General features: G+C 40.0%; 2 protein-coding genes across 3 annotated transcripts; both read left to right on the forward strand.

The window, feature by feature from the left end:
- The first annotated feature begins 5,612 nt into the window (after window positions 1–5,612).
- HBS1L (HBS1 like translational GTPase) lies at window positions 5,613–93,041 on the forward strand. 2 transcript variants are annotated; one of them, XM_046004946.1, is made up of 18 exons: window positions 5,622–5,795; window positions 10,568–10,633; window positions 18,539–18,667; window positions 19,167–19,361; window positions 57,010–57,118; window positions 61,977–62,236; window positions 62,697–62,862; window positions 65,778–65,895; window positions 70,253–70,399; window positions 72,207–72,281; window positions 72,837–72,954; window positions 74,038–74,106; window positions 77,072–77,176; window positions 80,904–80,994; window positions 81,421–81,529; window positions 87,762–87,862; window positions 91,113–91,257; window positions 92,376–93,041. In XM_046004946.1, the coding sequence occupies exons 1-18, from the start codon at window positions 5,753–5,755 to the stop codon at window positions 92,385–92,387; spliced, it is 2,058 nt and encodes a 685-aa protein (XP_045860902.1). In that variant the 5' UTR covers window positions 5,622–5,752; the 3' UTR covers window positions 92,388–93,041. The 2 variants fall into 2 exon arrangements, with proteins under 2 accessions (XP_045860903.1, XP_045860902.1); XM_046004947.1 differs by lacking the exons at window positions 57,010–57,118; window positions 61,977–62,236; window positions 62,697–62,862; ... (9 more) ...; window positions 91,113–91,257; window positions 92,376–93,041 and adding an exon at window positions 20,804–26,862 and having other exon boundaries at window positions 5,613–5,795.
- Window positions 93,042–102,910: 9,869 nt separating this feature from the next.
- On the forward strand, window positions 102,911–124,268 carry ALDH8A1 (aldehyde dehydrogenase 8 family member A1). The gene is made up of 7 exons (XM_046006537.1): window positions 102,911–103,105; window positions 107,348–107,495; window positions 108,807–108,962; window positions 110,563–110,712; window positions 114,646–114,902; window positions 118,225–118,386; window positions 123,215–124,268. Exons 1-7 carry the CDS (start codon window positions 102,968–102,970, stop codon window positions 123,665–123,667), a joined length of 1,464 nt encoding a protein of 487 aa, XP_045862493.1. The 5' UTR covers window positions 102,911–102,967; the 3' UTR covers window positions 123,668–124,268.
- The last annotated feature ends 164,090 nt before the right edge of the window (window positions 124,269–288,358 follow it).

The following is a 288,358-nucleotide window of genomic DNA, read 5'->3' on the forward strand; positions in this document are numbered from 1 at the left end:
CCAGTTAAAATGACATAGTATATTCCTCCATTTAATGTGACTTTATTATTCAGAGCAATATTTTCTAACTTCAGTTTAGGCCTTATTCCTATTTCTTTATATTAATCATAGGTATTTGATGATATTTTCTATGCTAATGTAATTAATTTTTAATTTTTATTTTTCCACCTTATTCCTATCATATATAAGTACACTTTTTGGTGCATCCATGGCACTGATTAATTAACTAATTTTAATGGTATAATTATGTACCTTTACCTTGAAAATTTAAAAATTATTATCTAGGGGCGCCTGGGTGGCTCAGTGGGTTAAGCTTCTGCCTTCAGCTCGGGTCATGATCCCAGGGTCCTGGGATCGAGCCCTGCATAGGGCTTTCTGTTCAGCGGGGAGCCTGCTTCCCCGTCTCTCTCCCTGCCTCTCTGCCTACTTGTGATCTCTCTCCCTCTGTCAAATAAATAAATAAAACCTTTAAAAAATAAAAATAAATAAAAATTATTATCTATAATAGAATAAAAACACATGGAATAATTAGAACTACATTATCAAAAGTTGTGTAAGACTAGTCACTGCAAACTGGCAAGCATTATTGAGGGAAATTAAATATCTGTATAAATGGAGAGACATACGATGTCATGTGTTAAAAGAGTACATATTTGTAGCAATGTTAAAATATCAATTTTCCCCAAACTGATCTATAGATTCAGTAAAATACCACTCAAACTCTCAGCAAGAATATTTGTAATAATTGATCACCTCATTTAAAAATTCATATAGAGAGGCACCTGGGTGGCTCAGTTGGTTAAGCATATGCCTCGGCTAGGGTCATGATCCCAGGTTCTGGGATCGAGCCCCATGTCAGGCTGCTCACTTGGTGGGGAGTCTGCTTCTCCCCCTCATTCTCCCTCTGTGCTTTCCATCTCTCTCTTTCTCTCTCTCAAATAAATAAATAAATAAATAAATAAAATCTTAAAAAAAATTCATATAGAAATGCCAAGGACCTAGACTAGCTAGAAAACTCTGAAAAATAAGAAGTTTGGAGGATTAACATTACCTAATTTTAAGAATTTTGACGGGCACCTGGGTAGCTCAGTCCATTAAGCGTATGCCTTTGGCTCAGGTTGTGATCCCGGGGTCCTGGGATCAAGTCCCACGTCGTGTTCCTGCCTAGCAGTGAGTTTGTTTCTCCCTTTCCCTCTGCCCCTGCTGTCTCTCATGCTCTCTCTCTCTCTCTCTCTCTAACAAATAAATGAAATCTAAAACAAAAAAAGGATTTTGAAGATAAAATAATCATCACAACATGGTATTGGTGTCAAGCTAGATCAATAGAATGTAGAACCTAGAAACAGATCAGACATGATTTTTGATTAAGATGCAGATGAAACTAAGTGGAAAAAGGACCTTTTTTAAAATAATTATTCTGGAACAATTGCATATATATATATATATATATATATATATATATATATGAAAATGAACTTTGATCCAAACCTTATACCATACACAAAAATCAACTGAAATGGATCAACTGAAAATGCATTAAAAAATCTAAATGTAGACCATTAAACTTTTTTAAAAATTAAGAGAAATTTTTTGTGACTTTGGGTTAGGCAAAGATATCTTAGGTATAGTATCCATATTTTAAAATAATGTATTATTTTAAAGAATTGATGAACTGAACTTCATCAAACCTAAAAACTTCCACTATTCAAAAGACACCGTTAAGAGAATGAAAAGACCAGTTACACATGGGGAGAAATATTTACAAATTGTATCAGATAAAGTAGTTTTATCCAGAATATAAAAACAACTCTCTAAAGTAAAAAATAAGAAAACAAATACCTTATTGAAAATAGACAAAGAGACTCAAACAGACATTTTACAGAGGGTATAGAAATGTCAAATAAGCACATCTTTAGACCATAACCAGTGGAGAAAATGGAACTGTGCAGATGGTGGGAGCATAAAGTATTACAACCACTTGGGAAAACAGTTTGGCAGTTTCTTAAAAGCTAGAGATAATCTGTCATATCATCCAGCTATTCCTCTCCTAGGTATTTATCTAGGAGAAATCAGTGTATGTCCATAAAAAAAACTGTACATGGATAATCATAGTAGCCCTGTTTATAGTATACAAAATTGAAAATGACCCAAATAGCTATCAATAGGTGAATGGAAAAACAAATAGCGGTATATCCATACAATGGAATTCCCCTCTGCAATAAAAAGGAATGAACTATTAATTAAAGCACCTATACTGATGAATCTCAAAATTTATTATGTTGAGCAAATGAAGACCTATAAGAGAGAATACCTATTATGTGACTTCCCTATGTAGAATTTTAGAAAATATAAACCAATATATAATGACAGAGAGATTAGTTGCTGCATGGGACCAGGATAAGGAGGCCTTGGGGTCGGGAGTGGGTAGCAGGAGAGAGATTATGAGGAAACTTTTGGGAATCTGGACATATTCATTATCTTGTTTGGGTTAATGGGTTGACGGGTAAATACATATGTCAAAATGTATCAAATTGTATACTTTAAATATGTGTAGTTTATTGTTTATCAAGGATTCCTCAATAAAAGCATTCAAAACTTTTCAGTAATCTATGCTATTTTCATTTTTAACTTTTTTTAATGATTTGATGTAAAAATGAATTATTTGTGTAGTTGTTTATGACATTTGTTAAATATATTGAGAGACTCTTTCATTTTTTAACAATTATTTTATTTGAGTATAGTTGACACACAATGTTACATTAGTTTCAGGTGTCCAACACAGTGATTGCTGCTCTATACATTATGCTGTGCTCCTAACACATGTAGCTACCATATGTCACCATACAGTGCTATTATAATATCACTAACCATATTCTCTATGCTATGCCATTTATTCTTGTGACCTTTCCGTTCCATAATTGGAAGCCTTATGTCCCACTCCCCTCCACCCATTTGCCCATCCCCCTTACCCTCTGGCAACTATCAGTTTGTTCTCCCTACTTACAGGTCTGATTCTGCTTTTCATTTGTTTGTTTTTTCTTTTTCTTTCTTTTTTTTTTTTAGATTCCATATATGAATGAAATCATGTGGTATTTGTCTTTCTCAGAGGATCTATTTTTTTAAATTCATTCGTTCATTCGGCAAACATTCATAGTCCTGGGGAAACAAAGATAAAGCTTTCCAATTAGTTGGGTAGAGAACTAGCATTTATTGAGTATTGAAGGTGTCCAGAGACTTTCACCCCAAAATATGCTACTTTGGCATACTGATTGATTTGAGCTGAAGGAACCTCAGGAATAGCAAATTTATCCTTTTCTATATAAAATAGGCCATGTCATTTCCTTATGAGAAAGGTACCCTCCCTCTACCAGGATGAGAAAGTGTCCTTATCGCCAGAGACTGGGAATTGATGCTGAAATGGATCCGTACAAATTTACTGAAATAACCCTTATCTTCTGCTTGTTTTGTACACTCTTGCCCCACCATACATTTCCTAGTTACTTCCTCACAATTTACTACCCATAACCCATATCCCTTTGTCTAACAATTCTTGACAAGTTGATTATTTTTAAATTTAATTTAATTTTTAAAAAGATTTTATTTATTTATTTGAGAGAGAGAGAGAGCCAGAGAGAGCACGAGCGGGGAGGAATCTGAGAAGCAGGCTCCCCATGAGCAGGGAACCCGACATGGGACTCCATTCCAGGACCCTGAGATCATGACCTGAGCCAAAGGCAGATATTTAACAGACTGAGCTGCTCAGGAACCCCCTGTTTTTTTTTTTTTTTTGCTTAAAAGGTATAAAACCTTCCTGCTCTGGTCACTTCTTTGGATCTTCATTCTCTTGTGAAGGCTCCCATGTATGTGCAAAAATTTAAACTTACATGCTTTTCTCCTACCCAGAGAAGGTAGTTTTTCCCTCTCTTACAGAACTTGTTATGTAACAGCTCTTTTTACATCCATCACTTCATTTACTCTTCACAAAACAGAAGACATATCTTTTTATGCCCATTTTCCAGAAAAATAAATTGAGCTCCCAAAAGTTAACAGAATGTGGCAGAACTGGCACTGAAATCCAGACTTGTATGACTCCAAAGTTATGGTACTTTCAATCAAATCACAATACAAAAATCGCTACGAAAGAGTTCTGGGGGCTGAGAATAAAATCCCTAACATTTTCTGAGGAAGTCAGTGAAGTCTTCACTGCTGAAGAAGCTCTATTGCTTGAGATGGAGTCAAGGCTCTAAAAAGTATTTAGAATGTAAGAGAGTGCATTATTGAAGAACCAGAGGCAAATTATATACTATTCCTCAGGCAGAAGTAATATTTTCTTCTTTATTGCTTTGTAGTACTGTTTATGTGGTCATTTTAAAACTCATCCTCTTCGTACCTCAGTGAATTATACTGACGCTCATAACTGACAATTATACTACACTAGAAGCTGCTATTTGTATTTTAATAATGCCTAATATTTTAAAGCATCTGAGATCTGTGTGAAATCATCTTAAAAGGATAATTTATTATTCACCACTCTGTGAGTTAGATACTATTACTATCTCCGTTTTACAAAGAAACAGTCTGCAACATAAAAATTATCTAAAAGTGTAAAATAAAACCCTTAGGCCATATAAAATTAGCAACTTTTTTGGTATAATTTTGTCTTGGAGCTACATTAAACATCAATGATAGTTAAGAACAAACACTTGGTAGTCAGACACAGTCAAATGCATGTTTATATTTAAGCCACTTACAAATATGAACTGCATTTGCATCATTTTTTTTATTATGTAAAGTTGAGTAAGCTTTCATTTCTAGAATTTGATGTAAATTATCACCATTTGAAAACACAGGCTAAAACTGAAATGTAATTTTAGTATGATAATGACGTTGGTTTTTTACATGGCATCATTCCCTTTGTGTTTTTGTTTCCACTTTGTGTGCTAAGAAATGAGGACATCTAAGGCCAGCGCTATGTCCAAAAAGCTATATTTAATACCCTTAGCATGTTACACATGATTATGTGTTCAGAGAATGCTGAAAGAATTCTTCATGATGCTGATGATAACTGTCTGCATCGCCAAGGGCCGACCTCTGTGTTCTAGAGATGTTAACGCAGGATGGAGCATATACGTAAAACCCTAAATTAACATAAACGAAGCCATGGTGCCCTATTGTAGCCAGGTTCTCAGTTAAACCATATATACCCATTTAAACAGAGTCCTTTCACCCCCCTCTAAATCTTGGACTACTTCTTAAACTAAACGAGTACAAATTTGTGAGTGCCTATTACGTCCCTAACTAGGCCTCAAAGATTAAAGTTACGCAAGTTCCCTGCTTCTATTGAGCACACAGTCAGCTTCATTATCAGAAACCAGTCCCCGGAAATAACCTGGAACGCTGACGTAGGTCAGGGACGCGGGCTCCAAGTTTCTGGCACAAACCGACAGAAACGAGGGACTGGGATCCCGCCCCTTTGAGCTCTCTTGTTAGTCAACATGTCTGTGGGCGGGCGCCAAGCTAAAAGACAGCGTCCGCGCACATTTCCGCGCATGCGCCCCAGGGAAGCGGGTGACCCTGAGAGGTTACCGTCGTGCAGTGCGCAGATAAGTCGTCGCGCGTGCGCAAGCGCTCAGCGCAGAGGTCTGCCGGAAGTCAAGATGGCGCGTATGTGGTGTCCAGGCCGCAGTTGGCGCTTTATCAGTATCTAAACCGTGTGTTTTTTTAAGGGGTGGCGAACGTCCTCTCCGCCGCCATGGCCCGGCATCGGAATGTCCGAGGCTATAACTACGATGAAGGTAGGTGGCAGGGCATGCCGGAACGTCATTTTCGCGGTTCCAGCTGGGATCTCAGCCCGTTGGCTCCACTTGGATCTGTGAGTTAGTTTCTCGTTAGTGGTGCCGGGCTGGAATTCGGAGTAGCCTCAGTTGGAGAAAATAACAACACATCTGAGTGCCAGCGAATGGCATTGTTTTAAGTCATGATTTCTGCCCTCTGGGATTGATTTTATTTGGGGGGGGGGGTTGCTGCATGCCGTCGTATGGGAAGGACATTTGGGAATGTTGAGATCTGGCGGTATTTGTGCACGTAAGCATTATCACCTCTCCCTCCCATTTTCTCCTCCCAGGTCGGGTAGACAATTGTCTACTTCTAGGTAGTGTCTTCCGACCCTCCTTTCAAGAATGCCCATGAAACTGTGCTAATTTGTAAAAGACGGGTTGACTTCATGCTTACATTCAACTGTTCTGCTGTAACTAGATCTACGTGGTAAATCGTTTGTGTTTGTTCATACGTACTTAGTACAAACCTGGCTTGAGCAGATAACTTATTTTCTATGAGTTTCAAGTTAAATTGGAAAGTTAGAAGGCGATAAAAAAGATAACAGAAAGACCCAGTGAATAAGTGGATCAGATGATCTTGAGGTGTGTATACCCAATTCTTGGTCGATCATGCTGAATTTAAATGTATTTTGGAATGGGAAGAGAAAAAGCAATGCTAGAAGCAAGGGGGCTCTGGATCATACTTCTTGATTTAAAAAAAAATGAAATAAAAAGTGTGCATATGAATGTTCTCTAGGAGTTTAAAAGGAGTTAGAATTAGTTTAGGGTAAATGCATCCTCTCCACAGTGGATAATTATAGGCATCATCAAGCATCATGCAAACTAAAATTATAAACAAATATGAAGGAGTGCAAAAAAGGAGTAAAGACCTATTGCTTTTTAAAGTGCAGGTCGTGTAAGTGTGCTTAATATGTTGATGGTTGTTACTGGCACTGCCAGACGATTATTCTAGAACATCAGTATTGCCCTAACCACAGTGGAGGGTAGCTAACACCCTGTGCTACATTTGGAGACTGTCACCTAGTAAGTCTGTCACGTGTTATGTTCCTGGAGTTCACTTAAGATTGGAGGCCGTTTTAAGTGTTGCAGTGGTTGTAAACATGGCATGTGGATCACTGCTACCTGCGAGATGACTTTAGCCTGACAGTTATTTTTGAGGTTATGATATGAAAAATAGGAATAGGCCTAATTGCAACTTACTCATTTCTTAAATAAGTATAATTTCCTCAACCAACATTAATTGAGTGCTTGTTCTTCATTAATGGAGTGTTTATAGAGTACTGCTCTAAGCTTTGGGGACTGATAGTTGGATGCTTGAGAGACTCTAAAGGGGAAAATATACAAGTAACAGATGAGTTGAGTATGACATGCTACAAAAATTATTCCCAAGCTGCTGTGGGAGCTATGTAAGTGAGAACACCTTATTTAGTGTGGGTTGGCGGAATTTAAGCAGGGTTTCTATGGGAAGTAAAGTCCTTCTGGAGGAGAGGTGCTTGGCATGTGGGAGTAAGTTCTAAATATCTTTTCACCTGGGCAACTCCAGTTCAAGTTGTCCTTCATGTTTCTTTGGAACAATTGATGACATCATAAATAAGCTGTTCCTATAGCATAGGAAGTTCATCCCCAGTTCCTGGTTATAAAAGTTCTACTCATTTTAAGGATTCAGTTTATTTCTCTTTTTTCTTAAAGTTTCCTCCTTGTATTAATTTCAAATAACAATTTGAAAATTCTTAAAAGTAATATGTTATTAGAGAGTATGTGCTTTAAACCTATTGGTTCCTCTATTTAACTTTCACTTTGTTCTTTGTAATTTGTGTAGTACCTTACATGGCTGCCTTCATTCAGCTAATGCTATGTTAGCTACTAATTTAAAAGTGCCAGGAGGGCATAGTCCATACCTTATTGTTATATTTACTCTGTTGTTATATTTATTCCAGTAGCTGGACCAATGCTTTCTGTGTAGTAAATACTACAGAATTTTATTGAGGAGAAGAACCACTTTACAAAAATCCTAGGAAAGAATTCTCTTCATTTTTTAATATTATGGCACTGTTAGGATCAATTTCAGTTGAAAAACTGACCTAGAAAAGTTTCTTGGCATTCATATCTAAAGATAATATTTTGCAAATGACTCCTTATTAATTTGCTGATAATAAAGTGCTTACTTGGGGCGCCTGGGTGGCTCAGTGGGTTAAACCGCTGCCTTCGGCTCAGGTCATGATCTCAGGATCCTGGGATCGAGTCCCGCATCAGGCTCTCCACTCAGCAGCGAGCCTGCTTCCCTCTCTCTCTGCCTGCCTCTCTGCCTACTTGTGATCTCTGTCTGTCAAATAAATAAATAAAGTCTTAAAAAAAAAAAAAAAAATAAAATGTATCACCTTAACCATTTAAAAAAAAAAAAAAATAAAGTGCTTACTTGGGATTGTGGTCTAATAATTTATTGACTGTTACATATTTTTAAAAAGATTTTATGTATTTATTTGTCGGGGGAGGGGGGAGAGCACAAGCAAGGGAGAAGCAGGCTCTCTGATAAGCAGGGAGCCCAGAGTTGGGTTCAGTCACAGGACCCTGGGGATCATGACCTGAACCGAAGGCAGACGCTTAACTAGCTGAGCCACCCAGGCACCCCAGGCTGCTACATATTTTTATCCAATAGTAGCATTTATCCAAGTTTTCTTTGCTGTAAATGTTTCAACCCTTGAACATGTGTTCCTGCTATATGAATACCGTCAGAAACTAGACATACAAATGGCTATCAGACACATGAAAAAATGTTCATCATCACTAGCCATCAGGGAGATTCAAATTAAAACAACATTGAGATACCACCTAACACCAGTTAGAATGGCCAAAATTAGCAAGACAGGAAACAACGTGTGCTGGAGAGGATGTGGAGAAAGGGGAACCCTCTTACACTGTTGGTGGGAATGCAAGTTAGTGCAGCCACTTTGGAGAACAGTGTGGAGATTCCTGAAGAAATTAAAAATAGAGCTTCCCTATGACCCTGCAATTGCACTGCTGGGTATTTACCCCAAAGATACAGATGTAGTGAAAAGAAGGGCCATTTGTACCCCAATGTCGCCAAACTGTGGAAAGAACCAAGATGCCCTTCAACGGATGAATGGATAAGGAAGATGTGGTCCATATACACAATGGAGTATTATGCCTCCATCAGAAAGGACGAATACCCAACTTTTGTAGCAACATGGACAGGACTGGAAGAAATTATGCTGAGTGAAATAAGTCAAGCAGAGAGAGTCAAGTATCATATGGTCTCACTTATTTGTGGAGCATAACAAATAACATGGAGGACATGGGGAGATGGAGAGGAGAGGGAGTTGAGGGAAACTGGAAGGGGAGATGAACCATGAGAGACTATGGACTCTGAAAAACAACCAGAGGGTTATGAAGGGGCGGTGGGAGGGGGTGGGGTGGGGTGGAAGGTTGAGGAACCAGGTGGTGGGTAATAGGGAGGGCACGTACTGCATGGAGCACTGGGTGTGATGCCAAAACAATGAACACTGTTATGCTGTAAATAAGCAAATAAAAATAAATTAATTAATTAAAAAAAAAAAAACTAGCTAACTATCCTTTGGAATTTATTTAAGTACTGTATTCTGGGGGATCTTTCTCTAGCCACCCCACTCCCAGTTCTGTTTTTGTTGTTCATATGTGTAATCCCAAATCACTCTATAACCACTCTATATTTCTCATGTCTCAAACACTTATCATATAATTTTGTAATTGCCTGCTTTTGTGTCTTTCTTTCCTGTTAGATTTTAGGTTCGTAGAGATCTGGAAATGTACCTGTCACTCACTGTTGTCCCTCAGATACGTCTAATAGTCCTTGGCTTAATCTATTTATCAAATGAATGAATGCATTTATGTAAATATATTTACCTTTTTTGTACGTTTCAGTTTTAAATTGATTCATTAATTTATAATAAAAGGAAAACTAATTTAGTTCCAGCCATGTGCCAGGTAGTCCTTTCCCTGAAGGAGCTTATAGTCTCATGGAATGAAACAGATATAGTGTTTTGAAGACAGTTGGAGAGTGTGCTAGAATTGGAAGTGGCGGGGGGAGCTTTTGACTTTACCAGAATGGTCAGGGAAGACATATGCAAATAGGTGATGTTTTAGCTGGAAACTTATTGAGGAAAAAGAAACAGCCTTAGGATAATCTGGGCAAAGTGCATATTCTAGTCAGTAGGAAAAAAGTCTCATTAGCATGAACAAAGAGCATAAGGGAATTTAGGATAAGATGGTTTTTATAGAAATAAACCAGCTCAACATGAAGAAAAACTGCTTTCATGGTCTGATTGTATTCCTTGTACTAGTTAGTTGTATGGGAAACAAATGCTGTGGTCATGGAAGGGCACTTGGTGAAAGAATGAATTGATGACTTCAGATTTTTAACACTGGAGAGATGATTCAAATTTGAGGTCTCTGATACTATCATTTTTTGATCACATGCAGTGAAAACTTGGAAGAAATTTTAAGAAAACCCAGTTAGCTTAAAAATCGAAGAACTCTGTATGTCTTTATGAATACAGAAAGTAAGTACCTACATTGGGGTGAAATTTTTAGAATTTTTTGGAGAAATAGACATTCCAAGCTCCTTTAATTTTGAGGGACAGTTTAGTTTGGAGAGAATTCAGATGCTTCTTTGTTAATAACTAAGAATATAAAAAGAACTTATGAAGAATTTGTCTCTTGTTTTTTTATTTTAGATTTTGAAGATGATGATCTCTATGGCCAGTCTGTAGAGGATGATTATTGTATTTCGCCATCAACAGGTGACTTTTAAAAAATAATTTGATTTCCACTTATTTGGGTATTAAAAAATGTTAAGTATTATTGTCATTCTAGAACTAGAGTGTTCCATAAGACTATAATGTTATGTAACATTTAAAAAGATAATGTCTTTAACTTTTATAAATGTGCAAAATCATTTCTTTACCCATGAATAGAATCTAAAGTTTTAATTTCATCATTTAGCTTTAAACATTTGAAGAAAACTTTGAAAACTATGTTTTTTCCAGTATTCTTTGTAACTTGCAAATAATCTGAGTTGTAGCGAAATGGTAATTTAGTCAGTAATGAAAATCTAGAGCTTCTGAAGGCTGGTGGTAATTAATTTTATATATTCAGCAATCTCTTGAATCTTAGAAGTATTGAGGTGTCACGCATAGACTTCCCTTCATATGGTACTTCAGTTTATCTACTATTAAACAGTTTGTTAAATAAATCAGATCCATGTAGGTCAGTCTTCCCGGAGCCAGAGTGATTTAGATTTCACGCTCCTGTAGGACTCCACATCAGAGCTGCATCTCCTGTCTTACCAGCTGAAAGAGTTCTTGACACCATATAAAGGAAACATGATACATTCATATGTGCTTTTCAGCAAAGACATAGTCTCCGACCAGACCTTTTCTCCTAATTTCCCTAACAATGTATTTGTCTTCATATTTCAGCCTACTCTATAAACAATTTGGTTAAAATGCCTTGCTGAATTTTACTCTGCCAGGAAAGGGTAAAATTAAATATAGTTAGGTACAACATAAATATAATTCACAAAACTCATTTTCTATGACTTCAAAGGCTTAATACAATTAACATTTGTATCAAAATCCACTTTGTCTTTAATACCATATAGTCTGCAGAGCTGTCCTGTACCCCTGTGCCTGCTTTAATCTCCCTTTCAGTCTCTGAAGACCAGATATGTTCTTCTGACTTTTTTAGAATTCCTTTTCCTTTATAAAGCAGAGGTGTTCCACAAATTGTTTTAGCACCCCTTCTCTTCCTGCCATTTCTTATCCTGTTACTTGTTCCTCTGAAATGCCTCTAGCTCTTTATTTGTACTTTCCTCATTTAGCCTTACTAATCAAGGCCTTTCCTCTCTTTCTCTAGTGTTACACTGTTACCAGTCAGGATCCTATTAGGAGATAGAAATTGCACCAGTTATTTTTTTAGAGAGAATTTAGTACAAGAAGTTCACCAGATTTTAAAGAATGAAAAATGCAAGAAAGGCAAGCAAAATATCAAGGAAGGTGGTAACTTCAGGAAGCATTTAGTTGTAGAGGAGCAAATGGGTGAGGTAAGATCCAACTTTTTAGAAGCTCGTAGAGGGCCCCTCCTTGGAGCTGGGGCTTAGACCTGTGACGAGGATTCTGCTTTGCCTCTGAAATTGAGAGGAGGGACTGTGAAATGGGGGATTCAACCCTCTGAGGAGGGGGACTGCATGGCTGGTACTGGTGTTGGCAAAAGGACCCTGTGAAGCTGGGATTCAGCCTTTTGAAGAGGGAATTCTAGCTGGCTTGCTGGTCATGGTGTCTGAGGAATGTAGGTGGGGACACATGGAAGCTGGTTCTGGGAGTTTTGGGCAAACTGCTCACTGGTCCTAATTGCCGTTACTGTAGTGCGCAATGTGGGTGAGGCAAAGGGGGCTGCACAAGAAGCAAAAAGGAAAGGAGCGCTTGTGTTTTCCCCTGGCCTTCTAGTCTCCCTTTAGCATTCCCCCATTGGCTGATCCCCAAAGGAGCTAACTGCCGAAGAAATGAACTTCCTGGAGACTGCAACCCCAGTATCACAAAGCAGAATAAAGAAGGCTGGGTTTGAAGCTCAGATGGCTTCGTCAGCATTCCTTTAGAGCTCCTTATGCAGGGGTTCAAGGCCACATTGCATAGGGATGAGGAATAAAATAAAAGTAATAAAACAAAAAAAAAATTTTGTCCAAGGAACCTCTCAAACACATGCCATTGCAGTGTTAAAGAAAACTTCATGGGTTAACCCTTGTGGGCTCCTGTAATAATACTGTCACAGTTGACTAGGTGATAAAGTGATAGCTGCTAGCATGAACTTCATCACTCATATTGTTAAGCACAGTAGAGAGCGTGACATGCTCATGAAATGAGAAGATGATGTGGGTGTGATAATTAGATTGGAGTTTTTAAAAAATCCCTTCTACAAAGTAGAGACTGGATTGAAGGCGGTACATGAGTGTATATATACAAAGATTAGTTTAGAGGTTATTATACTTACTAGAGGTGGAGATATTAGACAACAGTGTTCTCAAAATGTCCATGTGCCATTAGCATCACTTGAGAATTTATTAGAAAAGTAATTCTTGGCCCTGTTCCAGTCAGAAACTCAGAGTGGGGCACAGCTACTGTTTTAACAAGCCCTCCATGGTATGTTGATGCTTGCTTTGAGAATCATTTGTTTAGGACAAAGGTGGTAGCATTAGATTTGGAGAGAGATTCCAGAGATAATTAGAGGAGGTAAGGCCTACAGATTTAGAAGTTGCTTGAATCTGACTTGCACAAGGGTGGGAATCTTTACAGAGGGAGGAACTACTGAAAGAAATCTTAATCTTGCAGGTTAACACATTGATTTATCTAGTCTTATCTGAATAAATCATGCTTAATCTTATGTTAGGAATTGATGATACATTCTGAGGTCACACATTCTGAGGGTGTTTTTCTGAGATTTACACTCATGGTCTAGCTTTCTTGAGGTCAGAGTTTATCCTTGTGTCTCTCATAGCTCTTCATGTGTGTCTTGTGTGTGGTTCATATTCAGGACAGTTTTATAATTTGAGTTACTTTGGTACACTCCAAGAAGTCAGTGATGTTACTGAAGCAGAAGGTAGTTAAACGGTTTTGAGTTTTTTCTGAGACAAACTGTGTTTTTAACAAACAACATCTGGTTTGGGATTTTTAAAATTTTTTAAAACATAGTGATACTAGATCAGAAACTTTACTTCTTAAGTGTATATTTTCCAGGTGATTTTCAGTAAAAATAATGAAGTAAAATAATAAAAGTAAAAATAATGAAGAGTTTTAGAAGGATCCTCTCTGTTCTCAAACTGCCACTGTCATTGTAGAGATGATCATATTCATGGTCTTAATGAATTCTGATAATTGAGTGCTTTATCAATAGGAATTTTTCTAAAATTCATCAGCGCTTTTATTTTTTTGAACTCTACTAAGCACAGTTTTCGTGATTTCTAAATGTTAATAGCTTTTTTCCTTTGGAAAGATTGACTTTGATACTGAACATATGTCAAGGAATTGGGGATGGCAAAAACAACATATATATAACTTTATTTGAACAGTTATGGGTTTTGTTTTGCCTACTGAAATTAGAAGTGTTAAAAGATAAACCAAAGCATATTGAAATTTTTAAGAATTTATTTGAGCAAACATCCGTTTGAATCAGGTAGCTCCAAACTGGAGGTGGTTAGGCGTGCTCCACTGGAACGGAGCTAGGAGCATGGTTTTTATAGAGAAGACAGGAAACAAAGCAAAGCAATTATTTGATTGGCTATAGCTTCAGGGTTGCATTATTTGGGAAAGCCTAGTTGACTTTTCGTGATTGTTCCTGAGACATTCATAGTAATTGACTCTTGCTTCGTTTTTCATTTGTTGTCAAGGCATTGGAGCTACTGTTGTCAAAAGGTCTTCAAGGATTACTTAAGCGGTAGTAATCTTTATTCAGTGCGTTCCAACTCAAAATCTTTATTGAGTATTAATGTATGAAAAACCCTATTTAATAAATTTATAAATTAGTTTAAGGTAGCATGTTAGAGGTCCTCTTCGTGCCCCTGGAAGGCAGTTTTTAATTGTAGGTGTGTCCTGTCAGCTTAGTGAAGGGTTTTGAGTGAGGGGGCTGTATTTTGGGAAGGGAATTGATTGTACAGAGTGGACGATGGGGGGACTTGTAGGCCAGTATTTCCTAATCTTCCCTGATGATATTGGTTAGCTGGGAGACCAAATGCAGCTTTAAAAATACAGGTTTCCTGCCCCATTTCCAGCCTCACTGAATCAGAACCTCAAAAGCAAGAAGCCCAGACAGCTGTGTCATTAATGAGTGCCTCTTTCATGATTTTTATTTTAAGGTGTTAAGGAAATAATTTGGTTTTGAATCAGGTTTTGAATTCTTAAAACTTTCATGTTTGTTAAACTGCCTTAAGTTTTAGAAGTCAATGTGGATGTCCCAATTTTTCAAAAAGCATTTCCATTAAAGTTTGTGATTTAAATTTAGAAACAGATAGCATTTTGTATTTATCCTTTTTCTCTCCAATCCTGTTTTTCTTACTATTTTATTGTATTTGTTGCCTTTTGGGCTCTCATTTCAACTTCAAAGATTTGATAACTAGTAGTTATTTTCCCGGGGGAATTTGTCTATCCTCTTCCTCTCTCCACTTGCCAGCAAATCTAGCCAACACTGCTTCCAAAACAGTGGCCATAGTATAGGTTTCTTTCTTTCTTTTTTTTTTTTTAAAGATCTTATTTATTTATTTGACAGAGAGAGAGATCACAAGTAGGCAGAGAGACTGGCAGAGAGAGAGAGAGAGGAGGAAGCAGGCTCCCCGCTGAGCAGAGAGCCCGATGTGGGACTCGATCCCAGGACCCCGAGATCTTGACCTGTGCCGAAGGCAGCGGCTTAACCCACTGAACCATCCAGGCGCCCCTAGTATAGGTTTCTGAGTTGGGTTTGTGTGTGCATCTGGGGTAAGATCCCCCCCCCCCACCCCGCCCCGGAAAAAATAGCTCCTCTGAGGTTGAGTTGCAGCCTGGATATTGACAACTTCCCTTTTCCTGTCAGTATTTCCTAAGTAAAAATTGTTGGGGGAAATTATCTGATTTTTTCCTCATTTAATTTTTTATTTTTCTTGGGGTTTTCCTCACAGGTAAAAACTATGAGAGGAAGTTGGGGCAAGTATATTTGTTACTTTTAGGGTAAACTGAGTAGTGTATTATAGCTAGGAAAATAATTTGTAAATCACCAGGCACAAAGTGACCCAGTTTATGTTTTTTAGTACTGCCACATTTTATTAATCTAAGATGCCACAGAATGTGAAGTATATTGTAATTTTATGTACCACCTAAATAATTCTCCTGTCAGTCTAAGTGTTGCATGATGTTGGATGCCATTTGATTATAAGACACATCCTCATTCTGAGATTTTTTTTTAAAATATTTTATTTATTTATTTGACAGAGAGAGAGGTCACAAGTAGGCAGAGAGGCAGGCAGAGAGAGAGGGAGAAACAGGCTCCCCACTGAGCAGAGAGCCTGATGCGGGGCTCTATCCCAGGACCCTGAGATCATGACCTGAGCCGAAGGCAGAGGCTTAAATCACTGAGCCACCCAGGCGCCCCTCATTCTGAGATTTTTAACATGAAATTAGTGGTCATCTTAGAGAGTCTGTAAATAGGATGACTCTTCTGTTTAGCCATGCTGACTTTTTAATAATGTTCTATTCTTGTACTGAAGAAGGGGGATAAATAGGGAGAAATATATAAAACATAATGTGTGTATTCTTGAAAAACCTTATGGTCTTCAAAACTGTAGACTGGGGGCGCCTGGGTGGCTCAGTGGATTGAGCCGCTGCCTTCGGCTCAGGTCATGATCTCAGGGTCCTGGGATCGAGCCCCGCATCGGGCTCTCTGCTCCGCGGGGAGCCTGCTTCCTCCTCTCTCTCTGCCTGCCTATCTGCCTACTTGTGATCTCTCTGTCAAATAAATAAATAAATAAATCTTTAAAAAAAACAAAACAAAACAAAACTGTAGACTGAAAATAACAGAACATCTGGGAAAAACTAGGATCATGACAGATCAGTCAGCCTGTAAAGTACTATAAAAAACAGTGATCATCTTAATAAAAATGCTTGCACATTTGAAAAGATACCTTAACTTGCTAATGAAGAAATATTCCAGTAAATATAGGAGTTTACTGGGGCGCCTGGGTGGCTCAGTGGTTTAGGCCGCTGCCTTCGGCTCAGGTCATGATCTCGGGGTCCTGGGATCGAGTCCCGCATCGGGCTCTCTGCTCGGCAGGGAGCCTGCTTCCCTCTCACTCTCTCTGCCTGCCTCTCTGCCTACTTGTGATCTCTCTCTGTCAAATAAATAAATAAAAATCTTAAAAAAAAAAAAAAAAAAAAAAAAAAAAAAATATAGGAGTTTACTTTTTAAAAAAAGTAAAAATCTTAATAGAAATGTGAGAAAAAGTTGAACTAATGAATAATGTTGCAAAGGCAAATACTCAGAGATGTTGGAGAGCCAAGCAATAAGTGTGCACAAAGTGACACATGTCCTCCAAACTGAGCCAAGAGGAAGCCTGTGGGTCTCCCTGGCATTGCAGTACCATTATATATAGTACAGTGTCATATTCTGTGCTGGGTGTTCCCTTGTCCCTGCTGCTTTTAGATGATGCCAAACATTTAAGTGTTGAGGGGGAAAAAAATCTCATAAACCAAAGCACTTGAGTATTAAGTCCTCATCATTCTCCTCTTTACCATTTGTGTGAATAGGTTTTGTTGAGGTAACTTGCCTTATAGCAGAATAGATTGAATCTCTCAGCTGTCCTGTATCTATCTTGTTTGTTCTTCTTGTCCAACATGTCTTCCACCTCTTCCTCAGTTTTTCTGACGCTCTCACCTCATTTTTTAGAACTGTGCCGATCTTCAGTGATTAGTTAATCTTCTGTGCTTCTGTGGCACTTGTTATGTATATTGCTCTTTTGGCTTTTAAAATACATCATTACATTTTTCTTCTTGGCCTTTCCTACTCTTCAGTAAGGCCATCATTGATTTATTGTATGCATAGATAGCCGTTACCTTACAGCCTTCTGCATATGGGGGTTACACATATGCCATAGTATTTTTATCTGGTGTCTATATGTGCATTATTTATATGCAGGAGTTGCAAACTTTGAGTGGAGTTAGCTTCCCTTTCTTTCATAGATGGTGCCTTCTTGAAAACATGAACAAAAGTTAAGTGTAGGAACATATAGACTTGACTGTTATGTGCTCTTCCAAAAAACTAAATGATATAAAATCCCTAATAACATCTTGCCTGTAGAATACAGTATTAAAATTTCCTTCTTATTCTTTAATTTTATTACTTCACAATTGAGCACAGTCCTACGAATTGAGTTCAGTGGGAATCCAGCTGAGGTGGAAGAGTTAGCACCTGGGGCATGTGTGATGATTTTCTCCTTTGCTCACTTGTGTTTTATTTATGATACTCAGGCATATATTGTCTTTCCTCCTTTTACTGAAATCTACAATACCAGCTATATATTAACTGGTGATACTGCTGTAGAATGGCATAGACTAATCGCTGAAAGTCAGTGAGGTATGTGACACTAGTATACAGCGTAGACAGTGTTTGACTGAAAGTAGGAGTTGTTCAAAAGTTAAGGCCCATGATTTTGGTCAGCTGTTGGGTTCAAGCAAAATTAGCAATTCTCGGAAAGTGAAAATTAACTTGTTTTTAGTATTTTCTTAATTATACAAATAAGCAAGTTTAGTATGTGGTTTGAAATATTTGTTCCAAAGGTGAGAACATTATGCATGGAAGATGGAGTAGTAGGCAGGGATGAGGTGTTAGGAAAGGTAGTGTTCGAAAACTATGGCAAAAGTCAGCTCGGTGGAGCTGTTAGAGATAGGAAGAAAGAAGGAGGATGATTGTTAAAGCCAGTACGAGTAGTTACTGAGGACATCTGACCAGGATTTAGGATATGGTATGTTTTGTGTTTGTTTTTGTTTCTATCCATTATTATAGAATGCGGGTAAATGGCCACAGGTGGTAGGTCAGACTCTTTAATTTCTATTTTAACTTTTGTGTGTGTGGGGGGAAAAGACTTACTGGGAAGTGGCTGTGCTACAGCATTTTTCCATCATTTTCTCTTCTAGCTGCTCAGTTTATTTACTCGCGGCGTGACGAACCTTCCCTTGGTGAGCCTGTAGAAGAATATGATTACGACGATCTGAAAGAGTCCTCCAATTCTCTTTTGAATCATCAGCTGAGTGGAATTGATCAAGGTATAGTAAAGAGTAGTTAATCTGTGCTTCCTGTGTGAACGTGATTGATGATCAATATACCAGAATTTATTAGGTTATTGCAATTGTTTCACAGTAGTGATTGTGGGTAAGAATGGTACAAATGTGTCTTGTATCTTCAAGGGAAATTTACCTTTTATTAAGTATATTTTGTGAGGAGTGTATGGTTAACTCCATGCTTGAAATATTGGTTGTGTGGCTGTTATTTAGTAACTGGAATATTTGACTGTGATCTTCATTTACTTAGGAGAGAAACTTAAGTGATTTATTTTCTTTTAGCAATATTTATTGTTTCATGAGCTTTAATAGGGAAAGATAGGTATGTTGTGGATAAAAATATAATCATTATAAAGTAATTTTTGCCAAGGAAAGAGGAAAGTTGGATATCCTAATAGAGTTTCAAATCCTTCTTTTGTTTTGTTTTGAAAACTGAGGGCTCTTTCATGACATCATTTATGGCTTTACTTACTTTCTGTTCTAGCTCGTCTTTATTCATGCCTTGATCACATGAGAGAGGTGCTTGGAGACACTGTGCCAGATGACACTTTGATTGAAGCCGTTCTGAAGAACAAGTTTGATGTGCAGAAGGCTTTGGCAATGGTTCTGGAACAAGATAAAATGCAGAATTGGAAGGTCAAGAGTGAGGGAGCAATATCTACAGGGAAGATAGCAAAAGGTATGCTTTTACTTGTTTTCTTTTAGTTTTTTGACAGTTAATGCTTTAAAAGAGGCTTTGATTTTGCTTTAGCTGTTTAGAAAAATGGGCAGAAAATTGTGCATGTTACAGTAATCCTGATGATCATCAATTGATTTCCCCATTTGTGAATTTTTTAAACTGAGTGCTGTGTTTTCTTTCTTTGTTAAAGATTGTTTTTTTTTTTCTTTAAAGATTTTATTTATTTATTTGACAGAGAGATCACAAGTAGGCAGAGAGGCAGGCAGAGAGAGAGACAGGAGGAAGCAGGCTCTCTGCTGAGCAGAGAGCCCAATGCCAGGCTGGATCCCAGAACCCTGGGATCATGACCTGAGCCGAAGGCAGAGGCTTTAACCCACTGAGCCACCCAGGTGCCCCTAAAGATTGTTTTTTGATTATTTCCCTGCTTTTTTTAAAACTAGAAGAATATAGGGGGAATAAAATCAGATAAAAACAAGACACTTGTTGCTTCTTGTCAGTAGCTTAGAGAGTTTTTAACTTTTTTTTTTTAAACTCTCATGGCTCAGGAGATGGAAATTAATAGCCAGACAATTAATTACAAAAATGCCCTTATGTTTATAGCATTTGTAAATGTATTTTATTTAAATGTCCTAAGTACCATAATTATACTGTTTTTGCATTTCAAAGCCTGATCTTTTATTTTAAGTTTATAGAATTTGGGGTTAGTTTTTGAATTTAATTGGCATAAGAAGGGAACTGAGGTATCTTTATAATAATTGGTATGGTGTCTGTCAGTAGGAGCATGGTGATTTATTAACTGGCTTGATATTTCCTATATCCTGAGGACTAGATTTTCACCATAACAAAGTTGTATGCAGTCTCTTAACATGAAATAAGGGTGTTTTTTTATTTTTTGTTTAAATTTTAAAAGAATTTTGATGGGGAGGTACCTGTAACTGACCAAATGAAAATGAGTCGATAGTATTTTATCTTTATTAATAGTTTATTCCAGAAATTACAGAATGTTATTTGTTTGCTTGTTTTTAATACATTAAGAATATAGGAGAAGATGAACTAAATAAGTTCCTTTCATTGGTCTTTTAGATGTTTTGAATTTGACAGTTCTGATGATAATTTTAGTATGTTAAAACCTCACATTATAAAATTTGTGAAAATTAGAATATTGACTAACTTGATACTTGTATTTGTATATATCAGTGAGCAAAGTGAGAAGGTCACTTTAAGATGGTTAAAGGAAGGTAAAATTCCTTTATTATTGTTTTTTTTAGAGTGTTCACTTTTATTAAATAATGATCAAATGTTTGATCACTTTATTCATGTTATAATCAAAAGAAACATTTAGTAATTAAATGCCTCATTTCATGTTTCCTTTTGGTTGCTGTGACTGCCTTCTGCATATGTCAACCTATTCATCTGAAAATTAATGGCTTTTGTAAGGTAAGGAGTCTTATTATCTTCCTCTGAAGTTTCAGCTGATAATATTCAAAGCTCTTGTTCTCAGTCTGCAAACCACTTGGATTATAGTAGCAAACCCTTTGATTTTTCTGTCCCAGTAGGAAAATCTGGATTATATCCTAATTCCTCAGTTATACCAAGTCACTATTTACTCCACAAAAAAAAGAAACTTGACAGACCTAAAAGTGAAAAGAAACTAGAATCATGTAAGTTAACAAAAGAGCTGTCACTAGCTGACCTAATTGATGATATGCCAAGAGATTCTTGTAAAAGTCAACCATCAGTCAGATTATCAAACACAGGCAGTCTGGAAGGTCTGTTTTCAAAGAATCTAGGTGCTGATATGTTAAGACCTCATGAATCTGAATGTGTTTCCAAAGATGATTCTTCATTCAAAGAAATACCAGATTTAAAATCCTTAATGACAAAGGACATAACATGTAATAACTCTTTATGTACTCAGAATAGTTCACTACCTGATTTGCAAAGCATTCTAGTACAAAACAGCGTAGGAAGTTTAAGTAATTCTTCGCTCTTAACTAGCATATTGGAAGCTACAGCTCATGATAATGTAAATGCTGCTAAAATGACTAAAGTTGGAAGTGTTTCTTCAGTTGAACAAAGTACCAAGAGTAACATTTTAAAAAATGACAATTTGCAGTTTTCCCAGTGTGAAAGTCCATCCCTAGCTGAACAGGAACACAAAGAAAACAAACCGAGCCAGTGCTTTCCTTTATCTGATCTTTGTAACCAGTCATCTGCCAGTTTCACAGATCTAAGTTTGGGATCCTTTCCCCTGTTACAGCTAGCAAATCGGTATCCATCTTCGACTGGAATATCAGAATTAACAGGATCCCTGTCATCTTTGGCATTTTGTAAATCTTCTCCTACAAGAGATCTTGAGAATTTGTCACTTTCTGATTTGATTGCAGAAACAATTGATATAGACAACACTCAGATTAAGAAGGAGCCTTCTAAGCTCTATTTATCTGAAATGAGGTCACCTGGAATAGATTCAAATATTGATCTTAGTGTCCTTATAAAAACCCCTCATCTTGTTCCAAAACATGCAGTAGACCAATCACTTACTCCAACATCAGAAACAAAAGTTTTAAGTTCAAAGTTAGGGAAACGTTTCAATTCTGCTAAGGCTAATAAGAAAACCAATAAAGTCTCTTTGACTAGGAAACCACCTTTTTCTCTCTCTTGGACCAAGGCCCTTGCTGCTAGACCTTCAGCTTTTGCTTCAACACTGTGTCTTCGTTACCCACTGAAAAGCTGCAAGCGACGCACCCTTGACCTATATAAGACTTTTCTTTATAGTAGACAAGTTCAAGACGTAAAGGACAAAGAAACAAGTCCTCTTATAGCAATAACACCATTTGACTTCAAATCCGCATCTCCTGATGACATTGTAAAAGCTAATCAAAAGAAAGCTTTCACTAGAGAATAGTAACAAAAGGAAAACTTGCTAACTGTTGAAGAGCTTTTGTTTTGATTTAAAGTCTTTATAGAATTACTTGATATTATGGGATTCAAGTTATGATTTTTACATTAAAATTGTCTTAAGTCAGTTGATAGTTTTAGTTGATATGTGTTTTTGCACTGAAAAAATTTTTTTAAACTATATCTTCTTTTAAGTGATAACTGGCTTTATTTAAGTTGATAGCGTAAAATGGGTATGTTTACAAAGTGCATATGGAAACTTGATATTGTGAAATCAAACCTCTCAGATATTTTTGTTTGAAGCATTTAACTTTATAAGTTTTTACAATGAGACATTTTCTTTTATAAAGTATTTTTGTGCTTCATTCTTAAACAAAAATGCCACTTGGGATTATTGAGTTTAGTGATGAAGATTTTTCTTATGATACGTGGCATAGCATAGGTGAGACGTAATTATATTTTAAAATACTAGTGATATCATTCCCATTCATTATTTTTCTGTAGGTGAATACTTAGAATTTTTCTGTTAGAAAATTTTAAAATTCCTGACTTCAGAATACTGTGGAGGTTGTTGAAATACATTTTTGATGGTAATGAAATGAAAAACCTTTAAAGGACCATGTACGTACTGAAGTTGGATTAATACTAAATTATTTTTATACATTTTCAAAACCATTTGTCCTAAATGCACACTCTAAAATAAGTAGGTAGGAAGTGTTTTCAAGTATGGTTGCATGTTGTTTGAGTAGATAGTTTTATCAGATCTCTTGCTTTTTTTTTTTTTTTTACTGTAAGTAATGAAATGTGGAATTTTCCTTTTTGATTCTGAGAGCTGTGTGTACTGCAGTGACAAAGTTACAGCAATGTACAGCAATGGTAGACCAGTAAGAGCTCTTCTAGTTGCTAGAACAAGTATGTAATTCATCCCTTAAAGCAGTGGTCCTTAGTGAACCATCAGAATTGCTGGGGGAGTTTTTTCAAAACACAGATACTGTAGCTTCACTCTAGACATGGTGGTCAGTCTCTGAGGGTTGGCATTTGCGAATGTGTATCTTCAAAATAGTCCCTGGGTGATTTTGATGTGTTACTTTTACTTAAGAACCACTGCCTTAGGGGAAGAAATCAGTAGCATGAGAAGCGTTACTAATGCTAAGGCCAATGTGAATTTATACTTCGTAGTTTCTAGGAATCAGGAATACTAAGGAAAATTTGAATTAGGAATTATAGTTTTTTACATAAGAGGATGCTGATACTGTATTATTAATATTTCTTGCAGGAAAAAATAGTATCTAGAATGTTATTTCTTAATGAAAATGAAATAGCTGGCCTTTTCCCAGTAAAGAAATATTTTTCTCTGGCAGCTACTTCACTATGCTTTTGATAATTTTTTTTTTTTTTTTTTGTATTTCTTGTTTCAGTTTATTTTCAGAATGACATTCCAATATTTTTAGCTGTGTATGATGTTTTTATATCCAGTGTTTTGGTGGGAAAACTTAAGCCAGAATTATGTCTTCATTGTTCTTGACCACTTTTTTTCATAATGTCTTCAGTTTTGTTTTTAACTGTATATTTCAGTGCACATCATACTGATGCTTAGGAGATCATATAAATCACATTTTGTTTATGGTTGATTTTAAAGTTTGAATTATCCCAACTGCTGATTTTGTTTTCCTAGCCTTAAACCTTGATGAAACATTTTACTAATTTTGCAAAATTAGTATATGACTCCTCAACTAGATTTATGTATGGGCAGTCTCCCACTTAGAATTGAATTGTACGCGATGAGTCTGTTTGGAACTGACAGTAATTCCAGATAGATTAAGTGTTATGCAAGTGGTCCACTTTGCACATGAACCCACAAATACTTACTTAACCCATAGTGAAATTGAACAGTGGTACTATTATTTTACCTTCTTTTATAACAGATTTTCAAGCGGAAATACAATACTTTTAAGCCATATAGTAGATCTTGTAGAGTGAACTAGGTCTCCTTTTGTTGACTGATTAGGATTGTAACTACCACTTGTAAGATTATTTAGGGGGAAAAACTTTGTTGCATAACGATAGGTCTCCCTGTTGCCCTTGTCATGCCTACTGGTCCATGAGGCACATACATGATATGGCCTTATTGACGAGGGATGTGTCACAGTTTCTGAGATCAGCGAGTGGAACCGAGAAGGTCCCTTGCCCCTTCTACCTTTGGCCTTTGGCCATTGATAAAGAGACCAGTGCCTCTTTATGGATACATTCCCAGTGATGATGATTGCTTGCACTAAGTGCATATTCTGCACCAACTGCTGGTTTTTGACTGACTGCTGTCTTGGTAGCTCAGGTATGCTAAGAGTTTTGGATTATTTTCTAATTCCAATATCAGTTTTGTGATGCAAAGCCATTTTTATTTGCATTATGATCAAGAGCATTTTTCTTTAGGAATGTAAGTGATACTGTAATTATATTCTAAGTGACATAAAATACAAAAGATATTTAAAATTACTATTTTTGCTCACTTTTTTTTGTCTTTAAATGATCTAAATGATTTAAATGGTTCATGGATGTTTTGTCCTCTTGCATTCTAAAGTCTTCAGTTGGCTTTTTTGGTTATGGTTCTTCTTTTCCATTAATTGCCAAGAACTAGGGTTTCACTTGTGTACATGACATTTTGCTTAACTTTTCTTTCTTTTTTTGTTTACTTTTTTCCTGCTTCCAGTTTAATAACTCGCATTCTAATCTCTTTGGCTTTGAATCCTCCCCTCTTGAACTTTTCTTTTACCCTTTTTTCTTATCATATAAGTAGTAATAAATATTCCCAGTGTGTTATATTTCAATGTTTAGTATTCAAGTGGCAGGTCGTCCAACTGATTGTCACACTAGAGATAAAACTAGTACAGTGCTTTTCTTTGTATGTAAAAGGGAGCACTGTTAAGATAAACACAGTTAAGAGAAAAGGAATGAGTTCTTATGTGATTATTTACTTTTTAAATTGACCCTGAATTTATATGTGGACCATTACAAATAAATAAGTACACAGTTACACATTGAGGAAGAACTATGTATCAACAGGTTTTTTTGTTTTGTGTTCCTTCAAGTATATGTTTGGTTATGGAGTCACTTTTGTAGTAGCCTAAAAATTACTTTTTGTTACTTATATAAACAAAAAAGAAAATGTTGACCAGACAGGGAAGTGTTGATAGTAATTTCTTTACTTAGTTTTCTTCTAAAATTATATAAGACTCGATGTATGCAGTTGTACATTATATTTTTAATTTTTAGGGTGTAAAAGATTGTCATTTTGAATGTATATATACATTTTTGTAAAAGCTACATTGAAATAAATTATAATTCCGGGATTCTCTTAAATAAGAAAATATCATAGTTTATCCATAGGGATTTTTTAGATAAACTTGATCCTTCAGAATGGGATTTTAATAATTTATGCTGAAGGTACCTGCTTTTATGTTCCTATAAACAAATTAAAAAAAAACCACACACACAAAACTATCTGGTTGTAAAGAATTTCTTCTAAGATATTTGTCACTTAGAATTCTTGCTTTCCAAAAGGTAGAATTTTATAAATGTTTACCTTGGAAGACTTAACATACCATGCTAAAGGGGGGACCATTTTAAACAGCAAAATTACCAACTAAAATTGTAATGTGAAAAATGTAACACTAGATAGGTCATAAAAAGGGTATTTGTTTATGGTGTGAGAGCTGGAACAAGAAGGCAGAGTATCTATCACCTTTTGACTTCAGCTGGGACTGCATGTTGGGGGGTTCAAATTTTTTGCTTCTCTGCACTTCTGTGGGCATGATTGCAAAAATGCCTGCTGCACATAGTGATTTTTGGGGTTAATAATAAATTTCAGTGAATAGGTAAATTTGCAGATATGGAAACTGTGAGTAATAAGGATGGACTGTACATGTTTTGACCCACTAGTCTCCATCCTTATTGCTACTTTACCTTTTAAAGGCCATTAGTTTGGGGCAGAATTACTGAAACATTTATCTGGTTTCTTCTCGGTTTATTTTGCCCAAAACACTTGACACATTACAGCCAGAGTAACTTTTCCAAATTTAGCTCTTTCTATCCTCTGTATAAATGTTTTAAATTATTTTATAAGACCTTTTAGGAGCTAGGTTCTGCTCATGTGTGCCCCTCTCCCCAACCCACCCCAGAACAAACCACCTGAGTTTTTTCTGCTTCTTTATAGTGTTTTGCCCCTACTGTCGCCCCCATTACTCACCCTGGTCGACCATCCTTCAGGTTGTAGTCTATATATGACTTTACTCCCAATCCTGGTGTAGGGGAACCTTCAAATGCATCCTAGTTCACTATATTCCTTTTATTACCATTCCATGTAAAATTACAGTCTCCCTCCCTGGTGCATATAGTCCCTTTCCCTTGTGACCCTGCTTTATTGTTCCTCATGGCACTTACATCATCTGGCATTGTGTGTGTGTACACAGTTATTGTTTTCTTATCTGTCTCCTTACCAATCCCCATGCCCCCCATGCAGTTGCTATGGGTACAGGGATTTTATGTGTTTGCCGCTGTCTCCTCAGCTTAGAATATGTCTGGCTCATAGATGTAGGAATGGGTTTAAGTAGAAAGTGAGTGTGGTCCTTAATACAGTCCCACATTCTTGTTCCCTACAGGAAGTTATAAATAAATCTGTAAACAAATTGCTTCTTTTGTATTATTCCTCTAGAAATTTATTGCATATCACATATGTGTACCTACATATACATATTTAGACAAATGGAAAGATACATGACACTTGTATATTCTGTATCATTTACCAAAGCATTTACCTATCATTCCTTACCATTTATGTAGAGATCAATCTCATTCTTTTCAGAAGCTGTGTAGAATTCCATAATAGGGTTGTAAATAGCCCTTGTTGATACTCATTTTTAAGTATTTTCAGTTGCTTTTGCTATGACTCCAGAATGAACATCCTACATTTTTAGAAATTGAATTTCTAAGCCAAAAAATATAGACTTTAAATTTTTGATTGATACTGCGTAATTGTCTTTAACAGAGGTTTTTCCGATTTTCTTCTCACAAGTTTGTCAGTGTTTCTTTTCAGATTCTCACAGATATTATTACTCTTTTTGGTATTACACCAACCTGATAATTAGAAAATATTTTTTCATTTATTTATATGTCTTAAATAGAGTTAAGGTAACTGCTTTATTGTATATTAGATACATTTATATTTCTTCTGGGAACTGTCTGTTCTTAATCTTTGCCCATTTTTCTGCTTGTTATCTTTCATAATGATTCTTTGTGTGTGTGTGTGTATACATACAGTGTATGTATGTATTGTATACACACATGCATACACATACATGTATTTAAATGGTATATGCATGGAAAAAACTTTTTCGGATTCCCAGCTTGTCATTTTTATAAGACAGAATTTTAATTTTAATACGTCCAAATGCGTCGATCTTTCTCTTAAAGGTTTTTGTTTGAAAATTCTGTTCCACTACAAGATAATTTTTTAAAAGATTATTCATTTTTTCTAATATATTTGACCTTTGCCAGAGTTGTCTTTTTTCCTTTCTTTCTTTTTTTTTTTTTTTTTAAACACCTTTGAGTCTTTGATCCAGCTGCCATTAGGGAGTAAGATAGGAATCCAGTTTCTTCACCAGCATCTTTTGTCTTCTGAATAGCTGGATTTGTAATGGTACCTTTTCTTGAATTACATATCCCTTTTCTTTCTTAACTTTATTTGAACTGCCATCTTTGGCATGCACTAAGTTCTTCTCTATCTAATTTGGGACTCTACTGTTGAATTTCTTTGGCTCGTATTATGCCAATACCAGATTTTTAAAAAAAATTTTTTAATTTATTTATTTGACAGAGAGAGAGATGACAAGTGGGCAGAGAGGCAGGCAGAGAGAGAGGAGGATGCAGGCTCCATGCTGAGCAGAGAGCCTGATGTGGGGCTGGATCCCAGGACCCGGAGAGCATGACCTGAGCAGAAGGCAGAGGCTTAACCCACTGAGCCACCCAGGCGCCCCGCCAATACCAGATTTTTAATTACTGTAACAGTTATTGTATAATTTTGATTATGTTTTATAGGCTCTCTTGTTTCTTCTTTCCTTTTTCATAGTTTCCGTGAGTTATCCCACTTGATTATCTCACTTGGAAACAGCTTGTCAACTTTTCTGAAAAAAATTGTTAATTTAGATGTTTAATGATATCAGAAGCTTTGTGGAGAAAATATACTTGTTTTTATAGATGGCAAGAGGCTTTTGAGATTACATTTTTTTTTAAAGATTTTATTTATTTATTTGACAGACAAAGATCACAGGTAGGCAGAGAGGCAGCCAGAGAGAGAGGAAGGGAAGCAGGTTCCCTGCTGTGCAGAGAGCCCGATGCGGGGCCCGATCCCAGGACCCTGGGATCATGACCTGAGCCGAAGGCAGAGGCTTTAACCCACTGAGCCACCCAGGTGCCCCTTGATATTACATTATTAAACGTTAAACTTTATTTTGTAGATTTTCTAGTGGACCTGTAATATTGGAACAGCCCTGGTTGCTCATGGTAAATTGTTCTTTTAATATGATGGATTTTTTTTTGCTAATATTTTATTCAAGATTATTCCATCTATTCATAAATTTAATTTGCAGTTATGTGTATGTATGTATATATGTATGTGTTTGGGTTTTGGTTTCTCTTTGTGATATTTTTATAGAGAATTTAGAGTTTTTCTTTATCCTTAAGTAATTATTATTTTTCTTTTAATTTTTTTAATATTTTATTTATTTGACAGAGAGAAATCACAACTAGGCAGAGAGGCAGGCAGAGAGAGAGGAGGAAGCAGGCTCCCCACGGAGCAGAGAGGCAGATGTGGGGCTCCATCCCAGGACCCTGGGATCATGACCTGAGCTGAAGGCAGAGGCTTTAACCCACTGAGCCACCCAGGTGCCCCAGTAATTATTTTTTTAAAATAGAGATTATTTTATTTATTTATTGTTTAAAGATTTTATTTATTTATTTGACAGAGAGAGGCACAGTGAGAGAGGGAACACAAGCAGGGGGCGTGAGAGAGGGAGACTGGGCAGGAGCCCAGGGTGGGGCTTGATCCCATTAAGCTGGGATCTTGACACAAGGTGAAGGCAGATGCTTAATGACCGAGCCACTCAGGCACCTGTATCCCTGATTAAAGAGCATTGAAGTTACTCCTTTCATCATAGGATTTATCTTTCTCAATATTCTGGGGTCAGTTTGAATGTTTTGTTTTTCTTAGAAAACCATCTTCATGGTTCACAAATGTATTTGTTTAGCATTATAGCAAACATTGTCTGTTTTTTTTTTTTTTTTGATTCTTATATGCAATTAAATCTCCATTCTTATTTAATTATTTTTGGTAGTTTATTTAAGTAATCTCTACACCTCACATGGGGCTCAAAATTAGGTCCCCGAGATCAAGAGTTGCTTGCTCTTCCAACTGAGCCATCTAGGCAACCCTGTCTCCATTCTTATTTTAAATATGGTTTTCTCCTCTCTACTTTACTCCTCCCCTCTGCCCATTTCTCTCTCTCTCTCTCTTTTTTTTTTTAATTACCTTTGTTTTATTCCCTGAGGATTGGCTCCTGGATTAATAATTAGCTCTACTGATATTTTTTCATTAGTTTGTGAGTTCATCTGTTCATTACCAAATCTGTTTTCCATTTTTTTTCCCTTCCTTTGTGAGTGGAACATTTGACTCAGATGCATTTTTAATTCTTTACCCTTAGAGGTTAATTTTTATTTATGAAATTGCAAACAGAAAAATTCAGAAAATAATTTAGCAGTCACTCATGGACCCATCATTTAGTTTCAAATCTCTCCCTGTTGTTAAGAAATAAATCGTTTGATCGGAGTCCTAGCTCCACCCTTTCCTTATTCTTCCCCACTACCTTGTAGTAGATATGCATTGTTCACATTCTGTCTTATTTTCTTAGTTCTCTGAAATTATATTTTTCCTATGGATACTGCATTTGCTGTGGCTCATGGATTCTTTTAGGATTATTGTTATTTTCTGGGTTCTTCTGGAGTTACTTTATTTTCTGGATAATTCACAATTTTGATTTTTGATTTTGATTTCCTTTTTAAGCCAAGAACCTGAAAGAATTTTACAATTTCCAGGTTGTTGGTGGGAGTTTTGTTATTATTGTTGCTGTGGTTACTGCTTTTATTGTACTGTTACCAGAGAATGTGCTCTCTGTCCTTTACTTATTGAAGTATATTGAGGTTTTTCTTTGAGGCCCAATGTAGTTTTAGAATGGTTTCATAAGCACTTGTCAAGAGTATGAATTCTGTCTGAAGAATACAAAATATGATACATTTCTATTAGTTACTTTTTTGGGTTACTATTTATTTATTTATTTTTAAAAGATTATTTGAGAGAGAGCACACAGGTGGCAGGGAGGGGCAAAGGCAGAGAAAGGGGGAGAAGCAGACTCCCCATTGACCAGGGAGCCTACGCAGGGCTCCATCCCAGGACCCTGGGATCATGACCTGAGCCAAAGGCAGATGGGTGCCTAACTGACTGAGCCACCCAGGTGCTCCTTGTTAGTTACTTTTAAATTGTTACAGGGTTCAGTATTCTTTGTTAAATTCTGTTTCCTTAATTGGTGCTTATCAGCTGAGAGAGGTAAGTTAAAACATAGTAAGACCCTTGCATTTTATTTCATCTTACTACTTACAGTTTTTACCCTATGCCTTTTGAACATGATCTGTCTGGATTTGACGTTTTCATTAATATAAAGTTCCTCTATGATTTGTTTTATGCTTTTGACTTAAATTCAGTTTGCTTACTGTCATGATTGCTGTTTTCTCTAAGTTGTATTTGTTCATCCTTTTGCTTTCAGTGTTTTGGATTACTTTGGTTTAGTTGTTCCTCCTGTAGATGTGTGTAATTGTGTTTGCCAGAGACTGTTTTAATAGATGAGTTTTCTCATTTATGAGAGTGATAGGATAGATATAATGCTTTCTGTGATATGTGGTCTGTGTTTTGACTTGGTATGTACTCTTTGATAACTTAGAGATTTGTACTGTCTTTGTAACATGGCAACATACTTTAATTTTTAAATTTTTTAAATCTTTTTTTCTTCAAGATTTTATTTATTTGAGAGAGAGAGAGAGAGAGGCAGAGTGAGAGAGCATGAGAGGAGAGGTCAGAGGGAGAAGCAGACTCCCCATGGAGCTGGGAGCCCAATGTGGGACTCGATCCCAGGACTGTGGGATTATGCCCTGAGCCGAAGGCAGTTGCCTAGCCAACTGAGCCACCCCGGCGTCCCTAATTTTTAAATTTTTTTAAGGTACCTGTTGATCTCATTATGAAAGATGAAGAAATTAATTTATACTTCATCTCCACTCTATTTCTCATAATTTTTGTTGATATTTTAAGTTCTTATTTATGCCTTTTATAATATGTTTAATTTCTACTAACTGAATTATTAACTTTAAACAGTTATTTAAGGAGTCCTGGATTTAAAAGTTGAGCTCAGCAAAGTTACACTTTCTCATACCTGCCCCCTTCTCTCTTTTTGTTAATTTTATTAAAATAAAATTTTAATTTTATTCTGTATTCAAGACTTCCTTAGTTTCAAACGAACATAGTTATTTTAAAATACATTTCTCATAATTAGGCTTCTATTTGTATCATTTGACTTTGACATATGGTTTGACAGATCACCTTGTAAAATATATATGTGTGAAATGTTTCCCAAATTTTTGAATATTTGAAAGTGATTCTGTGGCCTGTGTTTGCATGGCAAATTGATAAATAATGGTTTTGGGTCCCTCTTTCTTTTGTGGAGGGACATTGCTGTCCTGTTTTCTAGTGTTGTATGTTGCTAGCTAGTCTGATTGTGCTGCTTTTAGTGTGGCTTTTATTTCTCTAGTGTTTTTTCCCTCTATATTTCTGAATTCTGCAGGCTTGCTTTCCAACTTTTTCTCCTTATGTTTTTATCATCTTCTCTTTTATCCTTAGTGTTCTCTTTCTCTCTCCACCTTCCCTACCCGCGCCCCGCCCCCGCCGTATGTGTGCGCGCGCGCGTATGTGTGCGCGCGCGCGTATGTGTGCGTGTGTATGTGTGTGTGTGTAGAAAATGGGATAGAAACTAGACATTTTTTTTTCCTTAAAGCAGTTGATCAGATTAAACACTGCCTTTTCAGCTATTAAACTAGACTGATTGGAGAGACTCATGAATAAGGCAGACTTTGTACCAATGCTTAGGTATGATTCCACTAACCATATCAGCCTGATTTGATCATGATGTACTACTGAGCAGCATAGAAGGAAATCTATTTCTCATGTAGAGAATTTTTTAATGTCTTTGTACTTTTTAGGATTTTGGAACAAGAACTTAATACTTGTGTGAAAATTGGCCTTTTATTATGGTGTAATGAATTAGAACTCTGATGTCTAAATAATGCATTAAATGTCAATGTGTCTCCTTAATTCGGCTAACATTTTAGTTCATTTTATTAACATATGTAATATGAAAAATTACCAGTAGCAAATATAAATGACCTTCAGATGGGTTATTATCTAATTTTGTTACACATTAATATGAGTGGACTGCTAAAAGAGCATATATTTAGGCAGTAAAATCCTGGGTATATCTTTAAGTTTTCTGGTGTTTTCCTTGCTACCTTAAATCTGCCAAGGGAGAAAACACTCTCCAAAACTGAGTAACACAGACTCTTTTTTTTTTTTTTAAACAAAGGCATCCAAATTGAGATACATATAGTATTGTTTAAAAGGAAAGTTCTTGGCAGAAAAATTTTAATATTTATCTTCAAAAGTGTATAATTAGCCAACCTGACTTGGAAGAAAAATAGTTTTCCTCACAATGGATATTATTATGTAAGATGAGGTTAAACTCTTTGATGGCTGTTCAGGCTTTTTCTAACATTAAGTTTATTTTATTTATTTTTTATTTTTTAGAAAAATCATTGGCCTTAAAAAAAGTAAGCATTGAGAAAAATAGCTGTCTGCAAATCTGGTAAAAGGATTCATATGTAATTTAAATTTAATGGTTTTTACAGTTCTTAAAATTGATATTTCCATTGCCTTACAAATAAAGTAGGCAATAATTATTTAAATTAATTAGATCATTCAAAGAACTGATTGTTTAAAAGTGTTGGAGGCTTTGAAGAAATCTATTTCAATAGTGTACTTTATAGTTGAACTACTGTTTTTGGTAAGGCTTGTCTTAAGTAACATTGGCTTGCCCATACTGTTTAGAAATCTACTCATTTTCTTTTCCCTTTGCGTTTCATCTCATTTTCCCTTCATTTGGAAAAGAAAGTCTAATTTTACATAGTGAAGTTGTATTTTCTAGCATCGCTTTGCTAGTTTTATAGTGTTAATACTCTATTAAACAGTCTTTATATAGTATATCTGTATTCTCCTATTTGAATGTAAAATATTATTTATAACTGTACTTTCATGTCCTTGAGTCTTAATGGTAGGTTATTCACGAAAGAAGGTACAAGGAATTAAAAAAAAGATAAAAGCAGAATTGTAAACGCATCTGCAACAGGATCATTTTTTTCGGCTTCTTTATTGTGCTGTATTTGTCTTTTCAGCATTACCTGACTAAATGAAAGAGAAAGTGACATTAGATTTTTAGGAGATGCAGCCCCTCTTTCCTCTTGGGTAGAGCATTTTGTGAGATTTTTATCTTTGTCCTGAAAACAAATTCCAGTTTTAATTTGAAAAGTTTGTATTACAAAGGAAGCTTTAAATAATGAGATGTTATGAACACTTTATATGAACTTTCAGTAATGTGCTTAAAATATGTATTTCATTTTACTTTAATCCTTTGTTGTAAGGAATTTAAAATAGGCATATTTAATTTAAACTACAGTATTTTTGATGTCCCTTTCAATATCTTTTTCTTTGAAAAATTTTTTTCACTAGCTTATCACTAAGTAACTTTATTCAAGCAATTAGAAGAATTTTATATTTGCATAGAAAACTTCAGAATTAATTGGCTTTCTGCTTTAAAATTATGTGGGCTTTTGAAAGGAAGTGGTTTATTTCACTGAAGAAACTCATCTGGTTCAGAGTGTTTTCAGATAGGTCTTAAGATTCTCTTTGTATGTACACCTACACTGGAAAAACTTAAAACCCTAATTGCTTAATTTAAAAATAATTTGTTTTAGATTCTCAAAACAGTTTATCATCTTCTTGATAGAGCCAGTACCTTATAAGAATTGCATGAATGCTAAATACAGAGTTTTCTCTTAGGCTTAATTACTTTTTTTTTCCAACCATAGAAATTATAATCTGATTACAGGTGTATACTTTCATATTTGATTCCTAAGCAGTTCTTTTAGTATGTTTTTGAGTGTTTAATGTATGTACATAAGCATTGCTAAGTACTTGAGCAAGGAGTAGAATGGAAGCAAACAACAAAATTCATTTTAGTATTTAATTTCCATATTCATTTTTTATGAGAAAACCATGTGGTAGCCATTGGAGACATAGATCTAGGTCACAGACTTTTCGGTGGAGCTTTATAGTAGCTCCAGTATTCTCGTTCAGGAGAATCTGGGGGTAGGTGGAAGAAACTGAGGCCCAAGTAAAATAAATAATTGGAGTTAATTTCAAATGAGTATTAGGGGGCAAATTGTAACTCAAAATGAGTTCTTTTGAACTCCATTGCTTTTTTTCATGGTTACATAGTACTCACGACAAAGTTATTTTCTAAGAATTTAACCTTATTCGGTGTGTATTGGTAAGTATCTTAAGGATAAAATTAAATGCTTTGTTAAAGAAGTCATCTTTGCCATCAGTGAGGTATTCAGAAATTACTTTCAAGTACCTTTTCTGCCAGTAATGACAAGGCATTCATGTATAGAGAATGTTATTAATTTCCAAATCCCTGCAAATGAGCAGTCCTAAGAAATGAAGCCCTTTCTTGTTTAATTTTAAGTCACTTTGTGGTCTTCCATTTCTTGAGCAACAATTCTGTTTGATTTAAAATCTTGAAAAATTTAATTTTTTTTTGTAGTTGCAGGCCTGGTGCCATTTTAGAGCAAGAGCTTAAATAAATAATAGTGTTTATTGAGCAAACTAAAAAATTCAGATGAGGAAATGAAAGAAAAAACATGTACCTAATCCCATTATCCAGAATTTAGAGTTAATAGCATTTTGATGCATTTAAGCAATAACAGTAGACAATATTAGTGATTACTTATACGCCGAATATTTTACTTTTTATCTCTGTTTTCTCCTTTAATAGTCACAGTAATCATATAGAGGGGTTTTTTTTTTTTTTCAGATTTTATTTATTTTGAGACAGTGGGGGGATGGGGGGAGAGGCAGAGGGAGAGGGAAAAGCAGGCTCTCCACCGAGGAGGGACCCTGACCCAGGGCGTGATCCCAGGATCTGGGATCATGAACTGAGCTGAAGGCAGATGCTCAACTAAGCCACCCAGGCACCCCACGTAGGGATTATTTTTATCCTAGTTTTACACCTGGAGGATCAGAAGCTCAAAAATGACTAAACATCTTGTTCTAGGCCACAAAACTAGTACATGGCGAATCCAACGTTTCTAGTAAGGTACTTCTAATACCAATGTCCTTCTCTCTTTTATACATTGTGTACCTGTTTCTGTATGTAGAGAATATTAGTTTTTTTTTTTTAAAAAATGGGACCACACATCACTTTTTAAACACATTATAACTTAATCATGTACCATATACGGTAAAAATTTTTTAAAAATTTTTTCAATTTTATTTTTAATTGGGTAAAATACACATAACATAAAATTTACTACATTAACCATTTTTTATATGCATCCCGTGTTTACGGCAGCATTATCCACAATAGGCAAGGTATGGATGCAACTAAGTTAACCATTTTTAAGTGTATAGTTCAGTAATGTTAAGTATATTCATAGTATTTTCAGCCAATCTCCAGAACTTTTTCATCTTGCAAAACTAAAACTCTGTACTCAAAACAGCTCTTCATTTCCCAGCCTCCCCCCGCCCCTAGCAACCATCCAAACTTTTTTTTATATGCCAGCAAATTTAGGTTTTCATAGTGTTCTGTTATTTAATCACTTACTCTAGGAACTTAAGGTTTTCAATTTATTATTACAAAAAACGCTTCGGCAAACATTTTATACATTTGCATATTTTTTCAATTCTGTTAAAAAGATAATTATAGAGTAATATTGGATAGAGTAGCTAGCTAAAAAGGTATGGACATTTTTAATGCTTTTCTACATATTGCGAAGTTACCTTTTAGAAAGATTGTACTAATTTACTTATATTTAATTTCTAATATTTTATAAAGGATAATTGTATTTCACTGATGGATTATATATTTGTATTGAAGTTTTCTTTCATTAATTGGTAAGAGTCAAAGATGGTGACTTTTTTTTTTTAATATTTTATTTGTTTATTTGACAGAGATCACAAGTAGGCAGAGAGGCAGGCAGAGAGAGAGGGGGAAGCAGGCTCCCCGCCGAGCAGAGAGCCTGATGTGGGGCTCAATCCCAGGACCCTGAGATCATGACCCGAGCTGAAGGCAGAGGCTTTAACCCACTGAGCCACCCAGGCGCCCCAAGATGGTGACTTTTTTATGCCATTTTTGGGAGGCTTGCTGTGATGACAGTCACCCATGTGTTCCTGAAAATTTTATTTGTGCTGCATTGTGCATGCTGTTACGTAGGTTGGTATTGTATAAAATACCCCTTATTCTTGAGAAAACATATCTAACTTAGAAGTTTCTATTTTAAGTACAATAGTCCATGATGTGCTATTGGCACACTGTATGGCACATAGAAAATGCTCACCAAGGGCTGACTGACTTCGTTCAAAGAAAGGACGTGCTCTTTCACTACCAAGGAACAAGCGCAGTTAAAAGGTGATTATATTAAAGGCTAATGCACTGGGGTGCTTAAATGACTTCTAACTTTTTAAAAAAAATCAATCAATTAACATAGTGTATCATTAGTTTCAGTGGTAGAATCCAATGTTTCATCAGTTACATGTACTCATTACATCAAGTGCCCTCCAGTGGCTAACTTTTTTAGACTTTTTTTTTCATCATTCATGATGTTTTCATAGAAGCCCCTTTTGGCTCTTCTCTCTACTTAGTCATTTTTAACAGCCTGGTATAGATTCTCCTATATATTTTTTTATTTTCACATAATATGTAAAAATAGACATAACAATACAAGGATTTTTTTTTCATTAGTGTTTTATTAAAATACTGTAATTTCATTTTCCTTATAATACGTTGTTAGCTGGGATATTTCCAACTTACTCTTTTTGGTGATTTTATAATATTCCATGATGTGGCTATGCTACAGTTTATTAAAAATTTACTGTATTGGAGGATATTCATTTTATTCCCAATTTTTGTTTCTATGAAGAACGCTGTTTATAGAACATTTGCAAACCATATCCTTACAAGCCAGGGCTTTTGATGTTATGAGATAGATCTGTAGTGGGAGTGCTATGTTGAAAGGTGTATTGTTTGCTTTAAATAGGTGTGGCTATTCTTTATGAAAGTTACTGTGGTTCATCCCTTTTCCAGCAGTAGGTGTTAGCACTTTTCTTGATTTGGGGAGTCTGACAAGTGAGAAATTAATGTATCGTTGCTATTTTAATTTGCATTTCTATGATCATTAATGAAGTCAAGTATGTTCATATATTCATTTGCCATTCGAACTTTCTTCTTTGGATTGGTAATTATATCCTTTGCCCATTTTTAATTAGGTTGTCTTTTCCTTACTAATTTGAAGTCTTTATATTATACAGATACTAATTTAAAGAAATATTGAATATAATTGACATATAATGTTGTATTACTTTCAAGTGTACAACATAATGATTCAACAATTCTATACATTACTCAGTGCTTACCACAGTAAGTGTAATCAACATCTGTTACCATGTGACATTATTATTGATTTTATTCCCTATGCTGTACTTTTCAACTCCATGACTATTTTATAACTGGAAGTTTGTACCTCTTAATCTCCTTCCCCTATCTCCTCACCCACCTCCCCTCTGGCAACCTTTGTATTTGAGAGGGTTTTTTTGTTCATTTGTTTTTTAGATTCCACATATAAATGAAATCATGGGATATTTGTCTTTCCTTTGACTTAGTTCACTTAGCTTAACTTTCTCTAGGTCTATCTGTGTTGTTACAAATAGCAAGATTTCATTCATTTATTATGGTTGAATAATATTCCTGTGTGTGTGTGTGGGTGTGTGCGCGTGCGTATGTGTGTATCACATCTTTATCCATTCATCGATTGATGGACACTTAGGTTGTTTCCATGTCTTGGCTATGGTAAATAATGCTGCAGTAAACATTGCGGTGCATACATCTTTTCAAATTAATGTGTTTGTTTTCTTTGAGTAAATACCCAGTAGTGGAATAACTGTATCATATGGTATTTTTATTTTTAATCTTTTGAGGAGCCTCCATACCTACTGTTCTCCACAGTGGTTGTACCAGTTTTCATTCCCAACAGTTGTGCACGAGGGTTCCCTTTTCTCCATATCTTTGCCAACACTTGTTTTGTCCTGTCTTTTGGATACTAGCCATTCAGACAGGTGTGAAGGGATGCTTCATTGTGGTTTTGATTTACACTTCCCTGATCCTGAGTGATGTTAAGCATCTTTTCATGTGGCTGTTGGCCATTTGTTTGTCTTCATTGGAAAAATTTCTATTCAGGTCTTCTGCCTGTTTGCAATCAGATTGTTTTTTGGTGTTATGTGAGTTATTTATCTATTTTGGATATTAACCCCTTATTGGATATCATTGTTTGCAGATATCTTCTCCCATTCAGTAGGTTTCTTTTTCATTTTGTTGATGGTTTCCTTCACTGTTACTTTGGTATATTTCCAATATTTTCTTTTTGTTTTTGTTCCCTTGCCTAAGGAGACATATCTGTAAATACATGGCTAAGGCCAGTGTCTGCGAGAGAGCTTTTTTTAGTTGTATGCATTGTAAATAATTTTTCCAGTCTTTATTTTCTTTATCATCTCTTTTTCTAAATAAAAATTTAAAAACTTGATGACACTGGGTCTGTCTTGTTAACTTACCAGGTTCCAGTCTTGGATTTAACACCTCCTCTCCCCCGCCTCAATCTCTAGGTTATAAACATTTTAAATTTTCTTTTGAGCGAATTATATGAATTTTAAAAAAATGTTTGACTTCTAATTCTTCTAAAATTTATTTTTGTGTGGTGTGTAAAGAAGGGTCAAACTTTATTTTCTTCCAGATTTTCAACGTATCAGCTTTTATGCTGTGATCAGTTGTGTGTGATATGGTAGGAGGGGTTAGTAGCTCTCAAATTAGATCAGTATTGTTTTGCAAACTAGCTCTGTCATTCGTTATCTGCATGACTGGTAAAGTGGCTGGATTTTTCGGAGACTCCTTAAAATGGCAATAATGTTATCTACTTCAAATGTATTAAGATTTATTTAACCCAGCTTCTGCCATATAGTAGTCTCTTAAAACAGTGTTGGTTTCCTTTATCTTATTCCTTTTACTAATTGCTTTAAAATTCATTATATTTGTTATCAGGGAATTATCTCTGGGTACGGGTAATATTCAATTTCAGGTCTTAAATCATTTGGGAATGACTCTTGGTCCCACATAAGAATTCACGATGATGTCTGCAGTTAGTATCTGACCTTTTGTATATGCTTTTAAAACTTCATTTTTTTTTTTTTTAAGGATTATTCAGTGCAGTAGCCTCTTCTGTCTCTAAGGCCATGTTCTTGGAAGATCCCAAAGGTAGAATTTAGGAAAGAAATTGAAGACTAAGTAGAAATAAGAATTAAGATAAACCTATATAGGCCGGGGTATGTGTGTGTATGTGTGTATTTTACAGTCCTCAAAATAAAACAGTGTGAATAACACCTAGTTAATGAGAATATTAATGAAATTTAATACCTTTAAAATTTGAATTATAACAGTTTAATTTTTACTTACCTCTTTTTAAATTGGACCTCTTTCTTGAAGTTTTCAACAAGGTTCTTGTAAACTTCCTCCTTATTTCAGCTCATATCTGTAGTATGAGACTTTTCCTCTGTGCCTTTTCCTCTGTCCAAATGTTTAGTGTGTTACTGATTTTATAACTGAAAGTTGATTCTCACTCCTAGTTTCCACAGTAATTTGGAGAAGAGCACAGGTACTTGTGTAGATTGCTTGGATTTATATTCCATTTGAACTACTTACTAACTATGGTCTTTAGCAAATTTCTTAACCTTGTGTGTCACAAGTTCCTCATTTGCAAAATTAGGATAATAGTCTTATTTTTAGGGTAGTTAACATGTTGAATGAAGTCATATATTAAGCCATTATAGCATGTCTTGGCACAGTTAGGAGCTCATTAAATTTAGTTATTCTGTATTGAGGTGTTTCTCAAATATACATTCATACCTAAATTTAAGATATGAAATATTAGGAAGATTTGTTAGGGAGAGTCTCATGGGTGGATAATCCAGGAATAGGAGTATAGATGAGGTTTCTCAGGGAAAGTTTAGAGTGAGAGAAGTCTAGGAAAGAATGATTAGGGACACTGATATATATATTTGAAATATACATTTTATTCTGTAAAATTAGAAGGCTTTGTTCCTAATTCTGGTCTAACAAAATTTTTGTCACAGTATTATTAACAAAATGTAAATGGCTTTTTTAAAAGGAAAATTATTAGTAGTATAGTATTGTCTTTATTCTTTAACTCTTGAAGTAGCCAGAATTTTATTGCTATGGAATGCTTAAAGTACTGTAATTTAAATTCATTACATAATATAAATTTTGTGGCTGCTACTTGAAAGTATATAATCTAAAGTAATATACAGGTTGATATCTGTTCATCTAAAGTTTTTTAGTTTTTAAAGATTGCTGGCTCAGCAATATTTATATTGAAACCTGATCCCAATGAATATTTGGGGGTAAAACTTTTTCTTCTGTGTGATAGCTGATGATGCTGCATGGTGGATTTGATGAGGCAAATTTTTCTATATAAAAAGTTTTAAAGTGAAAAAATAATTCATATTGAATAAATCACAGTGCAGCTGTAATATTGAAGGAAGTGGTTTATTCTCTGTAACCTAGTTAATGTACTTTTTGAATGTACATCTGGTAACTAGAATTTAAATATGTAGTCAGATTCACTGAAATGATTTCATATTTGAAGTAGTTGTTTTTCATTGAAAATTTAACTGGTTTCTTTGAAATTTGAAAAATCTTCTTTTTGTATGTGAGTATACCTATATGTGCTGATGTATTTGAAACGTTTTTAGGAACAGTAATGATTGATGGCAAAAGTATACTTACTTGGAACTCCCCCCACCACTCCAACCCCCTTTTCTTTCTAAGTAATCTTAAATGTTTTTTAAACTCATGGTGTTTTGATCCGAATGACTTTAAATTGTAAATTTATCTTACATTAAGAGTCTGTTACAGGTTTATTTTGAATGTTTCTATCTTAACCTTATGAGTCTACACAATTATTTTCTCTTTCTGAAATTTTTTAAATCATCTACTCACCTATTTTTCTCAATATCAAAGTAATATATTCTTAATTAGAAAAAAGGGGGAAAGTCACTCATGAGTTTCTTACCCAGAGATAATAGTTTTGTGTTTTGCCATATTTTTTTCAAATTTTTTCCTGTGCATATTTATTCTTTCTCCCACTGAGGTTTTTATATATAATTATTATACATACAATTTTGTATCCTGTTCTTTCTTTACATTTTATATCTGTCTGGGCACACATTTTTAAATACAGAATGAATTTTTATATCCCAGTTTGATTCAGTGAATTGAAAAACACTGATTAAAAAATCATGAAAAGCATTTTTAATTTAAAACAAAAACTAGTGTTTTATATTAGTGTTTTTACATCTTTATAGATACTTCAAATTTAAAATTATTTAATGCCATCACGTGAACAAGCCTACATTTTGAACATGTCCCTTGTAATATTTCTTATGTTTAGTTGGGAATTTTACATGGGAAAAAAACAAACACATCTTTGTTATTTTTAATTGGTTTTTAGAGTATTATTTCCTAGATAACTAGTACTCTATTTGATGTGCCTGAAATTGTTAAAATGTTAAAAACTTTTACAGTTGGCGTTATTTAGAGATTAATTACATGCATATGGGGGAGAGATTCTCACTGAATAGGCCAACTAGTTATTTTTAAAAATAGGATTGTGAGGGCAGGATCCTTAAAAGGTCATCTGAACTAATTTCCTGACTTGAGGCAGATCTTCAAACATCTTTTTAGTTATGAACCTGAAACCAGTCAACAAGAGGTAGGTGGTTGTAATTTGCAAAGAATATTAATCTGGGTTGATCAAATTGTTTAACTTACATGAACCTCACTTCTTTATTTATAAATTTATTTTTATCCTGTAAGTTATTCTCAGTTATTTTTCTGTCTCAGGACATCTGAGAGATACAGTACTTTGTCAGCATCAGTATCTTCCAGTGACAAGGATTTTCAAAGGAAGAGGGGCAAGGATGGTCTTATTCTTTCCATCCACCTTCTCTTCCCAAACTGAGAATCACTGGCTTAGAGAATATATTACTTTTTTCCATCTATAAAATGATGTAATCTTATTAAATATTTGAGTGATTAGTATGTATGTACCAGGCACTGGACTGGATGTTGTGGAAAACATCAAAAAGTACCCTTCTGGAGCTCATTGGTTAGTTGGAGAGATAAGGCACATATTTTATACTGATATTTTACAGTATAGTCAGAAAACAATATATGCTGTATGAGAATATCCAGTAAAGGTTTTTGACTTCAAGTCATACCATTTTGGTCTGGAGTTATCATCGGTAAGAATTTGGGAGTATCATGTGTGAACCTAAAATTGATAGCCTTATGCTATGATGTATGCTTTAGAACCTAAAATCACTTTCCCCTCCTAAAATCAGCATCAGCAAAAGGTTAAGGAGTTAGTATGCACATATTTGTTATTAGGGGAAGATTAGCCTATCATCCTGGTTTCCCACTGGAATTTAAAATTGTATCAGAAACTTCTTTGCTAACTAGAGAATGATTTAACTACTAGGCTCTAACAAAATAGATTCTTTGGAGATTTTGAAATGCAAACATTAAAGGAAATCAGAATTATTGATTTTAACAACATATTTGAAGCATCTGAGTAGATACTAATGATTAACCTCGCTAAAATCACAAAATCATCATCTTGACAAAGCATTGACAGTTTTTAGAGATTTGATTGAGCAGTTTTTGTATACATTTAACTTCAAAATAAACCTGGTTCAGTAGTCTTGGGAAAATCAAGCCATGAAGTCTGGAGGAGGTGCAGCCAGAAATGGGAAAGGGGAACATGCCTTGGAAGCAGCCCAGAGAAAAGAAGCAAAATTTCCATGAGACATGTGATCTTTAGAAATCTACTTAAATTTTTCATCTGTAAAATGAGGGACTGGACCACACGACCTCTAAAAATATAGCCCACAAAATTGCCTGACTCCATGAATCTAAACTCTATGGAAGGATTCTACAAGGCATGTGAACACTTATTTTCTGCCTACACCTGTATTCATTAGAGCTCCTCCGTGGCCTGCCTGCCTTGTCATCCATCCCTTTCCAGAGGCTGCCTCATCTGTTCCCAGGCCATTAAGTTGCTTCCTGTGTTTTAATAGGGCTCTCCTTTCTTCTGTTCTGCAAACGTGATTATCCAGGTTTCTATCCAATTTCTCTTTGCCTTGAAAGAATCTCAGACTCAGTGTGCTCTATATTCGTACCTGATTTAGAGTCCTAGGGATTAAGATCTTGATTTGTTGCCTCCCTGACATTTAATTCCTCATCACGATGTATGGATGTATTTTGCTTTCCTGCCCGTTTGCACTTTCTCACTCCCTGTGCTGTGGTGCTTGCTCAGCTATAGTTGTAGCACTTGTCTCCCCCCAAATTCTCTTTAATCTCTTTGTCTGTATTTTCTTTCAGTCTTGTCTGTCTGCATGTCCGTCACATTTAGAATGAAAGTTACCTGAAAACAGAGACTGTTACTCATCTTTGTGTCCCCAGTGCCAAGAACATGTTATAATTTAACTTGCAAAATTCTCAAGACCCGAGATAGTATCTAAGCAGTGTTTAAAAAAATAGGTTGGTGGCAATCCCCGTCTATTTAGGAGGAAGCAGTTTCTGTATGGACTTTTGTAATTTTGCACTTGATGAAAGAACCAATTAAGAGAAGCAAGACGCTTATGGCAGATTTCTTTTAGTTCTTGGGAATATATTTTCTTTTCGGTAATGACAAAACCATCTGCTCTTTCTTCCTTGCTGGAAAATTTGGAAACTGTTACTTATCTCACCTGCTTACATACATCCAGGTATCAAGTAGTTCTAATTTTACCTTGTAATAGCTTGGATGTCCCTTTCATTGTCTCCATCGTTCTTTTCTTGGGTTAATGTATAGCATTTCTTGCATGTGTTAGGACAGCAGTTTTCTAACTGTTCTCTCTCCAGTCTTGCCTTCATAATCCATTTCCATACTGTGAGTTTTAAAAGCTCTGATATTTTATTCTGATACTTTAATTCTGTTGGTGAGTCTTTTTTTTTTTTAATTAACATATAATGTATTATTAGCCCCAGAGGTGCAGGTGTGTGAATCGCCAGGTTTACACACTTCACAGCATTCACCATAGCATATACCCTCCCCAATGTCCATAACCCTACCACGCTCTCCCCCTGCCACAACCCTCGGTTTGTTTTGTGAGATTAAGAGTCTCTTATGGTTTGTCTCCCTCCCGATCCCATCTTGTTTCATTTGTTCTTTTCCTACCCCCCAAGCCCCCCACATTGCATCTCCACTTCCTCATATCAGGGAGATCATATGATAGTTGTCTTTCTCCGATTGACTTATTTCGCTAAGCATAATATGTTGGTGAGTCTTCTTATATTTCATAACCAAGTTAAATTCCTCAATGTTATTCATGGCCCTTAGTGTGTTGCCTGCTTTTCTTTTGTCTTACCCACTTACCCTCTTTCCCTGTGTCCCAGCCATGCTGATCTACCAGCAATCCTATTATTTCAGGCATTGTGTCTTATTTCCTGATCCCCCTTTCCTTATTTTGTCCTCCAAGATTCATTAGGAATATTTTAAAGGAAAGTCTTTCAGTGTGGGTGGGTGGCACCTTTCCTGTACATTGATTTTGCCTGCATTGTCACAGTTCCCATGGTAGTGTGTGTGTTACCTCTAGTAGACTTCTGTTTCTTGAGGATAGGAATTATGTTGTATTATTTTATCTGTTTATTCTAGTACCTAGCGCAGTGTCACACAGTTGGCATATTTCTTCTCCCCATCATTAATATGTGATTGCCAGAGAGTAATATGTGTCTATGGATACCCTGGTATCAAATGAGGAAAAGGAAGTTGGTATTTTGGTGATATTAGAGACCCACAGACTATACTGCTTTCTGTCATCACTATGGAGCACTGAATACTTAATATATGTCACATGTTGCTCTAAGCAGTTTACGTGTATTGCCTTATTTAAAATCTCATGACATCTCTGTAAGGTGGATTCCATTATTGTTATTTTGTAGATGAGAAACCTAGGCACAGAAGGAAGTTCTATAACTCATTTGAAGTTACATAGTTAATAGCAGAGCCTGGATTCCACCTAGGCTGTCTTGCCAACTTGACCAGACTGTGGTAAGCTGGAGGGTTTTGACATGGAGTGGTTATAGGGGTTCTCCTGTGGAAGCATGAAAGTGTGCAACTGTATCTACAGTTACTTTATTCTGTTGCCAGTTACACAGAGGAGACAGGTGTTTCTACCTCCTAGGCTGTCAGTAAATCTTTGTAGGATGAATCTGAGTCTTTGATCATACAGTGCTAAAGTTGGCCTCTGTGATTCCAGCATTATCAAGAAGCCTTGGCTTCCTTGTATGAATAATTTTAATGAAAATAACGGTATTTACATGAACATGGAAATAGCATGGGCCATGACCCTGGATGTGAGAAAACAAGAGTGTGTGTGTGTGCCAGAAAATTTCAGCCCGCTTACGGGAGTTATAGGAAGAGATGAGTTTTGAAAGGTAAATCAGCCTTGAGGTCTTAAGGGCCTGACCTAAGTAGATGGGAAAGGAAAGGAAAGGATAAATTTGAAAAATGTTTATGGGGAAAAAGTAAATAGAATTAGTATTAGTAGTATATAGAGGTTTTGAGAAAAGGGGGAATCAGAAATCAATAACTGGGATTTCAAGCTTGATTGGACAGGAAAAGGCAGTTGATCAGTGGGCAAGAAGATGAGTTAGGAGAGGATCTATGCATTTGAGATGGTGATTATAGGGTATAGAGTGTGTATTTAATGCTTTTTCAAATAACTCTAGAGCAGTCCTCACCTGGAGGAAAGGGTCTGTAGACCCTAAGGGAATGCTGCTAAACATCCTGCAGAGGGGATGCCAGAACCCTCCCCGCCCTCCGCCCCCCTCCCCCAGCAGAAAACTTTCCTGCCAAAGTATCACCAGGACCAAGGCTGGGAAATCCTGCTCTAGAGCACGTGAGGTGTGCAAGATAGAGTTACCATGACGTTGTTCAGAGAAGTCACATTCATAATTCCCTTTTAGTTTTCATCCTTATTCCTTTAGAAATTTGTCAGAGCATTGGAAGAGCTAGGAGGCAATGATTTTGTTTGTTCACTTCAGCAGTCAGCAAACATACATCAATGAGGTACAAAGTATCAAATATTTGCAGAAAGAGACAAAATTTGCAGCCGATTCTGCCAAGGAGCTTCAGGGAGCTTGAGTCTAATCGAGAGGATTTCTTTCAGCTTAGTAGAGCATTCTGAATATATAGTTGTCATTGAATGACTGGTTAGATGAACTTTGAACTTTTGTTTCCAAACACGAACTTTTCAGTAGTGTGTCGTATTCAGGATCATTGGTGGGAAGAATTTGGCTTGTGGTATGCTGATTCTGTCACTGTCAAGTAGGATTTTATATTATTAACTTCTAAGAAAAATCAAGAGTGCCCTGAAGAACAGTGTAGAAAGAAGATTTTAGTGTTTTGAAGTATTTGTTTTAATTTGTATGATTTTCACTTAAACATTTTAAAAGTTTTATTTATGTGACAGAGAAAGCACAAACTGGGGAAAGGGAGCACAAACTCCCTCACCAGCAGGGAGTCCTGTGCAGGCTTGATCCCAGGACCCTGAGATCACGACCTGAGCTGGAATTAGATGCTTAACCATCTGAGCCACCCAGGCGCCCGTTCACTTAAACATTTTTAATTATAAAAATAATATAGTTGTATCATAGAAGTATATACATTTTGCACTTGATCTTAGCCAAAAGGCTGAGAAGCAGTGAAGGACATTTTGAAATAAAAGTTACCTCCTTTTCCTTTTTATTATCACTCTCTAGATGTAATCACTTCTAAAAGTTCACTTCCATTCTTGTGGACTTTTTAATGCCAATAATATAGTGATATAGCATCTTTGCTATTTAATATTGTACTTGCTTTTTCCACTTAATGTGTCATGGTTTCCTTTTCTTGAGTGTGGGTTTACTACTTTTATATCTGGATTGTTTGGATGTACTGTAATTTGTTTAACTGTTCCCTTATTGATGTACACCCACCTTTTTTTGCCATTACAGACAGCACCACCGCTCCACAGTCCTGTTAATATAATATTTCTGTAGAACACATTGCCAGAAGTATAATGTACATAGTAAAATTTTTGACTTTATCACATTTTTCTATGCCAAAAGACATCAGGCTGTGCTCTTCCTCTTTCCCTTGGCAACTCTAGATGTTAATAAAAAAGTAGAAATACTTCTACTTGTTCCTCTGCCCTGTCTCCCTCTCTGTCCTCTCTCCTACCACCTCCACTTTTTAGTCCTTTTCCTCAGTCCCTCTCCGGTTTGTGTCTCCCCTTTCCACTGCTACACCTTTCTTTGACTTGTGAATCTTGACCTGGGGCTTTTATTGTTCACTTCTTTCTCTCTGAGTTGTTCTCTCTTGTTGGTTTGTAGAAGCTCTTTTATTATTACTTTTTTAATTATAATTTTATTTTGTTTTTCAGTGTTCCAAAGTTCACTGTTTATGCCCCACACCCAGTGCTCCATGCAATATGTGCCCTCCTTAATACCCACCACCACGTTCACCTATCCCCCCACCCCTCCCTCCAGAACCTTCAGTTTGTTTCTCAGAGTCCACAGTCTCTCATGCTTCATTTCTCCTTCCGATTTCCCCCAATTCACTTTTCCTTTCCTTCTCAGGAGTTCTTTTATTATTATATATTAACCCCTTATATATATTTCCCTACATATTTTATGTTCCCTTGTGGTATCTTTAATCAGGGAAAAATTTTATATAAAACTTGTTAGTCTTACTTAAAGATTATAAATATATATTTTTAAAGGAAATATATTCCATAAAGATTTTATTTATTTGAGAGAGTGAAAACGCACAGGCCGCGGGGGAGGGACAGAGGGAAAGGGGGAGACAGGCTTCCTGCTGAGCAGGGAGGCATTGTGAGGCTCTATCCCAGGCCCCTGGGATCATGACCTGAGCAGAAGATACAGGCTTAATTGACTGAGCCACTTAGGTACCCCTATAAATATATTTTAATTTTAATTTTATTTTATTTTTATTTTGTTTTAAGATTTTATTTATTTGGGGGTGCCTGGGTAGCTCAGTGGGTTAAAGCCTCTGCCTTCGGCTCAGGTCATGATCCCAGGGTCCTGGGATCGAGCCCCGCATGGGCTCTCTGCTCAGCAGGGAGCCTGCTTCCTCCTCTCTCTCTGCCTGCCTCTCCGCCTATTTGAGATCTCTGTCTATCAAATAAATAAATAAAATCTTAAAAAAAGATTTTATTTATTTGATAGAACGCATGTACAAGCAGGGGGAGTGGCAGGCAGAGGGAGAGAGAGAAGCACAGGCTCCCTGCTAAGCAGGGAACCCTATGTGGGACCAGATCCCAGGACCCCGGGATCATGACCTGAGCCAAAGGCAGTCGCTTAACCACCTGAGCCACCGAGGTGGCGTATAAATATATTTTTATATTTTTCTTCTTGATATTCATATCTTTGATCAACAAAGAATTTATATATGATATACCATGGACATATGATAGAACATTTCTTTCCAATGAATGGCCAGTATTCCCAATACAACATGGAATAACCCATCCTTTTCCCACTGATTTGAAATACCACTTTGCCTATACTGGATTTCTATTTGTAACTCTCTGTATATTCTTATATATTTTTGTATATACTAAAATGCTGTTCTTATATATAAGAAATATATTCCTATTAATTGGTCCATTTGCAGATGCTCTGTTCTCATTCATCAAACTATTCTTATGGCCCCATTTTAATTTACTCCAGCTTTATAAGAGGTCTTGATACCTGGTAGTTCAAGTCCCCTATTATTCTTAATTTAAAAATTTTATTGGTCATTCTCTCACATTTACTCTTCCAGATGAACGTCAGCATCAGCTTGGTTTGTTTCTTACCAAAATAGTCCCTCTGGATTTTGTACTACTGGATCATTCTTTTTTGTTGTTGTTGTTGTTATGTGCTCTTTAAACTTACTTGTGTGATACTTAAGCAAATTAAGAAAAAAAAATCTAAAGATAAAGTATGCTTTTGTGTTACTGTCTGTGACAAAGCCCAGTCTTATTCAGATTTTTACCTGGTTGACCCTTAAATATGCTTTCTCTCAAATTATTTTTGCCTTCTCTTTCTTTTCAGGGTCATGTCAAATTTCATTTGTTGAGACTTTCCTAATTAGATGCGTACTTTGAATTCTCTTATTGTTTCTATAACTAATCTCTACCACTTTATAATTATCTCTCAGGGTAGTGTATAAGCCCTTTGAGAATAGCCACCATGCGATTCGTATCTTTTTCTAAACCCAGTTATATCACAGGCCACGGTTGTAATGCCTTTGTCAAATCAACCGATATGGACCTCAGTTTTCCTGAAGTAAAGTGGGTATGATTACACATACTTGGCATGGTTGTTATGAAGGCAAAAGAACATGTAAACACCTAACAGGAGAGCAAACGAGAATGCCCATAGCAGGGCCAAATTGGCTTTCTAGAATACAGATCTCTCAGGGTTAGGAGATGGCTGGTATTAAGTGCAAGTAATGGAGAGTAAGTTGAGGTTATTGTCCAAAGAAGAGATTGACGATAACTTGCAGAAGTAGTAGATCTTCTCATGTCTTCAAAATGTAAACTCTTAGGGATTAATAATCATTAAACTCTCTGGAATGTATGTTGTAGGCACAACACTGTTTTCATGTGCTATGGAGTGTGTGAACATATGTATAAGACAGTTTCCAGCCTCCCAAGAGCTGGTAGTCTAAAACTGAGTGTGCTTTAAGACCAAAAAATAAATCAGAGATAGGTAAATCATGTGGATATGCAAGTTTACATTTTCAGTAAATTCAGCAAGAGTATAACAGTTGTGTGATGCTGGGGAAGTTGAGCTTTGTATCTTTTACAAAGGCATATATATTAAAAAAGATCTTCAGGGCAAGGGACCTAGATAATTTTGTATTTAAGAGAAAACTTAGACACTGCTATTTAGATCTCAGTTGAGAAAAAAAGCAGTGAAGCCCTGGAGAAAGCATACCATGAAGGAATAACTACAGGGACAAAAGAAGGCTTTGCTTTAACCTCGTATATGAGAATGGTGAATTGGACAGGTAGGGTGAGATGATTAAGTGCGGGTCCTGCCACTTCCTGTGAAGTCACTTAATTTCCTTGTGTCATTTTTTCGTCTATAAAATAAGCAGGTTAAGCTTGTTCAACTGGGTAAGCTGTTTTTTCCATCTGAATGAAAAATCGAAATGATGATTGATTCTCCTCCGTTTTCCTAGAGACTGAACACTAGTCACTAATACGTGAAATTTCAGAATGCAGATCTTTTTGTGATTGGTTTTACATGACTTGGGGGAGGACATTGATTATTTTCCTCTGGAATGGCACATTTTACTTTTACCTCCTAATGGGCTATTTGATTTAAAAATCATTTTAGTGGTTTGGGAGACAGAGACCTAATACTGGACAGAAATCATTTATTTCATTGTAACAGATGGTTTCCCACTTACAGTGGTTCTACTTAGATGGACTTTACAGTGTTGCTGAAGATAGGAATTCGTTAGAAACCATACCTTGGATTTCGAATTTTGATATTTATTCAGTTGATAATGTGGTGCTCTCTTCCCTCATGATGCTGGGCAATGGCCGTGAGCTGCACCTTCCAGTCACTCACCTGAGCACGGGGGTCCACAGCCAGTATGCACACAGCCATTCTGTTTTTCACTTTCTGTACAGTATTCAGTAAATTACATTGGATACTCAACACTGTACTAAAATGTAGGCTTTGCATTAGATGAGTTGTCCCAACTGTAAGCCAATGTAAATGTTCTGAGCATATTTAAAGTAGGCTAGGCTAAACTGTGAAGTTTTATAGGTTGGGTGTATTAAATACATTTTCAGCTTATGATATTTTCAGCTTCTGATGGATTTATTGGGACCTGACCCCATTGTAGGTTGAGGATGATCTGTAGATCAGAAGACTGAAGCTAGCAAAATTAAGGGAACTGCTTAAGCTGTAAGGTAGGTAGTAGCTAAGTAGTGGCAGAGCAGGAACCGGAAGCCGTGCCTCCTTTTTCTGTGCAAGTATTCATTCCATACTGACATTTTTTGGACTTTCTGAAAATTTAATGCTCAGTTTTTTGAGGTATGTTATGCAGTGAATGAATTTCTAGTTGGTTGGGGAAGGTCGGAGAAAACAGTAAACATTTCATACTTTTATGTGATGGCTTCAATACTCATATGTCTCTCTTAGTGATCCATGACTGGTTATTTGAGTTATTAGTTCACTTCTGACCTATTTGTAGATTTTGCCTGGCATCAGCCTGATGGTAATTATGAGAGGAACTTTATAATATGGTTGGGTAAGTGGAAGTGTATCACATTGCTGTTGACAACAACTCAGTGGGAATTTACTGAATGTATCTTTTTTCTTTGTGGATAACACCAAATTGAAATTAGCATATTTCCAAAATAGCCCAAGTCAAGTTTATCTCTCAAAGGGAGGATTCTACAGGTAGAATTATTGAACCCCTTGAAAAAGTGTGCAAAATTAGTGTGTATGGTGAGTTTTTCTGGCAAGTATTTCTCATTGTTTTTGTGAGCTTCTTAAAGGGGTGTGTGACCTAAATAAAAAGATTTCAGAATTACTGCTCTAATGGGTGATAGAACTATAATACTAGACTTATTTTACTCTGAGAAAAAAAAGATTTTTTCACTTAATTGAATTTTTGAAATACTACATCTTGTGTTTGATGTCTTATAGATAAGAATCACTAGAAATGAAAAGGTTTTATATTTATTGCATCCCACAGAAGTACTATAGGATCATATTGTGATTTTTGTGCTTAAGACCTTCTATGTCATTTTAATTTTAGTTTTTTTTTTTTTTTTAAGTCAAAATTACAGTGTTCCAATGTACTAAATGTGTAGGAAGTGGGAATTAGTCCTGGATAGCTTGGATTAAGACATTTCTGTGCTTTATGACTCTTCTCCCCTATTAGGACAGAGGCCAAAATTCACCATGCCTCTTTACCTTGCCTTAGGATGTCTTCCCTACCTACAGACACCAGCACTACCACCAACATCATCATCATCATCATCATCAGTACTGTGTGTCTTCCTTTTTTATCCCTGTCTCACCTCTCACTCCTCTCTACTTTTGCTATAACTCTGGAACTGCTTTTTTTCATAAAAATCAAACCTCTCTGTAATTTTCATGTTTTCCAAGTGGTTTTTCCACTCCTTGCCTTACTTCACTTATATTCTCTCAAACCTTAGGGCCTGGAATGTCAGCTTTGTTCTCTTTACTGCCTTTTCCGACCCATTATTCCTCTATTCTTTTTATCCCCCCTCAAGTCTCTGCTCCTTTGAAATTCCCATCTTTTGCCTACACCACCTGTTCATTAGTCCTTACTGCTGTCATTTACTGAGCAACCTTGTTGTCCACTCTTCCTTGTTCATTGAATACTGGCAGTTGGCCTACAGTATTCTTATTCAGCTTCAGTTCTTGATGATCGTAGCTTATTTGTGCATCAGTGTGGGAAAACGCTGACAGAAGCCCCACCTGGACTTTCAGTTTCTTGACCACTTGATTTCCAGTGACCTTTAACTCCTTAGCAATTCACTCTAATTCCCCTCCTCCAGAATCATGAATTCACAGTCCTGTTCTGACCACAACTACATAGTTGTGCTTCTCAGGTCATGACCTCTTGACCTGTGGACCTCTCTTCTTCATCCCAGTGCATCAGTACTCTTCCTTTGTCATTTTATTTGTTTAATCCCACTTCGGATTCCTGTTTGATTAATTTCAATAACATTTCCTCCCATTTTGCCAGTACCTTTAACTGCCTTGCTTTCTCCTTGTACCTGTTGGGTAGAAATGTAACCCTGAATGAAGTAGTTAATGCCTTTGCTGTGCCTGTTCCTAAATGGCTGAACATTGCTAGAAAAAGTCACAAAGAAAGGCAGAGTGATTCCATTATAAATTTATTATCACCGATCTTTTTTTTTTTTTTTTATTTGACAGAGAGAGATCACAAGTAGACAGAGAGGCAGGCAGAGAGAGAGGGAAGCAGGCTCGCTGCTGAGCAGAGAGCCCGATGCGGGACTCGATCCCAGGACCCTGAGATCATGACCTGAGCCGAAGGCAGCGGCTTAACCCACTGAGCCACCCAGGCGCCCCATCACCGATCTTTTTAAAAGATGTTTTTATTTGAGTATCGTTGACCCACAGTGTTACATTAGTTTCAGGTGTTATCACAAATCTTAAGTGGGCCTTCAATACTGTCCAGCCATTCCCCCTTGTATAATGACTATTGAAAACCATTTGCTTCACCAGTCCTTTTACTTCCCTTGTTCACCCTCAGTCTCACCAGGTAACTGGCTCCTTGTGACAGAGTAAATAGAAGCTAACCATTAGGAATTTTCATCTCCCAGCTCCTCAACACACAAACCTACCTCCTGTACAGTAATATCTATCTAAATTTAGATTTGGCCTGTGCTTCATATCCTATCCCTTTCTGCTTTCCCAGGAGTTCTAAAATATGTAATGTGATGTTATCTCTCCTAATATTTTCAACCAGTCCCTCTCAGTGCTGTCCTTTCTATCAGCTGACCTTTTTTTTTTTTTTTTTTTTAAGATTTGTTTGAGAGAGAAGGAGCGATCCCAAGCAGGCAGAGAGGCAGGCAGAGAGCGGGGGAAGCAGGCTCCCCACCAAGCAGAGAGCCTGATGTGGGGCTTGATCCCAGGACCCTGAGATCATGACCTGAGCAGAAGGCAGAGGCTTAACCCACTGAGCCACCCAGGCGCCCCTCAGCTGACCTTTTTGCTACCATTCTACCATAGCCCGACCTTTCCAGCCAAACTTTTTTTTTTTTTTAAAGATTATTTATTTATTTATTTGACAGACAGAGATCACAAGCAGGCATAGAGGCAGGCAGAGAGGAAGGGAAGCAGGCTCCCTGCTGAGCAGAGAGCCCGATGCGGGCCTCGATCCCAGGACCCTGAGATCATGACCTGAGCCGAAGGCAGAGGCTTTAACCCACTGCGCCACCCAGGCGCCCCCCAGGCAAACTTTTTAAGTGAGTCATTTGCACATGCCTGTAATCTCTCATCTAAAGCCGTTGGGACCAGAGTTGCCTCAGGAATCAGAAGTTTTGGAATGTAGAAAGGCATTACCATGTATGTATTACCTATGGTGTGATAACCTCAGTGGGATAGGGGGCTGCACCCTGTAATCATCACATTGTGATTTCTGACCTTGAAATGTATGACTTTTCACTTTAAGTGGGATAAATAAGAGCTATAATAGCCCTCATGTCAGTCCAGGTCAGGGTTTGCTTCCAAATTAAAATAAGACAAAAACCTTTATTTTCCAGAGCTTTCACATTGTGGAATGTGGATAAGAGATTGTGGCTAGGTACTGCCTCTGTTTGCTCATCTTCGCTTTTTTCCTCACTTCTCTCAGATGGCTCTTACGAACTCTACCAGTGATCTTTACTTGAAGTGATCATGTCACTAGTGAATGTTTCCCGAAATTCGGGTGGTGCCAGCCCCATCAGCCACTCTTCCCCTGGCTTCCTTGGCACCCCCCACCCCGGCCCTCCTTAGTCACCTTTTGCAGGCTCAGGGTCCCTGTAACGATTAAAGGCTGGATTTCTTTTAAGGCCCTGTCCTAGAACCACTTCTGTTCTTAGTCTGTATTCACTTGCTTTGTGATCTCACTTAGGTGTGTGCCTTCAACTGCTAATCATTTGCTGATGAATCACAGATAGATGCTCCAGCCCACACCTGTCCTGGAGCTTGACTCTGTCTTCTCCTCTCTCTTGGTCTTCCTCTTACTTGCTTACATCGTTTTGGTGGCTTCCTATTTTGTTAGAACAAGTGTTAGGCTCTCTGGTCTGCCCTGAGGGCTCCTGCGTGGCCCGGCCGCTGTCCCCTCTTCAGCTTCAGTTAGTGAGCTGCGTTCCCTTTCCCTTCTGTTCTTACTTCTGAGGTCCATGCTGCCTCCCACAGCACAGTCACTGTGCAGGCTACTCTCTCTGTTCACAGTGCTCTTCCTTCTGTGTAGTTCACAGTGCTCTTCCATTCTGTGTAGATCTTTCCTTTTCCATCACTGCCGAACTCTTAGCTTTCCTGTGGAAGCTTCTAATTTGTGTGCCCTGCTACCAAACCTTATGGTACCGTGTACATATTCCAACACTAATAACAGTTTTTTTTATTTTTGGTCACTTAGTGCACTTTGTCCACTCGATTTAAGCTCTCTCAGCACAGGGATTATGTCTGCTTTTGTTTGTCATTATATTTCCAGCATAGGGCTTGGCATAGAGTAGGCAAATAGCAAGCGTTTTGTATGCATTATATACATTAATTTACTTTTTCTAACTTAAAAATAATTTATGTACATGTATTTACCAGAGTAGCATGTGCAGTTTCTACTTTTAAGTGGACCCAATCCTGATGGTAATATTACTGAAAATTACAAAGTTACATTCTAAAGAATTCCGTAAATCACAGGTCTGTTTTTTTAAATATCAAACAAAGTCTTTGACCTGGCTCATAATTGATCTTGTTCTTAATTCACTTTTTCTATATTGACCTCTTCCCCCATATCCTTGTTAGATATCAAATATCTTCCTAAGCCTAGTATTGTGTGCAAGTAAAGTATGTACAGTGTCCAGCACAATTCAGCAGCCTCTTAACTTGCTCATCAGTTTATAGGTATCACGGAATTAAAAATAGCTTAGCCATCTGCTAACTGACCAAACAATTTTAGTAGCATGAAAGGGCGTGGTAGGAGACAGGGACCTAAGGTCTAGGTATTCTGTCAGAGTAAGGCTTAGTGCAGAAACCACCTTGTGACCTCTTAATACTGAAACTTAAGAGTCAGTTCAAAATTAGGAAGAGATTTGGTGGAGGTTAAGCATAGCAGCATCCCAGTAGTAGGGGATTTCCTAGAATATAGGTAACAGAAAAATTTCAGCATTTTAATGTTCACTGAATTTTTTTTAGAGAAAAGAATATGTATAAAGATACAAATTCTATAACACTAAATTATAATGCTGTATATTTATGTAGTATATAGTATGTAACATTTTCTAGAAGTCAGCTTTAACTAATTAGCCCTTTACATTTTACTCTCTAATTAGGAAAATCAGTAGACTCCCAGTCATCTCGAAGTGAATCTGAAATTGTGCCAAAAGTTGCTAAAATGACTGTGTCTGGAAAGAAGCAAACTATGGGATTCGAAGTGCCTGAGTAAGTTCTTAAGCCCTCCCCCATCTTTTTTTGGAAATCAGTATTGTCCTCCACTTGACTGTAAGAAAGAGAACCTACCTTAATAAATTTTGCATGATGTATCAGTAAGGTTGAAGTAACATGGGTCCTCAATGTGACATGGTACAAAGAAAAGGGGTTGAGAAATTAGGCTTGATACTAAATATGCATGTTACTCAATCTATCTCACTGTCCATTTCCTCATATAAATTAAATAAATTCTCTATTTTGTGAAATCTAGCATTCTGAGCTCGGGAACTCTACCACTAGATGGCGTAGGTAAGCAGTGTTTGGGAATTAAAAGTGGCTGGTGAATCATGTAAACATTAATTAAAATTTTTTTTCTAACTCTAATCTTTAAACTCTTAGATTTTCAGGTTGAATGAAATGGATCACTAGAACAAAGGCACAAAGTATAAAGTGAAACATACCTAGAATTTCAAATCTGCTGAGAAATTATAGATCCTATATTAGTAGCACTCATTTGTTCTTATCATAAGAGGATTCCCCGAAGAGTTTTTTTTTCTTTTTCTTTTTTTTTTTAAGATTTTATTTATTCGAGTGAGAGAGAGAGACAGAGCACAAGCAGGGGGAAAGGCAGAATGAGAGGGAGAAGCAGGCTCTCTGCTAAGCAGGGAGCTCTATGAGGAGCTGGATCTGAGGACCTAGAGATCATGACCTGAGCTGAGGGCAGCCCCTTAAACCAACTGAGCCACTTAGGTGCCTCTCCGAAGAGTTTTTGTAAGCAAGGGAAATTGGTTACTTGAGACTTAACAACACAGTAAACTTTAAACCTCTTTGAAACATTAACTTTAAACATTAACTTTAAACCTCTTCAAAAATTTTCAGATTGTTTAATTATTTCTTAAATCCTTTACTTTTAAATTATACATGTATTTTGTCTGTCCTTTAGATAGGTAAGAATCAAATTATGAAATATAAACAAAAAAGTAGAGGATTTTTTTTTTAATTTCAAGAAATAAAAACTAAGCAGCCTTATTTTTCTCCCTTATAACATTGCTGTATCTAAATTAATGGAAGTTTCAAAAAAATAAATAAAATCTTTAAAAAATGGAAAAAAAATAAATTAATGGAAGTTTCACAAGTCTTGGTTGTAAAGAATCTTTATGGTCATTTAGTTCAATTTTTTTTGATTTTATAAAAGCAATACTTGATTTACATTCCAATTCAGTGAAGGAAAGTATCCCATATCTAGGACAGAATAAGTGTTCAGTGTATGTTGAATGATTAGATGAATGAAATTTTAATGAGCGACATTTAATGAATTAAAATGAATGACATTTAATTTGGGTAACTGTAGCCCACTATAATAATTTTGAGTCCTCATTTAGTTACCAAAAGCTTAATATATGTCTTTTATCTCTGAATTGGGGTTGGGTTGTCAGAATCATGAATTTCTTTTTTATTCTTGTGTTTTGAGAACCATGCAGTCCTATAATGGGATTATTTCCACTAAGAGGAAGAAAAACAAATAGAATATACAATTCCTTATTCTAAGGATTTTATGATCTTATTGAAAAATGTTTCAGAAATCTTAGCAACATACAAATAAACCCAAATTAATGTATCACATTAGAAGTAAGGCATAGTTATCTATGGGAATAATTATAATAAATGATCAAGAAAAAATAGTAAGTACAAGTAAATAATTCTTGACAACCTAACTCTGTACTTCACAAGTGTAATACAAGCCTTTCAGAACCTTACAAGACTATATGCTTCATGAGGACAGGGACCATTAATGTTCATCATATTTCTTTCATAGAATAGCTTATTTATTGATCAGAGTCCTTGGGGAAATGTATTTTATTTTAAAAATAAACTTGGAGGGGTGGCTCAGTTGGAGAAACTTCTGCCTTGAGCTCAGGTCATGGTCCCAGGGCCCTGGGATTCAGTCCTGCATCGGGCTCCCTACTCAGTGTGGAGCCTGCTTCTCCTGCTCCCTCTTTTGTTTCCTCTGCTTGTGCCCGCTGGCTGTCTCTCTCTCTCTGTCAAATAAATAAAATATTGAACAAATAAACAAACAAACTTGGAAAAACATAAAGGTGAAAAAGCAGCCTGTGCATCAATATTTTGTTACGGCTCTAGGAGAGAGGTCATCAGAACATGAGAGGTTTGTAGGTAGAGATCAGGATATTCAGAAATGCATAATGTTGCTTAAGGACCAAGCTATATTGTGTCAAATACTTGTATAGGATTCTTTAGAAAGTTTATACTAAGGATAAAACTTAAGCTATAATTCTGATTTGATCTTGAGGAAGCACAGAGAAGGATAGCAAAATGCTTCTGAGTCAAGATTTCAGTATCATAAATACCTATGTAGTGTGATTCCCAATGGCTCATAAAAAAAGGGGTAATGCATTGCTAGAAGAAGCTAAAACAGCAAACTTTTTCTTCACTAATATTAAAGATGGTAAATACCTCTCTAGAAGAAGCTTATTTAAGTATAAATGGTTCAAACCTTACATAGACAATAAATACTCTTGAATTTAAATTAGCTTCCCAGTCTCATTTAAGTAAATGAAGAAGAAAGATTAAGTCTCTACATTCCTGTAGAAATATTCCTACTTTTGGAACAATGGCTTAGGAAAAACACCAGAGTAGTCATTTTATAATAATAGGTAAGTCTACAAAATTGTATCAGAAAGCTCCTGAAAAAATTCAACCAACTTACTTTTTTTTTTCATATCAGTCAGTAGTTACAGCATTTTTAGGCCTCATCTTAGAAATTTTTCAAAACCTTAAAATACTGAGTTTTGTTTCATAATATATAGAACTTTTTACTAAGTACAGACTTACCTAGGATGCTTTTCTAATTACTTGGTTCACTTCCTTCTAACACTATACAATTTATCGAACTAATTTGTATTTTATGTAGACTTTATTTGAATGTTTTCATGACACCAAGAGAAACGCAAGCCCTTCATGTAATTGAGTTGTACATGAAATAATCAAGTCAGATCCATGCTTTGTGAAGCCCTTCCTCCGCTGGGCCAGCTGAGCTTCAGGCCTCTACCTGCTGTCAGCCATAGCTGTTCTGCTTGGATCTCTTCTCCATACTGGAGTTAACATAAACTTTCCTTTGGAGAAAAGCTTCTGTCACTAAAAACAGAGATTTGAAATCAGAAATTGCGATTTCTCCCAGGTCTGATCAGAACCAGAGCCCATGTCTAGTTACTTTGGTTGAACACTTTTATTATAATTTGTTGGGTTTTTTCAACTTGTCTAAATGCAGAGTTGTCATGTTTGGTTTTAGAACTAACTGTGGTCATTCAAATATTTGCAAATTATAGTCTAAGATTTCACTTAATTTACCCTGTTGGAATCCTTTAAAAGAATTGGAATCGGGGCGCCTGGGTGGCTCAGCGGGTTAAAGCCTCTGCCTTCGGCTCAGGTCATGATCCCGGGGTGCTGGGATCGAGCCCCGCATCGGGCTCTCTGCTTAGCTGGGAGCCTGCTTCCTCCTCTCTCTCTGCCTGCCTCTCTGCCTACTTGTAATCTCTATCTGTCAAATAAATAAATCTTTAAAAAAAAAAAAAAAAAAGAATTGGAATCTTTTTCACATGCTTAAATTTTTTTACCCTGTGGATCTAGATAAAGCTCATCTGTCTACACGGTGTCAACAAACAACACCAAAATTGTTAGTAGAGATTGATGAAAGTAGGAGAGAAGGAGAGTGGATATGAGGTTTTTAAGGAAGTTGCAAATGTAACTAATGGGACTTTTCCCTGAGGACTAGGATGAAGGGTCAGTGTTCAGCATATGAAAATGCCCTGAGAGGGGAAAAATGAGTCTGTTCTTTTGTTACTGTGGACAAGAAGAAAATAATGTACTGTTCTCACAGGAACTGCTTTTTGTATGTAATTCTTTGCCAGTTCCAAATTGAATTGGATAGAATTGGTTTCATTCTTAATAATTTGCAATTTAACCTGTTCTTTGTCCTATTTCTGTTTATCTGTGTCCCTGAAAGGAATGTAAACTATATTGTAGTCTGGTTGATTAGATCCCATCGCTGCTAGCTGTCCATGGGATAGATAGCACTGATACAGTTTCTGTAGATAACAGTCAAAGAGCTAATGAACTAAAGTCCATGTTTACTTTTGGGGGCATCATCATAATCAAAGAGCAAATAATTTATGCTACATGGCCTTGGGGTCTACTTTATATATTTGAATCCCTCACTAGATTGTAAGCTTTTGGGATTAGTAGATAAATTTCTCATTAGCATCTTCTTTTCTTTTCAACATCAATGCCTAGTAGAAGTTGTAGTTTTTAGAAAATCAAGTATTAGTTGAATTAATGAATTAAATAAAAACTTCTTTGCTGAAATCATTAAGAAAATGTAGACAGAGTTAGCTCCCTTAAGGATAGTGTTTGAACAAAAAAGATTGTTAGTCTCTGTCCTGTTAGAAGAATGAGTTAGGGATGAAGCTTTTTTTTTTTTTTTTAAATAGTACTTTATCTCTAGGAACACATTTAGTACCAAGTTTTACAAAATATCTCCATTATGCCATTTGTTCTGATAGGATTATATGGCTAAGGCTATGTGGCCTTGAATTCAGTTATTTTATAGGATATTTTCTTCTTATTTTAGTGTTTGCTGGACCATTTTTCTCCTGGGGTCATCCAAGTCTGTATTTGTGTGGTTTGGGTCTAACTACTTCTCATTTCCACCTTAATAGAGTGGCCACTTAGAAGAGATCATTGTTGGTCTGCAAGTATAAGGAATAAGAAAAGACAACGTCTCTGCCCTTCTGACCTTATAGGGTGTCAGTTGAGTTGGTTTAAACACTTTTTTTCCTATCTCTGCTTTCTGTAGAGTAACTGAAGAAAATGGTCATAGTTTCCACACACCTCAAAAAGGACATCTTAGTGAAGGAACTGGCATTGCTGCTTCTGATGTTCTTGACACTGTTTCTAAACCAGTTCTTCCATCCCACACCATTCAAACATCAGAAGAGCAGAGCTCAGCACCAACGCCGGTGAAAAAGTCTGGCAAGCTGAGGCAGCAAATAGATGTCAAAGCGGAACTGGAGAAGCGGCAAGGAGGGAAGCAGCTCCTCAACTTGGTGGTCATTGGTAATGCCCTTTGTTCCTTTGGGTGCCTGGTCACCTCTGCCTTAGCCTGGTCACTTCCTGGTGGCAGCATGTACACTCGTTCCCACTCTGAGTGTCTGTCTGGGTGAAAATGGACACAAGCAAGGAGGCATCACATCATAGTGCTTTCTAATCACCCTGGGGGAAATAATGCCAGATTACCAAGGAAGTCATTAGACTTGCTTGTGGCATTTTCATTTTGTGACTGTTTTGAAAATGCCATGTCTTACTGACAGTTTGAATTTCCAAAGTCAAGGAAATTTCCCCCCTCTCTCAAGAGACTCTTTTTTTCTCCATTTACTTAACTATCATTTGATAAAAACTGGTATTTATTACTCTAAACACTGACGTGAACTATTGGATTACATATTCATGTAATACCTCAATGTGAACAGCGTCTGGAAAATGTACCTAGTATTAATCCTGAATCAATTTTCCTTAGGTCATGTTGATGCTGGGAAAAGTACTCTGATGGGCCATATGCTTTATCTTCTGGGTAATGTAAACAAAAGAACTATGCATAAGTATGAACAAGAGTCTAAAAAGGCTGGAAAAGCTTCGTTTGCATATGCATGGGTCTTGGATGAGACTGGCGAAGAAAGGGAAAGGTAGTCACTATATTTCAAAATTTTTAGCTTGAAATGATATATAGTCTTTTAAATAAGTATATAGTATGTGTTGAATATGTATGAAACATGCCCTGAAATATTTTAGGAACTTCTTTTAGAGAAAAGCTTTTAATTGTCAGAGAAATATTTTTATTATAGTTTCATTATATCTATATACATTTTCTACTCTTCCAAGTTCTATGAGAATAGTTGAAAAGAATGTTTATGAAAAAAACTTTAAAAAAAAGAAACCACACACAGGAAAATGGTAGTAAAAAAACCTTAGTTAATTATTCTGTGGGAGAAGTTTCAGTTGTCCCTTCCCTAAGTATTTGTTAAATTGACTTGATTTTGAATTAAAATTATGAATAAGACTAAATTTTATATAAGGTAACTTTTTGTAGTAAACTGTCTTCTCTCTGGAATTAAAATGACTAGTCAATTTAAATTATCAGACTTAATTCATCTTTATACTTTCTGTAGTATGTTTTTATGAGATAGAATCAACGAACTAGTAATTAGATCTACTTCCTACAACAGAGATCTAATCTAGTCAGTTACTGTGCCCATTGCTAACTCTGCAGGAGAGAACAGCTATTCATATACCCCCAGCCAAAGTATTTCTTTCAAAGTATTCAGAGTGGTGGTTTATATCATGTCACAACTGTCAGAGATGGGGGAACCAAGTGAGGACACCTAGTAAGTGAAATGGCAGGTATACCAACTGTGTCAAAATAATGACTGAAGACTGAAGTCCTTCCGAAAGTCCTAAATCAACAAAGAAATTATTCCGTGTTCCCTATCTTCCTTCTGAGTATGATAAGAGAATATATTTGGGTTTTCATACTTTAAAAAAAAAGTGTGTATTTATTTTCTTGGGGGGGGCTTGAATAGTCTGTATTATAATATATAAGGTAATTCTCAATAAAGGGGAGGGTCATAATATTCTTTAGCTTTTTTGATAAACAGAATTTTATGTCATGGTGGGTGGTTTTTTTTTCTTGTAGGTGGTCTTTTTCAGTCTATGTCACATCATAAGTTTGTTTTCCAACCTAGTAAGGAAAATTAGTTGGCTGCAAATTTTTGGAACATGAATGTTGGAAAACAGGGGAATTCTTGTATGATGTCAGAAATTATTTAGAAGACTAAATTATTTAGAAGACTAAATAATTTCTACCTACCAGGTTACCAAATAGATATTAAAATATATGGCTCTTTTTTTTTTTTTTTAAAGACTTTATTTATTTATTTGGCAGACAGAGATCACAAGTAGGCAGAGCAGCAGGCAGAGAGAGAGAGGAGGAAGCAGGCTCTCTGCTGAGCAGAGAGCCCGATGCGGGGCTCCATCCCAGGACCCTGAGATCATGACCTGTGCCGAAGGCAGAGTCTTAACCCACGAGCCACTCAGGTGCCCCAAAATATATGGCTCTTTAATTATATTTATGTCATCTGTTAAGTGGGTAAAGAGAATAGTAAAATTTAAGGTAGAATAACTTAACTTGTTAATATCTGAGTTGAGCTGGCAAGTGAGCTAATTATCTAATTCCTAGAATAGTCAGTAATTTTTATGGGGTTTTTTATTTTTTATTTTTGATAGTACATCTACTGGTTGGCTGTTATTTTTTGCTGCTGGTAGTTTTCTATGCTCAGCATGATGCAGTTTTAGAATATTCTTTGGTTCTGTAGATAACAGATACATTTAGATACATAATAAGAGTTTTAACTTACCATTGTATGTTCCTTCATAGTATCTCAAAAATACAGTGCGTTACTTATCCCACCATGTTAAATATGTATAAGTCGTCTGTTCTCATGTTGAACAGAAATTAGTAAAATGAGTGACATTTTTATATCCTTAGGGTTACAAATGTAGACCAGAGCTGGCTCAGGAGTATATTCTGGTCAAAGCAGTATAGGGAGGAGCTCAGTATAGGGAGGTTCATGAGTATTCTGGGCGATTATTTGAGGATTATTAGAATTAAGCATCATTTCCACCAAGTCAAATGGCCCAATGTTTTAGATTAAGCTGGAATGATTTGATCAGGGAGACCCACAGTTACCTCAGCACTCTGCTAGGGGAGACACATAAATTACTCTAATTGTCAGAACGCTTGGCAGTAAAAGGGACGGCCCATCCATTATTCTGGACTGTTTGGGGCAAACCAGGATGAATGATTATCCAGTTTATTGCCCACTCGACTTCCCTTTCCTGATGTCTGGAAAGACTTAGTACCTTTGTAGACTCCCTGGGCTTTCTGATAAACCGAACCTACATTTTTGAGGCTAAGAAGAGGTACTGTGTTGGTCTCCAAGAAAGACGAAATGGGATGTGAAACAAACTGCTGTTTATCTTCCTCAATTTTTAAAAAAAATTTGCTATCTCCTTTGATATTTCCTTTTTTCTAACTGTGTAACATACTGATCTACCTTACAAATGAAAGTTTATATGTTTATTTTTATAATTAGTGAAGCGTCTACATATGAACATGAGGAAAACTGCCTCCTGATAGTAGTCATTCTCCACTTCACCTTCTCTGGTGTGCAGTAGTTCCTGTTTCCTCCTCCAGAGGCATCCCCATATATCTTTCTCTGTTCACAGTCTACCTAGCCTTTTACCAAAAGTAAAAAAAAAAAAAAAAAAAAAAAAAAAAGGAAATGGGAAATAATCCAGCATTTTGATTAAGTTCTTGTGGTATCTACAGCCTTATTTTAAAGCCATACACGTGTAATTTTGTTACAGCAGAAATTCTAGCCCCGAATGGTAGCTTAATTCATCAAAATAGTAGACTGTGTAATAAAATTCCCATTATTTCTTAAGAATTTAGACTGTCATTTAGCCCATATTATTAAATAATTTAGTCCATAGCACTGATTATTTCTATATTGTGTTCTAACCATTTTATGTTTTCTTTAAGGGGAGTAACAATGGATGTTGGTATGACAAAGTTTGAGACCACAACCAAAGTTATTACGTTAATGGATGCTCCAGGCCATAAGGATTTCATTCCAAATATGATTACAGGAGCAGCCCAGGTATTCAGATGTTTCCTAAATTATACTACACTGATTGTACATGCAATTTCCTGATGCTGAGCTTATAATTCTAGGATTGGAAGTTCTAAAATATTTTGAAATTAAAAATTTTACCTTTTGAAAAGATTTCAAAACATAAAGATTGTATTTTTATGATCTTATTGGTCCTATATAAAACTTTTTAAAGTTATTATATAACTATATATTAATTAATATAATTAACTATATATTAATTATATCTTAATATATGTTACATATATTATATTTTTCTAGTTATTATATAAAAGCCATGTTATTTCTTATAGTAAAAATACTGGTAAGGTACTTGGTGAAATATAGCTTTATATTATATTAATGAGTTGGAGTGAATGTGTCAATATCTGCCTTTTTACTGTATTTATTTTCAAGGCCTGTATCTTTTAAAAGCAGAAACAGTGAAACTTGAGAGTTTTGCCCCTGTGGTTTATTTACTTTCCTTGTAGGATTAAAAAACAGTTACAATTTGTAAAATTATGTAATTCTTAAGGATACTGAAAAAAATCAAAGATAATAACTTTAAAAAATTAAAACAATGAAAGTAGCACTGTACATAGAGGCCATAGCTTTTTTTTCAATAAAAGATCATTATTGGAAAATATAAAGAGTTCAAAAGTTTGCCTGTGTCACTTGGCAGAAAGTGTGACTTAAGCAATTGGCATTTTCTGAGTTCTTAACATCTGTTTAAAGGGAATGTTAATATGAACATTCATCAACCTAAAAAGGATGTTCTATAAATAAATTAGAATATATTTGAAGATGAATGAGAAAATATTCTATTTCAGGAAATTGATACATAATTTCAAAATAATAATTTAAGATCCATGGACTGAACAAGATATTGAAGATTGAAAAATATCACTCTTGATTGAGTACCAAATATGGGCTAGACACTATATGAGGTGTTTTGTATACATTTAGTTTACGCCTTATAAAGAAGGTGTATATTATTCCTATTTTATTTTACTTTTTTTTTTTTTTTTAAAGATTTTGTTTTTAAGTAAACTCTCTACCCGCGGTGGGGCTCGAACCCACAACCCAGAGACCAAGAGTTGCATGTTCTACCAACTGAGCTATCCTGGTGCCTCATCCCTAGTTTAAATTAGTGTATTTACCATTTCATATACCAAAGGAAACAATGTATTTTTCCCTTTGTTTCATTGTGTGTGTGTTTTCATTCAATGAATACTTGTTGAGTGCCTGCTGTGTGCCAAGGACTATGGTAAGCAGTGTAGGGGTATGAACTAAGAAGCACATTTTGTTAGTTTAATGGGAGAGGGAAATATCAAAACAGTTACAGTAAAATGTTTTTGAATCCTAGAATCTTAGACTCCAGAATAATCATAAAGATCATTTATTCCAAATGGCTAATGGAATTAGGATAGGAAAAGATTTCAGAAATTATCTAATTGAATTCTATTATATGACAAAGAAATGGACTCAACATATTAGGGAACTTAGTGTGCAAAATACTGGGGTGGGCTTTTAGGGATACAAGCTAAAATGTGCGATACGCTGCTTCTCCTCAAGGAAATCACATAGGAAGGTGAAACATACAAAGACAAAAGGTTAACACAAATGTACCACAAGAAGTATTACACAGTATACGTGATAAGGAAAGATCTCTTTGTCGTGCTGAAAAACTTCCTTGAAAGATGGGTAGGCATTTGAGCTCCCAAAGACAAGCTGCTGCATGAAAAAAGAGAAATTGCCCCCCCAAATTTTTGGAGATGATAATAGGAAAGAGAAATAGGAAGAATATTTATTGCGTTAGATATCTTAATGTCAATTCAATAAATTTCAGGTTTTTTTTTTTTTTTTTTAGATTTTATTTATTTATTTGCCAGAGAGAGAGCGCACAAGCAGGGGAAATAGCAAGAGAGAGAATCAGGCTCCCGCTGAGCAAGGAGCCTGATACGGAGCTCGATCCCCAGACTCTGGGATCATGCCCCAGCCGAAGGCAGATGCTTAATCAACTGAGCCACACAGGCGTCCCAATGAATTTCAAATTTTAACCTAAGAAAATAAATACAGTTTGACAGTTATAAGTAAAACCTGATTAGAAGGAGATTTACAGTTATTGAGCCTAGGATTTGGAAGGTCAGGGCAGGGTGCTTTATATAAACTACACTTATTCTTCAGTGTTTCTGTGAAGTGAGCAATTTTTTTTTTCTTTATAAGTTTTCAGTTACATTCCAGTTAGTTAAGATATAATGTAATATTATTTTCAGGTGTACAGTATTATCATTCCACACTTACAGCAAGATTAAATAATGTACTGGAGGTGTGAGGCCTCTTAGTGAGTACACATGAGTAAAAGAGAGTCAGTTTCCAAATGGATTGCTCCAATTTGTGCTCTTAACCAAGAATTCTTGTTCAAAGAACTGGATCTCATCGAAGAAATTAGGGTTCAATGTCTCAAGTCATGAAGGATTGGAAATGAATGCTGAGTTTAAGATGAGAAGAAAGGCAGGAATATTTGGGTAAGCAAAAAGGAATAGAAATCATGGTGTAAATTGCCCCACCAGAGTATGTGGATGGGACTTCTAATTTAAAGTTCTGTTCAGAGCAAAGTATCTGATAAATTCTTCACTTTTGGACCATTTTATTTCTCATTATGGTGAAGATTATATGGCAATGTATGTGAAATTCTTTAAAAACTGGATAGCACAAGCTTAAAATGTCGTTGAGGAAACAAGGAAGAGGGAAGCTATTTTGGACTCTGTTCAGACCAGAAGACCAGAGCACTTCCTGTGGATGGAATGTAAAAGGATCCTCGAGAGAGCGATTATGTACCAGTCTGAGCTAGCTCTGGAGGGCACTGTTGGGGTTCGTCATTACATCCTGGATTATAGAAAAACAGATTTCTGTAAGAATAGGTAGGCCTGCAAGGCAAAAACCGCAAAGAGGGAAAAAAACAAGAGTCCTCCTTTCAGGGGTGTCCTGACAGTGCATTGACAGAAATACTTGATGAGGATGAAAGTAAAGGGACACCAGTGATTGCACAAAGCATTCTCTGCAAATTTTCAAAGACTGCATCCACATGATGTAAGTGGAGTCACAGAAAGAAGTATCAACGCAGGGGTGCCTGGGTGGTTCAGTTAAGCGTCTGCTTTCAGCTCAGGTCGTGGTCTTGGGGTCCTGGGATAGAGTTTCCACATTGGATTCTCTGCTCAGCAGGGAGCCTGCTTCTCCCGCTGCCTACTGTTCCCCCTGCTTGTGTGCTCTCTCTCTTTCTCTCTCTCTCAAATAAATAAATAAATAAATAAAATCTTAAAAAAAAAAAACAAAACATCAACATGAAAGAATAGTGGGGAACCCATAAAACTAGTAAGGCTAGTTATAAGGCTGTAAGAGGAAAAGGAACTAAGGTGAAGGTTAGCTTCCTTCCTTCTTTCTGTGTGTGTAAATGGCGTGTGAGAGGAAAAATGTCTTTCACCTGGTTCTCAAAATGCTTCAGAAAGGTTTGGAACCTTTGTTAAGTCAAGGTTCTTTTTCTCTGCCTTAAAGGGTGAATGTGCTATTTTTGGAGAACTCATTTGCTCACAGTTTTTCATTATCATAAATAGTACTCTGGTAAACATCCTTGTCGGTTTATAATTCTCTAGGATAAATTCCAGGAAATGGAAGTGATGGGAAGCAAAATATATATAATTTTAAGACTCTTGATACTTACTGTGAAAATGCCCTCCAGAAAGCTAGCTTCCTCAAACAGGCGGTGCTGTGACTTTGCCTGTAGTAAATCATTCTGTCTTTTAAGTCTTGCTTATGTGATTTCTGAAAGTGGGAGAAGGAAAGAATATGTTCATGTATTTTTAATGTCTTTTGTTTTTGTTTTCTAGTGAATTTGAATTTTTTCATGTTTCTCGGCCATTTGTATTTCTCGAGCAAATTGTTTGCTTGTACCCTTTAACTATTTTTCTACAGAGCTGTGTCTATTTTCCCTGTTTTAGTAAAGTTCATATTAAGATTATAACTTTTACAAATATCTGTCCCTGTTTTATTTATTTATATTTATTTTACTTATTTTTTATGTTTTAACTGTGTTTATGTATTTCCTTTGCCTTGATATTTTAATTGGTATGTAATCAAATACGGGAATTTTTTATTCTTTATGTCATTATTTTTGGCCACATGCTAGTATTTTTTTTTATATTTAAATTTTAATCCATCTGTGTAAGTCTTTTGTTTGGTTTACTTTGGGACTTGGGGTCAGGTTAGAGTCTACTTTAAAGTCTGACCATAGTTAATCAACTAATCTGTCCTTTGAATTAAAATGCTGTGATGTTATTCCTAGTTTTAATTATTTCTTCTTCCTTAGGCAGATGTAGCCGTTTTAGTTGTAGACGCCAGCAGGGGAGAGTTTGAAGCTGGGTTTGAGACTGGGGGACAAACACGAGAACATGGCCTCTTGGTTCGCTCTCTTGGAGTCACCCAGCTTGCGGTTGCAGTCAATAAAATGGATCAGGTATTTGAAGGCAAATGAGCATTCCTTTCATTCCTTTCATTTCAGATGTTAGTTAAGATGTTATCCTGCCCTATCCAGGACCTCAGAGGTCACTAGAGTACGTCTTATCAGTCTGGTGGCCATATTTAAAGAATTCATGATCCTCATATTAAATACATGAGATACAAGTAATTTTTAAGCAAAAAGATGTCTTCTCGCACTTCCAACATTGATTTTAAAATCTTATCCAAAAACTAATGAGGTACTATATGTTGGCTAATTGAATTTAAATAAAAAGAAAAAAATCTTAAAATTGTTTTTAGTTATAAAATAATACACAATTTAATTTAGTATAAAGAAACCTGAAATAACCTATTTTCCAACTCCCCTTTTCTCCCTGAAATCTTTTGACTTTTCATTTTGTGGATCCATCTGTTTATTTTTTATATGTGAAAATATTTTTCTTCATAACACTGTGTTATAATCTGTTTTGTTATCTTCTTTTTAAAAAAATGAAAATGTTCTTATGCATGTTTCCAAGTAATTAACTTTTGTATGAACAGGTGGTTTTTATAACTTTTTTCTAGTCTGTTTTAAAGATATATGTAACTTATTCAAATAATCCCCTATTTGTGAATATTTCCAGACGTGTGTGTGTGTATATGTGTGTATTTAGAAAAAGCTTTTTCTTTGGGAATTTCTGCACCTAAGGTCATATGCACTTTTAGGACTTGCTATATATATGATCAAAATGCCTTCAAGAAAAGTTCCAGTTACTTACTCTCAGCACATATAGTATATGTACTTTCCCAAACATTTGTTAACACTGCTATTATTAAGTGATTATTTTCCAACTTGATATGCAAAGCACGTCTCTTTTTTTGTTAACTTGAATGTTATTATTTAAATATACTTTATATATTAACCATTTATGTTTTTAATTTTGGAATTATTTATATAATTCGCTCTTTTTAAAACTTCTCTTAGCAATTTTTAAGTATAATTTATTTATTAAAAATATTAATCCTTTATCTTGTCTTAGATACTTTCCCAATTTGTTATTTTACTTTTCATTTTGTGTATTTTGACATATATTCAAATTTATAAGTATTTTCTTTTGATTCTTTTTTTATGATTAGGTATTTTCTTATCCTGGGATCAAATACTTTTTCACCTGCATTTTTCTACATAGTTCTTTTACAGTATCATTATTACATACACCTTTTATTAGTTTGAAAATTCTCAAACACAGAGAATAGAAAAAAGGAAAGAATAGTAGAAAGAATTCTATAATAAATACCATATTATACCCATTACCTAAGATTCTCCTATGTACTTGATGGCATCTTTGTCTGTCTACCCCGTGTCCACCCATTAATTCATCTTATTTTGACAAAAATTTCCAAGTAAGTTATGTCTTGTTACACTTAACCCTAAATACTACAGCATGCAGAGTTCATATCACATATAGATTTTTAGTTTCTTTGGTTTGGGGGGGGTGTATCAATAATTTTATTTTTCTTCAGTAGTTGGTCTGAGTACAGTTTAACACTCTGTCTCCTTAAATTTGAAATCACTTACAGCATATACAAAACGTTCTGTGTGTTTTGAAGTTTGTTTCTGGGCTTTCTGTTGTAGGAAAAGTTATTTTTAGATGATGTTAATGGTAAGATCTCATACTCTGAGTTTAAATTTTAATAGATTTCATATTTAATAGATTTTATGCTTATATTTTACCATCTTGCTTGTTTTACATTTTATTGCAGAAATTTAAATTTTATATATAGCATGGTCTGAAGTGTAGTTTTAAAAATTGAATCTTTGTCAGGTTAATTGGCAACAAGAAAGGTTTCAAGAGATTACTGGAAAGCTTGGGCACTTTCTTAAGCAAGCAGGTTTTAAGGTAAGATAATTTTAAATTTATATAGTTAACCTCAAGTCTCATCTTACTGATATGGCAGAAAAACCTAATATTTGGTGTTTTTGTCTTACTAAGTATGCTTAATTTCGTTTTTTATTTCTGCCTGGTAGCAAATACATCTTATGTTTTTTGGGTTACTTCACCGTAGAAAATGCACATTTTATAAGTTGGCTTGAATTTAATGTAAATAAAAGACTTTTCTGCCGTTAGTAAATTAGGTGGATAGGTTTAGGGAGGTCACAGAGGAATGGAAACTATACTTCCATTACAGTGGAAACTAGTGGGGAGGAATTTCTCTAGCAAAGTGTGAATGAAATATGCCTATGTTACCAGGTTAAAAATGAGTGCTTTGGAACAAATTTTTACGTTTCCCACAAAATCAAAACAGTTGAAAACTGTTGGTTCTTTGATTTCTACTACTTTTAAAAAAGTGCATTGTTGCATTTACAGACTAGGTGCAGCATGGTAAAAGTGAGCCTTTTAACTTTTTGAAAGCGGTGTTGTACTAAGTTTCATATATTCAATCCTTTTTAATAGGAAAGTGATGTAGCTTTTATCCCTACGAGTGGTCTCAGTGGTGAAAATCTAATCACAAGATCTCAATCAAGTGAACTCACAAAATGGTATAAAGGACTTTGCTTATTAGAACAAATTGGTAAGTATGCTGCCATACTAATTTTGATGCATTTATAAGCTTGATATTGTTATTTACAGTTCTTTTTGGGAGGCATTGTTGTATGTGAAAAAGCATAGGATTTATAATCAGAAGAGCTAGGGTATTATATAATAAATATAAATATATATAATTTTTTAAAGTATATCTTTATTTCTCAAACTCAAAGCTTTATTTCATCAACTTCTAATACAGTTTGCATTGACAAGTGATTTCACCTTCATCACATAAGAAGGTCAGTGACATCACACCAAAAGAGGAAGCCTCACATATTGTAGGCATCACTAAGAAATTTGTATTTCAAAAGCAAATCGAGAATAACAATGTTTTCAATTCAATGTCTAATGAGTATCTTACTTTTCATCTTTACTAATTTGGAAATGACTGGATAAATACTCTTGATTTTCCTAAAGCAGCTATTTTTTTTTAATCCTTTGGGGGGCGTGGAGACCAGATGGCTTGAGTTTTAAAACGCCCACATACCCGTATTATTTAACGACTTCCTCTTTAGTGGACCATCTTCTCACCTTCTTAAGCCAGCACACGTGACAATTCTTACCAACTCTCACCAGCCTGGGCAAAATTCCAAGCATTTTCTTTAGCTTACACTTAAACCAATTTTGAAAAAGTGATAGGTAAACAAGATTGAAAACTCACCAAAACAAAACAAAAACAAAAACACATTTTCTTTCCTGATCCTCACCTTCACGAGTCTCCAGAAGTAATGCTGAAAAGTCGCCAGGTCTTTCAAAACCCATCCTCCCTACGCACCTATGATTTTGAAATCATCTGCAGTATTTAAACTAATACTCCATTTTCTTTATTTAGTTAATGAGGCTCAGGCCTACCCTACCTAACCTACAGACTGTTGTTAACCTTAAATGAGATAATGTGTATGAAAACATTTTCTCAACTACCAAGTGTTATATGAGTGAAAGTCAATTTGCTATTAGTAATTATAAAAGAAAGTTATTTTCTGGGAGACTCGGGTCTATAATGGGCCGATTGGACCGGAGTCAGAAATTACTTTTAAATTAAATCTTGGTTTTTTGCCATTTTTTCCAGATTCTTTCAAGCCTCCTCAGCGATCTGTTGATAAGCCTTTTAGATTATGTGTGTCTGATGTTTTCAAAGGTAAGTGCTCCCTCAGTGCTGCGTTATTCTGGCCCCTGCTTTTATTTTCTCCTGACCTCTTTTCTTAGACGAAATTATTATACTGTCTTGATATTCTCCCTTCTCTGTGGCAGTGTAAGGATCATTGCCAAATTAATCTTGAAGTGCATAGTTCTAGTTCTTTAGCTCTCCTGCCCAGAAAGCTCTCCAGTTTGCTTCAGTTCATGTCATTTCCCCAGCTCATACTCATCCTCCTGGTGTGGACCTCTTTATCTTTTCTCTTTCTAGCCTCCTGTGGTTTTTTTTTTTGCTCTTCTCATCTCTTTAGTTTCTGTATCCTTCATCCAAACTGGGTTGGTAACTATTTCTTAACCACATGGAGTCTTTGTTGACACTCTTGCTCCCCAGTGTTCTGTTTTTCTTCACTTGCCCATCTCCTACCCATCTGTAGTGGCCTGGGTCCAGTTAGGAGATAGATACCATACATCGGTAAAAAGAGAAGCTGATTATAAAGAAATATTAGTAAGACAAAAGAGTGACTGTAAGATGAAAGGAAGCTCTGTCTGGTACCGGAGGACTGAGAAGAGTTATGCAAAGGAGGAAAAACTTAGAAGGCCATGCTAGGGAAGGTGTTGTATTAAATCCTGAAGGTTACATCCAGTCTAATGTGTACAAGATCCTCTTTAGAAAACTATAAAACAGAAATGAAATAAAGGTCTTAATAAATAAAAGGATATAGTCTGTATGTTGGAATAATCATTACAGTAGTCAGTGGCCTCCCATATCTCCATTATCACAGAATAGGCAGTGCAGAGTGGATTCAGAACTGAGCCCCAATAAATTGGTAACTGATGGGCTCACCCACGCACATATCCTACGATGCCCCTCTGTGTTCTCTGTATCCTCTGTCATTGCATTGTTTGTGTGGTATTATAATTGTTTTTGTGCATTTTATTTAACTTAGATTGTGAAGTCCTTAAGGGCACGTACTGTCTCTTCTATGTCTTTATCTGCAGGATCTAGCTCAGTGCCTGGCACATAGTACATTTTTTTTTTTTTTTTTTATATTTTATTTATTTGACAGAGAGAAATCCCAACTAGGCAGAGAGTCAGGCAGAGAGAGAGGAGGAAGCAGGCTCCCTGCTAAGCAGAGAGCCTGATACGGGGCTTGATCCCTGAACCCTGGGATCATGACCTGAGCTGAAGGCAGAGGCTTTAACCCACTGAGCCACCCAGGCGCCCCACGTAGTACATGTTTAATAAATGTTTAATAAGTGGATGAATGAAGGTGCTTTCCTAAAAATCTCAGTGAAATTGATATGAATCATTATTATTAGCTTCCCAATTCTAGAAGTAGAAGAAATATGGTAATGCTTTTTTAGAATGCCTGTTATCTATTTAAAATACAAAATACAAAAATAATGTTTTGATTAACAATATTTGCTGACTCTGCTTTTTCATCTTTTGTTCTTTCCTTGGGCTGCTTGCTGGCTTCTTCTTACACTCCTCCCTGTCACCGTGTTCCCACTGACGTTACCAAATGACCCTTTGGTTGCCAAAGCCAGTACTCATTGTTCAGTTCTGTCTTACTTCCACCAATTTGGCATTACTTCCGAGACTGGTAGCCATATCTGCCTTGAAACTTTCCTCTGTCCGTTTCTGTGACCCACTTTCTCCTGCTGTCCTGTTTTTCTGACTTTTCTGTATCTTCTTTGCAGGCTCCTCTTTTTCTGACTCCTAACTAGTGTTCTATCGCTTCAGTCTTTTTCTTAGTCTACCTTCTGTTTTCAGACAGACATCTGGGGGTCCTCTACCTCCTGCTTCTTGATGGTTCTCAGATCCGTTTCTTACTCTCTGGATACATATGCTAACCGCTGCTGGACATCTCCGCAGGGATTGTGCTCCCGGGCTCCCATTCTCCTGGAATTTGATGTGATTGGTGCCCCCTGGAATGCATCTTATCCCACCTGTATGTCTTTAGATACTTCACATTCACCAAGCCTAAATGGATCTTGTTCCTTAATTTCCTATCTCACATTAAATGTGAGATAAATCTCACCATCATCTTAAGACTTCTCCCTTTTTGCCATTATCTGTCATCTACCTCATCACCCAAATATCTACCTTATTCCCAAATTCTTGAGTTTGCTTCCTGTGTGCAGTGTATGCATTTCAGTCAACCTCCCTTCCTCTCTGACACAGAAATAACAACACATCACTTCTCTGTTCACAATTCTTTACTGCCTTCCTATTCTTTAACTGAGGATGCAATTCTAGCCCTAAGCATGACTTAATGAGGGTCCTTTTTTAATTTGTCTCTTGCCTATCCCTGGTTGCTTCATGTCTTGCCTTTTTCTCCTTCTCCCTGTGGTCCCATAAACATGACATATAAATGACATGTGGGTCTTAGCACATCTCACATGCAGTTATGACTCTGTGCCTTTGCGCAGTGTCCTAGGTCAGCAGTGTTTTCCTTCTCCCCCCTCCCCACCCATATGCATAAGTACCTGGTAAACTCCTGTTCTTTCCCCTTCTTAGTACCCAGTTAAAGTGCAGTCATTCCCCTCATCATGGATTCTTTTGTGTACCTTTTTCTATCTTCATTGTGCATTTTAAATAATACTTGTTTCTGGAGAGTGTAATTGTTTTTGTCTTTCTCTTTGCTGGAGTAAACCCTTTATGGGTAGGGGCTTATGTTTTCATCTTTTAGGTTAGTATATGACTTGGTACTTAGTAAGCATTCAGTAAATTTGAAAAAAGAATGAATTTCACTTTTTATCCATGACTATTGTGATTTGTAGGAAAGTATAGAGTAGAATGTGGTATGCTGTATTTAGTGTATATGTTAAAAATTCTGAAATGATCACTGTTTAATGTTCATTGCACTGCTAGTTTTATTTAACTCCTTGTAACTAACTGTAGCTGACAGCAACAATCATCAGATTACATTGCTATATGAATTGTAAGATTTGGGCATGTTTTGCAGATCAAGGATCTGGATTTTGTGTAACTGGTAAAATTGAAGCTGGTTATATCCAGACTGGTGACCGACTACTAGCAATGCCTCCTAATGAAACTTGTACTGCAAAAGGTATTCCTCTGCAAGATTCTTTTGCTAAAAACCTTTAAGTTGAGACAGCAGATTTTTAAAAAGTAGTTTAGTTATTAACTCCTGAGTAAATAACCTCTTAGTGAAATTGTAACTGACTGTCAAAGTGATACTAACTGTTGAAGATAAAAATGTGAAAACATTAAACGATTTTTTCTGTTGTGACTATGTGTATATAAATGTACATAGAACATTCTAACTGTGGTAGCATTTCTTCTTCTTCTTTTTTTTTTTCCTGATTCTTAAAGCCTGGTTAGGATTTAACCAGATGTATTGACACCTGACAGATACATTTAAAATAGTATTCAGTAGCAGAAATTAAATCTAACCTCATCCTGGCACTAGACAGTAACAAAGCAGACTGCTTGCTGTGCTGTGTTGTTTTGAAATGTGTATTTCAGAATTACTATAAGTTAACAGCTTTGATCATGTTTATACCAAAAAAGTTTTTTTTGCACTAACCTAAGAAAATAAGATGCAAATGCAGAGAATCCTAATGTTGAAAAGAGAAATTGAGCTAACGTGCCACAGTCCTGCTTTCCCACCTGTAATATATGGCCTTTCATAATGACTGATAACTATTTCTATCTTCAAATCCTTCGAACTTGCAAGTGTACGTGTTATTCTTCCGAATTCTGCTTAAAAGTTCAGAATTCTGTACTTATCTTAATCTAGCCTCCAACTAGGCCTCCAGCTTCAACATGAAACTGATGATCTGTTTTATACTATAGAGTAATAATTTGTAACAATTTTAAGCTAAAGTATACTGAGAATGCTAAAAGTTTTTAGATTTCAGTACTTTTTCTCTGTCTTTTTTTAAAAAAAGATTTATGTATTTGTTTTGAGAGAGAGAGAATGAGTGGGAGTTTCAGAGGGAGAGGGAAAGAGAATCCTAAGCTGATGTTCCCCACTGAGCATGGAGCCCAGTGTAAGTCTCGATCTCCACAACCTGAGCTGAAACCAAGAGCTTAGTCGACTGAGTGCTCAATGTTGCTTAATCAACTGAGCCATCTGGGTGCCCCTCCTCTGTTACTCTTATTTATAGTTTATATCCAGAGTTGTACCTGACTGGTTCATAAACTTGAATGTACATTTTGTTTGAATTTATTTTCTTACTTTAAAAACTGATTTCTTAAAGGTTATAAAAAATTAATATTTATTTAGGTAACAGAATTTAAACTAAATTTAAAAATGAATAAGGGAATGAAAGCTGAAGTTACTTTCATTTTACTTTTTTCTTTCTGCCAGCCTAGGAATCATGAAAATTCTGTTTAGATAAAAAGTAATTCACACATTTTTTTAAAAAGATGTATTTTTTTTTCAAAAGCTTTTATTTATTTAACAGAGAGATAGAGAGCGAGAACAAGCAGGGGGAGAGGCAGAGGGAGAAGCAAACTCCCCACTGAGCAGAGAGCCCGATGCAGGGCTCCATCCCAGGACCCTGGGATCATGACCCAAGTTGAAGGCAGATGCTTAACCGAGTCAGCCACCTGGCGCCCTAAGATTTATTTATTTTAGAGAGAGAGAGAGCTCAGGAGGGTAAGCAGGGGGAGGAACAGAGGGAGAGAGACTCTCAAGCAGACTTCCCACTGAGTGCGGAGCCCCACTAGGCTCCACTTCACAACCGTGAGATCATGACCTGAGCTGAAACTGAGAGTTGGACGGTCAGCTGATTGGGGCACCCAGGCGCCCCAGTAATTCATGCTTTTCATAAAAGAATCATTTTCCGTTGATGTATTGTTTACAAGTTCACATCTCTGCTTTTGTTTTTTGAAGTGATCAAGAGCTACAACACTTTTGAAATATGAACTCCTTTGTACGTTTATGAGCTTTTTTGAGAATAAGAATTTTTAAAATAATCAATAGGCATAAATTAAAACCATGATCCTAAAATTATCATGGACCTTACAGATTGGCTCTTTGTGACCTCCGAAATCATAATTTACCTCTGGAAGTACCACATTCTTTTCCTTTCTCCTTCCTGTCCCTTCCCCACCAGAAAAACTCTAACAATTTATCTTTAATCTTAAAGGGTAACTGTATCAGAAGCACCTGAGCTCTCCCCAGTCCTTGACAGCCACTGTTGTAACCCAACTTGGAAGTTCTTGGTCCTCAATTTCTAACTTTTGCTTTTGCTTCATTTACTTGATTTTTCAATGCACCCTCTATTTCAACAATTCTGTCACTAACCCATAGTATCCTAAAAGAGAGAAGTAACTAAATCTGCTACCAACAAATGAAAATTCTAAATTAATTTTTCATTTTATTAACATATCAGGTTCATGGATTGTTACAAAAGAACTTCTTTGTGTCATGTCTATCCAGTGAAGAAGGTCCTTAAGAAGATGAATATCCTATATAGGACAGTGTAACATGTTTGGAGGGAAAAAATCAGTTGATAGATTGCCTCTAAACAATTTTATATTGCTAATTGAACTTCTAGTATGAAAGCTCTTCAGAATCTTAAGCTAAAGGCAATCTCTGTTGTTTGTAAGTAGCTAGCCCCTGTGTTCAGTTCCACATTTCAGAACAAAAATCGGATATGGTCACTTTAAGTTTACATTTTAAAACCAAATTTAATTAGTTGAAAATTTAACAAACATTTCTTCATATCATAATTGTTAACATTTTTTAGAGTCAAGAACCCCTCTGATGCCTTGTTGAAAGTTATGGCCCCTCTTAGATTAATGCAGGTGTGTACATACATTAAATTCTAAATAAAACTATAGGTTGTCTCAGAGTTCTTAAAGTTCTCTTTGAACTCATAAAAAGTCTAAAAGAAACTTAATTAATTGAGTTTCTTAAGAGTATGCTACATGGAAAAAGTAAGTATTTTGAGAAAGATATGGATGAGTTATAATTTACTAAAAACACGTCAGTCCGCTGTTTCACAGTGGTTGGCCTGTGTACTGTCTTCATCAAAAGGTTCAAGTTCTAGTGGAAAGGAACTTACCCCATTTATTGTCCCTTAGCATCAGAAAATATGAGAGACCTTTTAAAAGCTTTTGAATAAGGTAGCTGAGTAATGCCCTTTGTAATTGTTCTCCAGGATTATCCCTTGCTAATAAAGGTATATAGCAACACCTGGGTCCGTTTTTGAATTCAATTTCCTAAACTTTTCATGTAGTCAGTTATCATCATTCACCTCTCTCTCTGGGAAACATTTCTTTTGAGCCAGGAGTAGTGAAGGGACCTGTGAAGAGCACCATCTGACTGAGCACTGATGCCCTAAGAGTTCCTCAGAGAACTCAGGTGACTGTTGAGGTGGTTGTCTAATTAAAAGCAAAGTTCAGGGGAATAAAATAGTACTGGACACCTTCCTTAGTCCCATATTTTATGTTATCAAGTAATTTGAACTGCATTATTACGCTTGTACCTGTTAATGTAAGTGAACTGTTTGAATGAGGTGTGTTTAAGGACTATACCGGTTGTATAAATGAATTTTAAAGATTTTTATTAATTAAGTTGAACTCAGCCTCTTTTGGACAAATAAGAGTCACTTTATGTTTAGGGTGGTGTTCCAGAAGAGTCAAGTGTAGAGGAAGTGTGTTTTCCTCAACGCTCACAGTTACACTTCTCATTCTCAATCCATTCATATTGAAAATGATGAGTAGTGACTGATGAAGCATAAATCAGCCAAGCTCTTTTGGTTGTTATGGTTTGATATCGAGGTGTTTCACTGTATGCTTTGGTTCTTACTCATTTCCAGGAATCACTCTGCACGATGAACCCGTCGACTGGGCGGCAGCAGGTGATCATGTTAGTCTTACGTTGGTTGGCATGGATATCATCAAGATCAAGTGAGTGAGAAAATGAATTTAAGCAACCATTGTTTTGGATATAGGACCTCAAAACATAGATTTTGCTGTTCACTTGCTAAACTGAAAGAATGAGTATTAATTTTGAATTTCATTTGGCCAATAATAGGCACTTATAGAAACAAACGAAATACGAATGATGAGCAAAACCTGTTTAAAACCGAAATTAATACATGCAGCATGTGTACTTGACATGTCCTTGAATGAAAAGTATAATGTATAAAAATGGTATAATGTTAATAATTGTATAAAGCTATGCTTTAACCCAAAAGGGAGTGTTTAGTAAAAGTCTCCGATTTACTTGATTGTTTTACTTCGTAAATGGTTTTAGAGGTATTGCTATTGGATGTATACTTATCTTTCCTCCAACTACCTTTTCTCTTTCTCTTTTGTTTTGTTTTGTTACAGTGTTGGCTGCATATTTTGTGGCCCTAAAGAACCCATTAAAGCTTGCACTCGTTTCAGAGCTCGAATCCTCATCTTTAATATTGAACTTCCTATCACTAAAGGATTTCCTGTAAGTTTCAGAATGTTTGTTATTGTCAATTCAAAGTAAACTTCAAAGTAACTTCATCCTAAAAAGTAGTAACTTACTTTTCAGGTGATAATGCTCTAGTTATTTTCAACTAACATCTTAATATTCTAATCCAGAAAAACATGACATTAGACTTTGAAAGTCATTTTTACTTTTTTATTTTGGTCCTTGAGGTTGGGGATTTTTCCAAAGAGGCATTAAGAAGAAATATATAATCATCAATCAAACTAATGATAATAATAGTCAAATTCATCTAGGGAAAATGGTAGATTTTTTTATTGTGTTTTAGGGTTATTTGACTTATCTTCTCAGATTGTGTCTTTCTGTTCTTGCTTTAGTATGCTTATTTATAGTGCTTTCCTATCATAAAAGTAATATATATAAAACTTTGGAAAACACACAAAAGATAAGAATATTCTATAAATGCATAATACATAATTATCTCTACACTTTACATTTTAGTGATTTTTTTTTATGTGTGCATGTTGGTATTTATGAGTCTATCCTAGGAATGCTTGCCATAGAGTTAACTTTAATTAGGCTGAAGCAATACGTTCAAACCCTGTAGGCTGTGAGGTTAGTTTGGTAGATTATTATTGTCCAGCATCATTTAAACATACACATTAATAGGGAGGAGGGGGATTTTATACTGTAATGTTACTTAGCCAGAAGACATACTGCTTGTGAATTTCATGGGTTCCTTCTCTTATGTGTAATTTTTTTTTCGGATGTTTGGGGGCCATACTCTGTTTATAGTTTGATACTTTGTTTTTGCCACTTAACAGATGACCTTTTCCCCACTAGGCTTTTCTTTTCTTGATCAGCCTATGTAGCACAGATTTGCAGGACAAAAAAATGTGTCTCCGTGAAATTAAATGACTTGCCTTTGGAAATACAGATTGTTTTCACCATTTGATGCATCATTGCAATAAAAATAAGACAAGAATAGTAATTGACCTTTAAACTTAATTTAGTTAGTGGTAATGTTTTAGGGGTCAGGAATAAATTTATTTAGCTCATTTAAATTCACCTTTATTTGAGATAACCATGTGCTTTGATTATAATCCTTTATAATTATTTCTTTGTAAGTTTGATCAGATAAAAATTATAAGATACTGTTGAAGTATTTTAGTTTTATAATCCATATTCCATTTCTCCCATATGCTAAAAAGAGGAGTAAAAGTTTCTCTCCCCAAAAAATGGATATAGTTGAAAATATTTCATTTTTAAATATTTAGAATTCATGTTTGATAGGCAAGAAACTACAGCTAATTTGCTATGAATGAATGGCCCCTGTTCTTAGAAAGCAGTATGTCCAGTGGGGAGAAGCTGGAGAGGTTGGTTACTGCATGTTTTTACTCATGCAGCAATAATTTTTTTGCCATTGGAGAGGCAGAGAGGTCGAGAGGTCAGTAGTTACTTTCTATAGTAATACTGTCTTCCTGTCTACTGTACTTTCTTAAAAATATGTATGAATTGAAAGTTTGTCAGTGCTGTTTTATGCGATTCCACCCGCGTATATTGATTCACGAATCCCCGGATGAAATTTGTTTCAGAAAAAACAGTTGTGTTTCGTCATTTAATCTACCCCTTGTGGGAAGAAACCTTCAGTTTTTGTTTGTTTTGTTTTTAAATCACAAAAAGGCTTCCTAGGCAATTAAAATAATACTGTTTCAGGAACTAATTTCTTAACACTACAGAAATGAGATTTGTGTCTCTTGGTTTATATGGTAAACTCAATTTAAGAAGAAAAAATAGAAGAATATGTTAGACTTTAAATTCATGCTTTTTTTTTATTGTGGTAGAATATTTTGTAAACATAAAATTTACCATTTTAATGATTTTTAAGTGTTCAGTTCAGTGGCATTAAGTACACTCACAACACCATCCATCTCCAGAACTTTTTTCCTCATCACCTCCTGAAACTCTGTTCCCATTAAACAGTAACTCCCTGTTATCCTTTCCCCTTTTCCCCTGAGAACTGCTATTCTGTTTTCTCTAAGAGTTTGCGTATTCCAGGTGCCTCCTGTAAGTGGACTCATACAGTTTTGTTCTTTGTTGTTTGACTTACTTCACTTAGCATAACATAATGTTGTCAGAGATTGTTGGTGTTGTAGCATGTATCACAATTTCATTTCTTTGTAAGGATGAATGTTGTTCTTTGTATGTATACGCCCTCTGTTGTTTATCCATTCATCGGTTGATGGACGTTAAGATTGTTTCCTTCTGTGAGCAATTGAACATCAGTATTTAAGTATATGTTGGAGCCCTTACTCTCAGTTTTTTTGGGTGTTTACCTGGGAGTGGAATTGTTGGATCACACCGTAATTCTGTGTTCAACTTTTTGTGGAACGACCAAACTGTTTTCCACAGTAGCTCTGTCAGCTCATGTTCCTGCCAGCAGTGCACAGTGGTTCTAATTTCTCCACTTCCTCATCAACACTTGTTAGTGTGTGTGTGTGTTGGGGGATGTGTGATTTTTGTTGTTTGTTTATAATAGGCAAACTCTAATGGGTGTGAAGTGGTATCTCATTGTGTTTTTGATTTGTACTTCCCTAATAGCTAGTGATATTGGGCATCTTTTCACTTCTTTATATATTTTGGATATTAATCCCTTGTCAGATACATGCTTTGAAGGTATTTTCTTCATTCTGTGGGTTGTCTTTTTGACCTTTTAATAGTGCTGTTTGATGTACAAAAGTTTTTAATTTTGATGAGGTCCTCTTTATCTTTTTCTTTGATTGCCCGTACTTTTGGTGTGATATATAAGAAATCATTGCCAGATTCAACATCAAGGAAACTCCCCCCTCTGTTTTCTTCTTTGAGTTTCATAGTTTTAGTTCTTTCATTTGGCTCTTTGATCTATTTTGAATTAATTTTTTGTACTTGAGTAAAGTAAGGCTTCATCTTCATTCTTTTGCTTGTGGATATCCAGTTTTCCCAGCACCATTTGTTGTAAAGACTGTCCTTTCTCTATTGAGTGGTCTTGGCATCCTTGTTGCAAACTAAATGACCATACTTCATTGATAACTTTGTAATATAGGTTACCTGGAGGTATAAGGAAAATAATAATTGGCTCATTTTGCCACCTAACAGATTACGTAGCTCATTATAGTTTATAATTTTATTTTTACAACTGCACCTGATGTAGAGTCCCAACCTTACCTGAAACTTTTCAAGTTACTGTGTTTCAGAATGCAGAAATATTCAGATGATAGAAGGGTGATGTGATGTATGTATGTTACATAAAACTCTAACAGAGAATGGGCAACACCCTAATCAAACATACTAATGATTCTGTGCCAGGGCATATTAATATTAATGCTAAGAGAAATAAATAAGGACTGTAAATTGCCTTACTGCAAGTGCTGTTTTACTAGTTAAATGGGTTTATAGCAGAATTAGGAAAAACTTAGATTTTCAATCTTTTGGATTTTGGAATTGCAGATAAGATTGTGCACTTACGTTAGTGTTGTCTGCACTTAAGGATGAGGAATTGGAAACTCAGGTGTGGTGGCTATCCGAATGAGAAGTGATGAAGCCAGGACTCAGACTCAGTACTGTCCACTTTGAAATCCAGTACTTTCTTTTCCTTTTACATTAGGCTGCAGACTGTTTTGAATTATATATGACTTTGGTTATATATAATATGAATTAAATGTTAAGATAATATATAATTACTTTCCACTTATTTGCATGTAGATTTTTTTCACTCGTGTGTTCCACAAGGGTTGTGTTTGTTTGTTTGTTTGTTTGTTTTTGAGCTATTACCTGTAAAATGGTGTGGAGATAAAAAACAAATAAAACTTAACCCCATACTGCCACAACCCATTCTTTTTTTTTTTTTTTTTTTTAAAGATTTTATTTATTTGACAGAGAGAGATCACAAGTAGATAGAGAGGCAGGCAGAGAGAGAGGAGGAAGCAGGCTCCCTGCTGAGCAGAGAGCCCGATGCGGGACTCGATCCCAGGACTCTGAGATCATGACCTGAGCCGAAGGCAGCGGCTTAACCCACTGAGCCACCCAGGCGCCCCCACAACCCATTCTTTATCCACTTCATTGGATGGAACCCATACGTAGTTCACAAATAGGTTAGAAGAAACTTAACTAGGTTTGTGTGCCTCTGTTTCAAATTTGGCAAGCCATGGATGGAGATCAGTACCAATTTCCTAGTCACACCTGAGCCAGCATCTGCTTTATGTACTTGCTTGTTGCAAAAGAAATGTTTCTTAGATACGTAGACCTACGTTGATGTTATACATTGGTGCTCTTTGACCCCTGAATCTATTGGATGCCCAAATGTTACTTTATCATGCATTATGGATTTCTCCTAAGTGTTGATTGTTAAATTTTTTTAGAATGTTTCTAGTTTATAATGGTCAAATGCCAAAAAAGGAAAACAATACAAAACAAAACCAAAAAACAAAAACCCAAAACTAATTTGCCTTTGCAGAGTGATGGAGGTTCAGTTGTGCCTTAAAAAAATGAACACCACAAGACTGATTTACTCCATGTGTTTTAGGTGTTCTTTTCCTTCATACTTTTATTTATTTCACAAATATTTACTGAGCATGGATTAACTACCTGGCCCTGCACTGGTGTACGTAGTTCCTAGTCTTATGCAGTTTGTATTTACCTGGGATGACCAGCACTTAAAACAGCAGTTACAATAAAGGTGAGATGTTACATTGTGGGATTACAGAACACAGGCGAAGGGATCTATCTCAGACTAGGGGTTCAGGTTTCTTGTAAGAAGCAGTGCTTTACTCTAAGAGAGGTAGAGTAAGATGAGTAAGAGTTAGCCAGATGAAGCTGATGTGTTCTGGCCAGAAGCACAATATGTGTAAAAGCCTGAAGATTAAAAAGGACTTGGTTCATGTAGGGAGTGGAAGCTCTATGTGTCTGGAGCAGAAAACGCGAGAGGGATGGAGAAAGATGAGGATGGAGAAGAAAGTGATGGTCAGGTTGAGAAGAGCCTTGGTGCCTTGTTGTGGAATTAAAGTTTCTGTGGTTTTAAAAAGCAAGGAGGTACCATTAAGTCTGTCTTTTAGAAAATCAGTCTGCTAGACATATGAGAAATGGGTGAGAGGGGACAAGAGTGGTGGCAGAGAGAGCAGGAAGGAGCCTGCATCTTAACTGGGTGAGAGCAGGTGATCCTGGACTGTGGACAGCATTGTCCTAGAGAGAGAAGTAGACGGAATTAACCAAGAGCTGATTGAAAGACCTGGTTTTTAGAAAATTACGGAGTTCAGGATTTTGGATCCATAGGTCCCCCGGGTATTTCTATTTTCTGAACGTGCAAACTGTTTGAGGCAGGAAGTTTCATAGTAGAAGCATCAGTGTTTCTTCAAGCAAGCAGCATAAAGTGGTACTTCAAGCCAGTTAATCTTTAGCTTTGCCACTTCCTTAGTGTTTGGTCTTCCCACTACCCTACCGCAGACAGGTTGCACACTCAGTGCTTATTATTTAAATCAGGATAGCCAGTCCGGCTCTGCCTCCAGTTGACCTCAGCGTAAAATTCACCTCTGAAACATGTCGCCATGGCCACATGAAGTCACTTGGCCTTTTTGATATTAAACTTCCTTACACATAAAACATGAACAGTAATAGCAAATATCCGAGGTCATCAGTTAACTGAATGTTTACCATGTCCTGGGCACTGTTTCAAAATACCATTATCTGATTTTCCTCAGTGGTGGGGAGCTTGAGGCTGGAGGTGTTGGGGGTAAAGGGTCTTTAAAGACTTGGCTTAAATCATACTCCTGGAAACTGTAGAATCAGTCCCGACTTCACAGCTTGTCTACCCTCCCACATAGTCTTTTATTCTCATTATCCAGCAGTGAATACATGAAGTACTGCTGACTATGACAAGCTCCCCCTTCCCTCTTTCTCATGAGGGAGCAGTTTGCATCTGTTGAGCATCTCCTCGAGCATCTCCTCCTCAGGGCCCTGTCTGATCGTGTCCTGTAAAGAAAGTTGTGTGATCTACTAAGGTTCACAGTGAGGTGTGGTGGAGGACCTCCGTGACCTCTTTGCCTTAGTAAGTTAGGGAACACCCTGGGCAGATTGCTGGGACTTAGAGGAAGCAGCTGGAGACCCTGGAAGTTCCCAGCAGGAGCACTGGCTGTAATAATGTGATGACAGGTGACCGTCAGAGTGAAAGGCCACAGATGTACGGTAAAGGGTGTTTTGATGTGACATTTTTTTGTTTTAGGTGCTGTTACACTACCAGACTGTCAGTGAACCTGCCGTTATTAAACGACTGATTAGTGTCTTAAACAAAAGCACAGGTGAAGTCACAAAGAAGAAGCCAAAGTGAGTGTTTTAATGCACAAAGAGTGAGCACAAGCAACTTAGCAGATTTTTTACTGGTCACTTCATTTTTAGAGTGTTTTTCTTTGTGATAAGTGAAGTCTATTTTTACTTGCTTCTGAAATCTCCCCCCCCCCCCCCAAAACCTAGATTAAAGGAAACACAAAACATCTATTTAAGCTCCTACCTAGGTATGAATGCTAGATATAATTTCTCTTGTGGATGGTGGCAGTGGGGTGTGAATTGCATATAAAAATTTAAGTATAGGGGCGCCTGGGTAGCTCAGTGGGTTCAAGCCTCTGCCTTCAGCCCAGGTCATGATCCCAGGTCCTGGGATCGAGCCCCGCATCGGGCTCTCTGCTCGGCAGGGAGCCTGCTTCCTCCTCCTCTCTCTCTCTCTCTCTCTCTGCCTACTTGTGATCTCTCTCTGTCAAATAAATAAATAAAATCTTAAAAAAAAAAAATTTAAGTATAGATTTATATGTATGCGTCAGGCCCTAGATACTGAGGATGTAAAAACAAAGGGCACTTAAAAAATCAGTTCTGGGGCGCCTGGGTGGCTCAGTGGGTTAAGCCGCTGCCTTCGGCTCGGGTCATGATCTCGGGGTCCTGGGATCGAGTCCCGCATCGGGCTCTCTGCTCAGCAGGGAGCCTGCTTCCCTCTCTCTCTCTGCCTGCCTCTCTGCCTACTTGTGATCTGTGTCTGTCAAATAAATAAATAAAATCTTTTAAAAAAAAAAATCAGTTCTGCGTTTTAAAGAATGAATTTGAATTATGTCTAGCCACTAGTTCCAAATTCCAGCTGAGTGTTCCTCTTAACTATCTTGTCACTCCCTTAATGAGATCATTCCCTCTGCTAACCAAGAACACTCCAAGAAGAAAGTGAATTACATACTGTGTAGCTTCCAGGAATTACTTACCTTCTGCTCAGAATCCACTTGGAGCTTTAAGCTGAGCTATCACCACCATGTTGTTTCCCTCTGTTTTTTTTTAAAGATTTTATTTATTTATTTATTTGTCAGAGACAGAGAGCGCTTGAGCAGGTGGAGTGGCAGGCAGAGGGAGAAGCAGGCTCTCTGCTGAGCAGGGAGCCCGATACGGGACTTGATCCCAGGACCCTGGAATCATAACCTGAGCCAAAGGCAGCTGATTAATAGACTGAGCCACCCAGGTGCCCTGTTACCCTCTGATTACCGTTAATATCCAGGCCTAAATGTGGACAGGTCCCTTTGGCTGGGACAGGGTTGGGATTTTTCAAGGGAAGTGCTTCCTGAGAAACTTAAGTTTCTTACCCTAATTCAATAAAGGGTAACCACAGTTTGGCTTGGCTGCTCTAGCTTTGGGGTTTTCCTCACTTCAGCCCTCTGGGGAATCCCACCCAAAATCCCCCTTTTTTAGTCTTTGGGTGTTCCTCCTCATTTGCACCTGTGTAGGAGGCCAGAGGGGGTTAATGGGTTCATAGGTTGGCTAGGAGAAGAGTCTTTACACTGCTCTGAACCCAGGCCTGTTTCTCCGTTAGTTAGGAAGAAAGGGCTCCTTAATCTCTCTCTTACAGGTAGTCCTTTATTTTATTTTTAAGATAAATTTTAATTTTAATTTTTAAGATATTTAATTTTAAAGATAAACTTACTGAACTGTACAATGTTGTGTTAATTTCAGATGTGCAGCTTAATGACTCGATAGTTCTGTGCATTTTTCAGTGTAGTGACCGATCTTCATTTTTAACCCGAATCTTTAGCTTCTGGCGTGAGTGTGGCTCCTGTTCTGAGAACTGTAACTAATCGCTAACATTACTTGAGGATCACTGTTTGCTGGGCTCTGTCATGACTGCTTTCACATGATATACATTCTTAGCAACCCTATGAAACACGTACTATTTTCCCCATTTTTCAGATAAGGAAACTGAGGTGTAGAATGGTTATATAACATGTTCAGGTTCACAGAGCTAGAGAGGGGCAGTCAGGCTTTTAATCTAGTACCTTGATTCACATACACTATGTTATTTTTGGCAGAAGCCAGGTTGTTTGACCCATCACACCAGTGATTTGGAGAATTCTTAATCTAGAATTGACTCATCACATCTAATCCTGAATTTTCCCCTCCTTGCTTCTGCTACAAAGTCCTTGCTCAGTGATGCTAGGTTTTAATATATTTTCATAGTAATTTTCCCTGGCACCTTATTTGTAGCTTTTTCTCTTATTTTGCACCAGTATAATTTGGTCTTTCTCCTTCATTTCCAGTTCAAGGATATTGTAGACTCAACTGCTTTATGTGGAATGGAATCAAGCTTTCTAAAAACAATACTTAAGTGCAAATAATGAATATATTAGATGCTCTCCTTTCTTAGGAATGGGACTTTGGACTGAAATTGCCCAAAACCAATATTTGGAAATTTTGGAATACTTTCTTAGAAACTTGAGTTTGGCTCTTTCTAATCTGTCTGTCCCTGAACTAATCTTGTAGACGGAGAGTCTATAATTGCTATCTTCTATCCTTCTAGAGCACTTCAGAAGTAAACTAGAGAACCTTTTTAGAGTACACCTTTTGGGTTATATTCTTCCAGTAAATTTAGAGGAGCCAATGCACAAGGATTTTTGTTATATATTTGTATGAAACTGTTTACAGTCAGGCTCATGTCTCCTGTGTCTGTCCTCCCCCCCCCACCTTCATTTCCTACAAACACCATATTGTGAAACAATCTCATGTGATTTTCTTCTGAAAAGCTGTTAAAGAATCACTATTCCTATGTGAGAGAGAGAGGAAGGAGGGAAAGAGAAATTTAGAATAGTCTGTTGGCACTAGGAGATTGTCCTCTTCATAGGTAACTTTCCTAACACATAATCTACCTGTTAGAATTTTATATTGTATCCCTCTTTTAAAATGACAATTCTTTACTTTCTTTATTAATTGAACCTCTCAGTTGCATGAGGAATGAAAGGGAAAGCTTTTTTGGAGGGTCCTTGAGCATTTTAGGTTATAAGATCCTTCAAGAGTTGTATTTGGAAGATTGGTTTAAAAAAAAAAAAAAGTATATGTAAAATGAACCAGCTAACATTTCTTCTATCTAGAATCATTCCTCTCATTTCTTTCAACTAGCCCAGAAAAATACAAAGGCATATATTTTCATTTTAAAAAAAAACCTTTTCTTTTGAAGTTTTTGAAAGTTGATTTGTTGATCGAAAGTGAAATACTTATTTTTCAGTTGTTACTGTGTTTATTCACCTGTATGGGCCACCCGCCTTTTATTTGACAGACTGTTGACTAAAGGCCAGAATGCTTTGGTGGAGCTGCAGACACAACGCCCAGTGGCTCTGGAGCTGTACAAAGACTTCAAGGAGCTGGGCAGGTTCATGCTGCGCTACAGCGGCTCAACCATTGCCGCAGGCGTGGTCACGGAGGTATGGGGAGGGGACTGGTGGCTTATGGGTCCGGGTATCTTTTCTGTACCTACTTCATAAGAATGATTCCTGAGAATTTATGACTTAAGGGGGATACAGTTATAGTAGTAGAACAAGATTTTAAAATTTATATTAAATTCTTTTTAAATGATAGCAAGAAAATGTTGGGTTTTAGAACTTTTCATAATGACACTTCTGAACTGTCTTCACAAATAATGTTTCTCAGAATTTAAGTAAGTTTGTTGAAAAATAGATTTGTAATTAAGCAATCCAGATTACATGAACACAGTCTTTAAAAGTCAAATGAACTGGGGGAGGTGATTTCGTTTGCTGGAAGAGCTCTCATTACTTTTTTTTTTTTCTTTAAATAACTGGTTCTCTGTGCATTTAAAATAATCCATTCAGAAAGTTCAATGAATGTTTCTGACAGGGATCTTTTGTGTCATGTAAGGTGCAGTTGAGTTTTGAAGAAAATAGCCAGAGGTGAACCAGCAAGCTTCAGTAATTTACATGTTCTTCCACACAATCATGATTAATATAAATCTTAGAAATATTATATTTATAATGAATACTTCATGTGGTTGTTTTCTGCATAAAAATTATTCACTGTATTTAATGGGATGTCTGCTTTGAACACTGGGCTCTGTTAAAGTTGCATCAAAATTTAGTTACACATGCAACCTGTGAAAGGCTTTGGGATTCAGCTGCCCAAGTTTGTTACCTCCCCACTGAGTCCTAGCAACACAAGCACGTTTCTCCTTCAGTTCATCACCTGTAAAAACTGGGTATGAGGACCTATCTCCCACCGTTGCAAAGTGAAAGGCTGTCACAAAGTACTTGACACAGTAATTGGCATTCAGCAAATGTTACCTCACGCAGGGTCTCACAGTCAGCCAAAGCATTCTTTCTAAAAGAGCATTCTAGAAATAAGATAGTTTCTTGTGGAAAATAATGGAGAGATTGTAGTAAGTCTTAGAAATAGCATGACTGGAAAAGGGGGAAAGTTACAGGAAAAAAGTTTCATCTTAACATAATGATTATGTTGCTGCCATTTTCCTTTGTTTTCTTAAAATGTGACTGATGAAATTACAGCACCTTTTCTTTTTTTTCTTTTACAGATAAAAGAATGATGGGTCAAAATTTGTACCATGTTTCCAAATGCATTGAAATAGCTAACCTCTGTTTTTAAAGAATCCAGTTGTTCAAGTTAAAGGAACAATGTGCAGTTGGTTATTTTTTTAAACAAGAGAGAAACTTAAAATGATATAATCAGCTGCAAAGAAGTATTAATCATCACTCCTGCAAAAATTTCAAGTTGCCAAATGGCAAAGAAAGGCTAATACTACACTTTCATTAAAACAGCGGGCTTTCCCTTTGAAATGTTAGTGAATGGATTTGCTGAGGTTTATGTTAACCGTCAGAAGTATGTATTAGAAGACAGTCAGTCGTCATGAAATGAACTCTACTTCCAGCCATACCACAGACGTTTACAGTGTTCAACTTTACTGCACACATTTTAAGGAAAAGTAATAAAATGGATTGTTGAGGCAGTTAGTACTCAACCCAGTGGTTTTTGTTTGTTTGTTTGTTTTTAGTTAACTAAGAAAAGATTTCCTGAAGATTATAGGAAAGGTGTTTGGTGTTGAGCATAAGAATATTCTTCTTCTACCAAATGAACTTTTGGAAATCTTAGTTTGGAATTAGTGGAAACTGTCCCTTTGGTAACCAAGATATTATTTAAAGTATAAAGCCAGCTAATAAAATGCCTTAGTTTGAGCATAACAGCAGACTGTGTTTTGTTTCTTAGATTCTGTTGAGATTCTCTACCACCATTGCTAAGAATGACTTAAGGATTTTATGGGATCTGTTTCACCTAAGTTTCTTGGCTCTTTCACATGAATTCTTATTGTTGTTTTTTTGTTTGTGTTCCTAAAAGCAGGTCGAATTTCATCTCCTCCATTTCTCACCATAGTTTTATTTCTCCTATTTATTTATTTATTTATTTATTTAGAGGAGGGGTAGAGGGAGAGAGAACCTTAAGCAGACTCCATGCTCAGTGCAGAGCCTGGCACAGGGCTCGATCTCGTGACCCTGAGATGATGACCTGAGCCGAAATCAAGAGTTGGAACTTAACCGACTGAGCACTCAGACCACGCTCTTCTGCTCTCATTTAGAATTACGTATATGATAACTTTATCTTTCTCTCGCATACCTTATAGACTGCAAGTCCCCTGGGAGTAAAAGTCATGTTTTTCTTTGAAATTTCAACAGCAAACTCCAAGGTATACTTAGTTAACAGGTATTTGTTGAGTTGCCTCCTGAGTATGAGCTGCTTTAGCGTAGAATTCGTGCTCAGCCGAGCCTGGGACTCTGATCTGATAGACTATATGCTGAGCTTTCTTTATTGGGAAATGGTGTGATTTGTACGTTGGTGACTTACCGTATACAACAGCATGTCCTTGGTTCTGCAAAAGACTACATCCGCGTGCTAAAATGCACAGAGCGTAAATGCGCTGCTTGGAGAACGATCACAGTGAACACACCTAGATCACACATTTCTTTACTGCCAAGTATTGGAGTAGTTGTTACTTGCTACGATAAGATAAACTTGCTACGGTAAGAAAGTATTCTATTTATATATTATGTTAATCAGAAATGTAACTGGTAAGTCTGGCAAAACCTAACTTAAAGTGACTTAAGCAAAAAAGACAGACTAGCAGCAGGCTTGCTTTGACTCTGCCTAGATCAAGCAGCTCGCAGTGTGAGCAAAGACTCATCTCTACTCTGCCTTCCCCAGTGTTGGTTTTGCCCGCAGACTCCATATAGAACCTCTTGAAGTTTCACACATAAATCTTCAGAGGCTTCGTCAAGAGTCAAGAGCAGGTTTAAAAGAGCAGGTGTTTTCCAGAAGTTCTAGAAATATCTTATCATTGACTATAATTGAGTCTAATTTCTTTACCTGGGGCATCCTTGTAGTTGAGTGTGAAGTGAATCACCCATAGCACATAGCTGAGATTCCTGGGAAGGAAATTGAGGGTGCTTTTAGGAAAGGGAAATGGATTGAGACCTGGTAGGGCTGGGGGCCAAAAACAAGAAATAACCACCATGTTATGTAAGGTCATGATAGAATTAACTTTAAATAAGAATCAGCATAAAACAAATGGTAGTAGCAATAGTAGAAATGAATTTTATTTCTTATATTGTGATGAGGTACGGTCTTTCTATTTACATTATGTTTACCACTGGTTTTGCTGAAGTGGGGGTGGTGACATTAAGGGGACCACCTGTGGGACAGGTGTGCTGGCAGTGGGAGATTGGGGCTAGGGGATAAGACATATAGCAGCAAGCATGCCCAAGGTTGGTTTTGGTGGAAATCCTCCCCATGAAACTTCCACCCATATTCATAACAGTACATTCCTTTGGGGTTACTCTGCCTCCCATACTGTGTTTCTTCTTGCTCTGTGTGGTTTTACTGTTTGGTCACACAGGTGGCTTTGTTCTCTGATCTCAACTCTGAGTCTTTACTGCTCAGTTGCTTCTAAAGTAACTGGGCTTAAAACCATAGATCCATGTTTTGACTCAGTGTTATTTCACATGTTCATTATTTATGACTATTTGGGCCCCTCTGTGATCTTTTTATAATATAACAAGATTTTTAAAAATATGTATTATAGCTTTTAAAAAATGGTATAAAAATACAAAATTATTTGAATGTCCCTAGCATATTACTGATCTATAGGAGTTCATCAAGATTATACAGCTGAAACACACACACCCCTTCCAGAAGAAGACCCAATAAAAATTACTGGGTCATCACTTTCTAGTTTTCCTCTAAAATATCCATGGAGATATTAATGAAAAAACATTTCCTCCTTCCTCAACATGAACTTGCCATATTCTAGGCGCAGGAGAGAGCTCTGGAGTGCAGGTCTTCACTGTGCTGACAGCCCAGCCAGGGTGGGAGTGGGCTTCTCAGTACCACAGTCTACGAAGGAGAATTAACAATAGGAAAGCATCCAACAGGAATGTACCCTAAGGACAATGCAGAAGGGTCTAGATGGGGAGGGAGACCATTAATGCTTAAGTAAAATTTTACTTCTATAAAAGATTCTCTTGAGTTAAAGTAACTCAGTCTGTAAATTATAGTCTCCCACCTGACTGTTTAGAAATTAGTGGGGGAAGCGGGGAAGCAGGTTTTGCTTTGGCAATATCATCCAAGAGGGCAGCTTGTGGCCTCCAAACTAGCAACATTTAAAATCCCACCAACAGTGAGAACCATTCTTTAGAACCCGCCCACCTCCAGGAAGAAGAGCCACATGAGTGAGAATAATCTAAGTAGGACCAGAGCTGGCACAAGCCCGCAGCGTCACGCTGACATGAAGGATGGGTCCCGGGGCAAGATGAGCCCAACGGTGATGTTTGAGCCATTGAAAGCCCTTCTGTATCAGAGATCTCAGAAGAAGTAGAATGGATGAATAATAGTCTGGTTCTTTGAAAATGCCAAAGCTATTCAAGATTTTAGAAAACACTGATGAGATGAGGCATGTAACTGCATGATAGGATCAACTGGGATTCGAGGTGAAGCGTGAGGTTCGGCTCTTGTGGGCCAGCTCTGCACCACCTTCCCAGGGAACCCCGGGACTCTGCTCACAGTAGCAGAAGGTGGGCTGTCGTCGCGTTCCTCTCCCTGGAACACTTTCAGGGCTGCATTCTCACATTTATTTGTATAATTCACTATTTTCTCCTACTGAAATCTGAGTCCCAAGAGGAAAGAGACCTTTTCTGTTTATTATTTCATTATCGGACTTAGTCCCTAGCACATACGATTGTTAAATGATTGTGAGAACTAATGCTGGTGATAGCAATATGAATGATCTTAAATTCCTTATGCCTGTGTTGTCCGAAAATTACAAGTTTTTATTTCTATTCTAATGCTGTGTGTGCAGGGGCTATTTTTATAGTGAAGGAAAAAGAAAGCTTAGGGAAGCAAACTTCAGCACTGCTTCTGTCTGTCCTCTTGTCTGTTAAGACACAGCCCTACTTTGGACAGTCTTTCCTGACCTGGGGTGAGCTCGTAAGCCTCGGGGATTCAGCTGTACTTGCATTTCAGAATCGGGCCAGAAGATCAACTGGCTGCCAGGGATTCTTCCAGCACCCGCATGGACATGCGATGACCGGGATGGTGAAGGGAACTCACTGCATTCTCGCCTGCCAGCACTGGGCTTACACAGAATTCTTTTAAAGATGACTGTGGGGGCACCTGGGTGGCTCAGTGGGTTAAAGCCTCTGCCTTCCGCTCAGGTCATGATCTCAGGGTCCTGGGATCGAGCCCCGCATCAGGCTCTGCCCTGCGGGGAGCCTGCTTCCTCCTCTCTCTCTGCCTGCCTCTCTGCCTGGTTGTGATTTCTCTCTGTCAAATAAATAAAATATTAAAAAAAAAAATGACTATGAAACATAGTAACAGGCCCGTGGAAAAAGCCAAAGTATGTGTAGGGTTCTGAGCAGGTGGAGGCAAAAACCTTTCCTGTGCATTGTAGGTAGCATAAGTTTTCCTTTAACTGCTGCATGGTGTCCATGAGATGTACGAGATTTGATGGGTTGAGAACAGAATCAGAATAGGTTAGAAGAGATGGCATGGGAACCCAAATCATAATAGCAACATCCGAAGCCTGTAAAAATAGATATTAATTGCAGACAGTGAATTGATGATACGGAGTTTTCCTTGGAAACCAGTCCTAGATACAGATGGATGAAAATGATAGACCCCAAGATTGCAGTTGAAGACAGTATGACGTTCTTATGCAAAACATTACAAAGGGATTACAATCACATTTTTTTCTGTTAAAACTTTTACATTTCTATGATTAAAACAAATCTTGGGACCGAAACAAAGCTCCCCAAAAAGTCATCTTCAAAGAAACAAAAATTAACCCCAGTCTTTTTTGCAGCACTAAATTTTAAAAGACAAAGGAACACAGGAGCTAAATATATAAAACTTTAAGTTAGAGGGAATGCAACCCATGAACCCATTCTTCAGCTGTATGTTGTTTACAGGTGAGGGTAAGATGTCCTTGTGGGAGAAGGGTGAAGGAAGTGGGGAGGCAGGATGTAAAATGCTCAGATCATGGAGGTAGTTCAAAGCTTTAAGATTAGGGAGGTCGTGACAATATCATGCAGCAAGCATAGGCTGGTGCCCATCACTTGTAGATGTCATCGGTCAAAGACCACCAGGGCACAACTCGTCAAAATTCTTTCTTTCTTTCTTTCTTTTTTTTAAGATTTTATTTATTTATTTGATGGAGATCACATGTAGGCAGAGAGGCAGGCAGAGAAGGGGGTGGGGGGGGAGCAGGCTCCCTGCTGAGCGAGAGTCTGATGCGGGGCTCGATCCCAGGACCCTGAGATCATGACCTGAGCCCAAGGCAGAGGCTTAACCCACTGAGCCACCCAGACACCCCAAAATTATTTCTATTGATGCTTGCTGCAGCAAGAGAGAACACAGACCACAGAGGATGAATTGCTCAGTAAGAAGGTGTAAGGAGGGGTTGTTAAAGAATTGGCACGTGGAAGTAGGTAATTTTGAGGAGGGCTCAAGTGAGCAAGGGTTTCTTCTGGATTGGGTGCTGTCAGAAAGGGAGTAATTCCGCTGCTGGGGGACCCACTTTTATCTGAGAGGTCAGGGCAATGAACAAGGCACAGCGACGGCAGTCACTCAAGTTAGCCACAAGAGGGGGTAGTTTCATCATTTTTAAGGTTTACACAGTCCTTGGGTTTTCGCTCTGGTGTGATCACAGAGCGACCTAGTCTGACGTCAGATTTAGGAATTGTTAATGTTTGACAGAAAAACACCATGGCCTGCCTGTGAGGCCCAGGCCAGCTTCTAGCTCTCAGAAGCGACTTTTTATCACATAGAAATCACTGAAATAGGTAGAAGTAACAGTGTAAAACTGACCACATAAAGAGGTCAATTAAATTATACCTAAATATGGGGATAGGAAGTAGCTTGTGGCTTTTGTAATATCAATTCAGCACCCCATCAACTGGGTTTAATTTTGTGATTCTTGGACCAATGTTCTGTTGGAGAAGGTACACACCACCGCCAGGCTCCTGCTTTCCTCCACCCTGGTCCCACGATCCACTATTATAGTGGAGAGACGGGCTCATTGAAAGGCTGCAGAACCAGGAGGGAGGAGAAGGACATGGGGCCGGAGAGGAGATAGTCTGCTGGTCAAGTTTCTTGTGGAGACAAGGCAGGTGGGGTTCTGAATAGATAATTCCTCTGCCTGGGATTACCCATTTCTTGGCTGCCCCTTAACTTCCTCCCTATCCTTCCTTAGCCATCTCCCGAGCCTCGCGAGTTGCATCCTCTGATCCCTCCAGGAAACTCACACGGGGCTCTCCATCCTTACACCTGGGATCGATCTGCATCAGCGAATGCCTACCCTTCTCAAAAGAAATGCTTTTTGTCTATGAGGTGAAAACACTATCCTCTTCTGAAATATTCTAGAACTCTTAGTCTTCAGAATGAGTACACTCCATAGATCATGTTTATAGTTTTTTTCAGTTGAGATTATAGTTCTGAGTCCTCTATTCTCACTGTGCAAGACTTGGCACTAATCCGTCCACTGGGGCGTGGTGGGGGCAGACCTGGCTGCTGCCAATGGGAATACCCTACCCCAGGGGCGTGACAAGAAGAGATCAGCACTCAGCAGGACCCGCCCGGAGTGCAGGTGGTCCAGCCCAGAGAATTCAGGAGCAGGTCACATCCAGAGGTACAGGGAGGCAGCTGGGACCACAGGGGAGCAAGGTCTCTATTCCTAGGCCTGGATATAGGGTTTTATGTCTTCTTAAGGGAAACAAGGCAAGAGATGACTGCCTACATTTCGAGGGACGGTATGAACGCAGGTTAGGGCTCAGGTCGAAGTGAGGCTGGTTGCAGCGTCCCAAGGAAGCGCCTCCCGCTTCAACCAGAGCTCCAGTTCCAGAGTCAGATTGGAGGCTGATCTGCATGCGGGGGGTCAGTGGTTGCAGTGTGGACAGAAAAGGGCTGGTAGGACAGAGGGAGGAAGGTGAAGGGCCATTGGATTATGCCAAAATGGACAAGGTCAAGCTTGAATGGCAAGTGGTGCAAAGTGCAACTATGACTAATCCCCACGTCAGAGACCCGGCCTGTTTCTGTGTGGGGAAGCTCCAAGAAGCACCAGCCCTTTTTAGAAGTCCTAGGTCCATCTTCTCATACTACTCTGCCATTATGTGGCAGAAAATGCCACCCCCATGGTGTCCTTAGAAAGTCTGTTTCTTTAAAAAGCTCTCCCTTAAGCAGTCCTCTACTTGGAATATTTTGGATTATTATGAGCTATACAAAAAGACCAAAAGAATCTGATTAATCAATCCACATTAGTCTCAGTGGCTTCTGTCACATAATCAGAGTTTTTCTCAGTAGGTGGGGTGAGAGAAATCTCAGTTAAGTGGGTGAGGGAAAAGGAGGGTCAGGCATATTTTTGAGCATGAAGTGCTTGGGAGAAAGGTGCGCTTCTAGGAGGTTCAGAAGGAGCAAAAAAGACACAAGAAGCTGAGAGTGGGAGAACCAGGGACACAGTCTAGGGAAGGTCTGTCTGTCTGGGCTGGGTATTTCCCTGAGGTCTCTCTGTTCTGGGCTCCCCGCTACTGTGTTCTGTGGGTCCAGGGCTGGGGTCTGCAAACCGTATGGCTCACATCTCTTGCCAGCTGGCTTTCTGCCAATGGGAGGCCCTAGGAAGAACCTAGAAGGAGGAGGAGGGGGGAGATGCTACCTTCTGTCTCCAGTCTCTGTCAGCATCTCTGCAGGCACAGCGGGTAGCTTCTGCTGCAGCCCCCACCCCCCGCCCCCCCAGGCCCGCAGGAGCTGCTGCTACCCACCACTCCTTTGTGCGCCCCTGTCTCAGACATGGCAGCCTCTCTTCCCTGTTACTAGATGTTACTATTGTCTGGGTACCCCTGCTGGACCCGGCCCTCCCTGAGCTGTCTAACCCAATGTAACTCTTTCCTCCTATTAGACTTTGAAATACGCACAGTGTTTCTGTGTCCTGGAACAGACCGGGGCTGTGTGTAGCATTGTATCTGTTTGTCCATGTGGGTGGTCCCTTTTTCTTTATGTGTGACTAGGTATTCAACAGAAGCACATCCAAATGACCCCAAACCACCCACACGAGAGAAAGAAAAGAGAAAACTCACCTGGGACAGGAAAGGCTAAGAATTTTAGACTGAGAAAATTTTTTTTTTCATCTTTGAACTTCTTCCCGTTTCTTCCTGGGTAGGGAGAAGGAGCCTCAAGAATGTGGCCATGTTGTATAAAATGAGTTCTAATGCCAAAGTTTCTGCAGAGGCTTTGAGCTGCAAAGGAGAAGAGACCAGGGGGCTTGGTCCTGTGTTCAGTAGACCATCACAGGGCAGTTTTAGATTTGCAGAAAGGCCTGAAGCTTCATTGCACACAGAGCAGAGACCCTGTTGTTTGCAATCGTGATCTGCAAACATTTTGGAGATCATTTAGAGAGAGACCAATTAAGTTGGGAGCGGGGAGGGCCTGAGGACGTGCACAAGCCAGCAAAAGTCCCAAATGACCGACGGATTTAGAGTATTGATATCTCACATTTGACTGAATTTTATTTTATTTTATTTATTTATTTATTTATTTTTTTAAAAGATTTTATTTATTTCTTTGACAGAGAGAGAGATCACAAGCAGGCAGAGAGGCAGGCAGAGAGAAAGGAGGAAGCAGGCTCCCTGCTGAGCAGCGAGCCCGATGCGGGGCTCAATCCCAGGACCCTGAGATCATGACCCGAGCTGAAGGCAGCGGCTTAATCCACTGAGCCACCCAGGCGCCCCTTGACTGAATTTTAACTACGAAAGTTGCATATTCCTATAGGTTCACCAGACAGTATTCAAGAAATTTAGAAAACTATGTGGAGTAAAAAGAGGAAGGAAAAAAAAAAGAAGAGGAACCCTCGTTCCTTCCATCCCCCTCAAGCAGGCATCCGAGGAGATCCTGTTGTGTTTATTATCCACTAGCTCTCCTTTTTCACTTAACAGTACATCCTTTCAACGGCTAAATCACATTCCTTACGCTGGCTGCTGCAACTCAGTATCGTAATTGTCAGTTGGTAGGTATTTTCTATTTTGAAATTACAATTAAAAAAACAATACCCTGTGACTTATCTACTTGCACCAGAGCAAGAAATTCTCTGGAAGAGATTCTGAAAAGGGGAATTACTAGCCTCAAAGTGGGCACATTTTATTTTATTTTTTAATTTTTAAATAATTTATTTATTTCAGAGAATGAGAGAGAGCGAGTGAGCATGAGATGGGGAAGGGCAGAGGGAGAAGCAGACCCCCTGCTGAGCAGGGAGCCCAATGCAAGACTCGATTCCAGGGCTCCAGGATCATGACCTGAGCTGAAGGCAGTCTCTCAACCAACTGAACCACCCAGGCACCCCAAGTGGGCACATTTTAAATGCTGACGCTTCCAGACTGCCCTAACCCGTGTTCTGTGACTGCACCACCGCCCCTACCCACCCCTTCCACCCCGAATCAGGGGAGGAGGAGAGCATGTGCTTTCCCACATCTGCACACAGAGTGGTATTACAGTTTTCCAGTCTGACTGGGGAATCAGGGCGCCTGTCTGTGTTTCATATGCTCTTGATTAACATGAGGCGGAGCACCTTTCAGGCTTTCATTAGCCAATCGCATCCCTTTTACTATGAATTGGTTTTGTATAGACTTTGCTTATTTTTTTTCAATTGGATTGTTCATTTCCCTTACCAATTTATAGAAATTCTTACACGCACCGTGACTATAAATCCCTGTGTGTTACTTGTATCCATGCATGGACATGGCATGTGCCCTTACTGGAGTGGCACAGTGGGGAGGATATGAGTTGGTGATTTCAGGATGGAGGGACTGTTCTCGAAGAGGGCAGCCACATAAGGAAAACAGACGAGAGACCGAAAGAGGGAGTCTGTCTTTAGTCACCTCTGCGGAGTGAGGGCAGTGATGTGTTGAAGAAAATCACATGATTTGAAGATAAACAGATTAAAGTTCATGCCTTACTAACAGCGATTTTTTTCCCATTTTATTTATTTTTTCAGCGTAACAGTATTCATTCTTTTTGCACAACACCCAGTGCTCCATGCAAAACGTGCCCTCCCCGTTACCCACCACCTGTTCCCCCAACCTCCCACCCCCTAACAGCGATTTTTGACAAATTAACTTCTTTGAGGCTCAATTCCTTGTACCATTCAGGGATTTAATGACTTCACTTTATAAAGGATAGTTGCATGGAATACATGAGTAGATTCGTGTCAAGGACTTGCTTCAGGGTCTGGCCCTCCACGTTTGAACAATAAATAGTTTATGGTGTGAACCCAATAAAAGGAGTCACACAGGTGCCTTCTGACATCTTAAAGGGCCATGGACACAAGCTGATGTTATCATACCATATTATTATCTCTTTCTCATAATGTACTGGAAATCTGTAAAGTATTCCTAAATCTTCTTCACTCAGAGTTTCGAGACTGGGACATTCCTGAGCGTCAGGCCGCCTCCCACTTTCCCTGATTGGCAAATGAGAACTTTGGGACTGGAGGCGAGGGTGGGGCTAACTCAGGGTAGAGAAACCTGCAGGGAGACCCAAGGGAGACAACCGCCAAGGAGAAAGGCAGAAGTCGAGTTCACCATGGCTGGAACAAAGGCACTTCTGATGCTAGAAAACTTCATTAATGGAAAGTTTGTACCTTGTAACTCCTATCTTGATTCTTATGATCCGTCTACGGGGGAAGTATATTGCAGAGTGCCAAACAGTGGGAAAGAAGAGGTGAGTGGGGTGCCTGGCTGGGGGCAGTTCGTTGAGCATCCCTTGGTCTCGCTCAGGTTCTGGGTGATCACAGGGCCGTAGGATCGAGCCCCGCATTGGGCTTGTGCTCAGTGCAGAGTCTGCTTAAAGGCTCTTTCTCCCTCCGCCTTTGCCCCTCCCCTCCCCCTCTTTCTTTCAAATAAATAAATAAATAAATAAATAAATAAATAAATCTTTAAAAAAAAGAGAGAGAAGAGGTGAGTATATTCACTTAGGGAAGGTGGAAATATACCTCATGTGCTGATGAATTGTGTGTCACTTTTCTAGGAGCAAAGGGAGTTGGGAAAAGGTGTAGAATTGTTAAACACTAGCAGAGGGAAGATTTTAGTGCTGGGAAGGTTTGCTTGGTAATGGGACTTCTAGGGTGCAGGATTCCCAGGCTATCCGAAATGAGAGCGTTCTTATGACACCTTTAGAAATGGTATAAAGTGAAGACTATCCTCCATTTTCAGGAAGTCCGCGTTACACAACTTGGCTTTTGGGAAAGAAATAGTAAGTATGGTAACAGCTTTTTTCATAGAAGTGAAAATCCTCTTCGTGTTTCTTTTGGTGAGTGAAAACAGGTGCTAACGTAAAAGTGAGTGGCGTCCTGTGAGCTTTCAAACGGGGATGCCTATGCCTGTCACAAAGTCCATGACTTCGTGCAGAACGCAAGTGATCAATGAGGCATCTTAATACACAGCTGCATTTCTCAGACATTCCTTATTGAGGTCTAGTAAAAAGTATTTTTTGTTAAGAATGGTCCATGTTGGGGCACCTGGGTGGCTCAGTGGGTTAAGCCGCTGCCTTCGGCTCAGGTCATGATCTCAGGGTCCTGGGATCGAGTCCCGCATCGGGCTCTCTGCTCAGCAGGGAGCCTGCTTCCCTTCCTCTCTCTGCCTGCCTCTCTGCCTACTTGTGATCTCTCTCTCTCTGTCAAATAAATAAATAAAATTTAAAAAAAAAAAAAAAAAAAAAAAAAAAAAAAAAAAAAGAATGGTCCATGTTTCCGTTTCCTTTTCTTTACTAAGCGTTGCCTAACTTGGCCACTATATTCATGGATTTCTAAAAAACAAACCAAAACAAAACAACAAAAAAAACCTTGTTGCTCCACTAAAACAAGCAAAAGTGAAAAACCCAAGGATTGATTTTAGATTATCCTCTAATAATGCCTTATGTCTTTAAAATATCTAGTGATGTAAAACTGATCGTTTGATGGAATGCAAAATCAAATTCCCATGTATTTTTGCATTTAAATTTAACACCATCACTCAAAGTGCTTAATGGTACAAACATTAAAATTTTTTTAGTGATGCAAAATTTTATTTAAGAAGTTTTATAAAATGTTGGATATATTCGATTAGCTATCAGTTATTTCATTGACAATGTAAATGTGTCTGGGGTGATGAATATGGCTGATGTGTGTATGCTCATTTAATGCCTAATGGGTTTTACTTTTTAAGGCACAAAGAACTAGATTATTATTTATTATTTAAAACAATTTTTTAGAACTAGATTATTTAAAAGCCAACTGTAGTCTTCATATACAAATAAGTATCAATAAATAAGCCTTCTTATATACTAAGCTACTATTTCTCTTTTGTTAATATTTTGAAACTGTCTTGCATTAAAAAAACCCTTTAGACTTGTGGACAAAAGTTTGCAAACATTGGCTAATCTGTTGGTTAAACTGTAACCCACAATTCTGTTTCAAATGACTTGGGATAGATGTGGGAAATCTAGCTTTGTGTTATCCAGTCCTCCTGGTCTCTAAGTGTTTTCCAAAGTGCTGTTAAAAATGACAAATATGACAAATTTTGTTGAAATATTTTCTGCGGCTAATGGTTCATGCCTTTTCAGAAGATAGAATGCAGTACAGAGGCATCTGCTAGGAGAGGAATAAATATTTTGGATTTCCCAGCAATTTAACTTGCAAATATCCTCTCTGATCCCACAAGTCTCAGTTTTTGCTTGCTTGAAAAATATCGTCAACACACAAACTGCACACCCAGTTTCACAGAAAGTCTCTTACAGAAAGTGCTGCCGGTGTTGCTAACAGGTTTTGCTGTGTGCTCCACATTCACTAAGCCCTCTAATACAAATTACACCCAATGGGAGTCATAGCAACCTACAAATAAGACTCTATCATCACCCTTATTCCACAGATGACAGCAAGCTAACATTCTCATCTCTGATGCCTAGGTCAAACACACACACACACACACACACACACACACGCACACGCACATGCACAGACACACACAGAGATTTGCGGTGGCATTTACATGATAGCTTTGCGATCATAAGCATAGACCAGAGTCTGACAGCATGGCTCCGAAGACCAGCTGTACTGCTCAGTATCTACTGTCTTGACTTAGAGCTGAACTTCCTTGTGCCTCAGTCTCCTTACCTATAAAATGGGGATAACAATAATACCTGTCTTCTAGTGTGGTTCTGAGGATGAAACAGACTGACGCAAAGCCCTTCGTGTTTGGCATACAGTAAATGCTTTTCAGGTGTTAGCTTTTGCTCATATAGATTTAATACGTATTCTATATACTACACAGACATAAGCCACCTTAGAATATATGACTGGACCTGAATTTTCTGCACAGCAAAAAGCTTAGATTTTATATCGACAACCTCAGGAAGATGAGATTTTACACTGAGCATGGGAGGAAGGAGCCCTCCTCTTGTTGGATGGCAGCCAGGCCCCAGGGAGGTGGCGGCTTCTGGTGGTGAACAGCACAGCCCACCTTCTCCCTTCACCCCGTCTGGGGGTCCACAGTAGAGATTCATCTTTTCAACAGAAACCACCACTTTTCCAGAAATTTATAATGAAGAGGAGAATCATGTCATCCTTTATTCAGCTCAGGTGGAAGTGACTCTGTTTATAAAGTATAAAGGAAACAGAGAAGGAGTGTGGATCAGATTTGGGGGGAGAGGGCGGCTGAATTGTCAGGTCACGTGATGCGAGAAAGAGGCTCGTGGTTGCCTGAAGCCTGTGGAAAAGGATTCTGAGGCTGGGCTTGAGCCCAGCTGTGGAAGAAAGCTGTGAGTGATTCTGAGTCTTGTCATGCGTGTGAGGGGGGAGAAAGCTGAGACACAGGCTATAGATTTGCTATCTCCGGTAAAGACTTTGCTTCGACTTTGCTGAAGACCCCACGGCTCATTTTGCCTTGCAGGAATTGGCCTTGCTCGAACCTTCCCATATACTGTTTCCTTTTGGATTTGCTCCGAAGCCAAGTTTCCAAGCTATCTGTTCAAACACGGATGCCCTCCTTTCCTACAGAGGCCTCTTTCACTGGGCAGAGCCAGGCAGGCTACAGGGACCATGGCTCTGCCATAGCAGGCCAGCTGTGGTCTTGGAACCACAGAGATCAGGGTTTGAGTCCTGACGCTGTCACTTATTAGCTATGTGAACTCTGCTGAGTTACTTGAGTTCTCTGTGCCTCGGTTTTATCATCCACAAAATGGACATAGCAATAGTCAGGGTACAGAATTCTAAAACAGGTGAAATAAAATAACTTGTGTGTTTAGCATATCCTTTATATATAAAAATTAGTAATTTTTGAGTGGTCATTTTTAAAAAAAAGATTTTATTTATTTATTTGACAGACACAGACCACAATTAGGCAGAGAGGCAGACAGAGAGAGGAAGGGAAGCAGGCTCTCTGCTCAGCAGAGAGCCCGATGCGGGGCTTGATCCCAGGACCCTGGGATCATGACCTGAACCAAAGGCAGAGGCTTTAACCCACTGAGCCACCAGGCGCCCCCTGAGTGAGTGGTCATTTTGAGTGGAAATGACAATCTGAGGATATGATTTAAAACAAACTTTTAGACTTTGTCAGATATGTTGGATCTGATTAAAAGCTGAGGGATTCTACACATCTCGGTGATGTTTTCTCTCTCATACGCTACTGAAAAAAATTTTTGTATTTTGACGTGATTAAAAATGTGAGTCTGTTAAAATTCAAATAGCTTCCTTCTGATGGCCACATCTGAATATCCTGGTTGAAATGGAGCATTCTTCTCTCTTTTTGTGGTGCCCCTGATTCTCTGGTCACGTAAACACCACTTTGCAGGTAACTCAGAACGAGGAAGACTTGAATATTTGAAATCAGGCAGAAGGAAATTAGGTGTGGGTGGATCTGTGGATTCTGGATTCATCCAACCTCAGGAGCAACGGTCTTAAGCTGACGCTCTTCCTCTTGGTCCTCAAAGATCGAAGCCGCGGTGGAGGCGGCCAGAGCAGCCTTCCCCGGCTGGTCGGCCCGAAGCCCCCAGGAGCGCTCGCAGGTGCTGCACCGGCTAGCAGATCTGCTGGAACAGTCCCTGGAGGAGCTGGCCCAGGCAGAATCCAGGGACCAAGGTGAGTGCCGCTGACCAGCCCTGCACTGGCCAGTGCGGTGCCCAATGAAGAGTGCAGTACCAATCCTCAGATGCCAGCCACGCCTGCCCTCCTTCCGACTGGTCAGGTGGCCTCCAGCTTCTTAACCACAAGGGATGGGACTTGGGTACTTCCTCCGTAGTAGCGCCCCCCACCCCGGCCCTACCCATCAGTCTAGCCGCACCTGTGCTTCTCATGGCAGAGAAGCCAGGAGAAGCCTCCACGCAGGAGGTTTGCATCTGGCAGACTCCTACCCCGTTCTGATGGTCCAAGCAGGTCACGGCTGAGCCTAAGTTCCAGGGGCAAGGAAATAAATACACTTTGTCCAATTGGTGGAAGGCACTGCCAGGGTTTTTGGCAAGGGGAGTAGAGGTGGGGCGAGGGGAAGAAGAGGGTGGATCCTTCTAGGTAGACCATGTCAAAGCAAAAGTAATTGAAGAGCAGGTTATTTAGAAAGAATCTGTATGTCAGTATCGCACTCCCAACACAACTTCCCAATTTCAACTCCTTCCCAGAAGCATAAGTAATGGATTAAATGTCCAATAGTTATATCTATTGGGAAGCCACCAGATCTTTTAAATTGATACGGATGCTGTATAAATCAGCTTAAAGTTAGAAGGCAGCCTGAGTCTAAACTCTTAAGGAGATGCTTCCTGATGGTGCTGCTGACCCTGGGAGTCCCCCTGAATCAATAAGACAACTAAGGGACAACCCAGAAAAGCTATGTTTCTCTTTTTGTTCAGTCCAGGAGCTAGGGCGTACATGGGGCACGTAGTGAGTGAGTGAGGGCCACATGGCATCCTTGGGGTCCCCTCAGCTGTTCTGGCACGTTCCCATCTTAAGGACTCCATCCCGTGTTGGGGAGACATTTAATATACATCGTCTGTTTGTCAAAGTGGTTTCATTGTGTCGTGCAGCTATAACTGTCTTGACACCCACTGCTCCAAGCCCTCCTAGCGGGTACAAAGCTTGGTGATTTTGACTTGAAAGAGCTGATGTGAGCAGAGTGGTAGCATCTGGCGGATTCATAATAGCCAAGAATTGTTCAGCCCACAAAGCAAAGATGGTTTCACTCAATTTTAACCGCCCCCCTATTTCATCTGATAACTTCATACCTAATTATTTCATGGTTCTGTGAAACCACGACCAGCTCTCTGTGTCATCAGGGGATGAAGTCTCAGGCTGGAGAGGACCAAGGTTCCGTCCGCGTGAGCTGGGATACGTGTGTGATCATGTCTTCTCCATCCCCGGGGAAGCAGGCGGACCGTGCTTTCTGTTGTTGGCTTCTTTCAGGGAAAACCATAACACTGGCCAGAACCATGGACATTCCCCGGTCTGTGCAGAACTTCCGGTTCTTCGCCTCCTCCATCCTGCACCACACGTCCGAGTGCACGCACATGGACCACCTGGGCTGTCTGCACTACACCGCGCGGGCCCCGGTGGGGATCGGTGGGTGTTCCAGGAAAGCCTGCTCTGCTCCAGGAAAGCCTGATCCCTCCTTTTTGTAGAACTCGTCTAAAGGAACAGACCGAGAGGAAGGAAAGAGATGACTTCTGCTTAGGCCGAAAATGAATGGGCCTCAAAAATCTATTTCTACTTTTTTTCCTTTGTCTCACATTCCCTACTTATTCCTGGAACACTGTTCTTGGGAAATTAGCAGAAAAGAATGATGCCGGGAGGAAATTCACATACGAAGGTTCCCCCCACCCTCCACATTACATTTTTTTTTTTTTTTTCAGAGAGTTTTGTAGTCAAGAGCAAGGATTTTGGGTATGTGCAGGGCCAGTTTCATAACATTTGTATATTTCAGGATTCTTACCTTAAAAACTGGGAGAATAGTTTAATTTTATATTTATATATTTTAGTGTGAATTAAATAAATTAGTAAGTGTAGAGCACTCTGAATTAACTGCTTCCTGCTTTCTTTTAGAGGATGTGAACATGAGCAATGACTCAAGGTATCCACTAGATGTCACTATTCCTCCAACCACCAAATTCGCATATTAGTTACATTCTGTGATGGGATAAAAGAAAATAAATTTAAAGGAACGAAAATAGGACATATTACCAGTTTGGTTATTTGAACTCTTTGGAAATAATATTTTGAAGGAATTAGGAAAAACTCAAACTTCCCTTTTAGAAGTTTGGTGATATATAATGCTGAAAAAAAAAACCTCTGTTACCCTATAAAGAAAAGATTTTCTAGGGAGAAATATAATCACATAAAATATATGTTGACTTTCACAGCATAGGTTTAAGGGCAGAGTATAAGTAAGATGAATCCATTTACAAATTCATAAAGTAAATTTTTTTTTGAGAGTTTTATGGTTGGAAACCTTGTTGGTTTCAGAACATTGCATGGAGATGCATTCTAGATGCTGGTTCTATTACTTTTAAGCAATTCTATCTGGTCATGAAACAGGTGATAACTCAGAGAGAATTTTTTATTAAAAAGTCCTCTGGCTGGCCAAAATGCATTTCATAGTCTATGCATCAAATTTCCCTGGCTTTACTAATCAGAAGGCCCCCACATGGCAGACTAAGAATGCATTTGCTCTTATTTTACCACTAATTTCTAAAAAGCTTGAGATTTTATGCCTTAATCCACAACAGGTTAGAAACAGTGATGGAAAAACTTGAAAGAAATAGTAGCTAGACAGTTGGATGATGAAGAAGGAGAGAGAAGTTTAAAAAAAATGTAAAGGTTAGTCTATAAATCTCAAAACTCATCACATTCTGGAATGTTTAGTAACAGGTGACAGCCTCTTGGCCCTGGAGCTTACATTGTCCTTGTTCATAAATACAACTGTTATATCAACAAGAAAGGAGTAAATTGTATTGCTTTAATAGTTTTAAAAGTCACAGTTGCTTGTAATACATTTTAGAGTTATTCCCCAAAGTTGGCTACAAGTAAGCCAAGATGGGGGTTTTAGAAGGGTAAGCCTAAGTTTCATGCAGGGTGAAGGAGTTCCATGTCAATAAACCCAGTCTGGCCAGTCTCGTTTGAGGGTCCTGCCTTTGGTGGCAGTGTTTCTGTTCTCCTCTTGTAGCTGGTCTGATCAGCCCTTGGAATTTGCCACTCTACTTGCTGACCTGGAAGGTGGCGCCGGCCATCGCGGCTGGCAATACCGTGATAGCCAAGCCCAGCGAGCTGACGTCAGTGACGGCGTGGATGATGTGCAAACTCCTGGAGAAAGCAGGTAATGAGCGGTGGCTCTGGAGAGGTGCAGGACTGGCTTTGGGGTGGCAAGTTTGTGGGTCTCAGCCGCCATAGCGTCGCTGACATGTGAAAAGTTGTTCTGACTAGAAATCTGCTCAGCAAAATTGATTCCATTGACATCTTTCGTTTTCCTCTCTCTGATCCTTTTCTGAGAAATCCCCTTCACACACAGGGTTGGATCACACTGCTTCCTCTTCTTCACCCCTGTCCCCTCAGCAGGGGTGGGGGTGGGGGTTGGCAGGCAGTGACATGATTGCACACCTGTGAAGTGAGAACAGGCTTAAAGATCCCCGTCAACTCAGACACCAGCCTGCTCCAGAGATCGTCTTGAGCGGATGGTTTAAAATCTTCTATTTGAACCATTTGTTAATCTTGATGCAAATAAGACTGCCCTTAAGTACTTCTCTGGTTTGTATGGTTATACGACACCTGCTAGAAAATGTGCATTTTTAAGGGATTTGAATATACCTCCTTCAGTTTTCTCTACATTTGGAGCCACCGTGTGGAAGCTGATATAATATGGCTCCTTGGGCTCTTTATATCAACAGTGTCCTGGCCACGTTCAAGATATGTTCCTGGGTAGGTTCTAGGGTATAACTCAGCATGGGCGCGGTCTGACTCTGTACCAGGGTTGTGTCAGGAGAATCTAGCTTGCAACCCACAGGAAAGCCCCTTGCTGTTAGGTCCCTCCACTCAGGTCTCCATACATACCCTGCTCTGTGTACTTTTTTCAAGTCCACAGAGAAGGTAGTGTTGGGCTCACCCATATCCATAAAGTAGGTGGCTGGAAAGAACCCATACCTCCCTCTTCTGGAAACCTTACCTCTCTAAGCAAAAACACACATATTGGCTTCCAAGAAAGCTGAGCCAGTTTTTACTCCAGGATTTAGATGGCAGGGTGAACTATGTGGCCTTATGATCCTAGTCTAGCTGCCCATTTCCCTTGTATTGTACAGAGGAATGAGGCCTCCCAGTTCAGCCTTTGGGGTGACGTTTATGGATGCCCTAGGCTTCTAGAGGGTTATGATAGAAATGTGCCTGTCTCTCTCATGTCCCAGGGTACCATTCCTTCTTTACATGAGGGATCACTTTCTAATGCCATTCCCTGCGAAATTAAGTGCCTAGTAACTACAGAGTTCCAAGGCCTTTCCTCCCTCTCTGTTGGCTATAGGTTCCCTGGAGTGGAGAGAAGGGGCCGATGCTCTGCCGTGATCTATGTTGGGGAGGGCAGCCCTGCAGGTGGGGCGATGCCACAGAGCTGTGTTCCCAGAACCACTCTCTCTTGAAGCCAACCACATCTTGATCTATGAAGATTTCTCTTCCCTAAGCACTCTCCCCTTCCATACGCCCAGCTCCTGGGCTACAGGAGAGTTCTACATTTCCATGTATTTGCATAGCGTTATCTTATTTCTTGTGAATGAATAAGCTTGTTATACCAAGACAGTTCTTCCTTCCTTCCCTGCCTCTGCTGGCTTTGCTAAACTTTCTTCCTCTGGGCACCACGGAGAGTGTAAGGCTCAAATTGCACCTGTCTTAAGCCCTCAGTTTCTCCATTTGCTTTGAGAATCTGTACGAGATGTGTTGAATACTGTACGCAAAAGAAAACTAAGAAGACCTGCTGGTGCATTCTTGATATTTATAAAGCCAGTCCTCGGGTCCAAAGCATTCAAACAGACTTGACAGTTGACCTTCCTGTGAAGTAAAGTAATTTTTAAAAAGGATACAGTGAGTACCCCCTTTATAGTTCTAGAAGAGTTATTTCTTCTTGGCAGCACCAGATGCATGCCTCATTCCTGGAGTGTCCAGTGAAAGCAGATTTCTGTCCTTTCCTAGTTTTGTTCTGCCCAGTGGAAGCTTGTTGCCATCCTTCCCCATCCTGGTCCCTAGTGCAGGGAATCTATGCCCCGTGTTTGTTAGTCACCTATTCTGAGTTTTACCGGATTATTATTTGCCAACGTAGTTCCTCCTTTCTCTGGTAACTGGCATATCCTAAGGGTAGATGAACAATGTCTCTAGAAAAATTTCATTATTGTCTCGATCAAATTGGCAAAGTGGTGCTGAGAAATACTGGCCAGTAGGTAAACACATTAACACCAAAGTTCAAGGGAATGTAAAGTGTTAAAGCCGTTGTGTAGAGGGCAATTGGCCTGCTGAAGTGCACTCATTTTCCTGGGATGATAAATACGTGGTGTTTCTGAGTTTTCTTCAGTCTTCATTAAATTCTGTTGTATACATTAGCAGTGATTTGATCCATTTTTGCCTTCAGGATTTATAAAGCCCAATAGTCCACCTTCTTTTGCCCCCAAACCCCAATCAGAAAGTATTGGGCAAATATTCACATGCTCACTGTCTGATGGAGATGCAGGACCCCCCAGACTGCAAATGGTGGGAAAATTGACCTTGTTTCTCTCCCATCAACCACTGTGAGGGCCCCTCTCCTGAGCCCCCTCTTTGCCCCAACATGGGGCTTAGCGGCTTTCACATGGTGCCTGACCCTGGGCCTGCCCTCTGTGGCAGTGACCTGTGATCCAGGACCAACCCAAGCTAGATTTCAGTATGTGTGCACCTGTGTGTAAAGGTGAGGCCATTAGAGGGGAAGCTCCCCTGGATACCACCAGGAGTCATTGATTCCCCACACCTGTCTCTGAGGCTCACCTAAAAGGGGTGATCCCCTCAGGTGATCACACTAGGGCCCTGGCTTGATGGGAAGGTGTTCTCGTTAATGATGGATCATCAATGTCAACTTGTTTTTTGAACTCTAAAAGCATATTCTGGAAGAGATGATTTTAATCCAACAGAGCATGTTTCTGTTAGGAAGAGAATGTCTGACCTGGACAGGGAAAGATAGTGGGAGCAGGGAAGTAGTTAAAAAACCTTACATGTTGGAGGTTTTCTGCATCTCTGTACTTCCAGGCTGGAGAAATATGGGAAAGAAACTCAGCTATCTCCTAAACCCTAAGACACAACACGAATGCACTTAGATTTTCTTTCTGGACACATAAAACTTTCCAGAGTCAAGGACAATTTCTGATTTGGATAATGTACACGAAGTCTCCATTCATTCATTCATTCACGTAATTATTTGTTAACCGCGTGCTCCCGGTTTTGCCTCCTAGTGGTTGCCCTTTAACCTCACTCTGCCTCAGTTTGGTTGAGGTGAGGATATGAGTCCTCTCTGCCTTATCCAGTAGCTGGGAGATCTAGATTGCTTCCAGCAGTGACTGGCCCACAGTGAATGCGGGCACTTACTGGTATTAATCTATCTGGCAAACTAGGGCCTTAGCGTAGGGGGGTTCAGTGGGGAGCAGTAGGGTCTCACGCTAAACATCCTGTTTTAGGGTGTATTTGGCACTTTAAGTCAGTTCTAGAGTGTATGTCTGTACCATGGGACACAGGACCTTTAACTCAATACTCACCTTCTTGGAGGAGCCCAAGGGAGCCCAAGGGAGCCCTCCCTCCCTTCCCTGGGCCAAGCCAGTCAATCTCTCCTTCTGTCCACTTCACATTTTCGCACTGAATCATGACTCCTCAACGCCCGCTTGGAGCAGGGTTCTTCTACCTTACAGGGCTTGACCTGCCTGAGGACATCTCTGTGACCCGAGCCCTTGATGCCTAGTTAATATTACGGAATGAATTAATTAGAAGGTTCTACTCTTCGTTTTTCTAAGGCAAAGCACCTGGAAATATCTCACCTAGGGCACACTGGATTTGCCCTATAGTCTTTGCTTTGCCATTAAACTAAAGACAGCCATAAAATCTGCTCCCCTCCATTCGAACTACTTCACTTCCAAGGAGAACCTCCATGTCACTGAAAGTTCTCAACACACGGAGAAGAATTACTGTTGTAATTTCTGTTACTGTTTCTGTATCCCATCCAGATACAGACCTGGAGACTGTTCTGTTTCCTGTCCAGGTGTCCCACCAGGTGTGGTAAATATTGTGTTTGGAACAGGGCCCAGGGTTGGCGAGGCCCTGGTGTCCCATCCAGAGGTACCCCTCATTTCCTTCACGGGGAGCCAGCCCACGGCCGAGCGGATCACACAGCTGAGTGCCCCGCACTGCAAGAAGCTGTCCTTGGAGCTGGGGGGCAAGAACCCCGCCATCATCTTCGAGGACGCCAACCTGGAGGAGTGCATTCCAACGACTGTCAGGTCCAGCTTCGCCAACCAGGTGTGTCCTCTGGGTTGGTGTGTTTTGTTTTGAGTTTGTTTTAAAATTCTATGACCCGGTCAGCCTGGATCTGTTCCATCACAGTGCCAAGCCAGGAGTGAGTGGGTCAATCTGGGGCTATTTCAGGGAAAGGAGATTTTGACCTTGTGTTATGCCATCGACTCTGTTTTGTCTCCATGTCCATCTGTGGTTCTTGTGGAATCACAGCTTCTGTTGGGCAAACACCTGTTCTTGAGCTTTATCAGGTGTAAGCCATGGGCAAAATGATTGACTGTTTGCTCCTCTAAGCTTTTTCATCCCTGTATTCACAGAGTCGCCCCCATTCTCTTCTTCCTGTCTAAATGTCCTATCTCCAGTAAACCTTGTGTTCCCCAAAGCATCCCAAATGTAGCACACACTTAGAAATAAATGACTAAACCAGTCTAGAGGACATTGCTAATGTCACAGAGGCATGGGCAACTTGGTATCTCCTGAAATTGTGTAACAGATGTTTTTCTGGAAGCCAGAGTTCTCAGCAGATTCTTTGAGGCGGTGGCATCCCAAAGGTTAGGAACACTGACCCAGATAGATTGGACGGTAAACCTCACAGAGTCTGCTCTGGGGCCGCGTTCGACTTAAACGCCCAGCGTCAGGTCTCGCGTACAGCAGGTGTGCACAAATACTGAATGATTTTTTCCAAAGGGCCTGCTTTTTAAAAATTTTAGCAGCGAACAAAGAATCCACTAAAGAATTAGAACTGCCATAGAAAGAAAGATGAGTGAAATGAGATATATCTTTATTTAACTTGCCCAAGTTGCTGTACGTAACCTTTTGAACCCTCATTTCCTGCCTGTAAACTCCTGGAGGCAGTAATGATGTCTTCCAGTAACGATTTTGTGAGTTGTAGAATGAAAACTATTCTTGACAGTGGTTATTTTTGTGATCGTTATTATTGTAATTATTTCTCTCACAGTCATTCTTAGAGAACGTGGCTTCACTGTGTCTGTAGAGAGTGTTTTTCTGGATCAACAGACTTAAATTTTAAGATTTTAGAAAATAGACTTGCAATTTTATGATACAGCTATTTCAATCATTAAAGTAAACAAGTATCCAAATGAACAATGAAATCAAGACTTTTGGTGTCTTAGTGACAGCACGGAGGGTAGGGCCAAGCTGTGGACTGCAGAACAGCCCAGAGGACACCAGGTGAACTCTGCATGAAAAAAAAAAAAACGTACTCTGAGCGCCGAGACAGACTGTGGCTTCTTGGCTACCAGGATTGTGCCAGAACTTGAAATTGCTGAGAGAACCTTCCTCTTGGGGGGTATTGAAATTTCCGTGGGGAAGAGGACAGGAACCCAACTGGCTAATTCAAGACAATAGGCAGATTTTAGGTAAACTACAGGGGCTGGTTTCTTTTTCCTTAACCAAGAGCTGAGTCCCGTGTAGTAAAACCTCTTCCTCAGTTGAACATAACGGGCCCCTTTGAAACATCTCTGCCACACGTGGTCTCCTTCGGCCGGGGGCGCACCACACTTCGACAAGCTGTGGGACACTGAGGAAATGAATGGACTTCAGCAACACCGGTCTGGAGTTGAGACTTCCTGTGCCTGGTTGCCCTGGGCTTGGGTTCATTCAAAGCTCCATTTCCTAATTGTAAGCTGGGAAACCTATGGCATCGTAAAATTATTATGAAAAAAGCACCCTGCACGGTCCCTGGAATGCAGTAAATATTATTTCCCTTTTCTCATTTCCTCAAAAGTCCTGCTACCAGAGATCCTGGCATTACCTAGGCTTTCCTGGTACTAAGTAATCAGGAAAACCCTGACTGTGTAACCCCCCAACTCCCTTTACCACACCCTCCCTCCCCACACGGCAGGGGGCACTTGTGTCTGGAGAGTTCCCAAGCCAGATACAGGGATGGTTCTTACAGTGATGCTGGGTTGCAGAGAGGATTCTTTTTTCCGAAACAGTGACTATTTGATTTGGACAATACACCTTTGCACAGCTGTCAAAATAATTAGAAATATTCCATCTTTAGGATGGTTTGAAGATCAAATATAAATGTGGTGAAAATCGTTATTTATGCAGAAATGTACTAACCATATATACATAATGATTTGAGATGTCTAGACTGTGGTTTGTAAGTGACCGCACGCTATATTCAGACGATAGTATGGATCGTTTTTCACTCAGGCTCCTGTTAGCACCTCTGCCCCGAACAGACAGTATCTCTGTTTGGATGTCTAGTAGGTACCCAAACCTTAACCCATGCCAAGCAGAACTCTTGCTTTCCCTCCATCCCCTATCCCCGCAACACTGCTCCTCTCCCTGCCTTAGAAAACCTGTGACTCGACCTTGTTCTTACCCCAACCTCCTATCTCACTAATCCATCAGCCCATCTTGTTGATTCAATTATTCTAATACATCCTGGAACCCCCTGCTTCCGCAGAGCACTGATACCAGTTTTCTCGCACTTGGGGGTCCCATGTCCCTTTATGAATCTGGTGATGTCAGTGGATACCTACCTATCACTTCGCCCAGCTCTGCTGTTCCCGCCCTGGTGCAAGCTACCTCCGCATGCCTGGACTTCTGGAATACTCTGTGAACTCTACTCTGACCCCACTCTCGTTCACTTCCATTCTACTCCACACGGCTGCCAGAACAACAGTGGACACGGATCGTATCGTGCTGCTGCTTAAAGCCTTCCACCGGCTTTTCATGATCCCAGGAGCAAGACGCAGACTCCTTGTGAGTCTGTGGGACTCTGCATGGTAGTGCCTTGCTCTCACCTCGTGCCCTCCTTTCTTACTCTCCCTGCCCCCATTCCTGCCTCCACTCCCAGCCTCAGCCCTGCCTGCCTGCCTTCTTCCTTGCCTCACACACCACACCACCGCAAGCACGCTCCTGCAGCAAGAAGCCGGTCCACCCTGCCTGCTGAGAATTGCTTTCCTCGGCATCTAGCCCAGTCAGCGCCTCCCCACCAACGAAGTGTCAATTCAAACAGCCCCTCCTCACAAGGGCCTTCCAGAACTCCCTTTACTCCAAGGGACTGAAAGCGGCTCTTTCCCATTGATTTCTGTTCCCATCTTCTGCTTAGTTTTCTTGTACTGTTTTACTCATGACCTGAAATTGTATTATAGATTGACTCATTGACCTGTGCTGTTGTCTGACTTCCCCACAAGAGTGTGTGTTCCTGGTGGTGGGAGTTTGTTTTGTTTATCAGTGTCTCCCATGGCCTAAACCAGTGCCTGGCACCTGGCAGGTAGGTGATCAGAGATGCAGGGTGACCTACCCATGAAGGAGTGTGTCTTGTCATTGTCCTCATTGTCATTCTTGGCAGGGTGAAATCTGCCTCTGTACCAGCAGAATCTTTGTCCAGAAGAGCATCTATAGTGAATTTTTGGAGAAGTTTGTAGAAGCTACCAGAATGTGGAAAGTTGGCATTCCCTCCGATCCATCGGCCAGCATGGGAGCTCTGATAAGTAAAGCTCATTTGGAGAAAGTAAGTCAATTTTCTGCAATGGGAGTTTGGGGAGAAGCCCAGTGCAGGGCATAGCACACATTCCTGCTTTGAAATGTTGTCCATGACCACCCTGTTCTTAAAAAAATTCTAACCTGTAGGAAATGGTCTCTGGATACAGAGTCTGCAAATGTTGTCCAGGTTAAAGCCATGTCTACACGGGATAAATGAATTAGAGAAATCAGCATATAGAGAGCGAGGAAGAGAAATTTTAAAACATAAGGGTCAGCTGATAAGAATGATGTGGATTAAGGGTGGCAGGCATTTCCATTGATAAAAGTTCCCAGTGGAATGGGCTCTGCCTGTGGCTTACGGCAGATGGAATTCCGGACGTGCCAGTAGGCATGATCCAAATTATGTGGTCCTTAGTGGGTAGAGTTAGTGGTGGTCTACGTGGGAGAAGTCGTTGATGGGCTCTGGGTGGTTTATGGAATTGAGGTCTTTAAGGTCATCTTCATGTATTACCTGATGTGACTCCCAAAATAAGTCACAGAATGCTGGAGCTGGGGGACTTTGTTTTCAGCTGTGGTAACTGAGACCCACCAAGGAAGATGTACCCCTGTCCGTTAGCCAGTGAGGGACAGAGCCTTCACTTAAGTTTGTAGAAATCTTTGACTCTGCATAGAATTGGGAGATTTACTACATTTTAACTTTGACCTTTACAGCGTTGTGAAGCACAGAGGCTCTTAGCCCAGTGTGTAGCAGCTCGGTGGTCTCCTCTCATTTCTTCGGTTTTCCCAGTGAACTATGAGGCAGGGTGAAGAGGGAAGAAGGTGCTGAGGGCTCAGGAGGGAGGGGAGGATTTGAAACAGTCCTGCAGGACATCAGAAGGGATTCCCATTGTTTCCAGCGTTGTAGCCACAGCAGGTGTGGACAAAAGCCAAGAACCCTGATAGATCTAAACCACAAATGATATTTGATTTTTTTTTAAGACTTGAAACATTGATGAGGTTTTAGGCCTGGTGTCAACCGCTTCCTCATGAATCCTAGCCCAGAAATACCATCTTCTATGAAACCAAATTATGCTGGAAAGACAAGTGTTTATTTAACATGTTGGCTGGGATTTTGTTTGCTTACTGTCCTTTCAATGTAGTGTACTTAAGTGCCATGAATAACTCTGAAAATGGTGAGGCTTACAGTTAGCAGTTTTTTTTTTTTTCTGACCACATTCAAACATAAGCCCAAATTTATCTTTCAAACAGAAGTTTTTTAAAACTCTCTTGTATTTTTACCATGATATATTTTCTATCTCAGTCAAATAACTAAGAAAAGAAATAAACTTTCTATTTTGGAATAACTTAAGATTTATAGAAAAATCTCAGAGTCCCAGGGCAGAGAGTTTCTATATCCACTCACTCAGCTTTCCCATTTGCTAACATCTTCCAAGTGCACGATACAGTTGTCCACACTAAGAAACCAATGGAGCACATGACTGCGCCAAACTGCAGATTTTTCTTTTTTTCTTTAAAGATTTCATTTATTTATTTGACAGATAGAGATCACAAGTAGGGAGAGAGGCAGGCAGAGAGAGAGAGAGGAGGAAGCAGACTCCCTGCCAAGCAGAGAGCCTGATGCAGGGCTCGATCCCAGGACCCTGGGATCATGACCTGAGCCAAAGGGAGACGCTCAACAGGCTCAGCCACCCAGACGCCCTGGCCAGTTTATTTAATTTTTATTTTTCTATGGAAGAACACTAAAGATCGTATTCCCATGACTCCACCACATATAAACTTGCTGCGATCAGTGGAGCCCTCTTGTTTTGTCATCCTACAGACTGGATCCCTCCCTGCTAGAGTAGAGTGCCCGCAGGTGGGCTTACATGGCCTCCCCCATATGAGGCCACGGGGCAGTCCTACTGAGACTTCGATGGCTTCTGGACATCTGTCATCTTCACTGCTCCACCTTGAGCACCGGTGCCCAGATGCAAGGAGTCATGAAGTCCCCCTCTGAGTCTCCTGCCAGGTGGACCCATGATGGAGGGCTTGCAGATGGATTCTTGTGAGGAGGCGCTGGGTGTCTTGGCCCTTGAGAGAGAGAGAGAGATAATGGAAGCAGCTAGGGCAGTGTAAATGTGGCCTTTTCAGTGGGACTCTTTTCAGCTGGGTATGCCGCTTCGGAGATCAAGAAGGGCGTGCAGACGTTCCACCAGTGGTCATCTGTCCTCGCCTCTCACCAGAGAGCTGTGGGGCTGCGTCCTAGGGGAGGCCAGGTGGCCATCTTCTACCCCGCTTCTCCTCTGTAGCTGGTCTGTGTCTGCTTTGAAGCAAACTAGCCCTGCAGAGTCTGGGGTCTTTGTGTCCATCTTGCTTCTCTGTGTTTGTCAGGGTAGATGGTGAGGCAGTGACCCAGGAGTCCGACTAGAATATGCAGAAGCTGTTAAGCTGTTCGGTCATGGCAAAGGGCTCAGAACCTCACAGAGACGAAGCTTGCTCCTAAGTGGACGAGTGACTCGCCTGCTTCCCAGGGAGGCAGGCAACTCTGTCCTCAAGGAAGGTAGAAAAGGCTCTCTGCCTGTTTCACGGGTTGCTTTTTGTTTTTGTTTTTCTTTTCCTCCCATCGAATGCTTTTCCACGTGACTGTCCAGAGAATCTGGCTCGATGCCAGCCTGCCCAAAGATGCAGGAAATCGGAGATGGGATTCTGAGTGTTAACAGCGAGGCTGGCGGAGCGCAGGGCGAATTCACAGGTGCATTCCCCGATAGGGCCAGGCCGCAGGCTGTTAGCAAAGGTCCACTTTTGCAGTTTGCTAGCTTCTTCTGTCGGATTAAAAAACAAACAAACAAACAAACAAACAAACAAACAAAACCAAACTGACTTGCCGGGTGGGCATGTCTCTGAAGTCTCCCAGCTCCTAAGCGTCAGATGGTGTGTGACACCATCAACCTTCCTCACCAACAGCAGCAGTCGCGGCTGGTATTCAAAAGACTGACTGCGTGCCAGACATTATGCTAAATATTTTACATACATTTTATCTAAGCTTATGAATAGATGGGAGTGTTAATCCCACTTTTCAGAGGGGAAACTGACCATGGAAAATCCCTCTGCAAGCAAGGGGAGGCTCTGGGATCTGAACTCTTGGGGCTCCCCGCCCACCCATCTGACCTCTGTGCTAGGATTTTATGGGCAAAGCTACCAAGTACTAACTACTCTCTGCTCTTAGAGAAAGTTTTCTCGTTTAATTTATTATATTTTATGGCATATTAGCAGTCACAACATTTTCTTTTTTCACATTTTCCTGAAAATCTCAGTTCCTGAGCTGCTAGTTGAAGTATCATTCTATCATCCAGAAAATAAATTTAGTTTAGTGTGAGTTTAATATATCTTATATATTAAAAATTTTGAAAGGTTTGCATTTTGAAAACAGACACTTTCCTTCATATTTTATTATCCAAGAGCATCTCAGAGATAATCATGAAATTCCATGTAGATGAGATGATCTAAAGCCATTCTGTGTTTAATCAAGGAAAAAAGTTCTGGCCCTGCATTCAGCAGGTGCTCCTGGAGATCTTTGCCTTGACTTCCCCTGTACACACATTATGCTGCCTTTGGCATCTTTTAATTAATCTAAGTGAGTTGTTTCAAGAGGAATAAGAGAATAGGGGAAAGAGAAGTCTGGACCTAATTTAGTTTTCATCTGCAAACTAGACGAGGGCTTTTTCTGGGAGAGCTTTGAGATCATTGCACGTGTTGGGGGAAAATGTGTAGCAGAGGGGAATATGAAGCTGTTCCAAATATTCTACTTTTTAGAAGTCTTTGACCTCATGGTTTATTAAGTGTTCTGTAAGCTAGAGCAAAATTAAAAATAAGACAACAGTACTTTTTAATTTTCATATGGCAAAGACATAACTCTATGTTGAGCATGGTTCTACAATGGAGTACTTATCTAATACAGGACAGAATGCTCAGATTAATATGTGATACGTAGGGATCCAAAGTATGACTTCAAAATTTACCCTGCCTTTGATGTACCGCTTAACTGTTGTTTTATACTTTTAATTTTTGAGATCACTTTTCTACTTCTCCTATGCTCAGGGGTAGGATAATGTTATCATTGTGACTGCAAGGAAATTTCCATACATAAATGTATGTATCCTTTTATAAGGAGTCATTTCTACAACTATTGTGAATAAACATCTGTCACTGTCTCCAAGTTACTGGGTTTACTTATTACATAATTTATTTCCCATTACAGTGAGCTATTCTATATTAACTAGATGTATTTTCAGAACATAATCAGTAATGAGACTAGAAGTTAGAAATGATTTGTTCTGGAAGCCATTCTTGGTCTTTCATGAAATCTTACGCATCATTCAATCTCCCATATTCTGCAATGGACAGAGCCTCCCCCCCCCGCCCCCGCACAAGGAGTAACTATTCTTTTGTGTATCTAACTACTGAATATCCCTGAGTGTGAATTCTAGCTTTTCAGTTTACTAGTGGTATGAACCATCTACCCTTTCTGAGGCCCAATTTTATCATCAGCAAATAGGCGATAATAATACAGAGCTAATAGAGTTTTGAGAGAATTAAATGAGAATGTATGAAAAGCATTTATCTATGTGCCTCGGACTTGGACAGTAAAGAAATTACACCCCTCCTCTTCCGTCTGGGGGGAGGGCTAACTGCCCAAATGATGGTCTGAGCACTTCCGCCCTCAGGCTTAGCAGCTGAGCAATAAGATAATCAACTTTAGATTTCTTAGCAATGGCCTTACCCATATTTCCTAGATGATTCACAAATATTGAATTTTCTGTTGCTTTGTGTCAAGGCAAATGGTAAGATGTTGCTAATCATGGTTTTCACCTTCCCAGGTCAGAAGTTACATCAAGAGAGCCCGGTCGGAGGGGGCCCGGATTCTGTGTGGTGAGGGGGTGGACACGTTGAGTCTCCCCCCCAAGAATCGTGCAGGATACTTTATGCTTCCCACAGTGATAACAGACATTAAGGATGAATCTTGTTGCATGAAGGAAGAGATATTTGGTCCAGTGACGTGTGTCGTCCCCTTCGAGAGTGAAGAGGAAGTGATTCAAAGAGCCAACAGTGTTAAATACGGGCTGGCAGCCACGGTGTGGTCCAGTAACGTGGGCCGTATCCACCGGGTGGCTAAGAAATTGCAGTCTGGCTTGGTCTGGACGAACTGCTGGCTCATCAGAGAGCTCAACCTCCCTTTTGGCGGTATGAAGAGTTCTGGGGTAGGTAGAGAAGGAGCCAAGGACTCTTACGAATTTTTCACTGAAGTCAAAACCATCACCATTAAACACTGACCGTGGCTAGTGGAGAAGCCGTGGTCCATGGCTGGCTGCAGAGAATCAGTAGTCCAGCGTGGAGAGCAGATATCCCGGCATAAATTCCTGCCACATCTTTGCTCAGTGGGGTTTCTCTACCTTATGCTCAGCAGTTTGTACGTTCATTCGTTGTCACAGGGAGGCTGTCTATTTTCCCTGTGGAGTCAAAGAAGAGACTCTGAGGACGAATGCACAAGAAGGAAGCCTAGCAATTGTCAGGTTCCTTCTCTATTGTGTCTTCACTGTAGTTTTTTTCATTGTTTTGATTGAATTCTTGGAAATTCAAAGATAATCATTTTTTAAAAAATTTTTTAAGTATATATAAGAATGTCAATGATAAACGTGGCATGGAATTTGTCCGAGCAGGCCTAAATGGTAGGTCCCACTAAATACATCTGTTAAAGGACCAAGAAAAATAAAAATAATGACTACTTTTGGAGGAAACTTGAAGCAAGAAGAGGAAATAGCTTGGTCCATTTCTACTCAAGTGTAATCAATTCCAGTTTTTCAGGTCTGTCTCCCGTGAGGCTTACAACCCACGAATCCTAAAAGAATAAACGTTAAGCAATTTTAGTAGCCAGTATGACGTATGTGTTCTTCTTGAATTATCCTTTATTCCTCTTAGGGGTATGGACTTCATGCAAAGTGATAGAGGTGTTTCTTGTGGCCTTTTTTTTTTTAGGTCTCCTAATGATCAGAGGAGAAAACTGAGGCATACAGAGATTAAAGTAGCATGCTCAAGGTCACACGAATGCTATGGGGCAGAGGAAGGATTTGAACTCGGGGCTGGCTCTCAGTCTCCAAAGCCATGATTTCTGACCACCTCACACTTGCACAGCAGTCACAGTCTTACAGTTCATGGAACACATTGTGTTGGGTCTCCTCTCCATGTCTCCCTCCCTCTCCCCCTCTCCCCTGGCCCTCTCAGGCGTGCAAGTCAGGCACAGCCCTTCCTACACCAACGGAAACCAACTGTTTGCACGTCTACTGCCCAGCTGGACAGGAATCGCCTGAAGGCCCAGGCAGTGCTGCTCCCCACTCCCCCACCCCCCAAAGTCTCCATTCCCAGCACAGGGTCTGGCACACAGAAGGTACACCAAACACCTTCCAGGGATGGAATGAGGTCTTCCTGGTGCTCTGGAGGTGTTTGTTGCACAGTGTTTGGGGATGTAGGTTGGGCCAGAGGGGGGCAGAATAGTCTTCACGATTTATGTAGGTTTTCGGATATGTTGGCTTGTTCTCAAATGCTGAAAAGCATAAGCCCTTTGGAGGTCAAGCAGCGGTGCTGAATCATATCTGGTTCCCAGCTTCTCCCTCCCCTCCCTTCTCTTTTTCTCACCCTGTTCTCCAGCTCATGCCCCAGAGTCTTCATTAGTTAAATCTAGAAGCAACTCCAAGAGGCAGTAGGAGGAATTTCAGCAGCTCCTAGTCTCTAAGAACCCACATCTTTGTTCTTGTATCTGGTCTAGCCCAAGCTTGTCCTTATTTCTGAAACTGAAGCCGCATCTCGATTCCACATTCTGGCGACTGAACGTCTTTGCTCCCCACGCTTTAAGACCCACCTCCCACCCTGCTTGTGTTCTGCCTCCAAGAATGTTCTCTAGGACACGGAGCTGGCCCTGCTCCTGTCCCTTCTTGTCTGGGCTCTGGATCTTGTCTTGTGGAGGGGACTGCTTCCTTCAGACAGCATTTCTGGATGCCAGTTCCCTCCTCTGTGCCTCTTTGGAGCGTCAGAAGCTTCTCCTGGGCTCATGAGGCAGGACCATTGACCAGATGCCGTTCTCTATCACCCCAGCAAGGGCCCAGTGCTCAGTTGTGAACACCAGTGACTTTGATTTCTTAGCACCCCACGGGGCCTTTTTTCATTCTTCCTAGGCCACCCAAGTGTCGGTGAGTTTAGTTCCAAGTCCCAAGTGTAGGCCAGCCCACACAGTCTCACGCCCCATGTCATTTAGGGCCCCCTGTGGGTCTGTGCCAGCGTGATGACAGAGTCCCCACAGAGCAGCGCCTCTCTGGCTGCAAGGCCACCAGGTCCCCCACCTGCTGGACGCAGGGCCACTCTGGAAAACCCTCAAAGGGGACGCACGAGGGTTCTGATCCTATCTGTCGAGTTTCATTTCTGAGCTGGGCGATGGGGGCTTGCATGTTTGCTGTGCTCTTTCACACGTAGGAACTACATGCTGAAAGGAGAAGGTGGATCCTGTATTGTGGGTCGTGGCAGGGGGACAGCCTGGCGCCTGCACAGGGGGAGCTCAGAGCACGGTGAACCCCCTCTTCCCCACAGAGCCACTGTGGATCAGCGATCAGAGGTGACCCAGATGGAAAGCAGGCGCTGGAGAAGCAGAAACAGGGACTCTGAGAGTGCCTTTCAGTGCTCCCCAGTCCCAGAGGTCTCTGGTTCACATGCAGATTGAGATCCAGTAGGTCTGGATGGGGCCTGATTGTACTTGGAGTGTCAAGGACTTGGAGAACCCTCTGTAGGAGCTGCGGCTCTCATGATCCCTCCTCCCCGCCTTCCCAGGTCTCAGGAGCAGCCCCTCCTGCACTGGTCCCCTCCTAGACCCAGAGGAAGTGCTCGCACACCAGAGCTGACCTTCCTGGGAGAAGATCTCCAGTGCGGTGGTTGGCACGGAGGCTGAGATAACTTGGGAACCTGCAGCTTCGCGGAGGAGAGACATTCACTGAAGCATTTCTCCACCCAGGTAGAGCAGGTCCTCCCTCCGCGGCTCCTTTGGAAGGTGCACACAGAGCCATCTGTGCAGCCCCTAAAGAAGCCTGTCTCTGACCCCCTGCACACAGAAATGTAGGGTTAGCCCCTCCATCCAGGGAAGGGGGTTACCAGTAAACTGCTCTTCCAAACCCCAAAAGATAACTTTGCCCACTACCTAGAATAATCAACCAGTACACTTTTTATTCAACATTATTACGAGTCAGTCGAGCTCATGAACTGTTTGGTGAAAGACCAACTAACTGGAGGAGGAAGAGATAAAAGAAGAGGTTGTTGAACATTGAATTCATCTCAGAGATTTGAGAGCCCAGCACGTTAGTCACCACAGAGCACGGCTATGCCAAAGGAGCAAACCAGGGGCATGAGAGAGACCTTGAAAATGAAACATTGGCTCCCTAGATAAAATGAAAAATCAATAGAATGGAACCATTGGTTTGGCTGGCAGCTAAAGTACCAATCTGGAAGGTCAAGTTGAGAGAGTAGCTCAGGATGCAGAGAATGACAGAAAGGAAAAATATGAGAGAGAAGTTGAGATAGGGGATCGATCCGGAAAGCTGATAATTCATCTGAGGTGAGAAAACAGAGGTAGAGAAGCAGATAAATGATAAAAATGAATATCTCTGAACGAAAAAACTTTCCCATGAAAAATACTCACCATGTGCCAGGAGCTATTCTGCTGAAATTTAAAAATTCCTAACATAAAGCTTGCAGTGAGAATTACCAGGATACCTACAAGCTCTGCCCCCAAGCCCCCAAACCCACAAATACAAGCATAAGGTGATCATCATACATTTTCCATTAATAGTACTGATTTTGGAAGACAGTAGAGCAAGATTTCAAAGTTCTCAGGAAACGTTATTTTGAACCTAAATCTTGTAGCCAGGTAGCCCGTTACTCAAGGATCCAGGCAAAATAAGACAATGTTTCAGGAGTTTTCGCTTTCCAATGTGATTTGAGTTGTACCTCAGGAGAAGGAAAAACGAATCCAACACACAGCAGAACTTCTGAGGAACAAAATGAAAAGAAATTTCAAATTAGCAGCAGCAAACAGGCCCAGAAAGCAGTTGGCCCAAAGTAGAACACTGTAGACAGGACGTGGTGGTTGACAAACACTGGTTAAAAAGATGTGTAACAATCCGGAAGATCTTCAATCTGTAAAAAGGTCCCCCAAGTCTGTTCTCTCCATTACAATAAAGGGAACAAAAACTATTCAGAAGTGATGATCAGATGAAGTGAACTGAAGTGCCATGTGACTTGGAAAAAAAGAAAGGGTCTAAATAAAGCGACTCCATTTTTCCATTATTTTTTGGATGGATATTTTTGGTGACATAAAGTTGCATTTCCATCTTTACGGGCCTTACATACTACTTGGTTCTCTCTCTCTCTCTTTTTTTAAGATTTTATTTATTTACTTAACAGAGAGAGAGAGAGAGATCTCAAGTAGGCAGAGCAGCGGGCGGGGGGGGGCAGGGGGAGCAGGCTCCCTGCCGAGCAGAAAGCCAGATGTGGGGCTCGATCCCAGGACCCTGAGATCACGGCCTGAGCCAAAGGCAGAGGCTTAACCCACTGAGCCACCCAGGCGCCTCTCTCTCTCTCTCTCTCTTTTTTTTTTTAAGATTTTATTTATTGATTTGCCAGAGAGAGAGAGAGAGAGAGAAAGAACACACAAGCAGGGGGAGCAGCAGGTAGAGGGAGAAACGGGCTCCCCGCTGAGCAAGGAGCCCAACTCGGGGCTCGATCCCAGGATCCTGAGATCATGACCTGAACTTAAGGCAGACGCTTAACTGACTGAGCCCCCCAGGCGTCCCCATGCTACTTGGTTCTGCAATTAGTTTATATAATATTAACATTATGAATGTCTCTCACTGGCTTTAAATTTTAATTTTTATTTTTTAAGATTTTATTTTATTTAATTGACAGACAGAGATCACAATTAGGCAGAGAGGCAGGCAGAGAGAGAAGGGAAGCAGGGTCCCTACTGAGCAGAGAGCCCGATGTAGGGCTCAATCCCAGGACCCCGGAATCATGACCTGAGCTGAAAGCAGAGGCTTAACCCACTAAGCCACCCAGGCGCTCCTGGCTTTTAATGTTTAAAGCTGAGCTACAGACAAAGAACAGAAAACAAGCTTAAAATGACAGAACAGTATAGAGGTTCAAGCCCAGATGATGATATTAGTCAGCTGACAAGTCTGGAAGGGGAAAGTGTGAGCCAGAGGCTAGCCCGTGGCGATCTCTTTTCCTCATCTTACTGCACAGGGAGTGGGTCCTTGATGCCAGAAGATGATGAATCAAGAAGCAAGGATTGAGGCAGATTATTTAAAGTGATGCATGGACCCATTTAAGATCTCAAAATGTAATGTCACCAACAAAAACTGGAAGGTGAAATGGAGGAGGCGAGCTCAAAGTACAAAGCGTGTGAAAGGCACACACCTTTCCCCATAGGAAGCAGATATGTATTCTCTGAAGCTGGTAAGGCCAGAAGCACAGGTGCACACACATGGACTAGTTCTGTGGTACAGAAGACCTCAAACCAGAACTGTTTAAAAATGCTTCCTTCTGGGGCGCTTGCGTGGCTCAGTCCCGCATCAGGCTCCCTGCTCAGCAGGGAGTCTTTCTCCCTCTGCCCCTCCTGCATGTTCTTTCTCTCTCTCTCTCTCTCTCTGACCCAAAACCAAACCAAACCAAAACAAAGTTGCTTCTGAAAAGTAGAACTATGGCCAGGCAAAGGGGTATTTAGCATAACAGAGAGAGGTTCACTTAAATCATGAGGTACCCTTTGAGTTTATTTATTTCTTTTAACATGTTTGAACCGCCTTTTGTAAATAATAGTGTTTATATTTAAAAGCTCTCCCAGCGATGCTTTTTTATACGTGTGGGAATTGGCAAGAATGGGTTCTACACAGTCCAGAGTATTCTACGTAGTTGGCCCTCTGAGCCCTGGTTGCCTTAAGAGATCTGAGCTCCCCTGAGGTCTTGGAGGCTCAGCCTGATTGTAGAGAACCTGGGAAACCTGCCCCTGGTCAGGTCAAGGGAGGAAGCCTCCTCTGGTGCCCCTGGCTTGGCCAGTCTGCTCAGCCGGCATTCCAGAGAGGAAGAAGGCAGGAGAACCTCCTTCCCATGGCCTGCGCATGGAGGGGGAGGGGCAATTCCGGATAATTCACCTGCCTCAGGCCATCCCTACTGGATATCCCCTAAGCCTGACCTGAGACTTTTAAATTAAAAGAAAATGCCAAAGCTTTGGATTTCCTTATCTTCTGGGAAGTTCCCATGTCCTTTTCTTGGAGATGGCATGTGGCTGCCTGTGACCTACATTAGGGCTGAACCCACCCCTAGATGTCCCATGGAAAAGACCCTCACTTCAGGCTTTTCAGATAAAGGTTTCAGGGTGTAGTTTTAGGAAGACATTTTGTTCATAGGTGTCGAAAGCAAGCCTTCTGGAATGTGTCCTCGTGGTCGTTAGCCTAACGGGTCGGAGCATTCATATCGTCAGTCTCAAAGGCTGCTCTGCTCGTCAGGACCCCAGTCAGTGCTGACTCACCCCAGGGCCTGTGCAAAGCATCAGATTCACTTCTCCGAGGCCTTGCCAAAGATATGATGGGCAGGCTTTCTGGGAAGAGTCCTATTTCCGACTGCAACCGGCCATTCATCAAGCATCGGGAATTTGCCTAATGCTGCCCGTTAGCAAAGGAGATGTCATGTCCTCACTCGCAGTTCACTTTCCCATCCCACACCTCATTGCAGTCCTCATCCACATTCCTCAGTCCAATCTTTTTTCAGGAGGTATCATTACACTCCAACCTCATCTCGTAATTGCCTTTGCAGTGTGACTCAACGTTTTCCACCAAAGCACTGAAAAATACTCCTCGGAATATTAAGGACCGGGGAGGTCATTGAATCATAGCGAGGCAGCATTGCCAGGGATCCTGAGATCACCCTGTGTCACTCCCCATTTCCCGATGGTCCACTGAGGCACAAAGAGGCTAACTGGCTTGCCAGAGATGCTACAGCAAACACTCCCTCCAAGTGGAACTGGAGGTACAGAAATAGACAAGCATCCGAGAGAGGGGTATTCTGAGGACAGTGAAAGATAATTGCAAATCCTCGTAACTATTTTGGACTTGCCTCCCACAGATAGTAAGCAGCTGGCCTCTGTATCCACGGAGGCCAAGATACAGGGGAGAAAAGGGTTTTAATTACCATTTGAGTTTATACGTAAAATTAGAAATACTTTATTTTAATGTTTCGAGCTCAGAAATAGTGGGCGGTGGAAGAGGGCGGAAACCCCTTTTCCGGAGGACCCCAGCACAGGTGGTGCCCCCAGGAAGGGGTGCGGGGTGTGGGGTGGGGGAGCAGTCACTGATTCTGTGTCACTCCTGTCGGGGGCTCCATTTCTGCGGCACCACGTGCCACCTGCCTGAATGGGAGCAGATCTCTGGGCCGGCACCTCATCAAGGTGTCCACACATCGGACACAGAGTCTGTCACTGCGAAATAAGGCCCCAGAGCACACAAACTCCTAAAGAGGAGAAATCAGATTTCTATGTAACATCCTTAAGAAATCAAAGCACATGGGAATCATGGAGCTAGGTAAAAACCTGACGATCAGCCCGTTTATCCCTTTTGGAAGCTTTGGATTTCTCTGATGTGTGAAGTGTACCAAAGTATGTGCTCCTGGTGTCCTTTCTGCATTAATTTCAGGTATCTTCGGGGAAAGGCACTCCCCTGGTTTGTAGTAATAAATCAACAGAAAGCAGTTCTGAGGGGTTATTTATAAGCCCCTGGGATCCAGAGGCCACTCGCTGGGACCTGGCTGTTGGTGGTCTGCAATCAGACCGAGCTCCATTATCGGAATGGATATTGTCCTGGTCCCCACGGCAGAGACAGAAAACGCTTACGGAGGCACCTCCTCTGAGCTGAGCAGACTGAACCCCCTTCCCTGTCCTGCTCCTTCCTCTGATATCCTAAATAAAGAGAGAGAGAGTTCACAGCCCCGGGACAGTATTCGCAGAAAACGCACTGCACCCTTTCCTCAGGATGTGTTTCTTGCCTTCTAATCTTGAGAAAGACTAACTCCCTGAACTTAAGGTTAGAGAAATCATTAGGCAAGAAAATCCCTTCTCTTGATTTCTTGTAACTGTCCAAACTGATGAGTCGTGGAAAAATCGCTGCAGGTCAGACCTCGCACTCTTCCTGAACCTTTGCACCGTATTGTTTATAGAAAGAATATGACATCCCTTGGCATGATAAGGTGAGCGTTGCTATTTCTGCCTTTGGACGGTTCATTATGCTTTGCTATCATAAGTTGAGGGGGCAGATAGCTGCAGAGACCTAAAAAAATACCGTGATTCCTCGGGATTGTTAAGCAAGTTGCTGCAGAAAACACCTCCTTTTGTTTTGGCAAACCCATTTTGGAAAAATGATTTAAATCTTGGCAGCGATAGAGAGCTTTTTACATCCTATTTTGATTGCCTCAGAGGTCAACCACACAATGAGCAACATCTAATTTTTAAGCTCGGGAGGGCTTTGGGTGGCCCAGTCTTCTTTTTCTTTTTGAGTGATCGACGTATTTTGAAACTGATATAAACCTCATTTCCATGCTTCATGTAAGGTGCTCTGAAAATGAGTTCCATTCTCCGGAGAGTGCCAGCTCCTGGAAATCAGGGATTGGACTCTCATATTAGTCATGCCAAGATTTCTTTGATCCCAATGGCAGATCAGTGTAGACAGAGTGGAGCTTGAATATGCGTTTGCTGGACTGAGCTTAATAAGAATAAAAATCACCATACGACAGTATGAACTGTCTCATGTCCTGGGGAATTAACACACTTGTTTACGATGAGGCTGAAGGCAAGTGGTCATAATTATGCTAGTTTTTACTGATATCTGAATAGGCACATTCACCCCACAAACAAAAATATGCATCTGAATCTAATATTACATTGTATGTTCACTGGAATTTAAATAAAAACTGTTTTTTATAATAAAAATAAATGTTAAATAAATTTTAAAAATTTATTTTTTATTTTAAAAATTAAAATAGAAATGTAAATAAAAAAATAAAAAATTAAAAAGAATACAAAGGGCAGGTGTTTTGGTTCATCAGACAGTACAGAATCTGATGCCAGGTTCTTATTTCTCGGCTGAGGAGGGCTGTGGCCCAGGTGGTGAGGCATGGGACGGGGGGCCTCAGGCTCCACTCAGACAGGTATAGCCTGGCCCCGTCCACCGTTCCAGTCGGAGTTCATTAAATGTGACCCCTTGAGAACCACTCCCCAGAAATCTAGGCTAAGGGTGGCTGGACTTCTGGAATAGATTCTAGACTTTTTGTAATGCTCTTCAAAGTGTGTGCCTGGGGTCTGACAGAGTAGAAAACAATTCACAGCTGAAAAATTGAGAGCGACACTAGTGGCCAATAAATACATCTAATAAGAAAAAAGTCACTTGGGAACATGAGCTAAAAATTTTACAGGAATTTGAAATCAGAAAGGTACTGACTTGAGAGCTTTGGATTAAACTCACTAGAGCGATGAATTAATACCTGACGAAATGAAGCCTTCTAGTAGGATAATCTGGCCATTTAATGAGGAGATGACATGATGTATCAGGAAAGTCTCTGGGGCCACTGTTTGGACGTGTCATCTACAGCTTCTACCTTTACTTCTTAAAAACCCTGAAGTCATTGGTCCCCCCCCCCCCTTTTTTCCTTTATTCCTGTGGTAGTTCTGTTACTGTGGCAAGTGTAAAGTTTTGAACTTGCTCCCCACCCAAGAAACAAAAATTAGGTGAACGTGTTTTTCCTCTTATTTCTGTAAGGCGGGAAAATGTTTCCTCTACCTTCTTATGTTCTGTTCCTGTGGCCTGTAAATTAAACTTACAAAGGGCAGATTAACAAGAGAAAAAGCATACAGATTTTATTTTTAATTTTACATGCATGGGGGATCCCCCCACCTCTGCAAAAATGAAAATGCCAAGTAGCGTTAGGCTTGGGTTGGGGGAGTTATATACCGTTCAAATAAAGGGTGACACATTGCAGAGAAGAGACTAAATGCAGGAAAGGGGGTTTGAGCCTCTAGGGATGATAAATTGTGGGAAGGTAAACAAATGGGGAAAACTAATGTTAGATAAGGGGTATTTAGTAAAATTCATTTACGGAGACTTGCCTAGGTCCTGTCTCCGTTTACGGTGATAAGGGTTGCTCTCATCTTCCTGGGATGGGAGAGGGCACCTTCAAAAGGGGGATTTATGCTCTGCTTTAAGGTAGATAGGAATAGGGCAGAGAGCACTCCCTGCGTCTGCTTTTTCTCAAGTGCTTTCAGTCCCAAATAATCATTATCCTGAAGTGATATTTTTTTTGAAGCTTGAAACAGCACCCCTTTATTAGCTCTTAAAGAAAGAAAGAAAAAAAAAAAAACAACCATGACAGTCTAAGTGAGTCTTTGGATGTTGTGCTTGAGTGAGTATGCTCTGGGAGAAAAACATGACCAGGTGGCAGAAAAGTGATGAGATGCTGTGGGTAATTGGGTTTTCTAAGCCCCGGGAGGATCCTTAAGACTCTGTATTCACAGCGCAGAATGGGGATAAGTGGTAGCGCTAGGGTAAGTTCCACATTTTGGGGTTCCAGGCTTAGTCTAGAGAAGAAATGAAAAAGGCAAGTTCCAGTGGGTGGTGGTATCATATTAAGAAGGTCGACAGAAAAGGAAAGGCCCTAGCCCACCAGGAGTCTACCAACTCAGTCTATCGTGATCAAGTGGACAGGAAGTTCAGGTCATGAGTTTAGAATGGAAATGGACATTTTTCATATTTTTCTCAAAGTATTGTATCTGAAAGGAATCTTTTCAATAATAATTTAGAACAAAGGTTTCCTCAAGCATTTCATTTTAAATGTGTGATACTTAGACTATCCAATGAGAGTATTTCAAATGCCCGTAATATTTGTAGGCTCACACAATGGAGCACAAAAGAAAAGCAGATTCTGAGTGTGTCCCTTCACAGAGCTTCCAAGTGAGGGAGCAAGAGAGAAGAAGAACCGAAGAATGGAAGCAAAACTAAGTAACACAAAGTCAGGTAAATAAATAATATATAACGCAAGGTGGAAATTATCATGAGTTGGTATTTCCCTCGTGGGATAATGTCGGGAAGTTCCAAAAGAGCACAGGGTTTCGTTGCTGGTGGGAAAGAGGCAGACTGGAATTCTAGAAAAGGAAATTATTTTTGAACATGGAGGCACTTTTAATAAAACCTGATTGTGATGATGTCACCCTTTCCTGGAGGATGACTCCACTCTTCAGGCATAGATGACCTTTCTAGCACCTGCAGAAGAGAATTGCCTCTAAACAGATACGTCCTGGGTCTCTGTGGAGCCGAGGTTGCTGGGAGTGATTTCTGGCCATTGTGCCTCCTTAAAGAAGCCAAGTGCATTGAGGGAGGGTAACAGAAGCAATACATCCTGGTCCTGCGAGTCTCTGTTTATTTTGGGAATGCTCACTCCGTTCTGTGGAGCTACGGTTCACAATGAATTTCACAGCTTTATTTTCTTTCTTCTGGGAATTTCTGATCTCCTGTTAACCTTCGATTGCCCTATTAGATATTTACTTTCTAGCATGGAGTTTTCGCATTCAGGTATGTATTCTTGACTTGATTTTTAACAAAGCATAGCTTTCCTGGATTAAATAATCACATCCCTGAAAGCAAATGTTTTATAAGAAACACTTCCTTTTAACAATGTCTTAAATCCTTTATAGCCTACATTTGCAAACTGTTACATTTCTCAAGCAGGGCTTACCTTAAAAATATCAGCCTGGGATTTCAAAATGCAAATATTTCTAAAGATACCACCCCCTGTGTGAGCGGGAGGGAGGTGGAGAAGGATGCACATATTTGAACTGGCCCAGATTTGGGGGCACACCGTGCCTAAATCCTGTTCGATCCTAGTCAGGCCTTTGCAGACACGCTGGGGTGTCAGTGCTGTGTGCCTCTGGTGGATGGGAAAGGCTGCCATGGAGATATAGACTGGGACCCTCGGAAGCTCAGAGGGAGTTCCTTTATCAAGTCTGGGTACTGCTGAAGCCAAAGGGCAAGCTTTAAGCTGAAGGGGAAATGGAATCCTGAGTTAGACTAGCTATCCCCGGCCCCCAATTCTCCCCAGTCAGAATGACTTCCACGTGCTGCATTCTGCCGCCATGTGGTGGGAGGGGCCCGGTGGTGTTGTGGGGGGACCAGGACCATAGCTCCCATCTTTGTTTGCATCTGGAGCTTTGCCCATCCTGGTGACATCTGCTTGCCAATATTGAGCAGGTGGGGGTTGATCATTTAAAAAGAAAACATTATTAAACTCTGTGGAACTAGACTGAAGGCTTGCAGTGACAAGTGTCACAGCGACTGTAAGGCCCATGGGGACCCTTCACCCCAGAGTGGGGAGAAGAAGACTTCTTGCTTTGTCTCATTTGCGTTCCTTTCCTGCCTCCTCTTCTTCCTTTTCCTTCCCCCTCCTTCTTCTCTTTATTTTTTTGGTATGTTTTATTAATGTGCCAACTCTGGATTTTTTTTTTTTTTAATATCTGCATTATCAAACTTACCCCACCTCACCTCCCTCCATCTCCCCCACCCGTAGGTATTTCTCAGATATGGTCAGAACAGTCTGTACTCAGACCTCCTATCACGGGCTCCCCGGCGCTCTGTGCGGGCATCTCTGTCACTGAGGATTGCAAAGCAAGATGGAGTGTTAAGATTGTGGGGACGTATATTAGGTTACAGGTTCTGAGACATCATGTGAGGTGGGGTGACAGCTAATGTACCCTGGCACATTTTCTGAGCTTGATCTCTCTTGCAGCTTGGGCAGTGTTCAAGGAAATGGTTGTTCTGGTCAGGTGGTGGGGAAGGGGGACATGGCAGGGGACACCCATGTCCTCTTCCTATTGTGCCAGGGAGCAGGAACAGGGGAAAAGTCCAGCTTGGCTAGCCATCCCTAGTGTCGACCCTGTGTATGAGCTAGGACACGCTGACGTGCTCTTCTGGTACATGGATTGCAAAATGGCACGGGTGGGGGGCTGGGGGGCTGGAGGGGGCTGGAAATAGGAGCTCCTTGTGAGTGAGGGGTTTCCTTCCACAGGCTTGCTCCCTAATGGGAAGGCTTGATGCTATTTCCCTCCCTGCCGCCCTGAGAGTCCTAGGGTGGGAGGGCCTGGGACAGGAGACAGGAGCCCTGAGTGCTCAGCGGAGAACTGCAGCCATCTATAACCTTCCCCACTGGAATCCTGGCCCCACCTCTGGCAGGGGACGTGCGTGCGATGGGCGATCTGTTTGCACGCACTGATCTAATCATCACGGATCCTGGCCTCTCGGTTTACGGTCACGGTCTCCGTCAGTCCGCAGACGGTGTGAATGACATCAGGCTGAAGACGGTGTCCTTACAAATCCTTCTTGACCAGCCAAGGAAATGCATACTGATGATAATAGTGCTCTGCAAGTAATGAAAAGAAAATCTTTGTCTAATCACAAGTTATTTTTTACATATGAGTCAGTGTTCCTAAGTCCTAGTTAACAGAGCTAGTTTCACTTACTAGTTACAGGATGTGGGTGAGTATGAAGAGCTCTGGATTAGAGGGCAGGGTGGTGGTCCGGCTGTGATTCACTGTGGGGTCCGCTATGGCTGCGGTATGGCCTGGTTAACTGAGGGAGACTAGAAAGAGCCAGGACCCTGCACTGCATGTCCCCAAAAGGAGTGGGGCTCGTGCTGAAGGGCCCAGTGCCCAGGACGGCGGGGCTGGGAGGCGAGAGCGCGGTGTGTCAATGACCACCAGGGGGCAGTCACTGCAAGCACCTGGAAGCCGAAGGGCGCCTGTCCTACTAGGGGTCACCTGTTACCTTTGGAAATAGAAAGTAGAAGTCCCCAAACTATGGCGAGCTGGGAGTGGCCTCAGGACATGTTGTTATAGACAGAGGGGCCCTCCTGGAATTCCCAAGCGGGCCTCTGATTCCCAACATGGAGAGAGGAAAAAACCAGACAGAGCCCTGATGCCAGACAGTGCTGGGAGCAGCAGGAAGGTTACCCAGAGGGGTAGCTGTCACCAGGCCTACAGGCAAAACAGAGTCTTATCTCAGTGACGTGGTTATCAGAACCCAGACACAAGGTCAGGGTGAAACTACCCACCACATGGACTTGAGCCGGAAGCTCCTTTAATCCTTTATTTTTCAGCTCAGAAGATGCTCTTCCCAGCTGGGCCAGGCCTGTTGATCAAGGGCCAGGGGATGGCGCATGCTTGGAAGAGGGGAAGGAAGTGGATGGAGAAATTGGCTGCAGAAGCTGGGACCCAGCCCAAACCGGTCTAACACGGCTGCTGTTAGATAGGGTACCTTAGATAGCGTACATTAGATAGGGTACATTAAGGCATTAAAAAAAAAATCCACGGGAAAACTCTTAGGTAAAATAAGAATGGAAGAGCTACAATTTTCTGAGGCAGAGATGCTGGGTTTTCCAAACGTCCCAACTTTTGCCTGTACCTTTACCTGAAAACCTGACTAGGAGACATCCTCCTTCAGAATTTCTCAGAGTGCTCAGCTGAGTTTGAGTTAGAATTTTACAATTTTCTTGATTAGTACATTGCCTTTGGTCTCTCTCCCATGAGAAGGCGAAGCTTCCCAAGGACAGAGAGTATGTCCTGTTAGCTATTGGATCCTGAGACCCAAAGAACCCCAGTGTCTGGTATATTTCAGGTATTCAACAATTATTTATTGAATGAATGGATGTTTTGAGAGAAACAGGAGTTTTTTCGTGGGCAAAAATGGGAGCATGACTGTCGTATTTGATTTTGTGGATGATTCTCACTGATGAAAAGAGATCATTCTGTAAACAACTATCAGTGCCCTTCAGGGCATCTGGGGACAACAGATTAGAGGGAGTTATAATGTCTCTGAACACTGACGATTGACAATTAAGTCTTTACACAGTAGGCCCAGTTTTGACATAAAAGTAAGCAAAAATGAAGACTAGTAGATTCCTTAAGGAAACTCAAGTTCATCTATTGGGCAAAAACATGGCAGCAAACTCCCAGCCGATTTTTCCTTCTCCCTACCCCCTATGCATTGTATCCTCTCCACACAAATCTATGTAAACAAATAATATAAAAATAAACACAGAACACATTCTTTTAGGGGAAAATAACTCATGCCCATAGCCAGAATGGAGGCTGTGGAAGTGGGGTACCGTTCATTTGGTTTTGATGAATGTTAGAGTTCTTTGATTTCTAGCAGCAGAATCTAGTACTGGCTGTTGAGTAAGTCACATAATCAAAGGGAAAACGGGAAGTCAAGGCTTGGGAATAAATACAACCTGAAACATTTCTATGTAGCCTAAACTACTACTTAGTTTTGCTTGGTAATAGCTGTGTTTTGAAAAAAACCATCACATTTTTATTCTATTTATCATATTGCTTGGGTTTCAATTCTAGGAGAGAGCAGCAGCTTCCTAGCTGTTCCCAGCCCAGAGCATTTTTTTTTTTTTTTTTAAGAGAGAGGGAGAAGGAGAATCTTAAGCAGTTTCCATGCCCAGCATGGAACCAACCCGGGGCTCGAACTCACAACCTTGAGATCATGACATGAGCAGAAATCAAGAGTTGGACACTTAACTGACTGAGTCACCCAGGTGCCTCTGGCCCAGAACATCTTCAAGCTTCCTGTAGACTTTACCCAGTGGGAGGAGGAAATTTCACAAAGGAAAATCAAAGTGCTATTTCCCAAAGAAGGAAGTAAGAGTTCAAGGAACTATCAACAGATGAGTGTGTGAACAAAATGTGGTGTTTACATACAATGCACTATTATTCAGTCTTAAAAAGAATTGAAATTCCGATATATGCCACAATATGGATAAGCCTTGGAAACATTCTGTGAAGTGACATAAGCCAGAAGCAGAAGGGTGAATAGTGTATGATTTTACTTGCAGAAGGTCCCTATGTCTCATTCATAGAGACAGAGAGTAGATTAGTGGTTGCCTGGGGCTGGGGGGTGGGGAGAGGAAATGAGGAATTATTGTTTAATGGGCACAGAGTTCAGTTTGGGTGGGGAGAAAAATTCTGGAATTGGACGGTGATGATGGTGTACAACAATGTGAATATAGTTCATGCTACTGAACTGTACACTTAAAAATGGTTAAAATGATACATTTTATGGTTTGTGTATTTTGCCACAATTAAAAAAAAAAGTGCAAGGTAGCCAATGTCAACCAGTGTCAAGACAGGGAGAGAGTGGAAGGTCATGGTCTTTGGAAGTAAAGGCCACTGGGGCGCCTAGTGTAGGGACCAGAGAGCTGGACTCAAGTCCCAGTACTTCTATGTAACCTTGAGCAGCTCACCAAACCTCCCCAAGCCTCTTTTTCTCATTGGTGGATCAAAACCTTAGCGCCATTACCTATCACATAGGACCTGGGTTATCCTGTGAACATATTTTTGTGAGCTTATAAGATTCTACAGAGACGATGGCATTACTATGTGAGGGAATGAAAAGCCCTTTGTAAACCTATATTTTGGCGATCTGGGTAGGAAACGAAGACCATCACTTTCTCAGGTTAGGAAGTGTTCTGGAGGTGGCTCTCCCAGATGGAAGGCAAGGATTATAATAAAAACATGAGCAGGACAGCTGTTCATGTATGTGCCGCAGAATCTAAATGAGCCTGGATCACCCTTCTGGGCTCCTGCTCCATTAAGATTTTGCAACCCTCAGTGAAAGGCTCAGACATATCATTAACCAACGAAGCAGCCAGTGTTTCCAGCTGAGAATCTCTAAATGGGCTGCCAACTATGGAGCTCTTAACTATGTCCATAAAACCAACAGGAGGTGTCTGTTAGATACATATGACCTATGTCCGGTACAGGGTTAGGACAAATGCAAGGATGACTGATTTCAGGCCAGATTCAAAGATTTGGCATTAGAAGTCAATCATCTATTTCTATGCCAACTGCTTATTGGCTAAACTGATATGTAAAAAAATAGGATTAAAGCAGGTTTGGTTGCAAGATTCCTTTGTTCTGTCATTTCTCTAGATTAAAACCTTCAGAGAGAGTCCCCTGGAGTTATAACTTGATCAACTTTAAAGGTTATTGGAAGAAATGCTGGTAGGTAGCTTAAAACTTTTGGGTAAAGTGTTCTGGGCACCCAACAGGCACTTGGCTTTTTCACCCTTGGCTGTCTGTAAGGAGCCTAGTTCTAATCACCTGCTGAGTAGGAGCTCAGGGATTCACCTCTAGAACTTGTGTCTTCTGGAACATGTCTCTTCTCAAGACACCTGAGTACTACCTGGCTTCAGTACCTTCGCACAGCTATGTCCTCAAAGGTCTTGTTCCCAAAGTTTTCCTCCTTTTGAATTTGGCTGTGATATATCTATATCTATATCTATATCTATATCTATATCTATATCTATATCTATATCTATATCTATCTATATCTATATCTATATCTATATCTATATCTATATCTATATCTATCTATATCTATATCTCAATATCGACACATTTTCTTAATCTGGTATTTCTACCCATTCTATGTGTTTAAAGTAGAAGAGGTTACTGCCTTGCTCAGTTTGCCATCTCAACTGGGAACGGAATTGGGAATTTCTGTTACTAGATTCCAATGATGTTGATACTTGGACATCCATGGAACAAGGGATGGACCAAGATGGAGCTGCCTTTTTGGGACCCACTATCTCCTTGCACTGGTGATCTCCTGGCAGTCAGCTCATGACAGTTTAGACTCACTACAGCCTTTTAGGAGGAAAGGACAGACCCCACTCATTACCATGGGACTAGTCTTTTTGAGGCATTGGCATGATTGACTTAATTTTCATGTATCCAGTAATAGATCAGAGCTGGGGTTGAGGATTCAGGGAAAGAGGCATGATAAATGGGAAACTAGGAAAGAGATAGAAAGAGGAGCAGAGAGAGAAGAAGAATGAAGACAAAGAAAAGGCAGAGGTGGGGGAAACTGGACAGTCTGAGAGAAAGAAAAGAGGAAGAAAGGAGGAGAAGTGGGGGCGGAGATAGGGAGAACACTGCCTTCCTCTGTCCTCTTCTCTCTGGGAGGAATAAGCTTCCTGCCCTGTGGCTTCCGGCAGCAGCTGAGCCTTGGTCTATGATCACATCTGGAGGTGAGAGCTGGCAGGTGCACGCACCCTCAGGCCTGCGCTTTCTAGTCCCTCCCCTTCATTTGTCAGGCACGCTCAAAGTCCAGCTCAGACCCCGGAGCCTGCTGCAGTCTGACCTGAAGGATGCTTGTTTTCAGGGAATACATCCCCTGGGAAAGCACCCCGTTCCTATTTTTCACAATTTCTAGGCACTAACTTTAGGGCAAGGCTGCTGTCACTCCGTTTTCATTTTATAAATATGATGGGAACATGTTAGGGAAAATTTTTAGCCAACCCACTTGCTGGGTAACAGGGAACATCGTGAAAACCCACCATGCAGACGTTTGTAATGAAAGGATTTTGACAATATTCTTGAGTGTTCCCGAAGAACCAAAGAAGCTATCTACCTGACTGATCTCCTGCATTCACATGACCTGCCACACGGGTTTTGCTCTAATGCACAAAATTAATGTGGGACCTTGGATTGTGAGATTGATTAATTCTAATTAGTTCTCTCTTTAAATAGCCATGTTTGCTGTGCGGTACTATTTAGAAACTTCTATCACCTCATTCTATTTATAAATTGCTTTTATAAGCATGGGATCTAAAGGCTGAAAGAGACCTTAGAAATGTGTGATGAAAAGAGCACTTTCCAGTACTAGATCTGAAACCCAATTGTTCGTGACCTTGAATAAATCACTGAGCTTCTCCGGGTCTGATTTTCCTTCTCTGTAAAATAAACTGCTTGAACTGACTGAGCTTACGTCAGTTCTCACACCCCTTTACATGTCTCCCATTGCTGCTTCGTGGTGAGAAATGGAGGCTCTGTGGTGTGAGTGTCCCACTCATGAAGGACAGGCTCACCCCTGTCTTGCCACCTGCTCTCTCTGCAGGACATTCCACACACTCTGGGGTCCCTGCTGTCTGGCTGGCTTCCACGTGCACCCAGGAAGCCAGAGCAGACCCCTACCAGCTCTAGAGAGTCAGCTCGAGGTTGGGTGGGAAATGGGCCCGGCTCCCACAACTCCCTGTGTTGGTTCCAGTCTGAATACAGATGTTTTTCAAACAAGTGTGACAAGATTCAAGATTCGCTCACCTGTCCCTTCAGGCTATTTTTGATCTCCTCAGCTTTTCTTTCTAAATGAAGACCAGACTTATCCAAGTAGGTGGACCCCAGGGCGAGGATCAACCGTGGAAAACACAGATCCTGATACTCCTGCCATGCCTTGACCCCAGCGGTTCCAGCACCCATTACCACAGTTCACAGCACCAGCGTCTACACAGTGGCCCAAACCTGACATGTCTACGTCACGTTTGACTCCTGCCTCTTCTGGACCACTTCCACCAATTGGCCTCTGTTAGCTTTTCCGGCTTCCTTAAATGACCACAAACGTTGTTGCTTAAACCAACAGAAATTTATTCTCTTACAGATCTGAAGGGGTCCAGAATCAAGATGTCTCCGGGCTCGTGCTCTGTCTGAAGACTCTAGGCGAGAAGCTATTCCACGCCTTCTTCTTAGTTTCTGATAATCTTGGCCTCTCTCGGCTCATAGAAACAACACTCCAATCTCTGTCTCCATCGTCATATGACATTCTCCTCTGCTTCTGTCTCTTCTCCTCTTCTTATGAGACACCAGTCATACTGGATTTAGGACTCACCACGACTAGTGTGACCTTACCTAAACTTGACTACATCTACAAAGACTTTATTTCCAAGTAAGGTCACATTCATGCATGCTCAGGACTTCAATATATCTTTCTGAGGAACAAAATACAAACCACGACGGCCTCTAAATCCGGTTAATTCTATCTAGTAGCGATCTCTTACGTCCATCTCCCCTTCATCCCCACTGCCATTCCTTTAGTGCAAGCCCTTGTCTGGACGTATTCAAAGTCTCCCAACAGCCCTTGGAAGAGTATTGTGGTTGTTTTGTAAGACAGAGGGCTGGACATGGAATTACTAGGTGAAAAGGCATCATGTCTTTAAAATTTTGATATTCTACCCATTTTTCTCTAAAAAAGATATTTCAATTTGTAATCCTACATATAATGTCTGAGAATAGCCTTTCCCACCGACTATCGTCAACACAAAATTTTCTGAATTAAAAAAAATTTTCTTGCTAACCCATTAAACAATGGTGTTTCAATATTTGCCCCTGTATTTTCCTAATCACCAGGGACTCAGATCACACCTCACTAACAGTGGGTGAGCCCCCTGCTCTGACCCTGTCCTCTCCCCTTGCACAGGCGGCCTCATTGGCCTCTAAGCAGTAGGTGAGAGGTGAGAAGCAGGTTCTCAGCTTTGTGTGCTTATATGCTAAGGAACGCAGAGTGGGCTCTTTCATGCGGTCACATGGCTGAGTAAGCATGCAGGTTGACATGCTCCTTCCCTAGGACTGGTGCTCACGGAACCCTCCTTGTATGGATTGTGGTGGGGACTGGAAGCCAGCATCTCAGTTCCTGCCAAAGCACCTTTCCCCAGGCTTACACTTCACTACCCAGATGACACCCTTTCCCCTGCCATGAGCCTGACCTTCTGCTTCTGAAGGATGGATGGAGTGGTGGGGTAAGTCTCGAAGGACCAGTTTGGCCAACTCTGTAAGGCTGAAGGGAGTTGGGGTAACTCCTCGACACTATTTACAGTGTGGGGCCTTGCTGAGATGATTGGCCTTAGCTTTGGAGCTTTAGCCAAGATGTCAAGACTGAAGGAGAAGGCTCACGCAGCATTTTGCTACATATATGTTACAGATGTGTGCATATATGGGAACATGTTTGCAGGGGCACTCTCATGCTCTTACTGTGGCGAATGGGACATCTGTGTCTTTTCCACATTATTGTGCATGCATGACCCACTTTTACTCTATGTTTTATACAGTTTAATATTGCTTAAGTTTTTAAAACAACCATTTGTAACTTTTGTGTGTACAAAAATTTAAATACTAAGAATTCACCTTTGAGCATCTTTTTGCTAGGTTGTAGAAAGTACAGGTATCCATACATTGAAAAATTTTCTTTCAAAAGGAAAGGGCAAATTTTTAAATTATTTTCTGAGTGCATGTCCTCTGCACACCTTTGGAACAGGGCTTATTGTCTTACTTTCTTATTTCAAAATCCCACAATACCTTGTACAGGTATTCCCAAATAGGAGGCTAAAGGCGGAAAGAAAGGAAGGAAGGGGAAAGGGAGGGAAGGAGGACAGGAGGGAGGCAAAAAGGGAAGGAAGCAAGGAAGGAGGGAAGGAAACTGAGTGGTCAGTGATAAGGGAATCCTGAGGACTGCTCACAGTGAGCCGGCTGCCACATGCTCCAGCCTCCTCTTTAACTTTACACAAGACTTCATTGTGATTTAAATGTATCTTGCAAAGATTCTATTGCAAGCCTGATCGGGAGGTACTTATCTGATTACAGCCTCCAAGACCTCTGAGCTTGTCTTTCTCTTGAGAAATGGCAGAACTCTTTGAAATTTCTATGAAATTGTATGTCCAAGGATATAGTCCAAGAAATTTGATTGTGCGTTAAGAGTCAGTCAGCTGCTTGAAAGTGATGGAGAATGATCCAGAACTCCTCTGGCCTGAATCACAATCCTGCGGTCTGGTCTGTTTTGTTGGCTGGTGTACTTGGATTCCAAACTCTACTTTGAGCCTGAGCTCCAAGGGAGCGGAAAGTGAACTGATGCTTTCTTTTCAAAGATTCAAAGATTATAAGAAAAAAAATTAAAAACCAAGAATTAAAGAAAGAACAACATGACAACACACATGGCTACTAGATATGGAAAAATTATCCAGCCTCATGAGTATATGAACAGTTGTAAAAATTCTCTACCTTTCAAATTGACAGGGATTTTTATTTTTTATTTTTTAGTTTAGTTTAGTTTAGTTTTTGACAGGAATTTTAAAAACACTATCTGATGACTGAGGAAGCAAATACTCTCATATTCTGCTGCTAAAAGTTGATCAGCACAAAGTTTTTTTTAAGAGTGGAATTTTCCGATCTGTATACCTAGGTGCATGTATTTGAACCAGCAGCAACACTTTTAGGAGTTTATTTCAGAAAATCTCCTAAATATGCATAATGATTCAGCTACATGCTGCTTACTACAGTCTTATTTAAAATAATGAAAACTGGGCGTAAACTCCACGTCCTACAGAGGAAATACGTTTGAAAAGTCACGGTTCATCTGTAAATAAAATGCTCCTCGGCCGCGAATGTGGATGTCGTGATCATGACCCTTCCAGCTGTGTCTGCAGTGCTCAGGGGTCTCACGCCTGAGGGTGGGGGGCTCCCAGCACCTCACACCCCTCTCCATCCAGAATAGCAAAATGGTGTGAATTCTACTACTAAAGCAAAACACAAGTTCCAATTCAAGGAAAGATGTTTGTGACGTGATGTGAAAAGCGAAAAAGACAACAAGGTGGTGTGAACACTGTAAGTTCCCTTATGTGGGTGGGATGACGATTTGGGCTTTTCCTCCCCAATTTTCTCTTCCTGAAGCATGTCTGTCTCTCCCGAGGGACAGGATACACACAGAGCCTAACAGAAGGGAGTCCTTATAATGGAACTCAGAGTGGGAAGAGAGAGTCTTTCCAGCATAGTAACAAGTACAAGTAAGAATTATGCTAAGACACAGTCACATTGGACAGAGGAAGAGATCCAGGGGTGTTTCTGTTTTTGTCAATGTTACACTCACCTTTAATCAGAATTAGAACTCTATCTCTCTCCTTCCCTGGGGACCCACTGCATTAACTAGCAAATCTTTTTTTTTGTTTTTTTTGTTTTTTCCAAGATTTTATTTCTTTGGAAGAGAGAGAGCAGTGTGAAGCACAGAGGGAGAAGCAGTGGGAACCCAGTGCAGGACACGATTCCAGGACTCTGGGATCATGACAGAAGCTGAAGGCGGACTCTAAACTGACTGAGCCACCCAGGCGTCCTTAACTTGCAAATCTGACACAGGAATCCAGTTGATGTGCTCGCGGGAAGGTCTGCCATGGGGGAGCGTGCCGAAACCCAGAGCACATTTTCCTTGGGTCTTGTGGAGACAAAACCTTTCCAGTGTTGCAGATGCTGGATGGAAATTTCAACCTAGGTATAACAGAGAGGCCGTTAATAATTTATTTAGGGGGTACTGCACTCTTCAAAAGCCTCTGTGCTCTCTGCATTCAAAAACTACCTCGCCCATGAGAGATGTTCATGTCTGCTTGGAACTTCATGCAGCCTTAAAAATGTTAAAAAACTTGCAGAGACCTAAACTGACTTAAAAAATATTATCATGGCATATTTTTCATATGGTGTCTTCACACCCTTCAAGTTATTCTTTAGTAAATTTACCAAGTTGTGCAACCCTCACCATGGGTCTATTTTAGAACATTTTCAATCTCCCCAATATATACATTTATTGCTAATCTCCATTGTCCCCCTACGCCCCCCAGCCCCCACCCCTAGCCACCATGAGTCTACTTTTTGTCTTCATAGCTTTGCCTTTTCTGGATATTTTGTATAAATAGAACCACATAACCTGTGGTTTCTTTTGTCTGGTTTTTTTTTTTTTTTTTTTTTTTCAGTAAGCATAGCATTTCTGGAACTCATCCATGGCACAGCACATACCTGTAGTTTGTACTTTTTTAAAACTCTTGAATCATATTCTGTTGTATGGAGGTACAGGTAAATTGACTCAAGTACAGGTGTAGTTTCAGTAAATGATACGAACAAGAAGGAAATCTACCTGCTGCCAATTTAGTAGCACCATAAAAATATATCTGAGTTAGTATTTCTAATGAAAATAGGACATTCATTTCATGACACGCTGTCTAATCCATCAAGAATTTGTGGGGTGCCTGGGTGGCTCGGTGGGTAAAGCCTCTACCTTAGGCTCAGGTCCTAGGCTTAGATCTCAGGGTCCTGGGGTAGGCCCCACACTGGCTCTCTGCTCAACAGAGAGCCTGCTCTGTAACCCCCCCTCCCCAGGTTCTCTGCCTGCTTGTGATCTCTGTCTGTCAAATAAATAAGTAAAATCTTTAAAAAAAAAAAATCATTAGCTCATGTCAATTGCTGTGTCAGGTTTTGGTGAAATGGGCATACTAAGACACAAGCATTGCCCTAAACAGATTTTTATGGGGGAGATAGAGCTAGAATGTAAGGGAAAGAAATGAAAAAGTTAGTTCTTGGTGGAATAGCGAAGCAACCAAACTTAAAGTTCTATATTGGAACATTAAATATTTATTAAATATTTACCAGGTACAAATCCAGTGCTAGGTCTGAGCTGAAATGCTGTCTAAAAGAAAAAAAAAACAAAAAACAACTTTATAGGGAATAACGTAAGAGCATATGCTGTAGGTTTAGCACGATCAAGGGCCCAAGTGCAGGACTAAGGTGACCTTGCTCATTAGGAGGAGCTAAGAAAAAGAATCCCAGTCGTGAGCCCAGTGCAGACTCCGACTGAGTCTATCACAGGCTCTGGTCTGTGGACTGAAGGAGGGAGATGCTACTATCTTGTTCAGCCCTCTGATTTTCAGGGCATTTCTTGAGCAGTATTCTAGAAAGACATTGGCAAAATAGACTTTCCAGAATGATTGTGGTAATCTAGCCTTAGGGAAAAGAACAAGCATTGGGGGGCTGGGAGAGACATGTGATACTTGCATCTGAGTGTTCACAGAAATCTCCGGATGGCCCACCGAGTATGGGAGTGAGCTCCCATCACTGGACACAACCCTGAAACTGGAAATCTATTTGGCAGGATGTAGCACAAATAGCTACTGCTTCAAGAGGGAGATGTTTCTAAGCTTCCTTCCTGCCCAAACCTGAATAATGAAAAAATATTAAACAAGCAACCAATCAGTTAGCTCATTCATTATTGATGCACTATTTTGTGTAATAATTACACATTATTATGTGTAACCATGTTTAACCACATTTAGCCAATTCTTTTCCAATTCTTATCCTTCTAGATATTTCTGGAGTCTTAACACCTTAACATTGCTATTGCTTCTCTTAGGCTTTGGGTCAGGATCTTTTTCCCTCAGTAGCTCCTTTTTGGCTCTTTGTGTGTGTGTGTGTGCACACAGTAACTCCTTTTCTTCTTCCTTACCATATAATGGGCATTCCCTGGGTTTGATATTCAGAGTAATTTTAAGTTACTATGCATTCCTTGATACAGAAAACCATCAGAGAGCCAGATTCCTTTTCTGCTTTTAGGTACACATCTGTGACCTTGAAAACCCTCCTTCTTCAGCTCTGTGCTTTTTTTTTTTTTTTTTTAAAACACATTCAGGGCATCTTTTCACCTCTTCGAATCATTCATCCTTTATCTGATTGCCAGGTGGGTTTTCTTTTCTTTCTTTCTTTTTTTTTAAGATTTTATTTATTTATTTGACAGACAGAGATCACAAGTAGGCAGAGAGGCAGACAGAGAGAGAGGGGAGGAAGCAGGCTCCCCACTGAGCAGAGAGCCCGATGTGGGGGCTCAATCCCAGGATCCTGGGATCATGACCTGAGCGGAAGGCAGAGGCTTTAACCCACTGAACCACCCAGGCGCCCCCAGGTGGGTTTTCTTAAAACACCCTTCTGATCATTTTATTTTCTTTCCCAGAAATCTACAATGCTTTTCGATGGCTTACAGGAATGAGCTCAAACTCCCTATCCTCGCATTTACGAAATATCTAATCATGTCTCAGTTTCCCTTTCCTGCCTTATCTCATTCTATTCTGAAAAGTCTTACTCAGGTTGAGTTAATCTCTCTGGTGTTTCTCAAGTATATGACATTTCATGGTTTTTCCTTTTCCTTTTAGCCAAGAACTTTTAACATGTTTTCTGCCTCTCTGTTTTGTGCATGCCCATTTTTTTCCATCATCCCTGAATTTATCCAAATCCTAGTAATTCTGCAGCTGCAGCTCAAGACACATTTCCTCTCTAAAAGCCTCTCCGGCTGCCTACCCAAAGCCTGGCTCACCAAGCAGCTGTAGTTCATTCTACACTGGGACATATTTTCTTTGTCGATCATCATGATTATTTACTTGTTATAATTGCTACTTACGTGTGTGTATTTTCATGCCAGTTCTCCACAATGACGGATCAGGAATGTGTCTTACCGGTCTCTCTATCTCTCAGTATATGAAATGTCCCAGGTCCAATAGAACTCAACAGATAATATGATTTTCTCCAGGTGGCTGAATTTTAGAGCTGGTGGGAGATTTAGAGATCTGACCGCGTTGGTTGAATGACTAATGGAGTCTGAACTAAAGGACAGTTTAGATCTTCGAGCCTAGCCAGGCACTTGGAATAACAGTTTTTTTTTTAATTTATTTTTATTTGTTTATTTACAGCATAACAGTGTTCATTGTTTTGGCATCACACCCAGTGCTCCATGCAGTACGTGCCCTCCCTATTACCCGCCACCTGGTTCCTCAACCTCCCCCCCCACCCCCCTGCCGCCCCTTCATAACCCTCTGGTTGTTTTTCAGAGTCCATAGTCTCTCATGGTTCATCTCCCCTTCCAGTTTCCCTCAACTCCCTCTCCTCTCCATCTCCCCATGTCCTCCATGTTATTTGTTATGCTCCACAAATAAGTGAGACCATATGATACTTGACTCTCTCTGCTTGACTTATTTCGCTCAGCATAATTTCTTCCAGTCCCGTCCATGTTGCTACAAAAGTTGGGTATTCGTCCTTTCTGATGGAGGCATAATACTCCATTGTGTATATGGACCACATCTTCCTTATCCATTCATCCGTTGAAGGGCATCTTGGTTCTTTCCACAGTTTGGCGACCGTAGCCATTGCTGCAATAAACATTGGGGTACAAATGGCCCTTCTTTTCACTACATCTGTATCTTTGGGGTAAATACCCAGCAGTGCAATTGCAGGGTCATAGGGAAGCTCTATTTTTAATTTCTTCAGGAATCTCCACACTGTTCTCCAAAGTGGCTGCACTAACTTGCATTCCCACCAACAGTGTAAGAGGGTTCCCCTTTCTCCACATCCTCTCCAACACATGTTGTTTCCTGTCTTGCTAATTTTGGCCATTCTAACTGGTGTTAGGTGGTATCTCAATGTTGTTTTAATTTGAATCTCCCTGATGGCTAGTGATAATGAACATTTTTTCATGTGTCTGATAGCCATTTGTATGTCTTCATTGGAGAAGTGTCTGTTCATATCTTCTGCCCATTTTTTGATATGATTATCTGTTTTGTGTGTGTTGAGTTTGAGAAGTTCTTTATAGATCCTGGATATCAACCTTTTGTCTGTACTGTCATTTGCAAATATCTTCTCCCATTCCGTGGGTTGCCTCTTTGTTTTGTTGACTGTTTCCTTTGCTGTGCAGAAGCTTTTGATCTTGATGAAGTCCCAAAAGTTCATTTTTGCTTTTGTTTCCTTTGCCTTTGGAGACATATCTTGAAAGAAGTTGCTGTGGCTGATATCAAAGAGGTTACTGCCTATGTTCTCCTCTAGGATTCTGATAGATTCCTGTCTCACGTTGAGGTCTTTTATCCATTTCGAGTTTATCTTTGTGTACGGTGTAAGAGAATGGTCGAGTTTCATTCTTCTACATATCGCTGTCCAGTTTTCCCAGCACCATTTATTGAAGAGACTGTCTTTTTTCCATTGGATATTTTTTCCTGTTTTGTCGAAGATTATTTGACCATAGAGTTGAGGGTCCATATCTGGGCTCTCTATTTTCTTCCACTGGTCTATGTGTCCGTTTTTATGCCAGTACCACGCTGTCTTGGTGATCACAGCTTTGTAGTAAAGCTTGAAATCGGGTAACATGATGCCGCCAGTTTTGTTTTTGTTTTTCAACATTTCCTTAGCAATTCGGGGTCTCTTTTGATTCCATACAAATTTTAGGATTATTTGCTCCAGCTCTTTGAAAAATATCGGTGGAATTTTGATTGGAATGGCATTAAAAGTATAGATTGCTCTAGGCAGTATAGACATTTTAACAATGTTTATTCTTCCAATCCAAGAGCATGGAACAGTCTTCCATCTTTTTGTGTCTTCTTCAATTTCTTTCATGAGTGTTCTGTAGTTCTTTGAGTACAGGTCCTTTACTTCTTTGGTTAGGTTTATACCCAGGTATCTTATGGTTCTTGGTGCTATAGTAAATGGAATCGATTCTCTAATTTGGAATAACAGTTTTTGACTGAGTGGCTTTTATTCTCACACATCACTGAGGCTGATTTATAAAGAAAGATATGTAGCATGTATGCAGAGTTTGATGCAAAAGTAAACCTAAAACATGGCTGAAATTAACCTGTGGAGAAATCTTTTGAAAGTCTGATAGCCTTGTCAAAGTTTAAAAGCTCAACTTCTGATTAAAATTGATGCTCCGGATTCCATATTCACGGAAGCCCCGGATTGGAGATTGGTGAAGATTTGTATTGACGACGTGCAGCACCACTGGATGGCAGGAGGTGGCGCTGCTTCTCTGCGGAAATTTTTCATGATCTGCTCTCTAGCCTCTGGCTCTTTCACCTTGCTCCTGCAAAGGCCTGACCCAGAAAAGAAGTTTGAATATTTTATGCTAGTGGACATAAGACTTGCTTACGTTTGTTATATATTCCTTGATAGGCGAGGGTTTCAGAGAGCCAGGTCTTTATTTAGTTATTTTTTTACGGCTTTCATTTTCCCTTTCTGACCTTGAAGACCGGGTTCCCGGTGATCCCTGAGCCCTTCACACACTGAGAGGATCTTTCAGATCTTATAGTCAGCTGAGGAACATGAGTAGGCATCTAGGTCCACCCCTCCTCTCTTCAGTGAGGATCTTTCAGCCCAGATCCCTGTTCAAGGTCATTCATAAAGTCACAGGCAGAGTGAGGAGTCAAACCCAGATGTCCCCCCGGTCATCTTGGCTGTCCCATCCTGTGGTGGTCTTTAGAAAGCCACTTGATATCAAGTATGCCATGCCACTAACTGCAGTGTGACAACGGGCAACATCGATTTCAATCTGAGAACCTGCCAGGGCCAGTCCACAAATAGGAGAGTGTGTGAGCAAGTGTGAGTGAGTGTGTGTGTGTAACAGGTTTTGTACAGTTACCTTTCTCTCATTCTTCTTTGTCACATCTGTCCTGAGGTAAGCCCTCAACAAGCATTTGTTGAATAAATGAAGGATGGAAGGAAATGAAAAATGAAGAAGGAAGAGAGGGAAGGAGGAACAGAAGAGAAGGAAGGGAAGCACTGAGGGAGGGAAGGGAAAGAAGGAAGGGAAAGAAAGCGTGAATGGGAGGAGGAGGAGGGAGGAAGAGAGAAGGACGAGATAGAGGGAGAGAGGGAAGGGGAAGAGTGGGAGAAAGGAAGGAAGGGTAGAGGGGCCAGAGGAAAGGAGAAGGAGTTGGGGGAGCAGAGGAAGGGGGAGCAGTGAGGAAACAATGGGAGGAAGGAAGGGGGAGGAAGCCCAGTGAACTTGCAGGATCTCGAATCACCAGTGACATCTGGTAGATGCTGAGGTGATTTAACATGGTTTAGAGCACTTTTTAGAAATAAGACGTAAAACACTTTCTGGCCAACTTATTCACTCTAATTTCATCCTATTTTGACTCAGACCATTCATTAAAAGGTGAATTTAGCGCTCGCTTCCCTTGGGGAGGGTGAATCTTGATCCAGCATGGCCATCATGTCTGACAGCAGTGAGAAGGCATGGTCTCCCTGCGTTCCCTCCATACACATCACAGAAATGACCCATTCGTGAGGACACGTGGAACATGGAAATTTTTGGGAATGAGTCCATATTCAGAGTCAGGAAAATTCTAGGAAATCCAGATCCATGATTTTATTAGATTCCTGTTTAGAAGGAAAATTATCTCTGTTATGTAGAATCTGAGCCCACGAGCGATGCCTGAGACAGGAAGTACAGCTCTTCTGTTTCTGACTCAAACAAGAACGACTGGCTTTTCTCTCTTATGATACATCTAATTCTAGAGGTAAAGCCTAAATGCTGAATTTTATTTCTGTGATTTTCCCATCAGGCCCAGTCCCTCCACGGGATAGCGTCTTATGTCATGGATCTCATTTCACCTAACCAGCTGTCCGAAGTCGCCTATCTCCTGTCCCTTTCAGAACCTCACTGATGGTCCAAGGAAATTGATAGGATGTGATAACTCTTGTCTTAGAGGACAAGATTTGATTTTTAAACACAGGCCTCCTGGAAGCATAATGCTTTAGTTCAAGAATTATGTCTCTTCTGCCAGTGGAGATTTCTGGCATTAGATCATGTTGGGAGGGAGGTGGGTTTAAATCACTCCTGTCCTCCATTGGTTGCCTGCCAGTCCTACCACCTGGGCGGCCATATGTTCCTGCAAATGCATGAGGAGGTTGTATCAGAAAATCATCCATTTAGCAAATGTGATTGAAGACCCGCTCAGTGCCAGGCACTATGTTGTCAGGGCCCAAGGCACAGAGACTACGTGAAGGCAGGTCTGTACCTTGAGAGAAGAGGCAGGCGAGGATTTTGGTGATTCAGTTGCACGGAGCTGGGTGCTGGCAGTGGGGAGCGAAGTGGGTGGGCTTTAGGGTCAGAAAGGAGGTAGACCACAGCAAAGTTAACTGGCCAGCGCTGATGGAGTGGGAGGAGGGAAGGATCCAGGGTGACTCCCAGTTTTATTTGGGAAACCAGACAGGTAGAACGAAGGGCACAAGAGAATGTAGTCATGGGGGGAATCAGAATTACACCAGGTGCATGTGTGCGTGTGTGTAGAAGAAAACGTGAGTGTGTGGCAAGTGAGGATGGTGTATTTTCAGCTTAGGGATGAATGAATGACTTTGAGCCTAAAGAAAGGCAAGTCCCAGAAGACCTCACTGTTACCAATCAGGATCACACTACACACCGCAGTCTTTATCATAATCATAACATTTCAATCATTCAAAGACCATGCTTAATTTTTCTCTTCACCCTTCAGGAGGTTAAATATGCAGTTCTTGCCCTGGAAGCTCATATGGCTAAGGAAAACCATAAGGACCACAGGACAGCTGAGCACACGCAGAGCCAAAACGCGGAGGAACGGGAGACGTGATTGAGACCCGTGGGAGCCCTGCTCTGCCGTGAGCATCACCTGGCACTGGACCAGGGCGCTCCAACAGGCTGGCGTGCGGTGTGAGTGCTTCTCTCACCCTTCTCAGGTGCTAGACACTGACCATCCTGGACGGACATCTGCCCTTGAGCAAGAGAGAAGAGAGGAGGTACCCCACTGGTACCAGGTGCTGCACTGGGACCTTCCATCCATGTCTTTATTGGGATCCAAATTAAAATCTCCACTGTCCTTCACACACTCTCAGTTCCAGCTTCAAAGATTCCAGAAATTTTGCCATGTTAGTCTTATTTTTTTTTCTTTCATAATGACATTGTCCTCAGAAGGTTTCTGTTAACCTGGGATATACTTACTTACAAATAGAAAAAATCAGATAGCAGTTTCCAACTTGTCAGATAGTTTGCCTGTGATGCTTGAAAGCAGAAAGTGTGGACTGAAAGACAGGAACTAAGGAACGGCGCGTTTTGAGTAGGCGACCACGGCAAAAAATGTCCATTCTGCAGGAGGCTATGACAGGATGGGGTGGGAGAAAGGAAATACATATTAATGGTTAGGGGCTGAATGGTGTCCCCCTTAAAATTGCTTTTGAAGTCCTAATGCCCAGTACCTCAGACCGTGACTGTATTTGGAGGCAGGATCTTTAAACAGGTGATGAAGTTAAAAGGAGGCCATGTGGGTGGGTTCTAATCTAATCTGACTAATGTCCTTACAGGAAGATTAGGATACAGACTAGTACAGATGGAAGGCTGTGGGCAGACAAAGGGACAAGGTGGCCCCTCACGACCAAGGAGAGAGGCCTCAGAAGAAACCAGCCCTGGGCTTTCAGTTTCCAGAACTGTGAGGAAATAACTTCTCTGTTGTTGAAGCCCCCAGTCTATAGCACTTAGTGAGTCCGCCCTAGCCAACCGAAACACGACCCAAAGGCATGAGTGGGAGAGTCTGCGTGGTCTGTGGGATTCTTACGCCAGATTGGTTGCTGTTATAATTTTACCGAGCATTTACTGAGTGTTAGGGCTAGCACATGGCAACAGTTTTTATGATCTTAAAATGCATTTTCTTTATCCCTGTGCCTGTAGGGGGGACGTGAAAGCTGTAGCGGCTCATCCATGATTCTGTGCCAAGCTGGAGTCAAGAAAACGTCCTTAACACATTCCTGCGGAGTGATCCAGATTCTGGAATAATGGTCCATTTGTCGGGCTCCGCAAAACTGTTGGACCGGCGTTGCTCTTCTGTGTCAAGGAAGGGTCTGTCTTAGCTTCCTTTCACCTGTTAAAGACAGTTCCAGAGTTGACAGCATGGACACCGACCTTCTACTCTGCACTTTGAAATCTATATGGCTTTTCTAAGTAAAATGTGAAAAATGCTTTGGGACTGGAGTTGTTTGGAATTACAGCCATGGTAGGCTAAACTCCTCCGAACCCTTTCTCTCAGGGTCCTTCTTTTCATCAGAGTGAGAAAAACAAATCTTTTTATTTTTCAAAAACATGAGAGTGCATGGCTAAGTGATTCCCTTCCCTACTCGTCTGGGGGCTACGTGGAGGTAGAGGAAGGAATGCAAAACGAAGAGAGGAAAGGAGAGCCTAGGAGCCTGGGGGTGGGAGTGGGGTTATTTGCTTTCACCTCCATTCCCCAGCCTCACCTTCTGCTTTTGGGTGCTGTGCCCTATGTTCTGGGACATGACCTCAGTGGACCTTGTCACCCGAGCTCTTGCCCTTTCTTTTCTGGCTGGTTTGGCTAATGGTTGAAGGAGGGAGGCACAGAGAGACAAGTCTGGGCATTTATCTCCCCCTGCCCTTGCATGACTTGCCACAGTTCTGGATATTTCTCTGTCTGTTGTTGGCTCCAGGAAGTGTATCTCCTCCCTTTTCCCCTCAGGCTTAGGAGTAGTAGTTGTCCCATCCTTCTGTTGCTTCATCATTGCTCATAATTTCTTTCAGGGCTACCTACCGCTTTGCAAATAGTCTTCATTGACTCAGTTAAACCTTTGAATATGCCAATGGTATCCTCACATCTCCATCCTCACAGCTCAGAGGACATTTGCTTTCTCATATTGGCTAACTGTAGCACGTATTCTGGAAAACTCTGGCGTCCTCTCTCCTTCTGCTACTGTATAGAGAGGAAGTATATTCTAGGTCACCTTTGCCCATCTCTTAGTGGACTCTTGTACCTTTTTAATCATTCATGCATGTGCCTTCTTGTGGTTTCCACCAGGTGCATGCAGGCTAGGCTAGGATGGACTTGGGATGAAGTTCCCTGTGAGACATAATAACAGATGTAACAAAACAAAAATAAAAACAAAAACCACAGACATGTATGTATATATCTCCAAGGGTATGCTGGCCAGTGTTTTAAGACTAGCCCTCTTGGTGAAGGGGGGGAGTGTTTTATGGCATTTGTCATTTTCTGTGGTGTAGCTATTTCTACCGTGGCCAATTTCAAACCATCAGTTTGACCTCACTGAATATAAATTGGGGGGAGATGCTCCCTAAGCATCACCTCTTGGGGGCTGGTACCAGCCGGCTCCAGCAACCCACTGTTTATATCCAGCTATAGACAGATTGGGACGAACACATTGGTCTTAACGGTGGGAACGTAATAGGTTAAAATATTAGCCATAGTAAAGTTGTTTATCAGGAGAGTCATTGTGCGACAAAATGGAGGTACTAAGTAGTTAGCAGGTGAACATAGCAGGTGTGTTTGTGTTTTTGTGGAGGGTATAACTGTCATGTGATCACTCCAGGTTTAAAATGCAGATTGGAGGCAGCCTTGTGATTCTGGGATCCTGGTCACAGTCTCCAAACTATTGAACGTGTTGGCCTCTGATTGCAAATAAACCTGAGTTATAGCCGGGGGGTGAGGGAGGGGGTTGGCTTTTCTTCTTTCTCAGTTCATTTTTATGTCTCATTAGCAACATGAGGAAAAGGTGAAAAAATTATCTAAAAATGAGAGAACAACCTCCTTGGTTTCCCTTGATGTTCTCTGAAGATACTTTTAAAATGTGACCAAGACTGTATAACTGAATGATGGAATCCAGAACCCGTAAGTTGGCCATTAAAGCTTGAAAGAATAAAGTCTAAAGAAAACAATAAGTAGAAGTAGTAAATAAATAGCAGGTATAAAAGTACAGTACTTGTAACCCCCTAATGGGGGCCTTGATGAAAATATAAATAGGTTTCAAAAACGTTTGGAGAAATTCTGGGATGAAAGGAGTACTGTAAATTATTATGGAAACTAGCTAAATTTTCAGTGGATTCCAAACCTCCTGAAGTACATGCCACGATCCCCTACATGTTATATCATTAAATGAAACTGTAAAAATCCAATGGGGATTTATCCCATTGGGAATTTATTCCAGTATTTTTTAACTTGCGTGCAAATTCAGTTTCTTTAGGTACATGCTCTTTCAAATCCATTCATGGGGGACATCTGGGTGGTTCAGTCTGCTAAGGGTCTGCCTTCGGCTCAGGTTATGATCCCAGGGTCCTGGGATGGTGTCTAGCAAAGGACTCTTTGCTCAGTAGGGAGCCTGCTTCTCCCTCTGCCTGCCGTTTCCCCTGCTTGCGCTCTCTCTCTCTCTCTGACAAATAAATAAAATCTTTAAAAAATCCATTAGTGGAAGCCAGTGGTATTCCGAGTGTGGGGTGCTATGAGCGGTCAGGTCTCTGTGCAACAATACGGAAGTCCATTGTGTATAGAGAATTTAAAAATAGTAATAAAACTGACTACAGGTCAACCTGCTTTTTATCATCACTATGTGCTAGCAATTCTAAACAATGTCAGTGATGAAATGCTCCTTGGAAAAAAAATCTGTTGTTGGTTTAAGTTGTAAACAATTTTTATGCTTACTACTAAGTTTTAATAATATATACATATATTAGCTCTAAATTCACAAGTATTTATTACTTGTCCTTTAATAAATATTCACATTGTACCATAGAAATTAATTTGGAGAATTTCCAGTGATCTCATTCGCCCCCAACATATGTGGGTTCAGCACACATGCTTTTTCTAGATTAAGTTCACAGTAGTTTGGATTTGTTTGAGCTCGCTCCTGACAAAGTTTGTGTCTCCAACCCCTGAGGTACTAATGCTCGTTGCACTGAAGTAGTAGATTTGAAATAGACAATGAGGGATAGAGGTTATCAAGAGGGAGAAACAGAACTTGAATTATTTCAATTCTTTATCCTTTGTTACCACTTTGTATTTATTTATGTTTAAATGAGAAACAGTGAAACAGTGCTGAGTGCAGGGTATAATAATTTTGTTTGGTTAGTACAGATTTCATCCTACATGATATAGTTTTCTGATCTTGACAAATAGCTTTAAAATCGAATTTTCTTCTTTTTAATTGTTAATTGTTTAGAACTAAACCCCAAAATGAAGAAATAAAACATTAAGGGTACAATTTAGAAGCAAAAATTTAACTTCTATGGATGTTTCAGCTTTGTCCAAATCACTTCTTTAATTTTTATTGGCAAGATTATGTATACAAAGTTCAATAGAAGACATATTTAACCTCTGGATTTATTTTCTGAGTACTACAATTATTTATTTCATTTTGTATTTGTACTCAAAGTAGTATCGTCCTATAGAGGAGGAGAGTTAAATACTCTAAGTGTGTACACTAAGTTGATATGCTAGGTAAATACGAGAGACTTGTATCAGTATAAAGTCACTCCCTAGAGGTGACTGGGTGGCTCAGTAGGTTAAGCATCTGGCTTCTGCTCAGCTCATGATCCCAGAGTCCTGGGATCAAACTCCGCCTCAGGCTCTGCTTTTCGCTCTCCCTCTGCTCCGACCCCTGCTTATATTCTCCTCTCTCTCTGTCAAATAAATAAAGAAATAAAATCATTAAAAAACCCACCCTGTAAGATGTCTGCCTTGTTACTATAATGTTTTACACATTCTTTAAGAGAAAAACCACCCATGGTAGGTGTTAAGATCCTAATCTAAAGGATGCCAAGTATAATAGATTCCAGCAGCATAGACATAGAAATGATATGCACTCCCAGGACTGTCTGGAAGAGACCAGGGAGCCCCTGAGTTCCTTCTCCTGAACACAGTGGTCACTGCAGACTGAATGTCCCTCAAAGACTGTAAACCCAATGTCACATGGCTGGAGTCTGAGAAAAAAAGGAGCACATGAAAATGTCTTTCTAGGCTACCTGCTGAGCAGTTCATGTGCACGCACACACATGCACACAGACGTGGACACACAAAATCATCTTGGATAAGACAGCGTCTTTTCCTCCTTTGACAGCATTGTCACCTGAAATGCACTCTGCCCATCTGTAATTTACAAGGGAGGAAAATGGAGAATCAGACTCTCTCACCCTGAAACTACTGATCACTCCTCAGTCTGTTGCTTCCTGCATGATATAGTACCTGGAGATGGAATTCATCCTCGGAATGAATCCTCTCACTGGGTACCAGTAAAATGAAAGGGTTGCTACTATCATATTTTAAAACTTGCTTACTCAATTTGCTGTCTTCTATTTTTGAATGATAACCACTTTTTATGTCCTAGGTGAGGGCTTACAGCTGTATAGCTGTGTTCCTTTACTGGAAAAACACTAGTTGTGCTGAAAAGCATTTTTCAGAACAAAAAATGGCATGCCCAGAAATGTTATACTCAGGACTTACTTTAAAAATTTTTATTCTTTCTTTTGAAGAAGACTTGTTTCTAGGGCAGTATGTGAAATTCCTACTACTAGCTGAGGCAGGTTCCCTGCGTCTCTAACTTAATATGCTTTAATTTAATCACATATGAAATCTGCATTCTTTCTTTCTAAAAACTAAATCTATCAGAGGTTGGCAACATGTCTTGAATAATGGAGATTAAGAAAAAAATTCAACCTCTTGGTGTGTCAGATTATTTTTTAAAGCAGTGGGTGGAAGGCAATATTTCTTCTAAGTTTCAGGAGTAAAAACTCCATTTCTCTAGTTTCTTTCTTCAAGCAGTCTCTGAAAGTAAATTCAGGAGTTCAGGACTAAACGAAGTAATTTTGTTTATTTATTTTTAAAAAGTATAGTGTAGATCAGGGCAATGAAAGAAGTATCCAAGGTTGAACTATAGACTGTGGGCATATTTGTTATGTTGATCTGGTCCAATGTACATTTCTGGCTCCAGGTTAGTTGCTTCTTTATATCCTTTCTGGTTGCTGATGATAACGGGGTAGGAAATTGCTCAGGAATTGGGACAACCTGATATACTGGTTCAAGTAAGACTGAAAACTAATTTGTTTAAAGAAACATTCGCTCTACAGGTTGATGTCTGTGGTGGGATAATAAACCTGAGAAATCAACCTGGATGTTCTTTTCTTCTTCTTGTGCCGATATCTCAGTGTGGTTGGGAGATTTGGGGAAATTGTCAGGACTGCGCTTGAGAAAAAAGACAGTAAATTCTTGATCTTCTAAACTTAAAGCTAAAGGTCAAAGTGCAAGATAGAAAGATATTGGAAGTGAACCATTATGCACCCCCTACCCTGCAACAGCTCCCCCAGACAGAAGAAATGGAGAAATATCTCTAAACCTGGGGTGGGAATGAGGAGAGAATTTGGAAATGAAATTGGACATTGAAGTGTTATGGAATGCTCTTTTTTATTTGGGGCTGTAAAAATGTAATAGATCTGTGTCTTACTTCTGGTTAAAGCCCAAGCCCTGTGGCCTTGAGGGGACTGTCCTCATGCCCTCACAAAATGGCGGTTGTTCCAACACTGGTACCCTGCAGAATATGTGTTGGAGAAGCTACTGAGTTTCCTGGAGACCCAAAGTTGGGAAGACCTTTGGAAGTTTCTGGGGGGAAATTCACAGAAGTGAATGAAATGCAATTCTATCCCAAATTCTTGATTGTTGTGTGGCGAAGTTTAAAGTGAGAAATTGATAGAATTGTGATTAAACATGTGTCTTCCGCTTCATTCTCTAGGACTTACACAGTGCATGTGAACTTTCAGTGTCTCTCTGAGAAAATTAACTAATGGATGAGGGAGACAGTCAGAAACATGGAATATGTTTATTTTTGATATGCAATAAGCCCTCATTTGAGCACTCCATGTCAGGAAATTGCTTATATAACTGTTATCTGAAGACCTTGTAGATTGTTCACAACGTTTCTGGACTGTTACCATAAAAGATTGCCGGTTTATAAAAAATGATAAGCTTAAAACTCTTCTTTTCAAATTGTGTAAGGGTAAAACCTTAAAAATTCTATATAAGTTATAGTTTCAATAATTTCAAGTGGGAAATTTTGTGCCTTTGGTGATTTTTCCCTCTTTGGTTTTCCACACATATAAATTAGAAAACCTGAATGAACACTGTCCAGCAGAACTTTCTTTCTTTCTCCTTCCCTCTCTCCCCTTCTCTTCCTCTCTCCCTCCCTTCCTTCCTTCCTTTCATCCTTCCTTCCTTTCTTCCAACAGAACTTTCTGTGTTGATGAAAATGTTCTGTAGCTACACTGTCCATCCATACACTGTCCGATACAGTAATCACTAGCCGTGTGTCACTCTTAAGCACTTGACATGTGGCTGGTGAGACTGAAGGACCAAATATTCGATTTAATTAATTTTAATTTAATTCAATTTAAATTTAGCCACATGTGGCTAGTACCTACCACAATTGGATGGTACAGATCTAAACTCTTAATTTATTTTCCTAAAAAGACTATATAGAAAATAATTAATGAAATGCCTGTAAAAGCAATAAAGTCTGTGTAACTTTTTATAACATGTATTATCTCTATCACTCAGGCTTTCTTCTGGCTTTATCCTTTATGTATAAGTGTTTGATTCCCAATAATCTGTGCACTCCTTGAGGAAAGCTATTGTAAGTTATATATGTTTTTGTACTCTGAATATCTACCACAGAACCCTGTAGCTAATAATAAGTATCAATAAATATTGATTGAATCATAATAAAACTATAAAGTAATGACACCAATTTTATGAATACACATACATGCACAGGAAACCCTTATTATTTGCTGACTCTGTATTTGTGAATTCACCTACTCATTAAAATTTATTTGTAACTCCAAAATCAATACTCGCAGTGCTTTTGCTAACATTTATGGACATGCATGGAGGGGTGACAAATTTGAGTTGCTCACTGTTCATGTCCCAGCTGAGGGTGAACAAAGGCAATGTTCTGCCTTCTGTTTCAGCTCTGATACAATAAATAAGTGTCCTTTGCATGCTCTGTTTATTGCCACGTTTTTGTGCTTTTTGTTGATGATTTTGCTGTTTAAAACAATTCCCAAACTTAGTGCTAAAGTGCTAATGTTTCTAGCACAAGAAAGCTGAAGTGCCTTTCAGAGAAGATACATGGATTTGATAAGCCTCATTCAGTCATGAGGTATAGTGCTGTTGGCTGTGAGTTCAATGCTAATGATCAACAACACATATTGAATAAGGCATTTTTAAACAGATACACACATAAAACAAAGTTATATATTGATATGTTGATGAAAATGTGACCAGAGGCTTGCAGGAATCTAACCTTGTATACCTTGTATTTCTCCTTTGGAACAATGCTTCGTATTCACGAATTCGGTGTTCGAGGTGATTTTATTGAGCATCATTACCATGAATAATGAGAATCAATGGCATATTCTTGTCTGTATGTGTGTGGATATATATGCATGTATGTATATATACACACATGCACGTGTGTACACACACACACAATCTGTGGAGCGTATGGAACAAGCTCATTCCTTTACAAGTCCACCATGCACATTATTCTGAGGTAGGGGAAGGACTGGTTCAAGCAAGGGACTTGTAATGGCACTAAAGTGAGGGGACATCCTAAGGGATAACATGTCACTATTTCTTTTTTATTTTTTTTAAGATTTTATTTATTTATTTGACAGACAGAGATCACAAGTAGGCAGAGAGTCAGGCAGAAAGAGAGGAGGAAGCAGGCTCACTGCTGAGCAGAGAGCCTGATGTGGGGCTTGATCCCAGGATGCCGAAGGCAGAGGCTTTAACCCACTGAGCCACCCAGGTGCCCCATGTCACTATTTCTAATGGCTTTGAAATCACTGTCATAAAGTTCACTTATACTTTCCTTCACTCCTTCCTTCCTGTTCCCGAAGCTCTGGGTCTGCACATTTGTACTTTTTCTGTAATTGTGAACAAGTGAAAAGAACACTTGAAGTATGTGATGAGCACAGAAGCGTGGCCTGCCTTCTATAGTTAGGTTTATCCCAGAGAGGTTTATAGCAAAGATAAACACCTCACTCTTCAATGGTATCAGCTTTCCCAAGAGAGTGCCCACCATTTTTACATTCCTCTAGAGAGGAGGAGGGCTTGCCTGCTCTTCTTTGGTGATGTTGTGCTGGTTGAGGCCGATGAGAAGAGGACGTGGCAATCTTCCATTCTGTACTAGCTCATCAACAAGAACAGAGAAATGAGGTCTCTTGGAATAATCCACGTTGTCTTCCCCTGCCCCAGAATACCTTATCTTTGGAATCAAGGTGAGAGTTGTGACTAGTTTTGCTAGTTACGAATCTTTCATTCATAAATTAAGATTTCTGAGGGTCAAAATGGAGAAATGGAATCTACGAGAAGCTCTGTGGCTGTAGCAGAGAACAAAATAACTATTTATCCATCACAGTTCAAATAACCTGTGTTAAATTCAGAAGAAATTTGGATGGAAGCATGCTTGTTCTTGAAGAGGTAGGGTCAATTTTCACCAAAATGAACTCCCAGTCTCCAGTAAACAAAACTTTGAAACTATCTTTCATGATATAAACATAACATTTATTGGCTCTTAAGACTTTCCAGAAAACCAATCCATTCTTTTCATTGCAAGAATTAAAAACAAGAAACTAGCATTTTTTACCTCCACAGCTTGCATTTATCAACACAGACAGTATGTGAATGGTTAGGTCTGCTTGAGCAACTTTGAAGTGAGCCAATTTTAGTTCCCCTGTCTCAGAGTTAAGATGAAGTCACTATCTATATCCCTAGCATTCATTTGACTGGAAATTGACAATCTGCCAGGATTGTAAGCAGCTGCCATTTCATTTGTATCTACGAGCCATATTTTATTTATTGAGGGGATTTTTTTTTCTTTGTTAAAATGCATATATCTTTTTTACTTGTGACTTGGTTTTATTCTAGGAGGGCATCTGCTACTTCATTGAAGTCTGGAAATAATTTCAAAAGTTAGATGTCAACATTTGTCAGTGGCCCTCATTCTCCCTTCTGTTTTTCTTTCTTTCTTTTTTTTTTTTTTTAAAGGTCATAACAGTCCCCTCTGATTCCTTCACAACCGCTGCTAGACAAGATGGCTTTCTCATGATACATCGTAAGTCAGCTGAAGTGAGTGATCTCTACTCTGTTTCTAATTGTCTTTTTTTTTTTTAATTTATTTGACACAGAGAGAGAGAGAGGTCACAAGCAGGCAGAGAGGCAGGCAGAGAGGCAGGCAGAGAGGCAGGCAGAGAGAGAGAGGGGGAAGCAGGCTCCCCTCTGAGCAGAGAGCCCGATGTGGGGCTCGATCCCAGGACCCTGGGATCATGACCTGAGCCGAAGGCAGAGGATTAACCCACTGAGCCACCCAGGCGCCCCCTGTTTTTCTTTCTTTCTCAACTTTGGAGCTGGGTAAGCTCTGAGCCGGAATTTTCAGGTGGAGGATTCTGGGTCATCCAGCTCAATTTTCCTGTGTGGAAATGGATTTACCATCAACTAAATGAAACTGAAACTTCAGGGCCTGTCTCTTAAATGAGCTCCCCCCAAGGCTGTGGAAGGTCCCCAAATAGTGTGTTCAACTGAATGTATATATTTCTGAAGAATTTTGTTATTTCGGATTCTTTCTTTTTCTTTTTTTTTCTCTGTGTATGGTTTTTCTACTTAAAAAATATTTTATTTATTTATTTGACAAACAGAGAGAAATCACAAGTAGGCAGAGAGGCAGGCAGAGAGAGAGAGGGGGAAGCAGGCTCCGTGCTGAGCAGAGATATGGGACTCCATCCCGGGACCCTGGGATTATGACCTGAGCCGAAGGCAGGGACTTAACCCACTGAGCCACCAAGACACCCCTCGGACTCTTTTTCTTTAAAAACCCTCCTTCCCCCACAACACACATGGTCTGAGCTTTAGGTCCCACAAAACCGAGTCCATTTCTGCCCCTGTGGATGTGGCGACCTGTAGACCTGTGTGTCATTTCCTTCCCGTGATGTCGGCAGTCACTCTTTGGCTAAAACGCTGAGGTGGTTCATACATTCTGTTCTGCCGCTCTTTTCTCAGGGGCTGGGTCAGTTGACAGACCTATCTGTCATGCTCACCTAGGGTCCTGTGATGGTTGGTAACTCTTCTTCGTTTACTCAGGGCTCTCCGGACAAACAGACCAACAGGTTCATATTCATATTATAATTAATTAATTAATTAACTAATTGTAGGGTGTTGGCTTATGCTATTATGGAGATTGTCAAGTCCAAACTCTGCAGAGCTGAAGTCCAAGTTTAAAGTCCATCAGGCAGGAGAATTCTCTCATACTTGGGTCAGGGTCAGACTTTTGTTCTAGTGAGGTGACAGCTGCTTGGATGAGGCGTGCCCCCATTGTGAAGGTTAATTGGCTTTACTCAGTATACCGATTTGAAGGTAATCTCATCCTAAAAGACCCTCACAGAAACACCAAGAATAATGTTTGGCCAAACATCTGGACACCCTGTGGCTTAGTCAAGTTGTTACGTAAAATTAACTATAAATCCTCTGTTCTCAACTGAGTAAGCTCTGTTTATGACTGGGTTCATAATAATCCATTGTTTGCTTTTTAACTATATGTGCAATTCTATTTTAGTAAGCATTATTTGAAAAGTTATTGTATCTCTTATAGCCAAAAGGTAGGGAATAAAGGAGAAAAAAATAGAGTCTTGTCCTTGGGGAATTTGTCCTTTAGGGATGACCCTGTGACTCACCTACTCTTTGGAAACTTTCCTCAAGTTTAAGGAAAATGAAAAAGCAAGGCAATGGTTTTAGTTTAGCTCAATGCAGAAAGTCCAAGGGCCCTAAAAGGAGGCAGAACTCTTTGAGAGAGAAATTCTCAGGATAGACGTCGGGCGAGTTTGAGGCTAAATTAAAAATAAAACCAAACAACATGGCAGTTGACTTGATGGGGACAAGGAAGTGGAAATTCCCATCAGATGGAGCCTCTGTAGAGAATTCCAAAGCACAGTTCGTGTTCTGGGTGACCGAGGTGGTAGGGTGCTGGAGAAACTACTAAAAACGAGGTAGATGGGTCATGGATGGCAAGATGGGAGTTCAGTGTACTTCCTGTATGGTTTTGAACTGAGAGGTGGCTTCTCACAGCAGAGAACTGATATTTAATGAGGACTTCTAACCAAACTACACAGAATAATGGCTCTGTACAATAAACAGAATTTTTACTGCAGTCATTTTTACTCTTTTAAGAACCTCAGAGAATTGTTCTTCCTTATAATGTTAGTCTATCCTTCTCTTAGAATCTATGAATTTTTTTCTGAAGCTAATTGAGTACTTGCCATATATAAAAGTAGTCCTTTTGAACTTAAAGTCCTCAAGAACCTTACTTACAGTATTATACATAGTGTTGTCTATAGTAAATATAGATTTGAAAGTTTAATTCTCTTCTCTATGTTAGTGGTTTCAAACACTGCAAGAATTGCTTCCAGGGGAAGAGGAAGAGAGGAGTCTTATTTCACAAGTTAAGTTTCTGTCTAAAGAGGTGGTAAAATAAAGATTCCCTGATTTTTTTTTAAAAGAGAACTATTGCCATAGGATAAAATTAATAGTTACAGCAAATCAAAAGTAGATTAATAAATCTCAAAAAAAAAATCTCAGTGCCTGTGTCTGTGTTGGGATGGGAGGGAAGGAGAACAAGGTGATATAAAGAGATAATTTGATCTGTCTAGGTCCTTGGATATAGAATATTATCTATTGTACTTATAATACCTGAAATGAAACACAATCATACATTTTATTAGTGGTAGAGATATATTTGGTAAGTCACAAACCAGCCATCTGCCTTATGGGATTAGAGCAACAGCCTAAGAAATTAATGATTAAGTCTTTCTCATTTCTGTCTTCAATATGTTCTAGAATGCCAAAAGCAAAAAATTGGACCAGCTTCATATTTGGTCTAGAATTTGGCTTGAATTACTTTTTAGTGGATTACTGAGGGTAAGAAACATGGTATCTAGAGAAGGATAAACACAATTTATTTCATTCTTTCAGATAAGTCCATTGTTTCTCAGGAGCTTGTGAAGCAAGACTGTTGTGTTAACAGAAGCTCTGTGTTAGAACTCCTAACTCTCTGTACAAATCTCACTTTTCTTTTGTTTCTAGAATAGAAAATGTTGTTTTGATTCCTAGAAATGGGTTTCAGGTCCTTTAACAGGTTGCATTTCTACACCATCCCTCCTCCCTCCCAACAAACAACAAGAAAATATCCCAACATCTTTTCATTTATATCAGTGGTTGCCAACCAGGGGGGATTTCACCCCCCCAGAGGTATTTGGCAATTTCTAGAGAGAGAGACACACACACTTCTATTTGTCACAATGGGCATTTAGCAGAGAGATGCAAGAATGTTGGTAAGTAGCCCACAGTGCACTGGGGAGTTCTCGCCAAAGAACTATCTGGACCCAATTGACAATAGTTCCCAGGCTGAGAAAGCCTGGCCTAAATGGATCTATCAAGTCTCCTCTGGCATTAGAAGCCTGGTTGCAGAGCTCCTGGGTGGCTCAGACAGTTAAGGGTCTGACTCTTGGTTTTGTCTCAAGTGTTGATCTCAGGGTCCTGAGACAAAGCCCTGCACTGGGCTCCATGATCAGCAGGCAGTCTGCTTCTCTTCCTCTGCCCCTTTCCCTGCTTTGTGTTTTTTTTCTCTCTCTCAAATTGAAAACAAAAACAAAAACAAACCACACACACACACACACACACAAAAAACAAAAAACAAAAAAACTTTAGATGCTTGGTTGGTTGTCCATTTTGCAATGCATCCTTTGCTTTAAAAAACAAAAGACAACATCTGTAATCTCAGCAGAAAAACATGCACGCAAGCACTTAGCTTAGTTTCAAATGATAAATGCTGCCCCTCTTGTACATACTCTTAAAATAATGAAATTAAATCACTCCAGTGCTTGCAAGTAACATTACTTGCATACTCCCCAAGAGGGATAAAACTGATTAAGGAGTTTCTAAGTACGAAAGTAGCAGAAGCATGATCAGCCCATTAAGACGAAATTTGGTGCTTCGTACTTTTCCTCTGTTGACCTTTACTGGAGGATTGTTGACAATTATCTGATACTCAGTAAAAAATGATCACCCTGAATCCTTGAAAAAAGGAGACCGGTTTACATAAAATTCTACCACCTGTTCCAGTGTAAACAGCAATACCCACCCACAAGCCACGTCCTTGCTGAATTCAAGGAGAACTTTTGTGTCTTGTTTTCCCAGCAGCAAATGCAGCAGCTTCCCTGCAGATGGCAAATTGGGTGTCAGTCAGTGGGGAGTGAATGAATATTGTTGACGGACTGACTTCAGACCCAGAGTGAAGTCTTCTCTGACTCTAATTCCTTCTCCTCTGGCAATGATCACTTTGACACAGTCCCCCTGGGTTCCTCCAAGATGAGGGAGCTTATGAACATGAGTAGAGGGAGTGAGATTTTCAATTTTGGGCATTTGCAGTAAGTCAACTCTTGGAAAACCAAAAATTGTGTTTGTTACAATTAAAGAGGAGAGATGTTCAAGACAACCCGCTGAGAACCATTTGTTGACCTTCAAGGTTGCTTGACCTTGTTTGGACACCACGGATACCCTCTTATCTGCCTCATGAGGAGAATTTTCTGTCAGCTCATGAAAAATATTTTGACTACAGTGAAAGCTGATCTATCTTGTTTTGCGCAAATGGACTAGAAAACAAAATCATGTGAAAATCTGAAAAGAAGCCCAAATGGATTAGGGCTCTGCTTTTAGTTTGTGAATTCTATTGATCTAAGTCACTGTTTATAAACTGGAAATGCAAGTTGCTTTTAATCCCCAAGGGCGGTTTAAACACATGTGTGATATTCAGATCTGTTCCCGAACATGTCCAGAGTGCTTTGGAGTCTTGGTGCTAGGGAAGCCTTGGGGCAAGTCCAAGCCTTAGAAGCAGGTACAGTGTGTTCAGTAGTCTTCTAAGCCCTTTTCAGCCAGAGTATAATGTGACCGCACTGCTTATTGATGGCCTCAGTGCTGTAAAGGAATGAATGTGCAGAGGTCATCACTGGGTCCCTTGATAAAAAGGTCTGATCTAGAAGAAAGAAATCCCAGTTGGCCTGAGGAATCTCGTAATCAGAGAAACCACATAGGCCGTGGGGCTCTTGACCACTGGCATGAAAGGCAGAGTCCACTCAGGTAACAAAACAACATTTTCCAAGTCAGCCAATAAGAAAAGGCAATGAGAGACCGATGGCAACCAGCCTGATACTACTAGGGCCATTTTATAATTAGCTCTGTTACTTGGGCTGAGTTCCACACTTTGTGTTCCATGCTCCTTTCTGCTATTTGACTGTCAGTGGGCTTGGAGCTTACAGACTTCAGAAGGATGTTGGTTTTCTGAAAGGGATGTTAGAATGTGGCTGTGGTGACAACAATTAAAAAGCAAAGGTGTGTTAAGCCTCTGCCTTTGGCTCAGGTCATGATCTAAATGTGGTGCACATGGGGGCGCCTGGGTGGCTCAGTGGGTTAAAGCCTCTGCCTTCGGCTCAGTTCATGATCCCAGGGTCCTGGGATCGAGCCCCGCATCGGGCTCTCTTCTCAGCGGGGAGCCTGCTTCCTCCTCTCTCTCTGTGCCTGCCTCTCTGCCTACTTGTGATCTCTGTCTGTCATATAAATAAATAAAATCTTAAAAAAAAAACAAAAACACTTTCTATTTCAGTCAGATCCCTGTGTGGCTGAACACAGGGTGTTCAGGGATCTATTAGTCTATATATATTAATATTAATTAATATTATTAATTAATTAATATAATTAACATATATTAATCTATGTGGTATTCTGGGATCTATTAGTCAATTCTCAAGCCCAGATCTGATGAGCAGGAGCTCCCAGACCGGAAGTTGCCACTTAATCTTTCCTTCCCCGGACTGAGGTCTGACTAGGTGAAAGTGCTTAGCAGGGAGATTTCATGTGGGTGCTACGTTCAATTAATTAGTGAGATTAATTAATTAGTGAGATTAATCATGCCAATTAATTGGTGAGAGAAACTTGGTTTATTCTTAGAGCTGGAGGGGTATTGGGGTGTTTTATATCTGAAGAAGACCGAGATGGAAAAACACAAGTAGTCCCACCTGAATCCCCATTAGATTGAGAAAGCCTGGACCTTGATGCTGCCATCCTCTGTGAACCCACGGCTGGACGTGTACCTCCATGTCCTCCCTCAGTCTTGGGATTCTCTGCCACAAAACCTCAGCGATTTGAGAAACTAATGAAATGTACCTTTGTTTTCTTCTCAAACTGGAAATGAGAGTGGGGCATCCTTTATTCTGTATTATTTGTTTCTGTCTAAGAGAAACGCTAGAGTTTTCTTCCTCATATGCAGTTAAATAAATGGCACCCCTCAGGCCAAAGGAAGGCCTCAGTATATTTTATTTTATTCTTTAAGAAAGATTTACTTAGGGGCGCCTGGGTGGCTCAGTGGGTTAAAGCCTCTGCTTTGGCTCAGGTCATGATCCCAGGGTCCTGGGATCGAGCCCCACATCGGGCTCTCTGCTCAGCGGGGAGCCTGCTTCCCTCTCTCTCTCTCTCTGCCTGCCTCTCTGCCTACTTGTGATCTCTATCAAATAAATAAATAAAATCTTTAAAAAAAAAAAAAAAAGAAAGATTTACTTATTTGCTTGAGAGAGAGAGAAAACTTCAAGCCGAAACCCCACTGAGTGCAGAGCCCGGCTCAGGACTCAATCCCAGGCCCCTGAGATCATGACCTGAGCCGAAATCGAGAGTTGGCTGCTTAACCCACGAGTCACCCAAGTGTCTCCGGCCTCAATATATTTTAAAGGAAGAACTGCTTCCAGTGTATTTAAGCCCGTGGGTGTTCTCAGCCTGGGTTTCCTTGAACCTGAGCAGTTGGTCATCTTATGAAGCTATCGCAAGTTGCTCCTCCAGGTCAGGTCTGGGGGAGTACGCCTCCTGTCACGGGAGGGAGTTGGTTGGTAATGAATTGGGGTTGTCTGGGGAACACTGCTGATCTTTGCAGAAGGGACTAGGGAAGAAGGGGGTGGCACAATAAAAGGGGCTGCTGGCTTGTGTTTCTGCTGTGAGAGGTGGGATGGAAAATGTGCTTCCAGCTCAAACATTTCTGATCCCCGCATCAAGCCGAGCCTCCTCCTGGCAGCCTGTTGAGAAGCTGTTACTGCACGTCAATGCGACTGACACTTCCTTATTGTGGGGAGGGAGGCTGGTGGGAGCCTCTTCTTTCCCTTCCGAAGTGTAAAGCCTTCTTTTATAAGATCATCTTTGGGGGTGCCTGGGTGGCTCAGGGAGTTAAAACCTCTGACTTCGATTCAGGTCATGATCCCAGGAGGCTTAGGTCATGATCCCAGAGTCCTGGGATCAAGCCCCACATCCAGCTCTCTGCTCAGTGGGAAGCCTGCTTCCTCCTTTCTCTCTGCCTGTCTCTCTGCCTACCTGTGATCTCTGTCTGTCAAATAAATAAAATAAAATAAAATAATATTTGTCAAAGGCCACATGTTTTAAGATTCCATATATAGGAAATATCCTGAACAGGCAACTCCATGGAGCCAGAAAGTGGATTCCTCAGTGTGGGAAGATGGGAAGGGGGATGGGGATGGTGACTGCTTTGCGGATGGTTTCTTTTGCAAATAAACAAACACCTTTGGATTAAACAGTGGGGATGATTGTACAATGCAATGACTATATTTTGAAATGGTGAATTTTATTCTATGTAAGTTATATCTCAAAAAAAGTTAACATACAGTGTGTCATGTTTTAAATTTTTTTTTTTTTAAGACTTACTGATTTATTTTAGAGAGTAGGAGAGGGACGGAAGGAGAGCTTCTCAAGGAGATTCCCTGCTGAGAGCATAGCCTGACAACAAGGAGCTGGATCTCAAGATCCTGAGATAGGGACCTGAGCTGAAGCCAGGAGGCAGATGCTGAATGGACTGAGCCACCGGGACACTCCTCCACTGTATTATCTTAAGATGAGGACTGATAACAGTGCCTTGGGCAGTGACAGGTCCCGTGGTGCTCTGGGTGATAAGAGCTCAGGCTTGCTGGGCTCCAGCAGTTGCTCTTCACCCTGCTCATGCTCATGACACCCCACTGAACTGGGTGCTACCACTACCTGCATTTCACAGATGAGGGCACTGAGGCCCCGGGAGGTCAGTTGACTTGGGTCAAGGTCACACAGCTGGGGCAGGGCAGAGCCAACCTCCCTCCTAGGCGGTCTGGCTTTAGAGTCTGCCTCTGGACTCCAGGGCTCTGCTCCTATCTGGATTCTAGCGAGGTTACAGTAGGGTATTCAAAAACAAAACAAAACAAAAAAACCACCAAAAAACAAAAACAAACAACCCAATGCTAACCAAACTAAAATAAAATCTGGAGAGGCTATGTGAGTGCAGGAGCTCAGGGCGGTCCATTTTGAATGCTGGCACGGGCTTGGCCTGCAGCAAAGGTTATCTGCCCCCGCAGATTAGCCCACCTGGCTGACGTGCCAACCTGGCAGCTGACGTCAGCCCTCTGCGGCCACTGTTTGCTCAGAGCTGGGGCACTCGGGCGTCTCTTGCTGCAGATTGGCCTGTGCAGACACACCTCTACCTCTCCAGATAGCTCTCAATGGGCAGGATGGAGGCCGCTTGGCATGCACTTCGGTTGCAATGCTGGCAAGCCGTCTCGGTGCACTTGACCTTGAGGATTCATGTGTGCAAGCAACACTGTTCACTTTAGTTAGGTCTTTAGTAAGAAATTAGCTTTAAAGCAATTTTGCATCCAGCTTTTTGCTTTTTAAAAATCAGACACACTGATTTCTGAATGAAAAAAAAATGAGTCACCTTGGCTATCTTAAAAGGATCCCAACTTTAAGTCAATAATACATAGAAATCATGATCTAGATACTTTCATTTTTTAAAAAAGTTAATTAATTAATTAATTAATTAATTTATTTATTTATTTTCAGCGTAACAGTATTCATTGTTTTTGCACCACACCCAGTGCTCCATGCAATACATGCCCTCCCTATTACCCACCACCTGGTTCCCCAACCTCCCACCCCCCGCCCCTTCAAAACCCTCAGGTTGTTTTTCAGAGTCCATAGTCTCTCATGGTTCAACTCCCCTTCCAGTTTCCCTCAACTCCCTTCTCCTCTCCATCTCCCCATGTCCTCCCTCCATGTTCTTTATGCTCCAAATAAGTGAAACCGTATGATACTTGACTCTCTCTGCTTGACTTATTTCGCTCAGCATAATCTCTTCCAGTCCCTTATTCATCCTTTCTGATGGAGACATAATACTCCTTCGTGTATTTGGACCACATCTTCCTTATCCATTCGTCCATTGAAGGGCATCTTGGTTCTTTCCACAGTTTGGTGACCGTGGCCATTGCTGCTATAAACATTGGGGTACAGATGGCTCTTCTTTTCACTACATCTGTATCTTTGGGGTAAATATCCAGTAGTGCAATTGCAGGGTCATAGGGAAGCTCTATTTTTAATTTCTTGAGGAATCTCCACACTGTTCTCCAAAGTGGCTGCACCAACTTGCATTCCCACCAACAGTGTAAGAGGGTTCCCCTTTCTCCACATCCTCTCCAACACATGTTGTTTCCTGTCTTGCTAATTTTGGCCATTCTAACTGGTGTAAGGTGATATCTCAATGTGGTTTTAATGTGAATCTCCCTGATGGCTAGTGATGATGAGCATTTTTTCATGTGACTGATAGCCATTTATTTGTATGTCTTCATTGGAGAAGTGTCTGTTCATATCTTCTGCCCATTTTTTGATATGATTATCTGTTTTGTGTGTGTTGAGTTTGAGGAGTTCTTTATAGATCCTGGATATCAACCTTTTGTCTGTACTGTCATTTGCAAATATCTTCTCCCATTCCGTGGGTTGCCTCTTTGTTTTGTTGACTGTTTCCTTTGCTGTGCAGAAGCTTTTGATCTTGATGAAGTCCCAAAAGTTCATTTTTGCTTTTGTTTCCTTGGCCTTTGGAGACATATCTCGAAAGAAGTTGCTGTGGCTGATATCAAAGAGGTTACTGCCTATGTTCTCCTCTAGGATTCTGATGGATTCCTGTCTCATGTTGAGGTCTTTTATCCATTTCGAATTTATCTTTGTGTACAGTGTAAGAGAATGGTTGAGTTTCATTCTTCTACATATAGCTGTCCAGTTTTCCCAGCACCATTTATTGAAGAGACTCTCTTTTTTCCATTGTATTTTTTTTCCTGTTTTGTCGAAGATTATTTGACCATAGAGTTGAGGGTCCATATCTGGACTCTCTATTCTCTTCCACTGGTCTATGTGTCTGTTTTTATGCCAGTACCACGCTGTATTGGTGATCTCAGCTTTGTAGTAAAGCTTGAAATCGGGTAACATGATGCCGCCAGTTTTGTTTTTGTTTTTCAACATTTCCTTAGCAATTCGGGGTCTCTTCTGATTCCATACAAATTTTAGGATTATTTGCTCCAGCTCTTTGAAAAATACCGGTGGAATTTTGATTGGAATGGCATTAAAAGTATAGATTGCTCTAGGCAGTGTAGACATTTTAACAATGTTTATTCTTCCGATCCAAGAGCATGGAACAGTCTTCCATCTTTTTGTGTCTTCTTCAATTTCTTTCATGAGTGTTCTGTAGTTCTTTGAGTACAGATCCTTTACCTCTTTGGTTAGGTTTATTCCCAGGTGTCTTATGGTTCTTGGTGCTATAGTAAATTGAACTGATTCTCTAATTTCTCTTTCTGTATTTTCATTGTTAGTGTATAGGAAAGCCACTGATTTCTGTACATTGACTTTGTATCTTGCCACGTTACTAAATTGCTGTATGAGTTCTAGTAGTTTGGGGGTGGAGTCTTTGGGGATTTCCATATAAAGAATCATGTCATCTGCAAAGAGAGAGAGTTTGACTTCTTCATTGCCAATTTGGATACCTTTTATTTCTCTTTGTTGTCTGATTGCCGTTGCTAGGACTTCTAATACTACGTTAAACAAGAGTGGTGAGAGTGGGCATCCTTGTCGTTTTCCTGATCTCAACGGGAAGGCTGCAAGCTTTTTCCCATTGAGGATGATATTTGCTGTGGGTCTCTGTCTCTACACCTTAAAGAACTGGAGAATCAACAACAAATCAAACCAACTCCACATGCAAGAAGGGAAATAATCAAGAATAGTGCAGAAATCAATGAGGTAGAAACCAGAGATACAGTAGAACATATCAATGAAACTAGAAGCTGGTTTTTTTGAAAGAATCAATAAGATCGATAAACCATTGGCCACACTAATCCAAAAGAAAAGAGAGAAAGCCCAAATTAATAAAATTATGAATGAAAAGGGAGAGATCACAACTAACACCAAGGAAGTAGAAACAATCATCAGAAATTATTACCAACAGTTATATGCCAATAAGCTAAACAACCTAGATGAAATGGATGCATTCCTGGAAAACTATAAACTCCCAAAACTGAACCAGGAAGAAATTGACAACCTGAATAGACCAATATCCAGCAACGATATTGAAGCAGTGATCAAAAACCTCCCAAAAAACAAGAGCCCAGGACCTGACGGATTCCCTGGGGAATTCTACCAAACTTTCAAAGAAGAAATAACACCTATTCTCCTGAAGCTGTTTCAAAAAATTGAAGCAGAAGGAAAACTTCCAGACTCTTTTTATGAAGCCAGCATTACCCTGATCCCCAAACCAGGCAAAGACCCTACAAAAATGGAGAATTTCAGACCAATATCGGTAATGAATATGGATGCTAAGATTCTCAACAAGATCCTAGCAAACAGGATCCAGCAGCACATTAAAAAGATTATCCACCATGACCAGGTGGGATTCATCCCTGGGTTACAAGGATGGTTCAACATTTGCAAATCAATCAATGTGATAGAACAAATCAATAAGAGAAGAGAGAAGAACCATATGGTCCTCTCAATTGATGCAGAAAAAGCATTTGACAAAATCCAGCATCCATTCCTAATTAAAACGCTTCAAAGTATAGGGAAAGAGGGAACATTCCTGAACTTCATAAAATCTATCTATGAAAGATCTAGATACTTTCTATGGGATCGAATACTTAAAGAAATGTAATTTAATTTCCAGTGTTCTAATTTATCTTTAGAATCTCTCTCTCTTTTTTTCCCCTTAAATGAAATGTAAGAACATATTTAACATCTTGAGCTCTAGGCCCTGTGGGCTGAGAGACGAGATAGAGTAGTTGGTAAGAACCCATCGTCCAGGTCTGACCGCTCAGCAGCAGCCTGCCCCTGGACAGCTTCACTGAGCTTCTCTGTGCTGCTGTTTCTGAGTTAAGATAGGACAATCACCACACCTGCCCTACCGTGGTAGCTTGGGGTGTAAATGGCCTATCAGGGGCGAAGCATTTAGAGAAGAACCAGCACAAGTCATTTACCATGCTGCAAGCTCATACTAAGTCTAGATATTTCAGTCCAGTCCACTAACATTTAAAGTGGCAACCGTGAGTTGTACATTCAGCCCAATCCTCATGTGATTCAGAGTGTTTCTTTCATTACCCCCAATGGGCTCAGTATGGTTCCCATTTGACAGGCAGGGAAGAGGGACAGGTGTCTGTTCAAGATCACTGGGTCTTAGCTGGGTCCAGAGCTCAATTTTCCCCATTCTTAAGCCAGTTTTGCATATTTCTGAAAAGACTCTTTCCATATAACATATCACTAGTTTCTTAGAGAGAAAGTTTTAGAAAAGGAAAATGTTTTTCAAGAGTCAAGAATATTTAAAGATCAAAAGCAGAGATGCTTTTTTTTTTGAGAGACAGAGAGACAGAGACTGACTCCAGAGCCAGAGCTTGTTTTTTTCACAGCTTCTCGGGAAAGCTCCTGTTCAGCTGCACGTGTTCATGGGTTAAAGACTGTTCCAGGTATAGGGGATTAGGGCTAATCGATGTTGACTCTGCATTTTATGGATTAGGAACCATTTCCAGAGAGCTGATATGACTGTATGGAAACCACTAAACAAGTAAGTACAAACCCTGAGAATCCAGCGCACTGGTCTAGTCCAAGTCTGGTCTCCTACCCATTTTAACAAATTCCCTCTCGTGGGGGACGGAAGTCGCTTTGCCTGCATCAGGAGGAGGTGATACCTCCTTCCCAGCCTCCCTGTTCTTCTCTCCATTCCTAAGCACCCCGCTGTGACGCCCTGCTGGAAGCAGGGGATCAGACAGTGATGCCTTATAAGGCCCGAGACGCTCATATTCATGCAGCAGGTGCATGAACAATCCTTCTCTCTGGGGCTCCAGGGGAGCCCTTCTCTTCTGCACCCAGCCCTTTTGTGGCATCTTTCTACCATCTCCTAGCAGATCTGACAATGTAAATCTATTTTCTGGCTTGACAAACTGGTACAATTCCACCCATTTCATAACGGTATAATGAAATAATAAATGCATGTGACTTAGCACAGCATCTGTTACAGAGTTTGTATGGCTGATATTATTATTATTATTATTCAGGACTATTCTTTGGATTCATTCTAAAATGAGTGGCAGTGGGGATAAGAGATTGGGTCCAGGCTCTACATCTCTTAGGCTTGGGTCTCCAGGATTCCTCCTCTCTGGTTTACCCACCATTGGTCCCCAGTGTCCTCAAGAGAAGGTTTCACTAGCTCCTTTCTGCTGCATCCTGAAAGTTACTGGTTTGGTTTCTCCACTGATGGGAAGGTGTGATGAGAGCCACAAATCAGACTGGTCCAGAGTGCCGCAGAGAACTGCTCATGCCTCCTGTTGGAATGAAACATCCACGTGAGAACACTGAGCAGCGTCCAGGACCAGTGGTGGGGTAGGTTCTGTTTTTCCAGGCCACATGCTCCCAGCATGCTGCCCTGTGGGGAGAGAGCCCCCCAGCGGGATGGCATACGCAGAGGCCTTTCCTCAGGAGGGGTGTGTGGGTCTCTGCTGAATTTCCCACATTCTGTCGCCCAGCCGCTCGTCATCAACAGCATGCCATTGTTTTGCATCAGGGTTCAGGGCGTTCAGGACTTTTCACACTCCACTGAATGATTCCCTTGCTTGCCCGCATCTGCCCCAGATGTAGGCTCGTTCTCTGTAGAGATTATCTTGTTCACCTTTGCATTGATAGTTCCTAGCACACAGTAGGTGCTCCATAAATACTTTTAAAATAAATCACTGATTAGACAAACTTCAAGGAAAGGGAGGCCTCTGTAAACAGGAAGCAAAGGATGAACCTTATTGAACTTGGCAGGCTTAGAAGACAGGACTCGGTGTGACCTAGCCTCTGCCTTATCTTACACTGCTCTGCCCTTTGCTCTCTGTGGGACGATGACTCTGATCTCCTCTCACTGCCCCCTGCTCATCGTGTCCTTTCCTGCCATGTGGGGCACACAGCATGGTCTGCCAGGTTGTGGAGCACACAGGCCACTCACAAAGGGTGTGTCAGCGTTGCCCAGTAGAAATGTCATGCAAACCACAGATAGCAGCTGCACGTGTAATTTTAAATTTTCTTGTAGCCCCATTAAAAAAACCTGAAAAGCAAGCTAGAGTAATAAAATATCTTGCCTGGCCCAATATATTGAAATGGTACAATTTCAACATGTTATTAGTACACATAAAATGAATTGAGGGATTCTGTATTTTCTCTCACTGAATCTTTGAAATCCAGAGTGTACGTCATACCTAGAGCACATCTCACCTTAGAGGAGCCAAATTTTAAGTGCTCAGAAGCCAAATATGACCAGTCACTATACTGTTGGGCAACATATAGTCATGTCATTAATAGTCCAGATAATGTAGAATTGTATAAACAGGGTTTCTCTCACCTGAGAGAAAAAGGCAGGTTACTCTCACCTGAGAGTAAAAAATCTTGTTCTAACAAAATTAAGCAAATTATGATAATTTTTCAAAGAAGCAAAGGGTCTTGAGGAGTGGTACCTTTTTTTCTGATTTGCACAAAGATGCTTCTGGGCCAGCAATGGACTTGCTACCACAGGGTTTTGTACATGATGTTCCTTCTGCCTGGATGTCTATCCTCCCTGGGGCCAGCATCTGCTCATGTTTCATTTGTATTTGTGATGATATATTCATGTGTGACATTATTTGGTTAAATCCTGTCAACAACACAAAATGGTAAACTGTAGGGAGGCAATTCCTCTTCACTCATGATGGAATCTTTGATCCCAAGCATGGCACTGGTTGCTTGGAAGGGGGTCCTAAAGATGCACTGAGAAACTTGCCGGCTGAAGGCACATGTTGGTGTCAACCAGCCCCATCTGTTTTAGATGCTCAACGTTCTCAGAGTCCCAAGTATGCCTTATTCTCTGCCTTTGGGATGGGGCTGAGGCTAGAATGTCACTCCAGGCCTCTCCAGGGAAGAAAACTGAGTCTTCCCTCTCTCGTCATTCAAGCGTGTTTCCTGTTCAAAGTGTGTGAATTCATCCTACCATTTTCCTCTGAATCTATTCCCCAATACAGCCACCTTATGTCTCTGGAGAGCTAAGTAAACTTGAGCTTTACCTGGAACTCATTCAGGAGACTTCCTCTTCAGTGGTCACTTTAAAACAAATACATTTTAAAAAGTGGGCTTGTTGGTAATACGGAAAGCCAACAGCTCAGGCGATAAGACACTCTGTTTTGAAACATATAGGATTGTGCAAGTGCTTATCTGAAATCCAAGAGCTGTCAAGCTGGGAAATTCACCTAGTTGCTTCATATTCTGTCTTCCCCCTTCCCATCTTCCCGGAATTCTCACCAATAAATAAAATTCATGCATGGCACAGTTAGGAATAAAATCTATAAAATGAATAACGAACATAAGGCAAAATGTTTGCTAATTAGTTAGCATTAATAATATGTGTATAATGTTAAGTGTTATGGGGTTAAACTTTAGAATTCTGATGTCATCGGATTACATAGATTCCAATCCCGGCCTTGGGGTCCATTAGCTCTGTGACCTTGGGCAAGTTACTTAATTTCTCTGGGCTCAGTTTCATCATCTGTAAAATGATGGATTAAGAAAACAGAACTTGCCTCATAAGTGTGTTTTGTCGCTTCAAAGAGCTTCTGACCATACAGTGCTTGTATAACGCTATTCCAGAAGTTACGTCTAGTGTTTTTTCTTTTTTTTTTAAAGGGGTCTGCACCCATGTGACATTAAAGTGCTGGTTAAGAATGACCCTTTGGGTAATTATTGTGCAGACAGGGCCTTATTTGAGAGGAAACAGGCAAGGTCAGTACCCACTAATATTTGGATTATTCCTTTAGTCTTCTTTGCTTAGGCCTTATTAAAAAATGATGTTCCAACAAAACAAGACCTTCTATGAATAAAGTAAAAGAAGGACTGATGGCTCAGAGTGTAGGGTGAGATCTCACTGAAATATAGAAGTCTTTCATGAGGTAGGAAGTGCTCAGGGTTCATACCAGCCATTCTATTCTAACCAACTCTCATGTGCCTGGAGGATAATCTGGCTTAGCCAGGGAGACAGAGGCACACAACATTTGTTTTCTGCTCTATTTTCTGCTGGGCTATCAAGATGGATGTAAGGTGGTTTCTCAGACAGCCAGATTACAAGGAGCTGCCTTGAAGGTGTCCCTCCTCAAGATTGTGTCACACAAATCTGTCAAATCCCACCATTAGAGACACAGTCCTTTGCATCGAGGTACTGGGTCTCCAGCAACGCCATGTGAAATGAACATTTCCCTCCCCACCCCTCCAAGAGAAAGCGCACACTAAGCCATCCCGAGCTACAGCCACCTTAGTTTGTCTTTGACAACTGGCAATGGGGATGGTGGAAAGGACGTGGAGTTTTAGGTCAGCGATACCTGGGCTCAAAACGGGGTCTTCAAAAATTGTATTATCTCTACAAATCATCCACATTACTGGGGCTTGTTGTTTCTTTGCTTATAATGGGGGGTGATGCTAATATGCTACTCTGTAGGGTTGTCATGGGGATTAAATTATGGGATAACTTCAGTGTAGGGAACATACTGTTGCCTATTATAGTTGTCATTACTCTGAGAAATGGAGAGGTAAATTATGACGGAAGAAGGCAAAATCCAGAGGAGTGGCTCCTGCCTGAACCTGAAGCTCTGGAAGATGGGAGATGGCCTGAGGCCATTCAGGCACCTTGAATGGGGTGTCAGGTGGGGCGTGGGAGAGGGAAAGTGCAGAGAATGGGACAAGGGGAAAAGTACATTGAACACAAGTGTCACCAGACTTACAATGCCAAAGGGATTTATATGTAATAGAATTCATGGAATGGGGATGATAATGACATTGCTTTAATCACAAGGCAGGAGAAAAAGAATGTACTCCATGTATGGAAAGAACTTGATGTGTGTCATAGCTATAAGGTGTCATCCAGATATGAATATATAGTCACATATTTATACACTTCTTTTGAGAGCTTGCTTCATGCCAGGCACTGTTCTGAGACTGAGGATACATGTAGAGGTGAACGTAACAACCTACTGCCAGTGAGCTAATCGGAGGGAGGCGGACAAAAACCTACAGAGAAATACAAAATGTATAAGATGATGAATTCTAAGAGAAAAATTAAAGATACCGAGAGTGTTGAGGGGTGGTATGTGAGATAGGGTGATCAGGGAAGTCCTCTTTGATAACAATGGAATTAAAAAAAAACTTCCTTATTCATTTCTTTCAATGTACCTTTATTGAATACCTACTATATGTTAGGTAGTTTGCTAACAGATGGAAACATAATGGCTGACAAAATCGACAAATTCCCTTCATTTCATGAAGCTTTCATTCTTATGAGGGGGGAAAAAGAAATAGAAACACATAAATCAGCAAGATAGCTTCATATAGCGTAAATGTGTAAAGGCAATAGATGATAAAATCGTAGACTGTGATAGGAGAGTGACTGTTTGGGGGCTAGGATAGAAGTAGATGGCCAGCATAAGACACAATTAAAACCTGCAGACAATTTTAACATACAAGTGTGCGATAAAAATAATCACTTATTTATTACACATAATGTGTGTTTGTAGCCCTCGGACATCTTTAATACATCAAAACACATTAATAAAAATTCGATCATAATTAGCTTCTGTGTGAGAGCCTATGAAAGTTTTTTCTGGAATATTTTACACATATATTCCTCTTTCTTATTATCTTCCTTTGATGAACCTAATTTTCCCTTCTTCATTATGCCCTATGCCTTGAGTATTTATGGTTATCACCCATTTAAAGTACTCTAGAGAGCAACATTCTTCATATACACCACCTATTTGAACCATTTCCATGGTTTGAACCAATTCCATTTGAACCACTTCCTTTGATCACTAGCTAAATGAAGTATGCTTGATAAAATAGTTTAGGGCATTCTGTTTATTTCTAAAATTATCTCAGGATCTCTACACGAAACACGGCTATCCTCAGTCTCTTAAAATGAAGGCTTAAAGTTGCCCTCTTCAGATGTATTCTCTGATATTACAACAATTTAAAAACCATTTTATAGCTGACTCCAAAACAACATCCTTCTAAGGCCTTTTCTGAACAGAACTGGTTCTAGAGCTGCAGAACGTATTTCTTCTAGTCATCTTTGAGGTTGACTCCAAGTATCTTTTTAAGAGGATTTATTCGTAAGCTATTTGTCCCCATGACTTCGTCACCTAAAGACATGGTAATTTCTCTATCCTATTTCCTTGGCCTGTGTTTTGAAAGTTCCTCTTGTTTTCCTTCATTTCTCCTCTCTTCAGGTTTTATTTGCTCTCCCAGATGAATAGATCCCTTTCCTTAGCTTCAGGTCACAGCGAGAAATATGCCTTAGCTTTCCACACCTGTGAGGGCAGCCTGTGCCACATTCATCTGTCAGTAGCCCTCAGGGAGCCCAGAGCCTGAGAACCTCTCCAGCTCAGATGAAACTCTTATTTCCCCTCCAACTGGTTCTACTTCCTGTGCTTCCTTTCTTGGCTATGGGTTTCCCTTCTTTAGTCACTTCAGCTGGAAATCAAAGGGTCATCTTCAACCCCCTCCTTCATGTCCCCTCCATCTGCTGGGGACCAAGTCCTGCTGTCCCATGTCTGTAACATCTGCATTGTCTGTACCCGCCCATCAGCCCCCAGCTGCCATCTCAGTCCAGCTCTTGTCAATCATCCTGCTACTTATTACTGTGTCCTTCACACCAGATCGAGAGCTTGGAATGCAGATCTGATGATTTTGTACTTTATTACTTCAAATTCTTCTAAGACTCTCTATCAATGACTACTGATTGAAGTCCACGCTCCACAGCATGACGTGGAAGTCGCTGCTGGGGTGGTGGGGGCAGGCTTGCCGGTGTAGACTTGTCTTGGACTGTGCCTTTGTGTTATAGTTCCTGCCATCAGCTGTCATCCTGTTTCAGATACTGCTCCAAGGACCTTCCAAATGCTATTTCACTTACTTTTCGCTTAATTGTACTTAATGTTCCCAACCCTCCTATCAGGTAGATACTATTATTACTTCTCTTTTACAGCAGGGGTAGTATTCCCAAGGTCACATAGGTAGAGAATTGAAATTTGAACACAGTCCTGACTTCTAGAACCTGGGTTTGTAACAATTTTTCCTGAAATGATGTCCATTTTACTTCATTGTCGCGCCCTTGTTCACCTGCCTGGGATTGGCTCGAGCCATCTCCCGTGGCTGGCTAGGCCTTCCTCTGACTTGTTCTCACCCTACCTTTCAGGATGCTCCCTAGGCCATGCTTCTGCAAGGAAGCCTCCCCAGTAGGATACACGTGCCCTTCTTTGGCCTGCAACTTGCCACCTCTACCCACTGTAGCTCTCATGGCTCTTTATGGTGCTGATGTTTTACACATCTAGTGCGTCCTCTGGGCTCTCAAATCCTTGAAAGCAGGAAGCAGATTTTATTTGTGAAACTCCTGTGCCCAGTACAGCACCTGAAACATGCAGGCACTCAACCAGTGTTTGTTGAATGAATGTGTATGCATGCGATCGCACCAAGTGTGGGACAAGGGTCGGGGCTGAACTTACCCATTAGCTGCACTAAAGTGAATTGATAGAAGTCTTTATTTTTTGCCTGGTAAACTAGAGTCTCTGGATTTCTTCAGCACCTGTATTCATTCATTCCCTCATTCATTTCACCTTTGAACATGCCTCCAGTGCTGCTAAGCCCCAGCTAAACCCCTGGGATGAAGAGGTGAAAAAAAATAATTCCTACAGGGTAGGGGACTGAAGCAAACTGGTAATAGAAGATGAAATACAATGAGATACACACTACAAAAGGGTTTTTATGGAACGTGTAAATGCATACAGAAAGAAGGAAGTTTCTACTACACCAGGGGAGGGGTTACAAGAGGACATAGGAGTAAATCTTGAAGGATGTGTAGATGCTGAGTCGAAAAGGAAGGAAGGGGAATGACTTCAGGGTTGTGGAAAAGCTTAGACCGAAGTGCATTTGAAGCAACAAGAGCATGAACACAAAGGCGCGAGGTATTTGGGTTCAGGGAGCTCAGGAAAGGGCTCTCTCCAAGGGTCGGGGAGACTTGGAGAGGCAACCAGGGTCCAGGTGCAGACCGATTTGGGGTACTCCAAGCAGTGTGGGCTTGGCTCCACAAATGCTGGAGCACTAGGGGAGGAGGGTGAGCAGGTGAGTGAAGGACCAGTGTCTTTGCTTTATAGAATGGGCACCTTAGGTCCTGGAGGCGGGGCGGCGGGAGGATTGATGAGGGCCTGAGTTGGGACAGCTGCTGGGTGAATGGCGAAGGGGTGGGTCTGGGAGACCCTCCAGGGTAGAACAAGGTTGGTGCCATTAACTGACCTTGGGGCGTGTGGTTTTTCTTCTTCATGAATAATAGTGATCTAGAGACAATTGTAGGCTGAAGAATTGTTTTTAAAGTACTCATTTAATTGAATAAAATCATTCCCTCTAAACCTTTTTTTCAGTTTCATTTTATTTTTTGCCTATGTTGTATTTTAAATATTTGGTGTTAGGGTTATGTTTCAACCACCCTCTTGACCGTCACAGTCTCTCTAAATTAATGACTCTTTGACCCAGATTCCCCCATCTTAGGGCCCCTATGCCTCCCATGGGAACAAGAGAGGCCAGAGCAGGCAGAGTTCTGGGCCAGCTCTCCACTATCCCAACCACAGAGCCTCTACCCTTACTCGTTCCAACACTGGGCTTCCACTGTGAATTTCAGAAAGATCTCTGGGGCTGTACTACCTCTGAAATCACTAGTCTAAATGTCAGTAACTCCTGCAATATGTTTTGCTAACCATAAATGCTTGGCTGCAGTCCTGTGTTACAGGGTGTTTCTTTGCGTGGTTCTGTTTGTTTTTGTGTATTGTTTGTTTGATCTTGGGCGCTGTAGATCACGTCAGTGAAGGCGAATTGGTAAATCTGGTATATTGTGCCCGATTGCTCTTAATTGCAGATAAGATCGTTTTTACTGCCACAGATTTCTGTTTCCTGATAAACAGACATCTCACCCACCGTGGTCCCTGTTCCACTTAACAGTGGAATTAGAGGAAACCACCTGTACCCGGAGCCCGCCACAGGGCCATACTGCCTTCCGCCTTTCCTCTCAGTGAGATGAAGAGGGAGAGTGAGCCACGAGTCAGCTGAAAATTAACACGAGCTGTTGTTTTTGAGTTTTCCAAATATTTTCCAACTCCCCTTGTGTGTTTTGTGTTTTGTACTCAGAAACCCCAGCCAAAACCTCCCCCAACAGCATTCCTTCCTGGGCCCTCAATTGTTTGGACGACAGACAAAACTTCTCATAGGTCATTCATCTCAGGGAGATACACGTGTTAAATATGAAGAGATGCCTAGAAAACACACACACACACACACATTTTTTAACACTTTTGGGTCCGCAACTTTATTTTTTTTAGGAATAAGAACTTTGCTACTTGCATTTGTAATCTACTTCTGATTTGTGTCTTTAGGACAGTGTTCAGATACTCAAAATGGATCTAAAATGAAATTCTCCTGCGGAGTTAGTAGGTATAGATGTTGAGGGAACGTTGGCAGAACAAGAGAGGAGAGAAGGCTGGGTAACCTTAGATAGAAAGTACAAACTTATGCACATTGCTGTTTTCCTGATATATGTCTGTTTTTATATGTGTGTTATCTGTTACATGGTTTTTTTTTTAAGATTTTATTTATTTATTTGACAGGGAGAGATCACAAGTAGGCAGAGAGACGGGCAGAGAGAGAGGAGGAAGCAGGCTCCCCGTGGAGCAGAGAGCCCGATGCGGGGCTCGATCCCAGGACCCTGGGATCATGAACTGAGCCGAAGGCAGAGGCTTTAACCCACTGAGCCACCCAGGTGCCCCCTTGTTACATGATGTTTTCCTGAGGCAGATGTATATATATATAAAATATTTATTTATTTATATATAAATAAAAGTATTTATATATAAATATTACTTATATGAATTTATATATAAGTATATATATATGTATGTATATATATATATATACATATATATATATATATATATAAAGTTCCTTTGTTTCTTTGTTTCTTTCTTTTTGTTTTTACTGCCCACGGACAGACTGTTCTTGGGAAAAGTGCTCTGCTTCTAACCTTTTGTTAAAACCATGAATTTTCAGTATGCCTTTTTCTCCGTGTGACAATCATTACATTCTCTTGATAAATAGCAAGACAGTTTTCCTTTTTTCTACTTACATATATGAGGACTGTATTAAAATTGATTATAATAAATCATGTGTGTTAAGTACTAATCTCGTTTCTCTTCCTTTTTATTACTGCGACCAATGGGATGCTGTAGATACTGATGCCTTCGTGCCCCAGGGAAACAGAAAACAGAGGTTGTCCATCTTTGCCAAAGAGATTGATGTCTTAGTCGATATCACTGTGGGACACATGGGAAAAGCTGCCTCTCTCCTGCCCCACCACTCATTCCTGATTAGCAGCTCAGCAGTGACTGTGATCTTACTCCTTTCATTATTTCAATAAGGGAATGTTAAGCTTTACTGATTCCTTATTCAAAATGTCCTTGAAGAAAGACAATGAGGTGTCAGAAAATAATAGACTCACATTATAATTTCTCCACAAACCTCTTAAATGTCTTTGGAAATGCAATTGTATTTGACTCAGTTTCCCTCTTGCTCAGGGATAGTAGGAGTTACAGGCATCTAAGGTCAGCTAGATAACTAGATGCCTTGATGCCCAGAATAGTCTACACAATAGTAAGATCTTTTCTAGAATGTATCTTTCACATTTCATATTGTCTCACTAGAGTTCAAAATATCTAATAAAAACCACTAACACCATAATTTAGTGTCAGCTTTGGCTTCGCAACAAGCAAATTCTATCCTGCAGCAAGAAAAAAGGCGGGGGGGGGGGGGAGAGGAGAAAGATGGGTGTCATTCTACACGGTAGGCAGTTTATTCTTTATTATTTAAAATCTATGTTCCATTTTTTTCTTTGTTGACTTTTAAACTTGAAATCTGTTTTGTGATATAAAGAATATGAAAAGATTTGGACGGAAAAAAACCGTATCTTAAAACACACTACTCCAAATATTTTAAACCCCGTTGGTATGCTGAGATAAAATCCATCGTTGCTTGTGTGTGGGATCTTGATTATGTAGCTATGAATTATGTAAACAACGTTTATGTAACATAAAGAACAATTGTCTAAAATATGAATAATCGGTTTCTTCCCCTTGAGTTGTAAATTCATTGCTGCTACTGTCATGAGGAATATTTTATTGTCTATAAGCTAGTTTTCTGCCTTGCTTTTTGGTTAGAATTTTGGCTCACATGAGCAGGTCAATTAGTGAGTTTCCCCACATTCAACCTGTTACTTGACAAAACCGTGACCCCACAGACCACAAACTTCAGGTTGGCCTCTGTGCCATTTGAGCTGACTCTTGTGTCAACAAATGCTTAAAATTATAATCTCTAATTGATCACTTTTCCACATGGGAAACTGTATAGGAAAATAGCCCCAGGCTCTGAAAGCTGCCAGACTTTCTGCTTTGGTTGGCCTTTTTAATATTTTAGAGTCTAGCTTAGCTCTGTGCTAATATTGCATTTTTTGCTTTATCCTTTCTAAAATATCTCATTATATCTGTGAACTAATTAACAGGCATTTGAGTTTTTTATTGTCCATAGAAATGATTTGTGGGTGGAATGAACTCAGTAATATCACTCTGCCTTTGTCTCTATCTGTCTTTCTGTGGGCTTAAAGAAGTAGCCATTCATTAGAAATAAATATTAAATCCTACATTGTGTTTAAAAGGACAGCTTAAAAAAATATATGATAGGGAAAGTTTGATTTGATGCAAGCTTAATACAAAGAAATGTTTCCTCTGGACTGGAGGAGGGTTATCCATCAGATGTGAGCAAGGAAGGCAGAGGCTAGCAATTTTGCAGGGACGTGGCGGGAAGTGTTCTACAGTTAGCGGCAACCTTGTGGCGCCTTCAGGCCTTCTGATGACGGTCTTTGTTTGTAGGCCCTACCTTTCCAATGAGATTTGCCCCAAACTTAGAAAACCTATTGAAGAATGACCAGGATAATTGGATCTCGAAATAGTGGTCCTTGAGTGATGAGCAAGAGGCTGGGAAGGATATAATTTAGGACGGTGGGTAACTGTGAGCAAGGTGTTTTGTGTCTTCATTGTGGCTTCAGAGAGTGGAGTTCCTGCCAACAGGTAGAAATATAGAAAAGTACATTTCAGCTCAAGGAAAGGTCTGAGCTCTTTGAAGTGGGAGTGTGGCAGGATCTACTGAATGCCTTTCCCTGGGGGTGAGCAGAGAGAGGGCGGCTGCTCCCCTTGGGTGGAGGGTGTGCAGTGGCCACAGGACTGGGTGCTCTCCGTGGAGACTTTGGGTGCAGAGATAGTCTGAGTCTGTTAGATTACACAAATTCTCTGTGTCTCTACACGTGTAAAGATTCATTTCTAATAGGCACTTTACAAGAACAAAGAGAAGATGTACCTTAGGAAGGTGTCAGCCAACTTCTGGGGTTCTAGAACTAGGCTGGCTGGGTTTACCATTTAGGAGACAGCGTACTTAACTTCTCAATTTCCACATGTATAAAATGAGGGGGTGGAAGAATGCATCTCATAGGGTTGTGGTAAGGACTCAACAGGCGTATCTGGAGAGTCGTTAGATCAGGGCCTGACACAGGGAAGCTCTCTCTGTTGGTTGGCAGCTTTTTATGTCACTGGGGCGCTTGGGTATGCTAAGTTCACCCTGCTTCTTAACCGAATTCAAGTAACCACACATTCGGATTGTGGAGTCCTGATGAATGAGAGTCTACTAAGAAGGTTGGTCCGAGTTAATCCTCAGTAATCTGTGAGACTGAATACAGAACAAAACTAGCCAGATAATTTTTTCTGCCATTAACGGACAATGATTTTTCTGACTAAACAGATACCGAAATGCACGATACTCTTGTTCAACTTGTCGCTTTCGCGATGAGCCAATAAACACTTTCGTCAACACGAGGTCCCATCTAAAGCATCAAGTTTTTCAGTTTTCTTGAGCTGGTGAAACTCCTAATTATTACTCTAGTAACAAAAGTGGAGCCTCTTCAGAGATCAGTTGAAATAACTTTGAATTTTAACATGAATAAATGAATAGTGCCTGATTTTAGAGATACACGTCTATTTAGCTCAAGCAGGTGCTACCAGCACCAGCAGAGGAAGAAAGGGGCATTTTGGATCGAGGGAAGAACAGTAGCATGGGTAATAGGTTATTAACTCTGCACCATTTGCCCACTCCCTTACTAATGTTTAACAAGGCTTTATTGATCACAATAGCCTTGATTTGTTCGTGGGAACAGAAGATTACATTGTGGGCACCAGACCAATCCTTGTATACAACATCTGCCAGCCCAAGACTTCATTAATAATTGATTTTAGGGGAATTGTACAAGCCCATATGGGCCTGGCTTTTGCCAGCATGCTCCATCATAATATACAGATTGATTTATGAATAATCACAGCATATTAGTTCTGGAAGAGACCACAGATTGGAAGTTGGGGGACCTAATCAGTGGCACAGGCAGAGGGAGGTTGTCTGAGTCCTTTTGCCAAGGTTTTTACATAAAAAGTATGTTGAATCATTCACCAACAGAATCTGAACCTTGGATGCACATATAAAACCTTACAGCCCCATAGTAAAAAGCACATCTCCAAGCAGCTCACTCCAGCTGACCTTTAAAGCACTCTTGACTGCATTTTCTGTGAAGCTTCCCCATGAGTTTGAATCTCTGTATTAGAGACCACGAAGACTGGGTTCAGCAGTTCTTTGTTTTGTGAGACATGCAGAGTCCCTAGTAAGTACAGAAAAGTCCCAGATAACCGTCCAGAACTTCCTCCAAAATCACAGCCTCTCCTGGAAACGAGTTTTACTACTCACTAACACCCAGGATGTCAAGTAGGATTAGCAGATCATGATTCACCCAGATATCTGGCTTGTTCTCCCCTAATAGCCTGCCCATTGCCCTACAGAGAAGGCCACAGGTATGTCCCAGAGCTTGGGAGCCTCTCCTAGCTCTGTCTTCCAGTGTCTCTGGTATCCAATTTCTAACCTCTTGCCTTGAAGGTTTAAGGATCACGTTTCTACCTTGGCCATTTCAACTTCTATTTCACATGGACTGCCTGCTTGGTGTTTGGTTTGGCTCTGGTCTTCCTTAGCTCTATGATTTGTGGATCACCACCAAGTCACTCTTGGCCCTACATGGCCTGTGTCTGGCAAGCTGGACTCTTGCTTATCTAGGAGGGGAGTTCAGGCCTTCAATCCCCGAATCACCCGTTGTGTGAATTTATCATAATTTACTGCCTGTGGCTGTGGCTGCTGCGGTAACATTCCTTTCCTGGGTCCCTTCAGCTGGCTGGTTCTGCACGTAGCCAGAGACTCTAAGCTCAAGGAAACCCAAGGCATGGGGTTCGCACCTTCTTGTTCTTGGTAGCAGCCCCTGCCAGCCAGAGATGAAGATAGAACTCATACTGCTAGGGGTTTGCCAGCACCTTCTCGTTACAGGGCAGCCAAGAGCTTCCAAGACTACAAAATGCCAAGGGTCACCTTGACAAGAGATGGCCAACCAGCCACAGGCTCCACCAGGGGTGCACAGATGCACTACCTTGGTGTGAAACCATGAATAAAATAGAATGCAAACTAGGACAAGTAAAGCCCTGGGAAGACCTCCTGAAAACTTTGGAGAGTGTGGCCCAATGCCCCTTCCTTCCAAGCTTTTCCAAAACTCACATCATGAGAACACAATGACCCCATTTTCTTGACCCCTTTTCCCTTTCCTGGACTGGCAATTCCCTGCTCCTTCTCCACTCACAAGAGGTTTTCTTGCTGGCTATAAGTGCCCATGCCCTTCTGACGTCTGAAATAGGGACCCCTTGCCATGCCAGGTGACCAGTCTTTGTTGGGTAAGGGTACCTTTTGCATTGCTTAGCCCTTGGAGGTTCCCCCACTGCAATGGTTCCTGCCCTGGTCAAACCTCAGTTCTTAGTCTCAGGAAGAAGTGTGTCCCATTGCACTTAAACAATAGACTTGGGTGGCATCATTGACCAAAGTCTGGTCAGACTTTGTTTCTACCTACTGGTAGGCATGGACCCAATGACCTCCCCTGGGGGGAAACCAGAGGTCTGTGGGGAGCCGATGTTGTAGCGTTTAATCACGAGCAGCCCATGCTTCTGATCCCTCCAGTGACCCGGCTATATTGTGGAGAACCATACCCTTGCCTTCTGTCACCATGACGCTTCTGTCTCTGGGCAGCTTTCACCCTCACTGAAACCATCATGCCAGGGTATCCTGGTCAAAAATGTCCCTCATAGGAAGGCATTTCTCATTGTAGAGGAAGAAAAAGTGACTGGTTGTTCCAAGTGTTATTGTGAAATGACTGGAGTACTATGGCCAGATTTTCTGCTAAGTGGATACACTCTTCTGAGTCTGACATTGATGCCCTCCACAAACGTGTGAGTGGCAGCACATGGAAGGGGTTCATCATGCTCTCCATCTCTTAAAGCCAACATACAGCTTGTGAGGTTGCTTGCCTTTGAATGTCTTCAAAGCCTGTTTGTCATATGACCTCCTGGTCTGAAGGGCCATGATGTACTTAAGAATGCCTTCCTAACATTTCATAAACTTGGTTCACATCTCTATCAGCCATCACAGGGGCTGGAAAACTTTCCAAAAAGAGCCAGATAATCCATATCTTGGGCTTTATGGGCCATACTTTTTATCTTGCAACTACTCAGTTCTGATGTTATAGAACAAAAGCAACCATAGAGAATATGTACATTATAAAATCAGGCGGTAATCTATAAAATCTATAGTTTGCAGATAGCTGAGATATTACAGTCCCCTTCCAGGTTAGCCCTGAGAAATATGCTAGTCAGACTTGATTGAGTAGAGTTTTGGAGCTATATTTTGTACAGGTAAGCAGACCATGTAAGAGCAGACAGGTGGAATGTCAGCTGTTCTAGAATGGCTATCCTGCCTAGGTCAGTCAAAGACATCTAATAATTTCTGGAATTCATCCCTTTGTTTCTGTGTCATGAGGACTCTGGTACCCTCTACCCTTTTCCCTTAGTCTGTTTAAACACTAATCAGTAGAGTCAGACTCTAGATCAGATTAGCTTCCTTTTTTTCTCTTTCTCTTTCTCTTTTTCTTTTTTCTTTCTTTTTTTTTTTTCTCTTCTGTATATCACCTGTAAGTTCAACAAGAACAGGACATTAATCATTGTCTAACACAGTGCCGGGCTCATGGTAGATATCCATTTGCATTTTGCATTTTTTTTTCTTTTTTTTACAGTAGTTCAGTTGAACTCATTCCGCACAAATGCTTCTCACAAAAGGCTGTCCCAATGAATGTGAACTATTCTACATAGCAATGACACCCACCCTGTCACCCTGACACCCAACCTTGAGGTGTGGAGGCTCTGCCTTGTCGTGTGCTATCCTGTAGGGCCAGGGCTACCAATAGATGCAGAATCTCACTACCCTCAGTCCCACATTCTTTTCTGAATGTTTACAGTTTTCATTTCTTATTTGTTAGGCAGTGAAAACCATACAGCAGATACCCTCTCTTGGAAGACCAAGTATGGAGAAGAAATTCTCCAGCTGAGGCTTCCATCGCCTGGTTCCATTTACAACTGATGGAGGTAAGCCAACAGGGCCACAGGCCGACATCTACATATTCCGGGCTTCAGGTCTCTGAGGCAGCTCTGAGAGGGGCAGAGTGCCAAGGGAGCTTGTTCTAGTAGAGTGGGAAGCTGGGAGGCAGCCTGGTTGTAGGTTATTCTCACCTCCCTGTGGTCCACTTGGCTACTTTTCTGAGAGGAGAATTTAGAAATGACACACCCAAATCTACAAGTTGACTCTTGAGCTGGGCCAAGGAGAAGCTGAGTAAGTCCAGTTATGCTTTGTGGTCTGGCAGCTTCTGAAGCATGGCCATCCCATTGGGTGTTCATTTGATGAGTGGAATGTCAGCCTCAACATAAAATACTATGGTAACGGCAATGGCTAATGCACTGTATCATATGACTTGAGATTTTAGCTCTATGTGAAATGTCTGGCATTCATTTGGAGAAGAGTGGCAGCTCAGATCCATAGTGCAAAGGTAGTTGAAATGGAGAAGAGCTTTGTAAGACCTGACACTTCAGTGAGCATGGTTAAAAAGAGAAACAATCGCAGGATTAGCAGGGTTATCTTCTGAGTCAAGATTTCAGTAGGTAGATGGACTATTTTTATAAGCAAAACAGAAAACCCTGGCACTAGTTCAGAAACAAAATTCTTGAAAAGAAACGTTGACCTCTTAATTACCAACTCAGAATTGGTTGCCAAGATTGTCTCATAATGATACTTATTGGCATTCTATCTTTTCCTCTAATACCAACAGGACTGGTGTCTTCACAAAGCCAAGGGAAATAGACTTTTCTAGAAATCTTTACACAGCTGTGCTTTTCTGATGCTTAAGATGACCTTTCTCACTCCTTTATTCTTTAGTTCATGGTAAGTTTACATTTGTCTTACTCTCCTTTATCACATCTTTTAGTCCAAAAAGTTTCTATTTCTCTTATGACTGCTTTTCAATAGAATGCCTATCAAATAATTTTTTCCTTTATAAAGCCAGCATATGTTGAATGAGGGTGATATGATTAGAAGGGACCATTGTGAATATTTAAATGTGCTTTCGGAGGATTTATACAAGAACGAAATTGGAAGAAAACCCAGAGTTTCTAATTTAAAATTATTTTATTTTCCTAATTAGTATTTCATGCTTCTGATTAGCTTTTGATAGAAAAAAATGAATTGAGATTCAAAAGGTCTGAGTTTTTGCCCTAACACGTAATTCCCATCCAGAGCCTCAATTACACCAGCTCTTCAAGGAGGGTGCCATTTTAGGAAGAAGACAGCTTCAAAATGACTGGAATAAATAAGGTACTTTGTTTCTTGGAGTCCTCAAAACACTCTCTTTGTTGCGGCACATAATGTGATATCTCATTGCATATAAAGTTCCGGCTCCGAAGATAGCCTCTAAGCATCTTTGTGTTCTAATTCGTACGACTTTGCCACATCACTTCCCATTTGTCTTCTTGGGCCCTTTTTTTTGTGAATATAGTGGATTCTTTGCTGACCCTTTATTATGCCATGTACTTTTCTGACTCGACACTTCTGTTCCTGCAGCTCTTCGTGCTAGCCTCAGCGGAATGATTTCCCCTTCCCTTTGAGCTAACTAATACTACAGCATTTTTCATACAGGGCAATTTTTGTTGATATGTTTTGTTCTCCATTTCCAAAGGTAGATTCCTGAGGGCAGGGGACATGTCTGGCCTCTGGAACCCGATAAGAGATTGGTAAATGGTTGAGAACATGAAAGATGAATGAATAGATGTACTTGACTTATAATAAGCATAGTCCCCATGCTTATGCACAGAACTGTCCTGAGCAATACCTAGAATTATTTCAAAGGCAACAAAAATGCCCTTTATCTGTCAGTAGGAGGGGAAAAGCAAGTGTTTTATCAGCATGCTTGAATGAAATGCATAACCCGGAACTTCAGAAGAAAAGAGGAAATTTCTCTGATTAAACACATCAATTGGCACAAGGCCTGAAATCATGAGTAAGAGTGTTATTTTGCTAAACACTTGAATCAAGAAACACTCGAAGGACATCAGCCACCTCAGAGATGGTACCTGAGGGAGATGATTCCTGATGGTTGTTGAAAGCTTGGCATGAGAAGCCTGAGAAATATAAATGAGCAAGGGGGGTTTTAGGAAAATGTCCCGCTGGGAAATGCTTGGGCTTTGGAAAATCTAGGGAAAGGAAAATGCCCGAAGTGTTGTCTGTCTTGGGGCAGCAGACATGGGCGAGGAAGATGTTGCGAGGGTTGAATCAGGGCTCGGCTAGATGACTGACACATTGCCACTAGATGACGCTGTTTCCTCATGAGGCAAACACAACTTGTCCACCCTGGAGGCCCACACTGCAGAGGCTAGAGCCCCAGGTTGGCCTGGGATCCATTCCTTCTCTGCCCCTTACTAGGAGGCCTGGAGGCAAGGGACCTCTGAGTTTTCCAAGGAGTCTTCATTTGGAAAACAAAGAGGTCCCAGACGGGGTGATTTCTGAAGTTTCTCCAATGACTTTTTGGATAAGTTGTTTATTTTTAAAATTCCAACCTTAGAGATACCTTCTGTGTAAGCATGCTCTTTGTACACAAATACTAATTTTTATTGAACCAAATATCATTTAGATAATTACATGCTGTATCAAATGCACAACGGCACACCTGTGTGTATTGGTATACTTCTGGGCCTAAACAAGAATCTCATGTTAAATCTTAGGTCTGTACTCAAAGAACTGTAGACCTAGAAAGAATCTTAGAGACAGTACAGTTCTATCCTTTACTTTTCCTGTCTGATATCTAAGCATTGCCTTCTTGGGGGATGGGGAGGGACAATCTTATTTTTTTCTGTTATCTTTCCTTTTGAGAGGCTGCCGTTCTAGAACTCTGTACTTGCCTTCCAGGTCAGCTCTGAACTACATTTTCTTATGCAAGCTCTTATATATGACACATGCATTCCGAAAGCCCTGTTAAAACGTCCAGGATCACTGAATGAATGAATGACACGGAACCCCCCAGCTGTTGTGTTGAGCTACTGCTCTTGCCTTCTCTTGGAACAGGGGTCTAGAAAGCACGTGCTTTGCTCTGTGTTTACTTCAGATGTTTTCAGTTATATGGGAATGCAACTCCAATGCAAGAATATGGTGGTAGATCAAATGTTGTAATTGTGTTCTTCCCTTCCCCCAATCCAGAGGAAGTATTCAGCTCCACGTCTCTGCCTCCTGCTTACCCTGTGGAGACCAGATAACTTTAACACACAGAGGGTTCACTACTCTTTCTGACAAGTCTTGAAGGTCATTTGTCTTGCGGTGACTGTAACAACGATTCATTGTAAACAAAGTAGCATAACCTGAACCTACAAAAAGTAGTTAAAACACCGTCCTAGTAGGACAAGACAATTGCTATTAGAAAGAATTGGCAAAATGGTGTGTGTGTGGGGGGGAATATCAAGGTTTGAAAACTCACATGTTCTAGTCTATATCTTACAAAGGTGGGTGATATGGATTTTTACCTGAAAAAGATGATGGGCCTCAATTTTGTTCTCCCGCTTTCCTTATATACCAAAAGGAGGACAATTTCTTGTAAATATTTAAGGTCTCTTGCTTTAAGAAGACAGCCAAGAATGGCAGTGATCTCTGAATGTGTCAGTGACCCCTAATAACCTCCCAATGACCCAGCAAGTCCTCTCAGTAGATCAGTTCAGCTGCAATGTTCAGAGTTAACAAGGTTTCATTAGGGCGGAAAAAAATTTGCCTTTGCTTCCAAACATGAGCTGAGCTCTGATAGGTCCTCAGTGGGGAACAGATTTCCCTTTTTTATCTTTCTGCCTCCCTGGTGTGTAATCTTGTCTTTTGAAATAGTGGCAATCAGAACAAATTACCTAAAGAGTGGGGAATGAAAAGATTTCACAGTCATTTTGGGTATTTTTTTTTTCTTTAACAATTGGTACCTTCTCTTAGTAATTGAAAATGATCCAAGAAATCTATATGTACTTGGCAATGCTTTTCTAAGTGTGTGAGCGAGAGAGAACGCTTCAGGTGACAGGAATTGTTTCAGCTGGGGCTCAGAGCTCTGGAAAACCAGCAAACTACTGCCTTGCCTGGTTCTTTCCCTCAATGGGGACCAAGAGGTTTGGGAATAATGACTTCTGAGGCTGGGAGGGAGTCAGAGCCTGGAAAAGGACAAAGTTCTGTGGCTGTTCTTTGGCTCACATTCCAGAAAGAGAGTTCAGTGTGCTTATTGTGTTCTTTGCAGTCTTGAGAAAAGATAAAGAACAGTGTTACTCAGAATCCAGCCCCGGTTCCTGGTTGGTGCCTCCCTCCCTCCACCAGGATCTGGGTTACTGGATGGAAGGCAGCCGGACTGCACCTCTGAACCATGGGAGGCACTCTGCACTGGCTACTTGAATCATTACACTCTGCCCTCACATGTATACTGGAAAATGTGTTCGCTTCCAGAGGTTCAGGGAGGTGAAGAATGTGCCCCAGTCCACTAGGACTAAGACAGACTTGAGGCTCTGAGAGTAGAGACTGCAAGGTTAGGGAGGGGGTGAGGGGCTGACGTTCCTGGGGAATCCTTGGAGGGACACCTGCCACGTTGGGTGTCCTTTCTGGAGGGAGCCAGTCCCTTGAAAGGCTGCCTTCTGGACAAAGTGGCATGGCCTCAGCCTCACTCAGAAGGCCACGAGAAGTTCTATGGCAAAGAGGTCACGTCGCTGCTCAAGAGTCAGGTGGAGAACGGTGAGCGTCTCGTGCTTCACTCACATTCCTGTTCATGGGCGAATAAATGAGCAGAGGTTGGAAGGACCCTTTCTAGGACTTGGGACTCTCTAAGCCTCATGTTATCCAAGACGAAGGTGCTTGGGGTGTATCTGCAAAGTCTGGGGAGACTCCAAGAGGTGATGAAGGCTCGGTTGTGCATCATGGTAAGGATTTAAACAAGAATAAATTTCCAATAGCAACTCAAGAAAGTGAATACCAGATCAGTAATTTCTAATGGGTAAGGACATGAGCCTCTGGACTTGAGAGCCTATAACAGCTCCAGATGGAGATACGTGTAAGTGGGTATCAGTGCAGGCCATCTCTGCAGCTGCATTTAATCCAAAAAAAAAATTGTCAGGGAGCCGGGAGAGTGCTGGGTCTGAGGCACAAGACTCAGCCTTAGTGGTGAGGAGACTGGGCGCCTGCCAGGGATTTAGTCATTAGGAAAAGGAGTGCAGGGTGCATAGCCAAGCCATTGGTGTGGACTTCAAGGTCAGAGCAGGACCATTTTTATCTAGACCAAGTTCAAAATAAAGCCCAGGGACCTCTCTTCACCCTTGGAACAATGCAGAAAATATATTTACTCCCTGCGTTATTTTATTTTTTAAAAAGATTTAATTTATTTATTTGAGAGTTAGAAAGCACAAGCAGGGGGAGCTGCAGAGGCAGAGGGAGAAGCAGACGCCCCCCTAGAGCAGGGAGTCTGATGTGGGGCTTGATCCCAGGACCCCAGGATCCTGACGCTTAACTGCTTAACCGACTGAACCACCCAGATGCCCCCTCCCTGAGTTGCTTTAAAGCTGGGTGATTCAAATATTCATCTCTGCCTTCCATTGGTCAAGCCAAATTTTTCTGTGCTTGGCCAAAAGCTATTAAAAAATCATTATAATAGCCCTGGTTCAGAGTAATTCCTAAAATATAAAATGAAGTATGTAAGTTATGAGATCACTCCTTAAACATAAAAAGAAGTAACATTACCAACTTACCTTCAAACTCTGCGTCATAAAAAGGGAGTGTAATTGTAAATTTTAACAGCTGTATGTGACGTGCATCTTGCATGGATTTGTAGAACAATGTGGGCAACAAGAGCTTGTGAGTCACGAGCATGTCTATGTCAGATTGTGAGTAGCTCATCAATTTCTAAAACTGATCTTGAATATATTCATGTCATAGTCATCTCAAGATGCTTCAGATGTGAGTCTTGTGTTAAAGAGTGGCATTACTTTGAAGATGTTCTAACTAGGGGACCCTCTTGAAGAGGTCCCTGAAAAATCCTCTTCTCTCTGCTGTGATGATGGCTACACGGTCCATTCTGTTTCATAAAAAGTTATTAATGTCTGGTGGGTCACGGAGGGGCTGGCGGTGGAGACAAAGAATGAAGAGGCCTTTTGGACAACTCTAAACAACTTTTTGAAGTTACTGGTATTTCCCTTTCCATACATTTTTTTCAGGGGAAAAAGTAGTGACAGAGGATTGACAATTATGGAAGGTTGGTGGTTGGTCAAGGGAGTTCATTATACTGTCTTTGCTGTTTAAAATTTTCTACAGTAGAACTTAAAATAGTTCTCCAAAGTAGTTCCTAGAAATTTTCTTTTAATAAGAAGAAAATGATTTAATGATTTAAATGATTCTTATATTCTTGTATTCTTCATTGAAAATCAACTTAAAAAAGAGAAATAGACTTAGTTACATATTATTTTGCCTATTTTGCACATTTATAGATGCCTCATATTTATATTTTTAGGGTTAGGAGAATGAAAGTGAACAAATGAGGCTTTTCCCTAAAGACATTATGTATTTTTTTCTTACTGCCCTCGTGCTTATGATCTGAAAAATTCCATTAAGATATGGAAAGTAGACAACTAGCATCCACTTTCCACTTTATGCAATAGGCTTAGGAAATGGCTCTTAATTAAATACTCACACAAAAGTACACATGCTTGCCTTGCATTATATTGCCATCTTTAATGCAGAAAAACTCCAGTGAGCATTGATTCTAACTCTGGAGTGTATTCTGAAATATTTCTTGCAGCCAGGTTTCCTGATAACTCATTCAAGAGGAATAGCCCTTGATTTAGCCACCTACACATGGTCTTCATTTAAATAACTACGTATAGCTTACAAATTACAAACCACGACCTCTCGTGTCTGGTTATGTATTTTAAAGATCTGTGTGAAAACTCATTAAGATGTGTGTGTGTGTGTGTGTGTGTGTGTGCGCGTATGAATTTTTTTAAGATTTTATTTATTTATTTGAGAGAGAGAGCATGAGCCGAGTGGGGGCAGAGGGAAGGGAAAAGCAGACTCCTTGCTGAGCAGGGAGCCTGACATGAAGTCTGGGATCATGACTTGAACTGAAGACAGATGCTTAACCCTCTGGGCCACCAGGGCGCCCCTTGCTTGTGTCTTCTATTCGTACAGAAACTATAAGGACTAGGAGAACCACATTGGCTGTATTTTACAGAATATTAAGAAAAACTTCAGAACCATTGATTTAGTAGTTTAATAAAGTCATTCAGTGAAGAAATATTTATGAAGTATTTTCTGAGTCTGGTGTAGTGGCAGGAGCTATGAACACAGCAAAGAACAGAGCCAAGTGATTACTGTCTTCGTGGGCCTTCCAGATTAGAGTGGGAGCAAACGTTAACCAAAAAAACCATCCATATAACTATGTAATAATAACTGCCCCCAAGTGCTATGAGAAAAGCATAGGGTTTTTGGAGAGTATATTAAAGTCATCTCCACTGAGCTAGGGTTCAGGAAAGACATCCCAGAGGGGATGCTATTTGAACTCACAACTGAAAGGGATGAAGGGTGCCAGATTGAGGAAAATGAACAGGAGAAGTCCCTGATTGCAGGAAGAAACATGGCATACTTTGGAAGTAATGGATACCAGGGTAGCTGGAGTGTAAAGGGCAGAGGGAAAATGGTAAGCAATGAAACTGGAGAGGTGAGTTCAAGCTCGGTTCCGCAGGGCCACGTGTGCTGTGGAAAGAATTTGGTCTTTATCTTTAGAGCAATTGGAAAGTCCATTAAGGATTCTAAGCAGGGGGGATTACATGATCTGATTTATGCTTTTAAGGAAGTCACTTTGACTGGAGTCTGGAAAATGGACTAGAGTAGGGCAAGCGTGCCTGCAGCCCCCGGTGATTGAACGATTAGGGCCAGCCTCTTTGCCATCACTCGGGAATGTGGGGGTGAGTAGAAATTCTCCTGTCCTCTTCAAGATCACAAGCTGTGAGAGTCAGTCTTGTAAACTGATAAGGATGATACAGCGAGATGAGCTTCATATGAAAGGTGAGTAAGACCTATTACGTGAGCACCGTGGCTAAGGCAATTAATTTTGACTTGGAGAATCAGAAGAGTTGCACAAGGAGGTATTATCTGATCTTCGCCCTGAAGAGTAAGTAAGAACCAAAGAAGAGATTCAGAATTATTCCAACAAGAAGGCCTAGCAAGAGCAAATTTAAAAGTAGTTTGGGGGCACCTGGGTGGCTCAGTGGGTTAAAGCCTCTGCCTTCAGCTCGGGTCATGGTCCCAGGGTCCTGGGATCAAGCCCTGCATCGGGCTCTTTGCCCAGCAGGGAGCCTGCTTCTCCCTCTCTCTCTGCCTGCCTCTCTGCCTAGTTGTGATTTCTCTCTGTCAAATAAATAAAATATTTTTAAAAAAAAGTAGTTTGAAATGCCCTGAACTTCTGTGAATGGAAATGGTAAGCAGTCTGATATGATTGCCTCATTGCCAATAACCACACTCCCTCCGACTCAGTTCAGAAGCTTCCAAACCGTTGCCTCTAGTATCCGGACCTCAGTAATTCTTTGATCACACTAGGGCCAGGAACCCATAAACCTCCACAGATTTTCACTGTGTCTTACTCTTCTAGTATCCTCAATTGTCCGAACTAAATTTCGTGAGCCATCATTAGCATCATTTCCCGGTATAAATCTTCAACTCCCCTGCCCTTCTCTAACTTTGTCTTAAAGACTCAATGGCCTTCAACCTTGGTTAGCTCCAACTCTGCCTGCTCCACTCTCTGCTTGAGCATCTTCCCTTAGCTGGAGAAAAACTCCTGTCCATGGGCTCTGGTCTTATCTGGGGTCACTGAACTCAAGGGAGCACTCAGTGTGCCTTGAGTTCTTAGCACAATTTTGTAACCAGTTCACTCCACCCCCCTCTCAAATGGCCGTTGTTCATCTTTTACTCTCTCCTCAAAATAGCCACACTTTCATCCTCACTTTCAGTGGATGACTTAGCCTTTTGTTTCAATGAGAAAATAGAAGCAATCAGAAGAGGGTCTCACATGCTCCCTCATCGTATCTACTCAGAAACCAGGATCTGAGCCTGTAGGCCTGCTTCTTTCCTACTGCTATAGAAAAGATGCCAACCCTGCTCCTGTGAAAAGCTAGCTCCCTTACCTACGCCCAGGTCCTTCCTCCTCTTCAAGGAGAAGACTCCATCATTTCTTCTATTCCTTTACTCTATCATTAATTTCCCCCTCTCTACTGAATTATCTCTATCATATGGAATAAATTATAATATTTCCCATCTTTAAAAAATATAATTCTCTCTTGACCCTATATCCCCAAACATCTGACCATTTCTTTTCACCTCCACTGCCATGACCCTAGCCTATACCATCAGTGTCTCTCACCTGGATTTTTACAACAACCTCCTTACTGCTTCCACATTTATTCCTTTCAACTCTACACAACATAATCTCAACTCAACATCCAGAGTGATCCTCACACAATGTAAATAATATCTTGTCACTCTCCCAATAACATTCCATCTCATTCAGAATAACATCTAAAGATCTTATGATGTCCTGTGAAGTCCTATGCGACTGATCTCCCTGTTTCCTTTCTGACCCCAACTCCTACAAGGAGTTGCTCTATTTTAGGCATCCTGAACAGTCCATGTTCCCTGGATATAGGCAGCATGTTCCCCTCTCAGAACCCTTGCTCTCACTATTCCTTCTTTTTGAAAAGCTGCTCCCAAGAGCTTTCCTTGACTTGCTCCCTCACTTCCAATCTCTGCTCATGCAATTTTATCACTGAGGTCTTCCTCAATCACCGTTTAGATTAGCAGCTCTTTACCTGTTGCCTTCCACATTATCCATCTGTGCATTATTTTTCTCCAGAGCTTTATAGCACCTAATATTCTATGTTAGTAAGATCAATGATAGATCCTGTAAATATTAGTCCCAAGACTTCTATACTTTGATATATTCCAAGTGCAACACACACTCTCTTAAGAGTTCAATGCTAATGTTCTAGCTAGTGGATGGATTACCTTCACCTGGGATACAGGTCCCCAGATCCTTTCATTTTGAGGCTCTGTCTTCAGGACCTCAAAATCTTCTGTGTGCAGCAGGAACCAGGGCAAGAATAATAAGTGGAGAAGACCCACTAGGTTCTTAAAAACCCTGTCCTGAAAATGATACACATTACTTCTGTTCATATGACATTGGCAAAAGTTGGTGATGTGGACACAGTTGGATGCAAGGCAGGCTGTGAAACTAGGGGGCAGGGCCTCTGCCTGCCAGTGACAACTCCACTCTGGAAATGTTGGTGGACAAAAGGCCATCTCTACAGTACACATTATACATTTATACATTATACATTATACATTTACTTGTCTAAGTTTGGTGTTCCTTCATGGGGGAAACTCTATGGAAAAAGTTTCATTTATCTCTCTTATAATTCCGGGACACGGAATGGTTCCTAGTTCCTGGTAGATCCCCAGTTTTATTTTTTAAAGACCATGGAGTGGAGGAAAGGAGGGGTTACTGACAAGGTGGGAGTGGAGGCAGAAAAGATAGAGTCAGGTCACAAAAGACTATGGCTATATGTACTTGTAGTCAGCGTGAGCATAGGCTTCTCCAAAACTTGAATATGACCAGATCACAGGCAAATTGGACTCAAACCAAAGGATATGGCCCCATTTTTTTTTTTCCATAAAACCATTTGGACAATAGTTGCACAACAGGAATTTCTCTATTGCCATCCTGCAGCTTTGTAGATAAGCGGCAGTGAATCAGCCAGGACCTAAAAAATGTAATTCTGTTTGATTTAACTGCTCTTGTATACACATGGACTATGTTCCTCCATGGGAAAGTTTTACTTTGTTCAGTGGACTGTGTATTAAATCGGTGGCATAATTCCAGATTATCTCTTTGGTTTTTTTCCTCTACATGCTCTCCTAATTTTGGCTTCATCTGTCATTACACAGGTAAAGCATTAAACACCATGATTGTATTCTGGGTTGAAGTGACATTATGAGAGTGACTTTGGACTGCAAGCCAGGTTCTGGGAATCCTAGGCCACCTCCTGTTATATCATCATCTGAGATCAAACATGGAATTGGGCTAACTCTGTTTTTGACTTAGTAATTCATGTTGGGTTCCTTTAAAATACAACACGACCACGATATGTCAAACTAAGAGGAGGCACATGTATATTTGGTCAACATATTTCCAAACATTCTGGTATTTGGAAATGTTACATAATCGACTGAGTACTAGTTATGTTGACATAATCTCTGTACACTGTAGGTGTTATTAATTGGTTACATAGCTTATCATAAAAACTACTTGCATCCTAAAAATCACTCATAAGATGGGTCCCCAAATCAGGTTCTATAATGTGAATTACCACATATGTGTAAAACACTGGTTTTATAAAAGAATTTTATTAAACACTGGAAAGTATGCTTATTATTTGAAAAGAAATCAATCCCAATGACTTGTCAACCAAAACAATGGGTATGTTGTTGCAAAGATGCCAAACAGAGCTATCTGAGAGAGAGAGAGAGAACTTGGCAAATGTCTGACAAACCCCTCCAGCTCTTACTCTGGAGTATTTTTGTTTGAAGATATGTTAGGTTCAATTTATCTTATTAAATAATTTGTATCTTTTTAAAAAAGATTTTATTTATTTATTTGCAGAAGCACAGTGAAAGAGGAACATAAGCAGGGGGAGTGGGTGAGGGAGAAGCAGGCTTCCCGCTGAGCAGGGAGCCCAATGTGGGGCTCAATCCCAGGACTCTGGGGTCATGACCTGAGCCGAAGGCAGATGCTCGGTGACTGAAACACCCAGGTGTCTCAGTATTTTGTATCTTGAGGCAAAAAATTTTCTGAAACATCTACATGGACTTTGGGACCCATCATGTGATGTTTACTGTATATTTGAAGAGTAACTACTTCTACACCCCCTAAGTGGGAAATGTGAACAAATATAGATTCCTGTTACCCCAGAAGCCTAGAAGTGACAGGATACATTGAGGGCAAGTGGAATGAGGCTTTGGCTCATGATTATCAATATTGTACAGCTTCCTTAACTGTGGTAGAGACATACAAATTGATGTTTTTCTACTAAATAGTAGGGAGAAAATGCTAAGGGTAGGATGTGTGAGGACATTTTTTTCCCTACTTTTTCATTCTTTTGCTGTATTGTTTTTCAAGACACCAAATACGAAAAAAAAAAAAATTACATTGGGCAAGCTATTTCTTTGAGTTAATTCACCGTGGGGATACTTATATCTTCCAAGCACTATGATGATCATAATTGTCTTTCAAACATTTTTGATAGGTAAAATTATTTATTGAATTTTTTTCCTCTATGGAAATCTGAACAAGAAATGTCTTCATGGAGGTGCAAGTTATTTCCTATTTGTTAGTTTGCTAGGGATGCTGTAACAAAGTACCACCAACTGGATGGTTTAAACTACCGAATTTATCATCTCACAGTTCTGGAGGCTAGATGTCTAAGACCAAGGTCAGCAAAGTTGGTTCTTTCTGAGACTGTGAAAGAGAATCTGTTCCATCCTCTGATTTTGTTGGTTTGCTGACAATCTTTGGCATTTTCTTGGTTTATAGAGTCATTCCAGTTTCTGCCTTCATCTTCATATGGTACTCTCTGTATGTCCATGCGTGTCCAAATTTTTCCATCTTATAAGGATACTAGTAGATTAGATTGGGGTCCTGCCTACTCCAGTACGACCTCATCTTAACTAATTACATTTGCAGAAACCCTACTTCCAAATAAGATTACAACCTGAAGTACTGAGTTTAGGAAACCCACATACAAATTTTGTAAGGATACAATTAATCACTAACACTATCCAATCAATTATTCCAGAGAAAGGAGAAAATGGAGGGAAATCCAGTGACATTTATATTATTAATGCTGTATATCCAAACCCAGTTTGGTTTTTATAGGTGATCCATTTTTACCTAAGAAGGTGGAAGAAGATAATCTAAGTTTCCCTCCTTTACTGATCTTGGTTTCTGCTTATATCTAAGGAGGATAAAAATATCTGCCCCATAACCTGTCCAGTAGGTGTTTATGAGGATGAGATGAAACAAAGGAAGTTAAATACTTTGAAAAAGTATAATGCATTGTGTCTCCAAGTTTGTCTCTACTGCTATAGGAATCAATTTTTCCCTAATTGGCTGATTATGAAAATTGTCTTGAGATAATTCTACTTATGGAGATTCCTGGGCCACTCTTCAGAGATTCTGACTCAGTAGTTCTGCAATAAGGCCTAGGAAATATTTTAAGTGCTCTCCAGGTAATTTTGGTGATTAGCCAGGTGTGCAACTACAGGTTTTGGAAAATTTCTCCTTTAAGAGTGAGCACTCTCAATAATGTATAACTTTATTATTCACATGAAAGGAAAAATATTGATGGATGCTTTTAATAATAACACTATCAGTTGGTTTTAGGAAGGAAACATGTGTGTAGTGGAAAAGTTCTGTGTTGGGTGTTCCTGGATTTGAATGCTTATTCTATATATAGCTTTTAGTGCTTATATATCCATTTAGTAAATGGGATAATTTTCCTGAGCTTCAATTTCATTGCTTGTAATGTAAGAATAGTAATGCATACCTTGCAGGGTCTTTGGTAGAATTAAATTAGATAGCTTATGAAAGCCTACTGGAATAAACAAGTCTTTATTAGAAGGTCATTTCTTTCCTACTCTTCTAAATATTTGATTTATTTTGAGTCATGATGTCTAAGTTTTTGGCAAAGGGAAATAGTTAAGATAGATTAATTAGAACTATACACAGTGGTCCCTTTTGCATTACCTTTTATCTTTGCAATTAATATTTTTGGACTCAAAAGTTTAAATGTAGAATTATGATTGCTGGATGTTTTCAGAGTACACTGGGTCCTAATAGTGCTCTATTAATTTTGTGGAGGAGTGAGAATGTTGGTAGTAAATCCTGGATTCTAGGGAAGCAGGTGAGCTCTAGTGCGATGAATGACCCATTAATTTGTGAGAAACTTGGGTACATGCTGTAGGGCAGGACAGAGCTGAAGGCACTGGACCATAACATGGTTAAGTATTAAACTTGGAGTAGCATGTAGAAGAGGTCTCCATAGCATTACTGTGGAATGTTTTAAGCAAGCATCTGGCTTTTAATGAGTCACCATTATTAATGAAAGGCCGGTCTTGCCTCCTTAGGATCTTCATGTTTTTGGTCTTCCAACAATGCCATTTGTGTACTAAGAGTTCCCAAAGTTGGAAATAAAATAGTAAAAAACAGGAGGGAAGTACAAAGTTTATTTGCAATTGGGTCTTAGAGACAGGGAATCAATCTAATTGCTGAACCTAGCGTCTTTCCAAATTAGCTCAGCCACACCTTGAGGCAGCCAATCTGAAATTCCAAGAAAATCTATTTGATTCCAATTTCCTTCTATGCACATTAATGGCAGATGTTAGCACCTGTTTTTGTTCCAAAGCCCCCCTTACGAGATTCCTCTGCCTCTTGTGGTATTTGCATTCTTGCCAAGACCGCACAAAACAAGCAGGAAGCCTACTCAGAACATGGACTAGCACATTGTTTCATTATTGGAAACAATTATTGGAAACAAGTTGGAAAAATTCAAGTATTGTAGACCCTTCCATTTTTAACGGGTAGTTCTCGTGTGCATTTTAGAAGTTACTACTCCATCTTCCTACATGTGATCCATAATAATAGATGTGGCAGGACAATGTTGATAGATGTTAAAAAATGTCATCAGGTTCTTCTCCAGTTATAGGCAGCCTGTGGTGGCCTTTCTTTCCTGCTGGCATACGAGAGTAAATGGAGAACTTTTGTAAAAGAAATGGGGGAAAAATCAGACACAAAAAAGGAGCAGATGATCTTTGTAAGAAAACTATGAACTAAAGCAATTTTTCCCTGTCTAAATCCATAGAGGCAAGACAAGCATCACCTCTAGATATACTGAGAAGAGTCAAGCATGTTATGGGGATCCAGAGTCTAGAGAAGAATCTAGTAACTAGAATACTAGTTACTAATGATACCAGAGATTGGAATTTTCGGATCAGAAGAAGGTAACAGTGTGAGACAAGTTTTGAGATAAGATGGATCTACATATATTATGTATGCATTTCAGGCAGAGTACTTTGGGTGTCACCAACAAGACAGAGAAGTTTGATCACTGAAGACTTTGACACTGTGGAGTTAAGGGTAGGGCTCTTTCATTGACCAGGTGGCCTGGTGTGTCTTTACATGCTAAGGAGTCAAAGTAAATGCTTCTTAGAGGGTCCAAAGAAGAGCACATGAGGGAACTTGAGCCCATCACAAAGTCATAAGATGTTTGTTGAGATGAACTGTTCACCTGGCCAGTAGCCAGAATAGCAGAAGCAGAGAGCCTCTCAAGGTCAGGCTCAGGCATATAAAATGGGGAAGCAAGGACCTTTACAGCTAATCCACAATCCAAAGCTTGACAGCATAGGTCGGAGATAGAAGGAAATCATATCCAGGAACAGGTCCTAGAGTCTTGCTTTTAAATATTGGCTTAGAAAAGTCAGGGCTTAATTTTCTTAATTTCAGAAAAACGGAATTACTGGTTAAAGAAGTTGTTGTCCTCCCACTGGAAGTAAGCAGATTGCTTCTGGGAATGCTGCAGAGCAACTCTTTGCAAGGCAGATTGACTCCATGGGTGCCTTTTGCTTAGGTGCCTTTTGTCTGCTATCAAATACCTGTGAATGTCTGTGATATTGTACTATGGCTGTTGAGGGAGAGGTTTCCATAACCTCTTGGATTGTTATATGGGGAAATAATAACTCTTAGGTTAAATATTATCTGGAAAGCATCTCTTATTATTCCCAAGTGAAATATGCTTTCTGCTAAAATAACTCATTGCTTCACTGTTGAACTGTTTCATTCATTCTTTCGTTTAGCAATTCATTCATTCATTCATTCATTCAACATTTAATCTGGGCACTCGCTGTCTAACAGGCATGGTGTTTTCTTGTACTTGCAGATTGCATTTGCATTGATTCTTACCCTGTGACGAGACATCTAATACCACTGAGACAGGGACAGGATGCAAATATGGGGGCAAGTTATAGATGAATCCTTTTTTTCTTAGGATGATGGATTCTAGAGATGTCACAACATCAATTAATTTTTGTAAAAAGCCACAACATAAAAGGCTAACTTCTAAAAATGTGATTTGAAGAAACAGACTTATTTATATGTTACCAGGGCTCGTGATCTGGCTGTATAATTCATCTTTCACAAGGAAATCTCTGAAGAGTCTGCCTGGTTTCTAGCCTCTTCATATCCATAGATGGAGGATCCATCCAACTTTATATTTACTTTGCAAAAGTCTTTCAGCCACGCATAGCCTTTCTAGAACACAAACCTCAAAATGCTTTCCATGCCTCTAATGCAACATTAAAATAAAAGAAAACATGTGAAAACAATGAACTGTTTAAATTCTGCCTTTTCTATTCTTTTTTCTTTTTCTTTTTCTTTGTTTTTTAATTTGGAAAACAGCAACCAGCAAACTTTACTGGCTGAGATCAGCCCTTGTCTCTCCTGGTGTAACAATAGTCAGTGTGTACTGTGGATTACCATGTGCTAAGTGCTTGACACACATTAAATCGTGTAATCCTCCTAGAGGCCCTAAGAGATTGGCTTGTTTCTTTCCCTATTTTACAGATGAGGACCAAGAGTTACAGAGGCCAGGTAAACTGGCCAAGTTCTCAATGCTAGAAGGTATGGTTTTGGGGTATGAACTTGAGCAACTTGGGTCCAGAGTCAGTGCTCTTGACCACTACCCTAGGCTGGGAGAGGCAACAGGGGCAGAATGGGTGGTTATTAAGTGTTAGTTCCCTCTTACACTCACTCACATCTGCTTTTATCTCCATAGGCTAACTCTGCCTTGTTAAAAATGAGAAGCAAGCTAAAGTTAAAATGTGAGAGCTAAAATGACACTGGGTATTCTTTTTTTTTTCTTTTTAGATTTTATTTATTTATTTGAGTGAGAGAGAGAGAGAGAGAGAACATGACATGGGGGAGGATCAGAGGGAGAAGCAGGTTCCTCATTGAGCAGGGAACCCGATGTGTGATTTGATCATGGGACTCCAGGATCATGACATGAGCCGAAGGCAGTCACCCAACCAACTGAGCCACCCAGGTGCCCCAACACTGGATATTTTTATTATTCTTTGGTCAAGGGCTCCAATGTGGGTTGGGGGCTGGAGTGGGGTACAGGGTGGAGGCCCTCTCACAAAGCTCTTCAGGCCAGATGTCAGTCCCAGATGTGATAATGTACCTGTGAACCTTCCAAATTGAATAAGTAGTAGGCATGGTCTTAACTCACTGACTTGTCTCTGACTTTCCTCGACGTTTACCCTGGTGGGGGATTGGGGATGGGGTGGGGAGAGGAAGAGAGAGAACTGGCAGAGAAGGAATTCAGATCAGATTTCTTCAAGAACAGAGACATATGGGAAATCCAGAAAGGATTGGCATGGCAGAACTAAAGAATGTCTGTATTCTAAAGATATTGAGATAGAAATGTCTAAAGAATATCTCTTTTTTCACATTTAGGAGAGTTGAAATTAATCATTGGTGAGCATTGGTGAGGCTGAACCCTAATTTCTCTTGGAATAGAAATGTGTATGAGGAACATTAGGTTAAGGCAAATACCTTCAGTATTTTCTAGAAAGGAGAGTGAGCAGGCTACTGGGTTGTCAGGACCCAGGCTCATATTGGCAAGCTGCTAATAGCCAACAGCATCACGGCCTGAAGTGACTTCTTCAGTAGAGGGCTTATGGAACTTTGCAAGTAGCCTCACCAAAATGAAGCCTTCTGGTGGCTTCAGAAATACCCACACCAGTCAGCAGGCGTGCGAGTCTTGCACACATTACACACATTGCATAAACCCCCTTGAAAGCACAGCCAGGACCTTCTGAAGGCTCCATTGCCTTGCCTGGCTAGCAGGGCTATGGGCTGACACTCTGGGCTCTGAGTAAAAAGTAAAGTAATCGATGTGTTGTTTTCTGTAACCCGCACAGCCAACAGACTTCCGGTAGGGAGGTCTCCCTCACCTCTGTGCGCCTTGAACGTATTATCTGCACCGTCTTTATGTAAAAAGGAAATTTTCGTCCCTGGAAAGTCCATTGTGTGACCTGCAAGAAGCTGGCCTCAAATCTGCCAGGCAGGCTTTTGAACAAGGTTATTATCATTGAGTAAAGAAAAAAAGCCAAATGTTTGTTTTATTCTTCATTAATATCTACAGTGTTTGACTTTTGCCATTCAGGATTTAAATAAATATACTTAGGGATGGACATTTACGTCAGTCACTTAATTTTCTCCTCAGGGTCATTCAAACCTATGAATGGGGTCAGAATGAGAGCCAACTGTTTCATCAAGGTCCTTCCCCCACCCCCCTGACTGCCTCTGACCGTCTCTGATCTCCTGAGATTTGCTGTGCTAGGAAAAGCCAGCTTCAGTGTTCCACGTGTGCCTCATTTTAAGAGAAAGGAGAATGCTACAGTGTGTACCAGCCTTTGGCTTAAAGGTACTTGGGACAGGTCTGTTCTAAATAAAGCTTCCCTTTGGCTTCTAAAAATCATTTGCATGCATTTTTTAAGGAACAAATTTGTGTACTGTGTGCGGCTTGGACACCAGAACCTGTCCTTGTACAGGAACTCTGAGGTGATCTGAAGGACACACGTCCTGGCTGAGGCCTGGCAGCTCCGTGATGAAATCCCAACAGGTCAGCATTGTCCTGCCCTCCCTTATGACCAGACACTTCCATCCTGTCAGGTGCTTCTCTGAGGGCTGGGAACCGGTAGAGAGGTGAGGTGCAGCTAGAGGCTTGGTGTGGCACAAGGAGCCAGCCCAACTTTGGGCTTTGATCGTCCTGAGGACCAAACCCATACCCACCCTGACTGAATTTGAGACCTTGGGTCTTTCAATCCGATGAGGCTTGATTTTCTTCCTAGGAAGGTAGAACCAGTCACACGTCCTTCACAGGGTTCTGGTCAAGATTAACCTCTTCCCTTCCCTCCCAGTCCTCAGTTTTGTTTGAATCATTCCTGCCCAGCTTTCAGTCCCCAGCTGAGATGGCATCTCTTCCAGAAGTCTTCCCCATGACTGGGTAGGCATCCTCCAATGGACTCCGACATCACTCTTCTCTCTGTCATATCACATCGCTTCTCTTACCTGTTGAACAGCAAGCTCTGTGGGGACAGGAAACAGATGTATCTTGCTTACCTGGCATACATCATCGTGCCAGGGACATGGTGGCATGGATGTTACCGCCTAGTGACACGCAGCTGTGGAGGTAGCCCTTAGCCTATCCTTGCTCTTTCTCCAGCCCATCACAACCATAGGTAGGCGATTCATACACCAGCGGCCCTTTGCTACCAGGGATGGATTTCTCTTCTGCCCACACTGAAGCCTAAAGCTAGAACTTTTTGATTTCTTTGTCACCATAGGGTATTAATGTATAAAAGTGCTTCTGTTTGCATCAAACTGTCATGTTTTGGAGACTTCCTGAAGCTTTATTAAAAATTGGGTTTTGGGGGCACCTGGGTGGCTCAGAGGGTTAAGCCTCTGCCTTCGGCTCAGGTCATGATCTCAGGATCCTGGGATCGAGCCCCACATCGGGCTCTCTGCTCAGCGAGGAGCCTGCTTCCCTCTCTCTCTGCCTCTCTCTCTGCCCATCTCTCTGCCTACTTGTGATCTCTGTCTGTCAAATAAATAAAATCTAAAAAAAAAAAAATTGGGTTTTTGATGTGAGTGCGATACTCATCTTCCTAGGAATGAGTGGTCTGGTGGAAAGACCCTGGGTCAGTGGTGGTGAGGTGGTAAGATGTCACTTGGGACAGAGTCTCAGTGCTGGGAAGACAAGGAGACTGGGGGCGCCAGAGGGAGAGGCTGGAGGAGATTTGGGGGCTGGGGGGATGCTAGACTGGAGAGAGGGGAAGAAGTCTGACACCAGGAAAATTTACCTTGGCATATGAGTTTGGCAAACTAAAATATTGAAAATAAGATGATGTGTTGCTTCATCACTGAAGTTTTCTTCTGTATAAAAAGGCTGAAGAAGAGGAAGAGGTTAGATAGAGGGATTGTGGCAAAGAAGAAATAGGAAGCCTCTGCTAGGCCACTCTTTGGCCTTAAGACCAAAACGAGGCCTGTCTTGAAATAACTGTGGTGCTGATTTCTCTCTACCCCATATTCCTTGGCCCATAACTAGCTCACTGTAACCTCACCTGGGCCTGCCTGTTCTTGTAACCTGCCTCCCACGGCTGACTAAGGAAAAGCTGTTTGGATTGCTGCGAAACTTGGCTGGGTTTGAAGGGTTTAGGTTCTTTTGAGAAAAAGTTCAGTTCTACTGCCAATTCTAAGTTATAGTGACCTTCTTTAAGAGTAATGATTAACTTCATGGCTAAAGATCACTGAGAGATGAAAATTCAAGTAATTCTCAGACTATTTAAAGTAATCCCCACCTCTCCCCAAGGATTACTGGGAACATTCACTGAGGAAAGGGAAAAGGGGGAAGGGAAATAAGTCAGCGTGCCCTCAGAGGTTGGAAAATCAGGAGTTTCTCTGGAGCTTAAGTTAATAAACAGAGTTGAAACCTATATTAAGATCCAGGTCTTAAGAAAAAGCATATGTTGAGGAGGAATTTAAGGTTTCAGTGACCAAGACTTAAGGCTGCTTGTGGGTGAGGGCTGAGTAGTGAGCACTCAGCTGTTGGAGTATGATAGCTGTATTCATTTGGGGGGTGACTGCACCCTCTCACCCCCAGACATGAAGTGTAGGGAGTACCATCAGCCCAAACAGGTCTCATTTGCTTGCTTTGGTTGCGTTTACCAAATGCTTATTTCATCTTTGTTTTGTTTTGTTCCATGAGTTTTATATGCGCTACTAACTGAAATGATCTTCTGTGTATTTGTGTATTCCAAGGATTGTCCCCCTGCCAACCAATAGTCACCATTGTTAGTTAGCCCCTAATATCCTGCCACCTTCCCTAACTCTGGGCACCTTCCTACCCGATACTCCTTGAAATGTCACCTTCAGAGAGTGGTTCCTCTGTGCTAAAGACACTGAATCTGGTTTCCAATGTAAACTTCAGGGACGGCTCTTTGGACTCTTATCGGCTTATCACATCTGTAAATCACTTGCTGGCTATCTCAGATCTGGGTACCGGGAGAATGGGCGGGGGAGAGTGGGAAGGGAGAGGTAACTTGGGAATCTGGAATTCTTCCTATGAAAAGTGCAGGGCTGAGTAGGCAGAATGTGCTGTGATCAGCATAAGAACTGAGGGTCAGCGGCACCTTGGAGACAGGCCAAGGAGCAAGGGGCAGGAGGCAGGGAACGTGGGCCGGGTAGAAGGGAGTGACCTTTTTTTTTTTTTTGCTTCCTTCATTTAAGACAGGGAATACTGCATTCAAATCCATCCGAGAAATGGAGGGTGTGAATCAGCAGCAAAGCGTTGGGTTTAAGTGTGGGTCAGTAATTGTCTATGAGGATGTACACCACTGCATACAAATGAATGGATTTCAACACAACTTTTCGATGTTTCGAACAGAAAAGGCTTCCCCTTCAAGGCAGCCGTTGGTGACATTTTCACGTTAGTGTTCTCTCCTCCTTCCTTACCGTCCCCTTCAGTGGAATCCACGCCAGCCTCCTCTTCCTCCTTCTCCGGGCCACAGGTTTGACCCCTAGGTGCCAAGCATGCCTCTGTTCACTGGCATGTGGGTGAGGACACGGGGGTAAGGACAGTTTTCTGAGGCCGTGAGGACATAGCTGCCCTTCAGAGGGGCGTGATCTCACCGCAATTCTCCCTGCAAATGGCCTTTCTCTTTTGAATCAGGAAGCGTTAAAGGAACATTACCTGCTGACTCCTTAGCTGGATTTTTTTGGTTCTCCTGGAGTGAGTAAAGTATTCTAAAGTTTTGACAACCTAATTAAAAAAAAATACTGATCACGTGAATGACTGAAGACTGAGGGGATTCTCCTTTATGTACATTGAAAAAAAAATCCAAAGAGGGGAAAATGTCAGTGTCCTCTATTGAGAAATTAAGTCAGGAAACAGGAAAATATGAGCTCTTCATTAAAGGGATATCTCTTGGGACGTCTGGGTGGCTCAGTTGGTTAAGCATCTGCCTTCTGCTCAGGTCATGATCCTGATGCTGGGCTCAAGCCCCCCGTTGGGCTCCTTGCTCAGCAGAAAGCATACTTCTCCTTCTGCTTCTGCTCCCCCTGTTTGTGCTTGCATGGTCTCTCTCTCTCTGACAGATAAATAAAAACCTTAAAAAAGGGGAGGGACATCCCTTGTTATACTTTAGCTCCCCCCTGTATTGGGTGTAAGGAGGTAGAAGATGAGAGACAGAAGATTGAGGAGAGGAGGGAAAGATCCGAGAATCTGTGTCTCTGGCATTCTCCAGGGTGGGCACAATCCCAGAGTGAAAAAGCAATTCACTCAATATTGGATGTAATTTGATTGTGAGGCTTCTTCCCCTGTCAGGCCCTAGGCTCCTCGGGGTCAGGCCTCTGTGTCCTACTTCATTGTTTTTATTTCGTAGCTAATGCACTTCTCAGCATCACGCGGTGGCTTCCTCCTGTTCCCTGTTTACCAAATAGTGGTTAACACACTAAGTGCTTGCTAAATCAAAGCACTGACTAAATCATTTCTAACTAAACGATTTGAACTAAAATATCATCTAAAATATAATTAAAATAAGCAAATTATAAGTGAAAATCACGATCAACTTTCTCTTCGTTTCCACCATTTGGATTAAGGGTGAGATAGACATCGTGACGCTTGCTGTAATGTTCCCAGTTTAAATTTTCATTTTTCAGTCAACAAACGTTCATTGTGTGCTTGGCAAGTGGCTGGCCAGCGCAGGACACAACGGTGTGCAAGTGAAACACTCCGCTCACCCTTTTGGCACAAAGGCCAGATTGGAAGAAACGGATGTTGATTAAATAATCATACCGGTCTATGATTACAAACCATGACACGGGCTCTAGAGGGAAAGTGTTGGGAACCAGGGGGCAATGCCAGGCCCTGGATAGAACCATCTTGGCTCCATGGAAACCTACACCTAAAGGTTATCCTTTCTGCTGTGAAGTTGGAAAGAGAAGAGTGAGGATGAACTCCATCGCTATGGGCTTGAATGGATAGTAAGAATTTTACTAGACTCAGGCAATATTGCTTTGCCCCATAAAGCTGGCGGTAATCCTCTTCGTGGGTCACTAAGCATCTAAGTGAAACTGACCTAACTTTGGCTCCAAGTCTGCGAGGTTGAGGCATTTTTAAGATCCATCCTTGGAGAAAAATTAACTTTACAAAGGCTCCACCGAGTTTTGGATGATATTAAACTGCTTTCCTTTCATTAGGAATAACACTCAATGCATTAAAATGAGCACTAGCAGTAAAAAATTTAATTAAAATGATAACTACTGGAAGAACCCAAGTAAAAAAATGATAAAAAATCTAATTAAAAGAACAGTGGCTATAAATACATATTTAACCCTTCTGTGGGATTTTAAAAACGTCTTCGATAAATTCTCAGGAAATTAGCATTTTATGGCAAAATGATAAATTCTTAGTACATGAAAGTGATCATATTTTGTTTAAATTCCAGTGTTTATACATAAAGTTTACAATAAATGGAAGTGGACACGCAGAATTTTTCATACCCCAGACAGACATGAGAAAGTTGATTTGAAGACAAAATTCTTTGACTTCCTTTACGATCATATTTTCAGAGGATTTTGGAGATTTAAATTCATCACGTTTACATTCCCAGTGTCAATTTTTCTCTTCAGGCTGCCAAAACTTCACTTTTCCCTTCCTCCTGATATCCGAGCCCACGTCCACCATCTCTTTACTGTTCACCTATCCCTCTGTTACTTCGCATGCTAATCTGTACACCTTGATTTCAAAGATCTACAAACTAATAATGCAATAAAGGAATTTGTCATTAATTTTAGTGGTAGACTCTTTACTATACTTCTCTCCAGTTCTTAATGATGCAAGAGCGTGTTGACTCTTGATCTCTAGGTCATGGGCTCGAGCCTCCCATTGGGTATAGAGATCACTAAAATAAATAAATAAATAAACCTAAAAAAATAAATAAAAGGTAGCTGTTTAAAATAAATAGCCACATCCCGAACCAACTAAATTCCAGTTTTTGGAGGCAGGGCTTTGGCACTCTCCGCAGTGATTTTTTTTTTTTTAAGTCACCCAGGCAATTTTGGCATCTAGGCATGATGAACACTTGGACTTATAGTGTGGATTCCACACCAGCAGCTTCTATACCACCTGGGAACTTGTTAAAAATGAAATTCTGGGGCCCAGCCTCAGACAGACTGAGACACATTGGAGGCAGGATTCAGCAAACCGATGGGCATTTTAACAAGCCCTCTAGGAGGTGCTGATGTAAGCTAAGCTTCTAGAAGCCTGCAATGGAATAAGGTACTAAAGATTCCAGTTAAAACTCAGCGATATCTAGAATTGGTAGCATGTTAAAGTACTGGACAGACACGAGCACTTTAGATGACATTAGCTTACCATTTTAATATTGGACTCATTTAACCTACTCTGGAAAGAAGGTGACAGAGGATACATAAGCTGAAATGAAAACAAAAAAGTAGAAAGGGGGAGTCTAACCAGGGCTGTCCAGTACAAATATAATGTAAGCCACAAATATGAGCCACAGAGGCAGACCATTCTGTAATGTAAAGTTATCCAGCTTCAACATTAAAAAAGAAAAGGAAAGAGGTAAAATGGTATTAAATAATATATTGATTTAACGTCTCCAAATGTTGTCATGTCAGCTTTAATCAATACAAAAGTTACTGATGTTTTACATTCTGTTTTCATACCAAATCTTCAAAACCTGGTGTGTTTTTTATACTTACGGCTCACCTCAGTTTGGGCTAGCTACACTTTAAGCCCTCAGTAACCACATGTGGCCAGTGACTATCATATTGGATAGCATACCTTTAGATCAGTGCTTCTCAAACTTTAATGTGCAAGTGAACTACCTAGAAATCTTGGAAATAGACATTCTGATTTAGACCTAGGATGGGGCTGGAGATTCTCTTTTCTTTTGAATTCCCAGGCCCAGCCAACTACCTAATTTGTTGGACTAAATGCAAAAAGAAAATGCTGAGCACCTTGTTATTATCAAAAAGACAAAAATAACAAGTGTTAACAAGGACATAGAGGAAAAGGAACTCCTGATGCACTGTTGGGTAGGAATGTAAATTAGTGTAACCATGATGGAAACAGTATGGCGTTTCCTCTAAAAATTAAACATAGAAATATCATACAATCTAGCAATTCCACTTCTAGGTATTTATCCAAAGAAAACGAAAACACTAACTCAAAGAGACATACATCCCCTATGTTTGTCGCAGCTTTATTTATAATAGCCAAGATATGGAAGCAACCTAAGTAACAAATGACAGATGAATGGATAAAGATGTGGTATATATACACAATGGAATATTACTTGGCCATAAAAAGAATGAAATCTTGCTGTTTGCAACAACATGGATGGACCTCAAGGATATTATGCTAAGTGAAATAAGACAGACAGAGAAAGACAAGTGCCATATGACTCACTTATACATGGAATCTTAAAAAAAAAATGAACAAAACAAAACAGTAACAGACTCATAGATACAGAGAACAAACTGGTCCCTAGAAGGGAGAGGTGTGATTGTATGGACGAAATAAGTGAATAGGATTAAGAGGTTCAATCTTCCAGTCATAAAATAAATAAGACACAGAGAAGCAATGCGCAGCATAGAGACTATAGTCAAAAACAATACGACAACCTGGTAGGTTGACAGAGGATAACTAGACTTATCGTGATGACCATTTCATAATGTACATAAATATCAAATCACTATGTTGTACACTTATAACTAATACAACGTTGTATGTCAATTACTCTTCAATCCTAAAAAAAAAAAGGAAAAAAGAAAACGCAGAGTTTCTTGTTTAAAAATCAGGGGAAAAGTGCCTTCGAAGGTACTTATCGGTAGAATTTTCTCCTTTCTTCTGTGGTCCCCCTTATACCTGCCATCGTATGTTTTATTTGCTAATTATGTCCCCATCTTGGTGCATGGGTGGGATGGGGTGGCAGGGAGGGATACTTGGAGACTGAGTGCAGACCTCCACAGGCAAGGAGGCAATGTCACTCTGGAATGTGTCGTGTGTAAATGTGTCTCTCCATCCCAGACACTTTTTGTTGTTGTTGTTCTTTTTGTTGAAAAATCTGGAACTCTATATATAGAAGGTGTGAAACTATGAAAGTAACTCCAATCTTCCTTTCAGACAAAATACAGTTTTTTAATTAGGTTGACTACAGAAATAGGAAAACAAAATAATCCTAAAACTTCCAACATTTTATACCACCAAAGTAGGTTTTTGGGGTTTTTTTGCTTGTTTGTTTTGGTTTTTTTTTCTTTTCTTCCATAAAGGTCATAAATTGACTCTTTCAAACCTCAGTCCCTTTACTTCCAAGATAAGGAGGCAGGACTTTGCGAATCCTGGCAGTTTGGCTCAGAGACATATGATCTGTCCTCTTAAATAATGGGAGTTGTCAAGAGAAACACATCAGAGAACTCAGACTTTTTCTCCCTAGCCTCCTTCTCCTGACACGATGATCCAAAAACATACAGGACCAGACCATTTGTCAGCAACGGTTCGGTAAAACAACCCATGAGAATAATCCAAAACTCCTATTCTAGCTTTTAAATTAACTGATTGACAAGCTTCTTTAAATCCTAAAAGTTCTGGGCACCTGGGTGGCTCAGTGGGTTAAAGCCTCTGCCTTCAGCTCAGGTCATGATCTCAGGGTCCTGGGATTGAGCCCTGCATCGGGCTCTCTGCTCAGCAGGGAGCCTGCCTTCCCCCCCTCTCTCTCTGCCTGCCTCGCTGCCTACTTGTGATTTCTGTCTGTCAAATAAATAAAAATAAAATCTTAAAAAAAAATCCCAAAACTTTTGAGATGACCTCAAAGTGATATGTGCCATATAAGAATAAAATTAAAATAAATGCCAAGAAAAATATAAATTGGATTATACTGTTAGAATCGGAGGGAAAAAATAGGACTTCAATTCATAAGCCATGGGGTCCAACAGAATAGCAATAATCTGCTTCTACAGTGTTTCTGAGTTTCTTGCCACCCAAAGTGAAAATGGAAATATTGTCAGTTATATTATTTTCCTTGTCCATGAGGAGAAGAACACCAGTTTCCTAGAGAGAGCAAAACACATTCAGTCCCTATGTCAGAAAGAAATTACTCAGCAGGATGCTAAGAATTATGATGGACAATGTCCTTGATGATATTAGTCAGGGTTAGGGGAAAGATACCAAAACAGTTGGCTTTGGCTGGTCCTTGTGGCTTCTTTCAGTAAAAGGCAAAGGACAACTGAAAATATAAAATAGAAATAATAGATCTATACTCCTTGCTGTTTCATATCACTGATTCAATTCAGTATTTGGTGATTCATCTATAGAACTACGGGGCACAGTACGTGTTTTCCCACAGCTGGACTTGATAATCGGTGCAAACGGAGAACAGGTAGGCACAGAAATTAAGACATGGAGGTCTTGCTGGTAAGCATCGTACAGTCTCTCCAAAGGGACAAAGTCTACTGTTGATTGGTTATCGGACACTTTGTCAAGCTGCAACAGAAACAGAATTAATAGGCATGGTCCATGACTAAGGAAACAAGAGGCCATGTAAAGATCAAATCCTTTAAACCTCTCATTACTCCTCATGCAATTAGAAACCATCTTCACCTTCCATCTTTTGGAAAGAAAATCATTCCTTTCTTTACACAGAGCGTAGAAGTTGGGTAATGCAAAGGACAGTAGGCATTGCCAACCCTGCCCCAATGACGACAGTGACTGGTGACCTCCTGAGACAGGTGCAGACCTTCTGGATTCATGTAAATGATTCAGCCTATAAATAAAATGTCAGCCTGGCCAGCGTGAAGCTACCAATGGTAAAGAAGTTATTAAATAGTGCCCTGAGACAAAAAGCTCACTTTAACATAAACGCTGTGGCTTAAGCCCTCATTTCAGCACTAGATCAGTGCCTCTTACAGACATAGAGACTGAACCAGGAAGGCACTCCAGGTAAGGATATTTTTCAACCACCCCTCCCCAGGTGATCCTATCACAAAGCAGGGTTAAGAATGAAGGCCTTAATTCAAAAGCAGTAGTAAGTGGGAATTGGCATTGGGGACAGGGCCAGCAGAGGGATTCTTTTCTCTTTTCTTTTCTCTTTGGGGGAATAGAGAACAAACCATATGTCCAATCTTCACCCCAACCTGACGGGACATGTAGGCTGATTTGCACCGTGGTGATGAAGACGGGGCTCAGGGCGATACAGTGAGTTGCCCACATTGCACAAGAAGGCAACAGGAACTCAGTGCTTCCTCCTCCTCACTTCCAACACCCTGATAAGCCCCTCATGTGTTAAAAGGGCAAGACTTGGCATTTAAGGTTTCTCTCCTGTGTCTTCCTGTGTGACTGACTTCCCACAGAAGCTCCAGCAACACATGGCTCAGCGCGTGTGGTGTCGAGGTATTTGATTGACTTCAGGCAAACTTGGCACCAAACAACGCTACCCTTTTCATTTGTGAGTCTGATGTGTTTGTCAAGAAGATGCATTTAAGAAATAATTTAATCTCTTGTGTTTGCCTTCAAGTGATGAGAAAAACATGAATATGAATTCCGTTTAATGATGAATCACCAGCTTAGCCTAGCCCCGGATTTGACTGACTCACTGGGTGTATGACTCATGTGTTATTCGATTTATATTGTTTGAAGATGGATTGCTGTGACTCCTGGAAGCATTGTGTTTTCCTCTCAATTTTTGAGAACCATTCTTTACAGTTGATAAAAAAAGACAAAGCAAACATTAATGGTTAATAATGAGCCAGTACACACACATACAAGTGGATATATACATGTCAGGACTTTGGCAGGGAGAAATACTGTAGTTTCCAAGCTTACAGCTATAAGGGAAAGTGGGTTATTATATTGACTAGATTAATACGAAATACGTTTGTTTCTTGACAAACATGATCAATGTGCAGAGGCAATCCTCCCCAGATTGTATACTTCAAGTTGCTTCTCAAGAGTTGGGATGACTTCGAAGGATTGTTCATTTGTTCCTGCTGTTTTGGTCCCATCCAGTGGTCAAAATTCCCAGGGACTGTGAGCATGGAGAATGCAAGACTTTTTTAGTTCAGATTTGTTAAGGTTATTATCTTGAGTTTGGGCTTAGATCACAGGGATTAATTCTCAATACTCAAGGATATTTTTGTTATGTTCTCTTCTATTTTAGATACACACAAGTGAATTCTGCATTTCCTGGGTTCTAAATTGAACATCCTGCCACTCTTTTGTATCCCCTCCTTTTGAGAAGAGGACGGGTGTACACCTCAATCCAGGCGAGCTTCCTGTTCATGTGGTACCACCCACGGCTCTGTTCTTCGGAACAATTACTGTTTTTTACCTTGATGATTATCCACAACACGCTGAAAGGATATCTCTTCACATGCCAGATGGTAGGTTATTGGATGGCAGAAATCGATCTTGCATATCAAAACATCCAAAAGTTATATGCTGGTAATTTTAATAAGGTCCCTTAAGATGACCGGAAATTATATATGCTTTTCTTAGGACAACCCATAACATAGAAGATATTTTGAAAATACCTGATCTTTCCAAATATTAGTGTTGCAGAGGAAACTACATTGATTGGGGAGTCTGAGATAAGCACCCTAAATGAAACAATGTAAAAAATTATCATATCTCGGGGCGCCTGGGTGGCTCAGTGGATTAAGCCGCTGCCTTCGGCTCAGGTCATGATCTCAGGGTCCTGAGATCGAGCCCCGCGTCGGGCTCTCTGCTCCGCAGGGAGCCTGCTTCCTCCTCTCTCTCTGCCTGCCTCTCTGCCTACTTGTGATCTCTCTCTCTCTGTCAAATAAATAAAATAAAATCTTTAAAAAAAAATTATCATATCTAATATAATGGGTAAGCAAATCCCTAAATAATACAGAAACTCATTTCAAACCATAGTATTCTCTCTTGATACACTGTTTTAAAAAGTTAATAAAAACTGTGGGAATTGTTGGTTTTAATTTTGTCTCTCTTCCTTCCACACATTTCTATTGATGAAGATACTATCGACCAGTAAAATGTTTAAAAGGACTCTGGTAGGTATGCAAAGAAAGTATGTATTTTTTAAATTAATAATTTAGAGTTTATCTAAAAGAACTGAGTGTGAAAGACTTGGCAGACATCATCAAAACAACTCAATGTAAATAATTTGTGAAAATAGTAAGTGTAGTCAAACTATCAGGAAAATCTTTAAAAACTGTCTAAGACCTATCTAACTGTATACACAGGCAGATATCTTGGATTTTCCCAGAGTGAATATTTGTTTTCTGATCTATAATAGACAGAGACTTTTAGCTGCAAATAACAGAAACCCAATATAAACATTAGAAAGCAGAAAAAGAAATGTTAGGAATCTAGTGTCCCAAGTTTGTTCTCAGAGCTCTGTCTCCATCCTGCTTCTCTCGACTTCTTTTTTATGTATTAGCCCTATTTTTATCTACTATCTAAATAAAATGGCTTCTGGGGAACCTGGATGGCTCAGATGGTTAGCATCTGCCTTTGGCTCAGGTCATGATCTCAGTCAGGGTCCTGGGATGATGCCCCATGAGTCAGCTTGGAAGCAGAGAGTCTGCTTCTCCCTCTGCGCCCCCCCCCCCCCCCGCTTATGTTCTCTGTCTCTCAAATAAATAAATAAATAAAATCTTTAAAAATAAATAAATAATAAATAATGAAATGGCTTCTTTGTTATGGTTAGGAAAGATGGCTATAGGCCACTCCCTAAACTTCCAACCCTATAGGATGGCAGACCATTTCTCATATTACTTCTGTGTAGGAAATCTCAGGGAAGACCCCCTGTTGATCCTGCTTGGGTTACATGTTTATTCCGGAATCAATCCTAATGGAAAGGGGAAGGCTCACTGTGGCTTCTCCTGCTAGGGACCGAGAATGAGTATGGTCAGCCTCATTGAAACCATGAAGTTTCCTTTTAGGAAAAATGTGTACTGTTATCAGAAGGAAAGAGAGACAGGGGTTAGATAGACAAAATACAACAGATGTCCACTATTAGGCCACTTTAAGTTGCCTTTGTTTTTATAAACTGTAATTTAGTGGCAAATTTGTCTTATCTGTTTAGTGATTTCTACATATGTTTTTGGGTGTATGAGTATTTATGTGTGTGCACATTGTTTGTTTTGTTTTGTTTTAAATATAGGATCATATTCTTTAAAGGCAAGTTCAGCTTTTACTGGGAAATTTATTCACCCATGTCCTGAACTCAGCATGTGTTCAGTGTTTGTCCTTGGCACTGCTTTGGAAGCTCCGAACTGTAAATTATCTGGTTAATAACCACATGGAAATGGAGAAGAAAGAAATAGAAATATAAGGTACAAAGGGAGAAATAATTCTTCAAATGGTTCTATAATGCTGCCTTACAAAATGTCCTCAGTGGGCAAACCCTTCTCCGCCACTGCAGACGCCCCCAGGAAGCCTGCTCGCGTCCCCTCCTCTCCTACTAGAACTGCGATCCTGACTTCCATCCCCAGAGATACATCTGCCTGTTTTTCAATTTATGTAAATGAAATCATATAGCATGTACTCTTTTGTGTCTGGCTTATTTCACTCAGCATTATGTTTGTGACATTTTTCTGTGTTGTTGAATGCAATTTGTTCAATTTCATCACTCCTCGGGATTCCGTTGTATGCATATGCCACATTTTATTTAACATTCTGTTGTTGATGGTTGCTTTGGTTGTTTCCAGTTTGGGTCTACTATGAAAAGTGTTGCTATGTACATTTTTCCATGCTTATAAGAAGCATATGTGTCCATTTCTCTTGTTTATATACCTAGAAGAGAAATTTCTGGGTCGTAGTATATGTATATATTCAGCTGTTAGTAGATATGTCAAATTTATTTTTCAGGGTGATTTGTACCAGTTTATATTCCTACCAACAATTAACAAGAATTCTGTTTTCACATACTTGGTAACATTTGATATTATCAGAGTTTTAAATTTTAGCTATGTTCAAGGGTTTTCATATTTCTTTTTCTTATTGTGTTTTTAATTCACATTTTGCTGATAACAAATGGGGTTGAGCAACTTTTAATGTGTTAATATTTCACTTGTTTTTTTTGTCCCGTGGAGCGCTTGTTCAAGTCTTTTGTCCATTTCCCCCCCTGGGTTTTCTTTTTCTTATGAATTTGTAAGAATTCTTTGTATACTCTGGACACAAGACACACAAACACACATACATATTTGTGGCTTGTTTTTTCAGTCTTAATGGTATCATTAAATGAAGGGAAATTTTTGTTTTATTAGATTTCAATCTACCACTCTTTTTTTAATCTTTAATATTTTGTACATTTTTAAGATTCTTTCTTGTTTATTATTGGACATTTGTATCTCCAGGTACACTTTACAACCATCTTGTTAATTTCCATAAAAAGCCTGCTGGGGATGGCTTTGAATAAAAATTTTTGGAAGATTTGCCTTAGGAAGTCATGTTTAGGCTGAGGTCTAAAGGATTAAAAAGATCCAGTTATATAAGAAAAGGGTGAGAAGAAAGAATTTTGTAGGGCAACACAGTGCATGAAGGTTCAAAGTGTAAAAAAATTTAGCAAACTTGAGAAACTGAAGGTGGCTTGCGTGGCAGGAGGGAGGTGATGGGTGAAGCTCGTGTGTGGGTCAAGGCCCAGATCCTGCAGTCTTAAGGGCTGTGGTAAGGGATTTGGTTACTTGTTAAATCACTTGTTAATCACTTGTTAAAGTGATTAACAGAGACTCAGAAAGTGTTGCTTTGTTTGCTTGCTATTATAATGGTGTTTTTGTTGTTATTGTTGTTGTTTGGTAAGACTTTACTTTGGCATTTATTCAACTCTATTTTTGCTCTTTTTATAAAATAGGAGATAATTTGAAAAGCCCTCAGAAGTTTACAAAGCTACACTTTGATTCTCTTTGGCTGAAAACAAAAGTGTAATATGAGTTTTGTTGGGATTCCATGACTCAAATTTGGGCTGAATACATCCATGGGGACTTTCTGAACCCATTTAACTCCCACAATTCCTTGTATTTGAATTCAGTGCGTTAAACCGTTTCTTTGAAAACTAGGCAAAAATGTCCCCCATATGATTCAGTATATGTTCACTTCATGTCTACTTTCATTCTTCTTTGTTCACTGGGAAGAATCACAATAGAGATGAGTCAATGGTAAATGCAGGAGTGTGAATCTCTGCCCATTATCCTCAGGCATCCATAGAAACACTTGTAGCTTAGAACTCTTATCAAAAGGACTTTTGTTATTTCAAGGGCAGCGCTAACATGCACAGTGACTGTATATTTTTGAATACTTCAAAGAATCTCTACAATTCTCCAGAAAGAATACAGCTGCCTTAGCAATTGCAACACCACTCGATGTATAAAATGCTCTCCAAGTGAGTCCAAACAGTTATATTTATGTCAAAATGGCCAACCTTCACAATAGTACTTTATAACAGAGTGATTGCATGTGGCTCTAGAAAGTAAATCCTTGTTGCTTTGTCTTACTACCGCCAAGAGAATGCAGTTCAATAAGTAGTTGAGTACGTTTATGGACAAGTCACATTGTTAAACTCTTCTGAGCACGCAAAGATGACCAAGGTTGGAAAACTCATATGGAGGGCCTTATCCATTCCTGAGCACAGGGCTGTGGGGCAGAGTGAGAAGAAATGGGAGATACAATGGGGGAGAATTTAATAAGCATGAATGAACTATAAATATAATTGTGTTAATCCTTCCTTTCCCCAGCTCTGCTTTGTCTTGATAGCACTGGCTTCACCAACAGGTGTGGTCTGGAAAAGTCTTGTCACTTGAAGTCACTAAGTAGGTTGGGGTAAATTTCTTCAGAGTACATAGTTAATTCTGGTCCTGAGCTCCTGAGCGCTTGTTAGGGTCTAGCCTATTTTCTGAGGGTATGATCCTGTTCCCCAAATACTCAGTTGTAGTCTGGGCTCTCTAACAAATGGGACAGCCTCTGAGACTCTCCTGTTTCTTCCTGCTTGATTCTAAATGTGCTGTCTAGAAAATGAAGCACCTTCCCTATTTGGAAGAGGTTTCATATTAGGCTAAGCTTAGTGAGGGCAGTACCCTGTTTCTTATTAAGGATGCTGAGAGGCCTATCCCATGAAGATTTGTGCACAAGATTGTCACCTGGCTCAACCAGTCAGAAGTTTATGGAATGGTATGGAATCCTGAGTGAGTGTGGCAATGATGAGATGATGACTAGAATTCATTCGCGTCAAGTGTCCCATATTTTAGGTATTTTCAATAATGTGGAACAATGGACATAATTCAGAAACCTACTTGATAACTCATTAAGATTATCTGGTAGATGTTACATATTAGGAATATTTTTGGTTGTTCAGATTTTTACTTATTTGTTTATTTATTTTTATTTATTTGTTTATTTATTTAAAAGATTTTATTTATTTATTTGACAGAGAGAGAGACAACAAGAGTGGGAACACAAGCAGGGGGAGTGGGAGAGGGAGAAACAGACTCCCCACTGAGCAATGCCCGATGTGGGACTCCATCCCAGGACCCTGGGGTCATGACCTGAGCTGAAGGCAGACACTTAACTACTGAGCCACCCAGGTGCCCCAGTTGTTTTGATTTTTAAAAATTATCTCCCCACCTCCCCAAAGTAAAGCATGGCACAAACAAAATAATTGTAAAACAATTCTGACATGCATGTTGGGTTTTTTTCTCATTTATTCCCAACACTTGATCTGATGTGTTACACATACTTGATGAATGATGAATGAATGATGAATAAATGGATTTCAGGAGAAAGGAAATACAGATTATTAATAAAAAGACCTAGTTTGTTGCATTCTTAATTAGATTTCTTATAATATAAGACATTTACTGTTTTATTCCAATTTTGCATATTTGTCAGTAATATTATCAACTTTATTATTTCTCTGTTTATTTCTACAGCAAATACTCTTTATTTTTAAATTTCCTAATATTTTACCTTTCTGATTTGCCTCGTAGTTCTAAAGAAAGTAATCATTTTTCTTCAATTTAGAGACTAAACTGGTGAAATTTATTGCCAGAATTCTTTTAAATATGGATGGCCCTATGATGCTATTACATATTGATGAAACCATCATTGATTTGGAAATCACTGGTGTGTCATTTTGGCTCATATCTTTAAAGGCATTAAAGTTCACAGCTCATTGGCTTCAAAATTTCATAGAACAGTATTACAAGAACAGTTTAATTAAAATGTCTGAGAGCCATCAGACTGAATACTCCCATCACCTCCCTGAGAACAACCTTTTTGAGAGATATGGTAGTATATGGTAGTTTATGTACAACTTTACCATATCAGTCAAAAGAAGCAAAATGGGAAGAAGCAAGATTTGAAATAGGTATCCCACTGATTTAGTTTAATATTTTAGTTTAAGTGAAGTTTAAATATTTTCCTTTTCAAAAAGTGCCAGGATACTAAATGTAGAAGTTTTTCTCCACAGCAGATAAACCTAGTTGGTACATCGTGGGGTATAGGAACACTAATTAGCATTGAATCACCTTGCCCATGATAGGTATTTAGAATGTGATTTCTAATTCCAGTCAATTTATTTGAAAATGGATATGTAACTTGATCAGGAAACTTACAAAGTTTCATTTTTTCTTCTTTTTGGACTATACTTAATGAAATTGTATAAACTTTTCATACAGAAAAATTGCTAATAATTTCAATGTTAAAATATGGATTAAAAACTCAGCACATTTTCTTTCTAATGCTTACCTATTATCCAGCACACAATATGCAAAAGTACCTAAGTGTTGAAGAGATTGGTAAAAATCCAATAAAATGCATGACTTGAATATACTTTTCCCAACAAAAGAAGTAATTGTAGTGAAGCAAAAGCAATTTAATTCCAATCATGGAATTTGCTATTGAGCTGCTCCCTGATAAGCGGTGGCAATGTTTGTTACAGGACTGGAGGGAAAAGAGCCAGTAGAAACCACTCCTGGCAACTTCTGACCATCTTCAGTTACCTCCTAGATTCCTATTAAATTACACCATCTGATCTGCAAAATTAAGTTTTCTTTTAAAAAGTGGGTAAGAGGAAGAAAGAATCAGTTAGAGGGAAAATGAGGGTTCAAGCAAAATCAGTCTTTGCATCGGAGAGGCACAGAGAAGCCATTGAAGGATTAAAGATGACCTTCTCTGAGGACACGCTCCTCTTCTCTCAGACAGCTCTCACAGTGGCCCCAGCAGATGCAGAAACAAGTCACAGGGCCACGGTCATGGGCGTGCTGGGATGTGGGGGTTGCTGGCCTAGTGTGCTCAAGGAAGTCACGCTAACACCCTGCATGTGGTCTGTCCTGCAGCTGGGCTGAGAGGGAGGGCAGCTTGGCTCCACTAGGAACCAGTGGGAGGGGCCTGGCACTTAGATGTGCTTCATTCCCATTCCAGCTCTATCCTTTTAGCTAGCCAGCCACACAGGCAGTTTGTTTCATCTCTTAAGGTATCAGTTCTCTGGAGGGGTTGATGTGAGGATTGGGTATAAGGGATCCAGCACAGTGCCTGGAGTTAACAAAGTTTTGAATAAATGGCAATGATGATTTTCTGGAGGTGAGGAGGAAGAGGATGAGGGAGAGAATAAACATGAGAGAGAAGATGATGATGAAAAGAACCAAGCATTGGGGCACTTGGGTGGTTCAGTCAGTTAAGTACCTGGTTTTGGCTCAGGTCATGATCTCAGGCTCTGGGATCAAGTCCTATGTAGGGCTCTGCACTCAGTGGGGAGTCTGCTTGTCCCTCTCCCTCTGTTCCTCTCCCTCTCTCCCTCTCCCCACTCATGTTCTCTCTCTCTCTAAAATAAATAAAATCTTTAAAAGAACAACAACAACAAAACACCAAACATTGCCTAAGGCTGGCTTTTACCTCAACTTTGGATGAACAAGGCTCCTACCCAGATGAAAGTATTTTCTTCGTGACACTGAGTTAGACCAAGAATTACAATGCACGTTCCTGTTTTTATAAGATCTCATACACACACTTGCTGTCATTTCCTATCTCATATTAAAACTCATAAAAACACAGAATGTTAGTCTTCAAACAAAACTGAGTTATTACAAAACACATTTGAATAAAATAATTTTAATTTGAAATTAGACTTTCCTCATTTTTTTAGGAAAGGGAAAGGATTTGCCATATGTAAGGAATTTTAAGCATTCTAATAGAATAGGAAAATGTAATAGAATAACTGATGATCTTGGCTTTTGGCTGCTTTCTGCATCAAAAAATAAAATTAATAAACATTTTTACAGGTGGAATGGTAAAAAAATATTAAGCCATGCATCATTCAAGATGATTTGTACTAGTATCTTTTTTTTCTGAGACATTCCGAAATGAAGGTACTAGCTTCATAGTTGTGGTGGAGAAATTGACAACTGGAGAGAAAACAGAATAAACTTATAGCTTTCATTTTGGGAATCTTGAAGGGGGATATGTATATAGATATCTACATATATAGAGAGAGATGTGGATATATAGATATTCTATATTTAGAATAATTTAGAATATATTTAGAATTCTCTCTCTATATTCTAAATTATATAAATACATTCTCTATATATTCTAGAAATAGAATATCTCTAAATATTCTGAGATTATAATTAAAAGTTCAACTTAATTTTGCTCTAATCATACTACTGCTCATTTTCCCATTTGTGCTCATGAAATGACATTGTAATGAACTGTTTTCTCTTCCACTAGACTGGCAGCTCTTTGTGAAGTGGTGTTTCAGTGTGGGATGGGGCAAAGGGTCTAGAAGGCAAAATTGTAGTTAATTCAGTATTCTATTTCCTAGATCAAGGCTGGCCTGGCATATAGTAGGTGCTCAATGAATGGTTGAATGAATTATTAAATAGATGATTGATGAAGAAAGTTTTTGAGAGATTTGAAAATACCTCTTCTTGAAATGAATAGAAGCAACATGCTTTCCTTTGAAATTTTTTCCCCAAATACACAATTTGGTCTCTGGTTGGCTTAGGTGAGGCTGGTAGCAGCCCAGAACCCACCCAAACTGGGTCATCTTGCAATCAGATTGCTTGTGAATGTGACTGGAAGTTGACAGTGAATCCTAAAAGAACAAATACAGGACTATAAGCTAATGGGTACCATTAAGGAAGGGGCGAAAAACATTTTGAGGAAATTTAATAATCAAATTCAAGATTTCCCTCAAGTTTAGTGACTCCTTAAAACTCAAGAAAGTTACAGTTTTCCAAAAAAATCTTATTTTTTTTTCACATTGTATATTGACAGTTAAAAACATAGCAGTAAATTGGTAATTAAAATTACTGGGAAAATAAAACTCACATGTAAAGTTATTACATTAGAACTTTTTGAATGAGTCGTGTACTCATACAGATAAGCTTTATTGCAGGAACCTGATTAACAAGCTTATCTTCTGTATAGTAGATGTTCTTTCTGCATGCTGAGACCACTTGGAAAACAAGCAGGAAGAGACATTGGAAACATTCTTTTTTTGCATTCTTTGATTATGTCTTGTTTGCCTCAAACCCTTATTTATGGATAAGATAATGTCTGAAAACTTCCCCTTCTACATCTTGAGATACAAGTATTTTCTCCTTATGGCCTAAGTCAGTATTATTTTGGAGCGCTGTACAAGTTATTTTGAATGTGTTATATTCCTTAGTCACTTTTAGACTGCTATCAGCTGTAAATTTTCAGAGACCACATTTCAGAACTAAAGAAAAACAAATGAAGAAATGAAGCTTGAACATAGGCTGTGATAACCTTTCTCAAGTACCATCCCCCGTCCCCAATCAGGCATTTTTTAAAAGATTTATTTATTCATTTGAGAGAGAGAGAGAAAGAATGGGAGAACATGCATGAGCAGGGGGAGGAGCAGAAGGAGAGACTCCTTGAGCGGATTCCCCGCTGAGCATGGAGCCCAAAGTGGGGCTCAAGCCCATGACTCTGAGATCGTGACCTGAATTGAAATCAAGAGTCAGTCGCCTAACTGACTGAGCCATGCAGGCCTGAATCAGGCATTTTGACGTTGTCAGCAAAAGTTAATTCTTAAAGGACATTTAAGAATGAAGATTTTGAATCTCTCTCTATCCAATGAGAGTGAGATTTGGGCTGTCTCTAAGAACAGGATAGCAAAATATCCATCATGGTATGATTCAAGGAAGAACTTTGAGTAGAAAGCCATGACAGTTCAGAGCAGAGGACTAAGAATATGGTTAGTAGCTCACGCCCTTTGGAGGGCTACCCACAGGGTTACTTTCCCTTGCTGAACTTTTTCATGCCATAAGCTTTGTTACAAGGTGTTTGGTTGTTGCCTAGTGGCACAAGAAAGACCTGAGTCGGGGCTCCTGGGTGGCTCAGTCAGTTGAGCATCTGCCTTTGTTTCCGGTCCCGATCCCAAGTTCTTGGGATAGAGACCTGTGTCCAGCTCCCTGGTCGGTGGGGAGCCCGCTTCTCCCTCTCCCTCTGCTTTCTGCTCCTCGTGCTTGGGCTCTCTTTCTCTCTGTCAAATAAATAAATAAAATTGAAAGAAAGAAAGAAAGAAGGAAGGAAGAAAAAAAGGAAGGAAGAAAGGAAGAAAGATCTGAGGAGAAGGCATAAGTAAAATCACAGAACCGGATGATAAACTTAATTGTTCTATTTAGGCCTCCCCTTTTATAAGATGACAACAAGTTTTGGGGCAATAAAATGATCATCATCCTTGAAATTAAAGTATCAGTGTTCTGGCCCTACCTCTGCCACCTGGAAACCTTGGGCAAATGACTTAATCACGCTGAGACTCAGTTTCTCCATCTGTTCTATCAAACAATAAGGTTATCATAAACATTACATGAGGTAACATATCTATAATTACTCTGTGAAACATAAAAGTTTGCCTAAGTCCAAGGTATTATTTTTCTTAAGTTATAGTGAATCATATCTTGTGTATATGTTAAAAGGTTACGTAAGAATGTTTTTAAAAATTTCCTTTTTCTGACACATCTACTTTATCTTAAAGAATAAAGTAATCATGGTAATCTGCTTAGGAAATTTCCAAAGCAGAACTAGAATGTTTTAATTTCTCTAGGGCTTTTGGAATCATTGTGTGAGAGATGTCTTCCTGGGCCTTTGTCACAACCCCATAGACTTGTTCGAGGAGCCAGAAGACTTGGGTTTCTGTCCAAATCTATCATTAACTGCATGACTTTGGTCTGGTTCTATCACCTCTCTAAGCTTGCTTCTCAAACGGTAAAAAAAAAAAAAAAAAAAAAAAGGAATAGTGCTACCCAACTTGCTTATCTCACAGAATTGTTGTGGAAAGTAAATGACGTAGGCCACTTAGTAAGCTATAGTAAAAGTCTGCTAAAACATAGCATTCTGCATTATTCTTCTGACATCGCTGATAATAGTTATATCGTAAGTGAACTTGGCTACAATAACAATAGCTTTTTATATGGGGGGGAATTTTTGTCAAATGTACAGATGAATGAAACTATGATAACAATGTTTGCTCACAAAGGCCAGCAAGAAATGGCAGTAAACTATGTAACAGCTCTAATGAAGGAGCTACTCAAAGGGAAGTAAAATGCATTATCTCAAAGTACTTGAAGATGGACCATTAGCTGGTTGGTTACTATTGCTAAAAATAGTTTTTTCTCCATATAAAATTATCTCAGTATTATAAGCTATCATTTTAAACTTTACAAAAGCTTGGCACAGGTGACTTCTTTTATACAATGTGAGATGAAATGGAAAAGGATGCATTCCCCGGAAAAACCCAGACAACTAATATAAATAATTTAGTACCACACTCCACTTATTCAAGTTCATGACACGCCTTTTGTTTCCTAAGTAACCAATTCAGATCACCATTCAAAAGGCTCATTGGGCCCTGCGTTATCCAAACAGACTGTATTGATCTAATAAATCAGATAATTGGTGAGTAAATACAAAATTTTCTTTGTGCTCTGCTGATAGGGCTTCCCAAGTGAAATTTGTCTCAGAACAAAGGAAAATTCACACAGAGAAAACAGCACATATGGAAAACGATTTTTCTCCCTCAAATAATCTGGGCCTTTGACATTTTCATTTTAAGAAGAAAGAGCATTTAATAAATCAAAATTACATATTCATCTTCTTTCTCCAGTGTGCTTCTAAAGTAGTTTACTGGGAAAATGCCTTGCAGTGATAACGCTGACAGGTCCTGTGTAAATGCATACTATTACCAAAAAAAGTTATATATCCTACAATATTTGGCACCCTGCTATTGACTAGTTTTCATTGGACTGTGTGGGAAAGGGCCATAAGCAATATCAGAATGCTTTGAACACTTAAAAGGGAAACGTGAGGGATGTTAAGTAAACCCAACAGCTTCTTCTTCTTCTTCTTTTTTTGACAATTATTGTTTTTTTTTTTAAAATCAACATATAATGTATTATTATCCCCAGGGGTACAGGTCTGTGAATCGCCAGGTTACACATTTCACAGCACTCACCATAGCACATACCCTCCCCAATGTCCATAACGCCCCACTTTCTGCCCCCCCCCCACAACTCTCAGTTTGTTTTGTGAGATTAAGAGTCTCTTATGGTTTGTCTCCCTTCCGATCCCATCTTCCAACAGCTTCTTCTGAATATGCCAGTTTATACCAGATCAGTTCTGGGTAGCAAGAATTAGAGATTTCCTTTCTTATCAACTGAACACTCTTTCCAATCTCTCTCTTTAATAGGCAGCACCAGGTATGAAGACTTGATCCTCCCATCTATTCCCCTGTGCCACTGATGGTCATAAAGAAGTATCAATAGCTCCCAGGGAGTACAGACTAGAAGAAAGAGAGTAGAGTAGGCTGTTGTTGGCAAAGCAGGGTGTCTTCTGCTGAGACCTGAAAGGAGTTCTTTTTTTTTTTTATTTTTAAAGATTTTATTTATTTATTTGACAGAGAGAGAGAGCGCAAGAAGGCAGAGCAGCAGGCAGAGAGGGAGGGAGAAGCAGACTCCCCGCTGAACAGGAAGCCTGATGTGGGGCTCGATCCTGGGATCATGACCTGAGCTGAAGGCAGCCCTTAACCAGGCACCAGCCCTGAAAGGAGTTCTAAAAACAACCCTTGCAACCTGAGTTTGAAATGTTTCAAACAGGGCAGATCGTGGCCATGGGGTGACTCTCCTCCTGGCAATACTTTTCCGTTGGCTTTGGAGGAAGAGACCCAGAAACATGGTTAAAATTATTCTTTGGTTATGTTTATATGTGAAAATCACAAAACTGATAGCATTTCTGACCATGCTGTGGGATAGAAAGTTAAATGCAATATTTGGATTATTAAAGAATTGAGTAAATCATCGGGGTTCTCTTATATATGATAAAATCTGCTAATAAGCATGAAACTTGCCATCAAGAGAATTTTTTTTTTTAAAGTGGTTGGGGGAAGGAGGGAGGGAATCTTAAACAGGTCCCATGCCCAGTGTGTGAGCCAAAGGCGGGGCTTGATCTCACAATCCTGAGATCATGACCTGGGCTGAAATCAGGAGTTGGACGCTCACTGACTGAGCCACTCAGGTGCCCCACCATCAAGACTATGTTGCACTCTAAGCTGCCTATAAAATAAAGATCACATGGTATGGATTCACTGAAGCCAGAAATTGTCCACAAGAACTCCCCATGTGATGGACACGAAGCAGGAATTTTCATTTAGATCCTTCCATTTGATAGTGATTCTCGGTTTTTGAAATGTTTGAAACTGAGGCCTTTTAAGTAAAGAACTGCAAACGTTATATTCTGTTGACTTCTTGCTTGTCTTTGCCTCAGCAAAAGCTCACTAAAAGCAGACCAGGAATTTACTTAATTAGTTTAGTTCAAGACAATTGAAACTCTAGCTCTAGTTTAAAATGCCAAGTATTTGTTAAAACCCTACATTACCCGCGTCAAGTAAAATTTCACCATGAAATGTTGAAGATAGCCTTTGGTCCCCTTGGCCACCTCACTTAAAGTTCTGTTGGAGAAATTCTTTTGCTCTATCCTGGGATTTCTGGGACAGCGCTCTGGCTATACACCACTTCTCAAACCGTCCTATGTGCACGACTCACCCAGGGACTTTGTTAAAATATGGATTGTAATTCAGTAAGGATGGGGGCATTTCCAGGAAGCTTTCAGGTGATCCTGTTACCCCAAGGATCTACTTTGAGTTCCCAGGCACTAAACTTTGGCCTTTTTCTCCATTACTTACTCCGCCCATGGGAGCAAGAGAGATTTATCTAATTGGGGAAGTAGCCAGAATCTGACAATTATTCACCCATGACCATCCTGTCGAGGGAGATATGGGGGGCAGAGGCCACTTGTGGCATGCAGGTGGCCTCCCCTTTTGCCCTCTCCCCTTGTAGGTGCCTTGCCAAGGGGTGGAAGGGTTCTCCATCTGTTGCAGTTCTTGGGAAGTGTCTGCTGGTAGGGCAGAGAACGCGCCCCGAGGACCTGTGATAGCCTGGTCTGGAAAGTCAGTGTACTTGGTGAGGCTGCAGATTACTCAGTCCCTTTGGCATTGGATCCAAATATTGTTCCCAGTCTAGATCCACCAGCAATAAAACCCAGTCTCCTTCTGATCTTCCCTTTGAGTCCTGTGTATGTTTCTCAGTCTGCTACAAACCTGGTAGAGAGAGGACTATAGTTAATTGGTCCTTTAAATTCTAAAGCATGTTGTAGAGAAGACTGCCTTCTGGTATGGGAGTCCATCCTGGCTTCTTGGAAAGCAGAAAGTCGTTATCTACTGTAGAGGATCTGCAGCTACCTTTTCCTTTGAGTGTCAAGGGAAGGGCAAGGATGCGGGCTATTTTGAATAGGGGTTTAAAAATGGGGTAGAGGGTCCTGCTGTTCTGGGCTTTTTACATCTTCAGAACCTGTTGAGCAGGTTTAGGTTCCCATTAAAATACTAGAGTTCAGATAAAAAGAGGGGTCTGTTTTTACCTTGGGACTCCCTGGGAAAGCCTTGAACTCAGAGCAATGCCGGCATGGGACTTCTTCAGAAGGGAAAATAAGATGCTGTTTTAAGGAGGTTGGAGGTTCCAAGAGTTATGCCCTAACAAGAATGACTCAAGTTTTATTTAATTCTATCCCATTGAGTCTCCTATTTAGACACTGTAGTGATCGATTATTCTTCCACCAGCTTGAAAGTTTGCCTGTCACTCAGCCTTACAGAGTGACATTACCTTTTACCCTTGTCTGAGCGCAAGTCTATATCCTTAGGCAGCCATGACCAATCACCCAGGTCTGTGTCTCTTTTGTGGGAATTATCTTGGCCCAGATGAGCTTGCAGTGCAAGGACTGATGGCATATTTGAAAGTATATTGGCTATCATGTCAAAGCAAGATTCAAATACCAGCCCTGTCAGTTATTAGCCAGGTGCTTTAGAGTTTAGAGCTTGTTTAATCCCTCTGAAGTTTAACTTTTCTCCTGTTTATTCATCTAAAAGGTGAGAACTGTTTAGGGTTAAATGAGATAGCAGAAATAAAATAGCTGGCATGCAGTAGACACACATAACGGGGCATACTATTCATATTACAGCATTCAACTTTTGCTCATCTCCTCCAATATCTACTTTCGGCCACAATCCCTGGGAAAACACATATATGCATATCTATACACATGCATCCTCTGAATTCAACTGCTTGCCAATCTTACTATTAACCTATGCAAATAAAGTCAAGTAGTAATGTGCCTCAGAAGATCAGGCATGCAATTCTGGATTATCTGTTGTGTTAACAATTCTATTGCTTTCATCCATTTTCTTGAACTTTGAAGTAAGGCAAAACTGTCTCTGAGGACTTACCATTTGAGGTCAAGAGCAAGTCTATGATTTCCAGTCTTACTAGAGAGCCAATCTCATGTAAGTGAACTTACCTGCCAGGTAATTTGAATCTGTCCATATTGAAAGAGATACTCAAGTTTGGTAACAGGATTTAGAACCATGAGGAAGTTAAGTACATGAAAATGTGGCCTGACAGGTTTGATAGTCATGTCTAAAGGAATGTGTTACAGTGGGACCCATCTTTCCTTTCCTTCTTTAAATGCCCATAAGGAAAACCCATAACTGATCTCCAAATTCCTTCCTTGTTTCAATTTCTTTGACAACATGGGCTGCTATCCCATCTTCATGGAAAAGAACACCTATGGGAACCAACAATACCACTTGCTTCTAAAGACTTTTTGGTCAGAAGATATAAATGGTTATAACCACTCCAAGCCAAAGCTCCAATTTCATGGAAAATCAAGAAGCACACACATCTAGGAAGATTTCTCTTTGAAGGTAGAAATGTGGTAGATAATGCCATTTGATAAAGATGGTACTGAGCATAATATTTGAACTGTTGGAGATATAGCTTCTTTCTTAAAATATTTAATCAAGAAAACATTTTAAAAAGGGAGTTGATTTAAGATAATTTGACCACTGGCAGGAATGCATGCTCCTTCAGGGCTGGGCCTTTGTTTTGTTCTCTGACATGTGCTGAATGCCTGTAACAGGGGACGCTCAGTGGGGTTTAATACACATTTGCTGAATGAGCTCATGGACCATTTCTTTTTTAAATATCTATGACCAGTCATGCTATTAAGTCATCAAAAGAAGAAATTATTATTGTTGAGTCACTTTAGGACAAAATGCATTTAATCTGTTTTTTTTTTCCACTTGCTAAATTGCTGACTTCTTTTGCTTTTAAAAAGAGAGAGAACAAAGGAGATTTAAGCATTCACCAATGTGACCATTTATTCCTTTAAGTGAAGAGAAATGTGAGCACCCATCAAGTAAGTTCAAACCTAATTGAGTTCAATTCTGTCCAGCTCTTTTTTTTTTTAAAGATTTTATTTATTTATTTGAAAGAGAGAGATAGAACATCAGAGGGGAGACGGTCAGAGGAGAAGCAGACTCCCCATGGAGCTGGGAGCCCAATGTAGGACTCGACCCTGGGACTCCAGGATCATGACCTGAGCCAAAGCAGTCACTTAACCAACTGAGCCACCCAGCTGCCCCAATTCTGTCCAGCTCTTGACGGAGGATGAGGCAAGTCCAGGCAGGTGTGTTCAGAGCTTCTCTTCCAACAGTGTCAGGGATCTGGGCGGCTTTCACCTCGAAGCTCTGTCCCCTTGAAGGTCTTGACTTTCACTCATGTGGATAGCAGAGAGGGAGTGTGGACAACTCACAAACACTTTAATTGCCTTGGACCAGCAGGGATGTACCACTTCAACTCACCTCCCCATTGGAGGTGGAGGCTTAATCCTATGATTTCTACCTCACTGCAAAGAATCCTGGGAAATGTAGTGAAACTAACCATCCACAGTGAGCATTCCACAGTGAGCATCAATGCTCACTGGTATTGGTATTGATTGGAATTGGTATTGATGTGGGGTTTAAAATTTACATTGTTACATTTTCCAGGCAGAATCTGGTAAGGGGCAAGGAGAGATTCTATCATTTGCATATACTGGTATATTCTGTTTTTGTTTGTTTGTTTGTTTTTTGTTGTTTGTTTTTCAGCCTGTTGTCAAACGATTTCAGATTTTTAGTTTCACTGACTGACATTTCTTTTGGTACTGTTTAAATGTATCCTTTCCAATATGCTAGTGTTTTACCGTTAGATCCCGTTGGTGTTTCGTTTTTTTTTTTTTTCCCCTCTACTTATATTAACAGACTAAGCTCTTTGATTTCCTCGATGCTGATTTCAAGCAGCCATACTGGTATGCACGTTGGACAAATGTGATATTAATTTCTTTAACCGATCCTGAAACTTAGCTAATTATGCTTTTGTGGCAGATACACTTTGCCGCCAAATTATGGAAAGAGAGACTAAAAACATGGTATTTAGCAATCCAGGAAAACATTCAAAGGTTAAACAACAACAACAACAACAACACTAGCAGCAACAAGAACAAAAATAAGAGCAAACAATTCTTTGTCCTTGAAGGCATGAGGTCATAGCACACCTTCTCTTATGCTCAAGGATGTTTATCTTGGTATAGACTAACTAGAATGGTTTGAGTGGTTTTGTAACTTTTGTCTGTCCAGATCTCAAACTCTGGTTTTATGATTTCTTGTTTTATCAATCTGAAACTTCTTCCTGTGTTAGTGGAACTGATTTGCAACAGTGATAAAATATATTGCCTTTTCCTAGGCTAAATCCTGATCCAATTACTGTGATCATCGCATCTTTACCCTACACATGATTTTCATGATTGTGTAAAGGCTGTTGGATAATCCCTGAACTCCAGAGAATCTGATCTGTACAGGAAACTTTGCTTAAATTATTTGGAAATGATCAATGACCCCAAATATGAGGGTCAGCTGGCAGATTCTCTTCTCACCTTTCAGTTGATTACATGAAGCCTTTTTCCTGTTTTCATGATGTTATTTTGACTTTCTAAGTTGAAGGGCAATTTTTGGTATAAGAACTCTGGCTTTCAATTTCCTGGATATTTTCTTGTTTTAGAAAATTTAAAGCCTTGGGTGTTTAGGGCTATCTCCTCTGGTTATATTTTGAATATCTCCTAGATAACTTGCACAAATATTTTGAGTTAGGTGCATGTCTATACATTGGAAACTTGCTGACTTTCATGTTTTCTCACTTCTTTTCTTTTTAAAGTTAACAGAGTATTTTTACTTCCAGAGATTTCCTCTGTATATCCTGTGCATTGTCAATGCTGAGACATCCTGTATTTTAAACTATGTATTACAAGCTATTGAAAAGATACTGAAGTACTTTCCATAAATCACAATCTGGAATCTCTAGGGAACTAAGGATTGGGCACATTTACTTCTCTCGCCCTCAGAATAGTGGTGGTAGAAGGGAAAGAGAAATTGAGAAACAATGTGACAAATTTAACATAGAAATGTGCTATGAAGATCTGATGAAATGAGTAGAAAAACTTGAAAGTTGTTAACTTCAAAAATGTTAAATAACATGACATATAGATATATTTGCAGTTTCTGGCTCAGTGGTAATAGATTTTTTGATGTGCTGAACAGTACTTTCTTTTTAGGCAAAGGGCAGGAGCTGGAAGGGAGACCAGGAGTACAAGGGGAAGGCAGGTTAGGCTGGCTTAATTTCTGAGCAATACAGGAGTGTTGTCGCCTGGGTGGCTCAGTGGGTTAAAGCCTGGGATAGAGCCCGATGCGAGCCCCGCATCGAGCCCCTCCTCCGCGGGGAACCTGCTTCCTCTTCTCTCTCTGCCTGCCTCTCTGCCTAGTTGTGATTTCTCTCTGTCAAATAAATAAAATATTAAAAAAAAGAGTGTTGTTTCTTAATCTACTTTCAACTGCCATCAAACAACACATATCGTATATGTTTTGTTGGGTCCTAGTAAGGCCTTATTTATTTTATTGACTAGGAAGCTAGTGGTGGACATGCTCGTTCCTTACACCATGTTTTTTTCATCTGTCTTCTTTGGTAAAAGAATTCCATGCTTTTGCATGGCATGGCAATGAACCCAGAATTACTTGCAACTAGTGGTGGCCATAGGACCCAGTTTTAGCCAATAAAATGCAAAAGAAACCTTACTGATAGAGCTTCCAGGAAATCATATTACTTTTTCTAATAAAAGGGGGAAAATGTCAGTTGGCATGTGTTGTTTATCCTCAGCTCTTCCTTATTCTTCCTGCCTGGAATGACAGCTTTATTTACTTATTTATTTATTTAATTTTATTTAAATTTAAAAATTTTTTTTATAAACATACAATGTATTTTTAGCCCCAGGGGTACAGGTCTGTGAATCACCAGGTTTACACACTTCACAGCACTCACCACAGCACATACCTTCCCCAGTGTCCATAACCCAACCACCCTCTCCCACCCCCCTCCCCCCAGCAGCCCTCAGTTTGTTTTGTGAGATTAAGAGTATCTTATGGTTTGTCTCCCTCTAGATCCCATCTAGTTTCATCTTTTCCTTCCCTACACCCCAAACCCCCCACGTTACCTCTCAAATTCCTCATATCAGGAAGATCATGTGACAGTTGTCTTTCTCCGACTGACTTATTTTGCTAAGCTTGATACCATCTAGTTCCATCCATGTCATCGCAAATGGCAAGATTTCATTTCTTTTGATGGCTGCATAATATTCCACTGTATATATATACCACATCTTCTTTATCCATTCATCTGCTGATGGACATCTAGGTTCTTTCCATAGTTTGGCTATTGTGGACATTGCTGCTATAAACATTCGGGTGCACATGCCCCTTCGGATCACTACGTTTGTATCTTTAGGGTAAATACCCAGTAGTGCAATTGCTGGGTCATAGGGTAACTCTATTTTCAACCTTTTGAGGAACCTCCATGCTGTTTTCCAGAGTGGCTGCACCAGCTTGCATGGAATGACAGCTTTATACTCAAAGATGTGGCAGTGATCTTGAGATCATAAAGCCAAAGGTCACAAGTGAAGGGTGACAGAGCACGATGTAGGAAGAGTTTGGTTCCCTGAACAGTTATCTCAGCCTTGGCTGTTCACCTTTAGTGTCCTTGTAACATGAAAGTGATAGACTCCTGTATGTTGAATCTGCTCCAGTTGGTCTCTGTTCTATTTAACCTGCTTAATTAGATAGTGGTATTGTAAGTTCCACCATTTAGGATCCTATCTGATACTTCCACAGTGAGATTAGAGATCAGCGATGCGGGACACCTGGGTGGCTCAGTTGGTTGGACGACTGTCTTCGGCTCAGGTCATGATCCTGGAGTGCCGGGATCGAGTCCAGCATCGGGCTCCCAGCTCCACAGGGAGTCTGCTTCTCTCTCTGACCTTCTCGTCGCTCATGCTCTCTCTCACTGTCTCTCTTAAATAAATAAATAAAATATTAAAAAAAAAAGGGATCAGCGATGCTATTGTCTACCTCTGTGCATAAAACTGAGTTTAGGAATATAGAAAGGCAAAGGAGCATCTCCTCTCTGGTATCTGAAACTGTTGACGGGAAGAAATAAAAACGCAATATTTTTTGTTTGTTTGCTTGTTTGTTTGATCATCTTTCCCATCTTTGTTTCCCCTTAATTGTGCTTTGGAAACTGTTTGGGAACTGACTCCTTCCTTGTTCTTTGTATCTGTCTTTGCCGCCCTTGACACCCCCTCCCCCACCCTGCCCACCTTTTCACCCTGGGTTATTAAAAACACACAGTTCTCTGCACACCTTTAGAACCAATTTTAGAGCTGGATGGACCTCAGACAGGGTCTGTTTCAATGCTTTCATTTCACTGAAGAGGAAATGAGGAGAAAGGATGGTAAGATAATTGTCTAGATGAAAGCCTCCAAATAAAACATGAGTTACCAGCAGTCAGTGGGGCGCAACAAGCACAAATTACCATGGCAAACTTTTACGGTATTTTTAATCTATGCCTGGCCCGGTCCTAAGGATCATTCATACTTTATCAATATTTCATCTTTCCAACAACACTGTGAGGAAGCATTTGTAAGCATCTTCATTTCACAGATGATGTTACTCTGGCACAGAAAGGTGAAATAATGTCTCAAAGTCACAGACGTAATCCTACTTTGCTCCATGGGAGTCTGGGGAGTGGAATCCTCAACTGTTCAGCCTTCATCCTCACAGATGCCAAGCAACTCAGCTTACATCTGCCAGAGCAGAGGTTAAAAATAGCATATAATTTTTCTGTCACAGATTAATAATGATTGAAAAAGTTGTCCTGCCACACGTTAATCACTTATAGCTAGCTTAAGGATGGTAAGATTTTCATTCATCCATTCTTTAAATGAAAGGCTACTCTATTTGAGGCATTAAGCTAGACCCTGGGGCTTTACATGCTACCCCTGCCCGTTCTTGTCTTCAAGAGACTTACAGTCTTCAGCCAGAGAGTGAGAAGGAAACAGGCGAGAAAGTCTATATGCTATAGGATTAGGCTGTATTTCATAGAGGATGGTTTTGAAGCACAAGAGGAGAAAGCTCATGGAAGACATCTAGGAGGGGTAACATCTAAGCCATGGCCTGCAGAAGAAGCTGAATGTCAACCAGTGAAGTGAGGGAAAGGGCATCGTATGCCTGGAAAACACCAAAAGTAACGTCAAGGACCAAAAGTTAGAAAGAGCATGGTGCATTGTGGGATGTCAGTGGGAGAGAAGGGCTAGCACCTTCATTCAAAAGGATCATATGGCCAGAAATAAGCTAGGATTTGGTTAGAAAAGAGAAGTGGGAAGCTGTCAAATGGCTTTAATCAGGAGAGTGATGGGATCAGATTTGTAGTATAGAAAAATCCACCCTGGCTCGTCCATGGAGGCAATTATCAAAAAAAGACTTATGATTCTGTGTTTTAAAGACTATTTTGTCTCTGTTTTTCACATTCTTTGTTTTCATAGCTTTCACAGTAAATACACATCAGAAAACTGTAAAAGAAAAAAGCAGATTCCTTGGTTTATCACAAACACATCAGGACCCTGGGATCAGATAGGAGTTGGGTTTTCTGTGTGTGTTTGGACAATGTGGCATAAATTGCTTCAAGTGAATACTCTTTTTATGGATTTGGGACAGAGCAATATGCTGTACTTAATGCATTCATGCACAATTGTCTGTGTTTGTTCAAACCTTTGATGGTTGAGCAGGAAGTATGATAGAGTTGGTGCTGACGAATAATGCACTCATTTTTCAGATTTATCCATATAAAAATGAAAATCCTGTCTTGCTTTTTCTGAAAGGTCAAATGCTCTACCCTGAAGGTTGTCTCTAAGCCAGTTCCAAGACATTCTTATCACAGTTGAAGACATTTCCTAAAATAATAAAGAAACATTCCCCGACTTCTCTGTGTTATGTCAAAGTTGCAAGACAAAAATGATGGTAGGTAATTATGCAAATGAACTGCTCCACTTGCGCTAAATATTAATGATAGTCATTGTGGTCTATGATTCATTGTTATGCTCAGATCCATTCATGTGTTTGTGACTGCCCTTTCTAAGCAAACGTGAAAAAAGAAAACAAAGCCCCATTTTAAGCATCATTTCCAATAATGATGAATACTTTCAATCAAGCCCATAATACGACACAAAGTACTTATGCAATAAATACTGAAAAATAGGGAGGCATGCTGAAAAGACATGGTTGTTTCACTTAATGTCAGATTTATCTGCAGCAAATGAGGAACATTAAACTTGATCAAATTCTAAAATTTGCATTCCTGAGTCTAATTGTGTTATATATTTGCCTTCTCCAGGTGGTTGATTTATTAATTAGAATATTAAAAAATCTGTGATTTAGTGCTAATTCTATTTAAAAAAAAAAACAAAAAAACAAAGAAACCAATGTAATGTCTCCCTGAGAGGGAAAAGGAGTCTCAAATGATTAACTACACCGTGTACAAAGTTACTACATTTTTCTTAAGATTCACAAAGGTATTAACTATTTCTTAAGGTTCAGAGTAGGTAAATGAAAATAGTTATGTAGTTCTTATTGTTTTCTTCACTTTGATATTTTCATGAACACTAATGATTTATTATTTTTGTTGCTCATGTCTTCTCTAAGATCTGTCTTTGCTGTATTACCTGTGAAGTGACTTTGAACAATTCAATCTAAGATCCTGGTTTCTACATTTCGAATCTATAAAATGTAGACTATGAGGGGTTGTTGTGAAGGTCAAATAAAATAACGTAAGTGACAATGTTTAATACAATATCCAGTATGTATTAAGTTCCTGGTGGAATGTGAGTTAAGTCACTGCTCTTTAGAAAGCAGAAATAATACTTCAAAGGTAAATGAAGGCGAGGATAGAAACAGACACAGGTAAGTTCATGATATTTTTGTTTCCTCCTTTCAAACTCAAAGTGAGAGATGTCAACAGAATTCTTTGTCAGGAGACTTAGACACAATTTTGGGAAAGTTAGTGAATTTGAAAGAAATTTGGATTAGTAAAATGAGTAACTACTCTATGTCGTGTGATTATGCTACATTTTCCCTAGTATTGCGGATAAGCATTTCAAGGAGAAATGATGTCCCATTGCTTTACTTAAAAAACATCAAATCTGACTCTTGGCCCCCAGTTTCTGTGCAGTCAGGTTTTGCATGCCTGGGATCACACAAGGAACTGCAATGAGACTTTGAAGCCCGCTTGCAACTGTCTTTATAACCATTGCTGCTTTGGGGCTTGGCCTCCACTCTGTTGGAGCTCAGACCTTGTATGATGTTTTAGATCCTTCCGGTTGCCTCCTCCCTCATCTCACTTGACTGGTGTCCTGCCTGAACCTCATTGCCCCATTGTTTCAGACTTGGATGATATGCCATCTGGCACAACATGGGATACGACTTCCTGAGAGCCATCAGCAGGCGGGCTGGTGGTGCAATGCAAAAGTTCAGGGAGTTATGTCTCTTTGATGTGAACCTTGACCAATGAGAAATGGGAAATGAGAAGGAGCCAAAATCAATGACCTGTGCTTTTTGGTTCTTGTGGACGGCTATAAGGTGCAATTCCTCCTCGCAAACCTCACTGGAGAAGACCCTCATCCAAGTGAAAACGCCTGTTGAGCAACCTGCTCTCTGTCTTCATGGCTTTCACAGTGGTGTTCAGTGGTTAACCCCCTGCATTGCCTTGTCTCATGTGTTCCATGCCTCCTCTCCTTTTCCCCTTACCTTTCTCACTGCCCTGGACTGGCATCTCCCAGTTTGATCACCTTAATCTGTGTCCCAAGCTCTGCTTTATAGAAAATTGGGCTAAGACAGCTGTAACCCTTCTCCATCATATGCTGCATGGAATTGGGGCGTGAATCTTTGCTGTTGAAGGGAAGGCCCTACTGAAATTGATCGAAATTGATCTCTTCCCAGTCTTGGGTTACTCATCCTCTCCAGGCCAGGGCAGGTTCTGTCTCTTACCTGAACCTCAACCTCAGCCTTTTTTTTTTTTTACCCCCAGATTTTATTTATTTATTTATTTGACAGACAGATATCACAAGCAGGCAGAGGCAGGCAGAGAAAGACAGGGGGTGAAGCAGGTTCCCCACTGAGCAGAGAGCCCAATGTGGGACTCAATCCCAGGACCCTGAGATCATGAACTGAGCCGAAGGCAGAGGCTTAACCCACTGAGCCACCCGGGTGCCCCAACATCAGCCTTCCTTAATGAGTGTAGATTCCCAAACAAAACTTGGATAAAGAATTGTCTTCAGGGGCTTCACATTATCAATTTTCACCCTTGAATACCAAAGTCTTAAATTACTTCCTGTGGTAAGGAAGACCAGATTTTGGGTCTCAAGGTTATCTATTGTCTTAAGATGGAGATAGGAAGGGGCATCTGGGTGGCTCAGTCAGTTAAGCATCCAACTCTTTTTTTTTTTTTTAATATTTTATTTATTTGACAGAGAGAAATCACAACTAGGCAGAGAGGCAGGCAGGGAGAGAGGAGGAAGCAGGCTCCCCGTGGAGCAGAGAGCCCGATGTGGGGCTCGATCCCAGGAACCTGGGATCATGACCTGAGCCGTAGGCAGAGGCTTTAACCCACTGAGCCACCCAGGCGCCCCAAGCATCCAACTCTTGATTTTGGCTCAGGTCATGATCTCAGAGTCATGAGATCAGATTGAGCCCAGAGATGGGCTCTGTGCTCAGTGGAAGTCTGATTGTCCTTCTCCCTCCCCCTCTGCCTCCCCATGCATTTTTTCCCCTCTCTCTCTCTCTAAAATAAATGAATAAATAAAATCCTTAGGAAAAAATGGAGATGGTAAAAGCACTTCCTTCGTATATATCTGAGAATACAAAATAAAATAATTTCTCAGTTGTTTATCTTGTTACACTAGCCACTCTCTGTTTCGCCACTCCACACAAGCATCCATGCAACTGAAGAATAAAGGAGATGTGTTAAAATCCCATAGAATATTTCCAAAGTGCCAGAGGGTTTTCTCTAGCTTCTTGGAACTCTAAGATTTGTACTTTCTCTATGGAAACATGAGCTTTACATGTAATCTTCCAAAACAGTTGCCTAACAATCTTTTGCCTAAACAATTTAGGTACAACTGGGAACATATCTGGGAAGAAGAGTGTCAGGACAGTGAAACACCATTGTTGGAGAGAAAAGGCAACAATACTCCACTACCTAGATATTCACTAATGGGATATTTTTAGGGGGTTTGGCCTACAAGTGGGCAATAGAGTCTAAAATGTTTTTGGTTGGTTTTATTGTTCTAGAGATACTAATCAATGCAATTAAATAAAGTAAAGAAATTAGGGGTATAAAATTAGAAAGGAGATAAAGTGATGGTTACTTGCAAATGACGTGAACATTTATTTGAAATATTCAAAATAATCAACTGAAAAGCTAATGTTAATAAGGGAACTAAGAAAGACATTTACTATTAATAAACTAAAATCAAGAATTTTTTTACACATCTGGTGAGAAAATATATTGGGAGGCAATGTCCCATTTACAATAAAAGGAAAGTGATAAAACACCTAGGAATAAACAAAAAAGAAAGTATGCAAGACATACATAAATAAAATTTCAAAACTCTACCGAAAACGTGAAAGAAGTAGGAGAATGGCATATCCTATTCTTAAATGGAAAATTCCATATCATAAAGGTATTAATTCTCCCTAAGTTTTGAGATCTAGTCAAGATTATTCTGAAGTTCCTATGAGAAAATGGGCATACAAGAATTGCCAGGACAATTCAGAATCAAAGGCATAAGGAAAAAAAAACTAGCCCTGGAGAAAAAAAAGCCTACCCTAAGTTATAGTAATTTAGTATTGTGGTACCTGCCAATAGAAGAGGCTGGGGTCCAGAAATAGAGCCAGATACAAAAGAAGGGATACAGCCCTCTGAAATGTGGTTGGTCCTGTAAAAATCTTTAACATATCTAGCTAACTTAAAAACCCAGATTCTGCCCCCGCAGTTCTATTTTTAGGAAGATATCATAGAGGCGTACTCAGAAACATTTAAGTATTTACAGATATATTTGTTGTCCTTACATTTCTGTAAGGATTAAAAACAAACAAAAAACCTAATAAAATCTAAATGTCCAAAAGCAGGCAACCAATTAAATAAACTGAAATATCCATGGAATGAAATATTAAGCAGCCATTTAAAAAAATTCATGCAGATTTCTAGGAACTGATTCAGCTTTGACCTTCAATAAAGTTTAAGTGGAAAATTAAAGAGCAGAAATATATATATTCACATAACACATCTCTACATAAAACTATACATGCATACACATTCACATATATACATACACACACACACACACACACACACACACACACACCAGACTTCCATGTTCTAAGATACCATGGAATGAGTTTGAAAATTCCTAGGCATTTGCTTTTGATAACAGCAAAAATTCACAGCCAGCCATTCTAGTTTGCTCTCCATCCCCCAATCTCACACCATTGTACTGGTAACTAAATATATAAGCATATTTATATTTTGGAGATGAAGCAATTTTGCCTAATTAAAATTTAACAGCTTACATAAATATTTAATGTAATAATGCTTACATTAAAGGCTTTCCTATCTCAGTTTGCAACATTTTAAATAGGAAAAAAACATCTAGAAAATATTCAGGTCTATGTTTCTGAAAATATTTCTTTGGAAGGAGGATTAAAATAATTTCCCAGGTCTTTGCAAGAGAAGAATTTATTATCATTTAAAGTTTGCTATTTTATTCATAATTCTTTTTGTAGATTCCAGGTTTTCAAGAGCACATTACGCAGCATGTACATGGGCTTTTTTTTTTAAGTCTTAAAGATAGTTTATTTTCTGTACTAGTACATGAGGAAACATGAGTCAAAAAGACTGTATCTGCCGGTAACTGGAATGAGATATCAGTGACGATTTAAGGGAAGTAAGCATCTTGATACATGAGCTAATGAAGAAGTAGCTATTATTGGGGATAGCATACTAATCACATTCCCCTTTATAACCTTTTATCAGCCACATAATTTTTCCGAGCTACATATAAGTTGATTAAACAAACCAAAATTTCATTAGCAATTTCTCCCGGGTTCCTTTACGTCTGCAAGTCTTTACTTAACCACGTTTAGTACTTCCCAGAAATTACTTTCTGTTTTTGGAAGCATTGGCTTTGATCAGATGATGGGGTCCTGATCAAAGTTTAGTTGTTTCATATCATTCCCCCATTTCTTGGATAAACCGTTCTAACGCCATGTGCTCTGTTCCTTAGCACCATTATTAACTGAATAAATAATAGAACCTAAAATAACGGAACTGAAAGAAATATCAATGATTATTTTCTTTCAAGTCTCACATTGTATAGACACTGTGCAAATCTAGTGATTTTCTAATATTTATCAAACATCCTGAGAATGTCTAATATTTATCAGAATGTCCTGAGAGATGTCAATGAGGTCTGAAGGAAAAGAACTTTATGGTGCAGTTGTTTCTTGAAGATTTACAACATATAATAGCATAGTAAAGGCTCTGAGAAATCCTGCATGAGGAAATCAGTCTTTGTTTAATCCAGTTTTTCTCAAATTTATTGGGCCACAGAAATCCTTTCCTGCACCGGGAAGCTTTGAAATGCTGTGATCTCATCAAATACAAGTACCAGCAGTCTTCCTTGTCTATTTATCATGTATGTGACTTGACTATTGATCTCGTCTGGTATTTGTCACATCCAGCTGGCCTCATTCATCTCCGTTCGGTCACCACTGCTGGAATGACATCCCTGCTGGTCACTGACATCTCATTTCAAATATCATCAGCCGTCTTCTTGGCTTATAAAAATGGAGAAATATGGGAAAGGACTAAAACCATGACTCCCATCTGCTTTTGCTGTCACACTGTCACTTCAGACTGTGTGTCACTGAGAACGTGATGAGCATACTCTGGGCTGTGAATTAGAAGGGCTGGGTCCTACACTCCCCACCTACTAACCATCTGGGACCAGTGGCGGAGGTGAGCCAGAGATTACAAACCCGAGAGGTAGAATTTGCCGGTGATTAGATCTCCTGGTGATCCATCCCCAAGACCGCTGATTTGTATCTCCTGTTTTATGTGCTGTCTGCTGACCTCGCTTTACAATGGAGTTGAAGTCTGTGTGGGTGGACCGTGAAACTAAGTTTAGGTCCTGCAGCCTGTCTTAGACCGTGGCATGGGGAAGGGGTGGGGTAGAAGCTGAACTTGTACTGAACTTGTCTGCTTCCTGTTCAGTTGTATGAATGTGGTGTCCAGCAGAAAACACACACACACACACACACACACACACACACACACACCCATAAAACAAAACAAAACAAAACAAAACAAAAACCTTTCCATTGAGACTTGAATGGCTGATTGAAACCCAGCCTGGTCTTGCTGCCGCCAGAGCTTCCACCAGTCAGTGTCTATGTACGTCCCTGGGGTGTCCTTCACTACCTGTGGGCAGCACAGGCCGTGTTCGGGAAGTGGCCAAAAACCAAAGGTAAAGATGTGAGGGATAGGGAGGCCCTAAAAGTGGGTGCTTACATATTCCACTGAGTTACCCTGCTCACCTTCTTTGTCTGACCTATGAACGTCCCTTCCGCTACTCTCTGCTGTCAGCTTCAGACAGATAGTTCTCCTACTGCCATTGCCCTCCCGGAACTCTCCACGAAAAGCACCGTCCTGATGTCTCTGTCGGGGCACCACCATGACTCAGAGATCACAGCCCTTCTAAATCATGCATCTAAGTACCCTTGAAAGCACGATCAGGCTCTTGTAACTCCATTTGACTGAATCTAGCTAGGAAGTATTCATTGGAGAGTTTCTTCTTTTTTTCATTTTTTCCCCCTCCCATTAATGAGGAAATTATTTTAAGCGTCGTTTTTAAGAACCAAAGAAACCAGGGTAGGAATAAAAATAGCATTCACATATCACAATTTGGGAGCGAAGTGGAAAATACCTCAAAAATTACAGGTTGTATAAACACTTTGGTCATCTCTGATGTTGGGAAATCTTACTCTGGTTCATAGGCAATGCTGAGGGCTATGCTCATTTGCATGAGCTCGTCTCAGGGCTTGCCGTCTTAGAAATACCACCTGCAAAACTGGTCTCGATGGGCTGTTTGACCATAAGATTAAATCGTCTGATTGCTCTTCTGTACCCTTACACCAATTCAGAGGTGCCTCTGCACTCTCTGACAGTGTCTTCTTTCCTTCCAGTCGTAGAGTAAACAAACAGGCTGTGGAAATCTTCTTAAGTCTGTGAGTGCTCTGGGCACTATGAAACCGCAGCCATGGAACATGGAATCCGATACGGGATTTCCCATTCAAGCACTTCCTCATCAGATGGAAGGAGAGGGCCTGGTAATCCATGCCTTAGTCTGGCCTTTCTTTCCCTGGTATCATGTTATTAGCTGCCTTACATGTAGCTGCTCTGGTTTCCCTCTTCCTGGCTACTGACTGGATTGTGCAATCAGGCACTTGGTCTATGTCTTTGACATTTGGCAGTGTGCATAATGATTGAGACTAGGAAAAATCAGCTTTCTTTAGTCTTTCAGTGATAATGTATTGAAATTCTTTCTTATATGATACATGTGTTTGGAGGTTTCTTTCTCCTCTCTCTCTTCCTCTCTCCCTTCCTTCCTTTCTCTCTCTTTCCTTCCTTTCTCCCTCCCTCCCTCTTCCCCTCTTTCTTCTCCCACTCCTTCCCCCCCACCTCCATCACTCCCTCCCTCCCTCCCTCCCCCCTTCCTTCCTTTCTTCCTACATTTGCTCATGCATACAGTAGTATGTAGTATGTTGTTGTGCAGGTGAAAAACCTGCATTTTCCCAAGTGGAGCAAGAGGAGGTTTGAAACTAGAAGGAACTCTTCTTCAGTTCTATGTGGTGCATTTTACTCAATTACCATGAAAAGAATGGAGTGAGGCAGGGAGTGACAAAATCCAAATGGTGTCAAGAATTTGACCAGTTTGCATGAGGGAAATGTGCTTTTCCTTAAGAAATAGTGGAGATAAAACCTCAAACATGGACAGGAACAATAACAAGGAATAAGGACCTGGCTCTCATCATGACTTGTAGTATCTGCTTCCCTTTCCTGCATTTTTGAAGAGAAGTGTCCCTAATATTGCCCTAATAGCCAACAACATAATTAATGCGACACTTACGTTTGAGCAGAATGGTGAAAAGACGGTAGGGGTTGAGAAGGAGAACTCGGTTTTTCTTCTAAGTCTAGGAAAAAATCATTTAAAGCATCATTCTAGAAACTGATGTTGGAGAAGCCCAAAGTCTTAAATTTCTAGTAGGGTGGGAAAAGTGCTGGGCTCATAGTTAGGAGACAAAGATTCGAGTATTGGATTTGCCACTGGGTAACTACAAGGCTCAGTTTTTTGTTTGTGATATGGAGGATCCATGGGAAAGAACTTTAAGATTTCTTTTATCTTTGTTTTTTAGCATAACCTCATGGCTATGTGGTAAACAGTGCTTTAGAATTTTGAGATTCTTTTTTCCCCACTGAGAATCTATATTGTTCTTCTAGCAAACAAATTGGCATATTTTAGTAAAATATTAATATTCAGGACAAAATAAAACAGATCACCATTTCCTCAGAGATTGGAATTGCATATATAATATTTATGCTGCCATACTTTCTCATTTCAGATGGGATTGAGGGCATGAATATTTAAATGCAAATGGCTCTAAATCTTAATGGAAAGTTCCATGCTAAAAACCTTGTGAAATTTTGGGTGCTAATGAGAATTTAAGCCAGAAAAAGAGATCCAGTAGACATGGATCAGTAAATAATACACAGATTTATAACTCTTCAGCCACAAATGCATATTTGAGCGTACTTACCTAAAATGATATAAACATCAAATTTTTTTAAAAATTTGTTCTTTACTTATCACTAAATATTATTCTGCTTCTGATACTTTTGTTCCCTTTTAGTTTGCCGTGTATAGAAACTAGCACACAGAATTTTTCTGGAATTGCAAATTTGCTTTACTTAAAATTCAAGTATAATGAAATTCACTTTTATATACCTTTTCAGTAACCAAGATAATTTTGGTTCCAAAATATATTAATTGCAGAATATAGAAATCATTCCTATAAGAGCTGAAACACATGCTTTACTGACTTTTCTTCCCTTGGCTTCAGAGCTCTGTGATGTTGACTCCTTGTTTTGCTAGCTATTTCTGGGAGTCCCCAAGGGGGTTTGTATATGTTGTGCTTGATTTCCATGAGCCTCCCCAGATTTTTATCCTCTCTTCCTCCTCCAACACTTTCTTCCTGCATATCTCCATATCCACCAAAAGCCACTGAACTGGGTACTGTTGGACCTATGGTTTATCGGGAACTGGCTTTACTGAACGACTGGAAACCAAAGGTGTGACAGGGAAGGGGTCCTGTTGTAATGTGATGTATCTGAGAGTATTTTTCTTCCCTCTTCATGTTACTCTCTGTTGAACAGGCATGAAGTCACTGCTGTGTATCTCCCAAAAGAACTCTTGGTAAAACAGATTTCTAGCTTCTTATCCCAAGTGCTACCATTCTCCAGAAGACTCAAGACAAATCTATTGGGAGTAACCACCACACTAGAGTCAAATTGTCTCTTCCCTCTGGCAACTAACCCATTGTCATACCTAACTCTTCTTCTAGAGTAGAAGGCTTCTCAGGTTCTCACCATGTGGATTTCAGGCAGACCTCCTCAACTCACAGACATGTAATGGTAACCTATATCGGATACTCTTTGGGGCACACAACTTATTTCAGTTTGAAGTCCCCTTCCTCTACAAGGATAAATAGGGAAGTAAAAAAGATGTTGGGAACTGTAAAATGTGGTAAAACAGCCGGCAGAGAAACGGGTTTTTGCAGTAATGATTTGTGAAAGATCAAGAGAGTTATGGGAGTATTAATCTCAACCCTGCTGTAGGGCCATCTGGGATGAGAGAGAGGAAGTGTTTGAGAGGGATAACTTGAGCAGAGGGAAAGGGAGGGAGTGGGAGGCAGGATGTATTGGAGGTGGACCCAGAGTATAAGAGTCAACAGTTCCTGAGTTTTTGCAATTATAAAAGCATGGACGATACACCATTTTTCATTTATTGATCGCCAAAGATTCAAGAATTGATAATACTCAATTTGGGAAAAGGGATGGTAAGATGAACTCCCTCTCTCACAGCTGACTTATCGCTTTGCTTTATAATTCTCCCTTTCTTTCCATTTTCACTGGTCCTGATTTTCTAGAAGTTAAAGAAGGTGAGGAGTAAGATATTCCCTATGCAGTTTCCTAGGCAGGAATTTAGGTCAGGGCTTTATGAAAGCAGAGACTTTGTCTTGCCCTTTTCTACATATTTAACAGTGCTTCATGAATGATGACACATCCATAGCTGGGAGACATATTAACTGCTTTTCACATGTGGGCATGTGTGCTTCTTCTACTTCTCTGCAGAAGGCAGTTGGAGCCAGTTAGACTCAATTTCTTGATAGCATTTAGACTCTCGGGAACACATTTCTCTTTAGACTTTTGGCTTTAACAGAACAAAGTAGAGAGCGATATGCAGTGGCCAACATTAAATTGTCTGTGATTAAATAAGTGAATCCACAAATACCATTTTCCAATTATTAAAAAAAAAACTGTTTCAAAAATTTATCTTCAGATATAATTCAGAAAGAGACAGCTGTGCCTTTGTGTTGGGAAGGAAAACGTTCTGGTGTCAATCAAATGACACCAAAGGGTTTTTCTTATGCATTTGAAAACAATTTTGCAAACTTGCTTAGTTCATTAGTTGAGTTCCATATATGCTTGTGAGTGAGAAAAAATCAGAAATGCATTAAATTTTAATGAATGGATGAGAAAGGGAAGGATTCCAAGAGTAAATTGGAATGTGAGTTTTCTGCATTTATCAGAGAAGAACATTTATTATTTCACAAATAGAATCTTTGTAACTTTATTTTCATGGCAATGACTAGGCATGGAGAGGAAATTACACTATTTGAAATAAATGAGCCCACAGATATCATCATGGAATCTGCATGGTACCATATTATTCCCATGTCTATTTGGGAAGGTAAGGGAAAAATTGCCCTGTGCTTTGTGTCATATAGCTGAGAAGCAAGGAAGGATCTTAGGTTCTCCCGTGATTTGTACTATATAACCTAAATACTTGTTAGATATTTAAAAAATGAAGATGTACATAGACCAATTCTTTCTTTTAATCAGGACATTTTTGAAGGTCCTCGTCCCACAGCAAGAAGAATGCAACTATTTTTACATGATTCCTCCATTTTCCACGTGGATTTGTTAGAATTTTATGAGCATGATTCACAGCTCTACCTGCATGGATTTATTGGTAATTCTTTTGGCTTATGTCTTTGCCCAGGAGCCTGGGAGGCACACGTTCCCGACCAATACTCTCTTTTAAACCTTCTCGTTCAAGGTATAGACGCTCTTTGACAGTAAGAGTCACAAAGCACCTCATGAAACCCGGCCCTCAGGAGATCGCTTGCCTCTCCTTTGGGAACCTCCAAGATAATGCTGGGGCTTTTGTTGCTATTTTTCCTTCTCAAAGGCAAGTGCAATTCATAGTCACTGTCTCCACTTCCTTAGTTCTTCAGCCCGCTGAACGCTGAACGCTGCCTTCACACTTTGAAATCTCTCTACAAAGGTCATCCCATGACCTCTCAATTGCCAAATGCAGGATTCTCTTTAGTCTTGACTGCTCTGCTGCTCCGGATCACATCCTCATTGAAGTCTTCTCCTCCTTCCTCTTCCACAGCCCCAAGGTATGGATTTTTTTTTCTTTCTCCCCCCACCCCCTTCTACGTTTCCAATTCCATTTCCCTATGGGTTCTGTATTCGCAGCCCTCAAAATGCTTACAACTCTAAGTGTGATCTAAGGACAAACAGCATCAGTGACGCCTGGGAGCTCTCCTTGGAAATGCAAAATTCAGGGCACGCCCCAGCTGGACTGAGTCAGAGTCTGGGTTTTGAGGAGACACCCCGCCCCAGGTGACGCATGTGTAGATCGGAGTTTGAGAGTTTGAGAAGAACTAGTCTCAATGATGGGGTCCTCTAAGGTTCTGTCCTCTCTCCTTTTCTCCCTTTTCCCAGACAACCACTTCTTTGCCAGACTGTAACTTTTGTGTCCTTATGACTTTCAAAGTAACTCCGGCTAGATGTATCTGAGTGCCAGACATTCATTTTGATTTGCTTAACGACTTGCATATCCCTTAGGCACCATGAGCTAAATATGTCTAATATTGAACTCATTTTCTTTTACTCCTTTCTCTGCCGGAGCACCCAAGCCAGAAACCTGCTATTCCTGACTCTTCCTTCTCCCTCCAGTGCTTGAATAGACTAATAGAGAAGCAGCGGGGATAGAAAATCCCCTGGGAAAATTTGAAATTAAATGCTCCTATTTTATCAAAAATCAATTCTTCCTTCCCTCAGACTCAAATAGAGATGGGGTGGTGGTGGGGAGGTGGGGAGTTGGAGTGTTGGGGGAAAGGGACATTCTTTCAAGGTCAGCTGTGAGACCCGGTTTGCCCGTGTCTTTCATGGCATGCAGAGAGAATGGGAGAGCATGAAGTGTTTTCCATCTGAAAGCACTTGCAAATTTGGCATAACCTCTCTCTTTTCGTTTGTTTTTAATAGTTTGAAATCAGAGTAGAGGGAACGTTGAATCCTAAACAAGTCAGTTCGGAGTGGAAGTAGAGGCCCTTTCCTCAAGCAAGACAGGGTAAAAATATACACATCCTGGTTTGCCTTCTGACTGCTATTAAAAGGAAACCTCTGTTGTGCTAGGAAATTCACCAGATGTTGGCGTTTCTTTATTCTTAAAGGTACATGCTTCCAGGAGCAAAAGTTTATTTTAAATAATGTCCTGATTCAGGATTTTAGTTGCCTTCTGAATGACATCTAGAGTTGGGTTAATCTGTTTGTAATTAGTTGAAATTACATGTGTGGGGTCAGAGATGGCTTGTTGCCTGTGAATATTGGGCATCCCCTCCTCCTCGGTGACAGATTTCTGATTTGCTCTGAGGTGGCCTCTACCCTGCGATTGTCAGCATGATGAGCAGATTGCTTGAGCGAACAGCCACACACAGAAGATTCTCTGCCACTACCACCCTCTTCCTGCCACCCCATGGAGTGAGCGTCACCCGTGGGAGCGGTTACCCCACTGACCAAGCTGTTACTGCTTCACCTCTAGTTAGAAATCCCAGAAGAGAATGTTAGTTCACCAGTGAGGTTTCCACTGCTGCTCTGGAGCCCTGGCACAGTGAGCAAGCCCAACTTCTGTACCAGTCTCCTGTAATAGCCTCCACTTTATGGTGGAAAGGGGCTAGAAAGCCAGCTAGCCTCTCTCAGTCTCTTCCTATCATCATTCACCTGTGTGAACATAGGCCTTTGCTTTCTGTACTAGATAACTAACCACCATCTGTAACACAATTTATGTGGGGAAAATGTGTTTGGCACCCCAGACATCTAATTTACAGAGCAACATTTGCAGCATGGCCTATGTGTGTGTGTGGATGCCTGCCAGGGTATGTGGACTGAGATGAATCAGGACTCAAGAGCTTCCAAATAAAAAATGGATTTGATTCCTAAATATGGCTGTGACTATGCACAGGAACGGATTTAGAGAAGTAAAATCCATAGATGGTTGAATTCGGTGAAATTAAAAAAACAACACAAAAAACCAACAACTAAAAATTTAATGGAATTCAACTATTTCCTTACCCACCCACTTGGTTGAAACCAAAGTGGTTTTATCTAAGGCTCCAAGATGTCCTCAGATCAAAATGTAAATCAGGTCCCCACTGAATCACATATGCATCCCCAGAAGTACCCCTGCATCATGAGTAAGGAGATCTCAGTTCTGTGTTCTTCCTGTTTTCATATAGAAATTTCCATAAGAAATAACAGAAAAAAGTGTCTCAAGTTTGGCATGGCCTCATGTCCGTATATACTATTAGGATTTTAGTATTCCCCGTTTTTAAAAAAGAGTAATGGGACAAAAAACTTGAAGTATACACGTACATAGGATCCATCTTGGGTTTATTTCTTTGTGACTTGACAATTTCTTGCAGTTGATCAAATTTTTGTAAGGGCATTAAAAATATAATAAAGGAATACTATAAAGAAATAGTAATTTTCTGTTTCCCGAAAGGGATTGAGAAGTAAGAGCTGAAGGAGGAAGGGCAAAGGACAAAAGACACATGCCAGCTGAGAGTTCCCCCTTTCGTTAGAAAAAGTAGGGTTTTATTTCCTGGACACTTCACCAGTACACTCTCTTTTACATTATATTGGCTAAAATTAAGTCCCATGGTTACCACTAGTTGCAAGCAATTTTGGGCACGTTGACACTCTAAACAAAAGCATGGAATTCTTTTACCAAAGAAGAGCTGATTAAATAAGTGTAAGTTAAAGGAACTCAAACCAAAGGGGAACCAAAGAGAAAATGACTTGAGCAGGTAATGGTACCTCAGGGTAGCCTGGAGCCATGTCATTGGAGCTACCAGGCCTATGTTCAAACGTGGGCTCTTCCACTTACTGGCTGTTCAGGATTGGAAAAGACATGGAATATATGCAGACCTCAGTCTGTTTCTATGTAAAATGGGGCTAGTAATAATAACTGATACTTACTGCTTTTGCTATTGTGACCAAAGTCACCAGGTCTGATACGGTGTGGATGAAAACACCTATTTTTAGAATGCTGTTGAGGTTCTCTTTGCGTTGGTGGAGGAACCAATTTAAAGTACATTCAGTATTTGCTTTTGAGACCTGGCAGAGAAATTATTGTTAGAAAAGGAGACACTTTTTTTTTTTAAATGCACACTTTATGTTATTTATTATTCTATATTATGATTCTCTTCACAGTACCTTTGAGAGTCTCGCATATATGCACACAAAAGAAAGATAATTCTAATAAACTCTCTTCTTACTATTATTTTAGGAGGGAATTTCATATACTTCTTTACTGTAGGCTACTCTGTCTTCTTAGGTTTTACCAGCAAATTTGAAGTGAAGTCAGCTTCACCTGTTGCCATAATAAATTGTATGAAATGGTGGAGGCTCTTGTCCTGTGTTCTTCCAAGTTTTCTCTGTGTCAGGGTCATGGGCCCTAATTCCCATTAAGGTGCTAGGGTGGGTGTCATTTATTGGAATGAGCACTGGGGTTGGGGGGGTGGAGAGCAGAATATGGACATATCAGTTTGAGACACCAATTTGACATTCAAGTGTAGATACCATATTGGCAGTCAGATGTGTGAAAATAAATTTAGGAATGTGGTTGAGGCTAGAGGTATAAATTTAGAAATCTCCAGTACAGCAGGGAGGAGCAAGATGGCAGAGGAGTAGGAGCCTTAAATTTCATCAGGTCCCAGGAATGCAGCTAGATAGTTATCAAACCTATTCTGAACACCTACAAACTCAACAGGAGATTGAAGAAAAGAATAGCAGCAATTCTATGAACAGAAAAGCGACCACTTTCTGGAAGGTAGGATGTGTGGAGAAGTGAATTTGAGGTGATATTTGGGAAGATAGACCACAAGGGGAGAAGGACCTCCATTAGGCAGCTGGTGGCAAGTGATAGAGCAGTGAAGCACAAAAATCAGAACTTTTAGAAGTCGGCTCTGTGGAGGGATGTCATTCCAGTGGCTAAGTGGGGGGTGGAACCCTCACTGGGACAGTGTGGTCTCAGGACCCTTGGGGTCACAGAAAGACCAGGGGTGCCTGAGTGTGGCAGAGCTCCCAAGTATCAGGGCAGGGAAGCCGGCCACAAAGACAGAGCCAAGGAGGGGGGTTCTCAGCTTGAAGTGCCATAAACCATGATCCCAGATACAGTTAGGCCACTACTCTTTGAACAAGGACCCCACAAGTGGCAAATCTGGAGAGATCCCCCCCACCCCCACTTCCTTCACCAGGAGAAGCAGCACAAGAGCACACTGCAGGAATCTGCTGGGTTTGGAGTCTCCAAATGGGGCCGTGCACCAGAGATAGAAATGCTCAGTCACAGGCCAGTTGAACTCAAGAGTGGGGCCAAAGACCAGGGAGAGAGGCAAGACTGACTGCTTTTCTCTGAGAGTGAACTGAGGAGTCAGGCCCCAGGGTCTTGGCTACTCTGGGGCCAGTGATTTGAAGGCTGTCATTTTCATTCTCGTCCTCCAAAGCTGTCCGGAAAGCTTTTAAGCAACAAAATCTACCAAAAGCAAACCCTAGCACATTGCTGAACCTGGCCCCGAGCAAGGGCGGTGCAATTCTGCCTCAGGCAAAGACATTTGAGAATCACTGCAACAGACCCCTCCCCCTGAAGATCAGCAAGAACATCCAGCCAAGACCAAGTTTACCCATCACGAGAACTGCAAAACTCCAGAGCTAGGGGAATACAGCACATAGAATTCATGGCTTTACTCCCATGATTCTTTACTCTTTCAAAATTAATTTTTAAAGTTTTCTTTTTCTTTTGAGTTTTTCTTCTTTTCTTTTTCAACCAACATCTTATCAATTCTTTTTTAAAAATATTTTTAAATTTTCATTTTTACAGTCATATTCTCTCCCTTTATTATATTTAACCATATTTTCTGTATATATACAAGTTTTTCTTTATTTAAAATTTTGGGATATAGTTTATTCTAACAGACCAAAATGTACCCTAAATCGAGTGTATGGCTTTTTTTTGTCTCCAGCCTGATCACATTCTCCCCCCTCCTTTTTAAAAAATTTTCTTCCTTTTTTCAATCAACTTACCAATTCCTTTAAATTTTTTTTAACTTTTCATCTTTACAGTCATATTCCATCCCTTCATCATCTTTATCCATATTTTTGTATATGTATATGTCTTTCTTCAAAATTTTGAGAGGAAGTTTCTTCCAGCAGACCAAAATACACCCAAAATCTAGTATGTGGCTCTGTTCTATTCACCAAGCTGATCATACTTTTTTTTGTTTTTCCCTTTCTTTTCCCCCTGGTTTCGGGTCTCTTCTGATTTGTTTAGTGTATATTTTTCTGGGTTTGTTGTTACCCTTTTAGCACTTTATTCTCTCATTCATGTATTCTTCTCTGGACAAAATGACAAAATGGAAAAATGCATCTCAAAAAAAAAAAAAAAAGAACAAGAGGGAGTACCGCCTGCCAGAGACCTAATCAATACAGACATTAGTAAGATGTTGGAACCAAAGAGTTCAGAATGACTTATGAAGATACTAGCTGGGTTTAAAAGAAACATAGAAGATACCAGAAAATCTTTCTGGAAAAATAAAATCTAACCAAATAAAAATCAAAAAGGTTATTAATGAGGTGCAATAAAAAATGGGGGCTCTAACTGCTAGGATAAATGAGGCAGAAGAGAGAATTAGTGATATAGAAGACCAAATTATGGAGAATAAAGAAGCTGAGAAAAAGAGAGATAAGGAACTACTGGATCATGAGGGGAGAATTCAAGAGATAAGTGATACCATAAGATGAAACAATATTAGAGTAATTGGGATCCCAGAAGAAGAAGAAAGAAAGAGAGGGACAGAAGGTATATTGGAGCAAATTATAGTGGAGAACTTCTCTAATTTGGGGACGCGAACAGGCACCAAAATCCAGGAGGCACAGAGAGCTCCTCTCAAAAGCAATAAAAATAAACCAACACCTTGTCATCTAATAGTAAAACTTACAAGTCTCAGAGACAAAGAGAAAATCCTGAAAGCAGCTCAGGACAAGAGGTCTGTAACCTAGAAGAGTAGAAACATTAGGCTGGAAACAGACATATCCACGGAGACCTGGCAGGCCAGAAGGACTAGAATGATATATTCAGAGCACTAAATGAGAAAAATTTGCAGCCAAGAATACTATATCCAGCTAGGCTGTCATTGAAAATAGGAGAGATAAAAAGCTTCCAGGACAAACAAATACAAAAAGAATTTGTGAACACCAAACCAGCCCTACAGGAAATATTGAAAGGGGTCCTCTAAGCAAAAAGACACCCTAAAAGGAACATAGACCAGAAAGGAACAGAGACAGTACACAGTAACAATCACCTCACAGGCAAAACAATGGCACTAAATTCATATCTTTTGATAGTTACCCTGAATGTAAATGGGCTAAACACCCCAATCAAAAGACATACGGTATCAGATTGGGTTAAAAAAAAAAAGCCCATTGATATGCTGTCTGCAAGAGACTCATTTTAGACCCAAAGACAACTCCAGATTTAAAGTGACAGGGTAGAAAACCATTTACCATGCTAGTGGACATCAAAAGAAAGCTGGGGTGGCAATCCTTGTATCAGACAAATTAGATTTTAAACCAAAGACTATAATAACAGATGAAGAAGGACAGTAATAAAGATCCTTTATTACTTAAAGGATCTGTCCAACAAGAAGATCTAATAATTTTAAATATCTATGTCCCTAACATGGGAGCAACCAATTATATAAGTCAATTAATAACAAAATCAAAGAAACATATTGGCAATAATACAATAATACAGTGGACTTGAACACCCCCTCACTGAAATGGACAGATCATCTAAGCAAAAGATCAACAAGGACATAAAAGCTTTAAATGACACATTGGACCAGATGGACATCACAGATATATACAGAACATTCCATCCCAAAACAATAGAATACACATTCTTCTCTAGTGCATATGGAACATCCTCCAGAAGAGATCACATCCTGGGTCACAAATCAGGTCTCAACTGGTACCAAAAGATTGGGATCATTCCCTACATATTTTCAGATCACAGTGTTTTGAAACCAGAACTCAACCACAAGAGGAAAGTTGGAAAGAACTCAAATACATGGAGGCTAAAGAGCATCCTCCTAAAGTATGAATGGGTCAACCAGGAAATTAAAGAAGAATTTTAAAAATTCATGGAAACAAATGAAAATGAAAACACAACTGTTCAAAATCATTGGCATGCAACAAAGATGGTCCTAAGAGGAAAGTATATAAAATACAAGCCTTTCTCAAGAAACAAGAAAGTTCTCAAATACACAACCTAAACCTACACCCAAATGAGCTGGAAAAAGAACAGCAAAGAAAGCCTACACCCAGCAGGAAAAGAGAAATAATAAAGATCAGAGCAAAAATCAATGAAATAGAAACCAAAAGAACAGCAGAACAGATAAATGAAACTATAGCTGGTTCTTTGAAAGAGTTAATAAGATTGATAAACCCCTGGCCAGACTTATCAAAAAGAAAAGAGAAAGGACCCAAATTAATACAATCATGAATGAAAGAGGAGAGATAACAACCAATACCAAAGAAATACAATTATAAGAACATATTATGAACAACTATGTGTCAGCAAATTGGGCAATCTGGAAGAAATGGATGCATTCCTAGAGATGTATAACTACCAAAACTGAACCAGGAAGAAATAGAAAACCTGAACAGACCCATAACCAGTAAAGAGATTGAAGCAGTCATCAAAAATCTTCCAACAAGCAAGAGCCCAGGGCCAGGCGGCTTCCCAGGGGAATTCTACCAAGCACTTAAAGAAGAATTAATTCCTATCCTCCTGAAACTGTTCCAAAAAATAGAAATGGAAGGAAAATTTCCAAACACATTTTATGAGGCCACTATTACTTTGATCACCAAACCAGAAAAAGACCCCACCAATAATAACAATTACGGCCCAATATCCCTGATGAACACGGATGCAAAAATTCTCACCAAAATTCTAGCCAATAGAATCCAACAGTACATTAATAGGATTATTCACCACTACCAAGTGGGATTGATTCCTGGGCTTTAAGATTGGTTCAACATCTGCAAATCAATCAATGTGATACAATACATTAATAAAAGAAAGAACAAGAACCATATGATACTCTCATTAGATGCTGAAAAAGCATTTGACAAAGTACAACATCCTTTCTTGATTAAAACTCTTCACAGTGTAGGGATAGAGGGTACATCCTTCAGTATCATAAAAGCCATCTATGAAAAACCCCCAGTGAATATCATTCTCAATGGGGAAAAACTGAGAGCTTTACCCCTAAGGTCAGGAACATGGCAGGGATGTCCACTATCACTGCTACTATTCAACATAGAACTAGAAGTCCTAGCCTCAGCAATCAGACAACAAAAAGAAATAAAGAGCATCTGAATCACAAAGAAGAAGTCAAACTCACTCTTTGCAGATGATATGATACTTTATGTGGAAAACCCAAAAGACTCCACTCCAAAACTGCTAGAACTCATACAGGAATTCAGTAAAGTGTCAAGATATAAAATCAATGCACAGAAATCAGTTGCATTTCTATACACCAACAGCAAGACAGAAGAAAGAGAAATTAAGGAGTCAACCCATTTTCTACTGGACCCCAAACCATAAGATACCCAGGAATAAATCTAACCAAAGAGGCAAAGAAGCTATACTCAGAAAAATATAGAATACTTATGAAGGAAATTGAGGAAGACACAAAGAAATGGAAAAATTTTCCTTGCTCATGGACCAGAAGAACAAATACTGTCAAAATATCTATGCTACCTAGCACAATCTACAATTAATGCAATCCCTATCAAAATACCATCAACTTTTTTTTTTCAAAGAAATGGAACAAAATAATCTTAAAATTTGTATGGAACCAGAAAAGACCCCAAATAGCCAGAGGAATGTTGAAAAAGAAAACCAAAGCTGGTGGCATCACAATTCTGGATTTCAAGCTCTATTACAAAGCTGTAATCATCAAGACAGTATGGTGCTGGCACAAAACAGACACATAGATCAATGGAACAGAATAGAGAGCCCAGAAATAGACGCTCAACTCTGTGGTCAACTAATCTTCAACAAAGCAGGAAAGAATGTCCAATAGAAAAAGACAGTCTCTTCAGCAAATGGTATTGGGAAAATTGGACAGCCACATGCAGAAAAATGAATTGGACCATTTTCTTACACCACACACAAAAATAGACTCAAAATGGATGAAAGACCTCAATGTGAGATAGGAATCTATCAAAATCTTTGAGGAGAACAGAGGCAGCAACCTCTTTGACTTCAGCCACAGCAACTGGCTGTGGGACTGGAAGAGATTATGCTGAGTGAAATAAGTCAAGCAGAGAGAGTCAAGTATCATATGGTTTCACTTATTTGTGGAGCATAAAGAACATGGAGGGAGGACAAGGGGAGATGGAGAGGAGGAGTTGAGGGAAATTGGAAGGGGAGATGAACCATGAGATACTATGGACTCTGAAAAACAACCTGAAGGTTTTGAAGGGGCAGGGGTTGGGAGGTTGGGGAACCAGGTGGTGGGTAATAGGGAGGGCACGTATTGCATGGAGCACTGGGTGTGGTGCAAAAACAATGAATAGTGCTACGTGGAAAAGAAATTTTAAAAAAAGTGGAAAAAAAAAAAAGAAATGGGCAGAAGACATGAACTGACATTTCTGCAAAGAAGACATCCAAACAGCCAACAGACACATGAAGAAGTGCTACTTGTTATCGGGGAAGTACAAATCAAAACCTCAATGAGATACCACTTCATACCAACCAGAATGACTAAAATTAATGAGTCAAGAAAGGACAGATGCTGGTAGAGATGCAGAGAAAGGGGAACCCTCCTACACTATTGGTGGGAATGCAAGCTGGCGCAGCCACTCTGGAAAACAGTATGGCAGCTCCTCAAAAAACTGAAAGGACAGCTTCCCTATGACCCAGCGTTGTATTACTGAGTATTTACCCCAAAGATTCAAATGTAGTGATCCGAAAGGGTACCTGCACAGCAATGTTTATAGCAGCAATGTCCACAATAGCCAAACTGTGGCAAGAGCCTAGATGTCCATCAAGAGATGAATGGATAAAGAAGATGTGGTATATATATATATATATATATATATATATACATATATATACACACACACACACACACACACACACACACACACACACACACACAATGGAATATTATGCAGCCATCAAAAATGAAATCTTGCCATTTGCAGTGACATGGATTGCAAACTGGAGGGTATTATGTAAGCAAAATAAGTCAGTCAGAGAAAGACAATTATCATATGACCTCACTGATATGAGGAATTTGGGAAACAAGACAGAGGATCATAAGGGAAGGGTGCGAAAAATGAAATGATGAAACCAGAGAAGGAGACAAACCATTAGAGACTCTTAATCTCAGGAAACAAACTGAAGGTTGCTGGAGGGGAGGCAATGGGAGGGATGGGGCGGCTGGGTGATGGACATTGGGGAGGGTATGTGCTATGATGAGCACTGTGAATTGTTTAAGACTGGTGAATCTCAGACGTGTAGCCCTGAACTAAATAATACATTATATGTTAATTAAAAAAGAAAAGAAATCTCCAGTACATGCATGATTTCTAAAACCATGAACCTGGATATGGTCACCTGGGGAGCAGGCACAGCCAAATAGAGTAGAAGTTGGAGAAAAGGAAACATTAGGGCGTGACACCAGCTACTTAGGTTTATTTTCTAGATCAAAATAGATTCCTGTTAGAGTTGCATCCAAATGATAAGCTACTCTAACTTGAAGTGAGAATCTGAACTGAGAACCTTTCCTTCAAGGCTCCAGAAGACATGGCAGTCATAAACAGCATGACTTGGTCCCATACCCCAAGGGTTATTTAAGAAAGAATGAGCAGCTGGTGCCTGGCTCGGGAGGTTATAGAACCCGGCTGATGGGGTGATTCGGCTGGGGTAGGGTCCAGCAGCAGGGACAACAGTGCCTAGCTAGAGCTGCAGAAGAAAAAGGAGACTGCTGAGGACAGACTTAAGTAATATGCAGAGTCAGGAGAGGATGTCTTTTCAGAGCTCTTTGAGAAGAGCTGAGAAGAAGCGCCTGAGGACGTGCAGCAATACCTCACAGGAGGCGGTAGGCGGCGCAGAGGAAGCTTTGCAGAGAGCCCAGCTTTTGACCTACGTGTTCTCTTCAACACCCCACGGATCTCTGCACCTCTTGCTGAGAAACTTGCATTTCTACCAGTTTCCAGGTTTTATTTATTGACAAGCAGGAGCCATAGCTATACAGTAGCTTAGCATTGTTTTCTTTGAAGTCTCAGCCCTTTCTCTTAGACCCTTGAGGGCACAGCGGCAAGGCAGAGAGAGTGATTCTGGGTCGCTACCCTCCCCCGCCTTCACCTGGAGCACTCTCTGCTTATTCTGTTCTACATCACAGCTTCCCTGAAGTTTCATCTGAGAGAAAAAAAGAGAGAGAGATTTCTACAGCTTCAACTTTGTTTAAAAAAAACCCCTACTGAACTGTGGCAAGGACAAAGTGGTGGCCGAATACATAAAATATGCAGATGTGATGTGTTTGGGAAGCACAGGATGTATTGTTTGACTGATCATCTAAACCAATTAATCTCTGAAACGGAAGACAGAGGGAGAAAGAGGAACAAACCCACAAACCCGCAGACAACTGCGGTTAGTAACGGGGTTACTCTATTGGCCCGATTCTCCGACAGTCTCCTATTCAAATATGAATATGCATCTTCCCGGATGACGTCAACAGTGACCTTTTAATGTATTATTTTTTAAAATTCTGTGTGTCGTGAGTCCAGTGCAGTCTTAGAACACAGGCATTATTTTATTCTCCTACAGCGTTTCCAGGACTTGGCTAAACAATGGACTGGACGTTGTTTCTCTATTCAGAACACAGAAGGAAATGGGAAACCTTAGATTATCAGGTGCCTTTCTTCTTCTAAAATCATTCACCTTCAAGAAGGAGATGAAGTCAAATACTAACAGAGGAACTGTGGAACAAAGAGAGGAATGAAACCTTAGGTCCCTAACTCCTGAGAGGTTGCGGAGTGTTACCCCATTGCCAGTGTGCCTGTCTGCCACATCTTCGAATTCTGTTCCTCTCTCAAAGCATAGTGTATGTCTCACCTTCTGCTTGGCAATTTTCACGAATGGTCTGGAACCTCTTTGTCAGGGTGTCTGTGTTGCCTTGATCACGCGATTGAGCTCCGTTTTTTAGATGTCTTCTGAATCCATTTGAACATTGCGAATATTTGTTTTGTTCTTGGAGTGGCATATATTAGACGCTTGAAGAAAACATTCACAGTGCTCTCCTTGCCAAGACCGCCAGACATCTGCCGAGACCAGTGAATGGCTAGTTGCCATAAGGGAGGACACTTACGATGGTCGACTGTGAAGGTGCTAGAAGTGATGAATTATAGGGTCTGGGCAGGCATTAGGTGATTTGGGGAGGGTTTAAGGCATTGGGGACTGAATACTGTCAGGAACTGGGGATGATTCTACGATTGGCTATTTTCCCACATCTTATCTAGAAGGAAGGAAGACTAGCTTGAGGCTAAAACTGTAATAGGTAAAGCAGCAGCAGTAATTCTTATTAGTCAGGGAGGGGAGTCATTTTTGTTTGTCATTTTTGTTTGTGTTTTCATTTTTAGACATTGTTCTGGAGTGGCCTTTTTCTGTGCTGATCCACCATAGTCACAGAATGGCCTTGCTGAGTTTTGATGTTCTGTGAAATCGTTTCCATCCAGCAGGAGAATACAGGGCCCAGTTGTGAGCTTCAGGCCGGCTCCCACTGTCAGAGACTGCACTGCTCTTTCTCAGTTTTGAATTGAATTGATTTTCAGCAGCATTATATTTTTATCAAAGATTCCTATTTGATACCCTGGGTGGGTGGAAGGCATCCCAAGAGAGGGGACCTCTGAGCTTTAATCTCTGATCTTCCCTTTCTTACTACACTGAAGACATTGTATAATTTCTTTTCAAGACTGCTTTTTGATGTATGGAGGGGGTTGTACTGAACTTCAAGGGAGTGCCATAATTCTTTCCTTTAACTGGAATCTCATGGTAAGGATCAAAACCTTCTATATGTTAATGGGGTGCTGGAAGCTAGCCCTTTGTTTGCTTATCCCATTCTCTAAAGGGACTAGGTTACAGTGAGGATCTGTGGAAGAGGGGAGATGAGTCCTATTACACAACACAGCCTTCTATGCCTGAGGACTGCTTTCTGTACCCAACCAGCATGGCCAACTCATGCCACCTTAATCTGTTTGGAAGAAATGGGTGAAGATTCACATAGAACTATGTGATCTAATCATACCTATAACATTTGTTTGGTAATTTGCTTGTGATGGATACTGACTTTTGATAGTGGTTCATAATCCTGGCTGTTCAGCAGAATCAAAGGGGAGCTTTTAAAAAGAGATACTAGTTTAATTGGTTGGTGTGGGGCCCAAGCAGCTAACTAGCTAGCTAGCAATCCAAAACATAATAGCAATAATCACAAGAGTCTCCCAAGGTGATTCTCATAGGACTCACTGTAAAATAAGGACCCTTTATCTTGAGTTGATAGTGTGCACTATCATTTGAGGAGGTCAAGAAAGATTTGTAACTCTAGGTATCCAGACTTGGCATAATTTGTCTTGAACGTGTGATAACTTGTTCGCTTGGGCCAACACACTTAACATTACTGGCTCTTGGAAAAGCAAGATTAAGTTATGGACCCAAGTGAAGAATGAATCGTCTTAAAGCAGAACTGCTTTCTACAAGGCTGTGGTGAATTAAAATGATTCTGCTTCCTTGGTCATCCTCGCTGCCTTATAAACAGGATGAGGGAGCAGCAGCAGTAAAAAACAGAGCATCAGGGACTGGAGCTGGGTGGACAAGCAGTCATATAAACAGAGTCTGGAGGAAACTGTGTTTATAGCAGCTGAAAGGGAAGCCCTAACCCCTGATGTGACTGGGGGACCTTGGTGCCTATAAATAGTCAGTCAGGTTATTTCCAACATTTGATAGTAACTCCACATCAATAAGTATCTTACAGTCTTGTGGACTGGAGAGTAATCATTGGTTTGACACCTATTCAGCTCTTGGTCGTGCTTAGAGTTTCTGCAGTAACATTATAGACGAAGCCATATGACTTCCTAGTGTATAAATAGCAATAGTTTGTTTTAAATGGCTGAATTCTAACACTTAAACTCTAAAGGAGCAAGTAACTGGGGATGTATATGTTAACTCATGTAACTCCACCTCCTTTGTGAAGGCCAGCATAAAAGGCCCTTAAAAGTGTTCCTGTGTGGGGCGCCTGGGTGGCTCAGTCAGTTAGGTGTCTGCCTTCGACTCAGGTCATGATCTCAGGGTCCTGGGATCAAGCCCTGAATTGGGCTTCCTGCTCAGCGGGGAGCCTGCTTCTCCCTCCTCCCCTGCCTCCTCCACTCTCCACCCTGCTCTTTCAATCCCTCTCAAATAAGTGGACAAAATCTTAAAAAAAAAAAAAAAGTGTTCCTGTGTCACTGATGGTAGTGATTGCCCCAGAGAAATGGATTATATTTGTTGTAGAGGAAAGCATAGACTGAGCAATGTAATCTGGTATATATGCATATCGATAGATAGATATATCTGTCTATCTATATTTGCTGAAATTAACGTGTGTGGATTGACTGATATGTTGTATACATAGAAAGTTGTTGGACTCATAGTTCATTATGTTAATAAGTTGGGTTCCTGGGATATATTATTACCTCTCATTACATTCTAAAGGGAGGTATTAAGAATTTTATTTTAGTGGAAGTATGCTATGGGATGTCCCAAATTTCCAAGGTATTAACTTTCATTTTGGGGGGAAAAATAAGATAATATAATTGAGTGGTTAAGATTGACGAATCTGGAGCCACACCTCTTGGGTTTAAATACTTGCTCTATCACATAGGAGCTCTGTGTGACCTTGGGCATGTGACTTACCATCTCTTACCTCATCCCCATCTGTAAAATGGGATGGTAACAGCACTCATTGCACTGTGAGGGTGGGATGATTTAATATACTCCAACATCTGGAACAGGACCTGGCCCAGTGAGCACTTATAAATGGCTGATGCTTCGATTCTTGGTCTTTCAGAGAGAGCCGAATAGGATGAAATGGATTTTTCATTGAGCAAGGGAACTTGCTGAAACAATCTCTGTTTCTTGAAGATGTTTTTCTGAAATGACACCTGGCTCAGGGTCAGTGAAGTTGTGTGCTAAGAACCTGTTCTAAGGAATGGGACTCAGGGGACCCCTGAGACTATGCCTGTTTGCTTTCCTGTCAATTTACCTTGTAATTCCTGTGACTTTTGAAGGGAAACAATAATTTCTTTGAATAGAAATCTCTCTGTTTCCATCTCAAGATGGGAAAAAATCCCAAGGCTATTAAAATAATTTTAGAAAGATGTATCTCCTTTATTTGTGATTATTGGTGAATAATACTGAATTATCTGCTGTAGAACTTGCTTTCATTGGCATGGAGGACCCTGAGAGACATCGAGGACATCTGTAGTCAGTATCACACTCTTCCTGTCATCTGCATGGCTTGATAAGTTTGACTCTGGACTCGCTACTCAAAGTGCCCAGGTGAGGCAAAGCTCACTCGTGGCCCTTTCTGGAAAGAAGGCCTTACCTGGAGCTCTTCGGAGGCTCTGTGAGGGCCAGTGGCCCCACTGGATGCTCACTGGTTTGCAGTTGCTAAGCACCTTCTTTAAAAGTGACAAAAGGAAATCATTACCAAGACATCAGCTGTGGACCCCAGGAGACTGGGGAGGAATGTTTCCACACTGAGGCAGTCGGCTGGTCTTTTTTTTTTTTTTTTAAGATTTTATTTATTTATTTGATAGAGAGATAGTACAAGTAGGCAGAGCAGTAGGCAGAGGGAGAGGGATATCTCCCCCGCTGAGCAGGGAGCCCAATGCGGGACTTAATCCCAGGATCCTGGGATCCTGACCTGAGCCAAAGGCAGGCGCTTAACTGACTGAGCCACCCAGATGTCCCTGCTGGTCTCTCTCAATAAAGGAAATTAAACTGGCTGATGATGATACATGAGCTTCGATGCTAGAGAGTAAATGGAAAAGAGTTCAATGATATTTGTGGGTTCATATCTGAGGAGACAGGATAATTAGTTCCATTTTGATTGCCTTTAAGTGACATGGCCGTGGAGTTGAAAAGGGAAGGTCCCATTAGTTAGTACCCATTGTCTAAATAATAATAATGGCAAAATCCAAAATGAAGTTTTATTGTATATTTATCACACCCTGGCATGTTTCTGTGCTTAACATATTAGGTATTACTCACTTAATCCTCACAGTGAACCCGTAAATAATCACTATCAACTCAGCGTCTCAGAACGTGGGTGGTAGGATATTATAAGTTGGGAGGCACGTGGTAGAGAGAGCGCTGCTGGGATTTACTCAAAGGCATAAGATGATTTAGAGATCACAAAATCTGGATGAAATCCAGGTGTTCAGACCCTCTCTCTCAGGAGAGAGGCGTTTCTCCAATGAAAGAGTTTTAAAATCAGAAAAGGCGAATGACTCCTGAACAGGGAAGTATTTTTATGTAAGGCAAATCCTGTTCATCTATTTATTTAGTGCCCTTCCCTGAAACTACCATTTTCTGTCAGTATTATAAATACACACAAGCTAATTCAAAGATTTTTTTTTTATAAAACAAGACAAAAAGATTAGCTTGTTATGTGGCTGTGTGCTAATCCTTGAAATTGTGGGGGGCTTTTCTCTTCACAGGAACTATATCCTGTGAAGAAAAGCTTTACGTAATCCCTAATGCTGCCCTGCAGTCCTGGGTGAATAACATTTTTCCATTATAATCCTTGCTCCCCCACATTCTTGCCCTGACCCTGAAAAAATAGCCTAATTTTCTACCAAGAAAAGGAGGTCATTAGTTTGTGTCTGGAAACAGCGAAGGAATTACTGAGCTATTTACAAGCTCTGCACATGTGGAATCAATCTTATTTTCCATTGGATGGTTCAAAAATGTATTCAAATTATGTAGTTTTGAAATGCTAAACTCTGGAATTTATTTCTTAATAGAAAGCTTTTTAGGATGGTGTGCCTAATGGATATCCCTTTTAGTGAATTTGAATAACAAATTGTTTGTAAGACTACATAAACAGTCTTAATTTATATTTTATTCCTATTTCCTGAAGGTCAGTCAGTGTAGGTTTGGAGATGTGTTACTATTCCCTCCCTACTGGGGAGGTAAGGACTACAGAAAATTCAAAGAAAATCAGGATAAGGGCATTTCCCTCGATTTTGTTACAAGGATCCTGTTTTGATATTTGCACATGCATTGGAAATCATAACTAGTCATAATCTGATTTCCATGCTAGGTCTTTCTTAAAGAATATGACACGGTTTAAACACATTTGAGTGTTCCAGTGAGAACTTTGAAGCAATAAACCGAAGGGAAATAAATGATTAACATAGAATGGGCTGTCTATAATAGCTCCTGAGATGAAATACCACAAAATCTGGTTGATTTAGGTTAAAATATGTAAATTTCTTAAAGTTAATGAAATGCAAAGTGAGATTTCAGCTATGTACTGAACAAGATCCATATTCCTGGCCCAGTATAAACTTCCCCCCATGTGTTAGTAATAACGAGGCTGGAGGTATGAAAGAGACCTAAAGGTTGTTGCAGGGAATTACTATTAGAGTAACAATCTGCGCTTCTGCACAGGAACCTTGCATATGTAATATCTTTTGATCTTTGTAGCAGTGTCAGCATTAGGTATCATTACCTCTATTATGCAGAGGCTAATAGAAACAGTACAGGGAAGATAGCATTGTCCAATGAAAAGAAAGCGGCCTTTAGGGATGAGAGGAACCGATGGAAAAGCCCAGTCCACCTCTTCTTACCTCCTTGAGCTCTGGATACATTGTTTTGCCTATGTAAGTGTTATCTATAAAATGGGATCACTCCATAGATCTCCCAGAATTGCTACCAGCGCCAAAGGCAATAATGCATTTGGAAGGTCCCACCCAGTCTTGGCTTAGCCGTTTTCTGGAAGATAGGGGTCTGGAAGCTGGGACTCTTCAAACCCAGGGCTTCATGAGTCTGTGGTTGAGATCTCATTTCTGCCATTCATGACATGGAGACTCACTTTCCTGGGTGCTGTTGCTGAAGCCACAGGAAGCCCCTGCCCAGAGAGGAGCCAAAGTGACCTCTACCCCAGGTAGGATTTACTACCTTCTCGATGCCTTCCCTCATCTGGATCTCACCATTATTATCCTAAGTAGTAAAGATCTACACATGTCTGTGGACAGTAAGAATTATGTGGTTCTGCCACTTATGTTTTATAAGCTTTGCTTTTTCGTACTTTGCGGCTACATGTGTTCACCAGCTGTAAGAAGCTGCTCCATCCACATACAGTTTCTTCCAACCCCCAGCCCAGGTTTACCGGCCTCCCCCATGTGTGTGGTTAGGGCTATGTTGGTTTAGGACACACCGCAGAGGTACAGCTTTTGGCTCCAGCTACGTCACACAGAAAGCCCGTGAAGAAGTGGGAACAGGAGCCCGCGGTACACACGTCTTGGCCACTTCCCTCCCTCGGCCGGCGAGCCTTGTCCGGGCCCTTCCTGGACGGACGGCGGCATCTTCACTCCTCTGCACACTCCAAAGTCTATTTTCCAAGGATCCCACCTGCCCAGGCCTCCGCTCACCGCTCCCCTCCCAGACAACTTATATTTAGCTCTGAAGACAAGGGTTTGCTTGATCTAGACAGGAATCAAAGGGGAGGGCAGACTGCTGGGGCCTGAAAAGGGGAGGAAGAACCCAAAAAAGTGGCCCGGTAGGAACTACAGGAAAGTCTCTGACCTTGAGGTCCTCAGAGACAAGGCGTTCTAACCCTGATGGTGACAGAGTTGAAATAAAATATAAATGCTTCCAAATATCTGTTGCCAGGAAGCAGATGACATGCTAAATTACTCTGCAGATTGACTACTTAATTCAGCGATTTCCTGAGTCAGGAGTTGCCAGAAGAGCCATTTTGTCCTTTTTGGCAAAAAAGCCGCTGGGACTGCTGTCTCCAGTCCTCTTTCCTGTGCTTCCTGCGTAGGAAGGCCTGTTTCCTGCAGGGAGATGCCTGATCAGACAGCACTATTTTAGTAGGCTGGAGACAAGGTAGCAAGTGAGGTCTTTCATTTGGTATTGATTTGTGGCCGGCGTGAATGTCAGACACATCGAAGAAGCACAGATCCTTTTAGAAAATGTAAAATAATGGATCAGAAGCAAATGAGATCCAGTAAAGGTTCAAGAAGCTGCATGACCACATTTTCACCTGTTTGGTTTGATTTGATTTGCTTTCGGAAATTTTTGAATTTCAGTACAGTTGACACACGGTGTTACATTAGTGTCGGGGAACGAGGTAGTGATTCAGTGTCTTTATATGACCATCGTGCTATGCTCACCACAAGTGTTCATGTGTCTGACTTCAAGTGTTTTGGGAGGCCTGCTTTATTTTTTTGTGTAGATTACTCTGTTTCAGTTTTTGGTTGCCCCCCCCCCTTTTTAAAGGTTTATTTATTTGTTTTAGAGAGAGAGAGTGTGGGAGTAGGGGCAGAGGGAGAGGTGGAGAGCCCCAAGCAGACTGTGAGCTGAGGGAGCAGCAGGATGTGGGACTTGATCCCACCACCCTTGCGACCATGACCTGAGCCAAAATCAGAAATCGGACACTGAACTGACTGACCAACCCAGGTGCCCCACTCTGTTTTAGTCTTAATGCAGTTCTTCAGAACTGAGTTGTGAGCAATGGGGTTAATATTTAATGCTGTTATGGGGTCTGCTGTTGGTGAGGAATGACTTCGGGAAGACAGGCTACCAGGAGGCTTGAGCTCTGGGGCTTGCCTGGAGCCAGAGGGGGCACTACATAGAATCTGATGGATGAGCTGTTTGTATCTTGGCTTGTAACAGCTTGTCTGGGTTCTTTCAGCCTTACCTTCACCTTGTCTCTAAAGAAAGGGAAATGGTTGACTAAGATTCACATAATTCAGCAAAGCTGAAGAAATACAAAGGTCAGAATATTTAGGCAAAAGGAAAGTGAGGGTTGGAAGCAAACTGGAACAACAAATAAATTTGTTCACAAAACATAGAGAGTGAAGATTTATTTCTTCTAATAACTTGTTTGGCATTGATTCCACATGACCTTGTGTTACTACTATGCGCGTGCCTTGACCACTTAATTAGATCGTTAGTTACTCAAGGACACGGCCTCTGTCTTGGGCTCCTTGAATTCCATGCCTTGTTCAGAACCTTACTTGTGGTCTGTGCTGCTGAAATATTTGTTATTATTCATGGTGGCAATTGCATTTTTTCTTATCCCCCAGTTTCTATATTGCAATCCCTGATATTGCAATGTCCTTAAATACATTGGCAATTACTTTGAGAGTTATTTTGGATCACAGAGCATCAACTGCCTTTAAGCAAATTTGGGGTCACTTCGTTGAAGTTTCTAATTTCTATTTTTAGGTTTTCACTCCAGCATCTGGGTGTTGGTCAGAAAGTTTCCCATCACTAAATGTTTGTGCAAAAGAAAATGTCCATTGGGGGCACCTGGGTGGCTCAGTGGGTTAAGAATCTGCCTTCAGGTCATGATCTCAGGGTCCTGGGATTGAGCCCTGCATTGTGCTCTCTGCTCAACAGGGAGCCTGCTTCCCCCTCTTAGTCTGCCTGCTGCTTTTTCTACTTGCGATCTCTCTCTCTGTCAAATCAATAAATAAAATCTTAAAAAAAAAAAATGACCATTGACCATGGAATTTTGTAGAAGGGATTCCTTCCTTGTAGAGGGAGTGCCTCATTGATTCTACTCATTTTGTAATTTTGTATTTTACTAGGACAATGATTTTGCAATTGAAGTGCTACAGTTTATTCTCAGATTTTGTATTTTTGTAATTCTAAAGGAAAGAATATGAAAGAAATACTTGATAGATAGCTTTACAGTTTCTGCCCTTGGCTTTTTGGGCACTGCGGTCCAGCAGGAGGATTATATAGGTCTGAGGGGGTCTTTGGATCCATCATCAGCCATTCTGGGATTTGTCGTCACCTTTGCAAAAGCATGTAAAAAAACTATGAAGCTTTCCCTTTGGCTTTTTCTGAGTGCACTGGTGAAAAGTTCAAGGAGAAAGAAGTCCGAGAAATTAACTAAAATGTAGTTTTGGTAATATTTTTATTAAAACATGACAATCTACTCCATTAACATAGGTAATGAATAACTAATTCTAGTATATATCAACAATTGATAATTAGCCTAGTGTGTATCCAAGTAAAAGGGAAAAAAATCTCTAAACAAAATTAACTCACCTTGTAAATATAGCATGATCATAAATTTTATTCTGTCTTAATCTGCATTTTGAGCCTTTTTCTTATTTGTTGTTCATAGTCATTTGCCAATTTAAAATAGAGAACAGATCTCATCTGGAAGAATAAATGGGAAAAATAGAATAAATGCTTTTGAAGAAAAGAAGAGAGTTGTAAGAGATGAGGGGGAACTCTCTACATGTTCAGCTGTAGTCTAAAGCTGTAATATGTAAATCAGTGTGGTGCTGATAAGAAGTATAGACTGCTCGGTGAATCAAGTAGTCTAGAAATAGATCATATCATAAAAGATCATGTAGTATACATAAAAATGATGCTCTAAATCACTTTGAAGAATATTTTAAAAAATGATGTCAGAACAGTTGGTTAATTATTTGAATCAAAAACCTGTTAGGGGCGCCTGGGTGGCTCAGCGGGTTAAGCCTCTGCCTTCGGCTCCAGTCATGATCTCAGGGTCCTAGGATCAAGCGCTACATTGGGCTCTCTGATCAGCAGGGAGCCTGCTTCCCCACCCCCATCTCTCTCTCTGCCTGCTGCTCTGCCTACTTGTGATCTCTGTCTGTCAAATAAATAAATAAAACCTTAAAAAAAACCAACCTGTTAGATTCTTATGTAATTTACATAAAATAGATAAAGATAGATAACATAGCTATACACTCAAATAAAACTATTAAGCAGCTGAAAGAAAATACAGATTCTTACTTATTTGATCTCATGAAAATAAGTTTTCTAAGGAAAAAAAAAATGAAGAAGCCTCAAAGGATGATTCTTACATTTGACAATATAAAGAACCTTTAGAAACTTTGTATGTCTGTAAAAAATATTAACTGACTTTTAATAGCAAAAATCATTTAATATTGGCAGCATATACAACAGACTATATAAAAGACTCTTTTATCATTATATAAAAGACTCTTATAAATCAATACAAAAATATGAAAATACCAATATATTAAGTAAAACTATTAGACAGTTAACTGAAAAAAAAAAATGCTCACACGACTAATAAACATCACAAATTCAGTCGTCGATCACCAGAAAAATGTAAACCAAATCAGTGATATCATTTTTCTCCTATCAAATTATCAGAAACTTAAAGATTATGATGCTCTGTGTTGTGAGGCACTTTATTTGCAGCTGGTAGGGATATAAATAAATATTGCTTTCTGGAGGACGATTTTGAGTATATATTTAAAAGCCTTAAAAATTTGCGCTTTGGTCCAGAAATTCTCTTTCTAGGAATATATCCAAAGGAAATAGTAAGAGATGTATACAGTGATTTAGGTGCAAGTATAGAAGGTCATGTGGCCCTGCGTCTTATGATATAATACTGGGAAAACAACAGAGGTTCAACAACAGGAAAATAATTAAATAAAATGTGATGGATCCTATCATGGCCTAATTATTATGCACTCTTTAGGAGTTGTGTTCCGAAGAATAATGACAAATGAAATGCTAATAATATAGTCTTAAGTTAAAAAAAAAAGCAGGATACAAAACAATATGATCTGAATATTAGAGGGGGTGGAAAGCACAGAAAGGCCAAAAAAAAAAAAACCACCCCCCAAAACCAAAAAAAAACATGTGTGTGTGTGTGTATAAATTAAGAAAAACAAAAATAACAACAGGAATAAAAGAAACTGGATGATAACTGAGCTTTTTTTTTCCTTCATACTGAGGGCTAATGATATTTTTAATATTTAAACTTTATACTTTTCCCAGTATTTGAAATTTTTATTTTTATAGGCAGAAATATATCTCACAGTAACTATTTCTTTTTTGTTTGTTTGTTTTGTTTTTGTTAAGAGCACACAGAAACAAATTTTTGGGTGGTGTGGACGATAAGCTTTCCCAGGGTAGAGTATTGCTGTCCCATGACAAACAGGGCTTATCTGTTCTTTCCAGTCAAGACACCAAGAGAGTTTCTGTTCAAGTGCCTCTCCTAAATAATACATTCGACTTGGTGGTTTATAAGGTCAATAAAAGGGTTGCTTAAAAAATGAACCATGTGAAAAATGAAGCATGGCCGGTGACTAGAGAATGATTCACCCACAATGGGTCTTTTATCCTGTAGACCTGGTTCTCTGTTCCCCTGGCTCTTCTCTCACTCATAGTGCAGTGTGATGAGGTCAGTTGGATGAACTCTTGCATTCACACCTTCTAAACATGCCTGTCCAGGGGTGGGTCCTTTTCCGTGATCGCCAAGGACAGAAGTCTCCTGATGGAGAGCTCACCCAACAGAAATTGCTGCTTAGCACAGCAAGCTTGGCTAGAGTCCTAAGTGTGCATTAATTATTGATCAAAGAGGGCTTTCTTTCCAGCCCCACTGTGTCTTCTGTTCCCATGAGGTTGAAGGTGAGAAGATCTCAAGTAAATGATTTCAAGTTCTCTTTTAGAAGATTCTGGGCACTGCTTTGTTGCATAACTAACAATGTATAATTAAAAAAGGACAGAAGTTTTTTGTTTTTTTTTTTTTGGTCTAGAATTGGATTAAACATAATCCTTAGATCTTGACACAAATGCATCATTGTCTCTGTGAGACACTTATTTAATTTAATTAATTTTATAATGCAGTAATCACCCATGAACTTACTACCTCATAACTTTCATCTAGCCAATGGTCCTCCACAATTTTATTCTTTGCTTCCTCCTCTGTGAGGTAACCATATCCTAAATGCTGTACTCATTAATCTCTTGCTATCCTTTTTTATATTCTTTCAGCTAATCTCTACATATTCTTCAGTAGCATAATTTTTATTTTTTTGCTTTATATAAAATGGTATCAGCCTTAGATAATCTTTCAGATTCATCCATATTGTTCCATGTTCATTGCCTTCTGTTTCATATCTTATCATGACTTTATCACAGGTTGTTCCTCTACTCTCTCATTGATGGGCATTTGGGCTATTTCCAGATTTTTGTTATTGTGAACCATGAACACTCTTGTATATATCTCCTGATAAACATGTTTAGAATTTCTCTTGAATATTAGGAATTAGGAATGAAACAGCTGGACCGCAGGGTATGAGAATGTTTAACATTAGGACCTAATGCCAAAACATTCGCAAATAGTTTTACTGACTTACATTCCAACCGGTAATGTTTAAAAAATGCTTTGCGGATATAGCTTCTTCAGCATGATTTGTTATCAGACTCTTTAACTATTGCCAGTCGAGTAGGTATAAAACAATATTCCACTGTGACATTGAATTTTTATTTCCCTGAGCTGAAGTTGGACATCCATTCATGAATTTATGGGCCAGAAACAGTTCCTCTACTGTGAAGTGATTGATCATATCTTTTGCCTATTTTTCTGTTGTTTTTCTCTTAGCTTATTGACCTCCTTTATATATTCTTGATACTAATCCTTTGTTGTTTGTGTATGTTTCAAATATCTTCTTTCAGTTTTTAATTTGTCTTTTCATTCTGTTAATGTAAACTTTCATAAATTTCTTAATTTCAGTTCCTTAATTTTAATAAGGTCAAATTTAGGCCTTTTTGCTTTCAAAAGTTAGCATTTTGTGTGTTTTAAATTCTTTATTACTTGAAAGTCTAAAACTGTATTTCCTACTAAGAGTTTTAAAGATTTTGACATTTAAAGAGGGATGTTTTCTTCCACTTCAGAGCTTAAATTAACCTCAGTCCCTTAAAGATCCAATGATATTGAGAACAGTGTCTATTGAATCAGACAACGTACAGCAGAAAAAGCAGCAGCACCTGATGAATCTAAGATGCTCAGTAGAGATGGTCAGGGTGTCCTGTGATATCCAGGTCATGGGGCCCTGGTTAGGAGTAGAAGAAAGGAGTATATCTGCCTTCAGTAACTTAACAATTTTCAGACCAAACTTGATTATGTATACCTGGGACTCCCAAAATAGCCAGGTGATCATTAACACCTGTTAATTAACATTAACAATTAATTAATGTTAATTAACATTAACATTAACAGGCTTGAGACTTTTTACTGGATGAGAGAAAGTAACAGTGATTGGACCATATTAATGACCCAAGATCATTAAGGAAAAACTGAATTACACTAACTTCAGAGACATTTCATCTGTTTCTCAAGTTCTTTCTGTTGCACTCTCTCCCCACTATGCATCTTTGTAGTAAGAAGAGTTTTATAGGCCTCTGTGGGAAAATGAAAAAAATCTGGTATTTGCTAGAAGTCTCTCTTTCCATACTCACTTTTTCCCTTTTAGTTGTGTCCTGTTTATTACTACATATATCATCCCCCCCCCCCCCCCAATTTCTTCCTTTGCTTCCAGAGCCACTTGGAGCACTGGGGGCAGCAGGCAGAGTTGTGATTCCCCTTCTGTGTTCCTGAGGCAGGGCTAGTGGCTATACTGGCTGCTCTCTTGCTGGCATCCATATGCATTGTCTTGCAAGCACTGCTTGTGATTTGAATTGCAACAGGTGCCCTTAGAGTGGGCTCTGGCTTCCTGCTACCGGATTTGTTTCTCTTTTACTTTGGACAATAGTTGTGGATACTAGCACCTGGAACTATAAAGAATAGTGATTAGGGTACTGTTAAATATCCCCAGACTTTAAATAGCATTTGTATGACAACTTCCTGTCAAATGAAAGACTGTTTATGACATCCTTATAAAGGCAAAAACTCTCCTCTACTTGTTAGCCTTTGCAAGCTGGCCTTTGAAGCAGGTACCATGCCTTTGATCTGTGGCACATTTAGTAGTGATTGGTGCTGGCTCCTAGAAATTCGTGTACTTTTGGGAAATTTGGTACTAAAAACTAAGGATTCTTTGCAACATAATTTAACTATGTAAAAAGTCCTGTGAGTTTGATTATAAGTGTAAATACATAACCATAAATAAATAGGTTGATGAGTTTTAACAAAAAGACATTAGAAAATTTTAAAGGCAGTAAGTCAATCTTGAAGCAGTTTTTAGGTGGTAAAATGGGGTTATGATCTGGAATTAACTCTAAAATTTCCAAAGCCAAGGCTAAAATGAAGGCAATTTCTCTAGCAAAGATAATGGCCCTTGGGTCACGGTCTTACAGAGTAAGAGAAATATTTAGCCAACACACAAATGAAGAGATGATCAACATCATTAGTGGTCAGGGAAAGTTCAAACCACAACAAGTACTATTTTATACTCAGATGATTGACAGAAACTTTAAAGTCTGGTATTATCAAGGAGTGGAATTGATGAGGGTCAAAACAGGAACTCCATGCTTTTGGTGAGAGCACACATCAGTGCAAAATAGTTTGACGTTTTCTCTTGGATTTGAACAGTATGTATCATTTTCCCAAGCAATTCTGCTCCTGGGTGTATACTCAAGGGAAACTTATGTATCAATATGCACAAGACATGTATTTTAAAATGTGTAACTTCATTGTTCATTACAGCAGAAAACCCAGGATCCAGCTCAAGCACCCACCAAGACTGTGGGTTAATGAATATTCATGTGATAGCTGTTGGGCAGGAGTCAAAGATAGGGAACTACAGAGACATGAAATAACATAGATGAATCAAAGTTAAAAACAACTGAACTCAAAATATATACTCTGTAAGGGGTGCATGTACATGCTGAAATACTACTTGAAAAGGAACTGAGGGATTTATGAACAGGGGATGCAGGATAACATTTATCTCCCATTGGTGGACTGTGGGGACTGGAATGCTGGATATGGCGAAATTGGATGGAGTTGGGTCAAGGTTCTGACTTTTGTTCTGAGAAGTTCATCTCCAGCTGCTTATTACATTTATTAGAAATAGTCAACTGAAAAACTAGTAATAGCAACTTCTACCTCATTAGTGATAGAGGTAGTCATGGTTGATTCTATTCTCTCTACCTGGGGTCTATTGTCAAAATAGAAAAACTTCTTAGTTCTGAGTTTCACAAAAAATAGAAAGTGGTAGAAAGCACAGGGTATGACGAGTTTGAATTCTAATTCTGTCCCTTACTGGCCATATGATCTTAACCAAACTTCTTGATTGCTTCGACTTCCTCATTGGGAGAAAATCTCAAAATGGAGATATATTTGTGCCCTCCCAGTAGTGTCATGATGAGAATTTACTAGGATCACACTTGTAAAATGTGGTGAATTTAGCTTAGTGCCTGGGACAGGATGAGTACTCAAAAAATGTTGGCTGACAGCATTATTAATAGTTGTAACAGTAATTACCTTTCATTACTTGGGTTGATGGGGGTACAAATGTAATTTCTCCCTTATTTAGTTCTGTCCCAATTCACGAGTCTTTTCCAGTTATCTTAGTCACTGTAGTCTATTTTCCCTCTTCAGTCCTAGGTTAGGATTGAGGGCTCACCCAGATCAACTTGGGAGAAGAAAGATCCCTCCCTGTTTGAACTGCACATCTATTCCTTTGGCTTCTTGCTGCCACTAAATGGGCAGTCTCTGTGGGAATGGAATTAGCCAAGAAATCTTTGACTATATAAGGTGCTGGCAGATGCCTGCAATTTCTTATTTAGGCAACTTGGGTAATCAGAGAACTGAGAAGATGGGAAGGATGATTTGGTTTTTGGCAACCTAAGTGTGGAAAATAAAAGTTTTCTGGTTGAAATGATTTCTTTCTATAGATATAATACTTTTAAAACCTGAAAGAGCTCATATAGGGGGAAAAAAGTATCTCTACCACATTTTTCTCTGTGCCAATCACAAGCAATGCTAAGTAGAAACTGGATTTTTTTCATCTACTGATACAGGATTGATGTAAAGAATTTGGTAGATTCTATTCTTTCTGGTAACAGTTACATTATAGAAAAAAAACAACTCATTGGTAATAGAATTCTAAAATTATAACTATATAATTATATAAAATTACAAATAAGATTTCTATACTGAAGTTCTAATCCATGTACAGAATGGGATACTAATTACATTTTTTAATAGTTTGAGGTTCCCATGTGAGAAAAAAAATGTGGTAAAATGAAAATGAAAACCAAATTATATATATTTTTAAAAAATCAGTTGTGGTAATTGCTGGGATTTTATTGTTCCATTAAAAAAAAAATCTGCATTAAGCTAAAAGATAAGAATTTGCCCTTCCTGAAAAAGGTGAATAAAACAACTTCTAAATGGCAGTAAAAAAAATAAACTATGTTTCATAGGCATTTTTCCATTTATTTGTAAAAATCCCCAGTTAAGTTACTTCAAAAGAGATTTCAGGAGACCTCTGCCCTTGGCTGTGTGCAGTTTCAACTGAAAATCACTGTCAGTGATGCTTATGGAACTGTGGGGCACAGGAGATGTGTTCTGAGACTGGATGGGGATGGGAAAATGGCCCAGTTTTCAGAAAGGGAAAGGAATTTAGACTCTACAGACTACAAAGCAGACAATTTGATATTAATACTGAGAAAACTTCAAAAAAGATTGTGATGTTGAGCCCATAGAAAGGGAAGAGGTGATCATTTAAGTCTGAGTGAGAGGAATAAGAACTCCCATGAGGGACCTTACTTCCTTTTGATAGGGCCGCTGGACTAGCAGATGAAGCAACACGAGGTCTGGTCTCTCCATGACTCTGCAACTGGATGGGAGGGCCAATGTGTTGGAACCCAAAATAACCCAAGCTTGACAGGATAGAACAATGGGCCAAATCTAACATGATAAAAAAGTAAAAGGGAGATATATGAAGCCGACCTTAGTTTCAGAAAATTAGCAATGCAAACACAGGAGGGGTGGGCAGATTGCAAACCAACTGATAAGGTTAAGCAGGTTATATCCTACATACAGGCATCCTTGGTTGAGGGTGAGAGTAGGACTGTGTCCATCCAGAGAGGGTGCCCCTTCCTAATTTGCAAAAAAGTTCCATAGACCATAAGGGTGAATACTTGAAAAAGTGCCAATTAGGGATTTTTAGTTAACTGCACAGTCAATGGATTACTGCTTGAGTGTGATAGTCCAGACTGGGGAGGGCATTTCTTGAAGTATCATATCCTGAACAGGGGTGGTCAGTGTCTAAGCCAAGCCAGGTAGGTACATTGAGAGTAGAAAAAAAGGACATTGCTAAACTGGAACATAACTAGAAGAGAGAGGTGAAAAAATCTGGAAACCATGATCTCTGAGCAATAGTAAAGAGAAGAATGTTTAATTTGAGGAAGGGAAGACATAGGGGGCCGTGATGGATTCCACTACCAAATTAAGCAGGAGCACGGGACATGGGAAAGCAGGGCATCAGGCACTAAAAGGAAATTAAAGAATGGTGTTTTAAAAAAAAATTTGGCATTTGAGATTTAATTTTTTTTCATTATAAGACAGTTTTGAACTAAATTTTCTTGCCTTATTTTACAGTTCAGTGTTTTAAATTTTTGAATTACAAATCACTTGAACAGCAGAGAGCCCCATAGTCTTTTTAATGCTTATGGCATCTAAAGTCTTAACCAATATCATACAAGATAAAAAACTTTCATCAATTTGACTTGTCCAAAAATGGAACGGGTAATGTGATACAGTTGAGTTCCTTGTTGCCGGAGTGGCTAAAACTGAGAGTGAGCACCCCTTCTCGGGTGTGACAAAGAGGCAGTTTGTGCACTGGATAAAGCATAGGACTAGATGGCTTTTAAGGTCCTTGCCCATGCCGAGATTTTATGGTTCTGAGAAAAAGCAATTTCTCTTAAGAAAAAGGAAACCTGAGATCGGTGGTCTGATTGTCTGGTCTTTCATAAAGAAATCCAGAAATAGAAGTTGCCTTACAACTTGCGAAGCAAAAATCTGGGATGTATTCAATATTTCCTTCTTCTTTCTGAGTGGTTTACTAGGGTCTTTTCATGAATCCCCTTCTCCGACCTCGAGTGTCACTAGTTCAGTGTTGGGACATGGCATTGCAAGGTCTTGGTTTGGTCTTGGTGAGAGCTAGTTAGCTTTTAAAGGTTGGAGTTCAATGCAGGCAGATCACCTAGCAGCTACTTTTTGGGTATCAACTTTATTGAAAACTGCAATTGTCTTCACTGAATATGTTCAGAGTAGCAAGTGGACAATGGAGGGTGGATGGATGAGTTAATATTTGCCTTTCCTGCTAGAGAAGCAGTGTGAAGCCTCATTATCCATATGAATGTTGGGGAGTTGCAGCACCTTCTGTTTATTCTGTGTCCCAATGAGATTATCATCTGGAATTCACTATCCTTTACTACCCCTTTGTTTGGGTCTGTTTGCAAAAACATCAAACACACGTTTCCTGATACCGTATCTATGGGGAGATATATATATATATATATATATATATATACACACATACACACACACACACATATACATATACATATATGTATGTATATATATATATATGTATATGTACATATATACCTGGAAAGAAGGGCCATGAGGCAAACTCACGTGGGATACCCTTATGCTAATGGAACAGAACGACATAGAGTAAAACGAGCCTTGAAGGGAAAGAGAAATCACAGGAGGGAAGTCTGAGGATTCAGTGGTTCAAGAAG

This window comes from Meles meles, chromosome 5 (assembly GCF_922984935.1).
Source record: "Meles meles chromosome 5, mMelMel3.1 paternal haplotype, whole genome shotgun sequence".
Lineage (NCBI taxonomy): Eukaryota > Metazoa > Chordata > Mammalia > Carnivora > Mustelidae > Meles > Meles meles.

What these genes read in the sequence shown, in the direction of transcription:
- HBS1L (XM_046004946.1), top strand. Translation starts at nt 5,753, where the DNA reads ATGGCCCGGCATCGGAATGTCCGAGGCTATAACTACGATGAAG. An exon ending in ACTGGCGAAGAAAGGGAAAG is followed by an intron (nt 62,863 to 65,777) that starts GTAGTCACTATA and finishes GTTTTCTTTAAG; the next exon opens with GGGAGTAACAATGGATGTTG. An exon ending in TGATTACAGGAGCAGCCCAG is followed by an intron (nt 65,896 to 70,252) that starts GTATTCAGATGT and finishes CTTCTTCCTTAG; the next exon opens with GCAGATGTAGCCGTTTTAGT.
- ALDH8A1 (XM_046006537.1), top strand. Translation starts at nt 102,968, where the DNA reads ATGGCTGGAACAAAGGCACTTCTGATGCTAGAAAACTTCATTAATGGA. An exon ending in GGCAGAATCCAGGGACCAAG is followed by an intron (nt 107,496 to 108,806) that starts GTGAGTGCCGCT and finishes GGCTTCTTTCAG; the next exon opens with GGAAAACCATAACACTGGCC. An exon ending in GTAAAGCTCATTTGGAGAAA is followed by an intron (nt 118,387 to 123,214) that starts GTAAGTCAATTT and finishes TCACCTTCCCAG; the next exon opens with GTCAGAAGTTACATCAAGAG.